The sequence below is a fragment of the Lithobates pipiens genome, unplaced genomic scaffold, assembly GCF_037356315.1.
Source record: "Lithobates pipiens isolate NorthernLeopardFrog02 unplaced genomic scaffold, aLitPip1_a1.2 Scaffold_11, whole genome shotgun sequence".
Taxonomy (NCBI): domain Eukaryota; kingdom Metazoa; phylum Chordata; class Amphibia; order Anura; family Ranidae; genus Lithobates; species Lithobates pipiens.
Window position 1 is genome coordinate 23,486,206 of NW_027507696.1, and position 288,358 is coordinate 23,774,563.

The window sequence follows — 288,358 nt, forward strand, 5'->3', positions numbered from 1 at the left end:
CATTTAAAACACACATTTAATGATGTAATAATGGTTACAGAGCTGTGTTAATTTCTGCCTTTTATCCATCTAGATCAGTGATTCTTAACCAGGGTTCTGGGGAACCCTAAGGTTCCTCCAAAGGTTGCTAGGGGTTCCTTCAGCATTGGGCAATTCCTGCCTCTCAGATAAGTTCCCACTGACACCATTGATCTTTTTAGCTATCTGTAAGGAGCTAATTCTTCCCAATGACCACAAGTGTAAGGACCATTCTTCCCACTGATCATCACACTAATGTATTATGAGTTGTAGACTTCTAATTTTTAGCAGGGGTTCTACGAGACCAGAGAACTATTTCAAGGGTTCCTCTGCGTTGAAAAGGTTGAGAAAGGCTGATCTAGATTGTATCTTTAAGCAATACATTTCTGGCAAAAGCCTGGAAGCAATATCATACTTCCTATTTAGGGATGAGCAAATCGCTCTCTACCACTGAATTGCATGGTTTCACACAGGGGTGATCCAATTTGAATCCTTTATACAGCTACAATTGCTTATCTCCATCCATGTTTTTCATTGTATATTTGAATAAAACAACAATACGAATAAAGTACAGGGTCTAGGTCAGAAGTTAATATGCTTGCCTAATTTACTCTTAACTCCTGCTACAATTATAAGCTATAAAAATGCCATTTAATACCTACCAGATCCACTCGTAGGATATTCAGAAGATCCACACTAGCTTGATTTACCCCGTTAGTTTACAGCAGTTGCTTTCGCACAATCTGGAAAGGGTCAATGGAGAGTTAAGGGCATATAGCCCCATCAATTTATTTATTTATTTTTACAGGAATGATTACTTGCCTTTTTCATATTAAATGACTGTGCATACCTTGTGTTTTCGGCATCGAGTGATTTTGTTTTATATATTTATTTTTCATAATAATTTCAGTGATGAACAGATGCTATTTTGCTCATTCATTTGATGAAGTCATCGACTTTCAAATTGGCTGAGTTTATTAATAGCGCTTGATTAGGTTTTCTTCTCAGAATGATTCAAGAAATATTTTCTTCATTAATGCAGACTTTACAGAAGCAGGATCAAGACACAGCATGGAAAGAGAGTGGCTCATTCCCATTTATTCTGATTGGTTTACAATGTTTAATCAAATGCTTGTTTTTTTATGTAATATGCATTAATTGCAACAATTTGTCTTATCAGAACACTGAAAAGGGTAATTAAACGATCAGCAGCTGCATCAAAGTCTTACGGTTAATTTTTTAATGTGCCAAAATACCAAAGGAGCCATATAGAATGTTGATTACTTTGTTAAGCAGATGTTGAGCTTATAAATTCTGAAGCGCATGTGAACAAATGCTTCTTACTGAAGCAATTCAATGAAGAAATGAATATGTAAAACAAGTATTTGAAGACTTCCTAACATTATGGTGATTACTGAACAGCATACCACGTGAAATAGTCTTACGTTCTGCTTTAAGTGCAACTGTGCTTACTTTAAACATTCTGTATTTCTACTTCTCTCAGTAGCCTATGAAACATTTTCAATAGGATTGGTTATCTTTTGTAGGGAAAAAACCTGCTTCCAGCAACATTGCCTAACCTTGTGTTTGCTTTCATCTTTGCTGTGAACAAGATGATTCTAGCCACCGTAAGAAAGTGCTGCTTATCACTTATAAGGCTGAATGAGCAACTTGTCTCCTGAGCGTGGATTTTTCAGAGTGCAGATGTACTCAGGACCAGCAAGCTGCAGGCTGTATTGCTAGAAATTGGACTTTCGCTCAGCAAAGGCTTGGTTTATTTCGTAAAGGTAGTACATTAGAGATTGCTGGGATAAGTAAACAAACAAGATACAATTTTAATTTAATTTAATTTTAAAGTGCAGTTATGCTTTCAGAATTTGAATGCCTTATATACCAACAAATTAATATAAATCAATGTTTCTTAACCTTTTTTAAGTCAAGGCACCCTTTAAAATCTTGTACAATCTAGAGCAGGGATCCTCAAACTACGGCCCTCCAGCTGTTGTGAAACTACACATCCCATGAGGCATTGTAAAACTCTGACATTCACAGACATGACTAGGCATGATGGGAATTGTAGTTCCTGAACAACTGGAGGGCCATAGTTTGAAGACCCATGATCTAGAGGCACCCCATTCTAAAATGTAGAAAACCAAACCAATAGGTTTACATAATGCAGCAATATCCACACATGTAGGACACCCAACATTAGAGGCGATTTATTCTTCCAAAGCAAATACAATAGAAGGTTGAAATGGTGCACAATGAAAACCTGTGACTTTGTGTAACCAAAAGGCAGGTTTCACCACCCTCTTACTTGTATACAATTTTTGAGCAATTTTTAGGCATTTTGCCAAGGCACCCCTGAAAAAACCTGAAGGCACCCTGGTTCAAAAAGGCTGATATAAATCATGCCAGCTAAGCATGATAAGATACAGTTCCAGCATTGGGTTGCCTCCAAGGATTCCTTTTGAAAAAAGAAATCAAGAACAAGAAGGCAGAATAGAATGGAAGCATCATGGTGTACTGATGAAAAAACATCATAAAACATCTTTGTGGAAAATATTTGTGTTTAATATCTGTCAATAGGAATAATATAGTGTGGGAACCTGGGGATGTTTTGCATTAAGGTCCTAAGAAATTTTCATTATTTTTGGTGTACTCATTTTAGAGATTTGTAATAATCTAGGCTCCTATTCTGTAACCAATGGTATACAGTAAATTCTCTATTACAATTCTTAGAGGATTCAGTTCTTATTTGGAGCAAAAACCAAGACTGCATTATCTTTCCTTTAGCCAGAAAAAACTTACTTTGCAAAATGGCCAATCTTTACCTTTTTTCAATAACAATAAGGAAGAAAGTAATGAATTATAGATGCAGTGGCAGCTGGTGCGTAATATTTTTTTTGGGGGGAAACCAACACTCCCCCTGCAGGAGATGGACAGGAAGGCGGTGATTCCCCCCTCCCCCGAATGGGAGACGGACTGGACAGTGGCGATCACCCCCCCTCCACGCGGGAGACGGACGCGGGAGTCCTAAGACTTCCTGGCCAATCTGATTGGGTGGGAGGAGAATAAGGAAGACAATAGCAAATATTAATTTGCTATTGTCACACAACATTACAAAGTGCCTTTTATGAAGCCAATTAGAGCCTCGGGCTCTAATCATGTGCTTCAAAAATAATAAAAAAGCCATTAAGCGTCTGGCGCCCTGCATGTAGATTAGGGGCCAGGCACATGGATTAGAGGGGCAGCGCCCCTGTGCCCCGTATAGACGGGCCGCCACTGTATAGACGGGTCGCCACTGTATACATGCACCATGTCAGCCCAGCAAATATGAGGAAACAGTGACAGGTCCTGAACCTACAGAGTGGGGGTAGATGTTCCCTTGCTTATTGCTTTCAATAGGATATTTTTAGAAGAAGCCTGATGAGGGAGCACACATGCTCCAAAGGTGCGCTATGCCCGCCCCACCTAGAAGTGACGTCAATAATTTCCCCCATTGTCTTTGAGTGTCTATGAGTTCTCCAGGAAGTGCTGGGAGCCACTAGTGCCCCCGAACCTATGGCCTCAGATACACCACTGGCTAACATCCTGGAAACAAAGTGGATGAGCCCCATATTCCTTAATGCTGGATATTGCTTTTAACATTGTGAGTGAGCTAGCAGCCATTGAAGGTGTCAGTTTTTTCTAAAGACTTATTCATCACAGATTAATGGACTGTATATTGGTGGTCATATCACCATCTGATTAGGATTTTTCAGTGTATACAACCCCAGTTGGAGTGTGCCAATAACTTTGGTCTTGTGTCTTTTGAATAGGAGATTTTTGTCTGTCTATGGCCAATGTATTAACAGTACAGCAACACATGAAAGACAAAAATTCATTAGGGCATCTTTAGGCCCCATATGTATGTACCTAGATAAACCCTCACATTTCTAAAAAGATAGATATATTTGCCATTTGATTTACTTTTTTTTGTTAACGTAAGGGCATCATATTATGCAAATAACCATCAACAGTAGGTAGTTGAAATTTACCAGAGGCTGTTTACAACACAATTTTTGATTGAAAGGGCCTGTATTTAAAATTAAAATTTCAAATACTATTAGGAAGGTCAGTCACTGTACTTTTTGTCTATATGAACTAGAGGTAGTAGAGGATACAACAGCAATGATAGAGGGCTATTATAGCAAAATATTAATGTATCCTTGGTTTATATAATTGTTCTGAGACCTGGTTATTGCCCTAGTGACTGGGATGTGTCCCAGTTGCAATAGCCAATTCCAGCAGGTTTGTTCAAGCCTCATAATCTTGCTTTCCAGAATTTTAGATATAGAAAGGCCGGTACCAGGCCACATATACATTCCAAACAGTGTACAAGGGGCCAACATATCTCCAAGCCAGTGGGATCTGCACCATAAACAGTCGGTTTGCTCCAAATAATGGGAGATGCTAGAGCTTTACTCCATCACAGTGCCATCCCTTGTGTAGGCCAACTACCTTTTCCACACATAGCCCATTAGCAGCCTTACTCACTTGTCACCCCAGCACATTACACAGACACAATGTCAAGTTGAGTTTTGATTCATTTTAATGGATTTATTTCAACATAACTTGACTGCAAACAATCTTGAAAGCATTTCCAACATGGTGGCTGAAGGAAAGCATCAATAGAATAAACAACTCATACTACTCACAGACACAGTGACACAAGTGCTCAGTTAGTCTATTAAAATATAGAACTTGTCCTGTCTGTCCCCAAAAGCATCTGCAACACTAGAGGTTAAGTTCTATTCAGTATGGGTACTCACTGCATAACAGTCTATGTCCTGTTCCACTATGGAGTCCTCCCACTTCTCCTGAAAGGGAAGTCACCAGGATGGAGTTGCCTAGCCCCATATAGGTTTTGTACTCCGCTGCCTTTATCACTGAAGAGCTCTCATTTGGAGAGTAGTTTTCAGTCTGAGGAGAGGATAGTGTTTGATGCACTAGCATATTTAGATGAGATTTAGAATTGATTAACAAATTAAAACCACATTTATCACTAATAAGCAGTCGCAGCAACAGTTTTCTTCTTTTTGGGATAATGATTTTACATAAATTAATAAAAGCTTTCCATTGTAAGCACCTCTGCTCCTTTTGCTAGACAGCTTGGTCTGTTTAATGATGTTGAAAAATAATAGACTTACTGGCCAGATCAACAGCTTAAAATAAAGGATAAAGGGCCTAAAAATAAGACACGAATGCATACACTACTTACAGGAATTGGAAGCTACAATAAAAAAAAGTTTGATTTTAAAAGGTACAAGCCTTCTCAAGATGACTGTCTGGATACCACTGCAGAGAACAAGTTATTCCTCCATAGGGTTCTCTCTAGTGCTCATAGCACAGTAGCAATCCTGTGCTCGCTCTGTCCTCTATATACTGAGCAATTTGCAGAACAAGGTCCTTTGGGACATCACTTGGCAGTTCACCATGGGAAGATGGACTGTGGTGAAAGGTGCCACCCATCACCCATAACCCTGTTACATGTCCAATGCCACTGGGTCCCTTTCATTTTCTTTATCCCATTCCATATATTAGTTGCTGCCAAAAGACAGTATCCAAGTAAATAACTGTGTCCAGCAATTAGGACTAATAATTGTAGCAAACACATTGAAAGCAATGTCTGGTAAATTTTATTTAATCAATAAAAATTTCCTAAGGTAATATAGGTGATCCTTATAATTTGTACACTGGAAGTTAGAGATCATGAAAGAGGACCCACAGTAATGATTGGAGGGGATAGTTGTCCCCCCTTCATAGATCACATTTCATTCATAGAAGGGGTAGTACCATCTTCTATGAATGGAGGAGTTGGGTGGAAAGGGTAAACATAGTCCCATACTCTTGATGAGTGCCTGCCACTGCTTCCTCAGTAATAGGGGGGATAGGGGTTCAGGGGAGATTAAGGAGGAGGTTTTCATCTAACAAAAGGACAATCCGATCATGTGTGGGCTAAAATGATTGTTTTTCATTAAAATCCAATGGACCTAGAAATAGAAGATTTTTAAAATCTGTCTGACGGACTCAATTCCTAACCGTTCGTCTATATGCTGGTCCGATGGACCAAATACGACGCAAGGGAAGCTATTGGCTACTGGCTATGGAACTTCCTTTTTTAGTCCCATCTTATGTCATCACGTTCAAAATGAACAGACTTTCGAACGGACTTAGTACGGCCATGTGTGGCCAAGTCCGTTTGTTTGGAAAGTATGTCGGAACACCACCGAAAATCCGTCGGGAAGACCGTCGGACCTAGTCTTCTGGAAAGTCCGGTCGTGTGTACGTGGCACAAGTTATGTCCCTTGTGCAGATTTTTTATTTTTTAAACTGCTGATTGAAGGGTCTGTTATATTGTTGTGGAAATTTTCCATTGGTGTCCACAAAAAAATAGTCATCACCAGCGTCTATGAATCAAAAGTGTTGATCTACTACCCTGGTCATGAGACAGTGATGTTGATCTGTTACTTTAGTAATTTAAAGGATAGCCACTGCGATAAAAAAAGTCTCTGTAGTGGTCATGCTGTCTTCATATCTGAAGACTGTCTTTGTCATGCTTCATTACTTATATCCTTGGGACCTTCTTTTGTTTAGAATAGCATTTAGATAAAAGGATTTAAATGATGTCTCTATATATTATTTTAGCCTATATTATAGTTGTAGTGCTACCCCCCTAGGTGCAGCTAGACTGCATGAGTCCTCTTGTTCTTTGTCTCGACCTCCTCAAGAACCTTATCCCCTCTGACACACCAGGATGAGGTTTGTCTAAAAGAAAAGGAGGATGATAGCAGAGGGAGCAGGGGAAGAAAGGGGGCATGCAGAGAGTAATTTTTACAGTAAGGGTAGTACTTTGAGATGTTCTTCTGCTGGCTATCGTTGGGGCCCTTTAAGAGTGTCATTGCACTTAATGACAGTCCCAGTTAACATGCATGGAGTTTGGCACATTATGGGTATGGTATAGTCATAGGTGTCAGGAAGATGTGGTCCAGATGCAGTAAATATTCAGTATAATGCAGTGTAGGGTTGGTATACTGTAGGTGCAGTATAGGTTTGGAATACGTGTGGTATAGAGTGCAGTATGGATTGGGTACAATTTGTGTCCTGCTCACAGTGGCTCAGTCCCTGCTAACAGTAACAGCAATGGGCAAATAGACCTATCACCACTCCCCAGGATGCTACAGTGACATCTCGCCGTAGAAGGGGGGGGGCCTCCGTATCTCCCGGAAAGCCTCTGGTGAACAGCGGTGGGAAACAGGGGGTGAACAGATGCTTCAGTCTCCCTGCTGCAGTGGTGCATGTGCTGTGATGTGGATGGGTGCCCTCACTCTGATTCTCAGGCTTGGATCTCTGCTGGTATGGTCTCTGGCAGGAAATATCCAGCCAGAGCTGCTCTCTCTTTAACTCCCCCAGTGCCAAGAGGAAGAGCTGTCCTGGGCTGTCCTACTGCACAGTGCATATTAGGTGTAACCATTGTATTGTTGCCATTATAAAACTGCCATTTAAAATGACCACTTCCAGGATTCTCAGTGCTCTGCAAAAAAGTCTATGCTTGCTTGCCTTAGATCTCCCCCTGCTGTCTGGAAGAGGATGGTGCAGCATAACATCAGTATCTCAATAGGGGAGAGAAGAATAAAAGGCAATGTCTCCATCTCCATATTGCTGTAGCCCAGCACCTGGCTACATAATCATAGCTCCCAACTGTCCCTGATTTTGGGGGACTGTCCCTGATTTAGAACAATGTCCATCTGTCCCTGTGTGAAGCCACAGCTGGTTACCCACAGTTAGAATGCTGGTGCCGCTGAGAGGAGGGGGAGAGGAGCAAGGCTTCCTGCACCCGCATCGCTGGACCATGGGACAGGGGAGTGTCTGATTATTAAAAGTCAGCAACTACATTTTTTGTAGCTGCTGACTTTAAAATTGGTGGAACTCTGCTTTAAAGAATGGTGGATGGACATGGACTGTCTGCTGTTGCTTCTGTCTGCCTGCACTGATCACTTTTAGCCAGTCTGCCCTGAGCCTGCCAGTCTGCCACCAGCCTTCTGCTGCTGCTGATTTCATCAGCACTTACTTGCGGAAGGAGGCAGGCAGTGTGCATGTGGAATCACTTCTCCAGCAGCACAGGGACTAAGAGAGCCAGAGCACAGGTGGGTGTATAAATCCGCCTGTGCCTGAAAAAGAAAAAAGAGCCCCTCGATCCACAGTCTCATGGGCCCTTTGGATGAACTGATGCCCGCAGTCCAGGGAATATGATTACCACCCAAGAGCCATGGGGAACAAAATCACACTTTGTATCAAAATGTACTACACACCCTACATGAAGCTGGAAGCTGCTGGCTGGCTGGGCCCCCCTGTCAAGTGATGGGGCCCAGGCCGCCTACAGGAGGCCTGGTGGTACCCCCTTATCTGCAGCCCTGAGTGCAGTATGTCTGTGCACCAATCCTTATGTGACCAATGTCAGCTCTCTCTTTTTGTTAACTTGGGCTTTATCTTCACAAAGACTATTGCCTTGCACAGTTGCACCTGCATAGCATATTTTATTTGTGTAAAGGTAATACTCAGACCACTTCTACAGTACAAGCACTCCCATATCAAAAAGTTTGTTCATCCTCTGTAAAAAAACTTTCAATATCTGGAATGTGTCTCTGTTTTTTCTTGGAGCTGCTGATCACACACTCTATGTATATACAGTATGTGTGGTGAGGAGAGGTTCATGGGACTTGTGCCCATCTGAAACACCATAAAAGCACATCTGGTTCAAATTATGAACACTAATTACAGGTAGCATATAGACATGGCAATGATTATAGCTTTATAGCTATAAGATTATAGCTATAGATTATAGCTCTCGCACACAGACACCAAAAACAGGGTGATCAGGCTTTCTTTTAACCCGAATGCAGCCCATTGCATTTAATAGGCCTGTACACACAGGCGCGTAAATATCAGTTAACTAGTACTTTAAATACATTTTAAAAATTGCAAAAATCTACATTACTGGTCAATATCTTACATGCATAGGAGCGAATGCGCACATGTATTTTCAGACATCATCATTTCTCCTACATCATTTGAATATTTGCCATTCTGGGAGCAAGAAGAACTTTTATGTGTGATACGTGCATATTTACACAATATATAGACCATGGATAGACAACCTCCAGCACTGGTGCCGCAAGCGGCACGCGAAGCCTCTTTTGCTAGCTCTCGACTCCCTCCCCATCAGCAGAGCAGCACAGGGAAGCGTCAGTGAGACACTAATGCATTCCAATTTCAGAATTTCCCACACCACACCTGCACTGAGGGGGAGGCATTGTGCCCCGCACATTGAATAAGATGGGAAACATTGTTTCGTTCTCTAACTTTGCTGTAGCTGCGATCATCAGCTTTTGTGATGGGGAAGAGATTCTGTGTAGTTCTGGTGGGGAGGGGCGTTACCTGTTTCCAGGAGGAGGACTTTCATTGACCACTGCTAAAACCAATCACAGTCCCGCTACCTTCGCCCACCATCTGGAGGAAGATGACTGGCTTGGTTGCCACTACCAATCTCAGAAAGAAGAGATTTTACTGTGTTTGAGAAAACCACAATTAGGTCACAGTTTGTGGAATTACAAGGACCTTTACAATACTTATTACTGAACCTCGGCACTCTGTGTCCATTTAAGCCACAGCCAGTATTCAGCGCAATGAAAATCAGACCTAACTTTTGCTGCGGTGCAGAAACTTTTTTGTCATCTGAGGGGGCCCAACTTATGATCCTGCACATAAGCCCACTGCTTTCAGAAAATGCCCCTGACCTGAGCTCATTATTGCGCATCCATTTCAGATGCTTGTTTGGGACATCACATACATACACGCACGTGTGCCAGGACAGGTAGATGTGTCTCATCTCTGCTTCCTTTCACCACTCTGCATATCACACATATCATAGATGAGAAGAGGGAACTGCGATGGAGCAGATGATTAGAAGGGGTTCAGAAGTGGCACAGAAGAGTAGGAGGGTACAGTGGTGGGCAGATGTGCAGTCAGGTACAGTGCTGGAAGATATGAGAGGGGAGTTCAGCAGTGGGACAGAAGAGCAGGGTGGTACAGTGATGGGGCAGATGAGCAGGGGGTGCAGTGGTGGGACAGAAAAGCAGAGGGGGGTAGAGCAGTGGGGCAGATGTGAAAGGAGGTGTATTGGTGGGCAGATGAGCAGGGGGTTACAGTTGTGGGGCAGAAGAGCAGGGGGAACAGAGGTGGGGCAGAAGAGCAGGGGGGTACAGAGGTGAGACAGATGTGCAGGAAGCACATTGGTGGGGCAGATGAGAAAGCAGGTTACATTGGCGGGGCAGATAAGCAGATGGGTTCAGTGTTAAAACAGATGAGAAGCTGATTCGGTAGAGAGACAGAAGAGCATGATGATAAAGCGGTGGAGCAGATGTGCATGGAGGTACATGGTGGGGCACATGAGAAAAGGGGTACATTGATGGGGCAGATGAGCAGGGGGGTTACAGTTGTGGGACAGAAGAGCAAGGGGGTGCAGTGGTGGTGCAGATGTGCAGGAGGTACAGTGGTGGGAGGGATGATAGGGGGAATTCAGCAGTGGGACAGAAAAGCAGGGGGATAAAGTGATGGGGCAGATGAGCAGGGGGTTACAGTGGTGGAACAGATGAGCAGAGAGGTTCAGTGCTGGGCCAGATGAGAAGGGAGTTCAGTGATGCATGGGGGTACCACGGTGGAGCAGATGAGAAAGGGGGAACATTGGTGGGACAGGTGAGTAGGGGGCTACAGTGATGGGACAGTAGAGCAGGGTGGGACAGTGGTGTGGCAGATGTACGGGGGTTACAGCAGTGGGACAGATGAGCAGGGGAGTACAGAGTTGGGGCAGATGAACAGGGTAGTACAGTGGTGGGGAAGATGAGCAGGGGGTTACAGTGGTGGAGCAGATGTGCAGGGAGTTACAGTGGTGGGGTAGATGAGCAGGGGGGATAGTGATATGAGGTGTCAAGGTGCATGAATTAGGGCTGATCTTAAGTGTGGAGTTGCAGGAATGGGGGCTGATGTGAGGCGTGAAGGTGCAGGATGTTAATTTCTCACTACTATAGTTTACAGCATTTACTTTATAAAAAATCCTTTTTATGATTGAGAGTGTGAAGTTTACATTTTTAGTTATAAAATCGGCACACTGTGCTCAAAAGGTTGCTTATCCCTGATATAGACTATACTTTTTACGTTTTTTGGAAAGGAACTTTCTGTCACGAAGATCTTGCGTTCATACATCAGTATCTTAATAGTTTCAGTTGTGGGTTTTCTAATCATTAACGTATCATAAACTAAGCAAGGTTATAAAGTATGAATTATTACATCGTTTATTTTACAACAGCAAAGGATGGCACATGATAAATGTGTTGCATTATTTGATAATAAATAAGTGGCAACCTTTCTGAGAATAAATAAAATTCAGTCAGTGTAGTAAAGTCATTTTACTTGGCACTAGCGACAAAAACGTATACTTTTGTTTTTATTTAAAAGAGTTATTCTGCCATCTAGTGGTTTTAACAGGTACAGTGCTTTTCTCATGGAAGCAGTGATGGGGCTTGTAGCAACTAATTTTTTCCATTCTGGGTTATGTGAATGCCTTTTTTTTAATTAAGTCACTTTTCTTGGTATAGAGATATGAATGTGCACATTATTGTTCTAACAATCACTGCTGGGAATAGGTTCTTTTTTTACTGGTCATACATGGATGGATGTCAGTCACGCTCAATACATCCATCCATCCATGTATAACCAGTAAAAAAGAGACTATTCTTTTCACTATTAAGTAAACAAAAGATACTATTACTCTGCTCCAATGGGCAGCAATTACCAGACGTCTAAAATGACTTCCACTCATCTTAAGAGGTTGAATACAGGATTTATTTAGATAAAGAGTACTGCACATAGTAAGAAATGTTCTTTTATTCTTCTGACAACATCAGGCTAAATCTGATTGAATATTATAGACTATTGCATTTTGTAGTTTGTGCTGCCTTAATGAAATAGTGCAACTGTTTTATTAGGGCTAGTAATATTATCTTTGTTTTTGTTTTTTTAATCAAGAATATCAGTGTTTTAGTTACCATTATCGCGACCATGAGATATATGGGGGCTGTTAAAAGCCAGAAGGTCCTATCTAAGTATGTATTCAATACCTCACAGTACTGAAGCTAAAAAGGATCAGTAAGACATCCAGGCAAATACAATTTTCAGACTTAGAATAGGGAAGGGTCTCTGTCAATTAATTTTCCTGACGCCAGCCTGGCAACATACATATGATATAGCTTATAGCCCCTATCTCCACCCACAGGACCAGTTTAAATTTATAAAATGAAGTAATGAGAGACACACCCCATTCTCTTTTTTGACCTCGAGATCTACATCTGCAAGACTGCACTGTTGCAATTATGCCTACCTGCCTACTGAATCAGTGTCCGCCTGGGTTCAGCCTCTCCCAGGTGCAGTCCCACATCTTCGGTTGCCAAATGCATCAACCAGTTGGGGAGCCCCTTCTGGTGGTCTTTTGAAACCGAAAGCATGTGATGCACCTGAGCTGGTGCTTAGATGCTGGTGTCTGTGCTGCATGTGTTTCTCTGCCTTTGGCCAGCTTTTCTTTTATGATATTCACTTCACTCTACCTTCCCATTATTTCTGAGGCCTAAGTCATGTATTTATTTCCATATTTAGGCTTCAGGGATTTTTTCCTTAATTTTTTTTTCTTCTCCTCCCGTGGCTTCCCTTGGGACTGTTGCATGCACTGATTCAGGATCTTGAGGGCAAGAGTCTGCACTGTAGATTGGCGGCAGCTGCCACGCATGCGCTGTGTGGGGAAGTCTGCTGCAGCAGCCATCGTGTTATTTACTACTTAGCCCTTGTACACACGGTCGGACATTCCGACAACAAAATCCGTCAGATTTCTTAAGACGGATTTTGTCCAAAACTGGTGTTGCATACACACGGTGAGACAAAGTTGTCGGAAAATCCGATCGTTCGTAACGTGATGACGTTATTTAGCTACGACGGGACTATGTTCCGGCTAATAGCCAATAGCTTTGGTCTAGGAATTTGATCTGAGCATGCGTGACACTTTGTCCGATCGGAAATTCTCTACAAACGATCGGACAAAGTCCGATCGGATCATGTTTTCGGAAAATTTTACAGCCCAGCTCTAAAACTTTGTTGGTCGGATATTCCAACGGAAACAGTTCGATGGAGCCCACACACGGTCGGATTATTCAACAACACGGTCCGAGCGGACATTTTCTGTCGGAATGTCCGACCATGTGTACAGGGGCTTATAGGAGTGGGGCAAGGAAACAACACTCGAACCTCCAACCTAATTTGAAGTAATGTATCAATTACTCCCAATAAATTTGTCTCATCAGACCACAGGGCATGGTTCCAGTAATTCATATCCTTAGTCTGATTGTCTTAAGCAAACTGTTTGGAGGTCTTCTTGTGCATCATCTTCCTTCTGGAACGACACCATGCAGAACAATTTGATGTGGTGTGTTGCGTATGGTCTAAACAGTGACAGGTGGACCCCCACCTCTGAAGCAATGCTGGCAGCACTCATATGGCTATTTCCCAAAGACAACCTCTGGATATGATGCTGAGTACGTGCACTCAACTTCTTTGGTTGATCATGGGGAGACCTGTTCTGAGTGGAACCTGTCCTGTTTAACCGCTGTGTGGTCTTGGCCACCGTGTGCTCAGTTTCAGGGCCTTGGCAATCTTCTTACAGCCTAGGCTATCTTCAAGTAGAGCAACAATTCTTTTTTTTTTCAGATTCTCAGAGAGTTCTTTGCTATGAGATGCCATGTTGAACTTCCAGTGACCAGTATGTGAGAGTGAGAGCGATAACACCAAATTTAACATACCTGCTCCCCATTCACACCTGGGACCTTGTAACACTAATGAGGCACATGACACTGGGAGGGAAAAATGCTAATTGGGCCCAATTTGGACATTTTCACTTAGGGGTGTACTCACTTTTGTTGCCAGCGGTTTAGACATTAATGGTTGTGTGTTGAGTTATTTTGAGGGGACAACAAATTTACACTTTTGTTATACAGTTATACAAGCTTTACACTCAGTACTTAACGTTTTAGAAAAGTGTAATTTCTTCAGTGTTGTCACATGAAAAGATATAATATAATATTTATAAAAATGTGAGGGGTGTACTCACTTTTATGAGATACTGTATATTGGACAGATCTTTATCATCCAAGAGGGTGTGACAATATCTTTTAACGATGTTAATGATTTGGCCTGATTGTCTACAATATGTCCCAATGATTTGCGTACCTCCTTCTTCCTCTTTGTTCCTCTGTTTGAGAACTAACTATGATTCCCTGGGAATACTGTTTACCTTATCGAAGGATCTCTTAAGATCTGCCCCCTTTAGCCCCTCTTTCTAAAACGCTCAAAAAGTCATGCACTTACTGCTCTAAAGGCTCCTTCTGAGGAGCAATTTCTCCTTGCCCTCATTAATTGTCCCGTGGGGATGCCTTTTCTTAGAGGGGTGGGGTGATGACTATCCCAGTGGAACAAACTGTTAGTAGTAGTGGGCTTTTGATATATTGTTGTTTCGATTGTACCATCCAATTCTCTTGTGATTGCAAGATCCAAGAAATTTATGCTGTATTTATGAATTTCACTGATAAATATCATCCCAATATTGTTGGTGTTAAGTCATTTCACAAAATCATGAAAATACTCCCTCGCGTTGCCATAAGATGAGGATATTGTCTATGAAACACGCCCATTGCAAGGTCTCTATATCAGTTCCAAACACCACAGTCTGCTCCCACCAGCCAAAAAAAAATGTTTACATTTTTGGGAGCATATGCTGTTCCCATTGCAGTCCCCTTTCTCTGTTTGTACACCTTTCCATCAAATAGGGCACACAGAGTGCAGGCACTTTAAAGTTAAATCTGTGTGTGCTTGGAACACCGTACCTCCAGTCTTTAAAAAGTACTCACATGCTTTGTTAGCAGATTGTGTTCAATATTGTTAAAGAGAGCTTCTACGTCTAGATTGGGCAGCCATACATCATCTGTCAGAACCACTCCCAATTAGTTGATCAATGGTGTCTTCGATATCTGGCTTTAGTGTAAAGTCTATATATTTTCAGCATTTTCTGTTCGATTTTGGTTGGTTGGTCTTTTTTTAAATTTATTTTTTCACTAATGTTTATTGATTATTTTCAAAATTTAACCTCCTCGCGCCCGCCCTATAGCCGAATGACGGCCGTAGAGCAGGCGCGTTCGTTCGGGCGGTCGTCCCTGGACGGCCTGATGTTTACTTCCGCAATGCGCGCCGCCGCGGGCGCGCATCGCGGAAGTTCTGTGTTCGCCGTGTCCCCCGGGGACAGGCAAACACAGATCGCTGTAAACGGCCAATCACAGCGGCCGTTTACAGCGTGATCGGCGTGTCCAATGGGAGATGATCTCATATGTAAACATATGAGATCATCTCGCAGCGCCGCTCTCCTTCCTCGCACAGACAGTGCGAGAGGGGAGAGATGAACGGCTGCAGCGGCAGCCGTTCTGATTGTGGAAAAAAAATAAATTAAAAAAATGAAATAAAAAGTGCCATCCGCCCCCAGCAGTGCCATCCGCCCCCAGCAGTGCCATCCGCCCCCAGCAGTGCCATCTGCCCCAGTGCCATCCACCCCAGTGCTACCTGCCCCCAGTGCCATCCACCCCAGTGCTACCTGCCCCCAGTGCCATCCACCCCAGTGCTACCTGCCCCTAGTGCCATCCACCCCAGTGCTACCTGCCCCTAGTGCCATCCACCCCAGTGCTACCTGCCCCCAGTGCCATCCACCCCAGTGCTACCTGCCCCCAGTGCCATCCACCCCAGTGCTACCTGCCCCCAGTGCCATCCACCCCAGTGCCACCTGCCGTCAGTGCCACCTGCCCCCAGTGCCACCTGCCCCCAGTGCCACCTGCCGTCAGTGCCACATAGTGCCATCTGTCATCAGTGCCACGTATCAGTGCCATTTGTCATCAGTGCCACCTGTCAGTGTCACGTGCCATCTGTTGTCAGTGTCACGTGTCATCAATGCCACTTATCAGTGCCATCTGTCATCAGTGTCACGCGTCATCGGTGCCATGTATTAGTGCCATCTGTCATCGGTGGCACATATTAGTGCCACGTATTAGTGCCATCTGTCATCGGTGCCACGTTTCAGTGCCACGTGTCATCAGTGCCACGTATTAGTGCCACGTGTCATCAGTGCCACGTATAAGTGCCACGCGTCATCAGTGCCACATATTAGTGCCATCTGTCATCAGTGCCACATATTAGTGCCATCTGTCATCAGTGCCACCTGTCATCATTGCCACGTATCAGTGCCATCTGTCATCAGTGTCACGTGTCATTGTCCTGGTGCTTCAAAAGTGTAATAAATAGTCAACAAGTTAGATGTGTAACTTATGTTCCTAGAACACATGATGGCGCTACCTGCATGTTGGGCCTCTCTATGTGGCCAGGCTGTGAAAAAGTCCCACACATGTGGTATTGTAATACTCAGGAGGAGTAGCAGAATTTTTTGGGGGGTGTCATTTGTGGTATACACATGCCACGTGAGAGAAATAACCTATTACAATGACAATTTTGTGGAGAAAAAAAAAAAATGAAAAATCTTAATTTTGCAAAGAATTGTGGGAAAAAAATGACAACATCAAAAAGCTCACTATACCTCTTACTAAATACCTTGGAATGTCTACTTTCCAAAAAGGGGTCATTTGGGGGGTATTTGTACTTTCCTGACTTGTTCGGGTCACAAGAAGCGAGATAGGCCACCAGTACATCAGATGTGATCAATTTTGTGCGATTCGCACCACAGCTTGTAGACTCTCTAACTTTCACAAAGACCAAATAATATCCACTAATTTGGGTTATTTTTACCAAAGACATGTAGCAGTATAAATTGTGACCAAAATTTATGAAGAAAAATTAATAATTTGCATAATTCTGTCACAGAAACAAAGAAATATGCGTTTTTTTTTCAAAATTTTCGGTCTTTTTTCATTTATAGCGCAAAAAATAAAAACCCCAGAGGTGATCAAATACCACCAAAAGAAAGCTCTATTTGTGGGAAAAAAAGGACAAAAAATTAATTTGGGTACAGTGTTGCATGACTGAGTAATTGTCATTCAAATTGTGAGAGCACCGAAAGCTGAAAATTGGTCTGGGCAGGAAGGTGTTTAAGTGCCCTGTAAGCAAGTGGTTAACAGATATAAAGGGGGTACATTGATATACACATTGTCCGGTATAAGTTTATACACTTTCATTGTTCATTTGCATAAGACTTCATAAACTGGGGAAGTCATAACATTGAGACAGTTAATTAACTTGTCAAATGCGTTTGGGCCAAATAGACCAATAGCTGTCAAATCATTACATTTCATAGAGTTGATAGCTATGAGATGTCCAAAAGTGTAGTTTTTATGCACCGCTGTGATGATGTCTGGCATATTTATGGCTTTGTTGGTTTTCCAGTTCCGCAATATCAGTAAGCGGGTCTCTAGGAGTATGTGGGTTATGACTGGTCTGAAGGTATTCTGAAATTTGTCTATGTTTAAGTGTACTAGTGCTAGGGCTGGGTCGGGTTCTATAATTATTCCCGTTAGAGAGGAGATTAGTTGGAAAACTTGTTTCCATAGGCTTGTTACATTTGGACAGTGCCAGAGCATGTGTGTTAGGTTCCCTATGTGGCCGCATTCTCTCCAGCATTTCGGTGATGTTCCTGGAAAGTAGGTGGCTAATCTATATGGGGTGTAGTGCCATCTGTTGGTCATTTTCATTAGTAGTTCCCAATGATTGACACAATGGGATGCTTTATGTGTTTCCATGAAGGCGTTTTGCCATTGTTCTTCTGAGAAGGTGGTACCCAGATCTGCCTCCCATTTTTGCATTGCTATAGTTTTTGGGAACTTTAGTTTGTCTTGGAATATGTTGTAAAAGCATGATATTCCTTTTGCGTCTTGTTTGGCTGTGGAGTCGAATTGCCACATTTTACTCGGAATAGATGTGTTAGGGAGATTTTTTGATTTGATAAAGTGTATAATTCTCTTTATCACTTTATCATTCGTAAGATGGTATTGTGCTATAATTTGTTCTGCTGATTTGTGTTGTGTTCCCTCATATAAGTCTGATATGTGTGTAATGCCTTGTTCTTTCAGATCTTTAACATTGAGCATCAGGATTTTGGCTTCCAGCAGGGTCAGGGGTAGTTCATATTTTATGTCTTGTGTGTCCTGGTGGTTTTGTTCAAATGCCCTGTACACACAGATGGAAAAGGTCCAATTGGATTATATTGTCGGAAAATCCGATCGCGTGGGGGCTCTATCAGAGACTTTTTCCATTGGAAATTCCGACTGAAAAAATTTGAGAGCGGGATCTCAAATTTTCCGACAACAAAATCCGATCTGACTTTTTCCGATCGTTTTTGGAGAGAATTCCAATCGGACAAAGTGCCTCGCATGCTCAGATCAAATTACGAGACTAAAGCTATTGACTAGTAGCCTCAACGTAGTCGAGCGTTCCGAACGATCGGATTTTCCGACAACTTTGTCCGACCGTGTGTATCCAACACCAGTTTAGGACAAAATCCGTCTTAAGAAATCTGACGGATTTTGTTGTCGGAATGTCCGACCGTGTGTACAAGGGCTAAGTAGTAAATAACACGATGGCTGCTGCAAAAAAATCAAGGCATTAGAGGAATCTCCATGCTTTTAGTGAGGTTTGCATAGGGGGTGATAGTGTTGTCGTATCACACTGTGTCCATCTGTCACCCATAAGTAGTAGTTTTAGGTCTTTTGTTGGTGATGTAAGTTTTTCAATTTCAACCCATAATGGTGTATTGTTCTCTTGGAACCAGTGTTTGGTCTGGTCTAAGCGTACTGCCCAGAAGTAGTCGTAAATGTCTGCTAGTCCCGCCTCTCCTGCTTTCCTGTGGGAGATTAAGTTGTTTCTGTCTTTTTTCCCGTTCTATATGTACCTCCAGTTGAGCTTTGTTATGCTCTTGAGGTAGTGGTGGGGGGATTCGAATTGGTAGGGTGCAGAACATATATAAAATTTGTGGTAATATCAACATTTTGTAAGCGTTTATCCTACCCATCCATGATATTTCTCTTTTTGATAAATCCTTGAGTTGAGTTTCCAGCCTGGCTATCATCAGTGACATGTTGGCTTTAGCGAGTGCGGATGTTCTGTTTGTAATTGTAATTCCCAAGTATGTGATGCCTCCTGGGCTCCACGTGTAGGGTAGATGTGCTTGCAGATTAGCTCTTGATTGGAGTGGGACCCCCAAGTCTAGTACTAAGGATTTAGTGGAATTTACTTTATAATAGGAGATATCTCCAAAGGTAGTGAGAATTTTGTGTGCTTCTTTTAGAGATGTAAGTGGATTAGTCAGAAATAATATTACATCATCTGCAAACAGGTTTATGGTGTGTGTGCTGAGGCCAAACTGGAAATCCGTGATCAAGGGGTAAATTCTAATAGCTTTGGCTAATGGTTCTATCATTAAATTAAAGATGGTTGGAGATAGGGGACAACCTTGTCTTGTCCCATTAGAGATGTTGAAGGGTGTGGATAGGAAACCTGTTGAGTAGGGTTGCCCGGTGGTCTTCACTGTTGTTTATGTGCGTTAGGCAATGTGTAAAATGTCACAATCATGGGTTCAGACTTGCAATTGATGATGTGGAGATATACCCAAATTCATCTTTCAACAGGATCTTTTTCTCTTTTCCTTCTTCCAAAACATGTTTTAATTTACCCAGATATTCTTGGGTCAGATCAATAGTTAAAGTCTCATAATTATCCTGATTACTGAGGATATCATAACACATTTCAGGGTAGAAGGTTCATCAAAACTATGTTGCCATCCTCATGTTCTGATTTAATTATATTTATTAAATTTTACCACATTAAAGTACAGAAAAGCAATGTATATTATATGTATACACATTAAAGTACAAAAAAGGGCCATATATCAGCGGCGGATCCAGGGGGGGTAACGGGGCAATTGCCCCCTCCGAGAATATGGCCAGCGGGTGCCAGCGCGGCCGGTTCCGCGGGTACCAGCGCAGCCGGTTCCGCGGGTACCAGCACGGCCGGTTCCGCGGCCGGTTCTGCAGTCGGTTCCACGGGTACCCGCGGCCGGTTCCGCGGGTGCCAGCACGGCCGGTTCCGCTGGTGACTGGCTGCGCTGAGTGGACAGGTGGGGGGGGGGCAGCTGGGCGGCTTAGGACGGCTGCTGGCCAATCAGGAAGCCAGCGGGCAGGGAAGCAGGGAGATGACATCATCTCTCACTGCCCTGCATCCCTCCAGTTCCGCCCTCACTGTGCGGTAAGCTGTGTGCAGCAGAGAGATTACATCATCTCTCTGCTGCCTATCTTCACTCTGGACTCAACAAAAGAACACCTTAGCAGAAAAGTGACACAGTAGGTGACAATCCGCAATGTGTGGCAGGCTACATGGCAATCGGCAATGTGTGGTAGGTGACGTGGCAAGTGACAATCCGCAATGTGTGGCAGGTGACGTGGCAAGTGACAATCCGCAATGTGTGGCAGGCGACGTGGCAAGTGACAATCCGCAATGTGTGGCATACTACGTGGCAAGTGGCAATCCACAATGTGTGGCAGGCTACGTGGCAAGTAACAATCCGCAATGTGTGGCAGGTGACATGGCAAGTGACAATCCGCAATGTATGGCAGGCGACGTGGCATGTGACAATCCGCAATGTGTGGCAGACTACGTGGCAAGTGACAATCCGCAATGTGTGGCAGGCGATGTGGCAAGTGACAATCCGCAATGTGTGGCAGGCTACGCGGCAAGTGACAATCCGCAATGTGTGGCAGGTGACGTGGCAAGTGGCAATCCGCAATGTGTGGCAGGCTATGTGGCAATCCGCATCTGGTGGTGGGTGACGTGGCAAGTGGCGATCCGCAATGTGTGGCAGGTGACGTGGCAAGTGACGATCCGCAATGTGTGGCAGGTGACGTGGCAAGTGACAATCAGCAATGTGTGGCAGGTGACGTGGCAAGTGACAATCCGCAATGTGTGGCAGGCGACGTGGCAAGTGACAATCCGCAATGTGTGGCAGATTACGTGGCAAGTGACAATCCGCAATGTGTGGCAGGTGACGTGGCAAGTGGCAATCCGCAATGTGTGGCAGGCGACGTGGCAAGTGACAATCCGCAATGTGTGGCAGGCGACGTGGCAATCCGCATCTGGTGGCAGGTGACATGGCAATTGACAATCCGCAATGTGTGGCAGGTGACGTGGCAAGTGACAATCCGCAATGTGTGGCAGGCGACGTGGCAAGTGACAATCCGCAATGTGTGGCAGGTGACGTGGCAAGTGACAATCCGCAATGTGTGGCAGGCAACGTGGCAAGTGACAATCCGCAATGTGTGGCAGGGGACGTGGCAAGTGACAATCAGCAATGTGTGGCAGGTGACGTGGCAAGTGACATTCCGCAATGTGCGGCAGGCTATGTGGCAAGTGACAATCCACAATGTGTGGCAGACTACGTGGCAAGTGGCAATCCACAATGTGTGGCAGGTGACGTGGCAAGTGACAATCCACGTTTGGTGGCAGGCGACATGGTGAAAGACACCCTCAGGGCTCCCACTGATTCTGAATTATGGTGAGTTGAACCATTTAATTTTATATTACAATGTAATAATAGAAATAATGCGCTTCAATCACCCTGACACCATAACAGCCATGGTGCCGTAATGATTGAAGTGCCAATACCAGCCATTTCCCATATAAATTGCCCCCAAAAAAACATATTTTATAGAAGTGCCCCTCCCGAGACTAGACTCTGGATCCGCCCCTGCCATATATAAACCATGTACAGAGCTAAATGTAGGTCTATGTATCATATGAGTTGAGCAGATGCATAGAAACCAGCTGGATGATAATATAATACCCATATATATATCTAAAAAGAAGCCACATGCTCCCATGAACACATTGTGGTGGGGACCTCATCCACAGTATGCAGTCACCTATCATAATACATCTTAAAAGAAAAGAAGGGGGTGAAAATTGTGTACGGGGGGGGGTGCAGGGGCTCTCCAACCCTCATGACCAGATCCTGTAGGTATTATCCCTCATGACCAGATCCCAGAGGTATTATTCCTCTTAAACCTTAGTGGCGATAAAGGGGGCAAAATTGGAAGAGTATTGGAAGTGATTCCAAACTGTCCAAGTAAAGCTATGAGCTTCAGATTTATCTTGCTCAGTAGGTAGCATATTTTCTTCTGATTTAATTGTGATGTGATTAAGGATAAGTGAATTTAAAAGACTTCTTTCTTTTATTGCTTAATGTGTTCTCCATTGGGAGTTCAGATCACATTCAACTAGTTTACCAAAACGAGTATCTGACTCTCCTGAGGGAAGAAGGGGTGTCTTTGGATCTCAATTTTAACAAGGTAAATGGACCCTCAATCTCTGCCTCCCACCTTCATTTTCCTTTTGAAAGGATTCTAGAAGTCTCAAAGCCCCTGGATGTTTCTGCTATTGTAAATGTTTGTGCTGGCTTGTTCTTATATTCCTTCTTAAGAGCACATGGCTGCCATTATGCCATGTGGTTTTTGTTGGTACACAGTTAAATTTTTCTGTTTATGGCACACTTAGATTTTTATTTTAATTCATGTACTACACTCTCCTGATGAAGTTCTTTTTTTCACTCAAAATGTTCTGGTCTTTTTTTTGTTTTGTTTTTTATGTGATGCACTTTGCTTTCTTTTCTAGGGGGCACACATGTTTTTCTTAGGATGGTGACCTATCACTCCAAATTATCCTCTCGCTAGTGGCTACAATATTTTAAGAGGACTTTATGCTTTGGAGAATGGGCAGGGGTTTGTGCCTTTGAAATCCAATTAATTTTTATGTTCGCATCTCCTCTGCAGTATTTGAATTTGCTTTAAGTGAACTGTTACATAGTGGCAGGATGGTTGGTATATAATCACCACCATATATATTATACAGTCTAGTTCATATAGAGCAGATGTTATATTGATATTATTGATATTATTATATAGCCAAGAGGTATTTTTGTGGTGTCTTTATTTATTTTTTGATATTGGGAGGGATACTTTTATTCACCCCAGTTTGATGACACCACTTTTTTACTTCCTAAAAAATATATTGAGTTTCCTTTATGTTGAGCCACAACTTTAGTGGGAGTAATTGATATATTACTCCAAATTAGGTTGAAGGTTCAAAGAGTGTTTTTTGATGCCCCCCTTCCTAAATAACACACACAATGGTCCTAACACATAACTAAAGTCCTTATAAACATTAGACCATGTATTCTCCTGTTGGCTTTGGTGCGTGAGTATGTGCATCTTCATTTTGTGCTAGTGTATTGGAAGATCTTGCTCATACCACTCAAGTATAGTGACTCACTCAGCTAAATGTGTTTGCGTCCCCATCTATTCACAAGGTACCTCTCTCGCTACCCACACCTTTTTGTGGAAGAAATGGAACTCTCACTCATCCATGGAACAGTTACCTAGTGGATGTGATTCCTCTACTGCCTGTGGTCATAAAGCTTTGGATGAGACTGTTGTTGGAGAGTCCCACCGGGTTAGCAAGCATGTCTGATTGGCTTGCAGGCTTTGATTTACTCTAGTCATGGAGCTTAGCCTAGACCCACCACTTCAGCTATCAGTGTTTCCACAACCCCTGTACTAAGATAGCCTGGAAATTGAGAGGGGATGATGGGAGGAATTTCCCAAATCCCCTGGCAGTGATAAAATCCTGGCGTTTCCAGGAAAGACGCCAGGAAAAGCTATTTACTCCAAAGTCTGGAACTGGTTCACAGTCTTCGCAGCTGAGCGGAACTTTGATCCTTACAACCAAGAAAGGGGTTGGCTTAGGAAAGGAAAATTACCATCAGTATTTGATACAATTTTCATTTTTTTTGCTATGTCCAGCTGGTGAGGTTTCCCCTCACTTCCTGACCTGCAGATGTAATAGGAAATGGGAGGAAATCTCTCCAAAGTAAATGGATTTCCCATCTTGGAGAACTGTCACACCTCTTGCTCTAATAATGACTTTTTTATGTCATTTTAATTTTCATTATGACATTTTAACCTTAATTTTCTGTCTTATTGACAGTGGTCACCAGGACATATCGGGGGATGAATCTCCCAATAAGGGACAAAGACAATAATAAAACCTGACAAAGGGCCTTACACAACTCCACTCTATCCAAAACAAAATTTAAACAAATTTGTCTTTATGGTCCATTCACACCGGAATATGGTACCTGAAATGCACCTTTCTGTGTGTGTGTTTCCCATGCTGAAATGTCATCAATGAGTTAGGACATACCCATTAAATTTCTTTAGGTATTTTATTCAAAGAGACCATATGATCACTGTTTACTTCTGGTGCTCAAAGAACCCTGCAGACTTGTCCTCTGGCCTCGTGGCAGACATTTTTGGGGAGCCTGTGTCTGATTAGACACAGAGCTCTTCTGAGATCTGGAAATCAATGTTAACCCTGGGAGACTATATATAGACCAGTAATGTGGGGTGTTAGATATATAACCTGTTGGCTAGGTAAAGTTGGAACTAGAATCCGGGAGTGGTTCCTGAGGAACAGAGCAGCGTAGGACCGGTGCCCTGAGAGGAAAGTACTCCTGAATATTTCTTGGGGTTTGGGCTGGATTAGTGCATCCTTGCACCCTGTATTACCAGTACAGCAGACTATCTGAAGTCCACTCCAAGCCTAAGGGAATCTGTTTAAGAAGCAATCTACAAGCACACTGCTTATGTAAATTCTACATATTTGTACTGCTTTCTAAGGAACTGTATTAGGGTATTATGACCTACACATGTTCTTTGGGATTATCTCCACATTTCTGTACTATTTAAAATTCATTATATAAACCAAAAAATTCCTAGAAGACGTTGTCTCGCCTGGTCCTTGTAAATTACTGGCACACAGTTAGTCCTGCCCATGGACAGGTTAAACCATTTGCCAATGAATACACCTTCATAGATTAACAATTAATGACAACAAAACAGCTGTTCTTGTATTCGCCTATTTCTACAATAGATGAAACAGCATAAATGATCTCAAGATTATGGTACCGATAGAAAACTTCAACTCACAGAAAGAGAGGGTGGAATAGGAATGTAAATTTATAGAAAAAAAAACAAAACTCTCTAGAGTGTGGTCTAATTAACAGCAGAAATTCTATGTGCCCCTATGCAATTGAGATGCTGACCTGGTACAATAAAGCCTGTTTTTCCTCAATTCTTAGGGTCAAAGATATATGGACATTTTAAAAAGATTCTCACCCTAACAAAGTGCACCTTGGCGTCTTATCTCCTAGTCAATTACCCTTAAACATTACTATGCACTGGCTGTCTGTTAGCATACAACAGTATCAGCCCCAAGCACTGTACACAAGCTACCAGCTCAGTATGTCTATTTGGCAGTAATGCACAATTTAATCTTAACGTGCAGCATCATGTGCCAAGCATCCTAGATATGTCCATGTGCCCAAGCTCAATTATTCCCCTCTTCCCAGGTCGCTTGGCATGCCTTGTCGGGGTATAGGCAACACTCCCTTTCAAGCAGTGGATGGTACTCAACAGTCAGCAGCTAATTCCACCTCTTCTTTTTCAGCTTCAAAAGCGCAGTGTCCTCTTCCTGTCTCTTCCTGCCAGCCCACCATGGGGGGGGGTAACACAATTCCATGCAGCACAGGGTTTTAGGGCTTGCTGGGTGGCTTAAAGGAGCCAAGCTGGTGCTACCACTCTAAAAGAAAGCTCAATAGGCTGTCAATTACAAATCCTAGCCTACTCTTTGGCATCTGCAGCCCACCCACCTCCCTGATATCACAGATATTCAGGTGCCCACCTACCTCATCTTGCTGGCTGCAGTAAACATTGGTTATTGAAGAAGCCTGCTTGCCTACCCACTTTCTCCTTTTGAACCACCAGCTGGAGCAGGTATGTATGTAAATCCCATCCATTTGTGATGATGCAGGGTTTGAAGCTAATCTGAGACCTGAAGAAACATGAATTAGGGTCGATCTGAGTTCTGAAAGTAAATTATTTGGGTTTGATCTGAGGTCTGGAGGTGCATGAATTTGGATAGACCAGAGGTCTAAGGATGCATGAATTCAGGCTGATTTGAGGTCTGAAAGTGTGTGAATTGGGGTAGACCTGAAGTCTAAAGGTGCATGAACTGGGGCTGATCTGAAGTCTGAAGGTGTATAACCTGGGGTTGAAGTGAGGTCTGAAGGTGCATTAATTGGGGTTAATCTAAGCTTTGAAGGTGCCGGGTTTGGGGTCAATCTAAGATCTGTAGTTGCACGATTTGGGGTTGATCTGAGGTTGTAAGTTGCAGTATTTGAGGCTGATCTGAGGTCTGAAGGTACATGAATTATTAATATATATCTATGGTGTGCTAATGTTCAGTGGCCCACCAGTTGTCTAATGAATGTACAATTGCCAATTAATGTGGACAAAATTGCTGACCCCTGGTTAAAGTGATTTTAATAAAGAATAGTGCTCTCGGGTATCCCCCGGCTGACGTCATACGTTGCCTACGAGCCACACTTTGTGTCTGTGTATCACAGAACACAGAGGAGCTTTCCCTAGCGCGCTGTGGAGGAGGATTATGTACACCTGTATCCTGTGACTGTGCCAGCTAAAGGGAACAGCGAACTGACTACCAAACGCATAATAGCAATCATGGATGTAAGTGAGACCTTTATTTATTTTATGAAATAAATGCACTTTTTACTGACTTGGCGCTCTTCTATATTCTTTATTGGTATCCTATCTTATGAGATGACTTCACTCTTAGCCCTTGTACACACGGTCGGACATTCCAATGGAAGGTGTCCAATCGGACCATGTTGTCGGATAATCCGACTGTGTGTGGGCTCCATCCGATCACGTGGATACTCCGAAGGACCAAGTTTTCCAACTTGTCTATAAAATTTCCCGACAACATGATTCGATCGGACTTTGTCCAATCATGTGTAGAGAATTCAGATCGGACAAAGTGCCACGCATGCTCAGATCAAATTCCTAAACCAAAGCTATTGGCTACTAGCCTGAACGTAGTCCCGTCCTAACGAAATAACGTCATCACATTAAGTACGATCGGATTTTCTGACAACTTTGTCCGACTGTGTGTATGCAACAGTTTCGGACAAAATCCGTCAGACAAAATCCGACGGATTCGGTTGTCGGAATGTCCGACCGTGTGTACAAGGGCTAAGAAGCAGCTGCCGCCGGTGATTGTGCACACACATCCCCTACCCACTAAGGACAGCAAGCATCTCTTTTTGGATCCCCAGCAAAGCCCAAGTACTGCTTTTAAATAATTTTTCTTTGATAAAAACTTTCTTGAATCACCTAATGAACTATACAGACCGAACTGAAAAATATACACCAGAAGCTTTTAAGCGCTAGCATTTTGTGTTGTTTCTTATCAAAGTGATTTTAAAGTCTTGTTTTTTTTTCTCTAACAATAACAAACATATTATACTCACCTGTACTATGAAGTGGTTTTGTACAGGGCAGCCCAGATCCTCCTCTTCCCAGATCCTCCTCTTCTTGGGTCCCTCTCTGGCTCTTCTGGCCCCTCCTTCCTGTTGAGTGCCCCCCGAGCAAGCAGCTTGCTAGGGGGCACCCGAGCTGAGTGGCAGCTCCCTGTGTTCCTTCAAACACAGAGCCCCAGTTTGGCCCCATCCCCTCTCTCTCGTGATTGTCTGTCTGACTGGCTTTGACTTTTGACAGCAGCAGGCGCCAATGACACTGCTGCTGTGTCTCAGCCAATCAGGAGGAGAGACGACCAAGGAACTTGTGGACATCGCTGGAGAGAGATGGGGCTCAGGTAAGTATTAGGGGATGCTGGAGGGAGGCTGCTGCACATAGAAGGTTTTTTATCTTAATGAATAGAATACATTAAAATAAAAAACCTTCTGACTTTACTACCCCTTTCAGGGATAAAAGACAGGAAAATGTACATGTATTGCAGAGATGAACTGATTAATTTCCGTGCCACTCTCCAGCTTCCCCACATGCAGTACAAACTCACCAGACCACATGTATAGACGTGCCAAATGATCATTCAATGTGCCCAATAAAAAGTGTCCAGATCAATCCCAGCATTATCACCAATCTCCAGCAATACTCAGGATCTCATTAATAGATGTTGTTGGACATTCAGATGCTCCAGTCACCAAATGATACTATACAAATGAAACAAGGCATCATAATGCAGTGAAGTTTATAAAATAAACAATAGAAACATGATACATAAAATGATACATTTTATTTTATAGAGGAAATTAAGTCCAATCATTCATCAGCAACAGTGGGCTCCTTCAGAAGATGCACTATAGCACCTTGATTGTGATTTACATGCGAGCTGTTTCTTGCATCTGGGTGGTGGCCATTTATACCATATTCATATTATATGTACTTTTAACTAGTTACAGGGATGTTTCAATATTTTTTTGCATTGCACATTATTGTTTATTTTGTGTGTTTTTTTATTAATGCTGCAATTATTATTTCAATTTTCACTAGAGGTGTGTTTTTCCTCTATACCTGATTTTCTTTCTTCTTTTGGACACTTTAGAGCAACTGTTGGAGGAGTTTGTGAATATAGTTTACAAATATTATTTACAAAATAATCTTGAGTGGGTGACTAGGGACAAAGAAAATGTAAATGTATTAAATACATTCTTCAGTTTTGTGTATACAAAGGAGCATAGGGGAGCTCAAGTCCATAATGGGGATGGTATTTACACAGCCCCAAATGATCCACACTGGCTCAAAAGTGACATGGTCCAGAAATATTTAGACAGAATAAAGGTCGATAAAGCACCTGGACCAGATGGAATCCATCCATGGATCCTATAAGAATTGAGCTCTGTCATTTAAAAGCCATTGTTTCTAATTTTTAGGGACTCATTAATGACGGGAATAGTACCACTGGATTGGAATAGGGCCAATGTGGTGCCTGTATTTAAAAGGGAGAAAAGTCTTTACCAAGTAACTATAGACCTGTTAGTAGTGATGGCCGAACGGTTCGCCCGGCGGTCGTTTCGCGGCGAATTTCCGACTTTCGCCGTCCGCGGGTTCGAACGCCTTTTTCCGTCGTTCGCCCCGGCGGACTTACGTGTTTAATGTATACAAGAACTTTAACCTTTCGTGACACGTTTATCATGTGTTACAGGACAACCAATTGAGACATGACAGCTCATGGACACTTGGACATTCCCCCTAACCTATAAATACACCCGATCCGGTGGCCATTTTACATTCTTTCTTCTGTCACTGTAGGGAAAGGATCCTGTGTGGAGTAGGGACAGAGAAAACGCTAGCTATTTGGTACACAAAAGTTCTTTTCAGGACTGGTATAGGTGTTAGGTCAGCAGCCTGAGTTTCTTTTGTCAGTTTAGATAAAGGGACAGAGCGCTGTATGCTGCTATTTTAGGGACAGCTCAGCCAGATTAGTCTTTCTTCATCATCATCATCATCATCATCATTAGCTGTTACTATCAGGTCCACAAAAGAGCTGTTCCAGCTAATCGTTCCAGCCTACTCTTTTTTGCCAATTTGTATAGGGACAGGCAGGAAGCAGTGTGTCAGGCAGTGAGGATAATTTTAAAGACTTGCTGTTACTATTAGTTCCACAAAGGTTCTTTTCAGGACTGGTATCAGTGGTACGGTAATAGGCTTGTACACGTATAATATTCTTTCTTCCAAATATAGAAAGAATATTATACTTGACTGCTGCCCTTCTGCTGCAGTCTGCTAATCATTCACAACTCACTTGTTCCACAAAGCTCTTTATCAGGACTGGTAACTTGGTCTGTCTAGGGTGCTACGGTACATAGGCTTGGGTGCGGTACAGTCTGCTGTTCTGTAAGGACCGCTATCGGTCCACAATACATAGGGTTGCCGTGCACTACTGCTGACCGCTGCCCTATACTGCAGCAGTCCTTCATTGGTATAGGGACTGACGTACAGTCTGCTAATCACTAACACACAACCTGCTTGGTCCACAAAAGTTCTTATAAGGACTGGTAACTTGGTATAGGGTGCTACGGTACATAGGCCTGAGTGCGTTACAGTCTGCTGTTCTGTAAGGACCGCTATCGGTCCACAATACATAGGGTTGCCGTGCACTACTGCTGACCGCTGCCCTATACTGCAGCAGTCCTTCAGCGGTATAGGGACTGACGCACAGTCTGCTAAACACTAACACACAACCTGCTTGGTCCACAAAAGTTTTTATAAGGACTGGTAACTTGGTATAGGGTGCTACGGTACATAGGCCTGAGTGCAGTACAGTCTGCTGTTCTGTAAGGACCGCTATCGGTCCACAATACATAGGGTTGCCGTGCACTACTGCTGACCGCTGCCCTATACTGCAGCAGTCCTTCATTGGTATAGGGACTGACGTACAGTCTGCTAATCACTAACACACAACCTGCTTGGTCCACAAAAGTTCTTATAAGGACTGGTAACTTGGTATAGGGTGCTACGGTACATAGGCCTGAGTGCGTTACAGTCTGCTGTTCTGTAAGGACCGCTATCGGTCCACAATACATAGGGTTGACGTGCACCACTGCTGACCGCTGCCCTATACTGCAGCAGTCCTTCAGCGGTATAGGGACTGACGTACAGTCTGCTAAACACTAATACACAACCTGCTTGGTCCACAAAAGTTCTTATAAGGACTGGTAACTTGGTATAGGGTGCTACGGTACATAGGCTTGAGTGCGGTACAGTCTGCTGTTCTGTAAGGACCGCTATCGGTCCACAATAGATAGGGTTGACGTGCACCACTGCTGACCGCTGCCCTATACTGCAGCAGTCCTTCAGCGGTATAGGGACTGACGCACAGTCTGCTAAACACTAACACACAACCTGCTTGGTCCACAAAAGTTTTTATAAGGACTGGTAACTTGGTATAGGGTGCTACGGTACATAGGCCTGAGTGCGTTACAGTCTGCTGTTCTGTAAGGACCGCTATCGGTCCACAATACATAGGGTTGCCGTGCACTACTGCTGACCGCTGCCCTATACTGCAGCAGTCCTTCATTGGTATAGGGACTGACGTACAGTCTGCTAATCACTAACACACAACCTGCTTGGTCCACAAAAGTTCTTATAAGGACTGGTAACTTGGTATAGGGTGCTACGGTACATAGGCCTGAGTGCGTTACAGTCTGCTGTTCTGTAAGGACCGCTATCGGTCCACAATACATAGGGTTGCCGTGCACTACTGCTGACCGCTGCCCTATACTGCAGCAGTCCTTCAGCGGTATAGGGACTGACGCACAGTCTGCTAAACACTAACACACAACCTGCTTGGTCCACAAAAGTTCTTATAAGGACTGGTAACTTGGTATAGGGTGCTACGGTACATAGGCCTGAGTGCAGTACAGTCTGCTGTTCTGTAAGGACCGCTATCGGTCCACAATACATAGGGTTGCCGTGCACTACTGCTGACCGCTGCCCTATACTGCAGCAGTCCTTCATTGGTATAGGGACTGACGTACAGTCTGCTAATCACTAACACACAACCTGCTTGTTCCACAAAAGTTCTTATAAGGACTGGTAACTTGGTATAGGGTGCTACGGTACATAGGCTTGAGTGCGGTACAGTCTGCTGTTCTGTAAGGACCGCTATCGGTCCACAATAGATAGGGTTGACGTGCACCACTGCTGACCGCTGCCCTATACTGCAGCAGTCCTTCAGCGGTATAGGGACTGACGTACAGTCTGCTAAACACTAATACACAACCTGCTTGGTCCACAAAAGTTCTTATAAGGACTGGTAACTTGGTATAGGGTGCTACGGTACATAGGCTTGAGTGCGGTACAGTCTGCTGTTCTGTAAGGACCGCTATCGGTCCACAATAGATAGGGTTGACGTGCACCACTGCTGACCGCTGCCCTATACTGCAGCAGTCCTTCAGCGGTATAGGGACTGACGTACAGTCTGCTAAACACTAATACACAACCTGCTTGGTCCACAAAAGTTCTTATAAGGACTGGTAACTTGGTATAGGGTGCTACGGTACATAGGCTTGAGTGCGGTACAGTCTGCTGTTCTGTAAGGACCGCTATAGGTCCACAATAGATAGGGTTGACGTGCACCACTGCTGACCGCTCACCTATACTGCAGCAGTCCTTCAGCGGTATAGGGACTAAGAGTTTTGTCACAGGGTCATTTAAAAAATGACATGCAGAGGAAGAGGCAGGCCCTTCCGCAGGGGTGGTAGGGGTAGGGCAGGAGCAACAGGCTTGAGCCAAAGTGGGAAGTTGCAGAAGGTGCGTTCAATTACTTTAAAGGATGCACCAGACTTGGTTGAGTGGCTCGCTCAGCCTTACTCTTCTGCACCCTCCTCATCCTCTCGATCTGCACCCTCTTCTTCACTCTCTGCTATGTGCACCCCCAAAGACACTACCACCAACAACACGACCACCACCACCACCACCACATACCTTCCGCTTGAGTCACTGGAATTATTTTCCGATCCATATCAAGAGGACATTTCTGATGCGCAGCCACTCTTGGTATTGGATCAGGAAGAGGAGGTAGCAACAAGCGCTACTCAGCAGTCTGACGCCAGTACCCAGATCAGCCCAAGGAGGAGGTTGGTCCCCGGTGTTGCTGCCTACTCTACTTATAGCGGTGGGGAAGGTGACGTTGATGATGACGTGTCTAGTGATGTCACGTGGGTGCCCACAAGAGAGGAAGAGGAGGGGAGTTCAGAGGGAGATATGGACCAGCAGATAGGGAGGAGAAGCAGCAATGACTTACATTGCACAGCAGGGACAAAGCAGACTGCAAATGTATCAGGAGCGAGTCATCGACCATGTACGGTCACATCTGGCGCTCCCAGGACACCGGCACATGGCTCCGCAGTGTGGGCTTTTTTTAACGTGTCCGCTGCTGACAATAGCGTTGCCATCTGCAATCTTTGCAGTCAACGCGTTAGTCGCGGTAAGCCCAATACTCACCTAGGGACGACCGCCTTAAGAAGGCACATGAGCAGCCATCACCGAGCCCAGTGGGAGCAACGGAACACACAAAGCCACACTGCAGGCTCTCACCGTCCAGCCTCGTCTTCTACTTCTCCTTCTCCTCTCTCCTCACAATTGTCCTCCACTCCACCTTCCATCACGCCAAGCTCACATTTTTCTGCAAAAAGGCAGGCTTCCGTGGGCCTAATGTTTGAGCGTAAAAAAATGATGACGCCGGATAACCCTCTTGCCCAACGGTTGGCGGCTGGCTTGTCAGAACTCATAGCCCGCCAACTACTGCCATATAAACTGGTGGACTCGGAGGCCTTTCGCAAATTTGTGGCCATTGGAACACCACAATGGAAGGTCCCAGGAAGGAAGTATTTCTCAGAGAAGGGCATCCCAGAGCTATATGGCCATGTTCAGCGGCAAGTGAATGTATCTCTGGCACACAGTGTCGGTGCCAAGATACATCTGACCACAGACACGTGGTCTAGCAAACACGGGCAGGGAAGGTATATCAGTTTTACTGCCCACTGGGTGAACCTTCTGACGGCCGTCAAGCATGTAACCCGTGGCACCCGTGTAGATTTGGTTTTACCGCCACGGATTGCATGCAGGCCTGACTCTTCTTCTCCTCCTCCTACTCCATCCTCCTCCCTCTCCTCCTCAGCTGCCTCCTCCTTTTCCGCTGCTAGCGTCTCTTCCACTGCACCGCCCAAGCTCCCCAGAACCTATTCCACATGCCAGGTGAGACGTTGCCATGCCGTGCTGCGTCTGTTGTGCCTGGAAGCAAAGAGCCACACTGGCCCGGCACTCCTTTCAGCTTTGCGTTCACAGGCAGATGAGTGGCTAACACCGCTCAATTTGACAGTTGGTAAAGTGGTGTGTGACAACGGTGCCAATCTGCTTAGCGCATTGAAACAGGGCAAAATCACGCACGTGCCGTGCATGGCACACGTCTTAAACTTGGTCGTGCAGCGATTCCTTGTCAAATACCCTGGGGTCCAGGACATCTTGCGGCAGGCAAGGAAAATCTCGGCCCATTTCAGAAGATCTTACACGGCCATGGCTCGCCTTGCTGACATTCAGCGGCGACACCATCTGCCGGTCAGACGTCTTATTTGCGATTGCCCGACGCGATGGAACTCAACCTTCTATATGCTTGATAGGCTGCTCCAGCAGAAACGTGCAGTTAACGTCTACCTGTATGAACTCTGCGAAAGAAACGGTTCTGGGGAGCTGGGTTTTTTTTCACCGCGCCAGTGGCTGCTCATGCGCGACACATGCAGACTTCTGCGGCCATTTGAGGAGATCACCAAACTGGTCAGTCGCAGCCATGGCGCCATCAGTGACATGGTACCTTATGCCTTCTTTCTGGAGCGTGCATTGCGTCGTGTCATTGATCAGGCTGTGGAGGAGCAGGAGCGGGAAGATGAGGAAGTCGCAATGCTGGATGAATTCCCAGGGGGGGCTACTCTATCTGAGACAAGTCAACAACAGGAGTCTGATGAGGAGTCAGAGGAGGATGGTGCCGGGGCGGATGAGCAGGAGCAAGAAGAGCATGCTTTAAACCTTTCTGGGATCCCTGTTGTGCGAGGATGGGGAGAGGAGAATGAAGAGGACGACATTATCCTGGATGATGAGCAGGAGCCAGGCCACCACACCGCTTCCACTTTAGTGCAAATGGGGGCCTTCATGCTCCAGTGTTTTAATAGGGACCCCCGTATAAAAAGCATGAGGGTCAAGGACCAGTACTGGGTGGCAACGTACTTAGACCCCCGGTACAAACACAAAATGGCGGAAATGTTACCGCCGTCGCAGAGGGCTGTCAGAATGCAGCACTTCCAGGCCTTGCTTCGAGAAATGCTGCATTCTGCTTTTGCGTGCGCTGGCAGAGGAGCAATTCCCACTCCCAGAGAAGGATTTGCGGGTACCAATCCAACAGCGCCTGCAAGAAGAGGCCGGTTTGAAGATGTGTTGGTGACTTCGGATATGAGGTCATTCTTTCAGCCGACCCATCGACAGGTGTCATCCGGATCCAGCATCAGGGAACGCCTAGACCGTCAGGTGTCCGACTACATTGGGTTAACGGCCGATGTGGACGCTCTGAGGAGTGATGAACCCCTAGACTACTGGGTGGGCAGGCTTGACCTCTGGCCAGAGCTTGCCCAATTTGCAATCGAACTGTTGGCTTGCCCCTCATCCAGTGTCCTGTCCGAAAGGACGTTCAGCGCAGCAGGGGGGATTGTGACCGATAAGCGTACTCGCCTAGCTCACCACAGTGTTAACTACCTCACATTTCTAAAAATGAATGAGGCATGGATCTCGGAGGAATTCAACACATGTGATCAGTAGACCATGTATATGTCTATAAACAATTTTTGGAATCAAGCACACAGACCTTCTTAATTCATTTGGCTCACTTCCCTGACCCAAAAAAGCACACCGTACTATATGCCCCTACCCTCCTCTTTGAAGAGGTTGAGCGGTGTCATATTTCTACTGGGGCTGCTTATTATGAGGGGTTCCCACCATCCCTGTGCTGTGCTGACTTCCTCCTGGGTGTTCTTATTATGAGGGGCTCCCACCATCCCTGTGCTGTGCTGACTTCCTCCTGGGGGTTCTTATTATGAGGGGATCACACCATCCCTGTGCTGTGCTGACTTCCTCCTGGGGCTGCTTACGGTGCTGCTGTCAGCGCTGTATGTCACGGAGCTGCTGTCAGCGCTGTATGTCACGGAGCTGCTGTCAGCGCTGTATGTCACGGAGCTGCTGTCAGCGCTGTATGTCACGGAGCTGCTGTCAGCGCTGTATGTCACGGAGCTGCTGTCAGCGCTGTATGTCACGGAGCTGCTGTCAGCGCTGTATGTCACGGAGCTGCTGTCAGCGCTGTATGTCACGGAGCTGCTGTCAGCGCTGTATGTCACGGAGCTGCTGTCAGCGCTGTATGTCACGGAGCTGCTGTCAGCGCTGTATGTCACGGTGCTGCTGTCAGCGCTGTATGTCACGGAGCTGCTGTCAGCGCTGTATGTCACGGAGCTGCTGTCAGTGCTGTATGTCACGGAGCTGCTGTCAGCGCTGTATGTCACGGAGCTGCTGTCAGCGCTGTATGTCACGGAGCTGCTGTCAGCGCTGTATGTCACGGTGCTGCTGTCAGCGCTGTATGTCACGGAGCTGCTGTCAGCGCTGTATGTCACGGAGCTGCTGTCAGCGCTGTATGTCACGGAGCTGCTGTCAGCGCTGTATGTCACGGAGCTGCTGTCAGCGCTGTATGTCACGGAGCTGCTGTCAGCGCTGTATGTCACGGAGCTGCTGTCAGCGCTGTATGTCACGGAGCTGCTGTCAGCGCTGTATGTCACGGAGCTGCTGTCAGCGCTGTATGTCACGGAGCTGCTGTCAGCGCTGTATGTCACGGAGCTGCTGTCAGCGCTGTATGTCACGGAGCTGCTGTCAGCGCTGTATGTCACGGAGCTGCTGTCAGCGCTGTATGTCACGGTGCTGCTGTCAGCGCTGTATGTCACGGAGCTGCTGTCAGCGCTGTATGTCACGGAGCTGCTGTCAGTGCTGTATGTCACGGAGCTGCTGTCAGCGCTGTATGTCACGGAGCTGCTGTCAGCGCTGTATGTCACGGAGCTGCTGTCAGCGCTGTATGTCACGGTGCTGCTGTCAGCGCTGTATGTCACGGAGCTGCTGTCAGCGCTGTATGTCACGGAGCTGCTGTCAGCGCTGTATGTCACGGAGCTGCTGTCAGCGCTGTATGTCACGGAGCTGCTGTCAGCGCTGTATGTCACGGAGCTGCTGTCAGCGCTGTATGTCACGGTGCTGATGTCAGTGCTCTGTATTACGGTGCTGCTGTCAGTGCTCTGTATCTCCTGCACCCTCTTGTTTGCCTACCCTGGTCCCTGACCTTCCCTCTCCTCCATTGCCTTCATTAGCTCCATAGTCCTGAATTGTCAGAACAATTTCCCAAATAAAAAAAAAATGCTTGTAGTTATCGATCCCAAATTCACCTCATACATGTATTATGCTATTGTCCAGGTGGTGGGACTACGTGCTACCCCCTAATAATTACCCCGTGGCCGCAAATTCGACCTAAAGGTTTGCGAAATTCGCCTCCCATTGAAGTCAATGGAGCCCGCGGCGAACGGTCGTTTTCGCGAACGTTTGTGTCCGTTCGCGTTTCGCGTTCGCGAAACGTCCCGTCGGAAGTTCGTCCATCACTACCTGTTAGTTTAACACTCTATAGTCGGGAAGATACGGGAGAGATTAATTAAAGACCACATAGATGAGTCCTTGCTGGAAAAAAATATTTAAGCAACAGACAGCATGGGTTCACAAAAGACAGAAGATGTCAAACAAACCTGATTTCTTTTTATGAGGAGGTAAGTAAAGCTTTGGACAGAGGGGTGGCTGTGGATGTGGTATACTTAGATTTTGCAAAAGTGTTTAACACAGTTCTCCACAACCAGCTAATGTGTAAGGTAAAGTCTACAGGCTTGGAGGCTAAAAGGACCAAATTCAGAGAGTAGTGGTTAATGAGTCGTACTCTGAATGGTCTAAGGTTATCAGTGGTATACCCCAAGGTTCAGTTTTGGGACCATTACTTTTCAATATTTTTAAAAATGATATAGGGTCTGAGATTAAAAGAAAACATTTCAGTCTTTGCATATGACACTAAGATATGCAGTGGAATAACGTCCTTATAGGATTTCTCCAATTTACAAGTCAACCTCAATTCACTGTCTAATTGGGTGACTGTGAAAAATGAGGTTTAATGTTGATAAATGTAAAGTTATGCACTTGAGGGCTAAGAAAATGCATGCATCATACATACTAGGGGGAGTACAACTGGGGGGATCTGTAGTGGAGAAGGATCTGGGGGTTTTAATAGATCATAAACTCAATAATAACATGCAATGCCAAGCTGAGGTTTCCAAAGCAAGCAAAGTCCTTTCTTGTATTAAGAGAGGTATGGACTCCAGAGAGAGCAATATCATTTTGCCCCTGTACAAATCATTAGTAAGACCTTATATGGAAAAAGTGCAGAGAATGGCAATCAAACTGATATGAGGCATGGAGGAACTCAGCTATGAGAAAAGATTAGAGGAACTGAATTTATTCTCTCTTGAGAAAAGGAGATTAAGGGGGATATGATCAACATGTACAAATATATAAGGGGTCCATATAGTGAACTTGATGTTGAGTTATTCACTTAAGGTGAACACAAAGGACAAGGGGACACTTTTTACACCTAGAGGAAAAGAGATTTCATCTCCAAATACGGAAATGTTTCTTCACAGTGAGAGCTGTGAATATGTGGAATAGACTCCCTCCAGAGGTGGTTCTGGCCAGCTCAGTAGATTGCTTTAAGAAAGGCCTGCATGTTTCCTAAATGTACACAAAATAACTGGGCACTGACATGTATAGGTAAAGTTGATCCAGGGAAAATCTGATTGCCTTTTGGAGGTCAGGAAGGAATTTTTTCCCCTGCTGTAGCAAATTGGATCATGCTTTGCTGGGGTTTTTCACCTTCCTCTTGATCAACTGTGGTTATAGGATTGGGTATATGGGATTGTTTGATATCATTTTTTATTTATTTATTTTTATGGTTGAACTAGATGGGCTTGTGTCTTTTTTCAACCTAACTATGTAATTATGTAACTATGTAGTTGTAACCTAGTAGTAAATTTGTTGCAATATCTGTCAAACTGATAAATCTCACCAACTGCTTAACTGCTTCCCGACCACCTCACGCCGATATACGTCGGCAGAAGGGCACGTGCAGGCAAAATCATGTACCTGTATGTTGCCCTTTAAGAGGTGGCCGGGGCTCTCGTGCCCGCCACTGGCGGAGTGCCCATGGGAAGCTCCGCAAGTCCAGTCGTGGGTCCCATGGACTCGATCACCACAGGGATACTCGCGATCGCCTCATGGAGAGGAAGAACGGGGAGATGCCGATGTAAACAGCATCTCCCCGTTCTGCCTAGCAACAAGTGACACTGATCTCTGCTCCCTGTGATTGGAGCAGAGATCAGCGATCTGTAAAACATAGCCACGCCCCCCACAGTTAGCAACATGCCCCTAGGACACACTTAACCCCTACACTGCCACCTAGTGGTTAACCCCTTCACTGCCAGTGTCATTTACAAAGGAATCAGTGCATTTGTATAGCACTGATTGTTGTATAAATGACAATGGTCCCAAAATGTGTCAAAAATGTCCGAAGTGTCTGCCATAATGTCACAGTCATGATAAAAATCGCTGATCCATTTAAAAAAAAATATATTAAAAAATGCCATAAAACTATCCCCTATTTTGTAAACGCTATAAACTTTTGTAAATTTGTAAACTTTTGTAAACTTTTGCACAAACCAATCAATCATCGCTTATTGCGTTTTTTTTTACCAAAAATATGTAGAAGAATATGTATCGGCCTAAACTGAGGAAACTTTTTTTTTTTATATATATATATATTTGGAAGATATTTCTTATAGCAAAAAGTAAGTGTTTTTTTCAAAATTTACGCTCTTTTTTTGTTTATAGCACAAAAAATAAAAACCGCAGGGGTAATCAAATACCACCAAAAGAAAGCTCTATTTGTGGGAAAAAAGGACGTAAATTTTGTTTGGTTACAACATCGAGCGACCGTGCAATTGTCAGTTAAAGCGACGCAGTGCCGAATCGCAAAAAGTGCTCTGGTCAGGAAGGGGGTAAATTAATCCGGGGCTAAAGTGGTTAAATAGACAGTACACAAGAAATTATTGTAATGGAACAACTCTATTCATGTGATAGGTAAAAAAAAGTATACTCTGTGTGAAAGACCCTTTTCTTCTACTTTGTTTGAGTGCTGGTATTATCGTTCAACTTTCATTTTATGGCCTTTGTTGACAATGGGCTTTCAGTTTACGACATCAATTTAGACTCTTCTGAGAACATCCAGATTGTACTGCAGGTGAATTTGACCTGCAGTTGGCCTCCTTTTGTCTGGCATTTTTTTTAATCATTACACTTGTTTGTCTTCTTATTTGCATATGCCAAGTTTTATTTGACCTTGCTTTGTATTCCCATTAGACATGTGCAGAGTAAAATATTTCGTTTCGGAATTTCGTTTTTGTCCGAAAACTTAATTTATTTAGTTACTCCCGAAATTCGTTTTTATTTATTTCGTTTTTCGTTCAAAAATTGCATTCGACCGAAAATCCACATGAATTACGGTCGAATCTGTCTTTGAAGGCTTATGGTGTCTGTCGAATGTATAAAGAAGATTCGATGGAGCTAGTATATAGCATACTTTAGAACCCCTATTAAAGTCTATGGGACTCCAACGTTCAAAATCTAAAGTGCTAATTTTAAAGACTAATTTGCAAGTTACTGTCCTAAAAAGTGTTTGGGGACCCGGGTCCTGCCCCAGGGGACATGTATCAATGCAAAAAAAAGTTTTAAAAACGGCCGTTTTTTTCGGGAGCAGTGATTTTAATAATGATTAAAGTGAAACAATAAAAGTGTAATATTCCTTTAAATTTCGTAGGGGGGGGGGGGGGGGGTGTCTATAGTATGCCTGTGAAGGGGCGCATGTTTTTGGTGCTTAGAACTGTCCCTGCACAAAGTGTCATTTATGCAGGAAAAAAAGTCCTTTAAAATCACTCGCAGCTATTATGAATTGTTGGCTCCCGTAATACAGAGAACACTCATTGAAAGTCATTGATAAAAAAATAAAATAAATAAAAAGCGCGGGGGTCCCCCAAATTCAATTACCAGGCCCTTCAGGTCTGGTATGGATATTAAGGGGAACCCTGCCTCAAATTTAAGAAAAAATTAGACGTGGGGTTCCCCCTAAATATCCATAACCAGACCCTTCAGGTCTGGTATGGATATTAAGGGGAACCCCGCGTCAAATTAAAAAAAAAATTGACGTGGGGGTCCCCCTAAAAATCCATACCAGACCCTTTATCCGAGCACGCAACCTGGCAGGCCGCAGGAAAAGAGGGGGGACAAGAGAGCGGCCCCCCTCCCTCCTGAACCGTACCAGGCCACATGCCCTCAACATTGGGAGGATGCTTTGGGGGTCTGTGACCCCTCAAAGCACCTTGTCCCCATGTTGATGAGGACAAGGGCCTCATCCCCACAACCGTGGCCAGTGGTTGTGGGGGTCTGCGGGCGGGGGGCTTATCAGAATCTGGAAGCCCCCTTTAACAAGGGGACCCCCAGATCCCGGCCCCCCCCTGTTTGAAATGGTAAGGGCTACCATTTCACAAAGAAAGTGTAAAAAATTGTTAAATAAGACGGAAACGGAAACCTGCCTGTGTTACATCAGAGGGTGCGGGGTCACCCATACGTCACAGGGAGCCCGGGGTTTCCCCTTGCGTCAGAGGGGGGCGGGGTCAGGTGACGGGTGGCCCCGCCCTCCGTATATAAGAAACGTCAGGCCGCCGGAATCCCTGCAGTGTCTCCTCCAAGGAGACAGAAGTAGGATGGATTCGCTGCGCTGATTCAGTTCAGCCATCACTGGAGAGATGACCGTCCGTCGCTGGATAACAAGAGTGGATTACCACCGCTGGAATCTTTTTTTAATTTTTTTTATTTTTAATAAAGGAATTTTTCAAAAGTGTGTTTGTCTTATTTAACTATTTTTTACACTTTCTTTGTGAAATGGTAGGGGTACTTTTGTACCCCCTTACCATTTTAAACAGGGGGGGTGGGATCTGGGGGTCCCCTTGTTAAAGGGGGCTTCCAGATTCTGATAAGCCCCCCCGCCCGCAGACCCCCACAACCACCGGCCACGGTTGTGGGGATGAGGCCCTTGTCCTCATCAACATGGGGACAAGGTGCTTTGAGGGGTCACAGACCCCCAAAGCATCCTCCCAATGTTGAGGGCATGTGGCCTGGTACGGTTCAGGAGGGAGGGGGCCGCTCTCTCGTCCCCCCTCTTTTCCTGCGGCCTGCCAGGTTGCGTGCTCGGATAAAGGGTCTGGTATGGATTTTTAGGGGGACCCCCACGTCAATTTTTTTTTTAATTTGACGCGGGGTTCCCCTTAATATCCATACCAGACCTGAAGGGTCTGGTTATGGATATTTAGGGGGAACCCCACGTCAAATTTTTTCTTAAATTTGAGGCAGGGTTCCCCTTAATATCCATACCAGACCTGAAGGGCCTGGTAATTGAATTTGGGGGACCCCCATGCTTTTTTTATTTATTTATTTTTTATCAATGACTTTCAATGAGTGTTCTCTGTATTACGGGAGCCGACAATTCATAATAGCTGCGAGTGATTTTAAAGGACTTTTTTTCCTGCATAAATGACACTTTGTGCAGGGACAGTTCTAAGCACCAGAAACATGAGCCCCTTCACAGGCATACTATAGACACCCCCCCCCCCCCTCCTACGAAATTTAAAGGAATATTACACTTTTATTGTTTCACTTTAATCATTATTAAAATCACTGCTATCGAAAAAAATGGCGTTTTTAAAACTTTTTTTCGCATTGATACATGTCCATTGGGGCAGGACCCAGGTCTCCAAACACTTTTTAGGACAGTAACTTGCAGAATCTTTTCTCTCTGTCAAATTTTTTTTCTCTGTCGAATATTTTCTCTATATAATCTTGGACTAATAGAGGTAAGGTTAGGCACATTCGACCACAGGTTCTATAGACAGATTGTTATTGTCAGAATCATGTCGAAACTCCTATTCTATATCGAACTGTTGTAACAATGAAAACGAAAATAAAGCATTTATTTATGTCGGATCTTTCGTTTTTCGGATTCTGTGCTTTCGTTATCGTTTGTCAAAACGAAAATGAAAATAGCTGAAATTCGTACGAAAATGCAATCGGACGAAAACGAATGCACATGTCTAATTCCCATAGATTTATGTGCAAAGGAGCAATTATGGGGTGAAACCCATCAATGAGGACATTCTCTATGCTGTCAGTGGCAAAATAAAGATGTTACAAAGAGATTATGTCATCAGTGTTTGCTTGCTATTGTATAGTTTGCTAATTTCATTTCTGTTTTTTGTTTATTTTTGTCCAATTTTTGTCCAGTTTTAAAGTGTATGCAAGATATGCAGATATTTGATATTTTACAGGCTTGGTGAGTAGTGAAAATTGCAAAAGACCAGATTCTGAAGCTAATGGGTTCATTTTCAAATCTTGTTCAATTAATATAGTATGAAGGAAAAGGTACTCCTTGGGATCTGTACATGTTGCTATTAAAAAGTCCTGGACTGTTGGCAGAAGATTGACCCCTTACTTACCCTATTTAAAAATGTTGAATCTCAGGTTTTCTATTAGATTCTATTAGATTATTAATGCGTTAGTTCACCTTTACAAAAAAACTTCCTATGCAGGTACAGGGCACCTGTAGATAAAAACGAACTGTTCAGGAGTGCACAGGCATGCACATAGTATTGCACCCTGTGACCCAGATTCAGCCAAAGCCTGCTGTCAGCTGATGTCACAGAGACAGTCCAGGCTCTGCAGGGATCCTGATAATAATGGTGGACCACTGAGCGCACCACTGAGACCCTGAGCCAGCCGCTCCTGCCCCCTCCATAGTCCAGCACTCCAATGAGCACTGGATGGGCAGATCACATAGTGGTGACTGCCAATCAGTGCTCTGTGCTGAGAGTGGACCAGAGAACAGTGCTATCAGAAGTCTTTGAACCTTCAGTTCTCAGTGTAGAGCCAGCGGGAACAGCTGCAGCATTGGATTGATGCTGCAGCCATCTATGTGGGTATAAATGTTTTTTTCTTGTATCTTGCACTTTTCTTTTAATTATGTGACAGAGTTGCTTTAAATTGAAATGATCAAAGTTTCAATTGTAGTTCTACAACATTGTATTACCCTTAATTGTTTAATTTAAACAATATTGACAAGAGTTAATAAACACTGTAATATGACTTTTAAGTGTAACTTTTTTATAATCAAGGCTGAACATTTTATGTATTGATATAAGTCTAAAGACTCCATAAAGATCGCACAATAAAAATACCTTAGGCTAAATTACACCTCACGGTATATATTGTGGTATTGGGTGAAATATAGTTACATATAAAGTTGCAATTGTTATTTCTTTACCTACTTTATATTTGTTACATGTTACTATTCATATAGCTTAACTTAAAAAATGAATAGTTACAAATCGTTGCTTATCTTTTTATATGTTGTTTTCCGTAAACTCCAAGACTTAAGAATCCAACTAAGCTCTTCCTTTCTAAAACAAATAAAATTGACCCAAAGGCTATTATAGCCTACTTTAGGGAGAGAATTAGGCAAATACAAGTCATGTCAGGATTATTTTAAATTATTTATATTGCAGATCTGGTGTCCATTTTGCATTATTGAAAAACGTCAATATTTTGTGTTATATCAAAAATAAAGGTTACAGTGCTTTATAAACATTAGAGTTTCCATATCATGTCTAACTCTTTGGCCTAACTTTCTCTGACATGCCACAGGTACCCCAGCCCTACATTTGTACTGATACCTCTCCAAGGCAAAAGCCCAAAAATTTTGAAGGCAATTTAGAAACAAGCTATAGGCTGAGAAAACAGATGCAGGTATAGCCCATCTGGGGAGTCCACTCATGAATCAAAAAAGGAGTCCAAAAGGAGCTCAAATGGCCTCCATCCATGATACATAATACTTAACAAGAGAAGGAGCCAGCAACTCCAAAATCCATATCAATATCTTTAAGTTAAAAAAAGCTAATGCATTTCAACAGTATAGCCTTGATCACAGGATAATTATATGCAGTGATCAGAGCTATAGTGCCGAAACATGTTAGTTTTTTAACTTACTCGCATGTAGCAATAAAGATTTTGATATGTATTTTGGAGTTGCCGGCTTCTTCACTTGTTAAGCAGGCTGAGAAAATGTATATGATGAGTGGTTAATGTGGCAAACTTGAATAATAGGTTTAATAGACATAATTCATTAAATGTTGAGTACAAACAAAGCACATTCAGTTTTCCAATATCTTTATTTTAAGTGACCTAATAAAAAACAAAAAGAAATCTTTACAAAATACCCTGTGTTATTTGCTGGAAGGCTTTGTAAACAAATCCCGGATAGCAAAGACATACCAAACAGCAAGGGATATATACAACATACAGAAAATATGCATAAATGAAATTGACATACTAAAATAAATCAAAAAGAAATGATCTGGTGTTGAAACTGCATCTATTTACTTAAAAAAAAAATGTCTTTGCAGAAGACATTTACTGGGCAATATCGTAGTAATAGTTGCGGAGTTTAAGTTCAACAGTGGAAAATTTTGGGCGTTCTTCAAATCTGAAAAAAATAAATAAAACTTTGTCAAGTGAAAGTATTACAGAGAGACTAATCAATTGTAATATGATTAGTCATACATTCATTGGTAAAGTAGAACTACTGTATAGGAAAACTTTTAAGGGAGTTAGGGAGGGTTATAATCCCTGCCAGATTATTTTTCAATATTTATGTCCTATTGCGGAGACAGGAAGCCAAACAGGAAATGAGAGCAAATCCCTGCAAATTAAGGGAATTCCTTGTGAACCCCCAGGTTCCCAGAAGTAGTGTTCCCATTTTCCCTCTAACTTTTCTGGGGACAACCCAAATTTGGGGGTTTTCTATTAATTTCCACTTTTAATGATAATGGTAAACAGGATGAACAGAGGGGTGAATCTCCCTAAAGGGGACACAGACCTGATAGGTGTTCTAATCTATCTCCACTCTATTCAAAACTAAAAAAAAAATGTTTTATTTATACTTTAAATAAATACAAAATATCTTTATAAATGTCAAATATTGAATGAAAATAGTATTACAAATAACACACATATATAAATACCCTTCTTCCACCAATAAAAAAACACGTTGTCTTTTTTATTGGTGGAAGAAGGATACTTATATATGTGTGTGATTTTTGATAGTATTTTTATTCAATATTTGACATTTATAAAGATTTTGTATTTACTTAATTTAACTTGTTGTTTTTCATACACCACGTGTGTCCTGTTAAAGCAGCTTCCCTGTGACTGGTATTCTAGTCGCCATTATGTCTTTTGTAATAATACATGCTGTATGCTGCAGGGACCGCACTAATTTAGTGAGTTGGCATATTTCTACAATTTAAACCATTTTACCTCTTTATTAGCAATAAAAACTGACAGCGGTTGTAAATCTTCTCCATTGTATTCATCCCACTGAATATTGCAGGAGATAAAATACTGCATGGTTTCATAAAATAAACACCACATATTTTGGAAAAAATACTGCATACGGTATTTTAGAAGCATTTTTTAGTGAATGCCTAAAATGTTTTTTGAAAAACACTATGAGGTATTTTACCTTGTTTCTTAAAGCAGTAGATACTGCTTTGTTAATAGAGCCCATTGTCTTTTTTATTTTTTATTTGTAATATATGCCTTAATGGGTTATTGCTGTTCAGGAGGTAGGTTTGTTGACCCCTATACATAATGGTATGCTATTCTTTAACACTATGGGTTTGATTTACTAAAATTGGAGAGTGCAACTGTGCATAGTAGCCAATCAGCTTCTAACTTTAACCTGTTCAATTAAGCTTTGACAAACAAATCTGGAAGCTGATTTCTATGCACAGCTGCACCAGATTGTGCACTCTCTTGCCTATATGTTGCAAATATGTTGTGATTCACATTGCAGATTACTGTCCCCCAATTATTCCTGAAGAAGCAGGCATTGACTTGAGAAACGTGTTTGGATATTTTGGATATCACAATACATAATTGAATCAAATAATGGAAAGAAGTACAGTGAATTATTTAATGTAGTTAAATATGAGTACTAAGGGCTGGGGTGTATTGATATATGCTACGTTTATATATGTATGTGGAACAGCAATTAACAAGTGTTTTATTTTTATTTTTTTAATGATAAATACAACCATGTGATATTACCTAATACAGTGATGTCTTGGTACCTTTAAAGTCTTGTAATTTTTATTTGTTAGGGCTTCTTTACATACAGTATATACAATTTAAGACGTGGTACCCTTAATAGTATTATTATTATTATTATTATTTAGTGTCCCCCTTTTTTCTTGTTTTGGATTGCTTAATATAAGGCTTATAATGTCATTGACAGTCAGATTTGACAGCTAGCAGTCACACATAATGTCAGTTCCTATCTGTCAATGCTTGAATGTAGATCACCATTCCCTCAGCACAGGACATCTTGCAGGAGAACATTAAAGACTGTGGGCAGGGAGCTAATAAATTAATTCAAATTGCACAGACTTTTGCTTGTCAACCCACATGTCTTTGTAAATAATGTACCTGAAATTCCAGTGACATCTTATTCTTTAGAATGAAAGATAAAAGCTCAATACTCACTTGTAAGTCCAGCATAATTTCATTATTTCATATAATTCAGGTGGACACCTGGGTGGACTATCCAAACGTTTTCCAGTTTCAATCATCTGAGTCACTTCTCCACCTTTCATTCCCTAACAAATTAAATTTTTACAAGGTTATACACGATAAATAGTATATTGTATTTATGACCTTTCAACTGAACCTGCATATAATGGAAATACTCAGCATCAGCAAACATATTCTAAAATGGCACTTAGGTCTAATTGGTTGCTTTAAAAAAACTTTTCCGTACTGAGGAATATTTACTAAAACTAGAGCACTCAGATTCTGGTGCAGCTGTGTATGGTAGCCAATCAGCTTCTAAATTCAGCTTGTTCAATCAAACTTTGACAATAAAACCTGGAAGCTGATTGGTTTCTATGCAAAGTTGCACCAGATTTTGTCCTTTCCAGTTCCCCCACTGCCCTCACCTGATGTAGGGCAGTGATCAATCCTTTATTAAAAGTGAGCATAAGACACTCCACATAAATTTCACTGTATCCTTTTTTATTACCACTAGCTAATATCTGCAACTCCTCAGAGTAGATATACTATATAGCAATGTTGGAAGACCATGTCTGCTTTTGAATAAATTATCATTTGATTAACAGTCTGTAAGGCCGGGTTCACATATGTGCGAACTGTATGCAGGTTTCCCCGCATCCAATTCACATGACATTTGAATGTGCTCGGCTCGCAAAGGATCTGGTTCACACAGGTTCAGGGGCGGTCGCGTTGTGCAGTCCAAAAGGGTCCTGTCTGTCTTTGGATATGGTTCAGGTGTGAATTCAGGCAAAAATTCAGACCTGATTCGCACCTGAATCGGTGAACAGGGACGCACTGGACCCCATGCTGGGAACCCCAGCCGCACATATGTGAAACCGGCCTAAATGACTATTTATCCTATGTCTACAGACACCTTAAAATGTGAAACATACAGGCCAGTTATACAGTGCCTTGAACAAATATTCCTACCCCTTGAAATTTTCTATATTTTGTCAGGTTACAACCAAAAATATAAATGTATTTTATTGGGATTTTATGTGACAGACCAACACAAAGTGACACATAATTGTGAAGTGGAAGGAAAATTAATTATAAATAGTTTTCCAAATTCTCTACAAATAAGTATCTGAAAAGTGTGACATTCATTTGTATTCAGCCACTTTACTCTGATACCCCTAACTAAAATCTAGTGGAACCAATTGCCTTCAGATGTCACCTAATTAGTAAAGAGTCCACCTGTATGTAGATTAATCTTAGTATAAATACAGCTGTTCTGTGAAACCCTCAGGGGTTTGTTAAAGAACCTTAGTGAACACACAGCATCATAAAGGCCAAGGAACACACCGGACAGGTAAGGGATAAAGTTGTAGAGATATTTAAGGGTTAGGTTATAAAAAAATATCCCAATCTTTGAACATCTCATTCTGTTCAACCCATCATTCGAAAATGGAAAGAGTATGGCACAACTGCAAACCTACCAAGACATGGCCGTCCACCTAAACTCGCAAGGAGAGCATTAATCAATGAAGCAGCCAAGAGGTCCACAGTAACTATAACTTGTGCACTCCACAAATCTGGCCTTTAACCACTTCAGCCCCGGACCAATAAACACCTTAAGGACCAGAGGTCTTTTTCCAATTTCGCACTGCGCTGCTTTAACTGGTAATTGCGCGGTCATGCAATATTGCACCCAAAGGAAATTTGCTTCCTTTTTTTCCCACAAATAGAGCTTTCTTTTGATGGTATTTGATTGCCTCTGCGATTTTTATTTTTTGCGATATAAATGGAAAAAGAGCGAAAATTTTGAAAAAAAAAGATATTTTCTTCTTTTTGTTATAAGAAAAATCGAATAAACTAAATTTTAGTCATACATTGAGGGCAAAATTTATTCAGCCACATGTCTTTAGTAAAAAAAATGTCAATAAGCGTATATTTTTTGGTTTGCGCAAAAGTTATAGCGTCTACAAACTAGAGTACATTTTCTGAAATTTACACAGCTTTTAATTTATGACTGCCTATCTCATTTCTTGAGGTGCTAAAATGGCAGGGCAGTACAAACCCCCCCCCCCAAATGACCCCATTTTGGAAAGTAGACACCCCAAGGAAATTGCTGATGGGTATGTTGAGCCCATTGAATATTTATTTTTTTTGTCCTAAGGGATTGAATAATGACAAAAAAAATAAAAATTTTACAAAAAGTTGTCACTAAATGATATATTGCTCACACATGCCATGGTTATATGTGGAATTGCACCCCAAAATATATTCCGCTACTTCTCCCGAGTATGGGCATACCACATGTGTGGGACTTTTTGGGAGTCTAGTCGCGCACGGCACCCCGAAAACCAATCACCACCTTCAGGATTTCTAAGGGTGCAAATTTTTGATTTCACTCCTCACTACCTATCACAATTTCGAAGGCCATAATATGCCAAAATAGCACAAAACCCCCCAAAATGACCCCATTTTGGAAAGTAGACACCCCAAGCTATTTACTGAGAGGCATGTTGAGTCCATGGAATATTTTATATTTTGACACAAGTTGCGGGAATATTACAAACTTTTTTTTTTTGCACAAAGTTGTCACTAAATGATATATTGCTCACACATGCTATGGGCATAAGTGAAATTACACCCCAAAATAAATTCTGCTGCTTCTCCCGAGTACGGGGATACCACATGTGGGGGACTTTTTGGGAGCCTAGCCACGTACGGGACCCCGAAAACCAAGCACTGCCTTCCGGATTTAAATATAAAATGCTACCAAAAAAACTGTTAGCGATCGCAGGGATCAGGCCTGACTCTGCGATCGCTGCAGTTATGTGTTTAGTGTTTTGTAAGTGACAGTGATCGATCGATACTGCACTTGGGTGGGCTGGGCAGAGGGGCAAAAAACAGGTGCTAGCAGGTATCTGGGCTGATCCCGCTAACAATGCGTTTTTTTGGAACCCTAAACTGCTGGGGACGCTAGTATAGATCTGATCAGATCAGATATTGATCTGTTCAGATTCTATACCACTACGGGAGGTTTATGCTTTGCGTGTGGGTGTTAGCGGTACTGGCACTAACCTAGCGCTGCCTGGGGCGACGCAGACCCTGACCCTAAAACCTAATTGATATCACCCGCCAGGTGATCAGGGGGTTAAACCTTTATTGGGTAATAAATGGTGGGTGCCCTGATGCTATAAAAAGCACACTAACCAGAGTCACCCGTAACACTTATATGATGATCAGTGGTGAAAGGGTTAACTAGGGCAATCAGGGGGTTCAAATTTTTATTAGGTAGTATATGGGGGTCCCTGGCGCTATATAAAAACCTGACGGGGAACCTAAATAACTAACTGGCTAACCAGCGTCACCAGTGACACTTATACTGTGATCGCTGGTGAAAGGGTTAACTAGGGGCAATCAGGGGGTTAAAACCATTATTGGGTAGTATATGGGGGTACCTAACGCTATAAAAACCTGGCGGTGAACCTAAAAAAATAACTAGCTACCTAACGACACTAGTGACACTAATGCAGCGATCAGAAAAACGATCGCTTAGTGACACTGGCAAAAGGGGGTGAAAGGGTTAACTAGGGGCAATCAGGGGGTTAAAACCATTATTGGGTAGTATATCGGGGTACCTAGCGCTATAAAAACCTGGCGGTGAACCTAAAAAAATAACTAGCTACCTAGCGGCACTAGTGACACTAATGCAGCGATCAGAAAAACGATCGCTTAGTGACACTGGCAAAAGGGGGTGAAAGGGTTAACTAGGGGCAATCAGGGGGTGAAAACCATTATTGGGTAGTATATCGGGGTACCTAGCGCTATAAAAACCTGGCGGTGAACCTAAAAAAAAAACTAGCTACCTAGTGACACTAGCGACACTAATGCAGCGATCAGAAAAATGATCGCTTAGTGACACTGGCAAAAGGGAGTGAAAGGGTTAACTAGGGGCAATCAGGGGGTTAAAACCATTATTGGGTAGTATATCGGGGTACCTAGCGCTATAAAAACCTGGCGGTGAACCTAAAAAAAAAACTAGCTACCTAGTGACATTAATGCAGCGATCAGAAAAATTATCGCTTAGTGACACTGGCAAAAGGGGGTGAAAGGGTTAACTAGGGGCAATCAGGGGGTTAAAACCATTATTGGGTAGTATATCGGGGTACCTAGCGCTATAAAAACCAGGCGGTGAACAGTAGCGACACTAATGCAGCGATCAGAAAAATGATCGCTTAGTGACACTGGCAAAAGGGGGTGAAAGGGTTAACTAGGGGCAATCAGGGGGTTAAAACCATTATTGGGTAGTATATCGGAGTACCTAGCGATATAAAAACCTGGCGGTGAACCTAAAAAAATAACTAGCTACCTAGCGACAGTAGCGACACTAATGCAGCGATCAGAAAAATTATCGCTTAGTGACACTGGCAAAAGGGGGTGAAAGGGTTAACTCTAGGGGCAATCAGGGGGTTAAATCATTATTGGGGGGTGATGTTGGAGACACTGGTTATCTGGGGGGGGTGGCCGGATGTGCAAGGTGCGGCGGGTGTGTGCGGAGATGTGAGTGAGTTGCTGACAAGCTCTCTCCCTGTGTCTGCGATGCTCAGTATATACTGGCTGGGAAGACGGAGCGGCTGATCGGATGAGCGGTGACCGGCGGGACACATGTAAAGTGACGAGATAGCGGAGACTCTGGAGCTCGCCGAGGGGAGCCGTGACACTACCGGAAGCTGCCGAGTCCCGCCGGGTCTAGTCGGAAGGACACGCCATATGAGTGACACGCACGGGTAGCGTTACGGCTGAGCACTGTCTTGGGGGATACGCTGGGGGAGGTGAAAGGAGCTGCGCAAGGCTTTGGTGCGGAGGAGATCTCAAAAGCCCTGAGGTATGTGTAGAGGGACTGGGGGAGCTGGACAGTGGCAGAGGAATCAGGATAATTAATAGCAACAAAAAAGGGATACCTGTCCCCTCCATCCCAGACCCAGCTGCTCACTGGTAAGAAGATCTGCGTATGTATGTATGAGAGCTGTGTAACAAGGGAGTCTCCAATTCGCATATTAGGTGGATTGATATCCTACCATCCCCAAGTACCCCAAGTTGGTTAATAATGGACAATCCGATATGAGAAATACAAAATACAGGATTGGTGTGAATGTTTGAACTGTTTTCTGTTTTCCATTGTTCTTCTTAAAATTGTATAAGTGCGGTATATCCTGTTTACATTGACACCGGCATTGAGCCACGATTTTTATGAAGGAAAGAGTACTGATTTTGGCCGGACTTATACCTAATCGGCTAACCCAGCGTACGGGACTTTCTTGCCTCCCCTCCTCCATTGGAGCCCCCCCCCCCCTTTTTTTTTTTTTTTTTTGCCCCGGCTCCCTCTGAGGTGTCAAGGAAATGTTTGTCTTACCTATCTGAGGCTCTCTGGACGATAATACTGTTTCTTTTTTTTTATTTTACCACTGCAACTGTGCTGCCTCACTGATTGAAGCCTCCATCTTAGCCTCTATTTTGGCAGTGATCTTGGTAGTGACCCTGAATAAAAGATGTCAAGGCGTCGAGGAGAGGAACATGTGCCAGTGGAGAGTGAGGGGACACAACACCCTCGCTCCTCAAAAGAAAAGAACTCACAGGTAGCCCAAGCAGCTGCAGCAAAACTAGAGCGGTACACTCGTACATCAGGCCAGTCTCCAATAAAGGGAGAGCAATCGATATCACTGGGTCAACCTGCACAAGTGAAGCCGCAACAAGGGGGCTCAGTGGATAGAAAAAGTCAGGGTCAACCCTCAGCATCAAACGTTACGGGCGCACCAGGCCCAAAGAGCGCAAGTAAACGTCAAGGGGTAACCCATGGAGATACGGAATCACTGTTGAGAGCAACCCCCCCCACTGAGGAGGACCCAACCTTAAGAGAGGTTCTTCAAGCTGTTAACGTATGCAAAACATCACTGGGAGAGCTATGTGGACAGTTTAAGAGCATGAAGGAGGAGCTGTCAATGTTCAGACAGGACATGCAAAAAGCAGCAGAAAGAACTACACAGCTAGAAATAAGGATAAGCCAAATGGAAGATGATTTGTACCCAGTGCAGCAAGAAGTTAATAGCACGAGGAAACAATTAGTTAATCAATCTACCAGAATGGATGAAATAGAAAATAGACTACGCAGAGAAAACATAAGGATGCTGGGACTGCCTGAGGGGTGTGAAGGGCCTGATCCGATAAGATTCCTAGAATCATGGTTTATAGAAAAGTTCGGTAGAGAAAAATTCTCAGCTTTCTTTGCAATAGAAAGGGCTCACCGAGTCCCTTTTAAGCCCACACTTACGGGGGGGCGTCCCAGACCAATTATCCTGAAATTTTTTAATTATAATGACAAAGTGGCACTGATGCGTGGGGCAAGGGATCTGGGTAATGTTATGCATAACGGTGTGAAGATCTCCTTTTTTCCAGATTACTCCCCAGAATTACAGAGGCGTAGGGCTGAATTTTTAGAGGTTAAACGTACCTTACGGTCCCATGGGGTCTCGTACGCTCTCTTATACCCAGCGCGGCTGCGTATAGCGGCGCTGGGGGGAATACAGTTGTTTGACTCCCCGGGGGATGTAGCCTTATGGCTGGAGGCCAATAAAGAGTCATTGTAGATATACAAGGGGGGGGTGGGAGGGGAGGGGTGAGGGGGGGAACGTTTTTTTTTTTTTTTTTTTTTGTTTTGTTTGTGTGTTTTGTTGTTTCACTTTTTGCTATTGAGTAATTCTTCTGGAGCACGGGGAGAGAGATGAGAGCGGTTTAAATGAAGTATGAAAGATTGATAGAAGGGGAGATAGGGTTAAAGGTTGTGATAATATTTGTCACTTGTTTATTACCACTTTTGGTTTTTGTAACTTCCTTGGCGGAGGTAGAAGGTTATAAGAGTGGGGAAGGGAAAGAGGGTAGGGAGGAGAGTGTGAAGGTCATGAGTAACCCCTTGGGGGATTGCCTAAACAGGTGGAGGGTTGGGGGGGTGGGATGGGAGGGGGTGGTTAGGAATGGGCGGGAGGGGAGAGAGGGAGGATTGGATCAAGTAATCTCTGAGTTAGGGGTATATAAGAAGATGAGGGTTGAACACTACAGCGTGGTTGCACAAATAATAGCTGATTTAGAAATCAACACTATAAAGATGATACACATGTGGGGAATTTGTAATTTAAGAGGTTGGGGTTGGAGCACGTACAGTGTATTTCCACTTCTTTGTTATTTTACTTTTTCTCGTATTTTGAATAATGCAGGACAAAATACTTAATGTGGCCTCCTGGAATATAAGAGGCCTGGGGAGCCCGATTAAACGTGCGACGGTTTTCTCGATGCTGGAGAGGCACGGGATCGGTCTGGCCTGCCTGCAGGAGACACATTTAACAAAATTAACTGTACCTCAACTTAAAAATAGAAGATTTCAAAATCAGTATCACTCCACTCATACATCATACTCGAGAGGAGTGAGTGTGATGGTGGGAACTGGGGTGAGGTTCTCCTGCAGACAGGTCAGTATTGATGAACTCGGCCGTTATGTTTTTTTATACTGTAGTTTGGAGGATAAACCCTATGTCTTAGCAGGTGTCTATATACCGCCCCCATTTAAGATGGAGGTGGTGTACAAATTTATGGACTTCCTGGTGAATAAGGAGGAGGTTCCAGTTATAATGCTGGGGGACTTTAATGAAGTGCTTGACAGAGGGATCGATAGATTCCCCATTAAACAACATCTGGGACAGCCAGGGTCAACAAAGTTGAGTGACTTCCTGAGGGAGGTGGGATTGTTAGATATGTGGAGAGTGAGGAATGTGAACATTAAGCAATATTCTTGTTTTTCAAGTTCGCACTCGACACTCTCCAGAATAGATATGGCCCTGGGCAATGAGGAAGCATTGCAAGATGTAAGGGACATAGAGTATCTGCCTAGAGGGATATCGGACCACTCATTACTGAAAGTAGCATTGAGTATAGGGAAGAAAAAAAGAATAACGGTAGGGGGCTGGAGAATTAGCCCATTCTGGCTGGAATTATTGACGGAAGTAGAAGAAATCCCAATAAGAATAAAAGAGTTTTTAGTATTTAATATAGATACGGCCTCAGCTAATATAACATGGGATACATTAAAAGCATATATCAGAGGTATCCTGATCCACCAGGTAGCTAAAATTAAACAGAAAAATAGGAGTTGGGAGGAAGGGATCAGGAAGGAAGTAATAGAGGCAGAGGAAAATTATGTTAGAGATCCCACTTATGAAAAGAAAGGGATATGGCTGAATAAACAGCAGGGGTACAGATCATTAATTACTAAAAGGGAAGAAAATAAACGGCTATTTCAGAAGCAACGTTACTTTGGAGAAGGAGAGAGTGTGGGTAGGATGTTGGCTCAGCTAGTAAGAACTAACTCCCCCCCATCTATAATCCCAGCGATTAAGTCCATGAATGGGAAAGTCCTCACAAATGGGAAGGAGATTGTAGAAACATTTAGAGCTTTCTATGAGGACCTATACAAAACTCGAGGTCAGAGAAATAAAGATGATTTGGATGCTTTCTTGGAGAAAGTGAAACTCCCAAACCTCACACAAGAGGAGAGAGAGGACTTGGAAGCCCCCTTAACCTTGAGTGAGATACAGCAGGCGGTGTTAGGCATGGCTAATCAAAAATCTCCAGGGCCAGATGGCCTGCCGGTGGAGTTATACAAAAAATATAGTGAAATCCTAATTCCAGAGCTACTCAGGATCTTAATGGGGGCAAAGTTAGAGGGGAGACTACCCGCATCCATGAGGGAGGCGACCATTATCGTTATACCTAAGGAAGGGAAAGATCCCCAAGAGGTAGCCTCGTACAGGCCGATATCACTTTTGTGCTCGGATGCAAAAATCTTGGCTAAGGCCTTGGCAAATAGGCTAAATAAGGTAATTAAGAGGCTTATACATATAGACCAGACAGGCTTCATTGAAGGGCGATCAACCAGTATGAATATAAGAAGGGCTTTTCTAAATATTCAGGCTCCCCAGGTGGGGATGGGATCAAGGGCCATCTTATCCTTGGATATGACAAAGGCTTTTGACAGCTTAGAATGGGGGTATCTGTGGCGTGTTCTGGAGGGATGTGGATTTGGTCCCACATTCATCGGATGGATTAAAATGTTGTATAGTTCCCCCACTGCGAGAGTAAGAATAAATAAAGAACAGTCTGAATGCATAGAAATGAGTAGAGGGACAAGGCAGGGGTGTCCACTCTCCCCAATGCTCTTTGCCGTAGCAATGGAGCCACTGGCGATTGCCATTAGATCAGAACCGGGGATACTAGGGTTTCAAATGGAGGAGGGTAGGGAAGAAAGGATCGCATTATATGCAGACGATGTCCTCCTATTTTTAGGGGATACTGGTCAATCTCTGGTAAGGGCAATTAAGTTAGTGGAAAATTTCGGAGGTTTTTCGGGCCTAATAATAAATTGGGGAAAGTCAGAACTGCTTCAACTAGACAACCCAGGCGTGGGAATTGCAATGGGGATACCGCGGCTGGAGGTGGTAGAGGTAATGAAATACCTCGGTATATACTTAACAGCAGATTTAGAGCAGTATGCTGATAAAAATTTGGTCCCGTTAGTGGGTAAATTTAAGCGAAGCTGTGATGCCTGGAGCCGACTCCCACTGTCAGTAGCGGGCAGATGTAGCTTGATAAAGATGATATGGCTGCCACAATTGCTATATGTCCTGCATAATGCTCCAGTGTGGATAGGCAGGAAGTGGTTTAAAAAACTTGAGACCCTCTTCCGAAAGTTAATCTGGAAGGGCGGACAGGCGAGGATTCGACTCCAGGCATTACAGCAGCCAACAGATAGGGGGGGCCTAGCGGTACCCAGTCCCAGGAATTATTACTTAGCAGCTCAGCTGCAACATTTGGTGGGATGTGATCAGGAGGGGGAGGTCAATCCAAACGGTAGACTAATGTTGATAAGAGCCCCACATAAAACCATGGTGGAGGTACTGGAGGCAAGCTCTTTTTACCGTAAGAACCCCATAACAAATATGGTAAGCAAGGTATGGAGAACGGTAAAAAAGATGCTGGGGGGTAATGGATGGACAGAATACACCCCATTATGGGACAATATGAATTTGCAAGAAGTACGGTCAATTGGGAAAATCAGTACCTGGGAAAAGAAGGGCATAACTAGGCTAAGTCAAATTTACGATGGCAGTACTGTAAAAGCATTTATAGACTTAAAAAGAGAATTCGACGTACCGCAAAAAACATTTTATCGTTATTTGCAGCTTCGGCATGCATTGACAGCGCAGTGTGGTGCACAGATACCGGAATGGGATAAGATATCTCTTCCCCAGGAGATAATGAAAATAGAGAAACCCCAGGGAGCTATTTCTGCCCTTTATGAATTAATATGTAAGACTACTGAAACAGAATCAGGCTTAGTTAAACAAAAGAAGAAGTGGGAGGAGGATATAGGTGAAATAACAGAGGAACAGTGGAAGAGAATACTGGAATTAGGACCTTGGGTATCGGTCTCCCCGCCACAGAAGGTATCACATTTAATGTTGTTATATAGGGCCTATTTCACTCCTAAGAGGCTGTTACTATTTGGAAGAAGGACGGATGCCGACTGCCCTAGATGCCGAGGCCATGGGGATCTTATACACATGATGTGGAGGTGCCCAAAGCTTTTTCGCTACTGGGAAGGAATAGTAAAAATCATAAATAAAACTTTTGGGACCAAGCTGGACCGAGACCCCAGGACTTGTATCTTGGGGTATAGGAAAATAGCGGGGGAACCAAAAAATACCACGTTGGCAGTTATACGGTGTTTATTTCAAGCGCGGAAATTGATCGCGCAGAAATGGCAGTCTGATAGAGCGCCTCTTCTGAGTGAATGGACTCAAGTTATTAATGATTTAATTTGGAAAGAGAAAACTGTATATATACGAAGGGGAAACCTCAGAAGGTTTGAGAAAATATGGAGGCCATGGTTGAATGAAATGGGGTACCCACCTGATTGATAAAAAAAATGGATAAATGGATAAAGAATAGGGTAATATAAAATCTATAGAGGGTAAAATTTAGGAGTTGGTGTTCAACCTTGAAGGAGGGAGGGATGGGCTGGGGGAGGGGGAGGGAAGGGGGGAGGGAGTGATAAAATGCTGGGTGAATGGAAACAGAAAACGCTAAAACACCTTAACAAAAGACACATTCTTGACACTGTTCTGTATATAATTTGTTTGTAATCTGTGTAGTTTATACTATTACTCTCCTCGCATGAAGTAAAAAAAATAAAAAGGATCTAATTATTGGGGGGTGATAGGGGGCTACCCTGGACTTAACACTAACTGCCCTGACACACCCTGTTTTTACTGTTACAACTGACACTGAATGCAGTGATCAGTAAAGAAATGATCAATGCAATCAGTGACACTGTGACTGGGGGGGGGGGGGTTTGTGTGCCTGTGTGTACCTACATGTCAGTGTAGTGTTGGTGCACACTTACTTTTAGTCTTCTCCTCGTAGTCCGGTCAAAAAGACCGCCCTGAGGAGAATGACATCACTTCCTCCTTCCTGTGTAAACAATACACAGTGGGAGGAAGCTTCTCATTGGCCAGGAGCGATCCAGAGGGGGTGGCCAGAAACCAACGGCTATCCCCTCATCACGGATCGCTCCTGCAGCGAACCGGACCGCCGTATCCAGTGGGAGGGGGTCCGATCGGACCCCCCACCCGCTGGAAGGCAGGCACGTACATGTACGTGCTTGTGCCTGCCTGTGCCATTGTGATGACGTACAATGGCAATACGGCGGTCCTTAAGTGGTTAAAGAAGAGTGGCAAGAAGAAAGCCATTGTTGAGAAAATCCAGAAGAAGTCCCTTTTGCATTTTGCGAGAAGCCATGTGGGCAAACATGTAGAAGAAGGTGCCCTGGTCAGAAGAGACCAAAATTTAACTTTTTGGCCTAAAAGCAAAATGCTATGTGTGGTGGAAAACGAACATTGCACATCACCCATATCACATTATCCCCACAGAGGAACATGGTGGTGGCAGCATCATGTTGTGGAGATGCTATTCTTCAGGAGGGATAGAGAAGCTGGTTAGGGTTGATGGGAACATGGATGAAGCCAAATACAGGGCAATCTTAGCAGAAAACTAGGGATGAGCTGAACACTCCCCCATTCGGTTCGCACCAGAACTTGCGAACAGGCAAAACATTTGTGCGAACACCGTTAAAGTCTATGGGACACAAACATGAAAAATCAAAAGTGCTAATTAAAAAGGCTTATATGCATGTTATTGCCATAAAAAGTGTTGGGGGACCGAGTCCTGCCCCAGGGGACATGTATCAATGAAAAAAAATAAAAAGAAGTTTTAAAAGTTTTTTGGGAGCAGTGATTTTAATAATGCTTGCAGAAGAAGATTACCTATTACCTCTGCCCCTGTCAGGATGCCATTGGTGTGTACGCACCATGTGACAGCTTTGTCCGCCCAAACAGGCTATTTAAACTCAGCCAGTTTCCAGGCTCAGTGCTGTCTGCTCTACAGCGTTCCCTGTGTAACCTGCAATTAGCTACCTGACTTCTGTTTCTGTTGTGACCCGGCTTGCTTCTTGACGTTCCTGTTTCCTGCCTGCATCCGACCCCGGCTTGTCCCCCACTCCGCACCTGCCTGCTCCTTCTGCTACTCCGCTGCCAGCCTGTTGATGACCCGGCCTGTAATCTGATTCTGCTTCTGCTTCAGCCCCTGTTCCTGACGTGCCCGTTGTGTATGACCCGGCCTGCCTGTACTTGCCTTCTCTTCAGCCTTGAGGGTGCCACCATCCCTTCTGCTGCATCTGCGCTCCTGCCTGTGGGGATCAGTTGTCTACTTGTTCCAGCTACCTGCCTACCACTGCTCTGGGATTTCTACAGACACCTCTACAGCCTGGCCGAGTGCTCCGATCCAGCTCCAGGTTCAGCGATCCCACCAGGCACTCGTGCGACTCTGCATCTCGGTGCTTCCTGTCAGCTCTATCAGGGGCTCCAAGTCAGAGTTGTAAGAGAGGCCGTCCTCTGCATATCAGGCTCCATCACCAGGTACGTGACAGTAGCACATGTTTCCTATGTTTCTAACAGTTCCACAGCAAAATGACATTTCTAAAGGAAAAAATGTAATTTAAAACTGCTTGTGGCTGTAATGTATTGTCAGTTCCTGGCAATATAGATAAAAATCATTGAAAAGAACGGCGTGGGTCCCCCCCCCTCCAGTCCATTACCAGGCCCTTTGGGTCTGGTATGAATATTAAGGGGAACCCCGGGCCGAAAAAATGTCATGGATGTCACCCCAAAATCCATACCAGGACCTTCAGGTCTGGTATGGATATTAATGGGGCCCCGGCACCAAAATTTAAAAAAAATGGTGTGGGGGTCCGCTAGGCCCCCAAACACTATATACTCTGAACAGCACTATATATACTAGACGGTCTGCCCTATATACTCTGCAGAAAAATTGGGCTTTAGGTGTTGATGGTGCCAGAACACTGTAACCCCTCACAGTTACTCTTGTTGGGCGCGGGAAGTGCCTGCTGGGAAATATTATATCAAAAATTGTAATTACATGCCCCTGTTAAACAGGGGCAGAAAAGTTGGGCCTTGGATGGTGACGATGCCACAACACTGTAACGCCTCACAGTTACTCTTGCTGAGCGCAGGAGCGGGCCCTGCTGTGAAATATTAAATCAAAAATTGTAATTACATTCCGATGTTAAACAGGAGCAGAAAAATTGGGCCGTGGGTGGTGGTGGTGGTGCCACAACACTGTAACCTCTCACAGATACTGTTGGGCACAGGAACAGGCCCTGCTGTGAAATATTATATCAAAAATTGTAATTGCATCCCCTGTTAAACAGTGTTAAACAGGGGCAGAAAAATTGGGCCTTTGGTTTTGGTGGTGTCAGAACACTGTAGGCCCTCACAGTTACTCTTGTTGGGTGCAGGAGTGGGCCCTGCTGTGAAATATTATATCAAAAATTGTAATTACGTGCCCCTGTTAAACAGGGGAAGAACAATTTGGGTTGGGATGGTGGTGGTGGTGGTGCTGCAACACTGTAATCCCTCACAGATACTCTTGTTGGGCGTAGGAACAGGCCCTGCTTAACTAATATTTCAAAAAATTGTAATTACATGCCCCTGTAAAACAGGGTCAGAAAAATTGGGCCTTGGGTGGTGGTCGTGGTGCCGCAAAAATGTAATCCCTCACAGGTACTCTTGCTGGGCGCAGGAACGGGCCTTGCCTAACTATTACTTCAAAAATTGTAATTACATGCCCCTGTTAAACAAGGGCAGAAAAACTGGACCTTGGGTGGTGATGGTAGTGGTGCCACAACACTGTAACCCCTCACATTTACTCTTGTTGGGCACAGGAACGGGCCCTGCTGTGAAATATTATATTAAAAATTGTAATTACATTACCCTGTTAAACAGGGGCAGAAAGATTGGGCTTTGCGTGGTGGTGGTGGTGCCCTAAACCAAAAATATTGTTGGAAGCTAGCATCATCAAGATTGAGGAGGAATAGGATAGTCAGCATAGGCAGTCATCAAGGGATCCCAGATCCATAGCAAAGCAAAATCCTATCCTTATGACAGGAAGCACCTCCATGGTTAACAGAGGACAGAATTAAAATTAGACTTGGGAAACTTAACATTAATAAATTACCGGGACCAGACGGCTTGCATCCGAGGTTACTTAGGGAACTCAGTCAAGTAATGCCAGACCATTGTTCCTAATTTTTACTGATTGTCTACTAACTGGAATGGTACCAGGTGATTGGAGAAGGGCCCAAAATACATGCCTGGGACCAGTTAGCCTAACTATCAATAGTATGCAGGCTCTTGGAAGGGATGATAAGGGACTATATACAAGATTTTAATAACAAAAACAGTATCATTAGCAGTAATCAGCATGGATTCATGAAGAATCGTTTTTGCCAAATCCATCTATTAACCTTCTATGAGGGGGTGAGTTGCCATCTAGATAAAGGAAGGCCCGTAGACATGGTGTATCTGGATTTTGCAAAAGCGTTTGACACAGTTCCCCATAAACGTTTACTGTACAAAATAAGGATCGTTGGCATGGACCATAGGGTATGTACATGGATTGAAAACTAGTTAAGAGGGCGAGTTCAGAGGGTGGGGATAAATGGGGAGTAAGCTATGAGTAAGCACTACTGCTAATGCGAAACATCAGCCTTTTTGTCTGCTGTGCTCGTTGTGTTTTTTTGATGTGATTTTTTTATATTTCAATAGTTTTTATTGTGGGTTTACAATACAAAACAAAAACAAACAAAGTTCTCATCTGTTCGGTACATTAGTACAACTATTTCAGTGCACAAATCAGTTGTCTGCTGGTCATTTCCTAAGATACTCTTTTGGTAACATTTCAAGTTCTACAATTCTATCCAGTGCCTATTACAGTTACCCTGCTGAGTTAGTAATGGACACCAGTGTGTTTCCAACTATAAATCATAATTCCAACATGGAATAAAACATCAATAGTCTACACATTTAACGCCTCCGCCCGCCGGTAAGATCCCATCCCCCTCACGTCAAGGGTGGCCCTGGGTTCCTTCATGGGCGATAACAGATCGCCATCTTCCATGCAGAACTTAACCTGCCAATAAGCAATAACCAACATTGTAACTGATCATGCTACAATTTAGCTCAATAAGAGATGAGTAGTGAGCAAACAAAAAGAGAGAGGAAAGTAGGAAGAGGGAGCAGAGAAGAGAGAGAAATGGGGAAGGGTGGGGGAGGGAAAGGGTTGGAGGGGCTGTGGCCTCGTTGTGTAAAGCCCATATCGCTGAAGTACAGTTACTCAATACGTGTCCTGGGGTCGTTAGTAAGGTAAGCAATCCATGGGTCCCATATTTTATGGAACAACACCATCTTGTCCTGCAACAATGCTGACAACCGCTCATTAATCATCAACCATGACATTTTATGTTTGAGCTGTGCAATCGTCAGGGCGGCGGATCTCCAGTTTCTTGCTATGGTGATTTTAGCAGATATAAATATATAGGTAAGGAGTTTCCTCTGGGAATTAGATGCCTCCACCACCCTGCCGCCCAAAAGGGCTTGTTTAGCTGATTTAGTGATTGTGTAGACAAAGTTATACACTCTAATCCAGAACCATCGAACTTTAGGGCATGTCCACCAAATATGATAGGTGGACCCCACCTGGCCACAACCCCTTAAACATTGGGACGTAGCCCCCGTACAAAGGTGGCCAATCTGGTCGGGACCATGTACCACCTCAACAGAACCTTATAGTTCGCCTCTATCACAGAGGTGTTAATCAGTGATCGATATGCCGTCTCAGAGATTGCATGCCAGTCGTCTAGTTCCAAAGTTTCCTGTAGTTCCTGTTCCCATTGGATCATATAGTTCAGTTTCCTCTTGGCACCCCTTAGTATTATATATATAGCAGATAAGTGGCCCCTAATTTTATCATGTTGTCTACATAACTGCTCCAAGGGAGTCAGGGTCACCAAGTCCCCCCTGCGAGCCACGGTCTGCACATAATGGTGCAGTTGGGCGTACCTATACTTCTCTGTAGGCGGCATATCTAATTTTTCTATTAAAGCACGTTCAGAAAGCATACCTCTATGGTCACACAGATCAGCAATGCGTAATAAACCTTTATTTGTCCACCAACCAAATTGTTGAGGAGAGAGGCCCGGGGCGAACTCCCTATTGTTTAATAATGGTGCTAGTGGATTGTGAGGCGATCTGAATTTATGTAGTCTCGACAGCCTGTCCCATATTGCCAACGCCAGGAAGAGGGTGGAACACAATATAAGTGGTCTGTCTTTCATTGGAAGCCACATGATCTGTGAAATCTGCTCTGGACGACAGGAATAAGATTCCATGGTTGGTGAGAGTGGTATCTGGAGAGGTGGGCCAGCTGAGCCGCATGAAATTATTTCTGTAGGTCAGGCAGGCCCAGATGTGATTTTTTAAATAAAGAAAGGCGTTTTTTTTCTCAAGAGTGTGGCAGTCCAGAGTCTACTTTCGTTTGTTGATAAATGAGGAGTACTTGAAATGGTCAGAGGTGGGTAGTGGGGTCCCCCAGGGTTCTGTGCTGGGACCAATCCAATTTATTTTGTTCATAAACGACATGGAGGATGGGGTAAACAGTTCAATCTCTGTATTTGCGGACGATACTAAGCTAAGCAGAGCAATAACTTCTCCGCAGGATGTGAAAACCTTACAAAAAGATCTGAACAAATTAATGGAGTGGGCAACTACATGGCAAATGAGGTTTAATGTAGAAAAATGTAAAATAATGCATTTGGGTCGTAAAAATATGAATGCAATCTATACATTGGGGAAGAACCTCTGGGGGAATCTAGGATGGTGATCTAGTAGATGATAGGCTCAGCAATGGCATGCAATGCCAAGGAAACAAAGAAAACAGAATATTGGCATGCTTTAATTTTTAGGGGATTTTTTTTTAGGGGATCAGAGATAAAACGATAATTCTCCCACTCTAAAAGACTGTGGTCTGGCTGCACCCGGAGTACGCTGTCCGGTTCTGAGCACCAGTCCTCAGGAAGGATGTACTGAAAATGGGGCAAGTACAAAGAAGGGAAACTAAGATAATAGAGGGTCTGGAGGATATTAGTTATGAGGAAAGGTTGTGAGCACTGAACTTATTCTCTCTGGAGAATAGAGGCACTTGAGAGGGGATATGATTTCAATTTATACATACTGTACTGATGATGACCCCACAATAGGGATAAAGCTTTTTAGCAGAAGGGAGTTTAACAAGACACGTGGCCACTCATTAAAGTTAGAAGAAAAGAGGTTTAACCTTAAACTACTTAGAGGATTCTTTACTGTAAGAGCAGCAAAGCTGTAGAATGCCCTTCCATAGGCGGTGGTCTCAGCGCGGAGCATTGATAGTTTAAAAAACTATTAGATAAGCACCTGAACAACCGCAAAACATACAGGGATATACAATGTAATACTGACATATAATCACACACATAGGTTGGACTTGATGGACTTTTTCTTTCAACCTCACCTACTATGTAACTATGGAAGTTGTGGCAAGACTTGAAAATTGCTGTTCACTGATGCTCTCCATCGAATCTGACAGAGTTTAAGCTATTTTGCAAAGAAGAACGAGCAAAAATGTCACTCTTAAGCCCCATACACACGGTCGGACTTTGTACAAACTTTCCCGTGGACTTTTGTACAAAAGGCGTGGTCCACAAGTTTGTATTGCATACACACGGTCGGACTTTTTGACAACAAACACGAACGTGGTGACGTCACAACGTACGGACGCCACTTCAAAAGAGGACGTTCAATGACTCCAGCGCCACCTTTGGTCAACTTCTGTATTGTAGTCTGATCGTTTGCAATGGTTCTGAGCATACGTGTTTGTACCTTGTACAAAAGTCCGATGCTTTTGCATACACACGGTCGGACTTTGCTCCATCGGACTTCTGTTGTCAAAAAGTTTGTCCGTTCGCAGAGCCAACAAAAGTCAGATGAAAACAGAAAAAGTTTGTCCGATGGAGCGTACACACAGTCGGATGTTGCTCCAAAACAGCTAATTTGCATGTTTGTTGTCAAAAAGTCCGACCGTGTGTACGGGCCTTTAGACTTGTGCACAACGGAAAATTTTGTTTAGTTTCGGTTCGTTGTCATTTCGTTCTGTTATATTTGTTATGTTACATTAATACGTTTTTGGATAATTCGTTATTATTATTCGTAGCGTGTCTAATTCATTTGTTCGTATTCATTGAAATTCGCTATTTATGTATGTATAGACATTCGTGATAATGATTCGTAGCTTGGAAAGTCGTTTGTTTATTGAATCTTTTAACACACACAATGACAACGTCTCTTCTCCTCATCTCAAATACAATACAAGACTAACCTTCTAACTCAGTTCTCAGGAATGCACTTTGCCAGTAATCCAACCTCCAGCACAAAATTAATTAGCTGATTGGACTATAAGATTTACTTTGAGCTGACCTTTTGTTTCATTAGATCTTTAAAGAATTATCGAATCATGCCGAATGCATTCAAATTAATTTGTTATATTTCTTTTGTATTCGTTGTAATTCGTTATTTTTTTATTCGGACATTCGGATGCATCCGAATGTCCGAAAGATGCAAAATTCGTCCGAATTTCGATTTGTTATGAAACGAATTGCACATGCCTAGTCACTCTCCAGATGTGCAAAGTTGGTAGAGACATACCCAAAAAGACTTGCAGCTGTAATAGCAGCGAAAGGTGGTTCTACAAAGTATTACCATTGAAACTCTACCAGACATTGAGACTCCACCAAAACACCAGGGGAACCATGTGAACATCGCCTCCAGTAAAGATGGGAGCAAGATTACACGAAAGGATAGGCAAATACTGGTGGTAGGTGATTCAATTTTTAGAGGGACAGAGAGGGCAATCTGTCACAAAGACAGTGAACTCCGAACAATATGTTGTTTACCGAGCGCTCAGGTTTGTTCAGATCTTTTTGTAAGGTTTTCACATCCTGTGGAGAAGTTATTGCCCTGCTTAGCTTAGTATTGTCCGCAAATACAGAGATTGAACTGTTTACCCCATCCTCCATGTCGTTTATGAACAAAATAAATTGGATTGGAGGTTGGAGGCCGGTAGTCTATTTTGGAGGCGTGCGTTGGATGGGCTGTGAGGGATGGTTGGATGTCGGTACTTTCATTTCGCAAGTGGCATTGGATCAGCTGTGAGAGGAGGTTAGAGGCAGGTCATTTCTTTTGGCAGGTGTGCATTGAACAAGCTAAAAGGAAGGTGATTTTAGATATGATTGAAAATATATGCAACTAAAACCTCTGTTCTTTAAGGATTTTTTTAAACTAGTTTAGACTCTCAATATATCTCATGCCATGTATGTCACAATTTGTAAACAATGTTAAAATAAAGTTAGGGACTGCACTGTACAGAGGGGCCTTGACGTGGCAGTGTGGCTTCACATATATTTGCAAATGTATTCAGCGTAACCAAATGCAAGCTGTTCAAACAATTTAGTTTTTTTTCATTTTGCTGGCTAGCTGGTAAGTTTTCTGAGGATTCTGTGCGTTGTATCGCTCTATGAACTACCATGCACCGAATCACACTTTTGTGCGTTTTTGCAATGTATGTTAACATGTTACCTTGATTAGTGTATCGCAGTGCCATTTATTATCAATGGTACCCCTTCACATTGACCCAATGCACTTCCAACATACATGTGTTACAGTGCACCAAAGTGCACATCAATGAAAGGCCATACAATTAGAAGAATTGGTACGTGTGTAAAAGCCAGATAGGCTGTAGCCTGAAAAGCAAAGCCTGTGCCCTACTAGCATGCTGTAGGAAAGGTTCATTGCTCCCTATGGGGAAGCAGCAGTCTCTCTGCAGAGGTCCAACTTGCTCCCTCAATGGTCAGAGCTAGAGCTCCCCAGTCAACAGGGAGCATGAGCTTTATTGATTGTACTGCTCTAGGTCAGACTCAGCAAGAGGGCATGTCAGATATCTGCAGAGGGATCGTTGCTTCTACACAGGGAGCAAGGGCCCCACTCTGCAGCTGCTGGCAAGTGGTGGCTGTTTTTCAAACTGCAGTACATTGAATATCTTTTTGTCATAATGCACCTGTAACAAACAGTATTTAACTGATGTAAATTAAAGGTTTGAAGGGCTTTAAAGGAGTTTCAGGAGAGTGAAAGGAAGGTGAGTATGTGCACCTGAAGAGGACGGCAGTAAAAAATGTATATATTACAGTTTACTAGTAATTAGATGTGATGGCTGCATTCGCTTTCTTTCTTTCATTGGATGTCTGCATTCGTTTTCTTTCTTTCCTTAGTTTTTATCTGATGACCCCACAAGTAAGATAATCCCCATCCTAGGGTGACAAAGCTTATTCACCATACCGTATGTATGGAAAAGGTTCATAGTCACGCTTAGTCAAAAAAGTGTGTTAGGACTATAGGACACCCGCTCCTTATCTTCATAAGATATGGAGCAGGTGTTCTGTAGTCCACAGAGGAGAACTCAGAGCTGATAATGCTGCTTGAGCTTTCAGTGCAGCAGAGGCATAGAGCGAATGAGCTTACAAGCTTACTGGACTTCTGGCAGTTTTTTTTTTAATTGGACCAAAAAGGAGAAGTTCATTATTAGGGTTTACATACTCTGTAACCAGTTTGGCTCCAGAGGATTTCTTTTATTTTTTGCATACATGTAAGAATCTTCATTTTTGGTAATAAAATTACTTAAACTTCCAGAACATTATATATTTTCTGAAAGCAGAGGCCCTGTAGAATAAAAAAGTTATAGTTGCATTTTTTCATGTCACATCATATTTGTACAACTGTTTATTAAACACATAGTTGCAGGAAAAAATATAATAAAGTAAATTTTGGAGCAAAAACACACAATATAATACATTTTTTTGTGTTAAAATATAAAAGATGAGGTTACATCAAGTAAATAGATAACAAACATTGCATGTCTTAAAATTGCGTGTGCCTTACGATATTGCCAAAAACTATGGTGCCCAAAAATTTCCATAGGTGGCACTTTAACCACTTAACGAACAGCCGCCATCATTATATGCCGGTACTTTGATGTGATACTGGGCTCCATAACATTGGATGACGGAAGTGACGTCAAACGTCACTTCCACCCAATGCTCTCAAAGGTAAAATGTTTTTTTTTTTTTTTTCAAAAGACATTTATTTATTTATTGCATTTAAAAGAGAAGTATGGGATTTTCCCCCCCCATAATCATACTTACCTAGGTGGATGCAGCCTTGGACCCGTGCTGCATCTGTCCCCTGCCGTCTCTGCACCAAGTAAGTACCAAGTAATGAAACACCACTAATGGCTCAGTTCTCTCAGCTCCCCAAGCAGAGAGCTGATGCCTGTCAATCTGCAGCTCTTCTGCTCTCCTCCTCTACGCTCACCGGATCGCTGAGCTGTAGAGGGGTGGGGAGCAGCCGCCTCAGCCTCTAAACAGCTTGCTGAGATGGTGAGATGGCCAGCAGTCTAAGCACCTGGTGGATTAATTGTTGTGATGATGCAGTGCCTGGACAGATTTCAGTAACGTCAGCAGAGAGTGGACTTCAGACCGCTGTCTACTGAAAATGGATCACAAACGAATTGCACTCCTGTGACCCATAGGAGAAGCCCAGTCAAACAAGCTCAGGCTGGACTTCTCCTTTAAGTCTAAATATGAGATCTGAGGTCTTTTTGACCCAAGATCTCACATTAAATAGGTCATGCTTTTTTTTTTTATTACAAGGGATGTTTACCTTCCTTGTAATAGGAATAAAAGTGGCCTAAATTTTTTTGGTAAAAGGACAGTGTAAAAATAACACATACGTAATTTGCACCCGTTAAGAAAACGGTGTTCCACATGTGTGAGTTATCTCCACGATTGTTAGAGCGAGAGAAATAATTCTAGCACTAGATCTAATCTGTAACCCAAAACTGGTAACCTGTAGACATTTTTAAACGTTGCCAATTTTTAAGTGTCAAAGTTTGTCGCCATTCCATGAGCAAGCGCAATTTTGAAGCATGATATGTTGGTTATCAATTTACTCAGCGTAACCCCTCCTGCCCAGACCAATTTTCAGCTTTCAGCGCTGATGCACTTTGAATGACAATTGCGCGGGCATACAACACTATACCCAAATGAAATTTTTATCTTTTTTTTTCCCACAAATAGAGCTTTCTTTTGGTGGTATTTAATTACAGCTGGGAGTTTTATTTTTTGCTAAACAAACAAAAAAAGATGCAAAAAAAAAAAAAAAATCATATTTAATAGTTTGTTATAAAATTTTGCAAACAGGTCATTTTTCTCCTTCATTGAAGTGCGCTGATGAGGTAGCACTGATAGGCTGCATTGGTGGGCACTGATAGGCTGCATTGGTGGGCACTGATAGGCTGCACTGGTGGGCACTGATAGGCATAGTTAAGGAGGCACTAATAGGCACAGATAAGGCGGCACCGATGGGCACAGATAAGGCGGCACTGATGGGCAAAGATGGGCACAGATAAGATGGCACAGATGGGTGGCACTAAGGGGCACTGATAGGTACCACTGATAGATGGGACTGATGGGCACTGATAGGTGGCTCTGATAGGTGGCACTGCTGGGCACTGATGGGCGGCACTGCTGGGCACTGATGGGCACTGGTAGATGACACTGATGGGCACGGATATGTGGCACTGGGGTGCAGCACCTTTGTTGAGGCAGATTGTGGGCACTGCTGGGTGGCACTGTGGGCACTGCTGGGTGGCACTGCTGGGTGGCACTGTGGGCACTGCTGGGTGGCACTGACGGGGGGCACTTATTTTTTAATGAGGTGGCACTGGCAGGGGGCAGGTGGGCACTGGCAGGGCTGGCCGTGATCGCGACTGATGTCCCGATCGCGGCCGCCGGTGATCGGCTCTTTTTTTTTCTCCTCGCGCTGTCAGCGTGAGGAGGAATAATAGCCGATTACCGGCTCCGCTGTATCACATGATCAGCTGTCATTGGCTGACAGCTGATCACGTGATAAGGGGTCGGGATCGACCCCTTGCTCGGATCAGTGATCAGGCGAGTCTCATAGACTCGCCGATCACAGAGTGCGCCGCGCGTGCCCCTCAGGGGGCGCGCGGGCCACTCGTGCATGAGACGACGTCAATAGACGTAGTCCCGGCAAAGGAGGTCCGCGCTGTAGCCGTCATTCGGCTATAGTACGGGTCTCAAGTGGTTAAAAAAGTGTATTTTTTCCAAAAAAATGTAGGTAAGTATATGATGGGACATAAAGTATTGCAATGACCACCATTTTATTCTCTAGGGTGTCTGACAACAAATATATAATTATTTGCGGTTCTAAGTAATTAAAAAAAAAAAATGTAACTTGTAAACAACAAATCTCAAAAAGAGGCTCGGTCCAGAAGTGGTTAAAAGGCTTTACAGCTCATCAGTTTAGCGTGAACTAGGCATTATTGTGCTAGAATTATTTATCTCACTCTTTATGTAGACATTAAGGGTCTAATAGACCCAAATGTCTCCCCTTCCCTTCACACCATCTAACCAAGCACAGATCGGCTTGGTTAGCTGTGTCCCCTGGCTGTACTGGCCAGGAAATGGTGCATCTGAAACCTGAAGTGACATCACTTCTGGTTTCATTGTTTGCATGTTGCATGGATTTGCCTTGGTTTCACAGAGATCTTGCTCCCCTAGCAGGCGGCTGTGTTCCCAGGCAGCAGTAAGAGGAGGGAGGCACCACCCTGCTGACTCTGTGACCAGCTTGTGATTAAAGGTTTGCAGTACATCCAAAGAGCTGAACTGGTTAACCTGCTGATTAATTCCATACGTTGGCAGCAGTGGAGGGTGGGGGGTGTCCTTTGTGCCCCCTGTACAGTTAAAAGGTAGGTCCACCTAAAAGTAATATTTTAGTTATAAGTGGAGTCTGTTGGGCTTAGTCTCACACTGGCTTTTTATGTCTTCCGTAGTGCCATCACCTTACAATTGTTTCTTGCTCTTTTCCTGCCCACAATGAGGTGTGCTCCCACTTCGCCTATTTTATGCACCATCCAATAAACTCAATCACGCATTCAGGAGAGTCAACCTTCCTGGTAATGGCTGGAGCAAATATGAAGATCTGGGATCTTACTTCCAGACATTTCATCACAATATACAGTATGAAGAACAGTTATGTACCGCTCCTCCATCTTTTACTGAAAGTTTTACTGAAAGTTTTGGGTGGAGTGACCCCCCAAAAATGACCATACATAATATCCTCCTATACCAGATCCAGATCCAGACAAAATCACTGCTCCAACCGGTCGCAGTTCAGCCATTTAGGAGCTTGCTCAGCCACCCTCACTGCTGTCATCCTCAATGAGCCAAAATCGAAGGCAGGACAACTCCATATGGATGGCGGGAGACACATCAGTCTAGAACTGACATCGGAGGCAGGACAGTTTCGGATGGAGGGCAGGGATGTGAGGGGGGTGATATGGGGCTGTAATTTGAAGGAAGAGGGGGCTGGAATAAAGGGGCAGAGAATAGGAATGTAAAAGGGCGGTAATAGCAATGGGGGGGATGTAAAGGAGGGTTGATGACACTGCTGTAAAGGACGGGCACTGTGATGTAAAGGGGTGATCTTGATGTAAAGGGGACAGAACTGTGATGTGAAGGGGGGGCTGGGATGTAGAGGGGGGTTTTGATGTACAGGGGAGAACTGAGAACTGTGTTCTGCGTTCATCTGAAAGGGTTGTCTTACATGCAGAAACGCAGTCCCTGGCCCTTTCGTTTTAAATTGCGTTGCACAAAGCTGGGCATTTGCCAATGCTTCAAGGTGCCATTAAGAATTAAGCATGCGATTCAGACCTTTGCTGGATGGAAATTTTGGTGACTGGACCCCCGTGAAGTTTAATTCAATACCCCGGTCCTATACTGTCATTACACTGCCGGTGCTCCTACCTTGTCCAGGAAATCAAAACCAGTTAGGTGGAAAGTTATAAAGTAGTAGTATGGCTTTGGGAGCCATCTACCTTTGGGATGCAGGAAGCCAGGCAACCTACTTTCACATCTGGTGATCCTGTCCAAGAGCCTTGCAAATTAAAATATTTCCAGTGCCATCATCCATATGCATAAAGAGAAAGGATAATGTAAATTAAACAGTGTGTAATTAGTATTACTTTGATATCTGTAGTGACCAACCCCCTTATAAACTAAGTGTACACTGTCTGATCTATGAAATCAAAAACAAGTCTCAATTTCAACAGTGCTCATGCATATTTCACCACTTCCAGTGAATCCTATACTCTGTTCACCACTGCACACACCCTCATGCCTATCAGATGCACTCTCACCACATTGGGAGAACCATAATGTGTTTAAACAGAGGTCTAATATAGCAGCTCTCTTTAAATAGGCAGCTTCAATATAGAATTTCTCTGTCCAAGTTCTCTATTATTTCCCAGTGCATTCTGGAATACAGGAGCCTCCCCCATCTCTCTTCCAATGCCCAACGAACACTTCATGATTGCTTCATTAATGCGTACACACGACTGGACTTTCCGGTAGACTAGGTCCGACAGTCTTCCTGACAGACTGTCGGCGGAGTTCCGACGGACTTTCTGAACAAACGGACTTGCCCATTTTTTCATTTTGAACATGATGACGTAAGACAGGACTAAAAAAGGAAGTTCAATAGCCAGTAGCCAATAGCTTCCCTTACGTCGTATTTGGTCCATCAGACCAGCATACAGATGAACAGTTTTCCCGATAGGAATTGAGTCTGTCGGACAGATTTGAAACATGTTCTATTTCTAGGTCCGTCGGATTTTTTAAACGAAAAACTATCGGATTAGCCCACACACGATCAGATTGTCCGACGGACTGATTCTGCTGTACCTAGTCTGCCGGAAAGTCTGGTCATGTGTACGCACCATAACACACCATAAATGCTCTAGGTGTTGTTAAGATGCAGTTACAGAGCATTACCAGTGAAATCTTTGGATGCGGTTGAAAAGCATCAATCCTTCCTGAAAGCATAGCTCCAAACTGTCCCTGTTTTCGAGGGACTGTCCCTGATTTGGAACAAAGTCCTTCTGTCCAACTTTCCTCCTCATTTGTCCCTCATTTTGGTCTGATCTATATATTTGTATATAAAATGCAATATTTATCGTTCAAAAAGTGTTTCCCAGTGCTAAATCTTTCATCCAATTTCTAAATTGCTGCATTTGTACATTTCAAAAGCCAATATAAAAGAATAGTAGTGGTAAAAAAAAAAAAATTGTTGTGGATTTAACTAATAATTCTTTTTTTTACATATTTCTCTTTTAGGGGGGCATGGCAAGGGGTGTGTTCTATGCCTACATACTTTCCCATCTCAAAAAGTTGGGCGGTATGTGAAAGCAACAGGCCTGTTTTTTTTGGGGGGTTTTTTACGCGATCCAGCACTTCTGGGAAGGGGGCGCATGCGTGCGGCACTGACGTTGAGGCACCTGTTGCTAGGGGGTCCTTCGTAGTCTGCCTTCTTCTTTGCCCGGGCTGGTGACATCACTTTCCCTCACGCCGCACAGTCACCTGGGACCTGTCATGTGTCCCAGGTGACTGTGCAGCGTATCACGGCGCCCTGCGCCGCTCGTGCATGCGCAGTGGGTGCCCGGCTGTGAAGCCACAACCGGGTGCCCACAGTACGAATGATGGGAACCGCGAGCGGAGCGGGAACGAGGGGGGGCTTCGTTCCCCCGCATCGCTGGACCCTGGGACAGGTAAGTGTCCAATTATTAAAAGTCAGCAGCTGCAGTATTTGTAGCTGCTGACTTTACATTTTTTTTATTTTTTTTAGGGGCACCCCACTTTAAGTTCTTTTTCTGCTGCCTATACCACTGAACAGGGTTCTGATGATAAAAAGTCTGCATTAAAAACAACACTTTCAAGAGTGTTGATCTCCTGGGTCCCCTACAGCTCTTGCTGGTTCATTCAGACGACCTCCACATCACTACTGTATCTTGTAATGGGGAGGTCAGAGGAAGAAACTGATTGGAGCTCTGGGGGACCCAGAGGACTGACACTCCCAGAAGTGTTGGTTAAAATGAAGACTTGGACAGAAGATTTCTGTATCAGAGCAGAGTTCAGCAGCACAGGCAACTGAATTGGTAAGTATTTACTAACATCCATATGGGTATGATTTAATTTAATTTCTTGACTATAGCGACAGGGTTGTTTTAACCACTTCAGCTCTGGAGGATTTGGCTGCTCAATGACTCACTTTTTACAATTTGGCACTGCGCTGCTTTAACTAGTAATTGTAGGGTCATGCAATGCTGTACCCAAACAAAATTTGCGTCCTTTTTTTCCCCACAAATAGAGCTTTCTTTTGATGGTACTTTGTTGCCTCTATGATTTTTATTTTTTGCAATATAAATGGAAAAATAACAACATTTTAAAAAAAAAATTATACTTTCTACGTTTTGTTATAAAAAAAATCCAATAAACTCAATTTTAGACATACTTTTAGGCCACAATGTATTCAGCCACGTGTCTTTGGTAAAAAAAAATGTCAATACATGTATATTTATTGGTTTGCGTAAAAGTTATAGCGTCTATAAACTAGGGTAAATTTTCTGGAATTTACGCAGCTTTTAGCTTATGACTGCCTATCTCATTTCTAGAGGTGTTAAAATAGCAGGGCAGTGCAAACTCCCCCCCAAATGACCCAATTTTGGAAAGTAGACACCCCAAGGAAATTGCTGAGAGGCATGTTGAGCCCATTGAACATTTTATTTTCTTGTCACAAGTGATTAAAAAATGACAAAAAAAAATACACAAAGTTGTCACCAAATGATATATTGATCACACGTGCCATGGTTATATGTCAAATTACACCTCAAAATACATTCTGCTGCTTCTCCTGAGTATACCACATGTGTAAGACTTTTTGGGAGCCTAGCTGCATACAGGAGCCGAAACCAAGCACCGCCTTCAGGATTTCTAATGCCCCATACACACAAACAGATTTCCCGACAACAAATGTCGGATCTGAGCTTGTTGGCTGAAAGTCCGACCGTGTGTATGCTCCATCGAACATTTGCTGTTGGACTTTCTGCCAACAAATGTTTGATAGCAGGTTCTCAAATTTTCTGTCAAAAACGTTGTTGTCAGAATTTCCGATCGTGTGTACACAAGTTCGACGCACAAAAGTTCACACATGCTCGAAATCAACCAGAAGGAGCCACATTGGCTATTGAACTTCCTTTTTGTCGGCTCGTCGTACGTCTTGTATTTCACCATGTTCCCACGTTTGTAATTGTTGGCCAACAGTTGTGTGACCGTGTGTATGCAAAACAAGTTGGAGCCAACATTCTTCGAACAAAAATTCACAGTTTTGTTGTTGGAAAGTCCGATCGTGTGTACGGTGCATTAGGGCGTACATTTTTGATTTCACTCCTCACTACCTATCAAAGTTTCAAAGGCCATAAAATGCCAAGATAGCACAAAACCCCCCACAAATGTCCCCATTTTGAAAAGAAGACACCCCAAGATATTTGCTGGGAGGCATGTTGAGTCCATGGAATATTTTATATTTTGCCTCAAATTGCGGGAAAAATTACAAACTTTTTTTTTTTGCACAAAGTTGTCACTAAATGATATATTGCTCAAACATGCCATGGGCATATGTGAAATTACACCCCAAAATACATTCTGCTGCTTCTCATGAATATGGGGATACCACATGTATGAGACTTTTTGGGAGCCTAGCCGTGTATAGGACCCCGAAAACCAATCGCCGCCTTCAGGCTTTCCAAGGGCATAAAATGGTGATTTCACTTCCTATTACAGTTTCGGAGGCCATGAAATCTCAAGATAGCACAAACCCCCCCAAATGACCCCATTTTGGAAAGGAGACACTTCAAGCTATTTGCTGAGAGGCATGTTGAGTCCATGGAATATTTTATATTTTACCACAAGTTTTGAGAAAATTAAATTTTTTATTTTTTTTACACAAAGTTGTCACTAAATTATGTTTTGTTCAAACATGGCATGGTTATATGTGGAATTACACCCCAAAATACATTCTGCTGCTTCTCCTGAGTATGAGGATGTGTGGGACTTTTTGGCAGTCTAACCGAGTACAGGACCCCGAAAACCAATCACCGCCTTCAGGCTTTCTAAAGGCGTACAATTGTGATTTTACTCCTCACTACCTATCACAGTTACAGAAGCCCTGTCCAGATAGCACAAATCACTCCCACATGACCCAATATTGGAAAGTAGACACCCAAGGTATTTGCTAGGAGGCATGGTGAGTATTTTGCCCCAAAAAGGGGGACTTTTTTTGCACTTTTATATAAACTGTAAACATTCCAGATTAGGGTCTCTCAAAATGTGATGGCCATCTCATATTTCGAGACCCTGTGTAAGTGTGCCTAGGACTGTGTAATGCTTTACCCAATGCTAATACTCCACTAGTGTGTGGTAGCATTCGAAACAGTCACCAATGCAAAGACCAGATTGATCAGGACAGGATGGACAATAAAATCGGGTGTCATGCCTATATCCGTGATTTCTACAGACATGACATCTTCTTTGGGGATTTCTTTGGGCAGGGGTACAAGGGAGGACATGCATAAAATGCCTCTCATACAGCTGGCTCACTGTATTTGGATTGGGAAGTTGGGCCACAGCACGTCTGGAAACAGAAGGGCTATGAAGATCTCTTCCTGGAAGTTAAGGAAGGATCCAGTTCGTCCTGAATCTTTGTATAGCACATAAGCATTCAGCAGAGCCAATTGGAATAAATATACAGACACTTTTTTTATACCAGCGTCTGGCCCTACAGGCAATTAGGTATGGCGCCAACAACTGATCGTTGAGGTCCACCCCTCCCATATTAAGGTTATATTCGTGGACACAGAGGGTTTCTCCACAACACCAGTTGCCGTAGGAATATTGACCGTCGTGTTTGCGTGAAGGGAAGACAGAACTAAAACATTCTTATTATCCCTCCACTTCACAGCAAGCAAATTATTATTAAGAAGGCTCTCTCCCCCAGCCTAGGATGGGAATCGACAAGCCGCTGGGGTAAGCGATTAGATCAAAGTGACTAAAAAGTGGCACGCTTGTGTAATAATTGACCACATACAAGTGGTACCCCTTTCTGAATAAAAGTGACACCAAGTCCCATGCAATCTTACCAGTGCTCCCTATGTAGTCTGGTCGGTTCTCCGCCTCTATGCAACTATCTCTTCCCTCATAAACCATAAAACTATATGTATAGCCTGTTTCCCTGTCATAGAGCTTATACATCTTGACCCCATATCTGGCATGCTTGTTAGGAAGATACTGTTTGAATGACAAGAGGCCAGAAAACGTATTTAGGGACTCATCAACACAGACAACTTGATCGGGAGTAAACAAGGCTACAAACTGCTGATTTTATTGGTTACGAGGGGCCGAATTTTGTAGAGCCGATCATATTCAGGGTTACCCTGAGGACGACAGAGTTCATTGTCATTGAAACACATGAACCGTAAGATCTGCTCGTATCGTGTCCTGATCATGGAGGCAGAGAACACGGCATATGGTGAATTGGGTCAGTGGATCAATATGACCGCAACTCACATTTTTTAGTTATGCCCATAAGGAGGGATAGGCCCAGGAAGGTCTTAAATTTGGAGACCGTAATAGTTTTCCAAACCCTGGCAAGGGTCAACTGGGGATTAACGGCAATGAATTGACCAGCATACAAATTGCTTTGGTCCACAATAGATCTATAGAGATCTTCCGTGAAAAACAGAAACACGTAGGCCTCTTCACTAGTGTACCTTTGATTGGACATTTTGGCCTCTAAATTTACTGGTACACTAGGGAGACTCAGAGGAAAAAAAAGCACCTGACTGTCAGCCACTGCTTCCAACGCTACCAACAAAACTGTTAGCGTTCGCAGGGATCCGGCCTGACTCTGCAAATGCTGCAGTTATGTGTTTAATGTTTTGTAAGTGACAGTGATCGATTGATACTGCACTTGGGTGGGCTGGGCTGGGCGGAGGGGCTAAACACAAGTGCTAGCAGGTATCTGGTCTGATCCCACTAACACTGCGTTCTTGGCAACCCTAAACTACTGGGGGCGCTAGTATAGATCTGATCAGATCAGATATTGATCCATTCAGACACTATACTACTAATCTGATGCTGCCTGGGGCAATGCAGACCTTAATTGATTCTAAAACCCGCCTGGTGATCAGGGGGTTAAACCTTTTATTAGGTAATATACAGAGGGTGCCCTGACGCTATAAAAAATAACTAACTGACCAGCGCCACCCGTGACACTAATACGGCGATCACTGGTGACAGGGGGTGATTAAGGGGTTAAATGTTTATTAGGGGGGTCCCTTGACCTATCTGGGGCTACTACTAAGTACCCTAACGCTGATTAGTATCACAAATGACACCAGCACAGTGATCATAGAAAAATATGAACACTGCACTGGGTGACACAGTGACAATGAGTGAAGGGGTTAACTGGGGGGGGGGGCGATTGGGGGGTGAAATATGTGCCTATGTTTACTGTGTCAGTGTAGTGTTGGTGCAACTCACATTTGGATGTCCTCTCTCCTCTCTCTCCGATTTTCATGGCCACCTAGGGGAAATCATTGGCCTGGGGACAGATCCCCCTTTAGGCGGATCCCCTCCTAGGATTTGTTTCAGAACCGATCAGTCCCCCTAGGTGGCCGGACAGCCGACGTAACATAACAACTAGCCTACCCGTGCTATTTTGTCGCAGTAAAACTGCGGCAGCTGGTCGGGAAGTGGTTAAGGAAACTATTTTGTTTTTGCTTGTTTTCAGCTGGACTTGCTGTGCTGAAATGTACAGATTTATGTGATTTGGAATATGTTAACTTTTTTTTATACCAAGTTACAATAAAATAAGCTTGATGACTTACTTTATATGGCTTTTGGCCATAGGAATATGCCTCCCACATAAGTACTCCAAAACTCCACACATCACTTTTGCTTGAAAATTTTAGGAAGTATATACATTCTGGTGCATACCACTTGATGGGCCATTTTCCACAACTTTTTGCCTGGAAAGACAAGACAGCTGACCTTTAATATGGGTACAATGGCTAAACCAATAGGTAACACAATGGTTCATTATTTAATCACATTATGCAAAGGGAGTTCTCAAAACCAATATGTTAAATTATTATAGATGCAGCTATTACTTAATATTGCAGGACACACTATACTTCATTTGAGTCTTAGCTAACATCTATCTTATTTTAGCCTGCTTTTGCATACATTTTTTAAGTGAAATTATGATTCCCTAATGTTTAGCATTCCAACAGCACCATACATAATTTCTTTGCATACGCAAAATTTACGTTTATTAAAAAAAAAACAAAAAAAAAAACATGCACCTTTTTTGTGGCTGATTCATCAATTAAAGGCATTATATAAGACATTATTATATATTTAATTACATTATGCAAAGTCAGTTCCCAAAACCAATATGTTAAGTTAGTATAGATGCAGCTATTACTTAATATTGTAGGACGCACTATATTCATTCGAGTCTTAGCTAACATCTATCTTATTTTAGCCTGCTTTTGCATACATTTTTTCAGTAAAATTATGATTCCCTAATGTTTAGCATGCCAACAGCACCATACATCATTTCTTTGCATACGCAAAATGTAAGTTTATAAATCTCTCTGGGATCCAGCGATGGGTAATCTCTTTTCCGGAGTCCAGCAATGGGTGATCTCTCCCGATGATGTCCAGCGCGCACATCCTGTCTCCACTGGAGGCACCGTGGGAATCCTGGCAGTCTGACAGATCTTAGCTGAGGAGGACGGGACCACCCGCCACCTGACCCCGCCCCCCACTGACGCAAGGGGAAACCCGGGCTTCCCCAGTGATACGCGGGTGACCCCGCCCCCTCTGATGTAACACAGTTTTCCCCTTGCGTCAGAGGGGGCGGGATCACCCGCACATCACTGGGGAAGCCCGGGTTTCCCCTTGCGTCAGGGGGGGGCAGGGTCAGGTGACGGATGGCCCCGTCCTCCTCAGCTAAGATCTGTCAGGCTGCCAGGATTCCTGCGGTGTTTCTGGTGGAGACAGGATGCACTGCGCTGGACGTCATCGGGAGAGATCACCCATCGCTGGACCCCGGAGAAGAGATCACCCATCACTGGATACCAAGAGTGGATTACCACCACTGGAATCTTTTTTAATTTTTTTAAATTTTTAATAAAGGACTTATCCCAACAGTGTCTGTGTCTTTTTTAACAATTTTTTACACTTTCTTTGTGAAATGGTAGGGGTACAATGTACCCGTTACCATTTCAAACAGGGGGGCTGGGATCTGGGGGACCACTTATTAAAGGGGGCTTCCAGATTCTGATAAGCCCCACGCCCGCAGACCCCCACAACCACCGGCCAGGGTTGTGGGGATGAGGCCCTTGTCCTTTGAGGGGTCATAGACTCCCAAAGCATCCTCCCAATGTTGAGGGCATGTGGCCTGGTATGGTTCAGGAGGGGAGGCCCGCTCTCTCATCCCTCCCTCTTTTCCTGTGACCTGCCAGGTTGCGTGCTCGGATAAAGGGTCTGGTATGGATTTTTGGGGGGAACTCCACACCATTTTTTTTTTATTTGGCGTGGAATTCCCCTTAAAATCCACACCAGACCTGAAGGGTCTAGTATGGATATTTGGGGGGGAATCCCACATCATTTTTTATTTAAATTTGACGTGGGGTTCCCCTTAATATCCATACCAGACCTGAAGGGCCTGGTAATTGAATTTGGGGGGAACCCCGTGCATTTCTTTTTGTTATCAATGACCCGACAAATCATTATAGCCGCGATCAGTTTTGAATGACAATTTTTCCTGTAGAAATGTCATTTTTACTGTAGTACTGTTCTAAACATGGGAAAAATGCACCACTTTACAGGCATACTATAGGAATATTTCATTTTTATTGTTTCACTATAAGCATTAAAAAAATCAATGCTCCCAAAAATACTTACGTTTTTTAAAAACATTTTTGCATTGATACATGTCCTCTGGGACAGGACCCGGGTCCCCAAACACTTTTTATGACAATAACTTACATATAAGCATTTAAAATAAGCATTTTTGATTTTTCATGTTAATGTCCCATAGACTTTAATGATGTTCCGGTCGAATATGCCGCAAAAAACACATATTGTTTGCTGTTCAGCGAACAGGCAAACACCCAATGTTCGAGTCGAACTTACGTCCCTACTTAAAAGAGAAGTATGAGATTTTTTTTGTATCCCATATTAATACTTACCTACTGTAGGTGGATTCAGCATTGGACCGATGCTGCATCTGTCCCCCGCCGCCTCTTCACTAAGAACCGAGCCACCGAACATACACCAATGGCTCGGTTCTTTCGGCTCCCCAAGCAGAGAGCTGCTGACTGTCAGTCAGCAGCTCTCCTGCTCTGCTCCTCCATGCTCTCATTGTAGCGATGAGCTGTGGAGGGGCGAGAGCGGCCATCTCAGCGGTGCGCTGGGAGGCTGCCACTGCCATCAGTCCAGGCACCTGGCGGATTCAGACTTTCTAAGTCGACATGACACGGTGCCTGGACTGACCCTGGTGACATCAGCAGAGCAGACTTCAGTCTGCTCTATGCTGAAAACGGGTCACAGGAGTGTAAAACTAATTGCACTCCTGTGACCACTCCTGTGACCCATAGGAGAAGCCCAGCTGAATGAACCCAGGCTGGACTTCTCCTTTAACAACCAGCTATTCTTCACAGAGAACTTGAATCAGTCGATAATGTTTTAACCAATCCAAATTCGAATCGTTCTGAAAATGTGGAATTTGTTTGACAATGAATAAACAAAACAATATTAAGTGAAACAAAACTAAACTAAATGAATCAATGAAACAAAATTAGTAACATAAGAAATCTATCTGAAACAAAACAAACTTTTCCATGCTGCATATGTCTAGAATCGATCAGCCATGATATTACAAACTGCAGCCATAACATGTGAGCCCATCATTACAAGGTAAGGCAAACAAACAGCACATGGAATATAACTACACTAATACCTAAGTAAAACAAAACATTTTAACTAGATATTATTAGACATGTGCATTCGTTTTCGTCCGAATGCATTTTTGTCTGAATTTCAGGTATTTTTGTTTTCATTTTGACAAACGATAACGAAAGCACAGAATCCGAAAAACAAAAGATCCAACATAAATAAATGCTTTATTTTCGTTTTTGTTGTTACAACAGTTCGATATAGGAGATTCAACATGACTCTGACAATAACAATCTGTGTCTACAGAACCTGTGGTCGAATGTGCCTAACCTTACCTCTATTAGTCCAAGATTATATAGAGAAAATATTCGACAGAGAGAAAATATTCGACATAGAGAGAAAAGATTCGACAGAGAGAAAAGATTCTGGAATTGGGTGGGGGAAGTAAAATAAAAATAATGATGATGATGAATGTTATTGGCTGATTGTAACCAAAGAGGAGGAGCAGTAAAATAGAACTAAGTACACATGTACAGCCAAACTTACTTTCACTTACGATTGCTAGCAGAGAGAGACACACACACTGAATCATTTCAGAAGACAGTCAGCCTTAGTTGGTTCGTTTGAATTGTCACTTGTCAGAGAACTCAAATTATTATTAAGCATAAGCACAGCAGCAGAACAATGGTGAAGCAAGCTACAGTTCAACTTAACTTTTTCCTAATAATCTGCTGCTATTGTGTTAGTGTGAGAACCTTATAGTGATACTAGTGTTGCTTCTAGTGTTGTTGTGATAGCCTCAGAGGCTGCCTGTGTTGTGGGGGGGGGGGGGGATTTATTATTATAGAATCTTGTTACCTGTCTGATCAGTAATCGCTATCACCAGTCCACCAGTTTCTGTTTGAACGAATATATAATATATATACAGAAACACTTGTAGATGGCCCAGGAACGTCCTCCAATGCCTCCATGTCGATCTCACAATGGGCTGCTGCCATATTCGTTATTACCAATCACTCACTATCTGACACCTGACACTGTGAGACTTAGACCATTCATTCAACATGAACGATGGAGATTCGACAAAGCAACGAAAAACACACACGTTTATAATAATATTCGACAGAGCATCAAAACTGTACGACGCTGCAATCGTACATTTCCGGAGTCAAATGCTCCGCCTATAGGCTATATAGAGTTAAGCAGCTCCGTCGAATCTTCTTTATACATTCGACAGGCACCATAAGCCTTCAAAGACAGATTCGACCGTAATTCATGTGGATTTTCGGACGAATGCAATTTTTGAACAAAAAACTAAATAAATAAAAAGGAACTTCGAGAGTAACTAAATAAATGTATTTTTTGGATGAAAACGAAATTCCGAAACAAAATATTTCACTCTGCACATGTCTAGATATTATGTCTTTAAAGTGTAAAATTGAGACAGCTCAGTTTAATTAGGCGAGCCAGGACAAGTCTGATCATTGGAGGAGATCAGGCTGAGTTCCCAGCATAGCTAGAGAATTGACTGTGGTGTGTTCTCCTGCCTAGTGTGGTCAGTTTTTAATAGAAAAGCAGATAGACTGGCAGGATCATCAGGGACAGGGATTTCACGCACAGGAAGCAATACAAAGAGAGCAGGATACTTTCTCATACAAGTACATATTACAGCAGGCACATGTCAGGAATATGAAATGTTGAGGTAACAAACACTTTAAAGAATGTGATACTCCTGTTCTGACAAGGACAATGGATCCTAATAGTGGAAGAGTTTATGCTGGATCATTGGTAATTTTACAATTTGTCATTAAAAACTCTCCTAAATATATGTGCAACTATAATAATAATACAATTTTGTTGTATTTGATGTATTTAAAACTACATAAAGCGAGGTTTGCAGCATGGACATTTGTCAAATGTCTGTTTGGTGAGCAAAACTGAAACCAAAAACGTTTTCATGTTTAAAACCTCTTTAAAATGTTATGGACATCTGTATGCTATACCACATGCTGGTATCTTGCAGTGCTAGTAAGACCAGATATGTAAAAACCACACAGCGGAAACCAGATCAAAGCCTAAGTGAAGAAGTGTAGTTTATTATAAACACAAGAAAATACCGGACATAAAACCTAAATACAGCAACCTATACACAACCCAGTGAGTATGCATGAAAAGTGAAAAAAAAAAAAGCTAACTGCTTAACTAACGATACAAATAGAGGCAATCAGGAGAATCTGGTAGAGCAGGGTCTGGTAGGAATATAGGGAACAAGGCAGGTCGGGATGGTGGGCCAGAAAAAGTAGCAAGCTCAAAAAGTAACCGATCCAAAATATACAAGGACTTTGAGGTTGATTTACTAAGGCTGGCCATACATTATACATTATACAGCTTGTGTGTCTGAATGAACTACAAGCCCTGACATCCTTAGCAGCTGTCGGCTTGTGGTTCTCAATTTATTATTGCATTTGTTTTAAAAAAAGTGAACTTATCCTTTAAGCAGCTTCCCAACATAAGCCAGCATCAAGTAGTAACTAATCACCGGGACCAGCTGGCTGCTAGGAGCCACCCGCTGGTTAACACTGGAAGTACACTATTTAAAGAGGAACTGCAGTATGCTCATATAATTTGTAATAAAAAAACCTTTGCCATTCTGAAGCTTCCCTCAAACCACTTTGCATATTATTTTATATATACTGTCATTCTGTACTTTCCAAATATGCTGCAGAAATATCCCTCCACTGAGTGGCTGAATTCATTGTAACTGTGGACAGCTGAAGCTGCTGCCTGTTCAGTTCTTGGATTTACACAGACACACAGAGGCACACCTCCAGCTCTGAAGCTCTCATTGGCCCTCTTATGACTCACCCCCTCCTTTCCTAACAAAATCTCAGGAGAGTGAGAGAGAGAGCTGTGCATGATGTCATCCTAGGCTTTTTACCAGACAAGAAACAGGAGGTGGGCTGTATAAGGTATTTACTGGCAAAAAAAAAATGTTTTACTATTCAAACTTAAAACAACAAGGGCAGAAGATTTACCGTATATACTCGAGTATAAGCCGAGATTTTCAGCCTCTTTTTTGAGGCTGAAAGTGCCCCCCTCGGCTTATACTCGAGTCATCGCTGTCTGCCCGCTCGATCAGCGTGTCGAGCAGACAGACAGCGGCCATTCTATCATTCAAAAGCCGCGCCTCCGGCTCCGCCTTCGCCTGTGATAGGCGGAACACTGAATTTCCCAGCAGCCTGTGTTCCGCCTATCACGGACATCGTATCATCCTCGTACTACGGACGAGGATGATACGATGTCCGTGATAGGCGGAACACAGGCTGCTGGGAAATTCAGTGTTCCGCCTATCACAGGCGAAGGCGGAGGCTTTTGAATTTTACAATGGCCGCCGAGGCGCCGACGAAGAGGGCACGGGACGGAGGCAAGGCAAGGCACGGCACGGGACGGGACGGGACGGGACGGAGGCAAGGCAAGGCACGACACGGGACGGAGGCAAGGCACGGCGGCACGGCGGCAAGGCACGGGACGGAGGCAAGGAGGCAAGGCACGGGACGGAGGCTCGGGACGGAGGCTCGGGACAAAGGCTCGGGACACAGGTAGGCTGGACACACACACACACACACACACACACACACACACACACACACACACACACGGATGGATGGATGGATGGAGACACACACACACAGGGATGGATGGATGGAGACACACACACACAGGGATGGATGGATGGATGGATGGAGACACACACACACAGGGATGGATGGATGGATGGACACACACAGGGATGGATGGACGGACACACAGGGATGGACGGACACACAGGGATGGACGGACACACAGGGATGGACGGACACACACACAGGGATGGACAGGCATGTCTCACCCTCGGCTTATACACGAGTCAATAAGTTTGCCAGTTTTTTTGGGGGTAAATTGGGGGCCTCGGCTTATATTCGGGTCGGCCTATACTCGAGTATATACGGTAATAGATGGAAAGATGGAAAAATTACTGATGGTCTGCTTTAAATCTGAGGGCTCAGTGCCACCAGCAAATATTCTGGTTACTGAAATCTGTTTTCTGACTATTATTCTTTTATGCACGAACAATATCGGAAGAACAATTTTCACATTCAAATTGGATTTTGGATTTTGCAGTTCAGTGAATCAGGACTATAAATGGTTTGGCTTTGTTAACAGTAGATTTGGCCCTAACATTTAATAATCCAGTTTACAAACCAAAAAAATAAACACATTAGAATGAACAGTAAAAAAATAATGCGTGACCAAATGCCATAAATACTGTCAACAGAGCAGTACAGCGTCACCATATGATTGGTGTGGTGGTGATCAGGGACACTGAGTGGTGACATTATGTATATAATATACAATATATATATATATATATATATATATATATATATATATATATATATATATATATATATATATATATACGTGTATATATATACGTGTATATATATACGTGTATATATATATATACGTGTATATATATACGTATATATATATATATATATATATATATATATATATATATATATATATATATATATATATATATATATATATATATATATATATATATATTATTTTTTACACATTTGTTTACTATTTTTTTTAAATACTGTCACCAGAACAGTATCATAGTGACATCATACCACTCAGTGATCAGGATTTTTTTTACACTACGATCACTGTATAAGCACTGTATAAGCAATCATTCTTACACTGTGAAACTGTGAATAGCATCCATCAATGTGCCATTGTGTACAATTGTGACAGCTGTGACTGGTTACAGTTATGACCTGGTACAGGTCCACTGGAATTGGCCCTGTACCATGTGATCGCTGTTACAAATTACAGAGATCATCACAATATTACAAAATAGCTATGAATAGCTATCATATGATGTCCACCTGGGATAGTAATAATATAGCCGGGTGGGAGGTAGTTAACATATCCTTTCCCCAAAAGAAAAATATGTAATCTAATATCAGTTTGTGTTCATTGGTTAATATGGAAATGATGATGTCCAAACATGGAGAACACTTACTTTGTAATAGTTTTCATCAGACTGAATTGCTTTGGAAAGCCCAAAATCACTAATTTTGGCATAATGCTGAGTCACCAACAGCACATTTCTGGCCGCCAAATCTCTGTGGACAAAATTTTTTTCTTCCAGATACTTCATTCCCATGGAAACTTGATGAACAAGTTCTGTTACGTTCTTCTCGGAGACATCCCTGAGGAATAGGATTAAAACCTCAATTATACATCAGTATATATCGGTCAGTCATGTTTTCTAATGAAGACATTTTGTACTACATCCGGCTATCTATTTATCATCTATAAATCTTTGATCAGGGCTTTTGCCATAAGAATAGGAGCAGGAACTCCACCCAAGCCCATCCCCATCCCCTGTTCTTGTGTTCTCAGTTTAAGATATACTTTTTTTTACCTTGTTCTAGTGGTTAATTGAAATATATGATACTGGCAACATACATGAATGTAAATGCCATACAGATTTTCAGATTGACACTACAAATAATGAATTAGAAATATAAAACACACTCTTAGAAAATATATTTGTATGCTATCTTTATGTTAAAAGGATGCTATTACAGAAAAAAACCTTCAGTACCTGTTTTTAAGTAGAAACTTATTTAATGGTCCTAGTTCTGCAAGTTCCATAACCAGCATCCAAGACTCCGCCTCACACACTCCGATCATTCTGACAATGTATGGGTTATCCAACTGTTGCATCACCCTTGCTTCAGTCAGCAGCTCCTCCTGGCTAGAAGGGTCGTTGTTTTCATTTTTAAGAATCTTCACAGCAACTTTCTTTTCAGATCTGTTAGAGTTAATTGGAATACTGTCAAGTTGGGATGCTAAGTTTCCACATTTATGTAGTTGTTTTTTATGTAGTTGTTATTCCAGCTGCTGCCCACCAAAAATTATGTTTCAATTCTTTTTATTCAATAAAAGAGGACATAATAACAAGACAATCAAAAACCCAGATAATATTTCTGAATCAACAAAAAAGAAAAAAAACAACCATAAGAAACTAGGACGGTTTCACATGTGCCACAATATATATATATATATAATTTCAAATCTATAATAAATATAAAATACAAGGTGTATTGCCTAGAAGCATATCTTTGCATCCACATATATCACGTTTCTTCACAAAAAAGGAGGCAAGGGACAAGCGAGAAATGGGGGAAACCCTCTTCAAAGCATAGGTACCTTTTCTGATTTTTCTCACAACTATAGTCTAGGGCAGGGGTAGGCAACCTGGGGCCCTCCAGCTTTTGCAGAACTACAAGGCTCATCATGCCTCTGGGAGTAATTGTAACCACCAGCCTTGCAATGCCTCATGGGAAATTTACTTCCACAACAGCTGGCAGGCCCCAGGTTGCCTGCAGCCGGATGATATGGCTGCATAGAAGCTGATCCATACAGTGTCTCTAAGTGTCGGGGAGGGACTGCTCTTTACCATCTCCACAGCTAGCCTGACACCTGGAGAGTGGCCCCGCAAACTGATTTCTTCGGTCTGGTGGTGGTCCAGAGATTCCAAGATGGTGCTGGCGCAACAGGCAGGGCAGACAGAGGCAGAGCAGAGGCTGCTGCAGGGACATGAGTAGCACAGATCACAGTTGCATACGCGCCTTGGGCAGAAGGAGAGCTGTGTTTATCCACCTCAAATAGCCCAGTGAAACAGAAAAGAAGACCGGACGCCGGCAAGATAAATGTCAGTGCCACACAATCTGACACAGATTCTATATCTGACCCTTCAGGCTTTAATGAACCACTTGACACATTTCTCACAGCAGGGCAACCTATTGTAGACACAATCCTTAACCACTACAATACAGGGCACTTTCACCCCCTTCCTTCCCAGCCCAATTTTCAGCTTTCATCGCTCTCGCACTTTCAATGACAATTGCGCGGTCATGCTACACTGTACCCAAATTAAATTTTTATCATTTTTTTTTTAACAAATAGTGCTTTATTTTGGTGGTATTTATTCACGACTCTGTTTTTTATTTTTTGCGATATAAGCGCAAAAAAAGCGGAAATTTGGAAAAAAATTATATTTTCTTTTTTCTATTTTAAAAGAAATCCAATAAAATCAAATTTTGTCATAAATTTAAGCCAAAATGTATTCTGCTACATGTTTTTGGTAAAAAAAATTCCGTTAAGTGTATAATAATTGGTTTGTGTAATCACGGACATATGTATGCAAATGATCATGTACATATGTGTGCAGGTGATCACATACATATGTGTGCAGATAATCATTGGAACATGTGATTTTAGTGGGATATATGTGGGGGACATGTGTTTTTTTATTTGGGGACATGTCTTTTTATTATTTGTGGACATGTGTGGTGACATGTGTATTGTGGTGACATGTGTGTTTACACTGCAGGTTTATACTAGACTGGTGATCAGTTAGTAAAAAGCTGTAAAAACAGCTCATACTCACTGATCACCAGCCGGCTGCAGCGATCTGCTCTCCTCTCCTCAGCGACGACTTCCATGTGAGGAGAGGAGAGCCGATTGCCTAGCAACTGGCTGTTTGTTTACATCACATGATGGCCGTGATTGGACAGGGCTGTAATGTTATCAGGAGGGCCAATCACAGAGCCCTCCTGCCGATCCGAGATGCGCCGTGTCCGGGTGACACGAGCACATCTGGATCACGCCGCTGCGCGGGCACGCACGCGCGCGATCCCCCTCCTTCTGAAGGACGTTCCTGAACGTCCTCTCAGAAGTAGAGAGCTCCCACCCGGCGGTATATGTACATTGGCCGGGTGGGAAGTGGTTAAAGACTTTGAGGGGAGCTCTGCAACAGGATATGGCTTCATCCATGAAAGAAACCAGGGTGAAAATAAAAGCCCTGGGGGGACATGGTGGATCATATTGAAAATAGAATGGGGGACTATGTTTGGGCACACAGTGAAGTGGTTGATGCTCATGAAGATTCTGCGGGAGACATCTGAAATATTGAAATTAAAATGGCGGACTTAGAAGACCACTCCCACCAAGACAATGTCAGATTCCGAAGAATAGCAGAGTCAGTCCCTGCCAAAAACCTTCGCCCGCTTATACAAAAAATTATAGCTGAACTACTCCCCTCTGTCAGCCCCCAAGAACTGGTTATTGACAGAGCTCAAAGGCTCCCTAAACAGTCATTCGTACCAGAATAAGTCCCCAGGGATGTCATAGCAAGGATTCATTACTACCACGTACAAGATCAACTCATGCAATTTGCCCGAAGAAAAAACTCCCTCCCTGAGCCATATGCAGGAATCACCCTGTATACCAACCTCTCTCAAGCGACAATCCAAGCTCTTAAAAATGCAATTGCTGTCACTAAAATACTCTGAAACAATATTTCATACAAATGGAAATTCCCCACCAAGTTATCCATCAAAAGGAACAACAAGTCACACCTCGTTTTAATCTGGACGAGGGCCTTGATCTTCTGAGGAGTTGGGATCTTCTACCGGAGGACGAGGAGGACATATCTGACAGTCCTTCCCAAAAATGTTGATCTACACCGTGGCGTACAAGTCCTAACAGATGACACCATTTCGCTCTTACGAGCTGTTACCCTGAAGGCAGCCTGGCTTACTCTACTTACTCTTCTGTCTTAAATCTGCAGCCTCAGAATCTTCCTTAAGGCAAAATGCAGCCCTCCTGGCTTCAACATAGGATCCTGTCTGGCTGGACACTATTTTTCTCCCTCATGTTGTGTACAGGACACACCTGTCCCCTCGAGTTGGATTCCAACTCGCCACTTTCTTTTGTTTGGGTTAACTTTCTGCTTACACTCATCCAAGCTAATGTGATTGAGGTCCTATCAGAATATCACTACACTCTTCTGTCTTACTATGGTAATTAAATTGATGTTGATAAAGGCCAAACACAGGGCTCTCCGGAAGGAGGCACCCAACCAATGCTGTTACATCTTGTGCGTGCAAGAGACACACTTTTCTGTCTTCAACCCCCCACGTTGCACACACACACAAATTTTCCTCATGTATTCCACTCAAACCACCAGAAGATGAAAAGTGGAGTATTGGTAGCAAACAATGATACAGTCTCATTTAACCTACTGGATTCATTAATTAATCCTAAAGGAAGATTCATAATTTTGGTCGCTGAGATTAACAATACAACTTACACCCTTCTGGCTTTATATTCTCCTAATGTCCACCCGCAACGCTTGTTGGGGAAAATGCTGAGTAAAGCATGCAACATCCAAAAAGGCTATCTGTTGTTGTGTGGGGATTTCAATGCACCTATGAATCCTGCAATGGACTCCACAGCCAAGAACAAAAGGAAGAAGACAGGCCTTAACTCTTTTTTCTTTCAGGAAGATCTACATGGCCCCTGGAGATGCCTGCATACTTCAGAGCAGGTCTACTTCTTCTTCTCTACTGCACACAAACACATATTCAAGGATTTACCTTTTCCTTACAGATAAGCAGTTTTTGCAAATGCCAACCTCAGCCAACATCCATCAGACCACTTGGCAATTTAGCTGGATACTGTGGATGGTCGAACTGGAACCCATACATCCTTATGGAGGAACAATACGTTTATTTTGTCTAATCTTGTATATGCTAAGGACCTAAAGACACTAATGGATCTAGTGGTGTCTTGAACTTATGGTGTACTCACAAATCTTTTATAAGAGGGGTATTGATCTAACCAGCTGCCAGGGAGAAAAGGAAGAAAGCATGTCCTCACTGCTAAAAGAAAGTGCACACTTAGAAGGTTTGCATAAACAGACCTCTCAGAATTCTACCTTAAACTTAGAAGTCTCAGAGAGGAGCTTAAATCTATTCTTATAGTGGACCAGGAGAAATGTTTTAAAAGATTACAGCTAACACCTTACTCTCAGAAAAACAAAACAGGGAAGAGACTGGCTGCACAACTTAAACAGACAAGCCAAAATGAGGATAGAAAAAATAACACACCATAGCACGCAAAAAGTAGCTATAAACCCACACCACATAGCACAAATTTTCTGTGACTATTACGCCTCTCCCTATAATTTAAAGGGCGACTCACTCATTCCACTCCCTAAACCAGAAGATATTTCATCCTTCCTGAACAGCATTAACCTCCAATCAATAGACCCATATGCCAGATTAATAAACCTATTGACAAGGGGTGCTTAAGGTTATTACTGCACTCACATCAAATAATTCTCCAGGCATAGATGGGCTTTCCTCAGAATATTATGAAAACCTTATCATCTATCTTAGATCCACACCTTGTGAATGTTTCTAATGAAGCTGCCTAGCTGGAACAATTTCCCAAGGAAATGCTTGAAGCTGTAATAATTGCTCTCCCTAAACCGGGTAAGGAACCCAATCAACCACAAAACTTTAGGCTGATTTCTCTATTGAACTCTGACTTAAAAAAATATTCTAAAATATTGGCTAATAGACTCCTTGATGTAACGCCTGTCTCATAGGACCAGAACAAGTTGGGTTTGTAAAAGACACACAGGCTCTAGGTGGGACAAGGAAGATGATTAATTGAATCCACTACGCAGAATAAAGTAAAATGCCTTCCCTGCTCCTTGCCTTGGATGCCTAGAAGACATTTGACAGGGTACACTGGGGGTAGCTCTCCCAAGTGCTACTTAAATTTGGATTCTTTGGGTTTACCTGCTTCACTATTATGTCCCTCTACAAAATCTGCTAAAGTATTCGTCTCGAGGACATTATCCAGGACCTTTGATTTGACCAATGGAACTAGACAGGGATGCCCCCTGTCCCCTATATCATCTTTTCCCTTGCAATAGAACCCCTTGCAGAAGCGATCAGAATCAGTACATGAATAAAGGTCCTATGCATTGGGCAATATGAGAACAAAATAGGGCTTTTTGCAGATGATAGTAGTTTATCTCTTTCTGTCCTGAGTCATCGCTTACCTGTGTGTAGGACCTAATAGATGAATTCGGACACATATCATACTACAACATTAACACTAGTAAATGCCATGTCCTCTCCATGGGAATCTCCTCTGAAGCAATCCTTCACCTAAAAAGAAAATTTCACTTCAACGGGGACTCTCCCTCTATCACTTATTTGGGAATTCAACTTAATTTTCCCACAAAAAATTATATGAAACTAACTATCCAATTCTCTTACGTAAAATAACCAAAGACCTGAACCGTATAGGTAGGAATCAATTATCCTGTTTAGGAAGAGCAGTGGCTTTTAAAATGCAAGCCCTCCTAAAAATTCTGTATGTTTTTAGAACACACCCAATGTATTTTCCACCTTCCTTCTTTGCTAAATGCAACTCCATACTCTTTTTTCAATTTTTCTTTGGCAAGGCCATAAGCCCAGAATAGCATTTACCTCCCTAACCAAACATAGACGAGAAGGTGGAATTGGTCTCCCAGATCTGAAAGCTTACTATAGAGCCTCCCTTCTTGACCAAATGCAAGATTGGGTTACAGTCTCACAGGATAAACTGTGGGTAACTATAGTGAGATCACTTCTAAAGCACCATGATCTGATAGCGCTTATGGTAGCATCTCCTATGTAACCTACTGTATGTAAATTAGCTCACCCAACTGTGGCTGCATCCCTAGAAGCCTGGCAGGAGCTTCTCTATCTACAGCACACAAATAATGACACCTGCTACATAGATATTCCCACAAGGAATATGAATGGCTCATCCTATTCTTTTCAGCAAAAGACTGGTTAGTAAGAGGTTTAATCTTCCTAGACAATATTAAAAGAAACTCATTGCCCCAAGATGTCTTTAGGATTAATCAAATTAACCACTCAGTGATTATAAAGACAAAATAGAAGTTCCTAAATCGATTTGGAATTACCTTAAAGGAAATATATCAAAAAATACACGTGGTATTTCCTTTTTCTACTCGCTGCTAACCATTAGTACAGACAAGACTAAAGAGCATGGTATGCTAAGTTGGGAAAGTGAACTAGCCAATACCTGTACTGTAGAACAATGGAGTAAGGCTATCCATATCAGTTACTGAGCCACTGCTTGCATTGACCATTGGGATGTTTTTCCAAAAATGTATCGTAAGTGGAACTTGACCCCTTATAGATTGTCAAAAAATTCTCTTGCTACCTCTAATCTAATCTATGCTGGAGGATATGTACGCAGATAAGGAGTCTATATCATATATTGTGTAAGTGTGTACACATTCAACCATTTTGGAAGAAGGTAGTTGATCTAATTGGGGAGGTTACAAGGAATAATACTGCTCTCAACCCAGAACCAACACTATTAAACATAAGATGATCCTGCTCCATACAGAATCACTGCTCCATATAGCTTACATTCTGTACGCAGCTATTACAAGTCATTGGAAATCCCCCTTTCCCCCAACTTATAAGACATAATAGCACGATTGAATGTGCAATGCCAATCTGAAAAGAGTTTAAATCCTCCTCCTTCCTAAAATTCTGGGGGCCTTGGTTGAAACACCCTAAGGCCTCTACAGGCCTTTTAATGTGATCATTTTTATTAATACAAATGGTGCATTAATATATCCATTCTTACTGTATTTTAAAGATGTTCTTCATTGTTTTGAAGGTTCATTGTTTGTTATTACTCTGGTTACTTTGCTATTAATAGCCCTTTGTTTGTTAGTATGGAAGCATTTGATTAATCACTCTGGTAGGGTTGTTGGTCCATACCCTGGCACAGTTTGCTCCCACTTGGAGTGCTGGGGTGGAGGTGGCCATCGACTTTCACTTAGGCCCCTTTCACACTGGGGCAGGTTTCAGGCGCTACAGTGCTAAAAATAGCGCCTGTGTAGCGCCTGAAAAAAACGGCCCCTTTCACTCCAGTGTGAAAGCCGGAGGGCTTTCACACTGGAGCGGTGCACTAAAAAAGTCCTGCTAGTGGTGAAAAAAGTCCTGTTAGCCGCATCTTTGTAGCGGTGAAGGAACGGTGTATTCACCTATCCTAAACCGCTCCTACCCATTGAAATCAATGGAGCAGCGGCACTTTGAGGGCGGTTTTAACCCTTTTTCGGCTGCTAGCGGGGGTTAAAACTGCCCCGCTAGTGGCTGCATACCGCTGCTAAAACGACGGTAAAGCGCCGCCAAAGAGAAATAAATAAATAAATAAACCCCCAAAAGCCCCCGAAAGGAGACAACAAAACCAAAAATAAAAAATGACTTATACTCATTTAGAGGTTAGAATGCGGGAGAGATACTTGTAGATACTGTATGTCCCTGTTTCTAACCTTCCCTTATCACTCCGTGCTCCCATATCCATCCCCCTACCCGCCCTACATCCATTCTATAGCGATGAGTATATAGTATATTCACTAATCCAAATTACTGTAATGCAACAAAAGAAAAAAAAAAGGAAAAGAAAAAATAATTGAAAAATTAGAAATGTTTTATTTTCCCTTTCCCTTATAACTTTTCTTCCTCCCCCTATCCTTTTGAAAATTGTTAAATCTCCCATTAATTGACCCCACACAAAAAAGAAAACACACACCCCAAAAAACAAAAGCAAAACAAAAAACCAAACCAAAAAATTAAATGAACTAGTTATAGTGATTTAGGGGGAAGAATCAGGGGGAGCCACTCTTTGCTATCCCCCCAATTCCATACATCCCCTTCTGTGCTTCCATATTCATGCCCCTATTCCCTCCCATCCACACATTGGCCCATTCTATCTCGGTGTGCATATTCACTGCTCCACATTAATGTGGGTTCAATAAAGGAAAGAAAACAAAGAAAAGGGGAAGGCGAAAAGGGGGGCCAAAAATGTATGGCCAGGCAGGGCTAATCCCGTCACCCATCTTATCTTCTTAACATAATACAAGGTTTCCTCCACCTCGCTCTCCCTCCCCACCAAAAGAGATATACTGTATATTTATTTTCCAGTACCCTATATTGCATTGGCTTTCCATGTATCAATCCAATTCTAGGCTATATCATTAAACTTGTTTAAGGGAACCTGTAAAAAGTGTTATAGCTATCCCTGTCATAGTTATAGCTCCTAACTGTCTGGATCACATTCTTGTTGGATTTTGAGCACTCAGCTTCCCTGGGAGGTAGCCCAGTCAAATCACTGGTGTCTGAGCAGGTAAGTCAGCAGAAGTCAATAACCAAGGAATTTTCATTTAGCAGCAGTGTTGTCAGCATGCTATGTGCACTCCTTCATTTGGCCGTTGCACTGCCTATCAAATCTGCAGGATGCATTTGCAGACCTGATAGGCAGCCCAACTAAGGGAACACGCATAACTGGCCAACAACAATGCTGCTAACTGAAAGGCAGAAGCTGGAGCCCCATACACACTATCAGATTGTCTGCTGAGTTTTTCCTTCAGATTTACCAAAACCATGTAGTAGAAGGGCCTGCCTGATTGCATACACATTGAAACTCCTAGGGTTTGACCTCATATTATATGGTTTTGGTAAATCTGAAGGAAAAACTCAGCAGACAATCTGATAGTGTGTACGGAGCTTTAGTGTTGTCAGCCTGAAACAGAAAGTGCTGCTATGTTTTCACACCACTCCTGGTAAAGCTGAATTTAACTCTGCTACATATATTTTTTTTAATTGGGCCCCCAGAGAATTATGGTATAATGTGCTAGTATGCACAGCATATTAGCATGTTATGGCCGACTTACCTGTCAAACAAAGCGTTTCAGTGCTGCAGTGTCAGTGGTTCCGCTGGTCCTGGGTGCTTCCATCTTCTCCTTCTTCTTTCCAAGTTCGCTCTGTTTAGCCACTTGAATGACCAGGCCACATTGATGTCACTCTCGCGGATGTGCACAGGAATTACTTTATCACGGCATAGAGTGGTGCCGTGATTGTACTCTGAGCTGCACATGCGTGGCCCAGTGTACATTACCATGGATGGGCAGTCAGAAGCATTTATGACAAAAGAAACCAGGGTCTCTTCTGTTAAAAAAAAAACCCTACCGGTCAGCGTTTTAAAAAAAATTAAGTTTAATTTCCACTTAAATACATTTTGGAGTTGGCTCTGAAAAACAGTGCGATTATAACCCAAAATGTTATAATGTTAAACATTGTAAAACTACTTCAGCCATAGGAAGCATAACCACTATCTGCCACCCTATTGTCTTCTGGCCCAGTGTTAACCATCAATGGGAATGCTTGAGTGACATGGTTGGCATCTTGTTCAAAGTGATTGTAAAGGTTTTTTTTTTTTTTTTTTTTAAATAACAAACATGTCATACTTACCTGCTTTGTGCAATGATTTTAAAGAGCAGCCCTGATCCTCTTCTTCTGGGGTTCCCCGCCAGTGCTTCTTACTCCACCCCCCACAGAGTTCCCCCATAGCAAGCGGCTTGCTATGGGTGCACTCATGCGTGCTTGCTCCAGAGCCACACTCTTTGTGTTCATAAGAGCAAGAAAATATCACCAGCACACCATGGATCTCCAGAATGGGTCCAAAGCCTTATTCAACTATCACATCATTACAGCAAATAGCAATATTTCTGAGCCTCGCAGGATCCCTTCATCAGGCATCTGACACAATGAAAGGCTTGGCCCTACCCCCCATTACCCCATCACTGGCTCTGATTCACAGCAGCAGGAGACAGGAGCTCCTGCGGCTGTATCTGAGCCAATGAAAAGCGAGAGAGCTTTGGTTCTCATGCATATTGCTGGATTGAGATAGGGCTCAGATTTGTACTGGGGGGGGGGGGGGCTGCAGGTGTAGAAAACCATCTGCCTTTACAACCACTTTAAGGCTATTCAAGAGAGAGATACAGTGCATACGATCTAAAGCTATGTGATTGAAAGCAGATATTTCATTGCAGGAGAAAAGTAGAAAATCCTTTCGATATAGAATGAACATCTATCATGCTCTAATGCACTTACTTTGATGTTTTAAAGATTCCTTTTTTCACAGTCCCAAAATTGCCAGAACCCAATTCAATATCAACTAATTCGAGTTGTTCTCGCTTTATTTTAAGAGTTTGAGTTCTTAGCTCATCAGGATCTTCATATATTCCTCGATACACATCTGTGTCCATTGGCATGGAATACAGGGAACTTTCTGAAACTGGCATAAAAGACAGAGCTGAAATAACTTGTTTACATTTATTGCATGGCTTTTCGTAATCATATTATTTCAATATTCTATGGGTTTCTCAGTTGCTGTTTTGAAAAATGTAAATGTTTAAATATAACAATCTTTTGTCATTTCACATTGAATTATTTTAATCATTTGCACCGAATGAAGTTCAAACACATCAACTTGAAAGGTTGAATATTATTTAGAACTACATGGCATGATGTAATACAACAGTGCAATGGACAACATGTAAGGCCGCGTACACACGGGCGGACTGTTCGCCCAACTTTGTCCGCTGAACAGTGTTTGGGCGGACAGTCCGCTCGTGTGTGGGCTTTCAGCGGACAGTTTCAGCGGACAGTTGGACGGACAAGGTTTTTCAGAAATTCCGAAAAACTGTCCGCTGAAACCTTGTTTGAGCGAACAGTCCGCCCGTGTGTAGGCTTGTTCGTCAAACAAAGTTGCGCGCATGCTCAGAAAGGATTTTCACGCCGAAAGCTATAATGCAGTGTATAGGACGTCGTATTTTTCGTCCCGTCGTACGTGCCGTTCACGTCATCGCGCACGGTTTCAGCAAACTGTTCGTTCGTCGTGTGTGGGCATGTCCGTCCATGCTAATTTTGAGCGGACTGTTTGCCGAAACTGTTGGACGGACAAAGTTGGGCGAACAGTCCGCGCGTGTGTACGCGGCCTAACATTAATACTTTATATAGGCAACAAACCCCAATGTGAAAATTATTTTTCAAATAGATATACATATAAATGATTTTGCACTCTGAAGTATATAATGTAGAACCCATTAATTATATACACTTACTGGCCACTTTATTAGGTAAACCTTGCTAGTACTGGGTTGGATCCCCTTTTGCCTTCAGAACTGCCTTAATTCTTCGTGGCATAGATTCAACAAGGTGTTGGAAATATTCCTCAGAGATTTTGGTCCGTATTGATATAATAGTATCATGCAGAAGCTGCAGATTTTTTGGCTGCACATTCATGATGCATATAGCCCATTCCACCACATGCCAAAGGTGCTCTATTGGATTGAGATCTGGTGACTTTTAAGGCCATTGGAATACAGAGAACTCATTGTCATGTTCAAGAAACCAGTGGTGAGATGATTTGAGCTTTATGACATGGTGCATTATCCTGCTGGAAGGAGCCATCAGAAGATGAGTACACTGTAGTCATAAAGGGATGGACATGGTCAGCAACAATACTCAAGTAGGCCGTGGCATTTAAACGCTGCTCAATTGGTACTATGGGGCCCAAAGTGTGCCAAGGAAATATCCCCACACCATTACACCACCAGCCTGAACTGTTGATACAAGCTGAGATGGATCCATGCTTTCATGTTGTTTACAGAAAATTCGGACCCTACCATCTGAATTTTGCAGCTGAAATCGAGACTCATCAGACCAGACAACTTTTTTTCCAAACTTCTCTTGTTCAATTTTGATGAGCCTGTGCAAATTGTAGCCTCAGATTCCTGTTTTTAGCTGACAGGAGTGGCACCCCGATGTGGTCTTCTGCTGCTGTAGCCCATCTACTTCAAGGTTCGATGTGTTATGCATTTAGAGATGGTATTCTGCATACCTTGGTTATAACGAGTGGTTATTTGAGATACTGTTGCCTTTCTATCATCTCAAACCAATCTGCCCATTCTTCTCTGACAAGGCATTTTAGTCCACACAACTGCCGCTCACTGGATATTTTTCTTTTTCGGACCATTCTCTGTAAACCCTAGAGATGGCTGTGCGTGAAAATACCAGTAGATCAGCAGATTTTAAATACTCAGACCAGTCTGTCTGGCACCAACAACCATGCTTCATTCAAAGTCACTTAAATCCCCTTTCTTTCCCATTCTGATGCTCGGTTTGAACTTCAGCTAGTTGTCTTCACCACGTCCAATTGCCTAAATGCATTAAGTTGCTGCCATGTGATTGGCTGATTAGTAATTTGTGCTACCAAGCAATTGAATGGGTGTACCTATTAAAGTGGACGGTGTGTGTATATGCATACAGTATATATTGTATAGATTACAGTAACATATTATGATAAGGCATTTATGGCCGAACTCAATCCAAAAAATGTTTTTGTCCTTGAATAGATCAGTCAGATTCGTATTGCTGTCTGTGATCTCTATAGAGGCATTTTAATTAAAGTCTATGGAACCTAAACACAACCTGTTATGGGGAAAAAAGTCCCTGACCCAAAAAACACACTGGTGGAAAACACACAATTGTTAACATGACCCATAGGAAACCATGTTAAATGGACTGTAGTGGGTTTTTGCACAACTGAAAATGTACTGAAATGGTATAGGTGTGAATCAAGCCTTAGTTTCCCTTCAGCATCTTTAGCGTGAATTTACTTTATTGGAGGAGTGCCCTAAGAGAATTCAGTCTATGAAGGAAATATACCAAGCTTAGGCTTTGGTTATAGCCCTTGGGGCTTACCATTAAGATGACCCATGTCTCTAATACTGTGAATTATATTGCCTTGTTGGATTGACTTTATAATCTGCATGCAGTGTTTATCCTTTTAACAACACACTACATCAGCTATACTGAAGCATGGATCCTGTCCTGTAATCATATCTATTATGTGGATGTTGTTGAAAAACTATTGGAGAAATAATTACATAATTTACTTCACCTTGTTTGTGTCCATTTGTGATAGAGGTGGCAGCTCTTTGCTGAATGTATATAATTGTAGTGGTCAAAGTGAAATATGATTAATGTAGTTTTGTTTATGTTTATATTATTTGGGGTTTTGTATTTTTTAAGTAATAATCGATCAAGAAAGGTCTATCTATCTATCTATCTATCTATCTATCTATCTATCTATCTATCTACTGTATATGGATGTATTTTCAATGGTTACTTTGGATTTTTTTTTTTTTTTGCTGTATATATTTTTCTATTTAATTTTATATTTTTGGAGAAGCATACAAATCTCTAATTATTCTAGTTGCTGATACTTGTGATATTTGAAGGCAGGGTGCGCTTTCTCCCTGATTATGATTTTATTGCTTTTTCTCCTCTGGGTTTGGTTCCCCAGAAACAGCATCTAATATCAGAAACAGTTTTGCTTAGTGAAGAACTGTAACTAATAATAAAAAGAAGCTGTTCTCCTGATTCTTATTCAATTGTCTTAAGCAAACACAATTGGCTGAGACTAACATTTAATGTTATGATGCGGACATATGACAGAAATGCCTTATGGTGTTTAGATCATGAATGGATATTTATGTGCTCTTAGATGGTTATGTTCACTTTGGACCTAAAACGAAACTTTGGAAACACTTACCAAAGGTAGCTTATTTAGAACATATCAGTGCAGCATAAATGCAATTGTCCCCACTACTAAACTACAAGTAATCTGTGAGATTATTTTCCTAGTTTTTGAAATCACTGAAAATGAGTATCCACTTTCTTACTAGCAAAAAAAAAAAAACCCATATGCATTGGGGGTTATTTACTAAAGGCAAATCCACTTTGCACTACAAGCGCAAAGTGCACTTGAAATTGCACTGAAAGTGCACTTGGAAGTGCAGTTGCTGTAGATCCCATGCAAGGAAGATAAAAAAAAAATAGCATTTTAGTTTGCACATGATTGGATAATAAAATCAGCAGAGCTTCCCCTCATTTCAGATACCCCTCAGATTTACAGCGACTACACTTCCAAGTGCACTTTCAGTGCAATTTCAAGTGCACTTTGCACTTGTATTTTGCACTTGTAGTGCAAAATGGATTTGCCTTTCGTAAAAAAAAAAAAACAGTATCTCACAAAAGTGAGTATACCCCTCACTTTACTACAATGCAAACTAGTGAGTGTACAGCTTGTATAACAGTGTAAATGTGCTATTCCCTCAAAATAACTCAACACACAGCCATTAATGTCTAAGCCACTGGCAACAAAAGTGAGTACACCCCTATGTGAAAATGTCCACATTGGGCCCAAAGAGTCAATATTTTATGTGGCCTCCATCATTTTCCAGCATTTTCCTTAACCCTCATGGGCATGGAGTTCACCAGAGCTTCACAGGTTGCCACTGGAGTCCTCTTCCACTGCTGAATGATGACATCACAGAGCTTGTGGATGTTAGAGACCTTGCGCTCCTCCACCTTCCCTTTGAGGGTGCCCCACAGATGCTCAATAGGGTTTAGGTCTGGAGACTTGCTTGGCCAGTCCATCACCTTTACTCTCAGCTTTTTAGCAAGGCAGTTGTCACCTTGGAGGTGTGTTTGGGGTTGTTATCATGTTGGAATACTGCCCTACAGCCCAGTCTCTGAAGGGAGGGGATCATGCTCTGCTTCAGTATGTCACAGTACATGTTGGCATTCAAAGTTCCCTCAATGAACTGTAGCTCCCCAGTGCTGGCAGCACTTATGCAGCCCCAGACCACGACAGTCCCACCACCATGCTTGACTGTAGGTAACACACACTTGTCTTTGTACTCCTCACCTGGTTGCCGCCACACACGCTTGACACCATCTGAACTAAATAAGTGTATCATGGTCTCAACAGACCACAGGTAATGTAGAAGAAATGAGGATAAAGGAGCGGCCGGTGATCAAAGAGGTAAATAATTTGTATTTTATTTGAAGTTTCAGCAATAAAAAGATGCCAACGCTTTTTGGGGGACTAGAGACTTCCCCTTCATCAGGGATGCTGGTAAAAATAGTTGTGGAATGATCCTGTTGGAGGGTGCCTTTGCCACATGGATCTGGACAATAAGAAGACCTCAGCACTGGCTGTGTGTTCAGAGGCAGAAAATTACACATTAAATGCAGAGTCGACTGGAAGTACGCACACCAAGGTAGCAGCCCAAGCCCATAAAAGGGCTCATCACCACCTTTTTCCAATCTGGGTACGGACTTTTGGAAACAAATTCTTTCCTTCTGCCCACACCCTACCAATGCACAACACGATCTATACCCATTCTTCTCAATCATCAGACCACAAGACATGGTTCCAGTAATCCATTTCCTTAGTTTGCTTGTCTTCAGAAAACTGTTTGTGGGCTTTCTTGTGCATCATCTTTAGAAGAGGCTTCCCTTTGGGATGACAGCCATGCAGACCAGTTTGATGATCCCTTCAACCTCTGCAGCAATGCTGGCAGCACTCATACATCTATTTCACAAAGACAACCTCTGGATATGATGCTGAGCACATGCACTCAACTTCTTTGGTCGACCATGGCGAGGCCTGTTCTGAGTGGAACCTGTCCTGATGAACGCGCTGTATAGTCTTGACCACCATGCTGTAGCTCAGTTTCAGGGTCTTGGCAATCTTCTTATAGCTTAGGCCATCTTTATGTAGAGCAACAATTCTTTTTTTTAGATCCTCAGAGAGTTCTTTGCCAAGAGGTGCCATGTTGAACTTCCAGTAACCAGTATGAGAGAGTGAGAGCGATAACACCAAATTTAAGACACCTGCTCCCCATTCACACCTGAGACCTTGTAACACTAACGAGTCACATGACACTGGTGAGGGAAAATGGCTAATTGGGCGTAATTTGGACATTTTCACTTAGGGGTGTACTCACTTTTGTTGCCAGCGGTTTAGACGTAAATGGCTGTTTGTTGAGTTATTTTGAGGGGACAGCAAATTTACACTGTTATACAAGCTGTACACTCACTACTTTACATTGTAGCAAAGTGTCATTTCTTCAGTGTTGTTACATGAAAAGATATAATAAAATATTTACAAAAATGTGAGGGGTGTACTCACTTTTGTGAGATGTTATATGCGTTAAGAAAACATATAATACTGATAGAATATGACTTTTGTTACAACTTTGACTTTGGCAGTACCATTAATGCTGCGTACACACGACCAGACTTTTCGTCAGAAAAGGTCAGACTGAATCATTTCATCGGATATTCCGATCTTGTGTGGGCTTCAGCTGACTTTTTTTTAAAAAAAGTCTGACGGACCTAGAAATAGAACATGCTTTAAATCTCAATTCCGATCGGAATCAATTCCTATCGTTCGCCTGTATGCTGGTCCGGCAGACCAAATAAGCGCAAGGGCAGCTATTGGCTACTGGCTATTGAACTTCCTTTTCTAGTCCCGTTGTACGTCATCGCGTTTGAAATGAACAGACTTTGGTATGATCATGTGTAGGCAAGTCCGTTCGGTCAGAACTCCATCGGAAACTCAGTCGGAAAGACCGTCAGAGTTTATATTGACGGAAAGCCCGGTTGTGTGAATGCAGCATTAAGCCCTGTACACACGGTCGGAGAATCTGTTGGAATGCGTCTTATCGGACCGTGTCGTCAGATAATCCAACTGTGTGTGGTATGCATCGGACTGATTCCGTCTGAATCTCCGTCCGACCCAATTTTCCAACATGTGGGAAATATTTCCCGACCAACTGGGGCGGTCGGACCTAATCCGATCATGTGTATAGCATTTTGATCGGACCAAGTGCCACGCATGCTCAGATCAAATTCCTACATCAAAGCTATTGGCTACTAGCCTGAATGTAGTCCCATCGTAACGAAATTACGTCATCACGTTCTGAAAGATCGGATTTTTCGCCAACTTGGCCCAACCGTGTGTATGCAACAGTTTCGGACACAATCCGTCGGACTAAATCCGACGGGCAAAATCCGACGGATTTGGTTGGCAGAATCTCCGACCGTGTGTACAGGGGCTTAGAGTTATGTGAAAATCATTCAATATACATGACAGTGCAAATGCTTTCACTACTAGTTGCATTAACTCTTGTGTCTTTTTATTCATCTCTGCTTCCGACTGTTCAACTACTATAGGCATGATTATTATTTTTTTTACATGTATAGTTTTTTTTTTGAAATAACACATTTGTCTAGCTTACCTCTTTCACCTGGTTTTGGTCTTGAAACATATGCATTTATTGAAGAAACGCTGCCATGACGACTAACTTCGGCCAAACTTTGCTGTAATGATTACAGAAAACAGAGAATTTTACTCAGTAACGACCTAGACTTGAGAACAGTAATAGGATAACTGCATATATCTTTAGACATTTTAGGCCAGTAAGAACCACTTTATGACTGTGATAACAGTTTAAAGCCATTAGGTACTCACACCCATTCACTAAAGAGTGCATGAAAAACTTATGCAAACCAATAGAATTTTAAGTATCTCAATGAGCCTTGTCAGATAAGTCACAGGCACTTCCATTTGAATATTGGGTTCCCTTAAGCTGAATAACGTTCTCCTCTAGATGTAAAAGCACTTTTGAGGTGTTTAGAAGTGTTCATGGTATTTTATTATGTATGATAAAATGCTAGGTCAAGAAACTGTGTGAATACATACCTCTGCCCAGCAGCCCTACCCTGTTACATTGTACCCACAATTAATTTATATACAAATGCTATGATAGCTCATTCGTAAGCAAATCCTGAGGCAGTTCAGAGCCTTCTCCCACTCCAAGGCAATTCAGCACGTTGCTCAATCTGTGCTTGTGTGTGGTGGGAAGCAGGATAGTGCCGCGTTAGAGGGAGAAGCTAACCGTGGTCTGGCACTAAAGCAGTGCTGAATAGAGGAAGCAATGAAAGAACTGATGAGAAAGAACTCCTGCACTACACTGTATTTTATGCTCCTGACTCCTAACCCTTACCTACGCTATCACAAACTAGAAAACATGTTTGGCTGCTTAACAATTGTAGTATAACAGGTCAGTGTAAAGTACTGAGCATGATGTGCTTTTATTTTTACAATAAAAAACAGCATGGACTGCAATATATTTAATTTTGTCACATTTATTGTATAATTAACAGTGGTCATGATTCAATTTATATGCATTGCAGAATGCTATCAATGCACATAAAAATATACCATAGTTATGGCCCCCCGCCAGCCCTGCTCTAACCCCATCCAGGTCGCAGCTTCTGCAGCTTCCCCCCCCCACGTCTCTTCCCGAGTCCTGCCGGACGTCTTTCCTCCCAGCCAATTAGGACTTGTGGCTAATAGGGTCTTAGGAGCCCATCCTTTTTGAAGCCAATTAGAGCCTCAGCTTTTAATGATGTGCTTCAAAAAAAAAAAAAACATTGGAATCCATGTGTCCTATGCTCTGCATGTAGATTGGGGGCCGGGCACAGTGCGGCCATTCATTAAGTGCGGCCATTCAGTGCGGCCATTCACAGTGCGGCCATTTATAAAGAGCACGCCCCTGTGCCCTTCATGAATGGCTGCACTGCCTCTGCATGAGAAGTAATTAAATAATAATAGAGGATAATAGAGGATAAAACACTGGGGTTGATTTACTAAAGGCAAATCAACTGTGTACTTCACAGTTGCACTCTGCACTTTGCAAGTCCAGTTGCTCCAAAACATAGTAAATGAGCAGAAGCTCTGCTGACTTCCATCCAAACATGTGCAAGCAAAAATGCATTTAAAAAAAAAATTATTTGCATGTGATTGGGTATTCTTTGCAAAGTGAAGCTTTAACTCATTTACTAAACTCTGGAGCAACTCTACTTGCAGAATGTAACTGCACCTTGCAAAGTGCACAGTCTATTTGCCTTTAGTAAATCAACCCCTTATGTACTAATTTCAGTATGTGGAACATTTATGTGCTTGCAGATTATTCTTTCTAAAGACAAATTGATGGAATTTTAGACTTAAATATGTCATTACGTAAATGCTTCCAACTATTCTTTCATAGAAGTATGGCACAAATAAATCTGGACTGGGCCACTGCCAATAAAGCTCACTGCTCTCATTTTTGTGCATGAAGGAAATGTCAATAAACATTCCATTTCTGTAGTTGGATAAGAATGCTGGAATTTTAATAGAACTAGTCAATACTCTTGATACTTTTCTTCATCTGGATAATATTGGAAAAATGACTAATATACTTGTCAGAAGCTTCTGTTACTTGGATAAATCATTATGCAGTCATCAATAAGAGCATTATCTCTGAATACTGTCTCCCTTCGCAGTTTAGTTGCAAAGCTTGCATAGCAATGGCTATGGTTATATTTACAGACGGGTCATTTATCTAGTACAATATGTACTACTTTTTACTTTAGCTACTAATGTTATCCAGCAAATGCAGCAAAGTATTACGTTGGCTGTGTATCTGAATGTCAAACTTTTTGATGGATACATATTTAGGATTCATATGATGCAAACTCTGATTACCTCTTTTAACCTCCCTGGTGGTACGATTATTTCAGATTTTAGGTGCTGAAAGCGGTATCATTATTTTGCATGAAAATTTGGCGTTTTATATTGTAGTCCTGTAATTCTTAGGAATAACTCACTTAAATCTGTCCAAATCAGAGTCTAGCAGACATCCCAGGTATGATAAAGTTTGAAAAATTAAATCATAAATTATAATATAATAAGTAACTATAAATAATTATACCAAATAATAATATAATAATAATAAAAATGATTCAATAATGTAATCAAGTCTAAAACACTGAAATTTGCTCAGTTGCAGAATTGTCACTGTCATTACTTTTCAGTATTTGATGACGGATCTCCCCACAAATCGCTATCCCTCAATTCTGCGAGTGATTCTAATTTATTATCGCTGTTTTCTAGATGGTCTAAAACCTCTTTTGATGTAAAAGGACAGTTTTGGTTGCTATGGACAATCTCCAGTTTCCAGGCATAAAGAACAGTTTTTATAATATAAAACTGCATGCAGGGCACTGGGCAGAACACTAGGGACAAAGGGGATGTGAAATAATTACATACAGCAATGTAATCTGTAAGATTACATTATACTGTATGTAATGTGTGTGTTTTACTTTTTGAATTTGGCGCCATTCTCCGTCCCCGTGCGTCGCAACGCTCGCAGGGAACGGATCCCGGCGATGTGATACATCGAGTGGAGGACGGCTCGCTCGGACTGCGGGGGGGGGGGGACATCGCTGGATCCAGGGGGCAAGGTAAGTAAACTCATCCTGGATCCAGCGATGCAGTCCCGAGTCTGGCTTGGGGTTACCGCTAATGGTGCTGAATTTTCACCCCGAGCCAGACTCAGGAATACTGCCAGGGGGGTTAAATCAGATATTTATCAACTCAGGGAACTGTATTTCTCCTGTACATGTATGATCACATCATCATTTTTAACCAAATTACAGTTTTCTGAATTTATGTTTTACTGACTAGTGGATATCTGATATGTAGAATGTTTTTACATGTAACAACTTAAAAATAAAGGACTCTTCAAACATAAAGAGAACCTTTTGGTTGTGGGAATTTGTATGAATCTGAATATTTAGTCTTAAAGTGACATTAAAGGTTAATTTTTTATAAATAACAAACATGTCATACTTACCTGCTTTGTGCAGTGGTATTGCACAGAGCAGCCTCGATCCTCCTGTTTTCGGGTCCCCTACCGGCGTTCCTTGCTTCTCCTCTACAGCCAGTGCCCCCAATAGCAACCTGCTTGCTCTGGGGGCACTGGTTTGTGCTCACTCCTGGCCCCTCTCTCTGCCCCCCATAAGACACACAGAGCCGCAGCTCACCCCCACCCTCCAGCTCTTTCCTCATTGACTCACTGACTGTGATTGACAGTAGCAAGAGCCAATGGCTCCCACTGCTGTCCCAGCAAATGAGGAGTAAGAGACCCGAGACAAGCTCAGCTCTTGTGCACATAACTGGATCAAGAGGAGGCTCAGATGAGTGTTGGAGGGGGGGGCTGGGGAGTCCTCTGCACACAAAAAGTTTTTTTTACCTGCATGCATAGAATGCATGAAATTAAAAAACCTTGGGCCTTTTAAACGACTTTGTATAAATGTGGAGCTTTCTTTCACAGAGTAGGAGTGTGTGTTGTTTTTTACTTGCATTCTCTGCCTGTCAGAGTAAAAAGTGTCAGCTATATTAACAATAAGACTGCAAATGTATGATTTATAGGACAACAAATTTAATAAACTCATCCTTGTGCCAAAAAAAAGTGTCAGCCCAGTGCTAGACTGTACGTTCCCATTGAGATTGATCTGTCTCCTGCTTGAGATGAGAGCTCACAGTAAAAAACTGTCAATTAAAAAAATAAACTTACTTTTTTTATTTTTAAAAAAACCCTGACAGCAGATTTTTTTGAATGTCTGCAATCAGCAATAGTTTTAGGCAGGAGAAAAGACTGTCTTGCAGTCAGTTTATCAGACACTTCTGCTCTGATGGGGGGAGCATACAAGTAACTTAAAAAATATCAAGTAAATCCTTAAGTTTTTAAGCTGAACCGAGGCTCTCTTTAAGTAAAGCAGTATCCTCAGATTCGACTACACTCAAATATCAAATACAAACCATGCATTTTCACATTTGCATTTAATACTTACTCTGGTTTGACTAATCCACAATTAGTCATGTTTTAGTAGAATTGCATTAATTATACTGAAAACAAAAACACACCTTTATTTTGCTGTATTATACTTTTCTAAGCCAAATGTTAGAGAGTCACAAATGCAAAGCTGGCAGGATTTAGAAGTTCATCACAAGATTAGGACAATTAAAGCAGCATTGCTGGCCCGTGAAATAAAAGCCTGAATTACATTGCATTCAGAGGTTTTGTTCTCCATGTGCTGCTCTAAATGGAACCTTTACTTTGGCTTTCTCGTATTCTACATGGTCTATAGTTTTCAATTAGTCTTTAGTAGAACTAGCTAATTTATCATCCCCCGTTGCTATATTACTTGCAGTATTGGCAATAACCCATTCAATACTGCACAGCACAGAGAATGGTATAATCGCAGCTTGAGGTGATGACATGGTCATGGTCAAGGTAATGAATATGAGGATAATTCTGGTGACTTCAGGACTGTTATAGTGAAAGCACTGCAGCTGGAAAAGTTACATGGAAAGCATTAACACCAGGAGATAATCAAATGCAAAGAACTTTAAAGCACTAATGTGGAGCTATTGTGCTTCTTAATACCATTTTCTAGAAATGGTCCATATTTTATATGTTAAATTGAATCTTTATGCCATTCACAAATTAGGAATGTGAAACCCGCAATGCTACTTTAATGTAAGCTGTACGCCCAAAGCAGCCAAAAGCCTGCCAATAATTAACAAAGCTTTGGAAGAGCGTGTTCTGTGCACCTTTTTGCTGCCAGCCTTGGGAAAGGAGTAGGATTTGAATCTTGCGATTATTCCACCTGCTGACCAATTCTAGAAACCACAATGTCATCACATGTCAGTAAATGGGCTATGAGAAACAAGTTTTCAGAACATGCAATGTTATCGCTATCTAAATGTGATGTACAGACAAGAGATAAAACAATCGATTTTTTAGGGTTAACATTGTAGACAGATACGGGTGGCTTTTTTTGCTGGAAGTATCTGCTAGATGTATGTTTCAGAATCTCTTTTTCTTTAACTGTACTATTATTTCCCTTACCTATATATGTTAACTACTTGCAGTAGTGTAGTTGTGTATATGTTTGTGAGAGGTGGGGATGTTGTGTCGTAGCTATACTAACCATATTGCTTTTAAATTCTGTCAACTGTTTATAAGTACACAGATCAGTATAGTTCTGTTAATAAGTAAGGGTGGCTGGATAAAAGCATACAATGCAAGAGATTACAGGCGTCACGTGGAGCAATGAGGTGAAATTGAACCCTCATTAAGCCCCATACCCCACTTTTAAGTACGCAACTGGGTTTATTTACTAAAGCTGGAAAGTGCAAAATCAGGCTCACTTCTGCATAGAAACCAATGAGCTTCCAGGTTTTATTAACGAAGCTTAATTGAACAAGTTGGGGTTAGAAGTTTATTGGTTTTTATGAAGAAGTGAGCCTGATTTTGCACTTTCCAGCTTTAGTAAACAAACCTCATTGTGTACTTAAAAGTGGGGTATGCATGTATCAGTTTTTCCTTCATTCCCGTACCAAAACCATATAGTACACAGTCAAACATTAGGAGTTTCAATTTGTATGCAATCAGGCAGGCCCTTGCACTACATGGTTTTGGTAAACCTGAAGGAAAAAATCAGCATAAAATCTGATAGTGTGTATGGGTCATAATGATTGATTTACAAAAAGAGTATAGCACTGATCTTGGTAAATATGAAAAAGCTGTGTTCACTTCAAATACCCAATCCTAAATTATGGTCAATTTGGAAAAGCAAGATTTTTGCTTGCAAATGAGTAGGCATTCTGTTTAAAAATTTGACACACTTTGGAACATGTGTGATCCATATCCAAAATGTGTTGAGTCAAGGAGCTGATTATGGTTTTGTGGTACATCGTTTAAGAAAGGCTGATCTTTTACTGCCGATGATTTTGGTGAAACAACTGATCATCTATAGCAGAGGTCTACAAACTGTGGCCCAGGGTGCTGGATGTGGCCCTTTGCTTGCTTTTATCCGGCCCTTGGGGTACTATTCCATCTGCTGACAACAAGAATGGGGCATAATTCATGTCACTGACAATAATAGGGTATTATTGCTCCCACTGACAGCATCAAAAGGGAACAATCCTCCCTCTGACACCAGTGGAGGGGTGCAATTCCTTCCATTGATGCCAATGATGGGGCATAATTCCTTCCATTGACACCAATGATGTGGCATAATTCCTTCCATTGATACCAACGATAGGCCACTTTTCCTCCCACTGATACCAACAATGGAGCACTACTCCTCCAACTGACACCAACGAAAGGGCATAACTCCTCCCACTGTTACCAACGGGGCAGAATTTCTCCCACTGACACCAATGATGGGGCAGAATTTCTTCTATTGATACCAACGATGGAGCACTATTCCTCCCACTGACACCAGTGATCAGGAACTAATCCTCCCCCTGACACCAAAGATAGGGCACTGTTCACTCCCACTGGTCTCCCGGACATTTTTTTCTCCCACTGGCACTAATCTGGCCCCCCTAAAGTCTGAAAGACAGTAAACTGGCCCTTTGTTTAGAAAGTTTAGAGACCCCGGATCTATAGACACCCTAAGTAAAGTAAACTTTTTCATGCATAATACATCACCACTCTCACAGTTATGTTCTAATGTAAAAAGGTCTATAATATAATTCAACCCCTTTACATACAAAGATGCTACTTCTTATCACATCTGCACATACTGATAAAAAAAAAAAAAACAGCAATAGAAAGGTCTCATTTTTATTGCCTGCCTTATGCCCTTTTTTGTTATTTTAGTAAACAGAAAGCAATCATTAATGCAGACCTGTAGGTCATTTTACGTCATTGTTATACATTTATAAATATTTAGAGCTTGTGTGCGCTCTGGAATATTTGGCCTCATATTAACCTTCATAGCGACCAGATGGTTTAGTGACTCAAGTCATTAAACTAACCATGCCTGACTTGCTCATCTTCAGTTTCGCACATTATGATATTTAATCAGGTATGGAAACAATGAGCATTGGTGGCTGGTGGCAGATACATATTAAAATGCATGAAGTGGTGCATGATAAATATGTGCTTTGGTGTGCCTTAACTTAAATGATCTGAATGCTCAGAAAAGAAAATTAAAGTTAATAACTGATTGGCTTCTAAAAGCATTAACATCAGCATTCTTTTTTAATAGATAAAAAGCTTTGTGATTTTGAACCAATAAGTGCTTAATTATATAATAACAAAGTTACACACATAGTATGAGCTAGTGTCTGCAACTATGCAACTATGCATGCATTATGATACCTGATATATATTTTTTTTTTTCTGTTGAGGCTACTACCCTATGGTAGTTGTTATATAGGCATATGATAGAAAAAAATACAGCTAGTAGATTTCTAACTTGCAATTACTAGGCAATGAGGCTGAGAATCTTCATACAATAAATTGTGTGAATATTCACTTTATTATTCAATCAGTCACGTAAAAAGCAAATTCCTGTTTACTTTTTTCATCTGCACATTAAAATGATCAGAAATTTTCTTTTCACATGATTGGATTTATAGTATAAATAATCTTAGATCCTTTATGAAATAAGCCAAAAAATGACAAAAGTGTGTTTGAAATACTGCTCTCCAATAAATGTCTGCTAATTTTCTGAATTTTCTGTATATATCAGTGAATAGCAGGTCGCATTTTGTTCTGCTAAATATTTGTAGTCTGACCAACTCAATCAGTGGTAAAGGGTATGTATCAGATAGATGGTAGTCCCATACACTAGATTTGAAATGATGTTGCTTTTTAAAAGCATGCTGACCATCATTACTGAATTTGGAATTTTCGATAAGTATCAGAATTTAATTTGATTTAATAAACCAGTTTAAATAGCAAAGTTTTGCAATAATCTATGACAACCAATCAGCAGTTTGGACAGAAAGCAGAATTTTGTTTTGGTTGTCATAGACTGTTACACAGTGTTCTTTTCGTTATGTTATTAAATAACCTCCATATCATGTGCTTGCTTGCACGAATACACCATTTCCCACCAACTATTCATGCATAAGCACAGTGACGTGAACTGCCAGTTTAAGTGAAAAATCCATTTTAGCATCGGAAGAAGAGATCTTTATTTTATTTTACCTTTATAAATTTATAGTGATTCACACATTATTAATGGTGGATAATAAATTCCTTATTTAAGAAACAATAAATGTGAATTTAAATAGAATGATGTAATTTTAGTGACTGATTTCCAAGTGTGTAAAGTTGACCTACTTATTCCGAAGCTTATGGAAGACAGAAAAAAGCCTGCAATGTGACTTCTTTTATATCTTTAGATAAAAACTGTCATATAGGCATTCAGAGCCAAGCACTTTATAATTAGTTATCTACCGGTAGTGTTTTTTTTTTTTTTTTCTTGTTCTATATACATACATTTAAGAGGATTTCTAAGGCACCTTACCCCTGTAGGAAGTCTAGGAAGTCCTTGACGTTCAGGATAGGGAAACACACCTTGGATAAAACAGATGTATAAAGTAGTTAATCCGCCTGTGCCTCAGTATTTTACACAGTGCAAAAAAAAATGTAATTGTTTACCGAATTGGAGCTGCAATTCATCAATAGTTGCAAGTTTACAAGATAGTTAGAGATTTATTAAATATAGCAAAATGTGGGTTGTAACTCACAGACAGCTGCTAATATAGTACAAGTTAGAGAATGGAAATTGTTTGCTACAACTAACACATTTGTGTACAATGTTGTTTAATGTGCTATATATGAGTATGAAACATCATTTTTCAAATGCCTCTTTTTACACCCATTTTACTGAATACTTAGAGCCAATGCCTTATGTGTGAAGCAGTCCGCAAAGCATTGCAATTATTATAAGGCTAATTTCTTTGCTTTGGAGGACATACAGTATGTGGGCAATAAATTACATTTCTGGTACATAATTATAATACAAAAAACAAATAACTGTTATTCACTGGGTTGGGTGATATATACAGGTTCTTATTGTATAGGCATCTTAAAAGTATTTTTTTAATGCAATCTTTGGATTTTATATCCTTGCTTCTGCTGTATTTTAAACCAGGCTATTCAGATATCTGCCATAGAACTCGCTGTTTTAAATTGGGTGCTTGCCAATAAGCCAAGATAGGCAACTGTGTTAATATGTCTTTCATACCGATGCTGGAGTGCTTTTGTGATCTTTTTTAGAACTTTTAGGCATGGATTATAGGTGACAACCAGTGGGACATTATTCTCATTTACATGGACAGTTTATACTATACAGTACTTGACCAGGGATGTTAACTGCTTTCTTTATCTGAGTATTACTTGTCATTAGCCTGTATTACTTATTACTTATTTTATTATGTCTCTTTTGAGGTGTAGTGACTAATAAAGGAAAAAATGCAGATCCTTACAACATTTCAACAGAATTGGTACCAACATCCCTGCTGGATGTTGGTACCAAGGGCTCAAGTTGCTCTGTGTGCATTAATCTTGATACCTAGGGGAATGGCCACAAGCACTCACTGTCAGCCTTTCCCCAAGGACCAGCGAAAATATATTTTTTTCCGATTTCCATGGCACTAATCCATTTCCTCAATTACAAAGAGGAATACATTTCCTGTACCTGTAAGGTAGACACCAAAAATAATTAGTTATCTACAGCCAGGCTTTTGGGTATAACTACATCTGTTCTGACATTAGGAACGGAACAGAACACAGAATGAATAATTGTGTTTCACTGGCTGTTGTCTATAACCTACACCTAGAAGTTCTATAAAAAAAAGAAGATGTCATAAATAGTCAAACTTGCTTTTACTTACCTGGACCACCACTCATACTGTTGAAGGCAGCAGAATGTGGACATGGGTTTGTTAGTGCTCTGATAAGTCCATCGGGTTTGTAGGAATAATGCTCGACCAACTGGGGGAAAAAAAATAGTTCTATAAAAAGTGTAGTAAATGTTTTTTTTGTTTGTTTTTTTCCTTGCACCTGATTGGGTATTCTTTTCAAAGTGAAGCTTTACCACATTACTTTACGAAGGAAAATAGTGCAACTGCACTTGCAAAGTGGACAGTCTATTGACCTATAGTAAATCATCCCCCCAGACTATGAAATTGTAGTGTCCTCCTAAACCAGTGGCCTGTGGAGAAGTGCCCTCTTACACTGTGGTCTATTGAAAAGCGACTCCCAACATTGCTGGTCAGTGTAAAAGTGACATCTTAGACTGAGAGTCAGTGGAAAATTGCCCTCTTACATCGAGGTTCAGTTTAGGTGTGAGTTCAATATCCACCATAGTTCATAGCTAATACAACCTCTATCAACTTTTGGAGGGATCCTAGTGTTCCAGAGAACCCTGGTTGAGAAAGGCTGTTTTATAACCACCAATGTATTCCTCCCTCCCCTTATGACTAGCTACAGAATGTAATCATCCTCACTGTTTTATTGTATATTTTGGAGCAATCTTTTCTACTCTTACATATTTAACTCTACCACTAATAATTGTTTTAAATAAACTACTTGAAAGTTGCAAGTTCATCTTCCTTCCTTTCTTCATAATTTACCTTATGACCTGACTCTTCCCAATCAGCCATACAAATTCAGGATCCAAGTTCCCCCCAAAACCTCTGGGTGTTTCTTCTCTGTAAGTGATTTGATTACAACTTTCTTTTTTTTTTTTTTTTTGCCACATCAGCGAATCTTTACCTGAGACTATAAATCAACTTAACGTTCATTGTTGTCTCTTAGAATTGAATCTTCACATCATTGTGGCTATTTTCTTGTTACTTACTTGTATAATTAAATGTAAAACATTTATCCAACTTTTATTTCATATTTCTTAAAACTGTTCTTATATCTTACTCCCAATGTTTCACTAAAATTATGTTAAAGTTATACTACCCCCCCCCCCCCTCCCCTTTCCCCTTGTCAGTAGTGTCCCTGCTCCTGATTTCCTGGTCTTTATGGTCTTAATTGTGCGGAGAAACTCCAATCTCGCTTAAATTGTTTCCAACCTCTCCATTTTTTTAGAAATATTACCCTATCCTCTTCTTCTCTCAGACACAGGCTTTCCATATTATATATTTCTTCTACCGCATCTACCCACTCCCATGTTGTTGGGCACTCTACCTCTCGCCATTTTTTAGGAATCAGTTTTTTCGCAGCGTTTAATAGATGCAGTATGATTGTGTCCTGGTATTGTTTAACCCCAGCCTCCGTGCCATGAAAGAGAACTACCCAGGGGTCTGGTTTCAATGCTGTTTGAGTTATTTCCTTAATCATTTGAAGGATCTTTTCCCAATAAAGTTTAATTTTGGCACACTCCCACCAAATGTGTGTCATGGTACCTATTTTTCCACAGCCCCGCCAGCACTCGGCGGTCCCGCCTAGCTGGAATTTAGATACCTTATCCGGGGTGTTATACCATCGGGAGATAAGTTTGTAGTTCATCTCAGCTGTTTTATTATCCCTTGCCGAGCAGTGTGTCATTTTCAATATTTTATTTATTGTTTCTTTACCTTTTTGTGATCCCAATTCCCTTTCCCATTTGTTTATATATGGCGGCGTATCTTTCCAGCTGGTCCGCATCAATAGCCCATATAGCTTTGATATTATACCCTTTGCATTGCCAGCCGTGCAAAGTTGTTCCACCCCTGTCAAATCCTTTTCAGATCTAATCGGCTGGGGTAGTTTTTCTATGAAACGGGTCAGCTGGAGATATCGCCACCTATCCCTTCTCATAAATCCCATGTGCACTAACTCTTCATGTGAAAGAAGTTTCCCTTTTTTTAATATATCTTTTATTTGTGTCCCCTCTAGTCTTATCCAGTTCCCTCCTATCACCCCTCTACCCGGTGGGAAATATTCGTTGTCTTTTAAAGTTATCAGTGGCGAATTATAGTGTCCATTTAATCTTTTATACTCCTTATCCCATATCTTCAGTGCAATCTGTGTTAACTTATTTGTGTCTATATCTAGTGCCCTGTATTTTGGGGGATTCCATATTATCTTATTTAATTGTGCTTTACTGTATGTGTATTCTAAATTAACCCATCTTTTTTCCTCTTTTTTTTTCCCTTTTACCCATTCCACAATTCTTGATAAGACTACCGCCTGATAGTAATACTGTAAGTCAGGGACCGCTAATCCTCCCCTCCCTTTTTCTTGTTTTAATACTCCATGGGAGATCCTAGGTTTTTTATTATTCCATATAAATTTGCTCATTATTGCTTTTAATTTTTTGAAATAGCTGGGTGGGATTTCAACTGGCAACATCTGGAATTTATATACGATTTTTGGAAGAATAAACATTTTATACACGTTTATTCGACCTATCCACGAGATCGGTCTATTACTTGCTCTTCTGAGTTCAGTTTTTATTTCATTCAATAAAGGGATATAATTTAGGCGGTATATCTTATCCAGAGTGTTTGCCAATTTTACTCCCAGGTATTTCAGATCTTTTGTCCATTTAAATTTACTTTGTTCTTGGATTAGTTGTACTTCCGTCGCACCTACATTTATATTGAGGATTTCAGATTTTATTTGGTTGATTTTGAAGTTTGATAATTTCCCGTACTCATCCAGGGCCTTTGTTATCTTGGGCAGAGAATCTACTGGGTTACTTATATAAAACAACACGTCGTCTGCATATGCTGCAAGTTTATGTTCCTCTTGCTCTGCCTTAATTCCGCTTATTTCCGGGTTGTTTCTGATTGTCGCGAGTAGGGGTTCCAACGAGAGCACAAAAAGAAGAGGAGACAGTGGGCATCCCTGTCTGGTCCCATTTTCCATCTCAAAGGAAGAGGAGGGCAACCCGTTGATGTTTACAGTCGCTGTCGGGTGATCATACATCATTTTAATCCATTTGGCCATCCTAGGGCCTATGCCCATTTTATCCATTGTCTGGAACATAAATCCCCAATCGACTCTATCAAAGGCCTTTTGGGCATCTGTTGATAATAGTAGCGCCGGGGGTTCCGTCTTCTTCCTTTGAGATAGAATCAATAAAGTTCTTACCCCATTGTCCTTTCCCTCTCTCCCGGGGATAAACCCAGTCTGATCTGGATGTACTAGTATATTCATTACTTTTTTCATTCTATTTGCTAACACCTTAGCAAATAGTTTAGTATCTTCATTTAGGAGTGATATTGGTCTGTAACTTGCGCACTTGGTCTCGTCTTTTCCTTCTTTCCGTATGATCGTTATTGAGGCAGACAGCGCCTCTTTACTCATGGCGTATTCTGTCCCAATCCCGTTCATATACTTACAGAGTTTCGGTACTAGGATATTCTTAAACCTCTTGTAGTAACTAATTGATTACAACTTTCATATTTACTTTATAGCTCAATAATTTCTTGATATCTGTATTGCCCAATATATTTTCCCATTTTTAAGGATAATAAAAAATGAAATAGACTATAATATAAGTAAAGAGATTTACCTGCCATAAAGTATCAAATTTCTTTCCTTCTGGTATCGACAATTTTCCAGTCTTGTCCCGGTCAATGCGATAATGTGAAATCTTTCTATCATTCAGCAAACACAGAGCATATGATCCATTATTGTCTCGTTCTCGTATTCTAAAATAGTAAAAACAAAATTAATGCTTAGTGGACTACATGTTCTATACAGTTACACCACTTAGTAATGCACGCTTCAGTAATGGTTGCATAAACACCATATCTAATGTCCCTTTTCTTATCTCCCTTTGTATTTTACATGCTGAGACCTGTGTAGGTAAATCTAGAATTGCAGTTTGTCCTTTAAGATATAATGGCACTTGTGGAGTGCTAAAAGACCTGAAAGGATAGGCATTATTCTCCCCGACAATTCAACAGCTTCAGGAAGGTTCAACTCCACATCACAGGGCAGATTCAAATGTCTCTGGTCACACGATCTTCCCTGTGTCATCCAGCGCTAGCTAAAAGGGAGATGAGAGATTGCTCGACAATGATTGGCAACGCCTGAGAGCTGTGATGTAACCCATAGGCTTATTATGGTCCATCTTTTGTCAGCAGTCCCCTCTCTCCCCTGCAGCCAACACATAGGCGTTAGAAGGGGGAGGGAGCATTTTTAAGTTTAGTTAGGTTTATTCTTGCATTCTACTTTAAATAAGGACTTAGAATGACTGTTAACAACCGTGTCAATTCAGTCATCTTGTTTTGGATTTTTGCTCTGTGTTGTTTAGTACTTATATTTCTGATTCCTACACTTTGTACATAACTCACTCCTGATCCCTGCATTCTGTACATACAAGCTTCAGACTCAGACACTCTGTATGTTACACACCCCTGACTCCTACACTGGGTACATAAAACAATCCTCACAGCTGCACTCAATACATTACATACTCCTGACACCTGCATTCTGTAAATTACACGCTCCTGACCCCTGCACTCTATACATAACACTTCCACTGAAGTTAGGTTGAGGAATTACTCTCCAGACATGAAAAAATGTGAATCAAAGTGAATGTCATGTTTCTTACTAAAGCTAAAAAGGAAGGGTGCACTTTTATTTTTACAATAATATTTATATAATTACATTTTCTTAGTTTTCTTGGAACCTTCCTTACTCTTTAATGGGGCCTTGCTAGGTTATCTCCTAAAAGTGAGATACACCCTGGGGATCTTTGATTGCTGTTTTCTACTCTGGTTCAGGTTTTCTGCTCCTGGTTTAGGTTTGCAACATATAATACACATATATGAAGAGAATTAAAATCCAATTTACAAGAAATTTTACTCACACAGTTAGGGATAAGGGGTTATTTATACCAGCAAGCATACTGATAAAACAAATATATTTCTTCCGTTTGTATATCTTCGGGCAAAAGAACCAAATATGTACATGGAATCCAAACAACCACATCTTTCATTAAAATCGGAGATAAATGATCAGTATGTAACCCTATAGCTGATTTTTACAGCTGAGTTTTAGGATCTTATAGTCTCTATGCTAATTAAAGAGAACAGTGATGTTTTTGATGATGCCGGAATGTAAAGTTCACATTCGTTTCCATCTCTTTATAAGTTACAACTAAAATTGATTATAGTAAAACTTTTTGCATTTATAGCATGACTTTTTGAATTTTTTTTTTTTTTTTTGTTTCAAAGTGGCACAACTGAATAAATCCATTCATAGATAGCTACATGGCAACATTTCTTTTTTTTAAATTAGACAACTTTCTACTATGGAGATCAGCCAATTGAATAGGTTAGAAATACTAACCTGATTTCTGCTGTTGTTCGGTCATAAGCCAGTGGCAGCCTCTTGATACCCACACTACCCTTCTTTCCTCTCAATTGAAATGCTCGGTAATTCAGATTTCTTGCAGAGATAAATTCAAACCTGACAAGATCCTAGGCAGAGCAACAGTTCTGGACCATTCTATACTTCTCATTCAATCCTATTTACTATAGAGACAACACTCTGTATGTTCAGAGATAGTATAGGACATACCTGCTGCAGTGATAAAAACGTGTACCTTGCTCAGACTATGAGGAATTTTTGATTTCTCGGGGCAAAATCACACTTCAGAAGTTGGGTTGTTTAACATCCTTTTAGATGCCATTGTAGTAAACTGTGTGGGGAGCAGATTAAGCTGACTATAAAATTCTTCTTATCTGAGAACTGTGCCTGTTACATCTGTGGGACCTTGCATTGGCCACTTAAGGGTTAAGAGTTTGCTCCTCACTTAGATACACACTTGGCATAATGCATGCTTGTTAAATCTAGGTCAAATTATATAAAAAATCGCTTGCGTATTACCAGACTAAGAATGGAGAAATTAACTACTATACAGTATATTAAAGCATATATCAGCAGTGGAGCCCAAACATTCCCCACTAGGCTAATATGTTGTAAGCAGAGGAGGCTGGTCATACTAGAAATTGAAAAATATGTACAAAATTAAATAACATATTTTGATAGAAAATTTATCAGAATAATGTCTTATTGCAAAGATTTGTCAGTTAAGCATTGATCACAAAATAGAATATATAATTACACAACATACAAACACAACACAGAGTGCTTTATTTATCTGCTATAATGTGATTCATTTAAAAAAAGGTAAAAAATTCAAAGCATTAGTTTAATTCCGGTATCCATCTCCACTAAATCTTTTTGTGAGAAAACAGCAATATATACTAAATTCTGCAACAGTAGTATATTACAAACTCTGGTGAAAGGAGAATGTGAAAGATGTATAAGGTGTCCATAAACCTCAGATGACAGTTGAATGTGTAGGCAGGATTCAAATAACCTCGAACACCTTGGATAATAGGTGCAACTAATTTTGCAGTTGGCTAAGAAATATAAAGTGAGAAATATAATTGAAGCTTGGTTAGGAATATCAAGTTCATTTACACCTGACCTCCTTCACAGTAAGGCTTCATGCACACGAGACACAGATGCAAACGCTGCTGGACACATGTTGAAACCGGCGTTTAGAAACACGCGTTTTGCCGCGATTTTTACCGCGATTTAGCGGCGTTTTACCGCGATTTACCGCGTTTGCGTCTAGAAGCGTTTAGTTAAGCTAACATCATAGACCCTCCCCAGCTCAAAAATTAACTATTTCAGCAATTTTGTGAGACCAGAGTGAGTAGCAGCAGCTGTGAGAGCTGCAGTGTACTTGTATTTAGCGTGTCACTTGCCACGGCACCTGCCACAAGTTGTGGATTGTCCACTTGCCACGTGACTTGCCACATCACCTGCCGCGTCACTTGCCATGTCATCTGCCACAAGTTGTGGATTGTCCAACTGCCACGTCACCTGCCACAAGTTGTGGATTGTCCACTTGCCACGTCACTTGCCACGTCACTTGCCACAAGTTGGGGATTGTCCACTTGCCACATCACCTGCCCCGTCACCTGTCACAAGTTGTGGATTGTCCACTTGCCACATCACTTGCCACCTGCCATGTCACTTGCCACAAGCTGTGGATTGTCCACTTGCCACGTCACCTGCCACGTCACTTGCCACGTCACCTGCCACACGTTTTGGATTGTCCACTTGCCACGTCACTTGCCACGTCAGCTGCCACGTCACTTGCCACAAGATGTGGATTGTCCACTTGTCACATCACCTGCCACATCACTTGCCACATCACCTGCCACAAGTTGTGGATTGTCCACTTGCCACGTCACTTGCCACATCACCTGCCACGTCACTTGCCACGAGATGTGGATTGTCCACTTGCCACTTCACTTGCCACGTCACCTGCCACAAGTTTTAGATTGTCCACTTGCCACGTCACTTGCCACGTCAGCTGCCACGTCACTTGCCTTAAGATGTGGATTGTCCACTTGTCACATCACCTGCCACATCACTTGCCACATCACCTGCCACGTCACCTGCCACAAGTTGTGGATTGTCAACTTGCCACGTCACTTGCCACATCACCTGCCACGTCACTTGCCATGAGATGTGGATTGTCCACTTGCCACGTCACTTGCCACGTCACCTGCCACGTCACTTGCCACGTCACCTGCCACAAGTTTTGGATTGTCCACTTGCCACCTCACTTGCCACGTCAGCTGCCACGTCACTTGCCACAAGATGTGGATTGTCCACTTGTCACATCACCTGCCACATCACTTGCCACATCACCTGCCACGTCACCTGCCACAAGTTGTGGATTGTCCACTTGCCACGTCACTTGCCACATCACCTGCCACATCACTTGCCACAAGATGTGGATTGTCCACTTGCCACGTCACTTGCCACGTCAGCTGCCACATCACTTGCCACAAGATGTGGATTGTCCACTTGTCACATCACCTGCCACATCACTTGCCACATCACCTGCCACAAGTTGTGGATTGTCCACTTGCCACGTCACTTGCCACATCACCTGCCACGTCACTTGCCACGAGATGTGGATTGTCCACTTGCCACGTCACTTGCCACGTCACCTGCCACGTCACTTGCCATGTCACCTGCCACAAGTTTTGGATTGTCCACTTGCCACGTCACTTGCCACGTCAGCTGCCACGTCACTTGCCACAAGATGTGGATTGTCCACTTGCCACGTCACGTGCCACGTCAGCTGCCACGTCACTTGCCACAAGATGTGGATTGTCCACTTGTCACATCACCTGCCACATCACTTGCCACATCACCTGCCACAAGTTGTGGATTGTCCACTTGCCACGTCACTTGCCACATCACCTGCCACGTCACTTGCCACGAGATGTGGATTGTCCACTTGCCACGTCACTTGCCACGTCACTTGCCACGTCACCTGCCACGTCACTTGCCACGTCACCTGCCACAAGTTTTGGATTGTCCACTTGCCACGTCACTTGCCACGTCAGCTGCCACGTCACTTGCCACAAGATGTGGATTGTCCACTTGTCACATCACCTGCCACATCACTTGCCACATCACCTGCCACGTCACCTGCCACAAGTTGTGGATTGTCCACTTGCCACGTCACTTGCCACATCACCTGCCACGTCACTTGCCACGAGATGTGGATTGTCCACTTGCCACGTCACTTGCCACGTCACCTGCCACGTCACTTGCCACGTCACCTGCCACAAGTTTTGGATTGTCCACTTGCCACGTCACTTGCCACGTCAGCTGCCACGTCACTTGCCACAAGATGTGGATTGTCCACTTGTCACATCACCTGCCACATCACTTGCCACATCACCTGCCACGTCACCTGCCACAAGTTGTGGATTGTCCACTTGCCACGTCACTTGCCACATCACCTGCCACGTCACTTGCCACAAGATGTGGATTGTCCACTTTCCACGTCACCTGCCATGCCACCTGCCACAAGTTGTGGATTGTCCACTTGCCACGTCACCAGCCACATCACCTGCCACAAGTTGTGGATTGTCCACTTGCCACACCACTTTCCACGTCACCTGCCACAAGATGTGGATTGTCCACTTGCCACGTCACCAGCCACATCACCTGCCACAAGTTGTGGATTGTCCACTTGCCACATCACTTTCCACGTCACCTGCCACGTCACCTGCCACAAGTTGTGGATTGTCCACTTGCCACGTCCCTTGCCACGTCCCCTGCCACGTCACCTGCCACAAGTGGATTGTCCACTTGCCACATCACTTGCCACATCACCTGCCACAAGTTGTGGATTGTCCACTTGCCACGTCACCTGACACAAGTTGTGGATTGTCCACTCACCACGTCACTTGCCACAAGATGTGGATTGTCCACTTGTCACATCACCTGCCACATCACTTGCCACATCACCTGCCACGTCACCTGCCACAAGTTGTGGATTGTCCACTTGCCACGTCACTTGCCACATCACCTGCCACGTCACTTGCCACAAGATGTGGATTGTCCACTTTCCACGTCACCTGCCATGCCACCTGCCACAAGTTGTGGATTGTCCACTTGCCACGTCACCAGCCACATCACCTGCCACAAGTTGTGGATTGTCCACTTGCCACACCACTTTCCACGTCACCTGCCACAAGATGTGGATTGTCCACTTGCCACGTCACCAGCCACATCACCTGCCACAAGTTGTGGATTGTCCACTTGCCACATCACTTTCCACGTCACCTGCCACGTCACCTGCCACAAGTTGTGGATTGTCCACTTGCCACGTCCCTTGCCACGTCCCCTGCCACGTCACCTGCCACAAGTGGATTGTCCACTTGCCACATCACTTGCCACATCACCTGCCACAAGTTGTGGATTGTCCACTTGCCACGTCACCTGACACAAGTTGTGGATTGTCCACTCACCACGTCACTTGCCACATCCCCTGCCACAAGTGGATTGTCCACTTGCCACATCACTTGCCACGTCACCTGCCACAAGTTATGGATTGTCCACTTGCCACGTCACATGCCAGTCACCTGCCACAAGTTGTTGATTTTCCACTTGCCACGTCACCTGCCAGGTCACTTGCCGCGTCACCTGCCAGGTCACTTGCCACGTCACCTGCCACAAGTTGTGGATTGTCCACTTTCCACGTCACTTGCCACTTCACCTGCCACATCACTTGCCACAAGTTGTGGATTGTCCACTTGCCACATCACTTGCCACCTGCCATGTCACTTGCCACAAGTTGTGGATTGTCCACTTGCCACGTCACTTGCCACCTGCCATGTCACTTGCCACAAGTTGTGGATTGTCCACTTGCAATTGCAATTGTTTAAAATATTTTTCTAATGGTTTTTCATCATTTGCAATCATTTTTGAGATTTTTAATGTAAAAAAAAAAGGTCACCTTTAAAAACGCATATAAACGCAAACGCGGCTAAACGCGGTAGCGGCGTTTTGCCGCGTTTTACCGCATTTTGACGCGTTTTGCGTCTGAAACGTGGAAATTTTTGCTTCTGAACGCATTTTTTTGCTTCTGGAAAAACGAGATTAAACGCAACTGCATAAAAACGGAAAAAAACGAGACTGTGTGCATGGACACATAGGATAACATTGAATGAGTTCAGGGGCAGTTGAAAAAACTGTCCAACTGCATCTGAACGCGCGTTTAACTGCGTCTCGTGTGCATGAGGCCTAAATATAAGTTTAAGTGCAGTTGAAGTTTCTCGAGTAAAGTAACAAATGCCCTACGTGATCAATGACCAAATCCTAACCCACAACAGCCCTTATGGTCCTATGGAAAATAATATACACCAATCTACCAAATGCCTTATGGCAGATAAATAAATATATTATTAATTTCATATAAAAGTACTGATCAATCACAAGGAGTCACTGGAACACGTTTTGGAGAATGAAACTTTCCCTTCATCAGTCTATCTGAGAGCTGCCCCTCTACGAATGTATAAGGAGCCTAAACAATTAATTGCTTAGGCTCTTTAAAGTGGTAGTAAAGCCGCTATGTTTATTTTTTACCTAAAGGTAAGCCTATAATATGGCTTACCTATAGGTACAGTAAAGATCTCCTAAACATGCACCATTTAGGAGATATTTACTTTAGCAGCAGCTGGTGCCATCACCAGTGCATGCACTCTGAAGGAACGTCATACATGTGCCGTTCCTTCAGAGCTCTGTGCTATAGTTGTGACTCCTGCATGCATGCACAGGAATGACGACATTGCAGCACAGCCATTCATATGACCAAAGCCCACGAACCCGAAAACAAGACCAAGAGAAAATGGAATGACCATGACCCGTGACAGCGCACCACTGGTGGGCTTTGTTTTAAGGTAAGTCTGTCATGAGTTGGTAGCATGCAGTGCATACTAGCAGATTATGACTAAAATCACCTGGAGGCCCATTTTATTTCTTTTTTGTTGCGGTTTACCACTGCTTTAACTCTGGGATGTATAAAGTCCTGTACACATGGGCCGAATACTGGCCAAAATCAGCCATAACAGTAGAAACTGGTTGACTTGAGGTGTGTGTGTACAGGTGCTTGTTTCCCAATTCCATGACCAGCTTCTGTCAAGCAAGCGTGTTGGAAAACCAGCAGCCGATCGATATTCAATCAGCACTGGCAGCCAATTAGCCAAAGCCACCCTGGCTTTTGCCATTCATGGCTTTCCGTTTTTTCTGCGCTGTGCAGGTCATAGTGCATTCTTGGCCAATCAGCAGCCAGCAATGAACTGCGATGTTGCAGTGAATTATGGGCCGTGACGCACCACTCGAATTTGGCGCGAACAGCCCATAACGTTCGCAATTCGGCAAACACCCAAACAGACGATGTTCGAGTCGAACATGGGTTCGACTCGAACATGAAGCTCATCCCTACTGGTGACCCCACAATAGGGATAAAACTTTTTTGTGGAAGGAGTTTAACTAGACATGTGGTCACTCATTAAAATTAGAACAAAGAGGTTTAGCCTTAAACCACATAGAGCGTTTTTTACTGTAAGAGCGACAAGGATGTGGAATTCCCTTCCACAGGCGGTGGTCTCAGCTTGGAGCATTGATAGTTTCAAAAAACTATTAAATAAGCACCTGAACGACCACAACATACAGGGATATACAATGTAATACTGACATACAATCACACACAAAGGTTGGACTTGATGGACTTGTGTCTTTTTTCAACCTCACCTACTATGTAACCATGTAACACATGTAAAACCTATAGGAAAGTTTACTCAAAATACAGCTAAAGCCCCCAACTTTGTACAAATTAACCTGTGACAAAACAGTTTAATTTTGCTAGAACCTTTTTTTGGGGCCTGCAGCATACACTCTCAGTGGACGCAGGCAAAGCTGCCCATCACTGAATTGAGATGCCGTACAGTAGTGTGCACTAAATCCCACATATTTATCACTCTTTTGTCAAAGCTGTAATTAGATATAGACAATGAGGAGCAGGGCAACAGTATGGTTATCTTTGATGTCCTCTCTGATGGCACGAAGCTGCTCTATGATCTCAAGCATAGATTTCATGTGGTCACACATTTGCTGACCTTCTTCTAGTCTCATCTTATATAATTTTCTTAGCAGAAATAGCTTGCTGTTTAGACTTGAATGCTAGTGTAGTTTTTGTAATGAAGTCCACATACCTTTGGCCATTTTCTCTGTTCTTATGTGGATAAGCTGGTCACCTTCCACTAGTAAGCTTATAGTCGCTTTTGCCTGTCTATCCTCCGTCTCTCCATTTGTGGGTCTGTCTGTATTCAGCACTTGTCAAAAGTCATCCTTGCTTACAATCATTTCTAGTTTAAACTTTCACAGCTGGTAATTGGAATTGTTCAGCTTTGCAATTGCAAACTTCACATCTGAACAACTTGCCATCTTTCAATAGCTTGTATACAGTACTCACTGACTCACCTGGATGCCTGCTGGATATGGTGGGCACATAACCTATTGTGCAGAGTATTGAAATCATGCACTGCAAGCTTGTTGTATACGGCAATACGCTTTGCTTTTATGGAGGAATGTCAGAACATGTCTTTTCATCATAGAACAGGAAGAGAACAACAAACGTGCACAGAGAGGAAAGCATACACTTCCTCTTATTACATTACAATAGAATACGCATTACAACACTGCAGTGCCACCTATTGGTATAGATAGGTAAAATGCATAAGAAGTTCGCAATATAAAAAGCTACTTACTGTTGCTTCTTTCACCATAAGAACTATCTGCCCTCCCGCCTGTTATGAGCACTTATTTGAGGTATGTCACTCTCTGATCAGGGGGTGGGGCTCTTGTTTCTGTTAAAATTTGTTTTTTGCTTGAGGTTTTAGAAGTAAGCAATAAGATATTTTTACTTTTCATTATGAATTGAATTTAAAGTATGGTTGTTATTCTGTTAAAAATCCAAAATGAAGTGCTGCAGCCTTGTTTTGCCATAAAGTTTTGGTGTGCATTTAGTTATTAGGTTGTTTTTGGGGAATAAGTTGGGTAAGGGAGGGGGAAAATGTGCGGCCTGCATTCCCATGACAAAAAAAAGAATTTTGTAAATATGGTCGTGGATGTGCACACAGACTTTGTCAACTGCAGCCTCTAGCAGGCCAACATGGCAGCTCAGGGCTCATGTACATGAAGCTAGTAGAATTCTGTGAAGTATTCCTGTGCAGGAACAGTACTGCATTCTTGTGTTGAGTAGCATAAGTGGGAAGGAAATTTACAACATTGTTTTTTTTTTTATGCTCAGTTCCACTTTAGGCCTATGAACATATTCACACTCTTTCTCATAGATAAACAGTGTCTTAATAAACACTGGTCAGTGCAGGAAGTGACATGCAAATATCCTTCATGCTTAAAAACCACAGACTGTTCAGAGAACAAACATACCATGGTATTGTATAGTCTGTTTGTTACACATGTGTAGCATCATGAAAAAGGGGTGACATGCATTTATTTGTTTCACTTAACCACTTCAACTCTGGAATGTTTAACCCCCACCTCTCTCCTGACCAGGCCATTTTTTGCCATACAGCACTGCATTATTTTAACTGACAATTGCGTGGTTGTGTAACACTGTACCCAAATACAATTGATGTACTTTTTCCCCCACAAATAATAGCTTTCTTTTGGTGGTATTTAATCACCTCTGTGGTATGCATAGTTTGCGCTAAAAACATAAAAACGACGACAATTTTGAAAACAAAAACAATATTTTTTACTTTCTGCTCTAAAACATATCCAATAAAAAATGTTTTTTAAATGTAATTTCTTCATCAATTTAGGCCAGCATGTATTCTGCTACATGCTTTCCGTAAAAAAAAATCCCAATAAGCGTATGTTGATTTTTTTGCACAAAAGTTATAGTGTCTACAAACTATGGGATATATTTATGTAATTTTATTTAGTTACCTTTTACTAGTAATGGTGGCGATCAACGATGTATAGCAGGACTGTGATATTGCAGGGGACAACTTGACACCTAATTGACACTGCTTACACTTTTTTGGGGACCTGTGTCACTAATACAGTGATCAGTGCTACAAATGTGCACTGTCACTGTACTAATGACACTGGCTGGGAAGGGGTTAACATCAAAGGAAATCAAAAGGTTAAATGTGTGCCTAGATGGTGATTCAGTGTAGTGGGGGGGGGGGGGGTGTTTTTACTAGTGCAAGGTATGGATCAGTTTTTCTGCTTTACAGGATGCCCTTTGTACTGTCATTCTGCCTGTGTAGTGAACAATCAGCGGGTGCTGGCAGACATTGGGTCAGCAGGACCCACTGATCAACTCCCGATGTGTAAAATCACAGTAGGAACGAGACGCCGGTGGAGCGCACTCGCGCCTGATACCCAGAAGTGCAGGAAGTGAAGGGATGCAGACCCTGCAACGTTCCTAATTAGAACCCTGAAAGTGCAGCAGCATGGCCACCCTGTTAGCAGTAAATGTGCTATAGGGCGGTCTGCAAGTTGTTAAGGGCAACCCCACTTTTGTGAAAAAAAAAGAATTGTAAATAAAAAAATAATATAGCGTATATAATTGCTACACAAGTCATATTGTAATTAAACATTTCCTTTCCCTTTCAATCTACAGCATTGTAATATTCTTTAAAAATTCAATGCAATATGGCAACCTGGTGGTGTTCTGGTGTATGGAACGACCCCAAAAAATTTAATTTCCTGCTTGTGTAATTGGCTTACTGATTTTTCCAGAAGTCTGCACTAAAGTACAAGTCAGATTAAGGACATCTTCTGCAACAAAATGTAATTTTTGGTAAGATACTCCCAAAGGGAAATAATGCCTAAAGAGATGCAGACCCTGCAATGTTCCTAATTAGAACCCTGAAAGTGCAGCAGCTAAGTGATAATTATACAAACACTTCCATTCACATTCACTTTGCACATGGACACCAGCGGCTATTTCTTCAGAATAACAAAAGGATGGAATCTGCAACAAGGTTTGTTAAATTTGAAATGTTCAGAGGAGAATGTTTTTTTGTTTTAACAAAAATGTCATTAATCTTTAAACACTCCTAATTTAACCACTTGCCCTCTGGAAGGTTTACCCCCCTTCATGACCAGGCCATTTTTTGCAATACGGCACTGTGTTATTTTAACTGACAATTGCGCTGTCATGCTGCACTGCACCCAAATAAAATTGACGTCCTTTTTTTAGCCACAAATAGAGCTTTCTTTTGGTGGTATTTCATCACCTCTGCAGTTTTTATTTTTTGCATTATAAACAAAAAAATGACCAACAATTTAGAAAAAAACACAACATTTTTACTTTCTTTAAAACATATCCAAAAAAAAAAAAAAAGTCTTCATCAATTTAGGCCAATGTGTATTCTGCTACATGTTTTTGGTAAAAAAAATCCCAATAAGAGTATATTGATTGGTTTGCGCAAAAGTTATAGCGTCTTCAAGCTATATTGGGATATTTTAATGTAATTTTCATTTATTTATTTTTTTACTAGTAATGGCAGCGATCAGCAACTCATAGTGGGACTGGGACATTGCGGCGGACAAATCAGACACTATGTGAAACTTTTGGGGACCAGTGACACCGATACAGTGATCAGTCCAAAAAGATATGCACTATCTCTGTACTAATGACACTGGCAGGGAAGGGGTTAACATCAGGGGCAATCAAAGGGTTAAATTTGTTCCTAGGGAGCATTTTCTAACTGTGTGGGTGGTGCTTTAACTGCAGGAAGACAGAGATCCGAGTTCCTGCTTAGCAGAAACATAGGATCTCTGTCTTCCCTACTAACAGAATGCCCTTGTTTACCGCCGTTCTGCCTCTGTCGGGAATGATTGGCGAGTCCCGGCAGGCATCGGGTCATACCGACAAACCCACAAATGTAAAATCTGTACGTGGTTCTGCAGAGCCGCCGCCTCACAGTAAATGTATGGGATGCAGTCGGCAAGAGGTTAAAACACTCAGATTGCATATACTGTAATAAATATGCTTTTTTTTTTTTTTATTGTTTTCATTAGCTAAGGGCTGGCAGCCCATACTATGCCACGTACACACGACTGGACTTTTTAGGTCCGACGGTCTTCCCGACAGACTTTCGGGCCACATACGACCGGATTTTTCATTCCCTGCAAAGGTAAAGCATAATGGACTACTATGCATCGCATAGTAGTCCATTATGTGTCACTTACCTGACACAGGAGCCAGCGAAGTCGCCGCTGTCCCCTGTAGTCCGGCGCATCCATCTTCCCAGTGGGTCTCGCTGCTCCGCCGCTGTCATTCGGCGAAGCCGCAATGACGTCACTCCCGCGCATGCGCACGGGAGCCGCCACTCGCGGCATATCGCCATTGACCGGCGGCGCGCTCAGTGCTGTCTATGGCGCATGCGCAGTAGACAGCGGTGCCTGTCTTTCGGCAAATATCTCCTAAACCGTGTAGGTTTAGGAGATATTTCTTGGACCTACAGGTAAGCCTTAATCTAGGCTTACCTGTATGTCAAAGTTGGCTGTAAGGGTTTACAACCACTTTAAGTCCATTCGAAAGTCCGTTCGTGTTGAATGTGATGACGTAAACGGGACTAAACAAGGAAGTTAAATAGCCTTTAGCTAATAGCTGCCCTTGCGTCCTATTTTGTCCATCGGACCAGCACACAGACCCCAATTCTCCCAAATTTTTCCCAATTTTTAGTCCATCGGATAGATTTGAAACATGTTCTATTTCTAGGCCCGTCTGATTTTCTTTATAAAAAGCAGTTGGGCTAGCCCACACATGATCAGATTGTCCGGCGGACTAATCCAGTCGGACCTAGTCTGCCGGAAAATCCGGTCGTGTATATGCGGCATTACACACACAGGATCTTCTGTGGTTTGACATATCCCACTGAACAATGCACTAATCGATATTGCTCTCAATCCCTGAGCAGAGCTCTTGAGTAGAGCAGTGTTGAGGGGTGCGTGATTGAGACTTTGGCTATCACAACTCTCCTATTGCTATGAGCAAAGAGTTTTTGATCCTCGCTACAGTGCATAGCAGATAAAAATTAAAAAGAGGCCTATTAATTACTATATGTGCAGCCTGACTGCATTACAGTAATACATTTAGAGAATATAATTAGGCTTTAATATTAAAGATGAATACATTCATTTGCCTGGTTTGAGATTTAATAACCCAGATTAGGCTGATTCGCTTTAGGCAGAAATTTGGAAGGTCTTGGCACCTCATTATAAACATTGTGATAATGCAAAGAAGGATCATTATATTGGTCTCAACTACCTGCATCATCTGCTGCTAAAGCCAATGCCATAGCAATGAAGTAAGGTTGAATTACTGAGAAAAACTGCTTTTCCAGATCACTAGAGGAGCACATTTGAGGTTTCTTAGGTATACATAGAGATAAGCTCAGTGCTGCAACCCTACTCAGAGCCTTCACTTCTGCTCACATTGCTTGTCCTCAATGCACCAGTAGCATATTGTACTGTTGTTTCCCAGCAGTATCTGTCACTTTTTTCGACACTTTATTTTATCACATTCGCTAATAGGCATTTTCAATCTCATAGCGGCTCAGAGAGTATGTAGTATTTGTGTAGCGGCGACACTTTTGACAAGGTGTCCACTATGTACAAATTTAGTTTTTTCTCAGAACAGTAAAGGGGTTCTGAGGGTTGATTGTGCCGGTTTAACTTTGGCCTCAGTTTGGCTGGGCTGTGTTAGGGTTCTGCCTGGTCATGTGTACAGTTAGGTGCACATGACAGTTAGTGGCGGCACCAGTGCGCATGCGCGGGAGTGACGTCATCGCGGCTCTGGCCAGTCACAGCGGCGGAGCCGCGATACCCGGAAGTCACTGATGGCGGCATCGGAGGAGGTGAAAGAGGGATGATGCGGGGGCTTCGATCTCAGGTAAGTAATTCATAATGAGCTAGTATGCTATGTTGTTTTCACCTGGTGATTTCCTGTTTTAGAGTGCTTACACTCTAAATAGAGGAGCAACAGAAACACCTTTGGACAGCAACATTTTTCATCTGGGGGGAGGGTGGTGTTAGATCCGCTAGCAGATTTAGGTACACTAACAAATTGAAGCCAAACTCCATCTAATACCTTTTACATTTACTGCGGGCGGGCATGCAGCACAGGCAGGCTAGGCATGCAGCACAGGCAGGCTCATGTACATGTACCTCATCCAGTCTGTTCTGGGTTAGGGGCATGCATCATGCCGCTCCCATGACTCCCGTTACCTGGGTGCTTTGACATTTTGATCACAATGTCAACAAAGCTGTGATGAATGATTTCATTCACCACAATTGTGATTCCTATAGTGATGCTGTAATTGGCCCACAGCTATCACATGGTACCTGGGCCAATCACAGCACCTTGTACCATGCGACAGCTGTGGGCCAATCATAGCACACAATAGCAAATCACAGCTGCTATAATTGTAATCCATTTATGACAGTTAAAAACATTGATGTTACAGTGCTCTTCACTATAACAGCAATCAAAGTGTAGAAATTAGAAAAAAAAATATCCCTGATCATCCCCATCCCCAGAGTAGTTCCGTATCACTATGGTGACACTAAACTACTCTGATGAAAGTATCTTAAAAAAAAATTGTAATTTTAAAAAGTAAAAAAAAGAAAAAAATGTTTTAGATATTGAATACATTTTCTATCACTGCCTCACCAGACATACAATAACATTGTACTGCGCTGGTGACAATATGTAAAAAATATTTTAAAAATTGATAATTTGGGATGTATTTGTACTGTCCTGGCATTTTAAGGGCCTCAAGAATTGAAATCAGTCAAGTACATCAGGATTGATTCAGTTTCAAGTATATATACAATCGTTTGTAGAACTACTTTAACACAAACCAATGAACCACTTGACAACTGGGCACTTAAACCCCGCCCGTGACCAGACCAATTTTCAGCTTTTGGTGCTCTCACACTTTGAATGACAATTACTCAGTTATGTAACACTGTACCCAAATACATTTTTTGTCTTTTTTTCATACACTTAGAGCTTTCTTTTGGTGGTATTTGATCACCTGTGGGTTTTTTATTTTTTGCACTATAAATGAAAAAAGACCGAAAATTTTGAAAAAAAACAAATTTTTCTCAGTTTCTGTGATAAAATTTGACAAATTATAAATTTTTCATCATAAATTTTGGCCACAATTTTTACTGCTATGTATCTTTGGTAAAAATAACCCAAATTAATGGATATTATTTGGTCTTTGTGAAAGTCTACAAGCTATGGTGCGAATCATACAAAATTGATCACATCTGATGTACTGGTGGCCTATCTCATTTCTTGTGACCTGAACAAGTCAGGAAAGTACAAATACCCCCCAAATGACCCCTTTTTGTAAAGTAGAAATTCAAAGGTATTTAGTAAGAGGCATGGTGAGGTTTTTTATCCTGTCATGTTTTTCCCACAATTCTTTGCAAAATGAAGATTTTTTTTTGTTTGTTTTTTTCCACAAAATTGTCATTGTAATAGGTTATTTCTCTCACATGGCATGTGTATACCACAAATGACACCCCAAAATGCATTCTGCTACTCCTCCTGAGTATTACAATACCACATGTGTGGGACTTTTTCACAGTCTAACCACATAGAGATTCCCAACATGCAGGGAGCGCCATCGGGTGTTCTAGGAGCATAAATTACACATCTAACTTCTTGACTACCTATTACACTTTTGAAGGCCCTGGAGCACCAGGACAATGACACGTGACACTGATGTGGCACTGATGACAGATGGCACTGATGGCATGTGACACTGATGTGGCACTGATGACATGTGGGACTGATGACAGATGGCACTAATATGTGGCACTGATGACATGTGGTACTGATGACAGATGGCACTAATACATGGCACTGATGACACGTGGCACTAATACATGGCACTGATGACAGATGGCACTAATACGTGGCACTGACGACACATGACACTGATAGGTGGCACTGATAACAGATGACATATGACACTGATACGTGGCACTGATGACATGTGATACTGATGACAGATGGCACTAATATGTGGAACTAATGACACGTGGCACTAATATGTGGCACTGATGACACGTGGCACTAAAAGGTGGCACTGATGACAGATAGCCCTTATACGTGGCACTGGGGACAGATGGCACTGACAAGTGGCACTGGGGAAAAATGGCAGGTTAGCTCTCCTTCACAAACCGCCGTCATTGAACGTCGGGCGCTTTAAGAGGAATGGGGGTGTGCGCGCACCTGTGGCGTGAAGACAGAGCCGAAGCGAGTGGCCGGCGGCTGCGATGTCCACCAGCCACCTGCGATCGCTTCACAGAGAGACAAAACAGGGATCTGTCAATGTAAACAGACAGCTCTCCATTCTGTCAGGGGAGTAGAGAGGGATCTGCTGTTCCTAGTGATCAGGAACAGCAGATCACTCTCCTCACAGTTAGAAACACCTCCCTAGGGAACAGTTAACCCCTTGATCGCCTCCTAGTGTTAACCCCTTCCCTGCCCTTATACAGTAATCAGTGGCTATTTTTAGCACTGATTGCTGTATAAATGTTAGTGGTCCCAAAAAAAATTCAAAAATATCTGATCTGTCTGCCGCAATGTCGCAGTCCCGCTAAAAATCACTGATCACTGCGATTACTAGTAAAAAAAAAATGCCATAAATATATTCCCTATATTGTAGATGCTATAACTTTTGCACAAACCAATCAATATACGCTTATTGCATTTTTTTTTTTTTTACCAAAAATATGTAGAAGAATACATATTGGCCTAAACTGATGAAGATATTTTTTTTCCACATTTTTTTTGGGGGGGGGGGGATATTTATTATAGCAAAGAGTAAAAAATATTGGTATTTTTTTTAAAAATTGTCGGGTTTTTTTTGTTTATTGCGCAAAAAATAATAAAAGCAGAGGTGATCAAATGCCACCAAACGAAAGCTCCATTTGTGGAAAAAAAAGGAAATATATTTTGTTTGAGTACAGCGTTGCATGACCGCGCAATTGTCAGTTAAAGCGATGCAGTGCCGTAACACAAAAAATGGCCTGGTCAGGAAGGGGGAAAATCCTTCCGGTCCTTAATTAGTTAACAGCCCTGAACACATTTTTCCCTTTAAAGTCAGCCTTAATGCACATCATGCATTTTATTTTTATTTTTTTTATTATTTTTAGTTGAATCACCAATACTGACTAATTTTCATCTTAAAAATAGTAAAATAGTCTATGCCACTAATATTTACCTATAGTAACTATGGCAACTCTCATTCTAATATGAAATGAACACATATTTGTCTGCTGAAAGTTCTTCTAGAAAATCTATGTAAAAAGTCCACAAAAACTAAGATATTACCATGCAGTGTCATTCTGAGTAATTACTAATGCATATTTGACTGCTGCTAGTAAAATAAAAAATTATAATAAATTATTTTTGTGTAGCTACTGGGCAAGAAATACTTTTTTTACTTTTCATTGTTTTAATAATACTTCTTCTAAATAACAATTGTATTCAGATGTATTAGACAGCGTAACAAAATATATTATTGTTTTATTTGTTCTAAATTAGAAGAGAATCTCCAACTAACAACAAAAATTATTGTAAATCAGACAAAATATAAAAAAAATTATATCTAACTGCTTTGTCGCTGAAAGGGAGGACAAGCAATCTATAACACGCTAATTCCTACCATAAAAAAAATATTTAGTGTTGTTGTCAAATACAGTTCAATTTAGGTTGGTGTGTACCTATGTTTCAAAACATATTTTTACAGAAATTAATGCATTTTGTCACTGAGGAAATTCCATTACAGCCACAATAATGAAAAACAAAGTTTTAAAGATGCCAACATCTGAATGAAGGTATCATATCCAATTATCCTATTTCAAATAATTCTGAGTGGAAAACCAGAACTGTTTCAACTATTGTGGACTCCAACCAGTGACTATTTCAGTGACACATTTTGGGGTCCATTTACTAAAACTTGAGAGTTCAAAATCTAGTGCAGCGGGGCATGGTAGCCAATCATCTTCTAACTTCAGCTTGTTAATTTAAGCTTTGACAAAAAACCTGGAGGCTGATTGATTTCTATGCACAGCTGCGCAAGTGCATAGTACACTCTTCAGTTTTAGTAAATCAAACCCAGCACCATTATCAAAGCAAGCTGAAATATTATTGTGGGTGTGCTATGTAAACAAGACATGCAGATCATGACAAACGCCTAGTTAGATGAACAAAAGGGAAAAAAAGGGCGTTAAAAATAGCAAGTTGCAAAACAAAGGTTAAAGAGTAGTTCCACCCAAAAGTGTAACTTCCGCTCATCTGATTCCCGGTGCCACAATTGGCACCTTTCAGGGGGGAGGGAGGTGCAGATACCTGTATAATGCAGGTATCTGCACCCACTTCCGAGAATAGACTCCCGCGTCATGCCCCTTCCCGCATCCCCCCTGCTGACTCCTGGGAAACACACAGGTCCCAGGAGATAGCGAGGACCATTTAGGACGAGCAGCGTGACTTACGCGTGTGCATTAGGGAACCGGGAAGTGAAGCCGTAACGCTTCTCTTCCTGATTCCCTCATCGAGAACGGCGGCGGCAGCAGCCGAGAGCTTAGCGATTGATCGGCTTTGGCTGCCGACATCGCTGGACTCCAGGAAAGGTAAGTGTCCATTTATTAAAAGTCAGCAGCTGCAGTATTTGTAGCTGCTGGCTTTTAATATTTTTTTTTTTTTTTTAGGTGCACTCCCGCTTTAAAAAAGAGATACAGAAGGATTTGGGTCGTTTCAAATAATTACATATTTCCTTCCTTTGTGGGCCCTAATATAATTTTGGCACAATGATTATGTCTATTTCATGGTAACGACCTATTGGCTCAACAGTAATGACTAAGTTGTATTGCAAGAAAGGATGGAGCTAGAATTAATAAATTTACCCCCAAAATGGCCAGGTTAAGTTTTGCTTTGGAGCCTTGTTCTTCCAAGCACCCCCCAAGCAGGAATATTCTCAATTCCCAATACAGTAAATTGATGGTTCTCCCTCTCCATACAACACCTATAACGTGAAACATTGCTATAGAGCAGCCCTTTTCAATCAGGGTGCCCAGGCACCCTGGGGCACCTTGAGGTATCTTCAGGGGTTCCTCTGCAAAATCCCTAGAAATTGACCAAAAATTGTATACAAGACAGCAAGTGGAACAAGCCTGCTTTTTAGTTACACAAAGCCACATATTTTTCTTGTGCACCATTACAACCTTCTAGCCGCTGGCGTCCTAACAACCAATGACATCATCAGTTAATAAGGAGGATGACAGTTGCCTGCACAGCATCCATGTTTGACCCTCCCCTGCCCCTCTCCATCAGCGCTGGGGTCACATTAGCTGAGTGAGGGAGAAGAGAAATATTGGAAAGCTATGTGTGTGTCTGGATGTTGCTGCATTATGTTACACTTAATATTAATATTAGAATATTTTTTTACATTTTAGAATGGGGTGGCTTGAGACTCTCCATAATTTTAAATAGTGCCTTAAGACTGTTCATAATTTTAGAGGATGCCTTGAGATTGTCCATCATTTCAGAGGGTGCCTTGACTGAAAAAAGGGTGAGAAATACTGCTACAGTATAGAGAAGTGTTTTTCAACTTTTTCAGTCAAGGCACCCTTTAAAAGTATGTGCAATCTCAAGGCAACCCAGTCTAAAATAAAATAAAAAAATGCAGCAACTTCAACACACAAAGGCCACCCAACATTAGAGAGGATTTACTCTTTCAAATAAAACAGACCTTTGCACACTAGTACTGACTAGTATTTCAGTGTTTCTCTTCTCCCTTCCTTTTTCTTCCTCACCCAGCTAATGTGACCCCAGTGCTGAAGGATGAGGGGGACCAAGATGATGTGCAAGAACCCGATGTCCTCCCTATCAACTAATGACATTATTGAATGTTAGGATGCTGGTGGTTGAAAAGTTGTAATGGTACACAACAAAAACCTGTGGCCTAAAAGGCAGGCTTTATCCACCACTTGCTTGTATACAGTTTTTGGGCAATTTTTAGGCATTTTGCCAAGACACCCCTTAATAAACTTGAAGGCACCCCAGGGTACCTGGGGACCCGGGTTAAAAAAGGTTGCTATAGAGTGTAGTAACCCTTATAATTTACTTCAAGAATATCTAGTTGGTAAAGATCACGAGCTTAGCCAGAAAGAAAAATGGCTATCCATTTTAGGCTTGTAAAAACAAAATGGTTTCCCTTTTAGTTTTATTTGCAACGTCTGCCATCTGGATGCTGCCTTGTCTCTTATCAAAATGCACTTCTAATGCAGCAAATTGCATTATCAACCCAAACATAACAAATTATTGACCATCAAGTGTGCAAAGATTACCTTTGATCATTTGATATACAGTCACTTATGAATAATACAGATTAATAGATCCAGGATTTACTAAGGCTAGGCCTCCACTGCTATGTTTCCCTCCCTGTTAAAAAACACAGCCACAAAACAATGTAAGAATATTCAAAGTGCACTTAATCCTGGATTCATGCCTCAGACGAATGCAGCTGACAGCAGACCTCCGGTACGTCCCTGTTCTCCGTTTCAGAGATGAATCAGGCCTGAACTTTTGCATGAATCCAGATCTGAAACGGAGCCAAAGACGTACAGGACCTCTGTGCAATTCGCTCTGCAGCCATTCCAGAGATGTGTGAACCAACTCCATTAAGAGCCGGCCACAATCTCCTGTCATGCAAATTGGATGCAAGAAAACCCACATCCAATTCGCACTCGTGTGAACCCAGCCTCACAGAGGTTTAGATCAATGTAGAATGAACATTATTTCTCTCAATTCTATCAAAGACAGTAGAGATACAACAATACAAACAATAAACTTCAGCAAATCTAATTTGTATGGCGGGTCAATAAAGCTAGACTGTAACATTCTGTATCTTTAAAGGCCCGTACACACGATCTGAAAATCGTATAAAAAATACCGCTTTCAAATCGATCATGCGATAATCTGATCGCTACTATACAGCTTTCATCCAAAATAATCCAAAGGGACAAATATGAAAATTTTGCTGGTACAATGCCAGATCGTTCGATTTTCATTTACTCAGTACAGTTTTCACCCGAAACCACAATACAAATACAATACAATACAATACAATACATTACGTCACTTCTGAATTTTTTTTTTTTTTCATACAAGAATTTTCGTACTTTAGTAACTTCCATTTTTCGATATGGAGTCTAGCATGCCAAAAGAATGGATGATCATTTGTCCGATAATCTCATTGTGTGTTCTAGACTTTAGGCTGGATTATGACTTGTGCAGTTGGTTGTGGAATGTTACTGGACCTTACTGCAATGCCTAGTTCTGCTTGGTGTCTTAATGCTGTACTTGATTAAAGTAAAGCACAGTCAGCCATTCATCTTAACAACATTATGAACAAGAGCAGTACACAGATGAATTATGGGTTACAACATATTAAAAAAATCAGCACAGCTATTTTAGGCTTAATCATAGGTGTATAATTTGTATTGGCTTTGGTACGGCTCTCTATTCCCTGTTCTACTATTTCTCAAAATGATCCTATCTAGCAAAGAAAAGTTACACTCTTTAGAATTAGGATGGGTGAAGCATTGCTAGTGCCATGAGGACTGTGTTTCCATGTGCTAAGGTCCGACCTAGCAGATACATCTTTGTTTCTATTCTTCTTGTGGTTTCTATTATTTATAGTCAATTATAAGCCTATAGACACTTACAGGAAATCTTTCACAGCAAGGGAAATATAACTGCATTGCAGAAGAAGCAACATTACAGGGCAGAGGAATTCATTACAGAACATTGGCAGAACAGGGAAGCAAGAATGACAGAACAGGAAGCCACTATAACACCTTGTCTTTTCACAAACTTTATTTGTAAAAAGTATTTATTCTCTTACAATCCAGTGTTACTGTCAGTATTGATTTTTCAACTAAGCCCTAAGTAGTAATAATTTCTTTCTTGAAGCCATGAACATTTTCTTAGGTTAAAATAACAAATCATTCTGTGCTGGCAAAACGCTGAACAGTAAATAGGCAAAGATCAAATTAATGTTTCATAGACTTTGAAATGTACTCTAGCAGTGTAGCTAAAGAATATGCAATGCATTATTCAGCATCTGCCTAACGCAGCATTTTTATAAATAAACTGACTGCTGAGCAATGTGTATTCTTAACTACTTGTCAAGGAAAAATAGCATTCCCCAAAATTACATAATGCTGGATAAGGCATTATCAAGAATATATTTGTTCATATATATATATATATATATATATATATATATATATATATATATATATATATATATATATATAAATACACTTTGCTTGTTAGTTACCACAGTTAGCTGGTCATAAACAAGTACTTCCTGTCCCTACTAGCTAGGTCAGAAACCCCGACTGGAGGACTGTAATGTTTATAAAGGGGAGTTTTCACACATTTCACACAGGGGCTGCTGCTATATTTCACCCAGACCATATGTAGAGACTATTAGGCAAGTATTCTTGTGTTCTAATAGTTTAACTGCAGCTTCCCATAGTTTCTTGAGTGTGTATCTGAATCCTTGTGTCAGACATATTTTTGTCCTATTGTTACTATCTCACATGCACTCCACACCAGATAATTAAATCTGTGATACAGTGTGTGTGTGTGTGTGTGTGTGTGTGTGTGTGTGTGTGTGTGTGTGTGTAGTGGTCATCTTGCTATATGTTAAAAGGTGAACCTCTTTATTGTAATAGAGTATTTTCCAGCTCCGGTTATTTTAGTTAACCCTGTCCCTTCTAGTCTGGCATTTTATAGCTAGTTTTAGCTCAGGGCTCAATAACCATCATATGCTAGAGCCACGTTAGGCATTTGATGGCCACTTCTGGTAGTCAGAGGTTCAGCTGCATGACAGCTTGGAGTAGATAGGCTGACTCTGAGTTCCAGTATCACACCACCGTTTCTACTGGTAAGAAGCTGTGATCCATGTTGGTTGGAAAACGGTTGAAAGATCTCCCCATCACTGCTGAATTGTCTTCAGGTCTCCAACACAAGGACGGATGCCACTTTGTGATCATCCTCAGGATCCCCTGCATGTGGACTTTGCTGCAACATTCATCTGGAAGTATCTTTATTAATACCTATATACACTATACGTTATGTGCACAATTCTATTAGCACTTTTGTTCGGCCCTTTGCTGATATTACCTGTTTGTACTGTACATTGGATGAATGTATAATTATTGTTCTTTTATTATATAAAAGTTATTCCCATACTGGTGTGCATCTATATACTTAAGGTTAATTGTACATGCTGGCTGCAGCAGTTGTTCTCTGACCAATTACTTAGATTAGGTTACTGGGTAATGTCCCAGGAAAGGAATCTACTCCATTCACAGAGGCTCTGTTCTGGGTGGAGGAACTTCTAACTTTATTACCAATCCGAGGGAAAAGAAAACGTCTGCAAATGCTACCAATTGTGTGACAAGTTCAAGTCTTCTCTATGATAAAGAAGATGTAATTCTTACAATATTAATAAACACACTAGTAGATAACACCTCCATTTGTTCTTGAGATGGACATGGAAACCCTTACAAACCACTTTGACCTTCAGGTAAGCCTAGATTAAGGCTTACCTGTAGGTCCAAGAAATATCTCCTAAACCTACACGGTTTAGGATATATATGCCAAAAGACAGGCACCGCTGTCTACGGCGCATTCGCGCCGCTGTTAACGGCGATATGCTGCGAGTAGCGGCTCCCGTGCGCATGACAGGTGACGCCATCGCGGCTCCGTCGAATGACAGGGGTTTACTTCCTCTTTAAAGAAAGATGAGAAATCCTTCAGCAATTGTTATGATTTATTAAAGCTTTTCAATATGAATGTAGAGCAGATCATTTACTTACAAAAAGGATCCATTTGTCTTTACTCCATTTAGCAGTAGCTGTTCAGATTCCTCGCGTGAGATAGTTCCGTGGAACCAAGGCATTCGTTCATGAGCAGTTGTGGCAATTAGCTTTTCTAGCTGAGGCTTTTGGCTAATAATGGCTAGTTCAAGTGCTTCACCCTATAAGTAAATACAAAGAAACAATAAAAGGTGTTCCTTTTACATACATATTTTTTCAAAACGTATTGCTCTTATATATTGTATACAATTATACAAACATAACTTATAAACTTCTGATATGAAGAAGAAGAGGTAACATTCTCATGTACAACAAAAAACAACAAAAAAGCAACAATTGATGTTTTATTTAATAATGTTATTTTGTATTTTTTACTTAAAATGTAACTAAAGGCAAAACTTTTTTTTGTTCTAGATAGGGTGGAGATGGAGTAGAACCCCTACCAGTTTTTATTACTGTCTGTACTCCCATTAGGGAGATTCACCCTCTCTGTTTGGTCTGTTTACCATTATCATCAAAAGTGAAAGTAAAAAAAGAAAATCCACATTTTGGCTTGGCACCAGAACAGTCATAAAGGGAAAATCTTTGAATGGGAACGCTATTTTTGATGACCCTGGTGATTCTCTCAATTTGGAGCAATTTCCTCTCAATTCCTGTTTTTATGAGACAGAAAGTGAGGGGAGACACAGATAGCAATAAATAGGACACAGCTAGCAAACAAAAAAACAAAAAACAACAACAGGGGTTATAACCCTCCCTTGCTCTATCCAAAATGAAAATAAAATTACTTTAACAACTTCCCGACCACGTTAGCTGAATGACTGTTACATCGTAGTCAGCCAGTTCTGGGAGGGTGTCATATGATGTCCTCCGTGATTGCATGCGATGTGCTCTGTGATTGCTTTGTCCTTGGGACACAGCTGATCACAAATCAGAGTAAAGGACCAAACGCAGTGGCCCTTTACCACTTGATCAGCTGTTTCCAATCAAAGCTGATCTACCGATGTAGATGCTGATGTAGATGTAAACACAAGACGGTTATCGACATTAGTTTCCTAATGCTGACAGCGTAAGGAGAGAAGAGGAGAGCCTGTAACCGGCTTGTGTGATAGGGACATCTACACTGATAATCAGGGCACTGATTATCAGGCTGAGTGATGCACTTGGGGCTAACAATATAAACACAAACTATTCACTAGGGGGAGAACCTCTGGGGAATCAAGGATAGAGAAAGATATAGGGGTCCTGATAGAAGACAGGCTGAGCAATAGTAGGCAATGCCAAGCTGCAGCAAGCAAAGCCAGCAGACGATTAGCTTGTATAAAAAAGGGAATTTACCCCAGAGATAAAACATTTATGAAACAGAACAAGAGTGCACACACCGCTTCAGGCAAAAATGGACACACCCGGTCCAAGGTGCTAATCCCGGCTCATCCCTGTAGGCAATATCAAGAAAAGAAGAAATGATCGATCGCACACTTGAATCCAAAAGATGCTGTAGAGATTTCTGTATTGTCACGAGCCAGACAAAATTGCAATGATGATCAGTTTAACCACTTAAGCCCTGGACCAATTTGCAGCCAAAGGACCAGGCCCTTTTTTCCGATTCGGCACTGCCTCGCTTTAACTGACAATTGTGCGGTCGTGCAACGTGGCTCCAAAAAAAATTGGCGTCCTTTTTCCCCACAAATAGAGCTTTCTTTTGGTGGTATTTGATCACCTCTGCGGTTTTTATTTTTTGCGCTATAAACAAAATTAGAGCGACAATTTGAAAAAAATGCTATATTTTTTACTTTTTGCTATAATAAATATCCCCAAAAAATACATAAAAAAACATGTTGTTCCTCAGTTTAGGCCGATACGTATTCTTCTACATATTTTTGGTAAAAAAAAACGCAATTTGAGATTATTGATTGGTTTGCGCAAAAGTTATAGCGTCTTCAAAATAGGGGCTAGTTTTATAGCATTTTTATATATATTTTATTTTTACTAGTAATGGCAGCGATCAGCGATTTTTATTGTGACTGCGACATTATGGCGGACACATCGGACATTTTTGACACATTTTTGGGACCATTGTCATTTATACAGCAATCAGTGCTATTTAGATGCACTGATTCCTGTGTAAATTACACTGGCAGTGAAGGAGCTAACCACTAGGGGGCAGGAGGGGTTACGTGTGTGTGTGTGTTTTTTTTAACTGTAGGGGGCGTGGCTTGGCGTCTAACTTCACTGATCGTCTTTCCCTATAACAGGGAACAGACGATCAGTGACAGGCTCAGTAGGAAGCACGGGGAGAGGTCTGGGTACACAGACCTCTCCTCGTTCTTCAGCTCTGTGACCCGATCGCAGGACACCAGCGGCCATCAGGTCCGCTGGTCCCACGGCCACGGTCACGGAGCTCAGGACCGGGTTGGGAGCGTGCCGCCGGCTAGCTCCCGACCCACAGCTGGGCACTTAAAGAGCAACGTACAGGTACGTGCTTGTGCCCAGCCGTGCCATTCTGCCGACGTATATGTGCAGAAGGCAGTCCTTAAGGGGTTAATCAATTTTGTCTGGCTCATGACAATAAACAATTTTGTCCGGCTCATGAACTGTTATAGCAAAGAAAATATGCATTATAGCTCAGTGAATTGAGTCTCCCCGTGTGATGTAGCTGTTTGATTACAGACAAGCAGAATCAGCTGAGAGAGCCGATCTGTTGGTGGAAAAAGGGGAAGAAGAACAGTGTGACACATGTGTCTATAAAAAAGAAAGGCATGGATGAAATGGATTAAAATAAGAGAATTAAGCCACAAAACAAGTGTTGCCTCATACTGCATCTAGTTTGTTCCTGTACATTAGATGTACACACATCTTGTTGTCAAGTGAAGAATAATCAGCCTAACCTCCTCTTCTTATGCAAGGTCAATGTGAATATGAAATTGAATGTAATGAAGGCCCCTTGTACCACTTTTAGGGAAAGGGAGCTTTGACTGTTGGAAGCATGGCATCACTGTTTGGGAACCTAAAAGGGAAGTTAAGTAGCTCCCTTAGTATTGGCTACAAAGACCTGAGGTGACTGGGTGGAGCCTGAACTCTAGGAAAAGACACCTGCAGCATTTCACTTCCTGGATTCCCTGTCCCCTACAGGGCAGGAACTGGTGTATCCTGTCAGCTCTCATCCCCTCCCGCTTTTCACTCTGCTCCTCTCACTGCTTGTGTGAGAGATCAGGCTTCCATACTGCAGGAGACACTGATCATTTGCATCCCTGCCTCAGCCTGCAATCCAACCAGCTCTCCTCATTAGTGACATGTGATTTCTGTGTTACAGCCTCCCCAAGTGACATGCCTCATGATTCTCTGACAGGGCTTCTGTGTCACTTGAGGCAGAAGGCTCCTTCTTATTAACCCTGTATATCCTGGCACAACCTCTGACACACAGGGTCAACTCCTGGACTCCAGACTCTCCTTCCAGCTCTTTCTACAAGCAATCGTCAATCCTCTAAGTGCAGGTTCACACAGGGGCGACACAACTTGCAGCGCAACTCACAGACACGACCTGCACATGACTTCAGCAGCGACTTGCAAAACGACTTCTGTATAGAAGTCAATGCAAGTCGCCTGAAGTCGCCCCAAAAATAGTACAGGAACCTTTTTCTAAGTCGGAGCGACTTGAGTCGCTCCTATTAGAACACTTTCATAGTACAGAACGAAGCGCGATTTGTCAGGCGGCTAAGTCACCTGACAAGTGGCTCCTGTGTGAACCGGCACTTACTCTCCTTCGTTAGCCAAGTATGATTATGTGGTGGTCTGAGATAAGTCAAGTGTAGCTGTTTTAGGGCCACTGATGCTTTTGTGCAGCAGTCCAATCAAATGTTATGTTCACATTAATGGCTATCACCCCAGCTCTGGCTCCCACCCCATCCCCAGGGTCTGGTTGTCACCTGGGTGGCCCTTTATAATTGATTTTCCCCATCGATTTGCACTTAGAACAGGGGATTAAATAATTACATTTTAAAATGCCACCATGAGTTCACTGATGTGCTGACGCAGGTGCTTTTTGATACACAGACAGCTGACATACAGAAAGATATGATGAAATGATGGCGGGACGGTGCTGCTCTCGTTCTGGGTTGACGCAGCTCTTTAATCATTTGATCGGCTGTGTCCAATCACAGTCAGTCACATGTAAACAAGTAAATGCTGGTAATCTCTGTTAGTTTGAGGCGAGGAGAGCAGATCAGAGGCATTTCCTCGCAGGTAGACAGTGAGAGATGTAATCAGGACACTGATAATCATTGCCCTGATTACATTAGAGCACCACCAGTGCCAGAAACCCATGCTAACCAGTGCCAGCAACCCATGCTAACCAGTGCCAGCAACCAGTGCCCACCAGTGCCAACAATCAGTGCCCACCACAACCAAAAATCATTGCCCATTAGTGATGTCAGTCAGTGCTGGCTTTCAGTGCTGCCTATCAGTGATGCCCATCAATGCCCAACAGTAAAGCCCATCAATGCCCTTCAGTGCCATCCATTAATGCCCATCAGTGCCCATTAGTGCCACCTCATCAGTGCAGCCTATTAGTGCCTATCAGTGGCGCCTCATCAGCGCAAATCAGCGAAGGAGAAAAATTACTTATTTACAAAATGTACTGACAGAAACTAAGAAAAACTTTTTTTTTTCAACATTTTCGGGTTTTTTTTTTAAGAAAAAAAAAATAATCCAACAGTGATTAAATACCACCAAAAGAAAGTTCTATTTGTGTGAAGAAATTGATAAAAATTGCACATGGTTACAGTGTTATATGACCACGCAATTGTCATTCAAAATGCGACAGTGCTGAAAGCTGAAAAATGGCTTGGGCAGGAAGGGGGTGAAAGTGCCCGGTAGATTAGTGGTTAAAAAAAAAAATCCAGAATTAGTCCCTTAACTATTCAGTTCTGTGGATCTAGGTTGGGAGGTCTAAAAAATATATGGAGGGCTGTGCTGTTTAATTTTGATACCCAGTTTTGCCTAAAATGGCTGCCTGGAAATAACTAGGTTTTGACTGCCGAAATATTAGTTTAAGGTATATGTATATTGACCTGCGTTGGTAGCTGTCAACATTATTCACTCTAGCGCTGACTTTGTGATGTTTTGTCACAGCTTTATTGGCGGTTTTGACCCTGCCAGCAATTGATGTTGCTTTATGGGCTATGCCCTCAAGTTAAATTCTGGGGTCAGTCTAATGCCTGTGTGGCACTGATGGTAAGGAAAGGCCTCTTATGCCCTGTACACACGGTCGGAAATTCTGACAGAAAAAGTCAGATCGGATTATGTTGTCGGAAAATCTGATCATGTGTGGGCTCTATCAGACTTTTTTCGTCAGAATTTCCGACGGAAAAATTTTGAGAGCAGGATCTAAAATTTTCCAACAACAAAATCCGATCTGACTTTTTCTCATCGTGTGTAGAGAATTACGACACACAAAGTGCCATGCATGCTCAGAAAAAATTTGGAGACGAAAGCTATTGGCTACTGGCCTCTACGTAGTCCCGTCGTATGTTTTGTACGTCACCTCGTTCTGAACGATCAGATTTTCCAACAACTTTGTTTGACCATGTGTATGCAAGACAAGTTTCGGCCAAAATCCATCTGAAAAAATCTGATGGATTTTGTGGTCGGAATGAACGATCATGGACAATAAAGAAAAGGTGGGTTTGAAGTGAAATTGACTCCATTGTGTGTGCACCTTAATCCTTCCTGCAATTGGGTGGTAATATTCCATACTTTTAGGATTTGTATCTGAATACTGCCCTGCTGAATAAGCTTTATGAGCATTTGTGTCAAATAGATTATTGGAGGAGATTTGCTAAAACTGGAGAGTGCAAAATCTGGTACAGTTCTGCCTAGAAACCAATCAGCTTCCAGATTTTATTGTCAAAGCTTAACTGAACAAGATGAAGTTAGGCCTCATGTACACTGCTGTTGCTAAATGGACGTTTAGGAGCAGTTGGGCATTTTTTTTCAACTGCTCCTTAACTCTCCTCTATGTTATCTTATCAGCACATGTACACAGGCTTTTTTTCTAATGCAAAAAAATGGGTTCAGAAGCTGAGTTTAGAGGCATTTCAAGCGCCAAACACTTCTAAACGTGGCTAAACGCAGCTAAACGTGGTAACTCACATTTAGCCCCATTTAGTTTACAGATGTTTTTCATTTTTGGATATTTTGAAAAAAAAAAAAGATTTTAAATGCACACGCAGCAAAACGCACTCAACGCGGCATGTAAACGCGCCAAAAACCTTTTAAACGTGGGTTACTATCTGTCAAATTAAATCATTCAGGAGAGGTTGTAAAAACGTCCCGTGCACATGAAGCCTTAGAGGCTGATTGGTTACTATGCACACAGCTGCACCAATGTGTGATTGTTAGTATGGCTCCCAAGAATATATAGAAAATTAGGGCTTGGGAATATTTGTAGATTCTGGGAATGCATTTATTAAGAAGAGCAATAGAGGGATCTTGGTTCATGGACCACCCCAGTGGTTTTGCGGATTCGATTAAAGATTTTGTTCTAGTAGCCACTTATTCTAGGGCACTGCCAAAGGGTATGAAATAGAGTGCCCAGGTGTCAAAAACCTCTGAAGAAGAAGGTGGAAGAGTGCGGGTAAAATTTGGCGAGGTGGGTAGGAACAAGGTATGACTTTAAGATTAGCTTCAATCGGGGAGATATTATGAATTCCCTTAAACCAGTGTTTCTCAAATCCAGTCCTCAGGCCCCCCCAACAGGTCATGTTTTCAGGATTTCCCTCAGATGAAACGGCTGTGGTAATTGCTAAGGCAGTGAAACTGATCAAATCACCTGTGAAAAATAATGGAAAACCTGAAAACATGACCTGTTGGGGGGGCTGAGGACTGGATTTGAGAAACACTGCCTTAAACCATATAGTAAAGCAGGAGTGTCATGCGTTCAAGTCCTATTCAATCTCAAGATCCTGTTCCCAGTTTAGCATGTAGGATGCTTTCTCTATCGGTTCAGCCAGGACTGAGTATATCAACGAGGTTCCCCCTCTCATGGCCATGACTTTTGAGCACCAGATCTCATATAGGGTGATAGTTAGAGGCTTTGGTTTATGAATCCAGATTGAATTTAAGAAATGGGAGATCTGGGAAAAGCAGAATTTTTACAGAAATTGTAAAGTCTGCTCCTATTTTTGAAATCATCGATTTTGATAAGAGCAAAGTTAAGTTGGTCTTGAAGTGTTTGTATTCAGGCCGTGTTCTGGTTAGCTCATGCAGTAGTAGCTAGGCTGTGCAGCTCTGCTTTAATTGAGGAGGTGATTTGCGTAGCATTATGTGCCAGTCCTGCAACTACCATTTCAGAGAATGTGTTCAGTTACTGAGCCATGTCAGGGAGGTGGCCTTGAGGCATAGGAGAAGAACGTTGTGAGCCCGTCTGGCTGAGGGGGATGTTAATCATGGGATTGTATTGAAGTCCCTCCATTGTTCTGCCCAGGAGTGATTCCGTGGAGGCTGGGGATACAGCATGGTTGTACTGAGTACTCACAGGTGTTGCCAGGAGGTTGCTTTTTGCCTGGTGTGTTGGAGGAAGATCCGCAATCGAACCCGTGTCTCCCATGTCCCCGCGTGGAGAAGCTGTGGCCGCCATCTTGGAAGGCTCCGGGGCAAGCTGGCAGCTCACCTACCTTTTGGTTTGATCTCCCGACATGAGGGCAGGTGCTCAAATGTGTCCAGTGAATGGGCAGGTCAATGACCAAGGTCCTGCTTTCATTTGCTGATGTGGGGGATTCTGTAAGGCCATAGTGGGTTGGAGCTCCTGGTCACAGCGTCTTCCTGGAAGTCCTGCGCATGCGCACTTTCCAATAAACCAATTTTCAGAAAACAATCAGTGAAAGATGCTTTTGGAGAAAAGCAGAACAATTTGCTATCTGACCAATGGGTGAAGGGAGAGAAGCAAATGGGTTCCGAGTAAGCTTACTTTAGTAATCCTGGGAAGACTCGTATCTTCTTTAGACCATTTTTTTAAATTTTTTTGCCAACTCAGTAAGTTTATTTATGTTGACGGATTCTAATCAGCTTGACTCTCAGAATCCCTCTTTCTTAACATCATTGTGGCAAACTATCTTTTTCTTTCCCCTTTTTTTTTTTTTTTATTCCAATGTTACTTATATCAATTTATTACTTATCTACAAAAAAAGAGAAAACCTTACAAAAAGAAAGAATAAAACTAGCATCTCCTTAATTACTTTTGCCTTTATATTTGAGATACCTTATCTTATTTACTAGGCTATTTTATTTATTTATTTTACCCCTCCCCCTACCCTCTTCTCTCCAATCTGTTGGCCTTCCCTGAATCCACTACCTTTTATTCTGTTAATGCTTGTGTATAATGTTTTGTCTTTTTAAATATTCTCCACTTTTCCCACATTACGCCGTATCTTTTCATTTTATTTTCCTCCATTTTACTTAGATATTCCATATTATTGATGTATTCTATTCTTTGTATCCATTCTCTAATTGGGGGTTTTTTAACCTGTAACCAGTTTTTGGGTATTATGGCTTTTGCCGCGTTAAGTAAGACAGGTACTAACGTATTTTTTATTCTTTTTTTGAATTGCTTACTAGTTTTTTCTTCTGCTCCTTGGAACAAACACTCCCCTGGGGCTAGAGGTATTCTTTCCCCGTTATTATTTCTATATATTCTATTATTTTACCCAAGTATTGTTTTATTTCTGGACATTCCCACCAAAAGTTGGAATATTGTTCCCGGTAATTTACATTCTCTCCAGCATAGCTTAGATTTGGAGGGATCTATTCTGTGTAATTTATCTGGTGTTAAGTGCCATCTCATTAGGCATTTATAATTAACCTCTATTGATCTTGTATCGGATACATAATCATACACAGAATTGATAATTTGGGTCTCGTCGACTTTAAAGCCCAGGTCTTTTTCCCATTTAACTATGGATGGTATATTACCTTGACCCTCTATTTCCGAGAGACGATCATATAGCTGTGAGACACAATGTTTAACTACTGTTTTCCCCGTACATAGTTTTTCTATTGGTGTTAACATATTTTCATTAGGCTTGTGCAATTCGTTACGTAACGAATCGAAATTCGGCCGAATTTTGCATCTTTCGGGCATTCGGATGCATCCGAATAAAAAAATAACAAATTAAAACGAATACGAAAGCAATATAATGAATGAATTCGAATGAATTCGACATGATTCGAAATTATTTCAACCGCATTCGAAATTATTTCAACATGATTCGAAATTATTTCAACTGCATTCGAAATGATTTCAACATGATTCGACATTATTTCAACCGCATTCGAAAATATTTTGTGACCCGACTTTAGGGCCATGTATCTCGGGGTCACTTGGTGCTAGACACTTCAAATTTGGATATATTGTAGTGCTAGTATTATTGTGTTTGCATACCAAATTTGGGGTTTCTAACTATAAGTTACCCCGAGATATGTGGCCCCAAAATCGGGTCGCAAAATGTTATTAGTTATTAGAGCAGAGAATGACATTTTGCGACCCGATTTTGTTGAAATCATTTAGAATCCAGTAGAAATATTTTCGAATCCAGTAGAAATATTTTCGAATCCAGTAGAAATATTTTCGAATCCAGTAGAAATATTTTTGAATGTGGCCGATTTTTCGAATTCGGTAGAAAACTAAACGAAATCCGAAAACGAATTTAAGGAAGTTAACGAATATAACTAAACGAAATTAATGAATTAACAAATTAAAACGAAAGTAAACTAAATGAATTTTTTCCTTTTGCACATGTCTAATTTTCATTTCTTATTGGTTTTGGGATAGAATTGATAAAATTTTGAATCTGTAGGTATTCCAAATCCCTTAAGGTTTGCCAACTATGCTTCTTAATTAAGTCTTGTTTTAACATTAATTTCACATCCCGCGTGATATCTTTTATTTGTAAATCCTTCATTTGTTTCCCTAATTGTGTGCCGTATCCTGGGGTAAAAAAAATCGAACCCTCTAGAGGGATTAGTGGTGAGTTATATACCCATTTATTTTTCCGCTGTATTGTATCCCATTTTTTCAGTGCCGTTAAAGTGATTTAGTGCGTCCTACTGCTAATTGATCTAAATTTTGGTGGAATCCAAATATTTTTTTGTAATTGTGAACCATTGAGTGTCTCCTCCATTTTTACCCATTTCTTTTTAGTGCTTAGATTTGTCCATTCGACCAGTCTCGCTCAAATAATTGCAAAATAATATCTATATGTGTCTGGTAGTGCCATTCCACCCCTGTTTTTTTTTCTGGTTAATAAATTATATTTTATCCTAGGTTTTTTATTTTGCCATATAAATTTTAAAAATAAAGTTCTTATTATTTTAAAGAAGCTATTTGGAATATTTATCAGAAGCATTTGAATTTTATATGTAATTTTTGGTAGTACCACCATCTTCAACACATTAACTCTTCCCATCCATGTTATTGTTCCTTTATTCATCCTCCCTAGTAGTGCTTTGATTTCATTTACGAGTGGGATGTAGTTAGCTTGATATAACCCCTTTAAAACCTCTTCTTTAGACCATTTAACATTATTTTGGCTTCAGCAAAATGGCAGCGTGTGGCTGATAAATCATGACATTGGTTATACAACATGACATTGTTCAGCTTAAAAGAGAAGAATGGGTCTCTGTTTTTTTTTAAGATTCACACTTACCTACCATTGGTCCGATGCTGCATCTGTCCCCTGGCGCCCCTACACTAAAAATTGAGCGATCGAACACTGCCAATTTCTTGGTTCTCAGGGCTCCATGAGCAGAGAGCTGTAGACTGTTGGCCACAGCTTTCTGTTTTGCCCACTCCTCACTCATTGAAGCGAGGAGGGGGCAGAGCAGGGAGCAGGACCGGCCAGTTCAGGCTCTTAGCGGCTTGCTGAGAGGCTGAGCCCGGTGTCGGTCCAGGGATCTGGCAGATCCAGACTCTGTGGTCATGATAACGTGGAGCTTGGACATACTTTTGTGACATCAGCAGAGAGCAGACTTCAGCCCGCTCTCTGCTGAAAACGGGTCACAGGAGTGCAAACCAAACTGCGCTCCTGTAATCCATGGGAGAAGTACAGCCAAATAAGCTTTGGCTGTACTTCTCCTTTAAAGTGTTACTAAACCCAGGATCCTGGATTCACTATATCTCAGAAATTCAGTTATTTTATTAAATATAAACTGCTAAATATATTTTCTCATCAGCAGTATATAGCAGTCTTGTGACTTATAGCAGTGCCTCAAAGCTTGTAGGAGGTATTTTCATTCTATTCTGACTGTCCTATGAGGCTGCATGGCCCATGACCCACTTTCTGTACAGTGCTGATTGGCCTTGTGCTGATCACATGAACTCTCCAAAGAAAATAAAACTCTCTAGCAATACAAACCAAACTGAGCATGTGCAGAGTACCCCCATGCTCTGTTTTATCAGGAGATGGATCGGGGATAGTGAAAGATGGGGAGGATCAGAAAAGACAGGATCAACCAGCCTTTTTAACACAATGCACAAGATTTACCCCTTAGGTTCCACAGTGAGTATAACAAGCATGCTTTACTGCATAATACTGTCTGATTTTACTGTTGTGGGTTTAGTAACACTTTAAGTGATACTGCATATCTGGCTTAGCTAGTATAGCACATTTCAGGTAACATGGCCATAGTGGTTCAGACTACTTGGAACCATGTAGCTTGTGTTATATGGAAGTATATAGGAGTGTGTGGCTTACACAGGAGTGTATGGCTTACACAGCTTGGTACTAAAAGTTGAGAGACTATCAGGACTTTTTACTCCATTGTGAGTTTTATCATGTCTTCCTGTCTTACTGATCCCCTGTCACCAGGACAGGAAGTGGAGTAAAATTTTCCCAATGGAGCAAGAGAGAGCAATCATAAATTGGTGGGGGATCTAGCCCTCTCCACTCTATCAGAAAAAAATAACACAAATAGATGACAAACGTTGCTATTTGAAATAGGCGCAGATGATGTTAGAATTAAAATGTCCAGATACCTACTAATAATAGCAAAAGGAAAATATAAACAACCATATTCCCTTGTTCTGATTGGTTAAAGCTATGACAGAAGATAAAATGTAATTGGTTGCTGTGGGTTACTGCTCAAGATTGTTTATTGCTCTTCATATTACATAATCCTCATACTGCATGATAAATGAAAGTATATCTTTACCTGTAAATTCCATGTTTGTCGCACATAGTCTCTGATGAGATTCTCTTTGAGGTCTTCAAAGGGTCCTATTTTGGGCTGAACACCAGGGGGACGACTGCAAGGTTTCTTCAACAAGCAGACAAGTCCACTATTTTCATGAACATGATAATTGATAAGCTCAACAGGAGAGTTATGAGAAATGCCACCAGAGATTGCATATGTTCCACTTAATTCTCTTTCAATTGTATAGTGGTAATACCTTCGTCCATGGGCCACCGAAAGAGCATAGCCTCCAAGATAGCTTCGGCTTTGACGCAATAAATATAAGCCATCACTCAGTCCACTTTGCTTTAGGTAATCTTCAGCTTCTTCACGTGTTATGTTCCCAAAGAAGTAGGGTAAATGATTTGTACCGTCAGCCATAGTACCGAGCAATATTCACGACCAGATAGCAACAAGTCTGTCCAGCAACCTGTACAATCAAAGAAGAACACATTTAAAACCAGGGTAGGGTGGAATATTACATTATATTAAAGCCTTATTTAAATTATATTATAGATTAAAATAGCCTTAAGTAAAAAAAAAAAAAAATACTATTTTTATTTACTGTTTGTTTTCTGATTCCTAAACTTCTATGATGTTTAAAATACTGATACTGTATATTCCTTTAAAGTTTTTTTCCTGCTGAAGCACAAGGCAGTGCAGTGCAGCAGCTACTGTCACTTAACACACCACTGACAGGAAGAACTGTGTTTCATGCTGACTAGCAAGACAGTAGGTGATTGAAAGATATAGAAGAACGAAGCAAACCAAGTGAAATGTAGTAAAAAAATTAGAAACTTTGTGCTCATGTGTATAATAAATGCACTTCATCAGCTGGCAGGAAGAACCTGAAGAACCAGGCAGAGCTGGCAATGATCAGCGCTCCTCTGCTCATCTCAGAGCCTCCAGTGGTGCTGAGAAGTTTTCAACAAGCTGTGGAGGAGTTTTTTGCTTGGTTATTATGATATCTTTGGGCATTATGAAGTAACAGATTGTGTGAGAAGATTGTCCTTTCTCCCTGTGAAAGATCTATTTTATAAAAAGTGCTTGGTGAGGGTCACATGAAATCTGGTAAGCCTTGTATGAGAGTGAGAGGTGTCACCTTGGCTATCCACGAAGCAGTGTTTCATCATGGCATGTGGGAATTTATTTTTTTCCCTATGGCTTTCTGAATGGCAACTGATGGACACGTTTATGGACTTTCCTTGTTCGGTTCTCACTAACACCAATGTACTTATCAGTTTTGATTTACAGTATATCATTACTATTTGCACTTTAATGCCACTGTATTTGTTACTTCCGAATTTATGATTAATTATGCTATGATTATTAATCTATTTATCGTTGCTTATTATGAAACTAGTATATTATTTATGATTTTTTTTATCCCCTCATAGGGACATATTTTAATTTTATTTTTACATATTTTTCTGTGAGCTCTACTGGTTGTATATACAAGTGAAATGTAGTGCCTCGGCCTAAGAAGATGGAGGCAAACATGCTCACTACTTGACTAGAAATTTCATGCTAAAAAACATGTGATTTGCAGCAGTGTCAATGTGATCCATGAAAACCTATTATGACCACAGATGATAAATGTGAAGTCTCCATCACTGATGCCTGCTATCAAATTATTAATTATGCTATATGTGTTAATTAGTGATGCAGATGGCTTCTTATCTGCCACAGCCAGTGGTGTATTTTAGTTTTTTGTTGCCCTAGCAAGACTAAAATCGGGCGTCCCCCCCATCTAATGTTGTCCCACCCCTTCCTGTTTAAGATCCACCCCTTCATCTGTATACCCCACCCCTTCTTATTTAGGCTTCACCTCTTCCTATTAGAGCTCCACCTCAGGAGTTGCTCAGAGACTGTGGACATAATACAAGAGATGGTTAGAGACTGCGGACAGGATACAAGACATGGTAAGAGACTGCGGACAAGATACAGGAGATGGTCACAGATTACGGACAGGATACAGGAGATGGTCAGAGACTGCTGACAGGATACATGAGATGGTTAGAGACGGCGGACAGGATACAGCAGATGGTCAGAGACTACGGACAGGATAAAGGAGATGGTCAGAGACTGTAGACATGATACAGGAGATGGTCAGAGACTGTGGACATCTCTAGGACAGCCATGCTCCACCATGGGGTTCCTTGAGGAATTAACAAGTTACCATTGATCATCATGTAAGGAGCATTCTTCTCACTGACACCCACTGTTTATGACTCTGCTCCGTGGCCATCAGCCAATAAGAGGTTAGCCACTCTCTGTGTATCTGGAAATCAGTGGAGGGTTAATACTGGTTGGTGAAATAGGTGAGGAGACATGCAAGGCCTCGCCTGTCACACAGGGGAAGAGAGAAGATCGCCAGGTAACCAGGAGGAGGTCCCAGCTCGGTAGGGTCCTGTTGGTGAAGATGATCCTTCCTCTGGAATAGGTGATGGCAGATCAGAGATTGCTACTTCCCCAGTTTGCTCCATATAATGATTTTCTATAGGAGTCCATTACATCACTGCAGGCCCCCCCCCCCCGAGCCCAGTCGATCGAGACTGCCCCACCCTACCCGAGCCCAACCAAGCATGCCGGAACCCAGCCAAGACCAACTGCCCCCCCTTGCACCCCCTGTATTGGAGCTACTCGTCTCTTGTCTCCGAGCCCAACCAAGCATGCCGGAACCCAGCCAAGACCAACTGCCCCCCCTTGCACCCCCTGTATTGGAGCTACTTGTCTCTTCTGCCTGGGGTGGTGCCACCCCCCCCCCCCCCCGAAAAATGGCACTCAAGGCAAACGCCTTGTTTGTCTCGTGGTAGAAACGTCCCTGGATTTGGCAGGTGGCTGATGATGTGTCACACATGATTCCATGGATGATTATCCTTGGAAACATACCATGCTCTCAGATTCTGAAGTTCAGTCTCCATTACTGATAGCTGCGATATCTGAAAAAAAGCTAAATCAGTAGCTACGCTGTATAATATTACTGAATTCTAAAATGTTTGCCCAAAAAAGGCAGGCAGAGGCAAAGGACTGGTCACCAATATTGCCTGTGATCTGTCTGCAGCTGATTTTTTCCCCATTACATCACCAAATATAACTCCAAGTTGCTTGAGACTAGCAGTTAGAGGCAGTAGTGCTGTAGAAAACACACTGCAGATATACAGCCATAAAGCTGTGGGTACAGGAGTGCCTTGGCACATTCACATACCAGGAAGTGCACTTACATTGTTAGGAGTAATTTAAAATAAATGGTAGAATGTTTTAGGGTAATGTTCATACTATTTGGTGCCGAAAACGCTCACACTGTAATTTCAGTGGGCCGCCCTACCTGAATAAACACGGAGAAAGAAGTCCAGGAACCTTTTTGAAAATTGCACCGCTGTGGCACCATGCAGTTCCACGCATGCAAAAATATGCCACCCCTGAGAGTCTGCTACACAGCAGGGCATTTCTCTTGCATTTAGGGAGTGCACTTTAGCCCACTGTTGGCTGAAAACTGGTCGCAGGAGAGCATTTCATTCTGCACTCATATGATACATAGGAAAAGTATAACCAAAAGAGTTTTGGCTATACTTCTCCTTTAATACCTTTCCAAACTATAAAAAAAATACTTTAAATATTTTCTTTTACAGGCACGTAATGCAACTTTATATTTTAGTGTACGGTATACATGCTCACTCATGATGAGAAGCGTATTGGGAAATCTTCATCTTTCTGTCTAGGTCTACAGGTTACCAAACCACAAGAAGCAATTCTGTAATACGTCCATTTCCTGTGGCCATGGTTTCTTGTACAGAACTGCTGTGAAGTATGTAGACCAGCACTCTACTGTTGTGTGGGCTGCTAAAAAGGACATTGGCAGCTACTTCCTGTCTACTGCATGTCAATGTTTAAACATTGCTTCTGGCAAGATACTGCTCTTATAAATGTTATTTTTTTTGTTTTTTTGTTTTGTTTTTTGTGGGTGTCTGTAATTTCTTTGTTAAAGGACAGTTTAGGGGAATTTCCAGTCAAAAAAAAAAAATCTAATATGATTCTGTTGCCTTATTTTTTGGAATAGCACTAAATTGATAATACTGCTCGCAGATAAAAAATCCCAGTAAATAATGTGAACAAATATATACAGAATCATAAATTCAGTTTAAAAATAAACAGTGTACAAAATTCTAAATGTGCAAATAAATGCAAAAGTGCAAGAAAAAAAACAAAACAGTAAATAAAGTCAATAATATGCACATAAATGTTAAGTTAATAAAAAGATCAGCACAAATAGTTCCTTGTTATAATGCAAAGTCCTTGTGCGGTTGATGATGATTAAAGTGCTCAGTGCTGGAAAAGTTCTTTTAAAAAGTGCTCAGGTGCTCAACAGTGCTCCTTCAGAGGCCTCTTACCACACAGTATTGATCCCAATTACAGAGATCAAAATTGCATAAACTCCATCTCCAGGCAAGAAGCTTTTGCTTATTTTGTACACTGTTTGCTTATTTTTGCACTGAATTTATAATTCCATATATTGCATAATAATTTGTTTACATTATTTAAAGGGCCAGCGTACTTGTTTTGTTTTTGCGATTTGGTACTGGCCCAGTGTCTGGGTTGCATGAGTTGTAGCAGTCCATCATATATACACTATATTACCAAAAGTATTGGGACGCTTGCCTTTACACGCACATGAACTTTAATGGCATCCCTGTCTTAGTCCATAGGGTTCAATATTAACCACTTCCGGACTGCCCACCGTCCCTATACATCGGTACTTTAAAGAGGAAGAGGAATATCGTTGTTATGGCAGCAGCTAGCTGCCATAATCCCAGTATCCTCTTCTTCAGCGGGTGGTCCGCCTTCAGATAAAAGTGGTCTCTGCGGTTGATTCGCCGCGAGATCACTTTTATAGGTGGCGGGAGAGGGGCCCCCCTCCTGCCATGCTACGGTGCCCTCCACCGCTTACGGGAGCCATCGGCAGCGGCGGAGGCAATCGGATGTTTTCCCTAGCCTGATATGGAGACGAGTGAAGGGAAGATGGCCCCCACCCATCCCCATATTATTGCAGGGCAGAAGCGATGTCACAACATCACTTCCGCCCATAGCTCTTAAAGGGACATTTTTTTTTTTGTATTTTTTTAAATGACAATTTTTTTTATTTATTTTTTATTGCATTTTAGAGTAAATATGAGATCTGAGGTCTTTTTGACCCCAGATCTCATAGTTAAGAGGTCCCGTCATGCTTTTTTTCTATTACAAGGGATGTTTGCATTCCTTGTAATAGGAATAAAAGTGGCACATTTTTTTTTTAAAACCGTAAGTAATACATAAAAGGTAAAAAAAATGTAAACGCACCCCGTCCCTTCGAGCTCACGTGCAGAAGTGAACGCATACGTGACTAGCGCCAGCATATGAAAACAATTTTCAAACCACACATGTGAGGTATCGCCACGATTAGTAGAGCGAGAGCAATAATTCTAGCCCTAGGCCTCCTCTGTAACTCAAAACATGCAACCTTAAGATTTTTTTAAACGTCACCTTTTAAGGGTAAACGTTTGTCACCATTCCACAAGCGGGTGCAATTTTTAAGCATGCCATGTTGGATATCAATTTAGTCAGCGTAACATTATCTTTCACAATATGAAAAAATTGGGCTAACTTTACTGTTTTATTTTTTAATTCAAAATTTTTTTTTTTTCCAAAAAAAGTACGCCTGTAAGACCACTGCCCAAATACGGTGTGACAGAAAGTATTGCAAAGACCGCCTTTTTATTCTCTATTGAGTTAGAAAAAAAATGTATAATGTTTGGAGTTCTATGTAATTTTATAGCAAAAAAAAAAATGTTTTCAATTGTAACAACAAATCTCAGAAAGAGGCCCGGTCCTTAATTGGTTAAGTTGGCCCATCATTTGCAGCTATAACAGCTTCAACTCTTCTGGGAAGGCTGTCCACAAAGTTTAAGAGTTTGTTTATGGGATTGTTTGACCGATCTTCCAGAAGCGCATTTGTGAGGCCAGACACTGATGTTGGATGAGAAGGCCTGGCTCGCAGTCTTTGCTCTTATTCATCCCAAAGATGTTTTATCAGGTTGAGGTCAGGCCAGTCAATTTCCTCCACCCCAAACTTGCTCATCCATGTCTTTATAGATCTTGCACTGGTCCAAATCATTTGGTTTAGGAGGGGTTATGGTGTGGGATTGTTTTTCAGGGGTTGGGCTTGACCCCTATTTCCAGGGAACTCTTAAGGCGTCAGCATACCAAGACATTTTGTACAATTTCATGCGCCTAACTTTATGGGAACAGTTTGTGGATGGTCTCTTTCCGTCCCAACATCACTGCACACCAGTGCACAAAGCAAGTTCCATAAAGACATGGATAAGTGAGTTTTGGGTGGAGGAACTTGATTGGCCTGCACCTCAGCCCCTTTGGGAAGAATTAGAGTGGAGACTGCAAGCCAGGCCTTCTCGTTCACATCAGTATCTGACCCCACAAATGCTCTTCTGGAAGAATGGTCAAACATTCCCATAGACACTCCTGAACCTTGTGGACAGTCAACCCAGAAGAGTTGAAGCTGTTATAGCTGCAAAGGGTGGGCCAACTCAATATCGAACCCTGTGGACTATATATATATATATATATATATATATATATATATATATATATATATATATATTACCAAGGTCAGCACAAGAACTACCTTTTCTTTTATAATGAAAACTGGTGTGTGCCTAATTAAGTAAACCATAACTGTGGACACTATTGTGTCTGTGGAGCAGGCCGAACAATGAATGTATTTTCATAGTATTTTCTATGCACGCACAATGCATGTAGACACAGGTATAGTAGTATATGTGAACAATTTACTAACAAGTGCTAAAAAAATCTGGAATTCTCACTTTCGCTAGTTATATTACATGTGCTCCAATGCAGGAACAAGGTCACATGAACAAAACTCAGGATAGCAAAAATCATGCATACACTGCAGATTAATGAAAGCTTCACAAACATAGACTTTTCGCAGAATAGTCTCCATTGCTCATTCAGGGTAACAAGTGGCTGCATTGCATAGACTATATCAGATTATAATAACAGGCAGTCAAGCTGAAAATCACTAATTCAGTAAAAAAACAAAACAAAAACAAAAAACAACTTGTGATTATCCTCAAAAACAATGTTCCTCACAGTGAAGTACTGGGCAGCTCTGCTAACACAGGCAAACAGCTGGAGAAAACCAAGGACAAAGATCTACCCCTGTGGAACAGCAATACTCTCATCGCAATCAGGGAGGTGCTCCCCACAGTAGTTTGGTCCTTTGGAGATGCTACATCCTATTAGGCTCTGTCCAAGCTGCCCACATGCTGGTTCTGACAGTAAAGAACCCTCTCACCTGCCTGCAGATCACTGGTCCGGCCACCTCTGCATCATTAGGTGTGTCCTTTCTGATCCACTAAGAGAAGGAAGTAGAGAAACTTCCCTAGGCATGATTAGGAATCCAGAAAGTTGTGGGGAGAAGAGTTAACCACTTCAATACAGGGCACTTTCACCCCCTTCCTTCCCAGCCCAATTTTCAGCTTTCATCGCTCTAGCGCTTTCAGTGACAATTGCGCGGTCATGCTACACTGTACCCAAATGAAATTGTTATCATTTTGTTCGCACAAATAGAGCTTTATTTTGGTGGTATTTATTCACGACTCCGTTTTTTTTTTTTTGCGATATAAGCGCAAAAAAAGCGGAAATTTGGGAAAAAAACAATATTTTCTTTTTTCTATTTGAAAAGAAATCCAATAAAATCAAATTTTGTCATAAATTTAAGCCAAAATGTATTCTGCTACATGTTTTTGGTAAAAAAAATTCCGTTAAGTGTATAATAATTGGTTTGTGTGATCACGGACATATGTACGCAAATGATCATGTACATATGTGTGCAGGTGATCACGTACATATGTGTGCAGATAATCATTGGGACATGTGATTTTAGTGGGACATATGTGGGGGACATGTTTTTATTATTAGGGACATGTGTTTTTATTATTTGGGGACATGTATGTTTTGGGGACATGTGTGTTTTGGGGACATATGTGGGGACTGTGTTTGTACTGTGTGGTGTGTTGTGTGTTTACACTACACTGATGATCAGTGAGTAAAAAGCTGTAAAAAGCAGCCCATACTCACTGATCATCAGCCGGCTGCAGCGTTCTGCTCTCCTCTCCTCAGCGGTGACTTCCGTGTGAGGAGAGGAGAGCCGATTGCCTAGCAACTGGCTGTTTGTTTACATCACATGACGGCCGTGATTGGACACGGCCGTCATGTGATCAGGAGGGCCAATCACAGAGCCCTCCTGCCGATCTGAGATGTGCCGTGTCCGGGTGACACGAGCACATCGGGATCGCGCCGCTGCGCGGGCGCGCGCGCGCGATCCCGCTACTCCTGAATGACGTTCCTGAACGTCCTATCAGGATTAGACGGCTCCCACCTGGCCGTATATATGCATTGGCCGGGTGGGAAGTGGTTAAAGGGGTCTGTGCTGATCCCTAGTGGCGCATTTGTACGGGTACAGCAGTTCGTTCATTTAAATGTGCTGCGGTACCTGCGGGCAACTCAGCGAAAAAGCCCCAGACTCTATTTTAAAAAAAGTAGTCACACAAAACCGCATGGTGGCCGCACAAAACCGCATGGTGCTGCGGCACCATGCAGTGTCACACACCTGAACATGTGAATTAATGGAACCCAGTCTGCTAAAGAGGAACATATTTTACCTGCAAGTTGGGAACATGTGTGAATTTGCACAGGTTCCCGACCCGCACAGGTGTGAACCTAGTCTTATACAAACGCAGACCCTTATATACAAGGCCTTAATATTTGGACATGGAAGACTTAGGTTTGTGAAAAAGATGTTGCAGTACTTTACAATACAATTTTACAATATTTCAACAAAGAGTAGTAGCAGATCTGCAAGGAATAAGCTGAATTAATTGCCAAACACTAACAGTATTTCTGAGGGCCCGTGTCATTAAGCTTTGGGCTTGTGTTTATGCCATCAGTTTGACCTCAATTTGCAATGGATTCATTGAAAAATGCATTTGACCTGTAGCTGAAGTACTTCTGACCTATATTTGACTAAAATCGCATGGCAATGCCAATACTCTTTTAAAGCGAACAAAAAAAAACATCTACACAGCCTGACCCTGAGACAATCACATTCATAAGGGCACATGTAAACCTTAAAAGAATTACATATAGTTTGATGAAATGCTGTGTGTCATAAACAAGTGGCCTTTTTTCATTTGAAAAGTGTGTGTGACAGTGCTGGAGAACAAACTTTGTTTCGTAGAAAATTATTGTTGTCAGAGAGGAAAATGAGGATGTTCTCACTGAAACTCTCAGCATGTGACATGAACACACGGTCAGCCTTTTTTCATGGGTAAAATATGTGTGTGAACTAAACAGGGGATGCATTAAGCCATAACTCCTGGTCACCTGATATGGAAAGCTGCACATAAATAATGGGTAAAATTGAAACCATAAACTTTTTTTTAACTAAAATTATAAACATGTTATACTTACTTGCTCTGTGGAAGGGTATTGCACAGAGTGGCCCCAAACCTCTACTTCTGGGTTCCCTTACCAGCGTTCTTCCTATGGTGACACGCATACAGGCTTTCTCCTGAGCCGTGCAGTGTGCATCTATAGGCATACACAGCAATGCTCAGCCCCGCCTCCTGCTTATTCCTCACTGGATCTGACTCATAGCAACAGGCTCCCATTGCTATCAATCTGCCCTAAGAGACCAGGGAGAAAGAGTAATGCTGTCGCAGACAGGCCCATCGCTGGATCAAATGTAGGGAGTAGAGGGGAGGAACAGCTACTGAAAGTTACTTTACCTTAATGCATAGAATGCAGTAAGGCTGAATAGTGTCCATGCTGAAGGGAAGGATCAGAGGCCCAACTAGCTGATCATCCTCTTCAGCTGAGCTAATATCTAGACAAGCCTTTCTCAACCTTTTAAACAATGAGGAACCCTTGAAATAATTAGCTTTAGGAAACCTTCTGAAGGTATTTCAGAGTGGCTGGCTCTCCATTTATTTTTTTGTTTGAGCTATGCTATATGGATGTACAGGAGGACATCTGAGCCTGGGCACCTGGGAAAGCTGACCTTTACTGAGTAGCATCTTCGCCTCATTGATTAGAACGGTGCCTTTTTGTGTTGTATCTTTAGGAAACTCTGATCGTAATTACTATGGGTACATTAGCGGGTGGTCAGGGGGAAGAACGTCCCCTTAAAAATAGATAAAATGATAATTGGTGTCAGCAGGGTCGGTACAAGTGGGGGGGAAAGGGGGGCAAGAGGGGCGGCTGCCCTGGGTGGATTGTGGGAGGGGGCATTAGGTTGGGACCATGGAGAAGAATCTATCCACCACCATGCTCCAAGCTGAGGATGCTTTCATACCTATTGACAGCCCCTTTCTATGGCAGTATCCATGCCCCCTTATAGGAAGGACTAACTTGCTCTCGTCCTGTGTTGGTTTCCTGTTAGTCTGTCCAATCAGCTGTTATAGTAGCTGTTATAGTAAGTGTGACAGCTTGGGTGGGCAGAGCAAGCAAGGCAACACAGTGCAGCCCCAGTAACTTCTTCCTGCTCAGCAGACACAGAGCTCTCCCCAGGGCAGACTAAACATGTTAGAGGATGGATGTCAGGCTGTGTGTTCTTCTACTGTTAGTCCTGGCTGCTCTACCTACCATCCACACTTTATCTTCTTTCTCAAACTGAGCCCCGACTGCTGTGCCTTCCTCACTGTGCAGTGCTGTGCTGTAAACCTGCTCTGCACTTTTACTGAAAGTCAAATTATTGAATAGGTTTGCATTATACTGGGACTTTTCAATCAGCTACATAGATGCAGGGGCGGACTGACAACTCATGGGGCCCCCGGGCAATAGGAGATTATGGGGCCCCCAGGCAATCCGAGATTATGAGGCCACACAGTATACACAAACACACACACACACACAGTATACAATCACACAGAATACACATACATGTACACAGTATACACAGACATGTTTCTATTGGCTGAGAAGGTACTGGAGAGGTGGGGCAGCTATGATCTATATTCTATACAAGTATATATTCTTAACTCAAAAAAGTACCTTCTAATTCTTTCAGCCTCCTTACAGATCTCCAAATTCATTTTTTTTGCTGCTGTAATCTGACTTCCTGGTAGAGGGTGGCCTTGTTCATTCTCCATGGTCGTTTCCCATGTAGTAATGTAGCCACCCTCTCTTGCTTGCTTTCTGAGATGGACTAAAGAATATGGATTATGGGATTTGCAATGTGCATAGGGCGCTGCTCATGACTGCAACTTATGTGCACTGCTCATTCCAAACAAAAGTAAGTGAGCATGAAAAGGAAAGGTTTTGGAGCTCAAGATGGATGAAAAGATACTGTTATAATCAAGATAAAATCATATATTATGCTATATATGTTATAAGATAATAATGTATTATTTATTTATTGTGAAATTACTGGTTTGAATTTATAACTTCAGTAATTTGTCTGTTAAGCCACCTGCTTGAGTACAGTTTTTGAAAAAATAGTAAATTACCTTAAAAACAATATATAATTATTTGTAAATTACCCCTTGCTACCGAGGCCAATGCTGACACTTCTCTCCTACATGTAATAATATTTTTTTTGCTAGAAAATTACTCAGAACCCCCAAACAAAAAAAAATTTAAAGATGACCCGATTTTTTTGTATAATGTGAAATATGTACTGTTTAACTTCCATCAGCTCATCCCCCCACAGCTATTACCTTTTGTATCAATTACCCCTTCCTTTTTAGATTGTAAACTCTAAGGAGCAGGGCCCTCTGATTCCTCTTGTACCAAATTGTAAAGTAACTGTAATGTCTGCCCTCATGTTGTAAAGCGCTGAGCAAACTGTTGGCGCTATATAAAACCTGTATAATAATAATAATAATAATAATAATAATGTTACAAGAGACAGAAAAGAACAGTAAGAAAAGGTTTTATGAAAAATAAAACAGGGCCATTAAGTAGTGGATGTGTATGGCTTCTTTTTTGGACAATAAGTATATTGTTTAGGCCTCATGCACATGGGATGTTTAAAAATGGCATAGCTGCTGCCAGGAAAAAGCAACATTAAAAACGTGCTGTTAGCAGCGTTTTTGAATAGCATTTATGGGTATTTTATCTTATTTTTTGGCATTAGGGTTTTTTTGGCATTTGTTTAGTAAAAACACTCCCTATAATGTAGAAACGTCTAAAAACGCCCAAACGTGGCTAAACGCTTGTTATAGTCCTGGACACATAGGCTAAGATGGAGGGGCGTTCAGAGACAGTTCATAAAAAACCCTAACAGCAGTTGTAAAAAAGTTCTGTGTGCATGAGCCTTTAGTGTAGTTTTAATTTGTTAGTCAAGTAAATCTAAATCTGCTAGTGCAGATTGGGTAAAACTACCTTCTTCACAGGCTGACAATGCTGCAGTCCAAAGGTGTCTCCATTGCTCCTCCATTAAGAGTAGAGGCACTCTAACACAGAAGTTATTACTGGCCAGATCACCAGGTCAAAACAAATGAAAAAGACACTAATGGGGCCACTACATTTGAGGATTGGTAATCTGTCATAAAATAAAGTGGTTCTAAAGTCAAAAGATTCTTGAACCTAATGCATTCTATCCATTAAGGTAAAAAACCTTCTGTGTGACGCTCCTGCCCTAGCCCACCCCTTATACTTACCCAAGCTCAATATGGATCCAACAATGCACGAGAGCAGCATTACTGCTCTCTCTCTACTCACTGGCTCAGGGGCAGCATTGGGAGCCATTGGCTTCTCAGCAGGGGGGAGGAGCCAAGAACACTGGCGGGAGACCTCCAAAAAGGAGGATCAGGGCTGTTCTGTGCAAAACCATCCCACAGAGTAGGTAAGTATGCCATGTTTGTTCATTTAAAAAAATACCTTTACTATAACATTTGTTTTTTGTTTTTGGGTTTAATACACTTTACTTTTATGAGAAAGCGTGAATATTCAATTAGAATTTAGAAGAACACACTGAAAAACTCTGCATGCATGCATTATACTTTTAAATCTCATGCATGCTAAATCAAAAAATTTAGATTGATATAGAACTTAACATAATATGCATTTTAAATTGAATTGTTAAAGAGGGATTTCACTGGAAAAAATTATTAAAAGCCAGCAGCTATAAATACTACAGCTGCTGACTTTTAATAAATGGACACTCACCTGTCCCAGGGTCCAGCGATGTCATCAGCCGAGGCTGATCGATCGCTCGGCTCTCTGCTGCTGCCGCTGCCATTCTGGTTGAGGGAATCAGGAAGTGAAGCTTTGCGGCTTCACTTCCTGGTTCCCTACTGTGTCACGCAACGCAATAGGAATGGTCTCTGGGACCCGTGTGTGTCCCAGCAGACAGCGCGCCGGGACAGGAAGAGGCATAGACTCTCGTGGGAGTCTATGCCCGGAAGTGGGTGCAAATACCTGTCTTAGACAGGTATCTGTACCCCCCTCCTCCCTGAAAGGTGCCAAACGTGACACCGGAGGGTGGGAGGGTTCCGATGAGCGGAAGTTCAACTTTAGGGTGGAACCCCGCTTTAATCCCAATTTATCACACTAATGCCACGTACACACGATCGGAATTCCGGCCAGAAAAAGACAGATGAGAGCTTTTCATCGGAAAATGCGACCGCGTGTATGCTCCATCAGAATTTAGCTGTCCAAATTTCCGCCAGCCAAAAATTGATAGCATGTTCTCAATTTTCCTGGCGGAAAAACTTTCTATCGGTAATTCCGATCGTGTGTATGCAATTCCGACACGCCAAAAATCATGCATGCTCAGATTCAACTACGAGACAGAAGCTATTGGCTACTGGCTATTGAACTTCCTTTTTCTAGTCACATCGTACATGTTGTACGTGACCGCGTTATAAACTATCGGAATTTGTTGTGACCGTGTGTAGGCAAGACAGCTTGAGACAAATTGCTTCCATCAGGAAAACCATCAGAGCTTTTTCTGATGAGAATTACGATCGTGCGTACGTGGCATAAGAAGTACTTTTAAATTTTACAATGGCTTATTGATTTTAGGAAGGTTTTTCAAGGCCTACTTTAAACAACATACTGTAGCTACTACATTCCTCATTGTAACAACATATTTAGGAATTAAAAAATGGTATTGTATAATGGTATTTTTTTACAACTGTGAGACAGTAAGGGTAATGTTAACCACTTAAGGACTGCCGCATGCCATTGTACGTCATCACAATGGCATGTACAGGCACAAGCACGTACATGTACGTGCTTGCCTTCCAGCGGGTGGGGGGTCCGATCGGACCCCCTCCCGCTGGATGCGGCGGTCCGTTTCCGTGCAGGAGCAATCCGGGATGAGGGGATGGCCGTTGGTTTCTGGCCATCCCCTCTCGATCTCTCCTGGAGAATGAGAAGCTTCCTCCCTCTGTGTATAGTAAACACAGGCAGGGAGGAAGTGATGTCATTCTCCTCGGGGCGGTCTTATTGACCGGACTACGAGGAGAAGTGAAAGTAAGTGTGCACCAACACTACACTAGCACATAGGGACACATAGGTACACAAACCCCCCCGATCACCCCCCCGATCGCCCCCCGTTCCCCCCCCCCCAGTCACAGTGTCACTGATTGCAGTGATCATTTATTTACTGATCACTGCATTCAGTCAGTTGTAACAGTAAAAACTGTCAGGGCAGTTAGCGTTAAGTCCAGGGTAGCCCCCTACCACCCCCCAATAAAGGTTTAACCCCCTGATTGCCCCTAGAGTTAACCCTTTCACCCCCTTTTGCCAGTGTCACTAAGCGATCATTTTTCTGATCGCTGCATTAGTGTCGCTAGTGTCGCTAGGTAGCTAGTTATTTTTTTAGGTTCACCGCCAGGTTTTTATAGCGCTGGGTACCCCAATATACTACCCAATAATGGTTTTAACCCCCTGATTGCCCCTAGTTAACCCTTTCACCCCCTTTTGCCAGCGTCACTAAGCGATAATTTTTCTGATCGCTGCATCAGTGTCGCTACTGCCGCTAGGTAGCTAGTTATTTTTTTAGGTTCACCGCCAGGTTTTATAGCGCTAGGTACCCCGATATACTACCCAATAATGGTTTTAACCCCCTGATTGCCCCTAGTTAACCCTTTCACCCCCTTTTGCCAGTGTCACTAAGCGATCATTTTTCTGATCGCTGCATTAGTGTCACTAGTGTCACTAGGTAGCTAGTTATTTTTTTAGGTTGACCGCCGGGTTTCTATAGCGCTAGGTACCCCCATATACTACCCCATAATGGTTTTAACCCCCTTATTGCCCCTAGTTAACCCTTTCACCAGCGATCACAGTATAAGGCCGTGTACACACGAGAGGATTGTCCGTCCAACTAAGTCCGTCAGACAATCCGACAGACAGTCCGTCCTACTTTTGAATGAACGGACTTGACCACACATGATGAACAGACAGTCCGCTGAAAGCTTGCACGATGACGTGTACAGCACGTATGACGGGACTAGAAATATGACGTCCAATACACTGCAATGCAACCTTCGGCCGTGTAAATCCTTTCTGAGCATGCGCCATACTTAGTCCGTCCAACTAGCCTACTCACGAGCGGACTGTCTGCTGAAACCAAAGTTGGACGGACTGTATTACGGAAATTCCGAAAGACTTAGTCCGCCAGACTGTCCACTGAAAAAGTCAGCTGAAGCCCACACACGAGCGGACTGTCCGCTGAAACACGTTTCAGCGGACTAAGTTGGACGGACAATCCTCTCGTGTGTACGCGGCCTAAGTGTCACTGGTGACGCTGGTTAGCCAGTTAGTTATTTAGGTTCCTCGTCAGGTTTTTATATAGCGCCAGGGACCCCCATATACTACCTAATAAAAATTTGAACCCCCTGATTGCCCCTAGTTAACCCTTTCACCAGTGATCACCGTATAAGTGTTACGGGTGACTCTGGTTAGTTTGCTTTTTATAGCATCAGGGCACCCACCATTTATTACCCAATAAAGGTTTAACCCCCTGATCACCCGGCGGGTGATATCAATTAGGTTTTAGGGTCAGGGTCTGCGTCACCCCATGCAGCGCTAGGTTAATGCCAGTACCGCTAACACCCACGCACAAAGCATAAACCTCCCATAGTGGTATAGAATCTGAACAGATCAATATCTGATCTGATCAGATCTATACTAACGTCCCCAGCAGTTTAGGGTTCCAAAAAAACGCATTGTTAGCAGGATCAGCCCAGATACCTGCTAGCACCTGCGTTTTGCCCCTCCGCCCAGCCCAGCCAAGTGCAGTATCGATCGATCACTGTCACTTACAAAACACTAAACACTAAACACATAACTGCAGCGTTTGCAGAGTCAGGCCTGATCCCTGCGATTGCTAACAGTTTTTTTTTGGTAGCGTTTTATATTTAAATCCTGAAGGCAGTGCTTGGTTTTCGGGGTCCCGTACGTGGCTAGGCTCCCAAAAAGTCCCCCACATGTGGTATCTCCGTACTCGGGAGAAGCAGCAGAATTTATTTTGTGGTGTAATTTGACTTATGCCCATAGCATGTGTGAGCAATATATCATTTAGTGACAACTTTGTGCAAAAAAAAAAAAATTGAATATTCCTGCAACTTGTGGCAAAATATAAAATATTTCATGGACTCAACATGCCTCTCAGTAAATAGCTTGGGGTGTCTACTTTCCAAAATGGGGTCATTTGGGGGGGGTTTGTGTTATTTTGGCATTTTATGGCCTTCGAAACTGTGATAGGTAGTGAGGAGTGAAATCAAAAATGTGCACCCTTAGAAACCCTGAAGGCAGTGATTGGTTTTCGGGGTGCCGTATGCAGCTAGACTCCCAAAAAGTCCCACATATGTGGTATCCTCGTACTCAGGAGAAGCAGCAGAATATATTTTGGGGTGCAATTCCACATATAACTATGGCATGTGTGAGCAATATATAATTTAGTGACAACTTTTTGTAAACTTTTTTCTTATTTTTTTTTGTGTCATTATTCAATCACTTGGGACAAAAGAAAACAAATATTCAATGGGCTCAACATGCCCCTCAGCAATTTCCTTGGGGTGTCTACTTTCCAAAATGGGGTCATTTGGAGGGGTTTTGTGTTATTTTGGCATTTTATGGCCTTCGAAACTGTGATAGGTAGTGAGGAGTTGAATCAAAAATTTGCACCCTTAGAAATCCTGAAGGCAGTGATTGGTTTTCGGGGTGCCGTACGTGGCTAGACTCCCAAAAAGTCCCACATATGTGGTATCCCCGTACTCAGGAGAAGCAGCAAAATATATTTTGGGGTGCAGTTCCACATATAACTATGGCATGTGTGAGCAATATATCATTTAGTGACAACTTTTTGTAAACTTTTTTATTTTATTTTTTTGTGTCATTATTCAATCGCTTGGGACAAAAAAAATATTCATTGGGCTCAACATGCCCCTCGGCAATTTCCCTGGGGTGTCTACTTTCCAAAATGGGGTCATTTGGGGGGGGGGGGGGTTTGTACTGCCCTGCCATTTTAGCACCTCAAGAAATGAGATAGGCAGTCGTAAATTAAAAGCTGTGTAAATTCCAGAAAATGTACTCTAGTTTGTAGACGCTATAACTTTTGTGCAAACCAATAAATATATGCTTATTGACATTTTTTTTTACTAAAGACATGTGGCTGAATACATTTTGCCCTAAATGTATGACTAAAATTGAGTTTATTAGATTTTTCTTATAACAAAAAGTAGAAAATATCTTTTTTTCTCAAAATTTTCGGTCTTTTTCCATTTATATCGCAAAAAATAAAAATCGCAGAGGCAATCAAATACCATCAAAAGAAAGCTCTATTTGTGGGAAGAAAAGGACGCAAATTTTGTTTGGGTACAACATTGGATGACTGCGCAATTACCAGTTAAAGCAGTGCAGTGCGAAATTGTAAAAAGACCTCTGGTCCTTAGGCTGAAAATTGGTCTGGGGCTGAAGTGGTTAAAGTGTTACTAAACTAAATCTAACTTTATCAGCTCTTTTGAAAACATACATTTACATTCTGGATGGTAAAAATGCATTGGCAGCTGCAAAATAAACATATTGTTGGTTATATATGAAAAAGAGATTAATCACTTTTCACCCACCCACAGTAGTTGTATTGTGAGTGGGCAGCAGCTCCAGGCTAGGCGACATAATGTTATGTCGTTGCCTTTCTTCTGATTTATCACATCATGAGTTTGGCAGCTGATTTCAGCCAATGTCTTTGGTTGAAATCAGCTGATCGGCTGTGGCCAATCACACACAGAGTTCTGTGTTTACAAAAATATAAACATGAACAATGATACGGCTGTTTCTTCTCCCTGCAAAGCAGGTAGAGTAAACAGGCAGATAGATAAAGAAAAAAATTAGGAACACATATTACATAATGCACGGTAATTACCTGTTGGAATGTACATGCGGGTTGCAGTACGTAGGCAGAATCACCCGTGAATTAAGATTAAGACCAAGGGAACACATTAATAACATCAGAAAGGGCTTTAATCATCATAGCTTCTCAGAACACTTCAGAAAGCACCATAATAGGGTTCCAACTCATTTGAATGTTTGTTCAATAGATAAAGCAGAGAATCATTGCCAAGGTACAAAGAACAAGCAGGCGGTCTCACAGAATGAAACTTTTTTTATTCATAGTTACAGTACTATGCTGCCCGCAGGTCTAAATGTTGAAATAGACATGAATTGTTTTATCCAAAACTTTTAATTACACCCTATAGGGCTGAGGACATGAACATGCTTGAAAAACAGAAATCATGCATGCACATGAACACAGTACAAATAGATATAATAAGAATTGATAGGGGTAAACATGACTCATATAGATCATAAGATCAACAACTAATGTTTTCATACATTTCAAGAATATAGGGGTTTCAAAAAATCTGAGAGTTAATGTATATAACATGCATTTATTGGGGGTTGGCAATAAGCACATTTTAAAAGGTATAAAAAAATAAAATGTTATTATATATACATGCCATTAGGATCATTCAACATAATTCCACAGGTTTCATTATGTTTTATTGTAAAAGTGGAAATTAATGTAAAATGTAAGAGTGATTAAATAGGGAGGTGGTATGGGTTAAATCATTTGTTGGATCATGACATTTTTTTATGGAAAAATTATTGTTAATGAGTAGTTGGGTGGGTAAGGTTAAGGTTACATAGGGGGTTATTTACGAAAGGCAAATCCACTTTGCACTGAAAGTGCACTTGAAAGTGCAGTCGCTCTAAATCTAAGGGGTAGAACTGAAATGAGGGGAAGCTCTGCTGATTTTATAATACAATCATGGGCAAGCTAAAATGCTGTTTTTTATTTTCCTTGCATGTCCTCCTCGGATCTACAGAGACTGCATTTCGTAGGAAAAATTTGTAAGGTGATTTTGGATGAATATAAGCAGAATCTCTGCTTTATTAAGGCAGAAATAAGTAAATACGCCCAAATTCCAGTTAATTCCTGATTGTTAACGAGTAGTGAGGTTGACAAGGTTAAATAACATGATCACAAGCAGAATTTTTCGCTGGACTCTAACAAGGGATGAGTAAAAGCAACAAATATGCCCTAATTACTACAATGTAGTCATGTACTGGGTGGGAATATGGGAGTAGTAGGAGGAGTCACTTTGGTAAAAGATCCACGCATCACCGATGTTCCCAACCTCTGATGTCACTCCGGGGGAGGAGCGAAAAGCATAAGGTGGGACTTTCCGGTGAAATCACGTCCAGTGTTCAGAGTGCACGCTGCAAAGTTGTGTTCCAAGGCAGTGTTACATGCTATTTTACAAAAAAAGTTTGTGTGTCACATTTGTTTTTAAAATAGGCTTTTTAATAAAAATGGAATTATGCTACGGATAGCTCCTGATTCTCCTTGCATGACACCGTAAATGAGAGATCTGTTATTCTGTTGGAACATACGGAAGAATTGAGGATTGCCCATCATAAGAATCTGAGGATTGTCCTTACACTCATAAGCGCTATACCTATTAGGAGTTGGTGAGTGAGGGCACATGAGGAGGGGAGCACAGCATTTGATTGCCTACAACTGCACATTATTGGTACAAGAATGATGGAGCACAGATTGCACTTTGGAGACATAATTTTCAATAACTGCACTTAGAAGCTGAACATGTTGTTTATACTATTTCTATATGAACTTTATGCATGAAATGTGACACTTGTTTTTACGAATTGATATATTATCACATTATTATGTTTGTAGTTGCACAAAGTGTTATTATTATTTTTTTTATATATAGGACACTATTTTGTTGTTAGACAGCAGTGAGCCTGATACACTACGCATATTATATATTGTTAGGCACACAGGTTAACCCTCTAAATGCCCCTAGATGTTAACCCCTTCCCAGACAGTGTTATTAGTACAGTGACAGTGTACATTAATAGCCCTGACCACTGTCTTAGTGTCACTTCTATTATCAGTGTCAGTTAGTTAGTAAGCGTACCTCCCAGCGAGCATCAGCTAGTGCCAGATTGCCCTTCACACTATCACAGTCCCACTATAAATTGCTGATCACAGCTATTACCGGAATAGCAATATAGCTGCTAAAATTCCAGTATATATACCATAGTTTTTTCAATATAACTTTTGAAAAAACAATAAATATACACTTATTGGATTTTTTTTTTTACCAAAGACATGCAGCAGAATACATTTTGGCCTAAATTTATTTATTTATTTATTTATTTTTTATTAGAGGTGTTTTATAACAGAATGTAGAAATTATCTTTTTTTTTTTCATTTATATTGCAAAAAAAAACAGTGGTGATCAAATACGATCAAAAGAAAGCCCTATGTTGCAAGACCAAGCAGTAGTGCAGTGCTGAATAGCAAAAAATGCTCTGGTCATAAAGGAGGTAAAACCTTCTGGAGCTCAAGTGGTTAAAGCATGTAATACTAGGTTCATATTGTCTCTGTATGAATAACTGATAAGGCCAAATATTGGGTCAGGTGTTGGACATCATATTGTAGAAAAAAACAATGGTGTTTTGGACATGGGTTTAAAGGTAGCTAAATTAATAAAAAGGGTAGAAGATCTTACCATGAAACTTAGGAAAAATAATCCAATTGAGGAAGTGGTTTGTTACAGTAAAAGAGATTAAGATGTACAATCCTTTACCATGTGAGGTAGTAATGGCAAAACATTATGGAATTTGAAGCAGGGGTGGATGGTTTTAATGTATTTATTAATATGCACAAGTAAAATTCTTAAGGACTAGTATAGCAATATTTTGAAAGACTGTACTTCACCCTAGTACTGTTGTGAATTGCAAGGGCTGCTATGAGTATACTGTATGAGTATACTGTATGTGAGTAAGTGTATGTCCTGTTTGGTGTTTTGAAGGTACTTCCTTGTCATAGTGGTCACATGATCGGAAGCCAGTCCCACTGGCTACCGATCTTTAGCCTGGACCAAGAGCTATCTCCAAAAGCTCAGACTTTTTTGTTGGGAGTGTGCAGTGAGTTCTCTCTCATTTATAAACATCAGCCACCCAGCAATGCATATAGGCAGCATGTAAGCTTTAAATCCCCCATTTTACTGCCTCACATATGTGTTGGGCAGTCGTAAAGGGGTTAAATACTCTCTCCCCACTAAATGTTTTTTTTTTTTTTTTTGTGTCATTGGTAAATGTCTCATGTTGCAATGCCCAGCTAACAAAAGCTTGCAAATTGGCCTTGGAAAAAAAAGGGCAGATTCAGCTCATATATTCATTAATGCGGTTCATCGCTATGCTACGGTTTAATAGACTTTGCCAGGTTTGCTCATCCCTAATTCTGGGCATGGAAGTAGATCAAGACACTAAAACTCACTTGTAATTTATCTTGCTATATATGTGGAATCCTGATGTGTTTTCTTACGTGGGGATCACCTTTACAGCCCCTCTTTCTAATGATAAAACCCTCAAATGAATCTTAAAAGGCTCAGAATGTTTTACATCTATTGGTCAGGCAATCTGGTATCCATTAAAATTTTATTTTGGCAAATATCCTACTTTATTTCAGGGCCTTACGCTTACCTCACTCTTTCTTACATCCCTCAACCACATGCCCAGATCATGGCCAAGGTACTGTAGATACGGCAGATGCTCACACAAAATTATTTTCAAACATTTGCAAACAGGTGCTATGGGATTTCCTGATATGAAACTAGTACAGTGCAAGATTAAATAGCAAACACTGATGATTAATAAAACAAAATAAGATACCAAAGGGAGATCTTCACTTACTTCTCTTTTCCTATATAAATAACAAATATATACAAATTTATACTCTGCTACTATACAAAGCAAGCCACATTAAAGGCACAGGAAACACTTTTACAAAGTGTGAATAAAATCTCATCACCTATAGCTAGACATTTACAGCGAGGTATACAAATTCTGACCAAGCGGAAATTACCATCATTCTATTGTTTTTATTTTTTTTTTAATTCTAAAGTTTTTCTACCTAAACAGAATTAATTTATTATTTTTTTATTTTTTTATTTTAAGTTTTTACAAATACAAAGAAAAGAGAGACAAACAATTGCAGCATATACAAAAATATACCTTGTATAACTATAAAGTAACCAAGAAAAAGTTACAGTATTAAATACCAAACAGACTACAAAGGGATTCAAAAAGCGATGATAATGTAATCTATATGACAACAATTAAAAACCAACTATCTTGATTCCAGAAAGTCAGAAGAGGCTTGTTATGAAAGTGAAGGTTATGTCTGTCACATTCCAGGTATCTGCAATAATAGGAGAGAGTAGGAGACAGTCTAAGTAACTGGGCCTCTTACCATTGGCAGAGGTAATTATTTCTTCAGAGGTTTCAGAAATGTTGTGTAATCACACATGCACAGTTGGTTAGCTTGTCTGCTGCCAGTACAGAGGAATGTATGCTTTTGCTGCACTAAATAAGTGCTTTATAAAAGATCATTCATACCACTAGGGTGACAAGGGAGACAGATGGAGCAGGTATGCCATTGAATCCTCTCCTAGTTGCATATCAGTAATTTTGTGCACCAGATCCCTCACCTTGACCATGAAAGGCCACAGAACTGAGCGGCATCAAAATATGTAAATGTATGTGCCTTCCTGAGAGTGACACTGCCAGCAAAAGGGAGATATTTGAGGGAAACTTTTATGAAGGGACAATGAAAGCAGTTTGTACTATGTTGACAAACCACGTCTAATCAGAGTCCCAGAGGTACAGAGCTTCAGTTAAGGGAGAGAGTGGATAGGAAAGCGTCCCCATGCTAAATAGGAAATACCTTAGCTGTAGGGCTTTCCAGAAGGTTAAAGAATGATAAACCATACCCTGAAGGTCCACTAAGGACTTGAATCCAGAAAGAGATAAGAAGGAGTCAAGGCGGGAATGGCCATTTCGTTCAAAAGTCTGAGAAGAGTCATGAATGACTGTACATTAGCTGAGAGAATAACTTCAGTTAGTTGGAGCTGGGCTGTGTAGCCCACCATAAGATGGGATTTGATAGTTGACGGGAGAGCTTCTCTAAGCCAGGGGATTCCACATTATGGGATGGGTAGAGATCCTTCCTCTAATTACACCCAACGTTTACTCCCGTCATGAGTGCACCAGTCTAAAACCTGTGTTAGGCAGAATGCTCTGTGATATTTCAGGGAGCCAAGAAATCCTAGACCACCATGTACCTTGAGGAGTGACAATAGTGAGTGTGAAAGTCTGTGAGATTTCTGGACCCAATAATTTTCATATTCAAGATTACTCACAACTTTCTGTACCATTCTTAGCCCTTGTACACACGGTCGGAGAATCCGTCGGAATGTGTCCTATCGGACCGTGTCGTCGGATAATCCGACTGTGTGTGGTATGCATCGGATTGATTCCGTCTGAATATCTGTCGGACCCAATTTTCCAACATGTTGGAAATATTTCCCGACCAACTGGTCCAGTCGGACATACTCCGATCATGTGTAGAGAATTTTGATCGGACCAAGTGCCACACATGCTCAGATCAAATTCCTACATCAAAGCTATTGGCTACTAGCCTGAATATAGTCCCATCGTAACGAAATTACGTCATCACGTTCTGAAAGATCGGATTTTTCGCCAACTTTGTCCGACCGTGTGTATGCAACAGTTTCGGACAAGATCCGACGGACAAAATCCGACGGGCAAAATCCGACGGATTTGGTTGTGGAAATCTCTGACCGTGTGTACAGGGGCTTAGACTGACACTATCCTACGTATCAGAGAAAAAGTGAAAAAATTTTGTTGCGCTAAAAAGCAAAATCAATCTATATAAAACAAAAATAGCTGCTAACACAAATATTGCTGGAAACAATATATAAAGATATATGGACAATGATATAGCGCTCTATTCAAAACAAACAAAATATATAAAAAAGTTCATAAACAAGAAAATAGTGAATGGCTTCAAAATACGATATCCTCAGATATGATGATCACATCCAAAGGCAGAAGAAGGAATAGTCATAATCCATTTCATACGCAGAGGAGGAGGGGAACCGTCACCAACACCCAAAAACACTGACTCTTACCATAGATGTACAGATAAAAACGCATGTAGTAAATCACCAAGGGGGAGGCAGTTTTCTATGCTGATTTCCCTTCGTCTACAGAAGCGAAATCATCTCAATGGGAATCGTCCAATGGGAAAAGAGGATTCTTATTTCTGTTTAGTAGGCACTTCACTTCCCAGGAACTGCTTAAATCTCCAGATCAACAGTCCTCCCAAAAACCATAGAAAACATAAAACAAAGTGGCCTCATTGCGCAGGTATACTGATAAACCAATAATCTTTTTATTCTCTAAAACCGTAGTTGAACTCACATTTAAGATGAGATATACAGGCATCAAATGACAATCGGCTACAGATGGAAAGAACGAATGAAGACCACTCCTGTGCTCCTTCTGATGTCACCAGGTCCCAAAAAACGCCCGACGTTTCGCCACCAACGTGCGTCCTCAGGGGCATGACCGTGACAGAAGAAGGAGAGCTATAAATACAGATAACTATCAAACAATTAGTGGCCTACCTTGATTCAGGTGTCAGTCTGTGGCTGCAATGTGCAACCCATTAGAAATCACCGCCGCCCCACCATGTTCCCAGCACATTCAATTGCATTCAAACAGGGGGAAGGTAAACAAGGTGACCACTTCCGGTGCGCCGTGCGTGTCAAAACACCGGACTTCCGGTCTAAAGATGCGCTCCAGCGGAAAGAAAAAACCCCAAATAAAAACGAAAAAAGAAATAAGAAAAATGTGTCCTGCACAAGAGAAAACTTAAACAGACCATATCGAACCACCCAACGAGTGCCCAAGGGCATCCAGCCCCTGAAGCAACCTCGTCAGGTCACTCTGTATACCCGGAAGTGAAGTACGTCACACGGCGCACCACTTCCGGTGTATAGATGCGTTCCACCTCACAGAGCCAATGCATGGATGGCAAACTTCCGGTCCTGCGCAGAGCACTCAGCAGCGAGGGAACAATTCTCTCAGTGTCTATGTGCTCAGCAGGAGTAAAACCGCCTGAAAACAAGCAGTCTACAACGAACATGCCCAATGCAACCGGCCACACAGAAGCAAAAGCACAAATATGAATGGAAACACCCACACCCCCCTTATCATGACCAAAAACAGGGCAGAAATGCAGCATCCAATGGCCACACAGAAATGGAGAACTGCTGACCAAAGCAGCGGTGTGAACCAAACAAAACAAAAAAAAAAAAAAAATTTTTATTTTGTTTATAAAATATGGAACAGCAAAAAAATTTTTATTTTTATTTTTTAAAAATAAATAATTCAATTAAATTAAAACAAAAGAGAAGAGATATAAACTAATATATTATGTCACTAAAAATATACCCATAATATATCCCTTTTGATGGGGATCATAAAAAGGATATAATATCTCCAAAAGGAGAAATCAATTAAAATTAACCCAGCAGAGTCAAAAAGTATGTCGCATAATACACCTATCCACCCAAGGATCTAGTATAGCTATATGGGAAAGGAACCATAAACATCGTACAGGAGCAAAGGAGTGGTATCCATGTACATAAGTCACAAAATTAAAACACATACACAAAAAAATTCAAACAACTTTAGCTGTTACTAATAAATGCATTTACATCCCATTCGACATTCATGCCGAATGGGGCATAGCACTGAACCTGATAGATCCATTTAGTTTCGAGACGTGAAATTTCACGAACCATATTGCTGCCTCTCCAGTGCCCCTGAAATCTGTCGATACCCATAAAGATGGTGCCCTGAGGGTTCTTATTATGCTTTAGGGCAAAATGTTTCGATAGACTATGTTTTGGGAATCCTTTCTTAATATTGGCTATGTGCTCTTCAAGCCTGACGTGTAGTTGCCGCTTGGTCCTCCCAATATACTGTTTCGAACATGGGCACTGTATTAAGTAAACTACATATTTGGAGGAGCAAGAAATAAATGGCTTTATCTGAAATGTTTCCAATGTCGAAGTTGACTGGAACGATTCAGTTCTCCTACCAGTAAGGGAATTCAGTTTACACGTGGGACATCTCCTACATGGAAAAAACCCACCCATATTCTGAAAAAAGGAGGATTTCCTCGGTGGACTAATAACGTTAGGGGCCAGCTGCAGTCGTAAAGGGGGCACTCCCCGATAAACGACTTTGGGGCGTTCCGGCAATAAAGAACCAAGAACCTTGTCACCTTTGAGTACATTCCAATATTTAGACACTATAGTTTTAATGTCATAATATTGATTGGAATAACTCGTGATAAACGAGAACCTAAAGGAAATGTCCTCAACTCTATCTCTCGTCCCTAGCAGCTCTTCCCTATCCTTATAGAGAGCTGCAAGAAAAGCTTTTTCTAAAATTTCTTCCTGATACCCCTTTTCAATAAAACGGGCCCTCAGAATGCCAGCCTCCTTAAAAAAATCCTCAACTTCGGTGCAATTCCGCCTTAATCGTAAAAACTGACTTTTGGGAATAGAATCCAACCAGACCTTATGGTGGCAACTATTAATGTTAATAAACCCATTGCGGTCAGTTTCTTTGAAAAAAGTTTTGGTGACAATCTTCTTATCTATCACCCTAATGTCCAAATCTAGAAAGTGAATTACCTTGCTGCTGGCTTCAAAAGTCAAAATTATGCCCCTATCGTTTTGATTCAGGCCATGAATGAAATCCCTAAGTGACTGCAAACTACCTTTCCATAGGAGGAGGATGTCATCAATATACCGTTTCCAGAGAACCAGCTCTGGCTTAGCCTCGCGATATATGACATCCTCCTCCCATTTGGCCATAAATAGATTAGCCATACTCGGGGCAAATTTTGCGCCCATGGCGACACCTCTCTTTTGGACATAATAGGACCCATCATACCAAAAGTAGTTTTTCTCCATGGCATATTTAAGGAGGCTCATGATAAAATCAATCTGTTGCGGATGCAAGGTATCGCGTTGCAAAAAATACTCAACAGCCTCCATTCCATGTTGGTGAGAGATAATCGTATAAAGGGAGGAAACATCCGCTGTTGCGAAAATAAAAGTATCATCCCAACAAATATCTCTCAGCAGATTAATGACCTGCTTAGAATCCCTAAGGTACGATGGTGTATTTATCACCAGGGGCTGCAAAAAATTATCAATGTATTTGCCCACCCTGGAAGTCACCGAGTCGATGCCACTGACAATCGGTCTTCCAGGGGGGCAAATAGGATCCTTATGGATCTTGGGTAGATAATAAATGATTGGTGTGCGTGGCACAATAGGAATCAAGAAGGCTTTCTCTTTTTTGGAAACAATACCATCGAGATGACCCCTATCAACAATTTCCACCAAATCCTTTCTATACTGTATTACAGGATTCCCTCTTAGCAAAGAGTAGGTGGCTTTATCGGACAAGAGACGTGTCATCTCGGTCCTATAGGCCTCTTTGTCTAGGATGACAATTCCCCCCCCTTTATCCGCGGGGCGGACTATGATGTCATCTCTATTTTTAAGTGTTTCCATACCCTTCCTAAACGTATATTCTTGTTTACTTTTTTTAACATTTAACTCCTGTAGGTCTTTCAAGACCAAATCTTTAAAAACTGCAACCGCTGGAGGAATAGGGCCTGGAGGGTTGAAAAGGGAGGCATTTGTTAAACGAGTGTGTCTAATCTCATTAGAAACCACACTCTTCTTAGTAAAGGGATTCCCAACCATATACCTCTGGATATTAATTCTTCTGATGAATTTTTGAACATCTATAAAAGTTTGAAATTTATTCAGTGGTTTGGGGGGGGCAAATTTAAGACCCTGATTCAAGACATGTTTCTCCTCGTTAGTCAAAACTGTTCCGCTCAAATTAAATAAGCCAAAATCCTTTAAATGCGCTTCCTTTTTTGTGCGGACCCGCCTCCCCCCTCTGGTACCCCTTTTGGGTTTAGGTTTCTCTTGTAATTCTGGGCCCCCTGAAAAAAACTATTTTCTCCTAGAGGCCTACCCCCTCCACCACCTGGTACACCAGTGGGAGGGTACCTTGGCTCCTGCCACCAGTCATTGGGCGTTCTAGGAGATCGGTTATTCCCCATAAAGTTATTGTTACTCCATTGACTGGGATACTCAGTGAGATAGCGGTCGTCCACATATGGACCTTCTCTCCACTCAAGTGGGGCAAAACGATTTTGTGTATTAAGTGGTGGAGGTTGGAACGATCTCTGATTACCACCCCGTTTCTTCCCGCCTCCTCTACCACTACCTTTGGCTGGTGGTCCATGCTGTTGAGGATGGCCCGTATATTGGCTGTTAGTAGGTAATTGGCTTAAACTAACATTAGATGAACCAACAGTAACATTCTGATGGTTTTGAACCTCCATAGAGGATTCAGCACCCCCCACTCCCACTGCATTAGCTCCTCCTATCTTTTTGGACTGCCATTTAAATACTTCTTTTTTTTGGTAGTCACCTAAATCTCTAAGATATTTTTTCTTCTTTTTGTTACGCTGTTCTATCCCCTCCTTTTCTAAATATTTTCTGAGAGATTCAGATTTCTCCAAATATTCTCCGGAATCTTTAAATGGTTTCAGATTCTCCCTAAGGACATTAACCTCGGCATCAACCCTCTGTAACTTCTCCAATTTCTTCCCCACCAAAAACTGGAGAAGCTTCAGGCCTGCGTCGTTAAAAAACTGAAACCACTCATTAGTATCTTCTACATCACTCAAAGGGGTCAGGTCCCACCTTAGACTCCGGGGAACCATATTATCCAAAAGGTATTGTTTAAAAAAAGCAATATCCCATTTGGTATGCAATTCAGTAGTAAGAAGATTTTTCAGTCTCATAAACACTCCCCCCAAATCGTCATTAGGAACATCTATGGCATTAAATACACCCTCAGTGTCCACTGCATAAGCAGCCCTAAAATCAAAAATATCCATCTAAACCACAATCAAAAGCAACACAATATAAAATCCAGATAACAGAGAAAAAGTGAAAAAATTTTGTTGCGCTAAAAAGCAAAATCAATCTATATAAAACAAAAATAGCTGCTAACACAAATATTGCTGGAAACAATATATAAAGATATATGGACAATGATATAGCGCTCTATTCAAAACAAACAAAATATATAAAAAAGTTCATAAACAAGAAAATAGTGAATGGCTTCAAAATACGATATCCTCAGATATGATGATCACATCCAAAGGCAGAAGAAGGAATAGTCATAATCCATTTCATACGCAGAGGAGGAGGGGAACCGTCACCAACACCCAAAAACACTGACTCTTACCATAGATGTACAGATAAAAACGCATGTAGTAAATCACCAAGGGGGAGGCAGTTTTCTATGCTGATTTCCCTTCGTCTACAGAAGCGCAATCATCTCAATGGGAATCGTCCAATGGGAAAAGAGGATTCTTATTTCTGTTTAGTAGGCACTTCACTTCCCAGGAACTGCTTAAATCTCCAGATCAACAGTCCTCCCAAAAACCATAGAAAACATAAAACAAAGTGGCCTCATTGCGCAGGTATACTGATAAACCAATAATCTTTTTATTCTCTAAAACCGTAGTTGAACTCACATTTAAGATGAGATATACAGGCATCAAATGACAATCGGCTACAGATGGAAAGAACGAATGAAGACCACTCCTGTGCTCCTTCTGATGTCACCAGGTCCCAAAAAACGCCCGACGTTTCGCCACCAACGTGCGTCCTCAGGGGCATGACCGTGACAGAAGAAGGAGAGCTATAAATACAGATAACTATCAAACAATTAGTGGCCTACCTTGATTCAGGTGTCAGTCTGTGGCTGCAATGTGCAACCCATTAGAAATCACCGCCGCCCCACCATGTTCCCAGCACATTCAATTGCATTCAAACAGGGGGAAGGTAAACAAGGTGACCACTTCCGGTGCGCCGTGCGTGTCAAAACACCGGACTTCCGGTCTAAAGATGCGCTCCAGCGGAAAGAAAAAACCCCAAATAAAAACGAAAAAAGAAATAAGAAAAATGTGTCCTGCACAAGAGAAAACTTAAACAGACCATATCGAACCACCCAACGAGTGCCCAAGGGCATCCAGCCCCTGAAGCAACCTCGTCAGGTCACTCTGTATACCCGGAAGTGAAGTACGTCACACGGCGCACCACTTCCGGTGTATAGATGCGTTCCACCTCACAGAGCCAATGCATGGATGGCAAACTTCCGGTCCTGCGCAGAGCACTCAGCAGCGAGGGAACAATTCTCTCAGTGTCTATGTGCTCAGCAGGAGTAAAACCGCCTGAAAACAAGCAGTCTACAACGAACATGCCCAATGCAACCGGCCACACAGAAGCAAAAGCACAAATATGAATGGAAACACCCACACCCCCCTTATCATGACCAAAAACAGGGCAGAAATGCAGCATCCAATGGCCACACAGAAATGGAGAACTGCTGACCAAAGCAGCGGTGTGAACCAAACAAAACAAAAAAAAAAAAAAATATTTTTATTTTGTTTATAAAATATGGAACAGCAAAAAAAAATTTATTTTTATTTTTTAAAAATAAATAATTCAATTAAATTAAAACAAAAGAGAAGAGATATAAACTAATATATTATGTCACTAAAAATATACCCATAATATATCCCTTTTGATGGGGATCATAAAAAGGATATAATATCTCCAAAAGGAGAAATCAATTAAAATTAACCCAGCAGAGTCAAAAAGTATGTCGCATAATACACCTATCCACCCAAGGATCTAGTATAGCTATATGGGAAAGGAACCATAAACATCGTACAGGAGCAAAGGAGTGGTATCCATGTACATAAGTCACAAAATTAAAACACATACACAAAAAAATTCAAACAACTTTAGCTGTTACTAATAAATGCATTTACATCCCATTCGACATTCATGCCGAATGGGGCATAGCACTGAACCTGATAGATCCATTTAGTTTCGAGACGTGAAATTTCACGAACCATATTGCTGCCTCTCCAGTGCCCCTGAAATCTGTCGATACCCATAAAGATGGTGCCCTGAGGGTTCTTATTATGCTTTAGGGCAAAATGTTTCGATAGACTATGTTTTGGGAATCCTTTCTTAATATTGGCTATGTGCTCTTCAAGCCTGACGTGTAGTTGCCGCTTGGTCCTCCCAATATACTGTTTCGAACATGGGCACTGTATTAAGTAAACTACATATTTGGAGGAGCAAGAAATAAATGGCTTTATCTGAAATGTTTCCAATGTCGAAGTTGACTGGAACGATTCAGTTCTCCTACCAGTAAGGGAATTCAGTTTACACGTGGGACATCTCCTACATGGAAAAAACCCACCCATATTCTGAAAAAAGGAGGATTTCCTCGGTGGACTAATAACGTTAGGGGCCAGCTGCAGTCGTAAAGGGGGCACTCCCCGATAAACGACTTTGGGGCGTTCCGGCAATAAAGAACCAAGAACCTTGTCACCTTTGAGTACATTCCAATATTTAGACACTATAGTTTTAATGTCATAATATTGATTGGAATAACTCGTGATAAACGAGAACCTAAAGGAAATGTCCTCAACTCTATCTCTCGTCCCTAGCAGCTCTTCCCTATCCTTATAGAGAGCTGCAAGAAAAGCTTTTTCTAAAATTTCTTCCTGATACCCCTTTTCAATAAAACGGGCCCTCAGAATGCCAGCCTCCTTAAAAAAATCCTCAACTTCGGTGCAATTCCGCCTTAATCGTAAAAACTGACTTTTGGGAATAGAATCCAACCAGACCTTATGGTGGCAACTATTAATGTTAATAAACCCATTGCGGTCAGTTTCTTTGAAAAAAGTTTTGGTGACAATCTTCTTATCTATCACCCTAATGTCCAAATCTAGAAAGTGAATTACCTTGCTGCTGGCTTCAAAAGTCAAAATTATGCCCCTATCGTTTTGATTCAGGCCATGAATGAAATCCCTAAGTGACTGCAAACTACCTTTCCATAGGAGGAGGATGTCATCAATATACCGTTTCCAGAGAACCAGCTCTGGCTTAGCCTCGCGATATATGACATCCTCCTCCCATTTGGCCATAAATAGATTAGCCATACTCGGGGCAATTTTGCGCCCATGGCGACACCTCTCTTTTGGACATAATAGGACCCATCATACCAAAAGTAGTTTTTCTCCATGGCATATTTAAGGAGGCTCATGATAAAATCAATCTGTTGCGGATGCAAGGTATCGCGTTGCAAAAAATACTCAACAGCCTCCATTCCATGTTGGTGAGAGATAATCGTATAAAGGGAGGAAACATCCGCTGTTGCGAAAATAAAAGTATCATCCCAACAAATATCTCTCAGCAGATTAATGACCTGCTTAGAATCCCTAAGGTACGATGGTGTATTTATCACCAGGGGCTGCAAAAAATTATCAATGTATTTGCCCACCCTGGAAGTCACCGAGTCGATGCCACTGACAATCGGTCTTCCAGGGGGGCAAATAGGATCCTTATGGATCTTGGGTAGATAATAAATGATTGGTGTGCGTGGCACAATAGGAATCAAGAAGGCTTTCTCTTTTTTGGAAACAATACCATCGAGATGACCCCTATCAACAATTTCCACCAAATCCTTTCTATACTGTATTACAGGATTCCCTCTTAGCAAAGAGTAGGTGGCTTTATCGGACAAGAGACGTGTCATCTCGGTCCTATAGGCCTCTTTGTCTAGGATGACAATTCCCCCCCCTTTATCCGCGGGGCGGACTATGATGTCATCTCTATTTTTAAGTGTTTCCATACCCTTCCTAAACGTATATTCTTGTTTACTTTTTTTAACATTTAACTCCTGTAGGTCTTTCAAGACCAAATCTTTAAAAACTGCAACCGCTGGAGGAATAGGGCCTGGAGGGTTGAAAAGGGAGGCATTTGTTAAACGAGTGTGTCTAATCTCATTAGAAACCACACTCTTCTTAGTAAAGGGATTCCCAACCATATACCTCTGGATATTAATTCTTCTGATGAATTTTTGAACATCTATAAAAGTTTGAAATTTATTCAGTGGTTTGGGGGGGGCAAATTTAAGACCATGATTCAAGACATGTTTCTCCTCGTTAGTCAAAACTGTTCCGCTCAAATTAAATAAGCCAAAATCCTTTAAATGCGCTTCCTTTTTTGTGCGGACCCGCCTCCCCCCTCTGGTACCCCTTTTGGGTTTAGGTTTCTCTTGTAATTCTGGGCCCCCTGAAAAAAACTATTTTCTCCTAGAGGCCTACCCCCTCCACCACCTGGTACACCAGTGGGAGGGTACCTTGGCTCCTGCCACCAGTCATTGGGCGTTCTAGGAGATCGGTTATTCCCCATAAAGTTATTGTTACTCCATTGACTGGGATACTCAGTGAGATAGCGGTCGTCCACATATGGACCTTCTCTCCACTCAAGTGGGGCAAAACGATTTTGTGTATTAAGTGGTGGAGGTTGGAACGATCTCTGATTACCACCCCGTTTCTTCCCGCCTCCTCTACCACTACCTTTGGCTGGTGGTCCATGCTGTTGAGGATGGCCCGTATATTGGCTGTTAGTAGGTAATTGGCTTAAACTAACATTAGATGAACCAACAGTAACATTCTGATGGTTTTGAACCTCCATAGAGGATTCAGCACCCCCCACTCCCACTGCATTAGCTCCTCCTATCTTTTTGGACTGCCATTTAAATACTTCTTTTTTTTGGTAGTCACCTAAATCTCTAAGATATTTTTTCTTCTTTTTGTTACGCTGTTCTATCCCCTCCTTTTCTAAATATTTTCTGAGAGATTCAGATTTCTCCAAATATTCTCCGGAATCTTTAAATGGTTTCAGATTCTCCCTAAGGACATTAACCTCGGCATCAACCCTCTGTAACTTCTCCAATTTCTTCCCCACCAAAAACTGGAGAAGCTTCAGGCCTGCGTCGTTAAAAAACTGAAACCACTCATTAGTATCTTCTACATCACTCAAAGGGGTCAGGTCCCACCTTAGACTCCGGGGAACCATATTATCCAAAAGGTATTGTTTAAAAAAAGCAATATCCCATTTGGTATGCAATTCAGTAGTAAGAAGATTTTTCAGTCTCATAAACACTCCCCCCAAATCGTCATTAGGAACATCTATGGCATTAAATACACCCTCAGTGTCCACTGCATAAGCAGCCCTAAAATCAAAAATATCCATCTAAACCACAATCAAAAGCAACACAATATAAAATCCAGATAACAGAGAAAAAGTGAAAAAATTTTGTTGCGCTAAAAAGCAAAATCAATCTATATAAAACAAAAATAGCTGCTAACACAAATATTGCTGGAAACAATATATAAAGATATATGGACAATGATATAGCGCTCTATTCAAAACAAACAAAATATATAAAAAAGTTCATAAACAAGAAAATAGTGAATGGCTTCAAAATACGATATCCTCAGATATGATGATCACATCCAAAGGCAGAAGAAGGAATAGTCATAATCCATTTCATACGCAGAGGAGGAGGGGAACCGTCACCAACACCCAAAAACACTGACTCTTACCATAGATGTACAGATAAAAACGCATGTAGTAAATCACCAAGGGGGAGGCAGTTTTCTATGCTGATTTCCCTTCGTCTACAGAAGCGCAATCATCTCAATGGGAATCGTCCAATGGGAAAAGAGGATTCTTATTTCTGTTTAGTAGGCACTTCACTTCCCAGGAACTGCTTAAATCTCCAGATCAACAGTCCTCCCAAAAACCATAGAAAACATAAAACAAAGTGGCCTCATTGCGCAGGTATACTGATAAACCAATAATCTTTTTATTCTCTAAAACCGTAGTTGAACTCACATTTAAGATGAGATATACAGGCATCAAATGACAATCGGCTACAGATGGAAAGAACGAATGAAGACCACTCCTGTGCTCCTTCTGATGTCACCAGGTCCCAAAAAACGCCCGACGTTTCGCCACCAACGTGCGTCCTCAGGGGCATGACCGTGACAGAAGAAGGAGAGCTATAAATACAGATAACTATCAAACAATTAGTGGCCTACCTTGATTCAGGTGTCAGTCTGTGGCTGCAATGTGCAACCCATTAGAAATCACCGCCGCCCCACCATGTTCCCAGCACATTCAATTGCATTCAAACAGGGGGAAGGTAAACAAGGTGACCACTTCCGGTGCGCCGTGCGTGTCAAAACACCGGACTTCCGGTCTAAAGATGCGCTCCAGCGGAAAGAAAAAACCCCAAATAAAAACGAAAAAAGAAATAAGAAAAATGTGTCCTGCACAAGAGAAAACTTAAACAGACCATATCGAACCACCCAACGAGTGCCCAAGGGCATCCAGCCCCTGAAGCAACCTCGTCAGGTCACTCTGTATACCCGGAAGTGAAGTACGTCACACGGCGCACCACTTCCGGTGTATAGATGCGTTCCACCTCACAGAGCCAATGCATGGATGGCAAACTTCCGGTCCTGCGCAGAGCACTCAGCAGCGAGGGAACAATTCTCTCAGTGTCTATGTGCTCAGCAGGAGTAAAACCGCCTGAAAACAAGCAGTCTACAACGAACATGCCCAATGCAACCGGCCACACAGAAGCAAAAGCACAAATATGAATGGAAACACCCACACCCCCCTTATCATGACCAAAAACAGGGCAGAAATGCAGCATCCAATGGCCACACAGAAATGGAGAACTGCTGACCAAAGCAGCGGTGTGAACCAAACAAAACAAAAAAAAAAAAAAATATTTTTATTTTGTTTATAAAATATGGAACAGCAAAAAAAAATTTATTTTTATTTTTTAAAAATAAATAATTCAATTAAATTAAAACAAAAGAGAAGAGATATAAACTAATATATTATGTCACTAAAAATATACCCATAATATATCCCTTTTGATGGGGATCATAAAAAGGATATAATATCTCCAAAAGGAGAAATCAATTAAAATTAACCCAGCAGAGTCAAAAAGTATGTCGCATAATACACCTATCCACCCAAGGATCTAGTATAGCTATATGGGAAAGGAACCATAAACATCGTACAGGAGCAAAGGAGTGGTATCCATGTACATAAGTCACAAAATTAAAACACATACACAAAAAAATTCAAACAACTTTAGCTGTTACTAATAAATGCATTTACATCCCATTCGACATTCATGCCGAATGGGGCATAGCACTGAACCTGATAGATCCATTTAGTTTCGAGACGTGAAATTTCACGAACCATATTGCTGCCTCTCCAGTGCCCCTGAAATCTGTCGATACCCATAAAGATGGTGCCCTGAGGGTTCTTATTATGCTTTAGGGCAAAATGTTTCGATAGACTATGTTTTGGGAATCCTTTCTTAATATTGGCTATGTGCTCTTCAAGCCTGACGTGTAGTTGCCGCTTGGTCCTCCCAATATACTGTTTCGAACATGGGCACTGTATTAAGTAAACTACATATTTGGAGGAGCAAGAAATAAATGGCTTTATCTGAAATGTTTCCAATGTCGAAGTTGACTGGAACGATTCAGTTCTCCTACCAGTAAGGGAATTCAGTTTACACGTGGGACATCTCCTACATGGAAAAAACCCACCCATATTCTGAAAAAAGGAGGATTTCCTCGGTGGACTAATAACGTTAGGGGCCAGCTGCAGTCGTAAAGGGGGCACTCCCCGATAAACGACTTTGGGGCGTTCCGGCAATAAAGAACCAAGAACCTTGTCACCTTTGAGTACATTCCAATATTTAGACACTATAGTTTTAATGTCATAATATTGATTGGAATAACTCGTGATAAACGAGAACCTAAAGGAAATGTCCTCAACTCTATCTCTCGTCCCTAGCAGCTCTTCCCTATCCTTATAGAGAGCTGCAAGAAAAGCTTTTTCTAAAATTTCTTCCTGATACCCCTTTTCAATAAAACGGGCCCTCAGAATGCCAGCCTCCTTAAAAAAATCCTCAACTTCGGTGCAATTCCGCCTTAATCGTAAAAACTGACTTTTGGGAATAGAATCCAACCAGACCTTATGGTGGCAACTATTAATGTTAATAAACCCATTGCGGTCAGTTTCTTTGAAAAAAGTTTTGGTGACAATCTTCTTATCTATCACCCTAATGTCCAAATCTAGAAAGTGAATTACCTTGCTGCTGGCTTCAAAAGTCAAAATTATGCCCCTATCGTTTTGATTCAGGCCATGAATGAAATCCCTAAGTGACTGCAAACTACCTTTCCATAGGAGGAGGATGTCATCAATATACCGTTTCCAGAGAACCAGCTCTGGCTTAGCCTCGCGATATATGACATCCTCCTCCCATTTGGCCATAAATAGATTAGCCATACTCGGGGCAATTTTGCGCCCATGGCGACACCTCTCTTTTGGACATAATAGGACCCATCATACCAAAAGTAGTTTTTCTCCATGGCATATTTAAGGAGGCTCATGATAAAATCAATCTGTTGCGGATGCAAGGTATCGCGTTGCAAAAAATACTCAACAGCCTCCATTCCATGTTGGTGAGAGATAATCGTATAAAGGGAGGAAACATCCGCTGTTGCGAAAATAAAAGTATCATCCCAACAAATATCTCTCAGCAGATTAATGACCTGCTTAGAATCCCTAAGGTACGATGGTGTATTTATCACCAGGGGCTGCAAAAAATTATCAATGTATTTGCCCACCCTGGAAGTCACCGAGTCGATGCCACTGACAATCGGTCTTCCAGGGGGGCAAATAGGATCCTTATGGATCTTGGGTAGATAATAAATGATTGGTGTGCGTGGCACAATAGGAATCAAGAAGGCTTTCTCTTTTTTGGAAACAATACCATCGAGATGACCCCTATCAACAATTTCCACCAAATCCTTTCTATACTGTATTACAGGATTCCCTCTTAGCAAAGAGTAGGTGGCTTTATCGGACAAGAGACGTGTCATCTCGGTCCTATAGGCCTCTTTGTCTAGGATGACAATTCCCCCCCCTTTATCCGCGGGGCGGACTATGATGTCATCTCTATTTTTAAGTGTTTCCATACCCTTCCTAAACGTATATTCTTGTTTACTTTTTTTAACATTTAACTCCTGTAGGTCTTTCAAGACCAAATCTTTAAAAACTGCAACCGCTGGAGGAATAGGGCCTGGAGGGTTGAAAAGGGAGGCATTTGTTAAACGAGTGTGTCTAATCTCATTAGAAACCACACTCTTCTTAGTAAAGGGATTCCCAACCATATACCTCTGGATATTAATTCTTCTGATGAATTTTTGAACATCTATAAAAGTTTGAAATTTATTCAGTGGTTTGGGGGGGGCAAATTTAAGACCATGATTCAAGACATGTTTCTCCTCGTTAGTCAAAACTGTTCCGCTCAAATTAAATAAGCCAAAATCCTTTAAATGCGCTTCCTTTTTTGTGCGGACCCGCCTCCCCCCTCTGGTACCCCTTTTGGGTTTAGGTTTCTCTTGTAATTCTGGGCCCCCTGAAAAAAACTATTTTCTCCTAGAGGCCTACCCCCTCCACCACCTGGTACACCAGTGGGAGGGTACCTTGGCTCCTGCCACCAGTCATTGGGCGTTCTAGGAGATCGGTTATTCCCCATAAAGTTATTGTTACTCCATTGACTGGGATACTCAGTGAGATAGCGGTCGTCCACATATGGACCTTCTCTCCACTCAAGTGGGGCAAAACGATTTTGTGTATTAAGTGGTGGAGGTTGGAACGATCTCTGATTACCACCCCGTTTCTTCCCGCCTCCTCTACCACTACCTTTGGCTGGTGGTCCATGCTGTTGAGGATGGCCCGTATATTGGCTGTTAGTAGGTAATTGGCTTAAACTAACATTAGATGAACCAACAGTAACATTCTGATGGTTTTGAACCTCCATAGAGGATTCAGCACCCCCCACTCCCACTGCATTAGCTCCTCCTATCTTTTTGGACTGCCATTTAAATACTTCTTTTTTTTGGTAGTCACCTAAATCTCTAAGATATTTTTTCTTCTTTTTGTTACGCTGTTCTATCCCCTCCTTTTCTAAATATTTTCTGAGAGATTCAGATTTCTCCAAATATTCTCCGGAATCTTTAAATGGTTTCAGATTCTCCCTAAGGACATTAACCTCGGCATCAACCCTCTGTAACTTCTCCAATTTCTTCCCCACCAAAAACTGGAGAAGCTTCAGGCCTGCGTCGTTAAAAAACTGAAACCACTCATTAGTATCTTCTACATCACTCAAAGGGGTCAGGTCCCACCTTAGACTCCGGGGAACCATATTATCCAAAAGGTATTGTTTAAAAAAAGCAATATCCCATTTGGTATGCAATTCAGTAGTAAGAAGATTTTTCAGTCTCATAAACACTCCCCCCAAATCGTCATTAGGAACATCTATGGCATTAAATACACCCTCAGTGTCCACTGCATAAGCAGCCCTAAAATCAAAAATATCCATCTAAACCACAATCAAAAGCAACACAATATAAAATCCAGATAACAGAGAAAAAGTGAAAAAATTTTGTTGCGCTAAAAAGCAAAATCAATCTATATAAAACAAAAATAGCTGCTAACACAAATATTGCTGGAAACAATATATAAAGATATATGGACAATGATATAGCGCTCTATTCAAAACAAACAAAATATATAAAAAAGTTCATAAACAAGAAAATAGTGAATGGCTTCAAAATACGATATCCTCAGATATGATGATCACATCCAAAGGCAGAAGAAGGAATAGTCATAATCCATTTCATACGCAGAGGAGGAGGGGAACCGTCACCAACACCCAAAAACACTGACTCTTACCATAGATGTACAGATAAAAACGCATGTAGTAAATCACCAAGGGGGAGGCAGTTTTCTATGCTGATTTCCCTTCGTCTACAGAAGCGCAATCATCTCAATGGGAATCGTCCAATGGGAAAAGAGGATTCTTATTTCTGTTTAGTAGGCACTTCACTTCCCAGGAACTGCTTAAATCTCCAGATCAACAGTCCTCCCAAAAACCATAGAAAACATAAAACAAAGTGGCCTCATTGCGCAGGTATACTGATAAACCAATAATCTTTTTATTCTCTAAAACCGTAGTTGAACTCACATTTAAGATGAGATATACAGGCATCAAATGACAATCGGCTACAGATGGAAAGAACGAATGAAGACCACTCCTGTGCTCCTTCTGATGTCACCAGGTCCCAAAAAACGCCCGACGTTTCGCCACCAACGTGCGTCCTCAGGGGCATGACCGTGACAGAAGAAGGAGAGCTATAAATACAGATAACTATCAAACAATTAGTGGCCTACCTTGATTCAGGTGTCAGTCTGTGGCTGCAATGTGCAACCCATTAGAAATCACCGCCGCCCCACCATGTTCCCAGCACATTCAATTGCATTCAAACAGGGGGAAGGTAAACAAGGTGACCACTTCCGGTGCGCCGTGCGTGTCAAAACACCGGACTTCCGGTCTAAAGATGCGCTCCAGCGGAAAGAAAAAACCCCAAATAAAAACGAAAAAAGAAATAAGAAAAATGTGTCCTGCACAAGAGAAAACTTAAACAGACCATATCGAACCACCCAACGAGTGCCCAAGGGCATCTAGCCCCTGAAGCAACCTCGTCAGGTCACTCTGTATACCCGGAAGTGAAGTACGTCACACGGCGCACCACTTCCGGTGTATAGATGCGTTCCACCTCACAGAGCCAATGCATGGATGGCAAACTTCCGGTCCTGCGCAGAGCACTCAGCAGCGAGGATTTTTTTAAGGAGGCTGGCATTCTGAGGGCCCGTTTTATTGAAAAGGGGTATCAGGAAGAAATTTTAGAAAAAGCTTTTCTTGCAGCTCTCTATAAGGATAGGGAAGAGCTGCTAGGGACGAGAGATAGAGTTGAGGACATTTCCTTTAGGTTCTCGTTTATCACGAGTTATTCCAATCAATATTATGACATTAAAACTATAGTGTCTAAATATTGGAATGTACTCAAAGGTGACAAGGTTCTTGGTTCTTTATTGCCGGAACGCCCCAAAGTCGTTTATCGGGGAGTGCCCCCTTTACGACTGCAGCTGGCCCCTAACGTTATTAGTCCACCGAGGAAATCCTCCTTTTTTCAGAATATGGGTGGGTTTTTTCCATGTAGGAGATGTCCCACGTGTAAACTGAATTCCCTTACTGGTAGGAGAACTGAATCGTTCCAGTCAACTTCGACATTGGAAACATTTCAGATAAAGCCATTTATTTCTTGCTCCTCCAAATATGTAGTTTACTTAATACAGTGCCCATGTTCGAAACAGTATATTGGGAGGACCAAGCGGCAACTACACGTCAGGCTTGAAGAGCACATAGCCAATATTAAGAAACGATTCCCAAAACATAGTCTATCGAAACATTTTGCCCTAAAGCATAATAAGAACCCTCAGGGCACCATCTTTATGGGTATCGACAGATTTCAGGGGCACTGGAGAGGCAGCAATATGGTTCGTGAAATTTCACGTCTCGAAACTAAATGGATCTATCAGGTTCAGTGCTATGCCCCATTCGGCATGAATGTCGAATGGGATGTAAATGCATTTATTAGTAACAGCTAAAGTTGTTTGAATTTTTTTGTGTATGTGTTTTAATTTTGTGACTTATGTACATGGATACCACTCCTTTGCTCCTGTACGATGTTTATGGTTCCTTTCCCATATAGCTATACTAGATCCTTGGGTGGATAGGTGTATTATGCGACATACTTTTTGACTCTGCTGGGTTAATTTTAATTGATTTCTCCTTTTGGAGATATTATATCCTTTTTATGATCCCCATCAAAAGGGATATATTATGGGTATATTTTTAGTGACATAATATATTAGTTTATATCTCTTCTCTTTTGTTTTAATTTAATTGAATTATTTATTTTTAAAAAATAAAAATAAAAATTTTTTTGCTGTTCCATATTTTATAAACAAAATAAAAATTTTTTTTTTTTTTTTTTTTTTGTTTTGCTTGGTTCACACCGCTGCTTTGGTCAGCAGTTCTCCATTTCTGTGTGGCCATTGGATGCTGCATTTCTGCCCTGTTTTTGGTCATGATAAGGGGGGTGTGGGTGTTTCCATTCATATTTGTGCTTTTGCTTCTGTGTGGCCGGTTGCATTGGGCATGTTCGTTGTAGACTGCTTGTTTTCAGGCGGTTTTACTCCTGCTGAGCACATAGACACTGAGAGAATTGTTCCCTCGCTGCTGAGTGCTCTGCGCAGGACCGGAAGTTTGCCATCCATGCATTGGCTCTGTGAGGTGGAACGCATCTATACACCGGAAGTGGTGCGCCGTGTGACGTACTTCACTTCCGGGTATACAGAGTGACCTGACGAGGTTGCTTCAGGGGCTGGATGCCCTTGGGCACTCGTTGGGTGGTTCGATATGGTCTGTTTAAGTTTTCTCTTGTGCAGGACACATTTTTCTTATTTCTTTTTTCGTTTTTATTTGGGGTTTTTTCTTTCCGCTGGAGCGCATCTTTAGACCGGAAGTCCGGTGTTTTGACACGCACGGCGCACCGGAAGTGGTCACCTTGTTTACCTTCCCCCTGTTTGAATGCAATTGAATGTGCTGGGAACATGGTGGGGCGGCGGTGATTTCTAATGGGTTGCACATTGCAGCCACAGACTGACACCTGAATCAAGGTAGGCCACTAATTGTTTGATAGTTATCTGTATTTATAGCTCTCCTTCTTCTGTCACGGTCATGCCCCTGAGGACGCACGTTGGTGGCGAAACGTCGGGCGTTTTTTGGGACCTGGTGACATCAGAAGGAGCACAGGAGTGGTCTTCATTCGTTCTTTCCATCTGTAGCCGATTGTCATTTGATGCCTGTATATCTCATCTTAAATGTGAGTTCAACTACGGTTTTAGAGAATAAAAAGATTATTGGTTTATCAGTATACCTGCGCAATGAGGCCACTTTGTTTTATGTTTTCTATGGTTTTTGGGAGGACTGTTGATCTGGAGATTTAAGCAGTTCCTGGGAAGTGAAGTGCCTACTAAACAGAAATAAGAATCCTCTTTTCCCATTGGACGATTCCCATTGAGATGATTGCGCTTCTGTAGACGAAGGGAAATCAGCATAGAAAACTGCCTCCCCCTTGGTGATTTACTACATGCGTTTTTATCTGTACATCTATGGTAAGAGTCAGTGTTTTTGGGTGTTGGTGACGGTTCCCCTCCTCCTCTGCGTATGAAATGGATTATGACTATTCCTTCTTCTGCCTTTGGATGTGATCATCATATCTGAGGATATCGTATTTTGAAGCCATTCACTATTTTCTTGTTTATGAACTTTTTTATATATTTTGTTTGTTTTGAATAGAGCGCTATATCATTGTCCATATATCCTACGTATATTAACCCTAAGACTAAAGGCATTAGTTGGCTTTTTTAACACACTACAGTCTAAAAAGACCTTTTCTTAAATGGTGACCTCTATTACGATGGGAAGATGACTAACAGAAAATGTTTCCTTCATCGCAATGGATCAATGCAATAAAATGCAACCTCAAAACCTCCTGATTCATTAAACACTGGGAGTTATCACAAAAAAAATGATTTGTACTCACTCCATCGAAATTAGAAAAATTCTCAGGTTCCGATTTTAACCAATGCTGAAGAGGTGGTGGCCTGGTGGGCAACCTCTTGCACACTTTCTGGACATGCAAGTATCTGAGAAGTTGCTAGAACTTGGTATTTAACTTTATATAGGACACTACTTTTTTTCTGATTCGCCCTCACCAGCCCTTTGTAGTATAAGACTTAAACACGTCTCCCACACTCAGAAGCTTTCCAAGAATGTTCTTTTACCTGCTAGACTACACAAAAAAGAGAATGTAGCTCCCTGTGTTCTGGAAGTAAAAAAGGAATGGTAATACACAATGTCTATATGGGAGAATGACTACACACTCTATGAGCCTTTTTGATGTAGGCTATGGTGTACAAAAGTCCACATTAAATAGTCTTTTTTTTCTGTTATTTTCCACTATAAATACTCTATTGATCCAAAAATATTTTTGAAGGTGATGTATCTTCTTTACCACTTTTTTTAACAAGAAAATCTTCTTTACCTCTTTACTTATATACCAATTACGAGTAACAATGACTTCTTGGTCAATTTCTATGGTGGTACTAAGCTTTTATTGCTTGTTTTATTGTTACATGGTTTCTAATAGATCTTACTGTGCTGTGTAAATTAAGCTCTACTCTTCAGCATCATTGTACCTGAACAACTTTGAAACTACAACAAAAGTGTAAAAAGTGTAAAATGTTATTAATTTAAAAAATATGCAACAAATCTCTGCAAATCATGAATGTTTCCCAGGTTTTCTAAAGACCCTGCAACTATGGAAAAATACCTGTTGATCCTGGTAGAGATACATTTAGCTCCTAATTTCCTATTGTAGACTGACAATACAGTGCAAATGGTGATATGGTGTGAGCTCTGTTCCCAGTTGACTTTTGTAAAACGATTGAATTCCCTTACCCCACCCCCCTATCTCCACAACATAGGGATGACATGCTTTTCGAGTCCAAGTTAAGAACTGGGATAGCTGATTAGACTGCTTGAAGTACCAAAGGCAAAATGAAAAAGGCAGCTCTGAATTTTTTAACAGTTTTATAGCCAGCCATAGAAGTGTATTGCTGTATGCGATTGTGCTCATGCATTTTTGCATAGGCGTCTACCCACACATGGGGATGACATATTTTCCTGAATGCAAAACTTCCAAGTTCAGGAAATACACCATACACTAGGCATCCCTAAATGGCAGCCCACAGGCCGGACCTGGACACTGTCCCATCCAGCCCACAGCAGTCCCGCCATTTAGGAGCCGTTTTTTTGCCTCAGCCGCAGTCACTAATGTCACAGCAGAGCAAAGAGGCAGGCTGGATCACCAGGAGACACAGCTGCTTAGGATGGAGGGTGGGTGCAGGAGGCTGCCAGAGTTAACTTTTGAAGTTAACCAGCCGGTGATTGGTTGCTAAAATGCAGGGAGGTCCTTGAAAAGTTAACTCTAGCAGCAGGGGCTATAATGTGAATGAGGAAGGGGGACAGAACTGCAGGGGCTGTAGTTTAAATGGGGGGGTGGTGGAGCTACAGGGGCTGTACTGTGAATGGGGGGGCAGAGCTGCAGGGGCTGTGATGTGAATGGGGGGGTGACAGAGCTGCAGGTGCTGTGATGTGAATGTGGGTGGGGGGGCAGAGCTGCAGGGACTATAATGTGAAGGCAAGGGTACATGGCTATCTGAGAAGTACTTACATTGCTATTGCCATGTATTTATCATACATCTGCCGTGCTTTTACCATGCATTTACACTGGCTTGTACGGAGGAGGAGTAAAAACAAAGCACAAACTAAAAAAGCCTAAAAAAAGAAAACAAATGCAGCCATCATATCTAAGGATTGGTAATCTGCAATATATCACATTTTTGTGTCAGGTGTATGAGTCAGGTGTCAGGTGTATGATTACCCAATTATACCAAGCAGAGGCTAAAGAATATCAATTTCCTATGTAGGTTAAAACACAGTCATTAACTGGAACAGAAACAACTGTATATCAGGCTTAAAACTGGGTGAAGAACAGCCAAACTCTGCTACTAAGGTAAGGTTGGGGAAAACAGTTTCATGGCACAGATCATACACTATGGCAGGACTGAGCTCAGCAACAAGACATAAGGTAACTATACCCAAGGCTGGGACAGGGGGTAAGTATTGTTCTAGGAGAGGGAATCTGGGGTAAGTTTGCTAAGTGGTGATTTAGGGGTATTTTTGTTGGGAAGGGGGATGGGGGAAGAAGATTTGTGTTAGGAGAGGGGATTGGGGGGGGGGGTGGGTTTGTGCTGGAAGCGGGGATTTGTGCTAATAGGTATGATTGGGGGGAATTTGTGCTAAGAAGGGATTTTTTGGGGGGGGGGGGATTGTGCTAGGAGGGGGTTTGGGGGGAATTTTGTGCTGGGAGTGGGAATTTGGAGTGGGGAGGAGAGCATGTGTACTGAGGGGTTATTTTTTTATGGGGGGGTTGTGCTGGGGGATTCAGAGGATGGAAGGGGGCCACGATTTGTACTGGGAGGAGGGGGAATTTAGGAATTTATGCACACAGATTTGTGCTCAGCTTTTTTCTTTTTTTGGGGGGAGGGTCTCTGCTGACACATAAAACTAATATATCTTGGTGGGGGGGGGGGGGGGGGGGGGGTTGCAGTTGGGAATGTTCGCCCTGGGCTCTAGATGTCCTTTTCCTGGCAATGACTATACTGCATTAGCAGGGTCTCTCCCAGGCAAATATTGTAAAGCAGACTGGGGTTTCAAGATGTGCTGTTCAAGCTCTTTTGAAAAAGTTCACATAAATAAGCAATAATGAGGACAGTAGATGGAGTAGTTGGCCAAGGAAACTTAATGCAGCAGATGAAAGACACATCATGGTTACCTCCCTTCAATGTTGGAAGATGTCCAGCAGTGCCATCCAGTAGTGGGACAAGGTTATCCAGCGCTCAGGGCGAACATGCCAAATTGTGTCCCCTTCACACTATGTTGAGCATGACCAATCCTCTTGCCCTGATAACTACACCTGATCATTATATGTACATATAGAGTGCAGAGGTCAAGAATGGGTAAATTACACAGTGCAAGTGCCAGGAAAGTCGCAAAATAATGTACAGAGTACAGAAGTCAGGAGCAGATAAATTACAGAGTGCGGGAGTAAGCTGCATGCAATATACAATATGCAGGAGTCAAGAGTGGGCAAACTGCAGAGTGCAGAGATGAGGAGCATATACAGCCTAGTGCACAGCAGTACCGCTATGAGGCATTTCACACCTATATATATACACACAGATACATCAAACACTCACATAGATACATAAAATCACCCATTTCTGTACCTGTCTAACCCAAATGTCTTCTCTGACTTTCTTTTTAATTATAAAGGTTTAAATCTCAACTCCAGGAAAATAAAAAAAGACCACCCTTGCAGTTGCCCCTATACTGCATGAATTAGCTGCTCATTTAGTCTAGGGACAGAGGATATGAGTGGTAATAAATTCCCCAAAACTAATATATTGCAGCTTACTATTCATTAGATGTGGTGTCCGCATTCGTTTTTTTTTTTTGTTTAGGCCTTTCCCTCTGTTTTTACCTGGTGATCCAGCCAGTAACCTCTTGTATTAGAGTACCCCCACTCTGGATGAAGGAGCACAGGGAGCACCTTTGGAAAGCAGCATTGTTAGTCTTGGGGGGGAGGGGTGTGTTAGATATACTACATATATAATGATAGTAACAATTATGCCTACTAAACGAGTGCGTCAAAGAGTACCTATATTTAGACTGTGAATGCTTTCTAACCTCTAAATACACATAAAAAGAATAAAGAGTCACTTAAGGGAAAGTGACAGAAAAAGTGAGGCTCTCTGAAAAGCCTCAACTTTTTTGTCTATAATTAACACTTTTATTCAAAAATTATTATTAAAAAATATACAGTACATTAATTACCAAATGTGCGCTTGTGGGCAGGATCAACAGGTCACTGTCAAAATCATATGGGGATAAAGTGCAACTGACTAGATCTTAATCACTGTCAGAACAAATACAGACGGGGGGGACATAACACATGTAAACATGTATACAAAAAACATATAACAAAGACACGTCGGGACGCCAATAAAATTGGTGTCATTCCGGATTGGCGTTAGTAGTATACTCCAAAGGATCCGAAATAGGGATCAAAAAGGACTGACACCAAGCTCTAATATTATTAATATCTAATATACAAGCTTTAATATTTATTTGTTTGGGGGGCGCGTAAGGGAAACTAACAGCAATTAAGATGGAGCGCCCACACACCACCCAATACGGTGGTGATCCTGCACACAAGCGCACATTAGGTAATTAATGTACCGTATATTTTTTAATAATAATTTTTGAATAAAGGTGTTAATTATAAACAAAAAAGTTGATGCTTTTCAGAGAGCCTCACTTTTTCTGTTACTTTCTCTTAAGTGTCTCTTTATTATTTTTATGTCAGATATACTAGCAGATTTAGATACACTAACACATTGAAGCCAAACTTCAGATAATACTTTATAATCAGTTACAGTAAACAGTTCTTTTTTCCTTTTGGGATAAAGATTTTACAAAAATATATAAAATCTGATTATTGTAAGCACCCCTGTTAGTGATAAATGATGTGTCTCATCCCACCAACTGATACATATGCAGAACAGCTTGATCTTTTGAAAAACAACATACTTTTTGGCCAGATCACCAGGTGAAAATAAGGGAAAGAAAGAATAAACAAGAAAATGAATGCAGCCATCACATCTAAGAATTTGTAAGCTGCATGATAATAATTGTTTGCTTTTTGGTTTAAAGTGTTACTAAACCCACAACAGTAAAAGCTGTCTGCACAGAATGCTTCTTATACTCACTGTTGAACTTAAGGGGTTAATCCTCTGCATTGTGTAAAAGGGCTGTTTTATCTTGTATGCACAGATCCTCACTCTCCTCCACTGTGTCTTTAGGGAAAGCCTGCTAACACAGGCAGGGTAGCCAACCTGCACATGCTCAGGCGGTGCGGCTCTCATTGAACAGGGAATGCGCGCAATTGTGCGTGCACATCCCTGTTCCTTAGGTGGCGGCGTGTCACGGAGACACCACTCGCCACCGAGGACATGAACAGCCATTGGGCATGACTGTTTACCACATAATTGACCGTGATGAAGTCACGGACGATCACAGGTGGTTCCACCCCACTGTGCGCGGCGCATGTGCACGAACGCGAGCATGCTGCGCGTGCACGTCGGTGGGGGTGTGTTCCCGGGAACACTGCTTGTCACCGACGCTGGTAAACAGCCATTGGCCTGTTTACCCACGTGATCGGCTGTGATCTTTTCACAGCCGATCACTAAATGTCAACAAACCACATTAACGAGATGTTATTGGGTTCTTCTCCTCACACACCGATCGTGTGTGAGAGGGAGATTGCGGTAACATCTCTTTACCGCTTACAGTGTACACCAACCACACTAATTGCCCCCCCTCCCAATAAAGATGACCTTTCATCAGCCATCATAGTACCTGCCACCACCCATCAAAGTACTTGTCACAGACCAGGGTTTGCTTTCCAAAATGGAGTCATTTTGTGCGTAATTCCACTGCCCTGGTGCTCCAGGACCTTCAAAAGTATGATAGGTAGGAATGAAATGAGATGTGTAATTGATGCTCCTAGTACACCTGAAGGCTGTGTAAAAGTCTCATATATGTGGTATCGCCATACTTGGGAAGAGTAGCAGAATGTATTTTGGGGTGTAATTTTTGCTATATATATGCTATGTGTTAGAAATATCTTATAAATGGACGCCTTTGTGTAAAAAAAAAAAAACGTGTTTTCATTTTTTTTCCACATTTTCCAAAAATTTCTGTGAAAAAATGAACCCTTCAAAAGACTCATTATGCCTCATAGATTATACATTTGGGTGTTTGCTTTCCAAAATGGGGTCATTTTGTGGGCAATTCCATTATCCTGGTGCTCCAGGGGCTTCAAAAGTGTAATAGGTGGTTGAGAAATGAGATATGTAATTTATGCTCGTAGAACGCCTGAAGGTGCTACTTCAATGTTGGTCCTCTGTATATGGCCAGGCTGCATAAAAGTCTCACACATGTGGTATCGCCATACTTGGGAAGAGTAGCAGAATGTATTTTGGGGTGTAATTTCTTGTATGCTAATGCTGTGTGTGATAAATAACCTGATAATATGAATATTTTGTAAAAAAAAAAAGAAATCCTAATTTTGCAAAGAATTGTAGGAAAAAATTACAACTTAAACAAACTCATCATGCTACTTACTTAATACCTTGGAATGTCTACTTTCTAAAAAGGGGTCATTTGGGAGGTATTTGTACTTGCCGGACTTGTTAGGCCCCTTTCACACTGGGGCGGTGCGGGCGTCGTTTTAGCGGCGGTCAGCGGGCGATAGCGGGGTGGTTTTAACCCCCGCTAGTGGCCGAAAAAGGGTTAAAACCGCCCGCAAAGCGCCGCTGCAGCGGCGCTTTGCCGGCGGTATTGCCGCGCTGTCCCATTGATTTCAATGGGTAGGAGCGGTTTAGGAGCGGTGAATACACCGCTCCTTCACCGCTCCAAAGATGCGGCTAGCAGGACTTTTTTCACTGTCCTGCCAGCGCACCGCTCCAGTGTGAAAGCCCTCCAGCTTTCACACTGGAGTGAAAGGGGCCGTTTTTTTCAGGCGCTACACAGACATGCGTACAGTGTTCCATGACTGAGTAATTGTCATTCAAACTGTGAGAGCGCGGAAAGCTGAAAATTAGTCTGGGCAGGAAAGGGGTGTAAGTGCATTGTATTGAGGTGGTTAAGGAATGTGTTAAGCCGCGTACACACGGGCGTATTGTATGGCCTACTTAGTCCGTCATACAATCCGACGGACAGTCCTTCATACTTTCGAATGAACGGACTTGACCACACACGGATGCACAAACAGTCCGTCAAAAGCTTGCGCGATGACGTGTACAGCACGTACGACGGGACTAGAAATAGGAAGTCCAATACACAGCAATGCACCCTTCCGCCGTGTAAATCCTTTCTGAGCATGCGCCATTCTTAGTCGAACTAGCCTACTGACGAGCGGATTGTCCGCTGAAACCAAAGTATGACGGACAGAATTTCGAAAAATCCGAAATACTTAGTACGCCAGACTGCACGCTGAAAAAGTCCGCTGAAGCCCACACACGAGCGGACTGTCCGCTGAAATGTGTTTCGACGGACTAAGTAGGCCATACAGTCCGCCCGTGTGTACGCGGCATAAGTTGGCACACATGCATAGTTTTTTTTTCTTTTATTAAGCCACTGGGCTAACAGATTCCTGCATCCACACAAGTGAGGTGGATGCAGAAATCCCCCCTGCAAGACATTGTATTTTGACAGTGAGGATTCTCTGCTTTCACAATACACTGATCAGTGCTGCAGCTGATTGGCTACAAGCCACTAATCAAACACAATTTTCCCAATGATCGACTTCTGTCTAACAGAGAGGGTTATACAGAGATGAACATTTGGCTGGTCTCTGCTAAGCTGAATTTCACTCTGTGTGTACCCAACTTTACCTTATTCTTGACTTCAGCTGGCTTCCTCCATCATTTTTTTATGTGTAGTTGCAGTGATGGTAGGAGGTACACATCCAATGAAATGTACCTGATACAAAGAGCACCAATTACACAATACACTAAAGCCCCATAAACACTATCAGATTTTCTGCTGATTTTGTCTTCAGATTTACCAAAACCATGTAGTGCAAGGGCCTGCCTGTTTGCATACAAATTGAAACTCCAAAGGTTTGACCTCATATTATACGGTTTTGGTAAATCTGAAGGAAAAAATCAGCAAAAAATCTGATAGTGTGTATGGGGCTTTAGCCTGCATTACAGCTACACCATGTAAACTCGTAACACAAGTGTAGTTATAATCTTATAACCACTGGGTCAAACTTCTAACCACTACATGTTCCTGCAGCACAGATGCATACAAAAAAAATAATAATAATAATATCAGCTAGAATAAAAACAAGAGAATCTACTCAAAAATGATAATTGTGGGGTGTGGGCATCAGTAGGTTGAACCCAATCTTTACTCCTTATATCTTTTAAAGTCTCCATTGGTGAGATTTTTTATAATGGAAAAGGCCATAATGAAGGTGTTTCCCCATTTGTTTTGCATTACAAAGAAAAAAGTCAGGCACGGGTGTTTGGCTTTGTGGGGGCCCTGTAGGTAGCCAGTATGTGATTAAGCTTTAGGGACCAAGCATAGCAGAAATATCAATTTAGGTTGGAGCTGGTTTTTAGAAAGGACACACTTATCATATATTTGAAAGGTAATATGCACAGCTGAAAAAATGAATGCTGTACAACTAACTATTCAGGGGATTGTAAAGCTGAAGGGAGCCCAGGCTCAAATTTTATCTAAATGAATGTTAGAACATTAAAATCTCTCTGGACTACATACTACTACTGTATAAAAGAACAGAGAGTACAGAACATGGTTACAGCATAATGATATATTAGTGCCAAACCATTATGATGTCACCAGCTTCGGGGCCTAATGGATAGATAGCATTGTATCAAATAAATAATACACCCATTGTCATGACTCACCTTTTAAGCAAATTTCATTCTGAACAGTTGTGCAAATGGGAATAGCAAAAGAATATTCTATTCATTGGTGAGCATTACCCATGAGGCATTGCAAGGCTGACAGTTACAAGCATGGCTCCCTCGGGTAGAGGCATGATGGGACCAGCTGCAGGGCCACCAGTTTGCGACCCCTGCTCTACACTGTTTCAGCAGTACAATAATGGAAGTGCTTTATACATTACTTTTAAGAATAAAGGCAAAATGATTTTCAAATGTTCTCTCTCCTCACTCAAAGTTAACCACCCAACACTTTCTTTTGAAGTAACATCAAAAAAAATTATCACTTAAAATAGTGATTTTTTTTTACAATCATGAAAAACTTTTTTGAAAACTATTGCTACAAAAATTTGGTTAGACATGTCCCCATTTCTGCTTATATATAATTATAATATATATGCAATTCTAATTGCAAAACAGTAGAGAAGTGTGACACAGAAGGAAGGGTGGTATTGAAGACCAAGTTCAGTTATTTAAGTGGGACATTCAGCGGATGCAATTTGCCAAATAAATGAAATCTAAAATTATTTTATATTATACATTTATCAAAAGTAGAATTGTATAGCAATAACATAATAAAGGCCTTGGTAAGTGTTTGTCTTTAAATAAAGCTTGTGAAAAACGTGCAGTGCACTTTGTATATGTCTGAGAAATTTTTAAAAGGTGAGAGGTGTTAATTTTTGTAAGTGCAATGAGGCAAGTCCTCTGAAAGGTTAAATAGTAGCCTGTAGACAATAAAAATGGCCGCAGTAATAAGAAAAGTATTCAAAATATATGATAAGTCTGTCCTTTCTAAAAACTAGCTCCAACCTAAACTGATATTTCTGCTATGCTTGGTCCCTAAAGCTTAATCACATACTGGCTACCTACAGGGCCACCACAAAGCCAAACACCAGTGTCCGACTTTTTTCTTTGTAATGTAAAACAAATGGGGAAACACCTTCATTATGGCCTTTTCCATTATTAAAAAATCTCACCAATGGAGACTTTAAAAGATATAAGGAGTAAAGATTGGGTTCAACCTACTGATGCCCACACCCCACAATTATCATTTTTTAGTAGATTCTCTTGTTTTTATTCTAGCTGATATTATTTGTTTAGATTGTTATTATTTTTTTCATAATGAACCCTCACTAAGTCATCTCAGCTTGTCTTGCAACCTAAAAATATGTTGCCACTTTCGATTAACCTTGGTTGACACAAACTATATAACTGTTTTCAAGTACATAGCTGTCTAAATACCAAATCCATTCAATTAGTTTAATTATATAAATACATCAGGTAAATAGTAAATTCACAAATCCATTATCAAAGTGTATTATTCCAATAACACAAATATAAAATAAATACATGTATGTGCATCACAAAATAGAAAACCTTTTGGATGTTTTCAATTTGTGATACAATGTTGTGAATTGCCACACGACGTCCTTTGGCCTAATATGCACACAAATACACACATATAACAACAAATGTCCTTACTTAGTGGTTACAGCTCACTGTTGGTTGGATCCTTATTCAGTCTTGAGGGGTGTGTTTTCTTCTGAAATCTAGGACAGGTTTAGAAACATTGTTGTATATAAATCCATGTCTAGAGGCTCTCAAAAAACAGCGGCTTTTTAGCATTCATAAAAAAAGAAATATTATAAGCGACCATATAACAGGCGCAGCAGTGCACAGTAGAAACCTTTCGACTGGAACTGACTGGCTGCTTCCTCATTTTCTCATCTCACATGCAGAGACTTCCTTAACGTCTCTTTGCCACATTACTTCCTTTTACATTCTCCGTGTACTTTGCTATCATATAAGGATTGCATTGCAGAGTAGGCATGTTACATGTATCACTGACATAGTGAAGCAATATATACTCTGCATCATTTGTTTTATGAGCCATACTGATACAAACATAATATAAACATGAACATAAATTGGAACTTTAGTCAGAAAATTAAGTCCTGCTAGATCACTTCAGGTGGGCCCCCTTTGCAGGTATAGCTATATAAAACATAAAAAATAAGTGTCTATACTGTTTAGCCACTTAAGGTCCGGGCCTATTTTTCAGCATTTACAAGTTAAAATCAGGGTTTTTTGCTAGAAAATGACTCAGAACCCCCAAATATTATATATTTGTTTTCAGACACCCTAGAGAATAAAATGGCGGTCGTTGCAATACTTTCTGTCACACTGTATTTGCACAGCTGTCTTACAAGCGCACTTTTTTGGAAAAAATACACTTTTTTGAATTAAAAAATAAGACAAAAGTAAAGTTAGCCCAATTTTTTTTTTTTAATTGTGAAATAAAATGTTACGCAGAGAAAATTGATACCCAACATGTCACGTTTCAATCGTGGAATGGCGACAAAGTTTTACCCTTAAAAATCTCCATAGGTGACGTTTAAAAATGTGTACAGGTTACCAGTTTTAAGTTACAGAGGAGGTCTAGGGCTAGAATTATTACTCTCACTCTAATGACGCAGTGATACCTCACATTTGTGGTTTGAACACCGTTTTCATATGCGGGCGCAACTTACATATGTGTTCGCTTCTACGTGGGAGCTCAGTGGGACAGGGCACTTAAATTTTTCTTATTTGTTTTACTTTTTATTTTTTATTTTTACACTATCCTTTTAAAAAAAAAAATGTGGGTCACTTTTATTCCCATTACAAGGAATGTAAACATCCCTTGTAATAGAAAAAAAGCATGACAGGACCACTTAAATATGAGATCCTGTCTCTTATTTTATTGCATTTTGGTGTAAATATGAGATCTGAGATATTTTTGACCCCCGATCTCATATTTAAGTGGTCCTGTCATGCTTTTATTCCCATTACAAGGAATGTAAACATCCCTTGTTATAGAAAAAAAGCATGACAGGACCACTTAAATATGAGATCGGGGGTCAAAAATATCTCAGATCTCATATTTACACCAAAATGCAATAAAATAAGAAAAAAGAAAAATGCCATTTGAAAAAAAAATAAAAATTCCCCTTTAAATGCATTGTGCAGAAGTGATGTTTGATGTTGCTTCCGCCCTCTCCAATGCTTTGCAGTCCAGTGGAGGCCATCTTACCCTCACTCGGCATCCAGGTTCAGAGGAGAGCAGACGCGATTGTCTCTGCGGCTACCGACTGCTCCGGTAAGTGGCTGAGTCAACCGGAGCATGGCAGGAGGGCCCTCTCCCACCCTGATAAAAGTGGAGAATCTGCCGCAGAGACCACTTTTATCTGAAAGCGGACTGCCATGGTGCTGCACATGTGATGAGTTATGACTCCAGCCATTTGATGGTTTGACAGTTTGGTTTGAGGACACAAGCAAATGTGACAGTTAGCAATCCCGGCATTCCAGGAATTAAACGTTTTTTTTTTTAAACCATTAAATCAATGGGTTTAGTTCAGCTTTATGATTTACTGCTGTTCAGGGCCTCTGGGCTTCAGCAAAATTTCAGCCTCCAAGAAGAAACAGGAGAAATGCTGGAGGCAATTTGCAGCACACACAAATTTTGGTAGCATATTTATTAATGTGGAATGTATGTTCCTTGCTAAAGAATATTATTTATCAAGTGGTTATGGGTAAAGTTCTGCTTTAAAGTGAATAAGAAAATCTCCATTATTGCACAACCACTGGGAAAAAAATATGTACTCATCACTCTTGGAAAATGTTCATTCAATTGTTTAATTGTGTAGAAAAAAAAATGAATCACAAACATGCATCAAAACTATTTTCATTTAACACTCCAACCTTCTGGCTTTAAGAAACACTTAAAAAAAAAAATGAGAGAAAACTGTAGTCAATTGCAACTGTTTTTGCAGATCAAGCAGAGAAAAAAAATATGGAATCACTCAATTCTGATGAAAATATTAGGGCATCACCATGTACTTTGCAGGTCTAAAACAATAATCTGCATGAGATAATTATCTGCTAATTAGTTTGCAGTTAAAAAAAGAGTGCTTGCACACCTTGCACACCTAATTGACTTGAATCATGGCTCCAACACGAGAGATGACAGCTGAAAGAAAGGAGAGGATTATAAAACTTTTTCAAGAAGGTAAATCATCATGGAATGTTGCAAAAGATGTTGGTTGTTCCCAGTCAGCTGTGTCTAAAATCTGGACCAAGTACAAATCAAATGGGAAGGTTGTTAAAAGGAAGCGTACTGGTAGACCAAAGAAGACATCAAAGTGTCAAGAGGGAAAACTTAAAACAATATGCTTTGAAAACAGAAAATGCACAACAAAAGAAATGAGGAACAAATGGTCAGAAACTGGAGTCAATGTCTGTGGGTGAACTGTAAGACATCCCCTTAAGGAAATGGGATTTACATATAGAAAAGCCAAACGAAAACCATCATTAACACCTAAACAGAAAAAAACAAGTTTACAGTGAGCTAAAGAAAAGCAGTCATGGACTGTGGATGACCGGATGAAAGTAATATTCAGTAATGAATCACAAATCTGCATTGGACAGGGTGATAATGCTGGAACTTTTGTTTGGTGCCGTTCCAATGAAATGCATGAAGACGACTGCCTGAAGAAAACATGCAAATTTCCACAATCATTGATGATATGGGATTGCATGTCAGGTAAAGGTACAGAAGAGATGACAGTCATTACATTTTCAAAAAAGCACAAGTTTATATTGAGATTTTTGAAGACTTTTCTTAATCCATCAATCGAAAGGATGTTTGGTGATGATGGCATCATTTTTCAGGATGATAATGCATCTTGCCATATGGCAAAAGCCATGAAAATTTTCCTTCAAGAAAGGCATATAATGTCAATGGCATGGCCTGTAAATAGTCCAGACCTCAATCCAATTGAAAATCTATGGTGGAAATGAAAGAAAATGACAAGGCTCCAACCTGCAAAGCTGATCTGGCAATTGCAAGTTGAAGCCAGATTGATGGAGAATACCATTTGTCAATAGTTAAATCCATGCTTCAGAGAGATCGAATCCATGCCGTAAGCTGTTATAAAAGTCAGAGGTGGTACAACAAAGTACTAGTGATGTACTTTAGTGGGGTTTTTTTCCATAACATTTTTTCAGAATTTAGTGATTCCATATATTTTTCCTCTGCTTGATCTGCAAAAACAGTTGCAATTGACTAGAGTTTTCTTCTTTTTTGTTTTTTTTCAAGTGTTTCTTAAAGCCAGAAGGTTGGAATGTCAAATGAAAATAGTTTTGAGGCATGTCTGTGAGTAGTTTCTACACAATTAAACAATTGAATGAACATTTTCCGAGCGTGGTAATTCCATACTTTTTGGCGGGGGTTGCAAAGTGCAACAGACCTTGATCATGTTCCTAAAATATCTGGAACTGGAGCTGAGCTGTGGAATAAAATTGCACCTTGACCATGGTAGTATGCAAGGCCTCTGCTGCGAAAGTGTGCAGTGCTCCTCTTCAGGCCTAGGCCAAACTGTCAAGAGACTGTTTTGGAAACCATTGAGGCAAGGTGGTGCTTTGGCCCACCATCTCTGCAAATCTGTTAAGCAAGAGGCCCCCTGTAGATCTGGGAACTGTCGGAACAACCAGGATGCCAGTGCCCTCCGATACACATATACAGTCTGGGGTGGCCACCACAGCGCAGCAATTAAGTTAGGTTGGACGAGTCCCTAACAAACCAGCTCATAGAAAATGCCCGAACCAATAAACACTGTGTCTGTCCAAGGAAGGCCAGACAGTAGTTTTTGTGCAGTAAAGACAAGCCATTTTATTTACAAAATTGTTGCCTGGCAAAAAGATATTAGTGTTTTTTTAAAGGGGTTGTAAAGATTTGTTTTTTATTTTCTAAATAGGTTCCTTTAAGCTAGTGCATTGTTGGTTCACTTCCCTTTTCCTTCGATTTCCCTTCTAAATGTTTTTTTTGTCTTTGTTTTCTTTGTCTGAATTTCTCACTTCCTGTTCCTCCTCAGTAAGCTATTCAGTAAGCTGTTCTGGCTGACTAAACACCACTCGGATGATGGTGTGAAGTTTACTGAGGAGAAACAGGAAGTGGGAAATTCAGACAAAGAAAAAAAACATTTAGAAGGGAAATTGAAGGAAAATCTAAGTGAACCAACAATGCACTAGCTTAAAGGAACCTATTTAGAAAATAAAAAACTAACCTTTACAACCCCTTTAAGTATGGTTGTTCTTTGAATTACAGAGGACTTGGGGAACAATCCAACCTGTTTTTTTTTGTAATATTTGATTGACATGCATGCTCAAATCATGTTTAATGCAATAATGAAGAGTGACCCCTGATGCTAGCCTTATCTCAGGGGAGAGGTGCCTTTGAAAATACAGGTAATTATCTATGAATTTAAGAATGAAACATTCTAAGGACAACATGTGCTAACCATTGATGCATGATTTCATTTAATTTACACTCTCTAAACAAGCATATTCTTTATTTTACTAGAAGCAATGTTCAACTGATGATACAGATATATACTATATCACTTTATAAACGGTAATTTGCCACTTTTTCATAAATACTAATTTGGAATGGCATTTCTCGCACTTTGGCCTTACTTTGAAGAGAAGGACAATGAATGAAGAGGTACCATCTGGTAAGGCTTTCTTTACCAGGTATGATATTCAAAGGATCTCATCCCAATGAGTAACTAGCCACTTTGAAATGTAAACCCAGGATGATAAACTTTGTGTACAAAATTATCCCTTGTTACTAGTTTGAATGAAATCATAGTCATTTATTAAACACTTACCAGTGGCTCTTGGTAGTTCCATTTACAGATTTATATGTTGGTATCTGTTTAATAAATTACACTGAACTCTCAGAAGGATTAAACATGAAAAGCAATAATTAGAGTTTAATTAGAGGATTACTTTTTCGTGTCTATGTTGCATAACTTGTTTTTCTGCTTCTGCAGCTTATATGGGGAAACAGGTATGAGACATTTGGAAATGATTATACTTACAGTATGTAATTTGCTCACTAGCCCATTTAAACAGCATTTCTGCATCTTCAGTAGAATAAAAATGCTACTTCAATTTGTGGTTAATGGCTATCATGTGACCATTACGCCACTATGCAGGACAACCATAATATATATTTTTAGAGTTTCTTGACTCAGGGTAGTTTCCTGTTAGTCCACTACAATATGACAGCTGTCACAGTTAATGTACCCATGTAGTTGTTTTTTTCCTTTTCAACTAATTATAAAATGATTAAACATGAGCTGCAAATAAATGTGGTTAACAGTCATCTTATCAGTGCAAACTCCCATGTAGCCCCATGTACTGTAAATGGGTCACTGTCTACTTGCTGGCTTGCAGGCCAGCCTAGTTGGGAAAAGGTATAGTCTTTGACTGTGGCCTTGGTAATACCAGCATTACAGACACCTTATTTAAAAGTGCTGTAGCTTACCATTGATGATGCAGCATCATAGATGTATTATTTAATCCAGTCAGTAGGTAGCTTTCCTTTTTCATGTGTTTTCTAATTTCTCTTTATTTCCAGCTCTAAAAATCATGTAAACAGAGTTCAACATTGTAAGCTTAAATTTGAATACATCATTTATATAAGTCAGAACAGTGACTCTTCTCCCCACATCTCTCTATCGCCAGTAATATAGCTAAATCTAAGACATGGGGGTTAATTTACTTCCCTTGCAAAGTGAATAGTCTATGTGCCTTTAGTAAATCAGCCCCAAAGGGTCTGAAAGAAAACAAGTGCTCTGGGAATCCTTTGTGATGTAATAAATGTTTTTTCTTGTCAAAACAAAAATTGCATACATATAAAAAGCAAGAAAGGTAAAAAAAAAAAGTGAAAGATCCATTTAAAAAGTTATAAATTGACAACTTTAAAAATGTAAATTTAAAATGACCATAATCATATTTTTGAGATAGAAGAGTTAGCAAATTTTTAAATGTGATGCTACCTGTCATTTTAAACCAAAATAATCCAGGATAAAGTGTGATCAGAATTCAGTTTTAAATTTTTACCCAGTGTTTCTAGTTAAAAAAAATCACACAGCGACACAGTTGCTTTAAAAGAAGAGAATAGTTTACATCAACTTTTTTAAAATGTTTTTTAAAATATTGGGCTTTGCCTTGTTTTACAAAAACACATTTCTAAAAAGTATGCCCTTGACACATGGCTCACCATACTTTATCAACTTTCTAAAGGGGGGGGGGGGGGCGCAGCATTATCTTTTACTGCATGTTGATTCAGTTCAGGTTCAATCTTTTGTAATCCTAAATTTCAACCTAAGCTACTGACCTCTGTAAATGGAAGGCTTTTTACAACACCAAAGTTAAAAATAGAAAGGTAAGCACTTGAAAAGGAGCCAGGACATTCACATGCTAACTGGAAAAAGGTAAAAAAACATTAATTTGCAGTATTTTATATTTACCAGAATAAAAAAGCACATTGGGGGAGATTTGCTGAAACTGGTGCCCACATACTAGTGCGGATGTGCATAGTAAACGATCAGTTTCCAGGTTTTATTGTCAAAGCTTAATTGAGCAAGCTGACGTTAGAAGCTGATTGGTCGCTATGCACAGCTGCAATGGTTTCTGGGTGCACCAGTTTTAGTAAATCTCCTCCATTATTTTTTTTATTTTAGTCCTGGATTTAATAAATGAAGAAAAAGAATAGAAATTCACTGTAATTTCCCTTTAACAGATTGCGTCACGTCTCTAAAAAAAATCCTATTAGCTTCCTTCTGCAATAGTAGAAGCTAAGTTCCCTGGTGGCTGAGAATAAAATCTTCTCTGTCTTTTTGGACTCCACATACAGCTGCTATCCAACATTTCTGGGTGTGACAGACTGGATGTGGTGATTCCACCTGCTGGCCACTGCTTCACTACAGAATACCGTGGCTAGCTGGAGGAACCAGGGTACCCAGTGGGCAACATGATAACAGATACAATCAGAAGCATTGAATAGCAGCAGCACCCAGAGACAGCAGAAGACAGTAAAAATTTTACTTGCTGCCTATCAAGGAGGTAAATATTTGGCTTATTCTTTTGCAGGTGCAGCTGGCTGTAATTTTTTGTGATATGACAGGGTCCCCTTGAAGTTGGAAATACATAGAGAGGCCTCTTACCAAGATAGACAAGCATTAAGGAATATGCCAACTTTTGTTGAGGTCGTGTGACTCCAACTTTTCTTTCTGATTCAATAGATGTTTGGATATTATACACACTCGTTGAAGAGCTTTCCAGGCTTGCTATGAAGGGGAGGAAATGATTGCTGTGGTCATTCTTCAATATAGTAAAAAATAAAATAAAACATTTAAAAAATAACCCAATACATATTGTTGAATATGAGAAATGACCATTGCACACATGTTTCATTCCTAAAATAGCTAGTAATGGAACAATGCTCATTTACTGTAGGAGCTATGTAGCAGGGTTTTGGTTTTGCTTGTGAAATAAAAGCACCAGGCAAACGCAGACATCTTCATTTTATGAACATATATATTAGTTGGAAAGGTGCTAGTTCAATGTAGGCGTATACACAGCTGCTAGTAATGCTTTTTATTTGATGAGTTACCATGTCTTGCGCATCATCTGAAATTTCAAAACAATGGGAGTGCCAGCAATGTCTTTCGTAATAAGAAAAAAGGTGAAGAGCCAGACTGATGAACACAAAATCATGTTTGTAAGTCTTTCTAATTGCAGCTATGCCAGTGTTTTGGTATGTGTATTGGAGAAGGATTGAAGGGGTGATTATGCTGATTTAACTCTTAAGCCGCGTACACACGGGCGGACTGTCTGGCCAACTAAGTCCGTCAGACAATCCGACAGACAGTCCGTCCTACTTTCGAATGAACGGACTTGACCACACACGATGAACAGACAGTCCGTTGAAAGCTTGCGCGATGACGTGTACAGCACGTACGACGGGACTAGAAATACGACGTCCAATACACTGCAATGCAACCTTCGGCCGTGTAAATCCTTTCTGAGCATGCGCCATACTTAGTCTGTCCAACTTGCCTACTCACGAGCGGACTGTCCGCTGAAACCAAAGTTGGACGGACAATATTACGGAAATTCCGAAAGACTTAGTCCGCCAGACAGTCCGCTGAAAAAGTCCGCTGAAGCCCACACACGAGCGCACTGTCCGCTGAAATGTGTTTCAGCGGACTAAGTTGGACAGACAGTCCGCCCGTGTGTACGCGGCCTTAGACGTAAATAATGCATTATTAATAATTAATAATAAAAAGAATCTTAAGCTTACCATACATTTTACAATCTGACTGTGAAGTTTGTGTATAATCTCTTTTTTAGATTTACTAAAACTATGTAATGAGTGAACCTACCTACATTTTCCATTAAATCTGTATCCAAATATGTAGGCATTTACTGTATACTATATATGTTATAGTTGCTGGTAGAGCTAAAAGAGGTTAAACAGTCAGATTGTAATGTGTGTGCCAATAAGTTCACCTTTTGGAACATGTTACATGTTCCACCTGTATTTAAGGTGCAACATACAACATGTTTCAGCAGCTGCAGCCTCTCCCCCTCTCCCCCATTCCCAGTGACAGCGAGCAGGTTTCTCTGTTTGAATATAATGTGGTCGTGCGGCGTTACGCCTGCCTGGCCGTGTCATTCATCCACAGAGTTCTGTGAATGGGAAACTACAAATACTGACAGCCTTTGCGGCTGTCGGCTTGTAGTTCTCAATGAACTAACATGACGCTGTTGAGTAATGTGGTAGATCATTGTCTCTTCCTGTCAGTCTGTATCTGTCTGCCTGTACAAGGTATGAGCAGACAGATACACTGACAAGTCTGCAGGAGTCCTGCATGGCACCAGGGATCTGGTGCTTTCCAGGCTCGGAGTAAAAAAAATAATAGATGCACATTTATTTTACCTGCAAAAAGGTGTGCATTTATGTATTTATTTATTTTATTTCAGATAATATATTTTTTCAATCAAAAGAAGTTTTATTGTGCCAGTTGTAATACATTACAGGTTACATTAAAACAATATATATATTTTTATATCAGTAGGTATGCAAACTACAAATACAGGGAATAAAACCACAGCATAACGTGATGTCATATCACTATATACCCATAATCTAAACCTTAGGGTTTTTTTGTAGGATTATACTTTCACAAAAGGCACTGAATGGTAAGTTAGTGCCAGTCACACAAACTATAAAAACAATAGCAACCATCCATGTAGAGTAGGCAGGGTCTAACCCACCAACCCAACACAGAAAAATAGAAGGTCAACGGGCAAAGAATGATTGTGGTCGCCCTCATCCTACCTGCTTTTAAAGAAACTTCCCCTCTATGGTCAGAGGGTGCATATGAAAGTTGAACTTACATAATTAAATGTTAACAACCGTAAAACTTGTCCTGTCTCCTGTCCTAGAGGTCAATGTTATCCTTTTCTACAGACATTCATGCCTTTTATGCTTGTAGCAACCGATGTGAGACCAGGTGCAGGGGTGCAAACCCCCGAGTTTGCAACCAGGCTTGCCATATGGAATAAAATTTACGATTCTATGCTGATATGTTAACTGGAACATGTGGCGAAAGCCAGAACCTGGCCACTATCTTTCGAGCTATACATAGTAGTCTGAGCACTTCTATATTGATGGGGGGGGGGGGGGTATATATTTCTTTGTCAACAGCTCCTAAGACACAGATTAAAGGATCCAATGGGACCCCAACCTGGTAAACTGTAGAGATGGCTTCAGTTATTTCACCCCAATTATGGTTCAATTTGGGACAGCGCCAGATTAAGTGAATTAGAGAACCTTCCTTCCCATTACATTTGGGGCACAAAGAGGAATATCTGCTTCCTCAGCGATACAATTGGATGGGTGCTCGGTAAGCCCGGTGTAATAAGAATAAATGAGATAACCTTTGTGACTGTGAGACCGATGTAATCGGCCAAGATTGCACACACATCTCCCAGATTTCATCATTTATCTCCCCTAAGTCCTGTGTCCATCCCCTCCTACATGATAAAGTTGCTAGATCTTGTATGATAAAGTTGTTGGGTCTTGTATGAATGATAGTAGGCTTGATATCAGGCCCTTTTTCTCTTGTCCATAAAAGATGTCCCTCAGCAAGGGATAAATCAAAAGTGAAAGTGTGGATATACAACCCTGGGCCTGGAGAGCATGTCTCAATTGGAGGTACTTATAAAATTGTTGTCTAGGTAGGTTAAATTCTGCCTGCTGGTCCATAAAGGATTTTAGTATATTTTGGGTATATAATTGGGAAATATTACAGATGCCAGCCAGTTTCCATGCATGGAAATTTTCCAGTTTATATACTTCTGCCAGATTAGGATCAAACCATAATGGAGTATCTTCAAGAAATTCGGAGAACCTCAAACTGTTTTTAACAGTAGCCCAGAGTTGTTTTAAGAGTATTATAGTGGGTGCTGATTGTGGCAGATTGGGTAGTCCAGCCTCTAAACACGCTAAAACAGAGGCATTTTGCATTCCAGTCTGCAACAGGCCATTGGTCGGGTCGGATTCACTCGGTAACCCAAAGCCACTCAGTGTTGTAGTTGAGAGCCATAAAAATAAATCTTAGAATTAGGCACTGCAGTGTGGAAAGATGCATCCTAGCTACTTGTTTTTTCCATATTAAAGATCTGAATAAGGTGTCAATGCAAGCAAACCATCTGCAAGGTATTCATTGAAGGGAATTGTTCATAATGTACAACAACTGGGGACACCAAACCATTTTGAAATGGTTGTATACTGTTTTTTTTTTACTTTTACCTATAGGTAAGCCTATAATAAGGCTTACCTGTAGGTAAAAAAATATCTCCTAAACCTTTATGGTTTAGGAGATATTCCCCTCACAATGTGCCACTGACTGCAGCGGCACATGCGCACAGGGGATTTTCGGCTGAAAGCCCGGCAGACACCGGACTTTGCCAGAAAGAAATCTCCCGCGCGCAAGCGCGGGAGTGATGATATCGTGACTCCGGCCACTCACATCGCCGGAGCCATAATACACAGAAGACACGCCGAGGGAACATGTCAGCTCCCTCAGTGTGGATCGCCTGAGATATCGGGGCCTTGTTCTAAGGTAAGAATTTCATAATGAGCTAGTATGCGGTGCATACTAGCTCATTATGCCTTTTCCCTTGCAGGTCAGAAAAAAAAAATTCAGCGGGTTTACTCCTGTTTTAATTAGGTTTATACTACCAATTATTGATAGTGGTAATTTACACCAAGTATTACACGTCATTTGGAGTCTTTTGAAAAGGGGGAGTAAGGGGGAGTAAATTCCCTACCAAGTAATTCAACGGGTTGGCAGACACCTGAACCAGATATTTGAATGAGGAGACTACCTTAAGGGATTCTGCAACCGGCAACAAAACCATTGGATCATCTAAAGGCAAAAGAACCGATTTGTTCTTGTTGATGGAGAATCCCAACAAAGAGCCAAAGTACTGAATCACTGACATTGCATTAGTGAGGGATGCGTCTGAGTCCCCCAGATAAAGAAGAGTGTCATCAGTGTAAAGAGAGATTTTTTCCACACCTGATTCCCTGTTAAAACCTGCAGTAGATGGGGGGGGACCATTGGGAAGCCGCCAGTGGTTTCAGGGCTAATGCAAATAACAGGGGTGACAATGGGCAACCCTGCCTCATATCCCTGAATAGGGGAAAGGGTCTGTTAGATCACCGTTTATGCGTAGCCTAGCTGTAGGGGCCGCACACAACAATTTCACCCAGTTAATACATTTATCTCCCAGTCCAAAGCACCTCAGCACCTCCCACAGGTAAGGCCATTCGACACTGTCGAAGGCGAGTCATGCAGAATGTTTAGCCACCAGCAACTGCTGCTGAGCATGCGATTCCCTCTGCATGGGGGCCCAGTCATCCTCCAATGTACTGATGCTCCCTTTAATGGCTGAGATTCGGTCTCTCAATTTTTGCATGTCTTGGTGGAGAAAGGACATTTCAGCTTTCACCCCCTTAACCTTGGATGCCAAGCCACGCCCCCATTTATTTAATTTTTTTTTTAAAGGTGAACTTATGTGTTCACACCCCATGCAGTCCAGTGCATTTATTTTTTCTGCATCAAAAACGCATTTAAAGTAGGTTATATGGTTCCAACGGCATATTTAATACCAGTGCGGTCAGTTTCAAGGTTCCAGAAAAAAAAAATGTTCCAGTTACAGAAAAAAAAGTAGAACATGCTGCATTATTCCTGCACTGAACTGCATTGGAATGTGGTAAAAAGAACCATAAACGCACCACAACTCATAAAAAACGCACCAAATTGCACCGGACCCCAGTACCGTAAAAAAAAGAAAAAAAAAACTGAAAAAAAGCATCTAGAATGCATCTGGAAACAAATAAAAATCACAACAAAAATGCACTTGAATGTATCAAAAATGCATTAAAAACGTGCATGCAGAAACGTATCCGGAACGGATCTGGATGATGTTTTAGTGATGTGAACCAGCTCTTAAAGCCAGAAGGCTGATCAAAAACAAAAAAATACATATTTTCCTATGTACATTTATTCAGAAATATGTCAAGGTATACCATTTACACTGCAGGGTTGATTTGCTAAAACCGGAGAGTGCAAAATCTGGTGCAGTTCTGCATAGCAACCGATCAGCTTCCAGGCTTTTTTTCAAAGCTTAATTGAAAACGATGAAGTTGGAAGCTGATGATGCAGAGCTGTACCAGGTTTTTCACTCTCCAGTTTTAGTAAATCAACCCTTGTGAGTCAACATATTTGTGATCCATTAATTTCTATGTTCATTTACAAAAAGACATTAGACTAAAAAACAAGTAAAGCAAATTACCTAAAAACAGTGTCATAAACATAAATACCATTATTTAGGAAAATAATTGCTCCAAGTCACTATAATCATTACATCCTACATTACTAACAATGTATTAATGAATAAAGAGCTCCATTCATTTATTTCTATTACATGTACCTAAAGTTTAGCTTTTCTTCTCAGGAAATTAGTTGCAAATAGTAAATTTTCAATTTAAAGTGATTATACATGAAGTGCCTGATAAAAGTTCTCCTGAGGAAGCCATCTTTGGCGAAACATGTAAAGATTATAATCACTTGCATCTGTTCCATGTATTGTATGCTTATTTTTGACAACAATATGTTGATTTTTAGATGTTTCTAAATAAACTTTTGATATATTTTTTATATATAACTTGCACTAAACAACCTGTTTAGTGAAAATAAATGCTTACATGTAATAAACAACACTGTAATGTGTACAGTCTTGAGGAAAGAAAGACATTAAGGTTGTGATACAAACATACATACATATGCAGACAAAAAAAGTAAAAAAATAAAAAGGATCCAACTCATTGAGTCCCCTCTTTTTTTTCTACAATTACTCTTTTATGTTTCTATGCAGCATTAAAAAGTAAAGGAGGTTCTTGTATTTTCTGCTTCAGCTATTATTTTTCCAGATCCAGTTAAGAACAAAATAAAATAAAGAACATTCTGATATACCGTATTTATCGGCATATAACACACACTTTTTCCCCTTAAAATCAGGGGAAAATCATGGGTACGTGTTATATGCCGATCCCCACCAATCCCCTGCTGATTGTGAGCGCCGCCAATATAAACACGTAGCCATGTGTACTCAGCTAGGCTCAGCTCCTCTCGGCTTCGCAGTCACGCCCAGTCCCGCCCTATGATGGATATAACACAGAGACTGGGCGTGACTGTAAGCGGAGCCGAGTGCACTCGGCTGTGTATATCGGCGGCGCTCGACTCCTCTTGGCTCCGCTCACAGTCCCACCATTGGACCTGTGTTATGTCCATCATAGGGCGGAACTGGGTGGGTCTGCGAGAGGAGCCGAGAGGTGCCGAGATACACAGGACCGGTTCTGTGTATCTTGTCGGCACCATATTTAAACATGAAGTGACCCTGTCAACGCATCAATGTCACTAGACAAGGCTAAAATGACACTAACAAGGCTGCAAATGACACTGACAAGGCTGCAAATGACACTGATAAGGCTGCAAATGACACTGATAAGGCTGCATTGATGGGCATTTAAATGTAAGTTTTTTCCTTAAAACATTTTTCCCTTAAAATCCCCTTCTAAACTTGGGGTGCGTGTTAAGCCCCGTACACACTATCAGATTGTCTGCTGAGTTTTTCCTTCAGATTTACCAAAACCATGTAGTAGAAGGGCCTGCCTGATTGCATACACATTGAAACTCCTAAGGTTTGACCTCATATTATATGGTTTTGGTAAATCTGAAGGAAAAACTCAGCAGACAATCTAATAGTGTGTACGGGGCTTTATACGTCGGCACGTGTTATATGTTGATAAATACAGTATTTGTTTCCTAGTTGATATCTTTTTTTATAGCTTAGTCTAATTTGTGTATTGTATTGTTTATGACATGCACACTGTGTAAAAGGAAATTTCATCTTTGTTTCAGTTAGATTTTGTATATATGGTGTCAGGTTGCAAACCCTTAAAGCAAGCAACAAAATAATATTAGGGAAAGTCAATAACACAACTTGAAATGGGCTTGTTCAAAAATATAGTACATGGGATAGAGTCAAATTTGCAGTACTATTAAGCGTCTTTCTTTAATTGGCCTGGCTTTAGGGTAGCGAATTCTGATAGGTTGCTTTAGGATACTGTACTTTTTCAGGTGACGCTTTGCTCCTTGCATTACATATGGCACAAGGCTGTGTTTTCAAGATGTCTGTATGGTAGATTAGATAGAATAGAAGGGAAGCGATAGTAAGGAAAGGAAACAAGGTGTCATACTGTTTTACGCTGTGGTTCACATGCATACCTAAACAGCAGATGTGCTCCCAGAGAGAGAATTCAGGGCATGGTTGACTGGCACAATGCTGGTAAACAGAGGAAATAAGTTGCTTCATGTTGAAACCAGAAACTTCAGGCACATCCTATTGCTTTGCTCGGAATTTTGTTGCTGCGTATAGTGACTTTACTGTATTTCCTGTTGCGCTGGTACAGTACCTTTCTTCTTTCAGTTCACAAGCAATGCTTCTCTGTCTCCCCATAACAGATATGCTCCTCTTCCCATCTGCAGTTTGCTTTCCTGACACGTTTCATGCCTCTCTATTACACCGAATGTTCATTCAGCATAGAAGCCAGAGTATATTTCTAGACACTCCCACATTTTTGTTTTATGAGCAAGGAACTAATAAATGGTAATCAGATAATGGCACGATTCCAGGAAAGGCATCGGTATAGTTCAAGGGAAGTTAAAGGTTCGCCCTGAACATATTAATCTTAAAGTGGCAATTCATCTAAAAATGATCCTTTAATTATAGGCTGAGCCTACTTGGAAGAGTCAGCCACTCACTGGTTATATGTCTGTGAAACGAACAGCAAGATCTCCCTGTCATAATTCCTGATCATGTTCCTGTCCATTTTTGAGTTTTCTGCATTCCCACTATCTTTATAGTGCAAATAACCTTTAAGGTAGAGTGCCATTAAATGACAGTTGCTAGCAGTGGTGGTCGTCCAAAAGGGGTGCAGGGGCCACCCCCCTAATCTACATGCAGGCTGCCGGATGCATGGATTTCAATGGGGTTTTTTTTTTGAAGCACGTGATTAGAGCCTGAGGTTCTAATTGACTTTAAAAAAAGGGCGTGATAATAGCAAATTATTATTTGCCATTGTCTTACTAATTCTCCACTGGCCAATCGGGGTCTCAGGACCCACTTCCTGTTTGGCCAGGAGGAGAAGCAATGGCCCCGGAGTGAGGAGTAGCTCGAGCAAGGAGCAGTAGCCGTAACCTGGATCCTTGTCATCTGCCAGGTAAGGTAAACTCTGATCACCACCTTCCCTTCCGTCTCCCGCAGGGGGGAGGGATGATGGGCATCTTCCCGGCTGTCAACCCGGCAAGAGGGGGGGTGGCGTTGGTTTACCGCCCCCCACAATATAGCCACTGGTTGCTAGATTCAAGGAATTTAACCACCTCAATTCCATACACTTTCATTCCCTTACAATCCAGACCAACTTTAAAGCGGATGTTGCACATAAAAAAAAAAACCTACAAGCCAATGACATGATGTGCTAGTATTCACCTTGGAGCAGTGCTGTAATGTCACCGCTGAGAGGGCTGACATGTCCCCCCTATCTTTCTTCCGGGTTCGCACGCTCCGGCCATGTGTTTGGCTGGAGCTGCGATGGCGTCACTCCCACACGTGCACGAGATCAGGGACACTGACCGGCATGACAAAAAAATGAATACAATTTTTTTTAAAACACTTTAAATAGAGCAATATAATGTTACCATTGTACAGGGCCGTCTTTAAGGCAGGGCAAAAAGGGCAGCTGCCCTGGGCCCTGTCATTGTTGTGGGGCCCAAAGCACCTGCCTCATACTTGCCAACTATCCCAGTTTACATTCCCTTGTCCCTTGAGGTTTTAGTCCTGTGCTGTGTCCTGATATCTCAGTGTAAAGTGCTGCTACTAACGCTGCCCAGCTCTGACCTATTGTTGTGTACAGACAACTCACCTGTAGACCCTGTGTTTACATGTAAATAACCAGCATTCATATGTAAATAGCAGTGACATGCATATGTAAATAGCTGAGGCCAACGTCATTGATATGTAAATAAGGCAGCATTCATATGTATATCATGCCCCCTGCAGTGAGGAGATGATGTGCTGTAACCTACAGCAACCAGCGAGCAGTGTTACTGTACAGTAATCTCTAGCAGCCAATCAACAAGCAGAAATCATGTACTGTAACCTTTAGCAACTAATCAGTGAACCTTAAGGAGTGCTATAACCTCTAGCAACCAGTCAGTAAGCAGTAATGATATGCTGTAACCTCTGGCAACCAATCGCAATCGCTGCCTGATCTGATACAGTAAACTGATTTTAAGTCTACAGAAATGGAAAACTGCGCCAACCCTATACTAAAATAAATAACAAAAAATAGTGACAAAATATATAAGTAATTATCATTAAATGATTATAACGATAAAAAAAACACCTTAAGTGCATAAAAAACACAGCAATACATAAAGTAAAAATATCATAAACAAAAGTCCAATCATGGAAAGTTCATAAGTGAGTCCGGATAAACGTTTGTGACACCACAGTGATTCAACACGATCCAAAAAGCGCATAAAGTGCCCGTCACCGTATATTCAATGCGCTTACCAGAAAGTAAACAAATTAGGGCGTTTGTATATATTCGATGGGTCCCATCAAAAGATATCCTCCTTTTTAGTGGGTCAGCTCTCCATCTCCTAATAGTACCTTCCAGATACTAATATACTTCGTGGTCCCAATAAGGAGCTCTCACTCCGTGCACTTATTTGTTCACAAACAGCTCCTCCCAGTAGGCGGCGGTGGGGGACCTGTGGAGCCGCGCAGTTTTTTTTTCGGAGGTGCTCCACAGCGCTGTCAAGCGTTTGAAGACAATATTTTTGTAATGGAGACTCCAAGAAAATGTCGCCTGGAGCGAGGACAGAAATTCGCGTCCCCTAGTGCTCAGAATTTCTGTCCTCGCTCCAGGCGACATTTTCTTGGAGTCTCCATTACAAAAATATTGTCTTCAAACGCTTGACAGCGCTGTGGAGCACCTCCGAAAAAAAAACTGCGCGGCTCCACAGGTCCCCCACCGCCGCCTACTGGGAGGAGCTGTTTGTGAACAAATAAGTGCACGGAGTGAGAGCTCCTTATTGGGACCACGAAGTATATTAGTATCTGGAAGGTACTATTAGGAGATGGAGAGCTGACCCACTAAAAAGGAGGATATCTTTTGATGGGACCCATCGAATATATACAAACGCCCTAATTTGTTTACTTTCTGGTAAGCGCATTGAATATACGGTGACGGGCACTTTATGCGCTTTTTGGATCGTGTTGAATCACTGTGGTGTCACAAACGTTTATCCGGACTCACTTATGAACTTTCCATGATTGGACTTTTGTTTATGATATTTTTACTTTATGTATTGCTGTGTTTTTTATGCACTTAAGGTGTTTTTTTTATCGTTATAATCATTTAATGATAATTACTTATATATTTTGTCACTATTTTTTGTTATTTATTTTAGTATAGGGTTGGCGCAGTTTTCCATTTCTGTATATCTGTTTGGTGTTATATCACATCTATTGCTGCTGCCTGTTTCACATATAGTTTATTTGTTTTCACGTTTTTTCCTAGCGTGGCATAATTTTTTCCATTTTGATTTTAAGTCTAGTTGCTATTTATTGTATGTCTCAGAGAAGGTGGAGAGCGAAATTGCATGGGGGGAGGGGGGCCCTAAGAAAATTTTTGCCCAGGGCCCAATCAATATTAAAGACGGCCCTGCCCTTGTAACATTGAACTACTCTGGGGAAGTGATCAGAATTTTTTTTTTTTTATTTAGACATTATGCTTGCTTATAGCAATTCATTTCTTTGCTATAAGCAAGCGTTTTACTGAATGAAATCAATTCATTCAGTTTGTTATGTTGTGATTAGCTGTTATTGGCCACAGCTGGTCACATGGCACAGCTGGCCTAGTCTGTGCAAATTGATCTCTGTGACCAATCACATCTAGGAACACAATTGTACACAATGGATTGCTTGAAAGAAGCTATTCATTGTTTACAACTGTAATGTGACCTTCTGTGATTGGTTACATTGATTAGTCATCATCAGTTGTGTCTGGTAGACACAGCCAGTGACAGATTGCACCACAGTGTGGCCCCGTGACCACTACGCCCCGTAGTGGTGATCAACCACTACAAAGATGGACGAAAATCCTTCAGAAGGAGGAAGCTCGACAATGAAGTCTATTGCGATCCTATCCCATGGTCTTTCAGGAATGGGCAGCGGTCTTAACAATCCCCAAGCCTTGTACTGCTCTTGCTTTTGAGGCAGGTCGAGCAGGTATTAACGTATTTCCTGCAATCCTTTGCTAGGTTGGGCCACCAAAAATGTCTCTGAACTAAGTCCCTAGTCCTGTATCCCCCAAAATGACCTGCCAAAGGATAGTCATGGCAGACCTGTAAGATGGTAGTGCGATACAAAGTTAGGCGATACAAAGATTTTATTTCACTGCCGGTAAAGTCCATCTTTTTCTTGAAGGTTCATGCCCAGAGGCAGGGAAGCTCTCAGGGATGCCTGATGGATCTGTGATATTAAATCAGATTGAGTTAACAGAAAATTTCCAGGTCGCAGGATAGTATCTGGTTGGGATAAAACTTCAGTTTCCGTGAACATGCGAGATAAAGGGTTTACCATTCTTGTATTCTGGCCAGTAAGTGATATTGGAAATTAAAGCATGAAAAAAAAAGAGCCCATCTTGCATCTGGGTCTGAGGCGTTTAGCAGTTATTTATTGCCAAAAGTTCTCAGTCTCCCACACCGTAATTTTTTTCTGTTAGACCTAGTTTCTTTGAAAAGAAAGCCACGGGTGCATTAAAGACTTGGTCCTTGGCGCTGGGACAGGATGGCCCCATACAGCATTTTCTGAAGCATTCACCTCTAGGACATATGATAGAACAGGATCAGGGTGTTTCAGTATTGGAGCAGAGGTAAATAATCATTTTAGCTTGTCAAATGCAACTTGAGCTGCTTCAGTCCATTAGAAACGGCTTTGTTTCTTTGTGAGTTGTTTAATGGGTGTTATGATACCGGAGACATTTTTAATACATTTTCAGTAAAAATTGGAAAACACAATAAAACATTGTACCCCTTTCTTGTATGTCAGGGGTGGCCAAGACATTATAGCTGAGACCTTCTGAGGATCCATTGCCATGCCCCCAGTTGATATTACCAGGCCCAGAAAGTGAATGGTCTGATATTCAAATTCACATTTCTCGGCCCTTGCATAAAGTCCATTCTGTCTCAGTCTGAGGAGAACCTGCTTCACATGGCCACAATGTAATTCCAGGGAAACTGAGAATATCAGAATGTCGTCCAATCATGAACAAGTCTAGGAAGTCTCTGACAATGTTATTAACGATATGTTGAAAAGTGGCTGGTGTTTTGCAAAGTCCAAATGGCATAATGAGATACTCGAAGTGACCAAAACATGTCTGGAAGGCTGTGTTCCACTCATCCCCTGATCAAGTTGTAGGCACCTCATAGATCTAATTTTGTAAATATTTTTGCAGAACGTAGTCTCTAGAACAACTCTGGAATCAGAGGGAGAGGATAGCAATTCTTGGCAGTAATTTCATTCAAATCCCTGTAATCCATGCATGGGCGGAGGGAGTGGTCTTTTTTCTCAACAAAAAATGTTCCTGCACCAGCTGGAGAAGAGGAGTGCCGGATGAATCAATTGCTGAGATTCTCGTTGACGTATTGCTTAAGGACCAGGAGTTCAGGCTCTGAAAGCGGGAAAATCTTTCCAAATGGAATTTCTGCCCCTGGTAACAGTTCAATTGGGCAGTCATCGGCCAGGTGAGAGGGAAGAGTATCTGCTTTTTAGTTGTCAAATACATCCAGGAAGTCATGGTATATGGATGGGACAAGTTCTTGGGATTCGGGTACGGGTTTTAAGCAACCAATGACTGGAGCCACATGTGTGAGACATTGAGACAATTCTGGAGACAATAGGAAGACTGGAAGGTCACCTTGCCGGTAATCCAATTAATTTGGGGGTTGTGGTCTTACAACCATGGCATCCCCAGGATGATTGGAAATAATAGTGAGGAAATTACATCCAAGCACAACAGTTCTTGGTGGTCTGGCAAGATGTCAGCAGACAGAGGTTGAGTCTCATGAGTGATTGAGTGATAGATCCAGATTTGATATTTGACCCATCAGCAAGCTGTATGGAAAGTCTCTGTTGCTTGGGTTGCAGTGGAATATTGGGTTGCTGGGTGAAGGCATGGTCAATGAAGCAGCTGCAAGCACCAGACTCAATTATAGCCTGAACCCGGAGTGCCCCTTCTGGAAGCTGCAGTGAGACGGTAACAGCAATGTGAGCAGATCTTGTTATAGTTAATGCACAAGGATAGTGAAGAGGAGAGTCAAACTTACGGGTCTTGTTAGGGCACATGCTTGCATAGTGGCAGCTCCTCCACAGTACAGACAAGGGTTATTCTGGCAGCGATGTTGCTTTTCCTCTGGTGACAATGGTGAGCAAAGCAGGCCTATCTGCATTGGCTTTCCGGTACCGCAGTAGTGGCAGAAGGTAGTGGAAGAGCAGGGATAGGTGGGCTGTGGATACTTTAGGCAACATCCACATGGGACAGAACTGGCTTGTTCTCTCAGATCTTCACTCCCGTAGACGACAGTCGATCTGGATGGATAGTTGAATAAGGTTTTCCAAAGAGCTGGGAATCCTAACTCGAGCCAGCTCATCTTTATATGCTTCTGAAAGTCCTAGGCGAAACTGGTAGCAGAGAGTGGCATCATTCCATTGTGTATCGGAACACTTAAAGTCTTTTATATAGTCCTCTACTGGCCTCCGACCCTGCTGGAGGGCATGAAGGCTGGCCTCAGCCATTGTAGTACACTTAGGGTCATCATATAGTTTGGCCATTTCATTCAGGAAAGAGTCCATAGTGTTCAGAAGGTTTGGGGTTCTCCCTGAAGCAGCGAAATCATGAACCCCACTTTAGTGCTTTCCAATGAGAAGGTGTGAGGTTGCAGCAAGAAGTATAAGGCCTCATACACACGGACATTTTAAAAAACGGGCTGTAAAGCTAGTACAGACGCCAGAAAAAAAGCAGCGTTAAAAACACGATTTTTTTCCATGTTAAGCCTCGCTAGCTTTCAGCCGCGTTTCTCTGTCTCTATTCAAAAATCAATAGTTCCCTATGGGAGTCCATTGATTTGAATAGAAGTTGCACCAGAAGTCAGATCAAGATGATCCGACTTGCGGTGCGACTTGTATGCTGGGGATATTGAGGGTGGAACCCCGTGAAAATGTAAAAAAAAAATTGTGTGAGTTTCCCTTCAAGACGATACCAGACCATTCGGTCTGGTATGGATCTTAAGGGGAACCCCCACATCAAAACAAATGGCGTCCCCCCAAGATCCATACCAGATCCTTATCCGAGCATGCAGCCTGGTAGGTCCGGAAAGGGGGGGGTGAGCAAGCGCTCCCCCCTCCAGGACCATACCAAGCCACATGCCTTCAACATGGGGGGGTTGGTGCCAATGGTTGGTGCCATTGATTTTGAATAGAGACAGAAATGGCAGACGAGACTTAACACAGTGTTAAGCCTCATTAATTCGCCTTTAACACCTTTTGCCGACATCTTTTACAGCTCTAGCACTGGAGCCTCAGAACGCGCTGGTCCATGTTTTGTTTTTTGGAGCTTAAAAACTACCATGCCTGTTACAGCTCAAAAACGCCATGGTGGGTATGAGCCCATTGAATAAAATGGAATGGCGTTCTTGTGTATGAGGCCTAACTGGCAGGCATTTCTGAAGGCACGGAACTTGCTGCGATCCCCTGAGAACCTCTCAGGAGTAGGAGCTCTGGGTTCCGGGGGTGGAACCACTACTGTTGGTGCTAATGCAGTGGGTCCTGGAACAGAGGGCATGGGTGCTGTGGCTGTCTGATGCACAGAAGTGGTTGGAGATAAAGACTCCACTTTTCGCTCATCTTGTAGGCCCTGGACCGCCTGGGTGAGGGCCGTAATCTACTGGCACAGTGCTTCCAAAGGTGAGGCCCCCCTTTCGGCTCCATGTGGCCAGATTGTAGTGTCACTTACCTAACAGTGGAGCCCGAGATGATGAGGGTGGCCTCTTGCATGGTTCCTGTCCAAGCACCCCTGGTGGTGGAGACAGGGACTGCTGGGGCAACGGAAGGGTGCAGATGCCCAAGCAGTAGGCTGGAGCTTGGAGACACAGGAACTCCTGTCGGGAAGACGTGGAAGCAGGTCACCAGACTTGTTCAGCGGGAGCCAGGTAGGTAATTACAGATTCAGGAACAACTGCAGAGTCAGGAACAGGCAGAGGTTGGCATTGGCAACAGGCTGGCAGCGGGGTACACAATCAAAAGGCAGAGCCATCGTCATAAGTCAAAGCCGAGGTCAGTATTATAAGCAGAGGCAGATAAACAGGCAGGGAGGATCCAAGAGAGTAGTCAGAGGAAGCCGGCTTTTCAGGAACAATGTCAGCAGGTAGAAGCAGTAGTCAGGAACACAGGAACAAGGTGAAGACAATCCAGCACTGACACTAAGCAGACTCTCTGTTTAAATAGGGAGCCGTGCGCCAGGATTCGTGGATGCGTGCGCGTGCTAACCCGCACTCGCGTTTAAGGATGTACCATTGCACATGCCTGCTCCGAACCTTATTCGTCTCTGTCTATGGTTCTGCGCATGCACATTGGCATTGGAGGAACGGGAAATGGCTGCTGCTGCATGGAAACGAGCACTTGCTGTGTGAGTTCTCTGACAGTAATTCTTTTGTAAATGTAAATTTTTGCACAAGTTTGGAAAATGTAGGAATGAAAATGAAAATGTATTTTTTTTGCACAAAGTTATCAATTAATAAGATATTTCATATATACAAATAATAAGATATATAACAAACAGCATATACATTACACTTAGAAATACACTAGAAAATACATTCTTCTACTCCTCTCGAGTATTGCGATACCACATGCTGTAGCAGGGGGACCTCGTGCTACTCGGAAGGATGGTGGTTTTTAGATTCTGAGAAAAGTGAGCACACTGATTATTCAGGTTTATGTTGGCTTCATAATAGAGCCAGAGTTAGAGCTCAGTGTCCGACCCTCCTGAGGGGAGCCGTGTGAGATGCTGCTGTGCATCAAGGTCAGGTTGGGAGATAGGAAGGCTTAAGCATGTGAGGAAATCCATGTGGGATGGGGGCATTCAGGAGGCTGTTCAGAGAGTTCAGGAGGGACAAATGCAGCTAGGGAGCTCCAAGAAAAGACACAAAGCTAAAGTTCAGTGTCTGCGCATACCACTGGGATGTTTGATGGTCAGAAAGACCAAAAGGTGTTTGAAGGCCAGGAAGACCCTGCAAATGTACTCAGAGCAGTAAGCAAGAGGCTGAATGTTATGTCTTTTCAGTGATGGTGAGAACCCCCTGCATGGGAAGAGCTATCTGTATGAACTTCGACTTGCTTTTAAATAAAAGTGGGTTTCCATGCCCATAGTTGCCAACATTGTAAAAAAAAAAAATGCGGGACACTTTTTTGGTAGTAGGCGGAGTTGTGTTATAATTAGGAGGGGGGACATGCGCTTATAGGTGTGGCATAGGAAAAGGATAAAATGCGGGCGCGGCAAAATGTGGGTGTGGTTTACGTAAAATAGTGGGCGTGGCTTACATGGGGCGTGGCTTAAGGGGTGTGGTTAGTCTCTGAGATGAATGCGGGATGGAAAGGGAAAAGGGGGGGGGGTGGAGGGATGGAGGGACAGCAGCCCCCCGATCCTACACCACAATAGCAATGTGTTTTCCAGAGTTTGACAATCAGCAGACAAAGATACTCCAAATACCTGGTGTTAGCGCTTCAATCATCCCGGCGCCATGATTGTTATGGTTTCAGGATGATTGAAGCACATTATTTCTATTATTACATTGTAATATGAAATTAAATCATTCAACTCACCATAATGCCGAATCAGTGGGAGCCATGAGCACGTCACTAGCTGCGTTGCCTGCCACCAGATGCCATCAGGTGCCCCATCAGAGCAGCCTTCCTCACATCTGGTGTCCATCAGAGCAGCGTTCCTCACATCTGGTGTCCATCAGAACAGCCTTCCTCACATCTGGTGTCCATCAGCGGAGCCCCTCCTAACATCTGGTGCCCCTCTAACATCCAGACTCTGACTGCGCCCCTCTGATATCCAGACTCTGACTGCGCCCCTCTGATATCCAGACTCTGACTGCACCCCTCTGACATCCAGACTCTGATTGCACCCCCTGACATCCAGACTCACTGGCGCCCCCTCTGACATCCAGACTCACTGGCGCCCCCTCTGACATGCCATCCACAGACTGGCCCCCTCTGACATCCCATCCACAGACTGGCCCCCTCTGACATCCCATCCACAGACTGGCCCCCTCTGACATCCCATCCACAGACTGGCCCCCTCTGACATTCCATCTACAGACTGGCCCCCTCTGACATGACATCCCATCCACAGACTGGCCCCCTCTGACATGACATCCCATCTACAGACTGGCCCCCTCTGACATGACATCCCATCCACAGACTGGCCCCCTCTGACATCCCATCCACAGAATGGCCTCTTCTGACACCCCATCCACAGACTGGCCCCCTCTGACATCCCATCCACAGACTTGCCCCCTCTGACACGACATCCCATCCACAGACTGGCCCCCTCTGACATGACATCCCATCCACAGACTGGCCCCCTCTGACATCCCATGCACAGACTGGCCCCCTCTGACATCCCATCTACAGACTGGCCCCCTCTAACATCCCATCCATAGACTGGCCCCCGACATCCCGTCGTTCATGTTGCCACGCGGAGACTAACTTTGAACTGTGGCGCCCCCCACTGCACTTTACACACACACACTGGCAGTGGGGGTGGGCGGCGCCACAGCAGGGGCGTACCTAGAGCATTTGGCACCCGGGGCGGATCCTATATCTGGCACCCCCCCCCACCATAAAATGTAAAAACACCCACCGTGTCCCCTGCATCCTTCAATATCTTTTTGTCACTACTGTGTACCCCCCCTCTCCACAACTGCACCTCTGGACCCCTTTAAATTACACAGCCCCCTGCACCTCTGGACCCCTTTACATTACACAGCAGCCTGCACCTCTGGACCCCTTTACATTACACAGCTCTTGTACTACTGGACCCCTTTACATAACATAGCACCCTGAACCTCCTGACCCCTTTACATTACACAGCGCCCTGCACCTCTGGACCCCTTTACATATCACAGGACCTTGCGCCTAAGGACCTCTTTACATTACACAGCAGCCTGCACCTCTGGACCCCTTTACATTACACAGCTCTTGTACCTCTGGACCCCTTTACATAACATAGCACCCTGAACCTCCTGACCCCTTTACATTACACAGCCCTTGTACCCATGGATCCCTTTACATTACACAGCACCCTGAACCTCTGGACCCCTTTACATTACACAGCCCTTGTACCTCTGGACCCCTTTACATTACACAGCACCCTGCACCTCTGCACCCCTTTACATTACACAGCCCCTCACAGCTCTGAACCCTCTGCATGTTACACAGATCCCCTACAATGCAGACCCCCCTCCCTACCATACAGACCCCCATCTACAGTGTAGACCCCCCTACAGTACAGAATCCTCCCCTACAGTGCAGACCCTCCTACAGTACAGACCCCTCCACCCTATAGCGCAGACCCCCCCCTACAGTGCAGACCCTCCTACAGTACAGACCCACCCCCCTACAGCGCAGACCCCCCTACAGTACAGACTCCCCTACAGTACAGAATCCTCACCTACAGTACAGACCCCCCTACAGTGCAGAATCTTCCCCTACAGTACAGACCCCCCCTACAGTGCAGGACCCCTTCTACAGTGCAGGACCCCCCTACAGTGCAGGAACCCTTCTACAGTGCAGGGCCCCCTACAGTGCAGGACCCCCTACAGTGCAGGACCCCTTCTACAGTGCAGGACCCCTTCTACAGTGCAGACCCCCCTACAGTGCAGGACCCCTTCTACAGTGCAGGACCCCTTCTACAGTGCAGGACCCCCTACAGTGCAGGACCCCTTGTACAGTGCAGGACCCCTTCTACAGTGCAGGACCCCCTACAGTGCAGGACCCCTTCTACAGTGCAGGACCCCCCTACAGTGCAGACCCCCTACAGTGCAGGACCCCTTCTACAGTGCAGGACCCCCCTACAGTGCAGGACCCCCCCTACAGTGCAGGACCCCTTCTACAGTGCAGGACTCCTACAGTGCAGGACCCCTATAGTGCAGGACCCCTTCTACAGTGCAGGACCCCTTCTACAGTGCAGGACCCCCCTACAGTGCAGGACCACTTCTAGAGTGCAGGACCCCCCCTACAGTGCAAACCCCCCCTACAGTGCAGACCCCCTACAGTGCAGGACCCCCTACAGTGCAGGACCCCCCCCTACAGTGCAGGACCCCCCCCTACAATGCAGGACCCACCACAGTAAAGAACCCCCCTACAGTGCAGGACCCCCCCTACAGTGCAGGACCCCCCTACAGTGCAGGACCCCCCCTGCAGACCCCCTACAGTGCAGGACCCCCCTACAGTGCAGGACCCCCCTACAGTGCAGGACCCCCCCTACAGTGCAGACCCCCTACAGTGCAGGACCCCCCTACAGTGCACGACCCACCACAGTAAAGAACCCCTAGTGTACCTGGAGCCCAAGGCAGCGGCATTGCAGGGGGGTGCGAGCAGCACCCGAGTGGAGTGTCACCTGTCGGCTCAGTGATCCGGGGCCCGGCGCAATAATCCCCTTCTCTCTGTAGTCACGTGACTCACATCGCGCCGTTCAGATCAGTCTCGGGCAGCGGCTGTCACTCACAGCCGAGCAGAGTGAAGCCGCCTCCCCCCCTTGTCTACACAGTGCTGTGCATGGAGGAGGGGGAGGCGGCTTCACTCTGCTCGGCTGTGAGGGACAGCCGCTGGCCGAGACCGATCAGAACGGCAGCGCGACGCGACCACAGAGAGAAGGGGAGCCGGGTCCCGGATCACTGAGCAGATGTCACTCCACTCGGGTGCTGCTCGCACCCCCCCCCCCCGCAATGCCGCCCACTGCCAGTGCCTTGGGCTCCTCACGGCGCTGTCTGACACTTCAGTTGCGGAGAGAGGGGAGGGGGGGCGCTGGCCTCACACCCCCCCCAGTGTGTGGCACCCGGGGCGGCACGCCCCCCCACTTAGTACGCCCCTGCGCCACAGGTCCTCTATTGAAGACCAGCTTCTGGTCTTCTTAAAAATCTTGTCTCCGCCGGCCGCGGGCCTCTAGTGGCCGGCGCCGAAAAACGGTAAATTTGAATTTCCCGGGACAAACCGAATTTCACGGGACAAAATTAATTTGGGACAAATGTCCTAATCCCGGAAATGTCCTGGGAAATTCGGGACCATTGGCAACTATGAATGCCCTTAAAACACAGTTATGCTGCGTACACATGATCAGACTATCCGGCGGACTTAGTTTGGCAGGCAAACCGCCGTAAAGTCCGCCAGACTGTCCGACGAGCGGACCTGCGCACGCACGGGACTTTTCCGGCAGACTATGTCCGCCGAACTATCCGTCGTACTTTTGAAATGAACGGACTTGCCCACACACACACGGAGGAAAGTCCTTTCATTTTGAGAGTGGCTCCAGGTAGCCGGGACCAGCGACTGAATCATCGCTGGCCCCGTCACCTGGTATGGACTTAAAGGGGAAGCCCTACACTAAAAAAAACGGTGTGGGGTCCCCCCCCAGGTCCATATCAGACCCTTATCCGAGCACGCAACCCGGCTGGTCAGGAAAGTGGGGGGGGGGAGCGAGCGCCCCCCCCCCTTCTGGGCCGTACCAGGCCGTGTGCCCTCAACATGGGGGGGTGCTTTGGGGAAGGGGGGGCCCCCCAAAGCACTTTGTCCTCATGTTGATGAGGACAAGGGCCTCTTCCCGACAACCCTGGCCTTTGTTGGTGGGGTCTGTGGGTGGGGGGCTTATCGGAATCTGTGACTCTGTGGCTCCCGGATCCTGGCCCCCCACCCTATGTGAATGAGTATGGGGTACAATGTTCCCCTACCCATTCACCTGTGAAAAAAATGTAAAAAAAAACAACACACAAGGGTTAAAAATAGTTTATTGCACAGCTCCGGGGGTCTTCTTCCGTCTTCGTGGTTCTTCACACCGGGTACGGCTCAGGAGGGGGGGTGCTCTCTCGTCCCCATCCCCTTTCCTGACCGCCGGGTTGCGTGCTCGGATAAGGGTCTAATATGGACCTAGGGGGGACCCCCACACCGTTTTTTCGGCATAGGGCTTCCCTTTTAAGTCCATACCAGGTGACGGGGCCAGTGACGCTTTATTCACTGGCCCCGGCTACCTGGAGCCACGCTCAAAATGAACAGGCTTTCCTCCATGAGGGAAAAGTCTGTTCATTTCAAAAGTACGGAGGACTAGCACACACACGGCCGTATTCTCCGCCGGACTGCGAGTCCAGCAGAAATATTTTGGTGCAAAACTACTTTCTTAGTCCGCTGGACTTTTGGGTAAAAAAAGTCTGCCCGAGCCCACACACGGGGGGATTGTCCGGCGGACCCGAGTTTTTTCCACCGGATTGTTTGATCGTGTCTGTACACGGCTTTAGAGAACGGCGCAACCCATTGTAAACGCACCTACCAATTTAATGACCCCAATCTTACAATGCGTGAGACTTTCACAGTCTAGGCATACAGAGTTGCCCAAAATCCAAGGAGCATCTTTAGGCTTTCTAGAGGCATAAATTACACATCTAATTTCCTTACAACCTATCACATGTTGGAGACTTTGGAGCACCAGGACAGTAGAAACACGAAATATTGAACACATTTGGAGAGTAAACATCCTAAGGCCATTTTTAGGAGGCATGGTGAGTCTTTGATGCGGGAAGGTGTACAGGTATGTCCTCCTGCATGCTCCACCTGCCCGTTTATGTACTATGCTGGATGGGAAGCAGTTAAAAGCTATAGTTAAAGTTTATGTGTACTAAACATTTTTTTTTTGTGTAAAATAGTGTAGAGCAGAGTTTTTCAGCTGGGGCACCAAGAAAAGCTGGGGTGCCTCAAATAGTCCCCAGGGGTGCTGCAGCAAAATTACATAAAGCCATGTATAGTCCCATAATAAAGGGGTTCCTCTGTTAACTTCTGAGTACAGAGAGGAGGGAGAAAGCATGTCCCCTACCTCCTCCCAGTTCTCTCCTCCTCTGTGATGTTATCTGTATTCTTGCCCACAAAACTAAAAGCTCTGGAAGCCACTAGCCTGTGTTCTTCCAACCAATAACATCATCAATTGCTATGTATGTATCGGGCACCACACACAGCTTTCAGTTTTTCTGGCAAGAGTATGGATAACAGCATACAGGAGGAGCGAACTGGGAGGTGGTACAGGATGTGCTCTCTCCCTCCTCTCTGTACACAGACTTTAACAGACGAGCCCTTTCATGATCGGACTGTAAAGGGCTTGATTACCTCCACCCAATCTCCTCTCCAGGCTGCTCATGTCCCGACAGCACAAATTGTGGGTGGGGCAGTATTCAAACCCTGCACAGTCTTATCTGAGAGTCCTGTGGTATCTGCTGCATACAAACAGGAGAAAAATGAGCTGAGGGGTGGGGGAGAGCACAACTCGCACCTCTTTCAGGCTCTCTCCTCCTCTCTGCTAATGTCGCTTTCACTTTTGTGCTAGGATAGGGAACTTAAGAGGGTAGGTTTTTGCTAGGGGGGGGGGGGGATTGATGCTAGGAGGGGGATGTTGGAAGGGGAGGGGGGTGTGCTAGCAGGGAGGATTGGGGGCAGGGATTTACAACTTACAGACCACATAACACTGCTTGACAAACTACAGTTTAGGGTTTCACCAAGTACAGTATGGCAACACATGAAATCATGTGTTTTCCTGCACTGCAGAAAAATGCACTACCTTTTGCAGATCCACCAATTGCATGTACGTTTGCGCCCACTAAAACGCATAGTACCACAGTACTATGTATTTTGGTGGAAAACAATTTAAAAATCATGCCAGCACGTTTTTTTCACAAACATACAGCAGTCTATTAAAAAAAAAACGCAAAACCTGGGAACACGCAAAAAATTGCTTGCGCTCAGATGTACCTCCTTGTATGAATGAGCCCACAGACTGATGTGTTCCACGATTGTGTGCAATTCTAATAGGTGCCTTGAATGAAAATAGGTTGACAAATACTGGAGTAGAGGGTTTTTTGAAACTCCTGCCAGGTTATTTATTGTTGTCTGTGTACAAATGGGGAAATTTCACTTCCTGTTCCAGAGATGCAAAAGTTATGCCGCATACACACGACCGGACTGTCTGACAGAAAAGGTCAGACGGTCTTCCCGATAGAGTTCTGACGGCGTTCCGACGGACTCCTGACCAATCGGACCTCCCCACACATGAACGAACCAAAGTCCGTTCGTTTTGAATGTGATGACATACGACGGGACTAGAAAAATGAAGTTCAATAGTCCGTCGGACTAGCATACAGGCTAACGGTTTTCCCGAAAGAAATTGAATCCGTTGGACAGATTTGAAACATGTTCATTTCTAGGTCTGTCTGAATTTTGGAAGAAAAAAGTCCAATGAAGCCCACACATGATCGTAATATCCGACGGAATGATTCCGTCTGACCCTTTCTGCCGGAATGTCCGGTCGTGTGTAGGCGCCATAAGGGAAGATTTACCTTCTCTTTCTGGGGACAACTCTAAGCCCTTGTACACACGGTCGGACATTCCGACAACAAAATCCGTCAGATTTTGTCCAACGGATTTTGTCCGAAACTGGTGTTGCATACACACGGTCGGACAAAGTTGTCGGAAAATCCGATCGTTCGGAACTTGATGATGTAATTTCATTACGACAGGACTACGTTCAGGCTAGTAGCCAATAGCTTTGGTCTCGTAATTTGATCTGAGCATGCGTGGCACTTTGTCCGATCTGAATTCTCTACAAACGATCGGACAAAGTCCGATTGGATCATGTTGTCGGAAAATTTTATAGCCCAGCTCTAAAACTTTGTCGGTCGGATATTCCGATGGAAACAGTCCAATGGAGCCCACACACGGTCGGATTATCTGACAACACGGTCCGATCGGACATTTTCCATCGGAATGTCCGACGGTGTGTACAAGGGCTAACAGAACGGGCAAGGAGGGCATTAATCAGAGAGGCAGCACAGAAACCTATGGTAACCCTGGAGGAACTGCAGAGTTCCACAACAGAGACTGGAGTATTTGTACATAAGATGACAATAAGCCATATGCTCCACAGAGTTGAGCTTTATGGCAGAGTGGCCAGAAGAAAGCCATTATTTTCAGCAAAAAACAAAATGGCACGTTTTGAGTTTTCAGAAAGTCATGTGGGAGACTCCCAAAATGTATGGAGGAAGGTGCTCTGGTCTGATAAGACTAAAATCGAACTTTTTGGCCATCAAAAAAAAGCTATGTCTGTCGCAAATCCAACACATCACATCACTCAAAGAACACCATCCCCACAGTGAAACACGGTGGTGGCAGCATCATGCTGTGGGGAGGTGTTTCAGCAGGCAGGACTGGGAAACTGGTCAGAGTTGAGGGAAAGATGGATGGTGCTAAATACAGGGATATTCTTGAGCAAAACCTATACCACGCTGTGTGTGATTTGAGGCTAGGACAGAGGTTCAACTTTCAGCAGGACAACGATGCCAAGCACACTGCTAAAGCAACATTTGAGGGGTTTAAGGGGAAACGTGCTGGAATGGCCTAGTCAAAGCCCAGACCTCAATCCAATAGAAAATCTGTGGTCAGACTTAAAGATTGCTCTTCACAAGTGTAAGCCATCCAACTTGAAGGAGCTGGAGCAGTTTTGCAAGGAGGAATGGGCAAAAATCCCAGTGGTAAAATGTGACAAGCTCATAGAGACTTATCCAAAGCGAGCTGTGATAGCCGCAAGAGGCTCGACAAAGTATTGACTTTAGGGGGGTAAATAGTTATGCACATTGACTGTGCACTGGTCCTATTTGTTGTTTGCGTCACAATAAAAAAAAAATCTCTTCAAAGTTGTGGGCATATTCTGTAAATTAAATGATACAAATCCTCAAATAAGCCATGTTAATTCCAGGTTGTGAGGCAACAAAGCACCAAAAATGCCAAGGGGGTGAATACTTTTGCAAGGCACTGTATATTGTAATTCATGTACGGTAATGCACAACAAGCCCAACAGGAAGGCAACCCGACCAGGAGCACTCACAGATGTAACAGAATGGAGTAAGTAGCAGAAGGTCACAGGTGACAACAGCGTCTGTCTTGAGGAGGGGAATGGCCAGTCTGTATACAAGTGGGGAGGCTTTCAGGTAGGATGGAGCATTACCTGCACTCTCCCTACTCCTCTGGAATGGGTGACCAGTCCCTACTCTAGCCACAGGCGAAATGTGTGCCAAGCCTGGGAGCCAGGGTCTTAAATATACTCTGTCTGACCCAAGATGACCATTAGAGTCACACAGAACGCCAGCATCAAATTGGAGAGCTGTCCTTGTGACCCAAGAAACCATAGAGGAACTAGGTTCCTCTTCACGTTCTCTCTCATTGCAATGACACTGCAGTTGAGTGCCACCTGCAGTGGAGAAAATAGATTGCACCTGTCAACATGTATACTTATGTTGCACCATGAATGGTAAGCATGGCCTACATACATCATTTTAAAAATTAATCAAACTAAATTTGGATGCTGATGCTCTATTGTTTTTTGATAACCTATGCAAAGCATGCTCTGATTGGATGAGACAAAAGCGTGGCATCACTGTCTGCCTCTCCGTCTCATCCAATCAGAGAATGCTTTACATTCTTTCAGAAGATGTTAACCATTCTCTGAATGTTTCCCCTGCTGGGCGGCTGACCTCCTGTATTCAAAAGGCATTCACAAGGCATCAGGCCGGCCACTCAGGATGGGGCCCTGAAGCAAGTGGAGACCATGTATAATATAGCCAGCCTAGAATTATTCTTTAATATAATAACAACTTCATTGTGATCTTTTTTGATTTTGTACAACTGATCATGATTCATACATAGTAAAAACCATGTATTGGAGTTCATCATTTCACACTGTGGCCTGGCCCTGGTGGGAATCAGAGTGTAGGTCCACATCTGAGAAGAAAATCTTTTTAAGAGACCTCTAAATCTGATAGGTCTGTTTGCGAAGGCTCCTATATTATGAGAGGTATCTGGGACATTTTTGCCCATGTAAGTCCCAGAATATTGGACAGTCTTATCCCAACAGGTCATTTTGCAACCCTGTCACTATCCTAACCTTTAGTGAGGTTGTTCCCACTGAGTTGGACAGAGCCACGAGTCAGTGGTTCACATTGACGTGTACACAGATGACACTCATTTTACAGGTATCAGTTTTCCCCACACCTTGTCCTCTCAAAAGGATTGACTCCCAGAGTGAATGTGTGCAACAACCTTCTGTCCATTAACTGCAGCACACATTCGTGTGGATTTACAATTTTACCAGTATGAGCCGCATAGGCATACATGGACTGTTGTCATCCCAAGTCATATTCTATAGAGTTGTCCTACTTTGGACACTGGTGTTGGTGACATGTCCAGCAAAGAAGCTTGCGGTGTTCTATATCATCCTGACAGTTCTCGGGTGGTTTAGATGTTCAGGTATTTTTGATAGGAGTATTACATCTCTGAGTACACATACCATCATCCTCCACTGACACCTTGGTGCTGGCGTGCACCTAATGATGGGCCCTCTAAGAAGCCCTCTGCACCGTTGTATCATTCAGCACATCCGCCCAATCAGCTCTAGGTAACCAATCTCTAGAGACAATCTGCTCAAACAGCTTCGTATAGACACCAACACTGACCACCATGGTCATTTATTGTAGGGAGAATGGCTTTTCATAGGTCAGTTGGTGTACGGAAACCATATTGGTGCCCTGTAGCTTGCTTTCTTCAGCAAAAAAGGAAAGATAAACAGGCTTGACATGTTGGATATCTATTTACTCGGTGCAACCCCATCTATTAAAATTTAGCAAAAAATGGGTAATATGTTGCATTCTTGTGCATCAAAATTTACTTTTGGTGTATTGTATTAAAAATATAAAATTCTTGATAAACCATTGCACACTGGAGAGACCACTTTTTCTTTTTCATAATTAAGTATACTGTTGCATTCCTAAGCAATCCCATATTTAGATGGGTCCCTTTTTGGCATCTATCTGTATACTCATCTAAGAAGTACTCAGACAAAGGTAACAAATAAGTCACTGCTTCAAGCAGGCCTTTCACATACATGTCACACATATGAGGAGTTGCACACCTTAACAACAGAATTCACATTTCTGGAAACCTTCAACATGCAAGTTGGTTACTGGAGGTACCCCTTGTACTATCGAGACCACAGTGAATATGGCCATATTCTTGTCTTGAACATTGTTTTTGCTATGCATGAAAATTCTGCTTTGCGAATGAGAAGACTTTTTTATTATGAACATCCTGAAATGCTTGCCTATTTTTATACAGCATTTGACAGCAGCAGTCTAGTTCAGTAAGTGACAGTTTGGAGGCAGAATGGTTCATCTCCTGTAATGCTTCAAGAATTTCCATGTGTGGTTAAATTGTTTGCCTGTGTCTATTAAAACTTGAGATTTTCTTTCATTCAGATCCATTCTGTCTAAGAGCCCAATCTGCTGAAGAACATCCATCTGTTCAGACCATAATTTTCAAATGCGAATTCTAAATTTAAACATTGAGAAGAGATACAGGACCAGATACATATTGCCAGTTGATTTCCTGCCTTGTTTTCCCTTTTTATTTTATTTTCTTTTTACTTTTGATTAAAATAAGATATTTCTTTCTAAGTTATCTTTTTCTTTATTTTTAAATGCATACATGCAGGGAAGATAAAAGACAGATAGATGTATGTCATAATGCATATAATAACAAAATGATCAGGTATATATAAATTCATACAATGTAAGTAAGGGTTTCCTTATAATTTAGGGCCAATTCTAAAACAAATATATATGTGTTAAAATGATTGCATATATAACAAAGCAGTTTTGTCATAATGCATATAATAACAAAATTATCAGGTATGTATCAATTCATACAATGTAAGTAAGGGTTTCCTGATAATTTAAGGCAGATTCTAAAACAAATATATATATAAGTCTTAAAATTATTGCATATATAACCAAGCAGTTTAAGAAGTTAAGGACTACATAACCAAATAGAAGTATGCATACCTTGTTTTGGTTGCTACATGTGTATTATTCACAACTATAATACAATAATAAAAAAAATGTATTGCTGTGTTATTGAACAACTACAGTATATGGTAATATTGTCAATCCAGTTGGCACCTCTTTTCTTTAGGACTTTTGGACTTTAGGACTTCAGTTTTGATAAAGTCCAATTATCCCCATTGATCTTTCATTGTGTTGTTTGGTTAATCCTCAGGGTTGCCGGAAATGTAGGAGAACCCATTATTTGCCAGCAGCTCCTCAGGGGTGAATGCTACAGGTATGAATGGGCCAGTAGAACACACGACCAAAGGCAGCTTGTTCCTGTATATGTATTGTGCCACTAATATTTCCCTGTCTTTAGCAAAAATACAAGCCATATAAGCTTATTTACACATTGATCAAAATGTTCTAAGACAGGTTAGGATCAATAAAACAGGAAAAAAATTTGTAAAACAGAAACTATCCCAAAAGAAAAGTCATGGAAATGTATTCCATCCATCCTTTTTTGCCATAGCCTTTAGTCTCCTGAAGGAGGTATTGTAGGCATTCTTGCGTGAGTCTTTTTCTCATCCCATTTGGGAAATCAAGGATTGCGTACATAATGTGCCTAAGGCTGAGTGACTTCTGAGGCACTGCAGGCATAATAAATGTTTTCTGAAATCTGAATGTTAGATAGATAGATAGATAGATAGATAGATAGATAGATAGATAGATAGATAGATAGATAGATAGATTTATATTTTTTTCATTCATTTCATTTCACTTTTAGTGAGTAGGAGGATTTCCCCGTCAACATGGTATATGTGAATGGTGGAATCAGGTCATTATTTTTCCTTACAATAATCCTTGAACCCGCTGGTTGAATGAAAAAAATAATGACTAAAGTAGCCTGCCTTACACTTCATACAGTCAAATCACTAGGCTGAGTTAGTTGGAGTAGCTTTTGTTTAATCTCACCATCACTTTTTCACCATAACACTCAGTTTAGGTAGGTGTGGAATTATTAAAAAACATAGGTATTTGCCTATGAAACTATTTATCTTTTTGTTAATAGGAATTTTATCTCATAAATCATTATATTATTCACCATTAGTTAGCGTTGCTATTTTTCTCTGCTCTTCTTAATAGATGCTCCAATGAACCTTACATTTATAACCTGCTAGCATTAAGCACTATCCTTAGACGTTATATCCCATGCAAGAAGCTTTGTGACTTACATGTACAATACTAAAATAAATAAATAAAAAAAAAATGTTAATTTATTGTGACAAAATGATTTTTGATAGAAATTAAAATTCAACTTGTGCTAAGGAAAATGCTCAGTGTGTTATGGTTATAATAAATGTGTTCACATTTCACAAGCACCAAAGGTGAGGTTGCTCTAGCGTGCATAAGATAACAAATATGCGTGCTAGGTAAAAAGAAATTACTCACCATGCTCTGATAGCAGTGGAAGGATTTACAGCTCAGTGAAGCAAATGTCCTGCGACATACCACATTTTATACACTAGATGGCATACACGAGCAAAAAGAAGTCTGTTGTATGTAGCTGCACAGGCTAGTAAGTTATACTGTATGCTTTACAGTGGACAATAACTATGTTTTTTGGAGATGTACTGGGGCTGAATATCTAATATACGCACTTATGCTGTTGCTTCAAAGTGAACCAACTCGTATTCTAACAGTATTTACTATGCACACAGAAACTCGTACATCACTTCAGTTTTCCATGGAGAAAAATTCACTAACAAATATTGTTATATAAGTGCATGCTCCAACATCTGAACCTATGCCTGGTAAACGACGGCACAGCATTTTTAAAAAATTTTTTTTTAGTTTTTTACTTACTTTAATGGTTTATTCATCAATATATTGCCTTTATGCAAGCTCCCATTTCTTTATGCTTTTTTTATTTTTATTTTTTTAAGTGGCACACCCTTTTTATATGTTCATTGTCCAGAAAAAAAAACAAAGACTACAATATATGCATTGTATATACAGTAAGTGTGTAAGTGCAGATCACAAACGTTGGAACGACTTGTGCATTTTCTTTTAATAAATGTATGTCCAATGCATGGATTTGTGAGATACGCATGTTTTTCATAATGGGGTTCATTTACTAATAGTAAAGCCAGTTCAGTTAACAAGGTGAATGTTCCAAAGTGCATGTGCAGTTTACTAAATAAGGGACAGTTTACCAATCATATACGAGGTAAAGTTAAAAGACAGGATTTTTGTATTGGATGCTTGAGGTGACCACATGCCCACCTTACTTACTAAGCTAAATGAACATTAACTTTGCAAAGTGAAGAATCTATATTTATAAAGTAAATCAACCATTACTTAAAGCAATAATAAAATACAAATAACATAATATATTACAGCTTACCAATTATTAGATGTGGAGGCAGCATTCGTTTTTTTTTTTTAGCCTTTTTTCCCTCTGATTTCATCTGGTGAGCTGGCTAGTAACACACCTCCTGTATTAGAATGCCCCCACTCTAGATGAAGGAGCAGAGGGCTAACTTTGGACAGCAGCATTGTTAATATGGGGAGAGGGTAGTGGTAGATGGACTAGAAACCAAATCCCAGCTAACACTGCAATTACACAAGCAGTTACCGCAAACAGTTTTCTTCTTTTGGGATAAAGGTTTTATGCAAATAAATACAAGTTTGTCTCAACTCTCTTAATTAAGGTGGTTTTAAACGCTAAAGGTTTTTTTTATGCATTCAATGAGTGAAGGTTAAAAAAAGTTCTGTGTGCAGCTTTGCTCCAGCCCCTCCTTATACTTACCTGAGCCCCATCTCGATCCAGCAATGTACATAAGAACAACTGCTCTCCTAGCTCTTTCTCTCCTCATTGAGCAGAGAGGCAATCACAGCCAGTGAGGAGGGAGTGAGGGTGAGTCACGCTCTGTGTATCAATGGACACAAAGCGAGGAGGATTTGGGCAAAACCATTGCACAGAGTGGGTAAGTATAACATGTTTGTTATTTAAAAATATATATATCCTTAATTATCTCTTTATCTGATACATTTGCAGGGCAGCTTGTTCTTTTGAAAAAACTACAGACTTATTGACCAGATCACCATGTGAAAATAAAAGAAGAAAGCCATAAAAAGAAAGCTAATACAAATTCACATTTAAGAATTTATAAGATAATAAATGACTGCTTTGAGTTTAAAGGAGAAGTACAGCTAAAGCTACTTTGTCTATACTTCTCCGGGGGATCACAGGAGTGAAGTTCGTTCTGCACTCCTGTGACCCATTTTCAGCTGATAGCAGGCTAAAGCCCGCTGTCAGCTGATGTCACAGAACCAGTCCAGGCTTTGAAAAGATCCTGACCATATGGTCGGTATCCTCCCAGATGCCTGGACCAGCAGTTGTCTCAGCCTCTCAGCTAGCCACTGAGAGCCCGAGCTAGCCATTGAGAACCTGAGCCAGCCGCTCCTGCCCCCTCCACAGCCCAGCGCTCCAGTGAGCACTCAACGACAGAGCAGAGAGTCAGTGACTGGCAATCACAGGATTTTTTCTCGAGGCAGGCTGAGAACCAAGTGTTCAGCAGTGTTTAACCACTTAAGGACCGGAAGGATTTGCCCCCTTAATGGCCAGGCCATTTTTTGTGATATGGCACTGCGTCGCTTTAACTGACAATTGCGCATAGAGCACATAGAGCTTTCTTTTAGTAGTATTTGATCGCCTCTGCGGTTTTTATTTTTTTGCGCTATAAACAAAAAAAGAGGAACAATTTTGAAAAAAATATATATATTTTTTTTACTTTGTGCTATAATAAATACCCCCCCCCCCCCAAAAAAATGTCTTTATCAGTTCAGGCCAATATGTATTCTCCTGAGTGAGTGAGTGAGTGAGTGACTTGTATAGCGCTACCTATGCGAACTGAATCGCCTCATTGCGCTTTCTTGCCACCAGAGTCCATCTGCAGTTTTGTGTGGTCTTTTACCCTGTAAGGTCCTGACATGCTTACAAACACATACAACATTGACATACACATATTAAGGCCAATTTTTTTTTTCTACATATTTTTGGTAAAAAAAATCACAATAAGCGTATATTGATTGGTTTTCACAAAAGTTATAGCGTCTACAAAATAGGAGATAGATCTATGGCATTTTTATTTTCATGTTTTTATTTTTTATTAGTAATGGCGGCGATCTGAGATTTTTAGCAGGACTGCGACATTGCAGCAGACAGATCGGACACTTTTGACACATTTTTGGGATCACTGACATTTATACAGGGATCAGTGCTGTAAAAAATGCACTTATTACTGTGTAAATGTCACTGGCATGGAAGGGGTTAACCCTAGGGGGCGATCAAGGGGTTAAATGTGTTCCCTAGGAGGTGTTTCTAAATGTGGGGGGGTGGGACTGACTGGAGGAGGAGAGAGATCGCTGTTCCTAATCACTAGAAACAGACAATCTGTCTCTCCTCCCCTGTCAGACTGGGGATCTGTCTGTTTACATTGACATTGACAGATCCCTGTTCTGGCTTTCTGTGGAGCGATCACGGGTGGCCGGTGGACATCGCGGCCGCCGGCCACGTGCATCGATCTTAAAGTGCCCGACGTACACCTACGGCAAATCACCCAGGAGAGCCAACTTGCCACAGTATAATGATGGCGGCTGGTCCTTAAGCGGTTAATTGCTAATTTCTCAGTCTTAGAGCCAGCAGGGGACAGGTGCAGCATCAGACGATGGTGCATCCATCTAGGTGAGCATAAATTTTTCTTTTAGAAGCCCAAACTTTTCTTCTAATACCACTTTATTATGTAACCTAGAAATCATATGAATGCAAATAATGAATAAAGACCCTAACACACAGGGAATTGATTTACTCTGTCAGATACATCACTGAATGTAATTGGGTGTCAACACCAGTTAACTTGATATAATAGGCATTTTACAAAGTCAGATAACAAGCCAGATGTTGTATTCAGTTTGGACAATAAAGTCTGCATTCACTATAAAGCTTAATGCAGGTTGTTATTATAACTGATATCTATGTACCATGTGTCGTTGAGTGTTAAAGTATGTTTGTTCTAATGCATTAATGGGCAAACAGCAAAAGGAATTATTTTTTCTGCTCATATTATAGATATGTTTTGGTGACTGCGCTTTCCTTCAATGTGCATTACTTCCATCATTTGGGTCTAGTTACATAGTTACATAGTCCATTGCATTGTATATCCCTGTATGTTGCTTTTGTTCAGGTGCTTATCTAATCATTTTTTGAAATGATCGAAGGGAATTCCACATCCTTGCCACTCTTAAGCCTCATACACACGGTCGGACATTGTACAAACTTTCCCGTGGATTTCTGTACAAAGGGCGTTGGCCCTGAACTTGTATTGCATACACACGATCTGACTTTTTCAGCCAACTTTCACCAAATCACGTGATTTTTCTGCTCTTTACCGTCACCTTTGGTCAACTTCTGTATTGTTGTCTGAGCATGCGTGTTTGTAAAGTCTGATGGTTTTCTGTATACACGATCAGACTTTGCTCCATCAGCCTCATGTTGTCGAAAAGTTTGTCCGTTCGCACAGCCAACAAAAGTCTGATGAAAGCCGAAATAGTTTGTCCGATGGACTGTACACACGGTCAGATGTTGCCTTAAAACAGCTAATTTGCACGTTTGTTGTTAAAAAGTCAGATCGTGTGTATGGGCCTTTACAGTAAAGAACCCTCTACGTAGTTTTAGGTTAAACCACTTTTCTTCTAATTTTAATGAGTGGCCACGTGTCCTATTAAACTCTCTCCTGCGAAAACTTTTTATCTGTCTTGTGGGGTGACCAGTACGGTATTTGTAAATTTATATCATAGCCCCTCTCAAGCATCTCTTCTCCAGAGAGAATAAGTTCAGTGCCCGCAACCTTTCCTCATAACTAATATCCTCCAGACCCTTTATTAGCTTTGTTGTCCTTCTTTTTACTCGCTCCATTTCCAGTACATCCTTCCTGAAGACTGGTGCCCAGAAGTGGATGGGATACTCTAGGTGCGGCCGAACCAGAGTCTTGTAGAGTGTGAGAGTAGTATTTCAGTATCTTTTCTAGAATTCCCAGTCTTTAGCAATAGGATATACAAGTATAATAATTTTTGTCATATGAACCATGTCTAAGTTATAGTAATGTAAAAATGAAGTTGGTGGCCATAAAGTCTGTTTTTTAATCTAATTTATCGGTTTTCATCTTCAGTTCCCAATTTTGATATTTTCAGGGCTCATTTACATCATTCGCTATCCAACATAAAGGCAAGGTAGTTTGCTTTGTACCCAGTGGTGTCTGTTCACACCCCTGTGTTGTGCTTGGGTACGCTGAAAAATTACCGAATGCAAAACTTAAAGCATCATTTTATTTGGAATTTTCATTACTCTATCCAATGAAAAAACATTTGTGTATTGTAGTTACTTTTTTTGAATGGTACCCAAATGCACATCACTGCACGTGCCTTTTAACAGACCACAAAGCGCAGATGTGATAACACAATGCATAGCCCGAATCAGCGCTTAGATTTTCAGTTTATTTGGCGTATTTATCATTGTTTGGCAAACACACACAAAACTGTTATGTTAGAGTCCATCAGTGTACATTGCACATTTCTCTATGCATTTATACTGCTGTGGACAGTTCCTAAACATGAAATTATAGAACAGTAGTTTAACCAAAAGTCTGCAAATTAAACACTTGCGGACCGCCCACTGTAGATATAGTACCTAGTAAATGATCTGACACTTCCGGGTCTGGGGCACGCACGCGCTGGCGGCGGCCTGCTCCCCCTGTGATTACACACAGCTGGATAACATCGGTGCCCGATGTCCGCTGGCACCCACTAATTACACAGGCAGAAAGACAAACTGCCTATGTAAACAAGGCAGATTGTCATTCTGTCAGAAGGGAAGGCATTAATCCTGTGTTTCTGCTAAGCAGGAACATGGATCTTTGCCTTCTCCTAGTCAAAGCACCTCCCCCACAGTAAGTAAGCATAACCTCTGCACACAGTTGACCCTTTGATCACCCCTGATGTTAACCCCTTCCCAACCAGTGCCATTTGTACAGTGACAGTGCATATTTTTTTAGCACTGATCATTGTATTAGTGTCACTGGTCCCCAAAAAGTATCAAAAGTGTCAGTTCGATGTCCGATTTGTCCGTTGCAATATTGCAGTCCTGCTATAAGTCACTGTTTGCCATTACTAGTAAAATAAATAAAATGCAAAAAATATCCCATACTTTGTATACACTATAACTTTTTTGCAAATATATGCTTATTGGGATTATTTTTACCAAAAATATGTAGCAGAATATATATTAATGAAGAAATTAGATTTTTTTTACATTTGCTTTATGCTTTATAGCAGAAAGTAAAAAATATATATTTTTTTTTCAAAATTGTCGACCTTTTTTTGTTTATAGCGCAAAAAATACAAACTGCAGAGGTTATTAAATACCACCAAAAGAAAGCTCTATTTGTGGGAAATAAAGGACAACATTTTTATTTGGGTACAGTGTTGCACAACTGCACAAATGTCAGTTAAAGTAAAGCAGTGCTGTATCGCAAAAAATGGCCTGCTCAGGACTGGGGGTAAAACCTTCCAGAGTGGTTAATAAAATTAATGTATACAGTATATGTTTAATGCCTTTATAATAATGGGGCATAGAATCACTTAGAAAACATTTCTACAACAAGCAAGTAAAATTACTAAAAGATAATTTACAATAATTTGTATCAATTCAGTATTAATCTGCATTAGGCCGGGTTCACACTAGTACGACATACGCTCTGACTTTGGGAGCACATGTCGCATGACATGAATAAATCAATGGTTCCCTATGAGAGCCGTCTTAAAGAGGAACTGCAGACAGCTCACATAATTTGTAATAAAAACATATTTTACATTCTGGAGCTTCCCTCCAATCACTTTCCATATTATTTTATATATACTGTAATTCTGTACTTGCCAAATATGCTGCCTAAATCTCCCTCCACTGAGTCTAGCCTAAAATGCAACCACTTTAACTGTGGAAAGTAGAAGCTTCTGCCTGTTCACTTCCTTGATTTACACAGCTCCAGCTCTGCAGCCCTGCAGCTCTCATTGGCCCTCTTATGACTCATCAACCCTCCCTTCCTGGCAAACTCTCACGAGAGTGAGAGAGAGAGAGCTATGCATGATGTCATAAGTTTAGGCTAATGATCAGTCAAGAAAGAGGAAGTGGGCTTTATATTTACTGGCAGAAAAAAACATTTTTACTATCCAAAGTTAAAACAACAAGGGCAGAGGATTTAATAGATGGAAAGTTGAAAAAATTACTACTTTGAAAAGGGTTCTTGGTCCTACTTTGGCCCATTAAATATCATTGATGTTGGATCAAAGTCAGATCATCATCTTAACTGATCCAACTTTGGCATGCGACTTGTACTGTGAGGATCTTAAAGGAGAACCCTATGCCAAAATTCAAAAAAACTGCGTAGGGTTCCCTCCCAATTCCATACCAGGTCCTTTGGGTCTGGTATGGATCTTAAGATGAAACCCCTCCAAAATAAAAAAAAAACTGTATGGGGTTCCCCTCCAAGACCATACCAGACCAACTGGTATGGATTTTTAGGAGAACACCCACGCCAAAAAAAAAAAATGCGTGTGGTACCACTCAAAATCCATACCAGACCCATACCAGGCCACTTGCCCTTAACATGGGGGGTGGGTGCTTTGGGGTGGGGGGGCTCAACCCCCTCACCCCAAAGCACCTTGTCCCCATGTTGATGGGGACAAGGGCCTCTTCCTGGCAACCCTGGGCTGTGGTTATCAGGCTCTGCGCCAGGGGGCTTATCAAAATCTGGAAGACCCCTTTAACAAGGGGCCCTCAGATCCTGGCCCCCCAAACTATGTGAAGGAGTTTGAGGTACATTGTACCCCTACCCTTTCACCCCAAAAAAGTGTCAAAAAGAAAAAAAAACACACAGGTTTTTGACAAAGTCCTTTATTAAAACAGCTCCAGCGTCTCTTCTCCCTATGATTTCTTCTCCCTCTTGTTCTTCCTCCGGTTCTTCTCGCTGTGCTGATGTCTTCTTCCTTTGTCAGTTCTTCCACCGTTCCTCACTTATATAGCCATGGGCAGTGACGTCACAAGGGGGCAGGGTCTCCGGATGATGTAACAGAATTGCCATGCCCCATGGCTATATAAGTGAAGGCACATGCAATAGCTAACATTTACAGCGGGAGCCAGCGAAAAAGAACCGGAGGAAGAACTGGCAGAGGAAGAAGACAGCTGAGAGAAGAAGGACCTGAGGAATGGTGGACGAACCAGCAGAGGAAGAAGACATCAGTGCAGAGAGAAGAACCGGAGGAAGAACCAGAGGAAGAAGACATCAATGCAGAGAGGAGAAATCTGCTTTAATAAAGGACTTTGTCAAAAACTGTGTGCTGGTTTTATTTCTTTTTTGACACCTTTTGGGGTGAATGAGTAGGGGTACAATGTACCTTATACTTATTCACATAGGGTGTGGGGGGGGGGCAGGATCACCCTTGCTTCTGGGAAGAGGCACTTGTCCCCATCATTTGGGTCCCCTGCCCCAAAGCGCCCCCCCCCCATGTTGAGGGCATGTGGCCTAGTATGGTCCAGGCAGGACCTGCCAGGCTGCATGCTCACATAAGGGTCTGGTATGGATTTTGAGGGGGGCCGTCTTTTTATTTTGGCGTGGGGGTTCTCCCTAAAATCTATACCAAACCGAAGGGTCTGGTATCGTCTTGGGGGGAACCCCACGCAGTTTTTGTTTGTAATTTTGGCACGTGGTTTCTTCCCAAGATTCAAACCAGACTCAAAGTCAGTATCAAAGTCGGATCCCGCTCTTGAAAGTCGTAGGGAAAATCGGATCAACAGTCGTACGACTGTCGTATGTGAACCCGGCCTTATTGTTTAAGGTCAGCCCACACTATATAGAGTCCCTACATGACATTCTTATAGAGTCACCTGGCATATAAAATAACATTCCAAAGTCTCCTTCAAGCATGACTAATTGAGCCATGCCATAGTCATATAAAATAAGAAAGTAGGGCCATCGTATTGATGCTTTGGAATATCAGGTTTGCTAAAACAAGCTCGTTATTACACTGTAATGAAGCATTTACCATAAGGGACAAAATTATGTCAGTAATGCCGCGTACACACGGTCGGACTTTCCGGCAGAAAAAGTCAGACAGAATCATTTCATCGGATATCCTGATCGTGTGTGGGCTTCATCTGACTTTTTTTTTCCAAAAATTCTGACGGACCTAGAAATAAAACATGTTTTAAATCTTTCCAACTGAATCAATTCCTATCGGGAAAACCATTCGTCTGTATGCTATTCTGACAGACCAAAAACAACGCAAGGGCAGCTATTGGCTATTGGCTATTGAACTTCCTTTTTATAGTCCCGTTATACATCATCGCGTTCTAAATGAACAGACTTTGGTGTGATAGTGTGTAGGTAAGTCCATTTCAGTGGAACTTCGTCGGAACTCTGTCGGAAAGACCGTCAGAGTTTATTCTGACGGAAAAAAACTGTCGCTTATACACGGCATAACAGGCATATGACAGCAATTACAACTTTTAAGCATTTGTGAAGTTGACAAAGTTTTTCATCCTACTAGAACATTTCTGCTGTTGGAAAGCCTTAGATGACTCAGATAATACATGTAAATGGCAATCATCTCAGCAGCTATAAAAAGACTCCCAGTTTGCAAGAGCATAATCGGGAAAAATTAGATAACATCTACAATCTGTCTGCTTGGAAAAGGATGAGAAAAAATTAATCCCAGGTAGACTGAAATGGAACTCTGCATGTATACAGCGATTTGTAGTTGTTTGGAAAACAAACAAATATCAGATTTTTTAACTGATTCAGATAAAAGGTCATACTGTGTATGCCTAGCTTCAGGGGCTGCTTACTCAATAAGGCAATGCAAAGAGCAATGAAAGTGTACAGAGTGCAGCAACCCATATCAAGCAGTCATTGTCAAATTAGTGAAAGCTGAAAGCTGAATGATTGCTATGGGTCACTGCACTTTGCACTTAGCTGTTCGTCAAATAAGCCTTTTAGACCCTAAATTTAATAAAATCCAGAAAAACTGGTAATGTATTCTTAAAGGAAATGTAGTTTTGTATACACAGCATACTTTCTTTACTTAAAGGATAGCTCCACTTTTCCTGGGGAAAAAAATAGCAAATAAAAAAAATATATACAGAATATATAGCGTATATAATTGCAACTCAAGTCATATTGTAATTGAATGTTAGTAAAAGTTACCTTTCCTTTTCAATCTGCAGTGCTGTAATTTTCTGTAAAATGCAATGCAATATGGCTACCAGGAGGTGTTCTGATGGTGTACAGATCGTCCAGTGAAAACTGTAATTTGCTGCTTGTGTGATTGGCTCAATGACTTTCCCACTAAGTTTGCACTAACATACAAGTCAGATTGTTGGCATCCCCTGCAACAAAAATGTAATTTTTGGTGAGGTACTCCCAAAAGGAAATCACGTCTACATGGATGTAGACCCTGCCACTTTCCTCATTAAGGCCCTGCAGGTGCCGCAGCTTATTTATAATTATCCGCTTGACCTCCAGAAGATTTACACCCCTTCATTACCTGGCCATTTTTTGCGATATGGCATTGCGTTACGTTAACTGCACGCTGTACCTAAACAAAATGTATGTCTTTTTTTCCCCACAAATACAGATTTCTTTTGGTGGTATTCGATCACCTCTGAGGTTTTTTTTTTTTGCGCTATAAACAAAAAAGACTGACAATTTTGGAAAAAACTATATTTTTTACTTTCTACTATAAAACATATCCAATAAAAAATTGGTAAAAATCTAATTTCTTCATAAATTTAGGCTAATATGTTTTCTGTTGCATATTTTTGGTAAAAAAAAATCCCAAAAAGCGTATATTGATTTATTTGCGCAAAAAAATGTATAGTGTCTACAAACTACGGGATAGTTTTATTAATTAATTAAATGAGCCTGAAGTGAGATTCCAGGTTTTATTACCAAGGCTTAATTGAACAAGCTGGAGTTAGAAGCTCATTGGTTTCTATGCAGAAGTGAGCCTGATTTTGCACTTTCCAGCTTTAGTAAATACACCCCATTGTGTACTTAAAAGCGGGGTATGCCTGTATTCTACTTCTTATTTGGCAAGTAAAGTGTCCCAACTGTAGCCCCTGCTTAAATATTTAGATGTCCAGCCAACTGGGGGATTTTCCTTTACTTTTTATCTACCCTTTTAACATGTTTTTCAGCTTCTGTTTTTCTCCTGCTAAAATGCCTCAACAGCTCATGCTACAATTTACACACATAAGTGAATAGGTAAAAGCAGCAACTCGTTCCCCCTCACCCATCTCTTCTCCCCAGCTTTATCTACTATTTTAATGAAAGAGAAGAGTTTGATGGTAGACAGCTTCTGTTTTAAAGGTAGATCTGCATTTTAAATTACATACTTGTATTTGTAAACATATGAATATATGTAATCAAAAAGTGATATATTATTGATAATAGATACAGTAACGCTGTTGTTAAAAACAATACCCATGACAATTGTAGACTTTATCAGCATATGCAAGATGTTTGTTGTTTTTTTGAATGAACCCATCAAATCCTCACACAGCATTTCAATGAGATTCAAATCAAGACTTTACTAGGCCAGTTGATAATCCTCTATTTTTTCTTTTTGAGTTATTGCTTGGTAAATTTACTAATCATGTTGAAGGAACCATTTCCAGTTCAGCAGTTAACTTTCCTGTAAGCTGAACAGGTCCTGAACCAACAAAGTGACTCCAACCCATAACATTTCCACCACCATGCTTTACAGTTGGTTTGGCTTTGATTTTCTCCCATCACCATCAAGGGGATTCTCTTGACAGGATTTGTGATGATGAAATGTGTAGGGGTAGAGCTAGTGGGGCTGGCTACTTGCTGATCTAAGCTGTTCATAGGAGATGGGCTCTTGCGGAGTTGCTGGCTATATACAGTGCAACTGGAAGGCGGTCATCTCACACTATCGGCTGAGTGATATTCAGTGAGAAGCTCTGGATTTACCTTTCTTATGTAAGGCTGGCCATAGACGACATCCCTTGATTCCCCCATCAACACAGAGTGTTGACAGGGAATCCCTCCTGTCAGTCCATTGTGTTCTCTTGGTGGGGGGAGGCGTTGGAACGTTGGGAGAAGACAGTTACAGCTTGCAATAATCCCATGTAAAATCCAGCAGGCTGGCTGTACCCAAGTTGAACAATCAATCAACTTGGATACATTCAGCCTGCCCATACAGGGCAGTTTGAATCTCTTGGCTGGCTTAAGTGTATTTATTTTTATTAAGTATAATATATTACACTATTGGGATTATTTTGTTTAACCACTTAAGCCCTGGACCATTTTGCAGCTAAAGGACCAGGCCCCTTTTTGCGATTCGGCGTCACTTTAACTGACAATTGCACGGTCGTGCGACGGGCTCCCAAACAAAAATTGGCGCCCTTTTTTCCCACAAATAGAGCTTTATTTTGGTGGTATTTGATCACCTCTATAAGGCCTACATTAGGGGGATCCTGATCTCAATTGAACCTGCTAAGAAAAAAGCAAATGCACAGAACAGGGAAGGGTTATATAAAGAAATCCATGAGCTTGAGCAGAGATATAAAAACGGTGGGGAAAAAAGGGTAGAACAGGAATTAATTATTAAGAAAGAGTGTTTAAAAGAAGTCATAGAACAAGAAAATAGAGCTATTTATTATTGGTTTAAGAAAGAGAGGTGCCAGTGGGGGGGATATGACGAGCAAATATCTCGCTAAAATGCTAAAAAAGAAAAAAAATGCCAATTTTATTGAGAGTATACAAACAGGGAAAGGGGGTAAGGTTTTCTCTACCCCAGAGATCGCTCAGGCCTTCCAAGAATACTATGGGAACCTATATTCAATAAACCAAACGGAACCCCCAGACATTGCTAAAACAGATCAGAGAACATTACAGTCTTCCTAGAGGGATGTGGCCTAAGGAAAATACACCCAGATAAAGCTGGCCCCCTGGAGGACCCGATAACAGAACCATAAATATTGAAAATGTTAAAAGATTCTCCATCTGGGAAAAGCCCAGGCCCAAATGGGTTCACGATTGCCTATTACAAAAATGTTTGTGATATCTTGGTGCCTAAAATGGTATCCTATATGAATGGGATAGGAGGAGACTGGGAGATACGACGGGAAGCGCTCGAGGCGGAGATTACTATTATCCCCAAGGAAGGAAAAGATCCCTCTCTGTGTTCTTGTTACCAGCCGATTTCTTTCTTAAATGCTGATGTAAAACTATATGCAAAGACTCTAGCCAACTGAATGAAGACGATAATGAACGATTTGGTGCATACAGACCAAGTGGGATTCATCCCTGGCAGGTAGAGTAGGGATAATGGCATTAGAACCCTTTTGGTTATTCATAAACTGAAAGAGAGTGGATCCCTAGGGCTGCTACTGTCTATAGACGCCTAGAAAGCGTTTGACAGAGTAGACTGGGGATTCATGCAAAACTCTCTGGAGGTATTTGGAGTTGGCCCTAAGATGTTAGGCTAGATAATTTCCCTATATAAACATCCCACAGCGAGGGTTAAAATAAATGGGTCTCTATCGGGGCCCTTTGAGATGTTCAATGGGACACGGCAGGGTTGTCCCTTATCCCCTTTATTATTTATTTTATCAATGGAACCACTGTTGATGGGGATAAGATCGAATCCCGATATTAAGGGATTGCAGATCAATAATGAAGTTCATAAAATAGCCGCAAATGCCGACGATGTTTTGTTCTATGTTACTAGTCCCAGGACAACCCTTCCGAGCCTATTGAACATCTTAAAAATGTATGGTGAAGTCTCAAATTTCAAGATGAACCCCTCAAAATCAGAAATTTTGAATATAAATGCCCCACAGGAGGTTCAAATGCTTAAACAGAATTTTCCTTTCACCTGGAGGGATGAGGAAATCAAGTATCTCGGAGTTAAAATAACACCTACACATGATATGTTATATCAACAAAATTTTATTCCGTTAATGAACGATTTTAAAACAGAATTAAACACTATGGCCCCTAGACAGAGATCTTGGATTAACAGGATAAATTGCTTAAAGATGATAATACTCCCTAAAATATTATATAAAATACAAATGTTACCAATTCCGATCCCCGAATCATATTTTAATAAACTATATCTGCTATTTCGCAGGTTTATTTGGTGGCATAAAAAACCACAAATAAGCTTGGGAATACTCTCCAGAGATAAGACTCAAGGGGGCCTGGGGGTTCCGGATGTTAAAACCTATTACTATGCAATTTTAATGGCACGCGTGGTGGAATGGGTAAAGTATAATAAAGAAAAAAGCTGGGTTAAGCTAGAAAAGGGGATAAGTAATGTCTCATTAGGTAAAGTGATATAGATTCCATCACATTTAAGAGATTTAGATGTTCACACACACACAATCACACGGACTGCAATGGTAATATGGGATAGGGTTCATAAAAAACAAAAATGGGATCACAATTCCCCTTATGTGACACTAATTATTTTGCACCGGGGAAAGATAGGACATTTGGAGGGTGGATTAGAAATAAGGAGGCACAAGTAAAAGATATTATTAATAAAGGCAAAATTTGCACTTTTCAGGAACTAAAGACGAAAAAAGAGGTGTTAAATTGGTGGAGGTACGCCCAGCTGAAACATTTTGTGGAATCCCTCCCATATCCGATTAGATCAGCAGACAGCTTGCACCCATTAGAGCAGTTGTGTGTGGCGACTGAAGGAAGGAGAGGGATTGCGAAAATGTATAACATATTGAGTGGTTTAAAAATATTGGAATCCCCCGCATACATTAAAAAATGGGATGAAGAGATTGGGACTAGAAGTACGAAGGCTGAGACTAATAAGATATTAACCTCCCTGGCGGTAATTCTGAGTCTGGCTCGGGTTGGGATTTTACTAACAGGAGCGGTAACCCGAGCCAGACTCGGGATCGCATCGCTGGATGCAGGGAGGACACAGGGAGAGTTACTTACCTTGTCCCCTGGATCCAGTGATGTCCTCCATGCTGTGTGATTGAGCTGTCCTCCGCTCGATTCACACAGTGTCGAATGCCGCCGAGCTCCGTTCCCTGCGACGTTACGGTGCACGGGAGCGGAGATCGGCGCCAAATTCAAAAAAGTAAAAAGACACAAAACACACACAGCACTGTAATCTTACAGATTACAGTACTGTATTAAAAAATACACACCCCCTTTGTCCCTAGTGGTCTGTGCAGTGCCCTGCATGCACTTTTATATTATAAATACTGTTTTTTATGGCTGGAATTTGGAGATTGTCCATAGCAACCAGAAAGTGTCCCTTTTTCAGTGTTTTAGGATTTGATTACATTATTGAATAATTTTATTATTATTTATTATATTATAAACTTTATCATACCCCGGATGTCTGCTAGACTCTGGTTTGAACAGATTTAAGAGAGTTATTCCTAAGAATTACAGGACTACAATATAAAACGCCAAATTTCCATGCAAAATAATTGTACCGCTTTCAGCACCTAAAACCAGACTGAATCATACCGCCAGGGAGGTTAAAGATGCCACATGCAATCTCACCGGATTGTAGTTTATTGGAAATTAACTACAAGTGTATGGCCCGGTGGTATATAACCCCAGATAGAATACATCAATTTCAAAAAGGGCTCTCCAACTTATGCTGGAGGGAATGCTCAGAAACAGGCTCTATGATCCACATTTGGTGGTAATGCCCTAAAATGAAAGTTTTCTGGAAGACCGTTTTGTTAATAATCAAAGAAATCACGGATCTAAATATCCCAGAAGACCCTAGGGTATGCCTGCTTCATGGGACCACTTTTCCTATTAAACAATACAGGCTATCACTGACACCATGTTTACTTATCGCTGCAAAGAGTTTAATCCCCTGCCAGTGGAAAAACCCACAGACTCCCTCTTTGAAAAGTTAGTTTAGTAAAATCAACAAAATGTATAATCTGGAGTATTTAAAGCATAGTGGAGAACCAGGAGAAACGGGATTTGTAAAGAGATGGAAAGTCTGGGAAAAATACCAACAAACATCAAGATGTCGAAAGGATGGCAGAAGTATTGTAGAACGATTACGGGTGGAATGGGTAGGTTATTCGATATAGAGGAAAGACCTAGGGTGGGGGCTGGGTGGGGAGTTGGTGGAAGGGTGGGATAATATTTTGTAAAGATATGTATATTGTGAGCAGATTAATTCTGAGCCCAATGGGCATAACTTACTTTAAAAAAGAAATAACATAAAAAAAAACAACCCACATATATTTGAGAGATAAATGCTACAATGATGTTGAAACGAGTTAGGACTACGATGAACGGCAGAGTTGATTTGAGTTTCCCGAACGTGTTCACTGATGTGGCAAAAAAATAAAAAATAAACAAAAATAGAGTGACACTTTTGAAAAAAATTCTATATTTTTTACTTTTTGCTATAAAAAATATCCCCCAAAAATATATATAAAAATTTTTTTTCATCAGTTTCAGCCGATACATATTATTCTACATATTTTTGGTAAAATAAATCCGCAATAAGCATTTATTGATTGGTTTGCGCAAAAGTTATAGCGTCTACAAAATAGGGGATAGTTTTTATTAATAATTTTTACTAGTAATGGTGGCGATCAGCGATTTTTATTGTGACTGCGACATTATGGCGGACACGTCGGACAATTTTGACACATTTTTGGGACCATTGGCATTAATACAGCGATCAGTGCGATTAAAAATGCATTGATTATTGTAAAAATGTCACTGACATTGAAGGGGTTAACACTAGGGGGCAGTGAAGGGGTTAAGTGTGACCTAATATGTGTTTCTTACTGTAGGGGGGCATGTCTTGGCGTGTGACATCACTGATTGTCGTTCCCTATGACAGGGAACAGACGATCAGTGACAGGCAACTAGCACGCACGGGGAGAGGTTTGTTTACACTTACCTCTCCCCGTTCTTCAGCTCTGTGAACCAATCGCGGGACACCTTCGGCGATCGGGTCTGCGGGTCCCACGGGCATGGAGCTCAGAACCGGGTCGCGAGCGCCATTCTGCCGACGTACATCAGCGTGAGGCGGTCGTTAAGTGGTTAATATAACATCTGGTGGATATACTGAGGGAAAAGAGAAAAGATTCATTGTCTAATGGAGTAAAGTCTGCAGAAGTAAAAAAAAAAACAAAAAACACTGAAATCAAGAGAGGCATTTCATAGTGATGAGCACTGGATTAAGGATTGGACCACTGGAATCACTTTGGATCTTTTGTGTTGATTTTTTTACTTTTTTTTACTTTGTTTACTTTTTTTACTTTTACTTTCTTACTTTATTGCTCATAGACTCATGGATTACATAACCTGCCACATTTTGGTTGCACTGGGGGTTATTTACTAAATCAAAATCCACTTTGCACTACAAGTGCACTGCAAGTGCACTTGGAAGTAAAGTCGCTGTAGAATAGACAGGGACATGCAAGGAAAATAAAAAACAGCGTTTTAGCTTGCACATGATTGGATGATAAAATCAGCAGAGCTTCCACTCATTTCAGATCTACCCCTTAGATTTAGAGTGCATGCTTTTCCAAGTGCACTTTCAGTGCAAAGTGGATTTGCCTTTCGTAAATAAATCTCACTGTGTCACATGGTGTATTGCACTGAACTTTTTCTTTTACACCATATTTAATTTGTGGTATTTTATTTATTTATGTTTATACAGCAGCAATGTGCGATTGGGGTTTATGATTTAAAATTTTATTTTTTCTATTTTAACTTTCAATTTTTGTATTTTTACATTTCTGCTATTATATACAGCATGGCATAGGTTTAAGAATTATAAATTAGGTTTATATATATTTGGCCAAACACTGTACGAATTTCGGCCAATTTCTGAGGAAACAACACAAAAAAGCTTCCCCCATTGCAAAATTGAAGGAGCCGGTGGAAAATTGTTGCTTTAGGCAGGTTTACCTGCATACTCCATAAGGAGATTCTAATCGATGGTACCTGAACTGGAACCCCTGATACAGGCATACCCCACTTTTAAGTACACAATAGGATGTATTTACTAAAGCTGGAAAGTGCAAAACCAGGCTCATTTCTACATAGAAACCAATAAGTTTCTATGCAGAAGTGAGCCTGATTTTGCACTTTTCAGCTTTAGTAAATAAACCCCATTGTTTACTTAAAAGCGGGGTATGCCTGTACTATTCTCATGCAACTGAAGTAGTGGTATATACAGTATCTCACAAAAGTGAGCACACCCTTCACATTTTAGTAAATATTGTATTATATCTTTTCATCTGAAAACACTGAAGAAATTACACTTTGCTACAATGTAAAGTAGTGAGTGTACAGCTTGTATAACAGTGTACATTTGCTGTCCACTCAAAAAAAAGTCAACACGTAACCATTAATGTCTAAACCGCTGGCAACAAGTGAGTGAGTACACCCCTAAGTGAAAATGTCCAAATTGGGCCCAAAGTGTCAACATTGGTGTGGCCACCAATATTTTTCAGCACTGCCTTAGCCCTCTTGGGCATGGAGTTCACTAGAGCTTTACATGTTACCACTGGAGTCCTCTTCCACTCCTCCATGACGACATCATGGAGCTGGTTGATGTTAGAGACCGTGTGCTCCTCCACCTTCCATTTGAGGATGTCCCACAGATGCTCAATAGGGTTTAGGTCTGGAGACATGCTTGACCAGTCCATCACCTTTACCCTCAGGTTCTTTAACAAAGCAGTGGTAATCTTGAAGGTGTGTTTGGGGTCATTATCATGTTGGAATACTGCCCTACGGCCCAGTCTCCAAAGGGAGGGGATCATGCTCTGCTTCAGTATGTCACAGTACATGTTGGCATTCATGGTTCCCTCAATAAACTTTAGCTTCCCAGTACCGACAGCACTTATTCAGCCCCAGACCCTGACATTCCCACACCATGCTTGACTGTAGGCAAGACACACTTGTCTTTGTATTCCTCTCCTGGTTGCCACCACACACGCTTAACACCATCTGAACCAAATAATTTTATCTTGGTCTCATCAAACCACAGGACATGCATGTCCTTAGGCTGCTTGTCTTCAGCAAACTGTGGCTTTCTTGAGAAGCATCTTTAGAAGAAGTTTCCTTCTGGGATGACAGCCATGCAGACCAATTTGATGCATGTATGTATGTATGTATGCATGTATGTGGCATATGGTCTGAGCCCTGACAGGTGGACCCCCCACCCCTTCAACCTCTGCAGCAACGCTGACAGTGCTCATACGTCTCTTTACCAAAGACAACCTCTGGCTATGACACTGTGCACGTGCACTCAACTTCTTTGGTTGACCATGGCGAGGCCTGTTCTAAGTGGAACCTGTCCTGTTAAACGACCGTATGGTCTTGGCCACCATGCTGCAGCTCAGTTTAAGGGTCTTGGCAATCTTCTTATAGCCTAGGCCATCTTTATGTAGAGCAACAATTCCTTTTTTCAGATCCGCAGGGAGTTCTTTGCCATGAGGTGCCATGTTGAACTTACAGTTACCATGAGAGAGAGTGAGAGTGATAACACAAAATTTAACGCACCTGCTCCCCATTAAGGATGAGCCGAACATCCCCCAGTTCGGTTCGCACCAGAACCTGCGAACAGACCTAAAATTTGCGTGAACTTTAGAACCCTATTAAAGTCTATGGGACGCGAACATTCAAAATCAAAAGTGCTAATTTTAAAGGCTAAGATGCTAGTTATTGTCCTAAAAAGTGTTTGGGGGCCTGGGTCCTGCCCCAGGGGACATGTATCAATGCAAAAAAACTTTTTAAAATGGCAGTTTTTATCAGGAGCAGTAATTTTAATAATGCTTAAAGTGAAACAATAAAAGTATAATATTCCTTTAAATTTAGTACCTGGGGGTGTGTATATTATGCCTGTAAAGGAGCGCATGTTTCCTGTGCTTAGAACTGTCCACAAAGTGTCATTTCGGCAGGAAAAAAAGTCATTTAAAAGCACTAGCGGCTATAATGAATTGTCGGCTCTCCGTAATACAGAGAACAGTCATTGAAAGTCATTGATAAAAAAAAGGGTGGAGTTCTCCCCAAATTCAATTACCAGGCCCTTCAGGTCTGGTATGGATATTAAGGGGAACTGCACGTCAAATAAAAAAAAAAACACATGGGGTTCCTCCCAAATATCCATGTCAGAACCTTCAGGTCTGGTATGGGTTTTAAGGGGAACTCCATGCCAAATAAAAAAAATGGTGTGGAGTTCCCCCCAAAAATCCATACCAGACCCTTTATCCAAGCATGCAACTTGGCAGGCAGCAGGAAAAGAGGGGGGATGAGAGAGCGCCCCCCCTCCTGAAACGTACCAAGCCACATGCCCTCAGCATTGGGAGGATGCTTTGGGGGTCTGCAACCCCTCAAAGCACCATCCCCATGTTGATGGGGACAAGGGCCTCATACCCTCAACCCTGGCCGGTGGTTGTGGGGTTCTGTAGGAGGGGGGCTTATCAGAATCTGGCAGCCCCCTTTAACAAGGGGACCCCCAGATCCCGGCCCCCCCTGTTTGAAATGGTAACGGGTACATTATACACCTACCATTTCACAAAGAAAGTGTAAAAAAATTGTTAAAAAACATACAGACACCGTTGGGATTAATCCTTTATTAAAAATGTTAAAATTTTTAAAAAGATTCCAGCGGTGGTAATCCACTCTTGGTATCCTGCGATGGCTGATCATCTCTCCGGGGTCCAGCGATAGGTGATCTCTCCCGATGGTCCAGAGCAGTGTATCCTGTCTCCACCGGAGACATTGCGGGAATCCCAGCAGCCTGACAGGTCTTAGCTAAGGAGGACGGGGCCACCTATCACCTGACCCCACCCCTTTCTGATGCAAGGGGAAACCCGGGCTTCCCCAGTGACGTGCGGGTGACCCCACCTCCCTCTGATGTAACGGAAACCTGCACTCAATGTTGGCCATGCTCCAGCAGCTGCACACGCAGCAGAGGGCCATCAATGAGTACCTGTGCGATTACGGCACCAGGACAGGGTCAGGGGAGCTTGTTTTTTTCCCCCTATGCCAGTGGGCCAAGATCAGGGATGCATGCACTGTCCTGTCCCCATTTGAGCAGGCCACGAGGATGGTAAGCAGTGACAGTGCATGCATCAGTGACACTGTCCCTCTTGTCCACCTGTTGGAGCACACGCTGCCTGGAATAATGGACAGGGCACTTGAGACAGAACAGAGGCAGGAAGAGGAGGACTTACTTACTTCTCAAGGCCCCCTTTATCCAGACAGTGTTCCTGCTGGCCCACCGATCACAAAGGAAGAGGAGGAGGGGGAGTAGGAGGAGGATTGTGTCAGAATGGAGGTGGAGCCTGGCACTCAGTATCAGCAGCAGTCTTTTAGGGATCATTTACAGTCCCAAGAAACCTGTGGACCTGTACGTGGCTGGGAGGAGGTGGCTGTGGATCATGTCGTCCTTAGTGAGCATGGAGGTGGAGCCTGGCACTCAGCATCAGCAGCAGTTTTTTAGGAATAATTTACAGTCCCAAGAAACCTGTGGACCTGTACGTGGCTGGGAGGATGTGGTTGTGGATCATGTCGTCATTAGTGTCCCAGAGGACTGCGGACCGAATGCCTCAGCTAACCTACGCTGCATGGCCTACCAGATCCTGCAAAGCCTGCGGAAGGATCCTTGTATTCGTCGGATCAAGGAGAGGGATCATTACTGGCTGGCAACCCTCCTCGATCCATGTTACAAGGGTAAGGTTGCGGACCTTATCTTGCCCGTCGCAGAGGGAGCAGAGGATGAAACATCTTCAGCAGACCTTGCAGAATGGTCTGTGCAACGCGTTCCCAGAGATTGGGAGGTTACAAACTCCTGGTCCTGGACAACGTGTTGCTGAGGCTTCGGTCAGTCACAGAAGGAGTGGTGGAGAAGGTGTCTGTCTGACCCATGCAATCAGACAATTTTTTAGTCTGCAGCCCCAACATATGATTGGTTCCAGCAACCATCGCCAGCGTCTGATTTACATGGTGTAAGAATACCTAGGTGCAAGATCAGACTTGGACACCTTTCCCACCAAAAATACTCTGGGTTACTGGGTCTTGAGGATGGATCACTGGCCAGAGCTTGCACAGTATGCAATTGAGCTACTGGCCTGTCCTGCATTCAGCGTTCTTTCGGAACGCACATTCAGTGCCACTGGAGGCTTTGTAACCGGTCACACGGTGCGCCTGTCCACCGACTCGATTGATTGACTGACCTTCATAAAAATGAATCAGTCTTGGATCACCACCAGCTACCAAGCACCTGATGCTGATGTAACCGGATAATTTTTTTTGAAATGTCAGATTCCTTCAAGACTGCCTATGCTAATGCTGAGTGACTATCCTGTTATGCTGAGTGACTATCCTCTTCCCCCTCAATGATCATGCTGATAGTTTGGAAGAACATTTTTGGTTCTGGGCGCTGCCACCAGTGGGTAAGGCCCAATTTTTCAGCCCCTGTTTAACAGGGGTGTGTAATTAAAAAAATGTATGCAATATTTTGCTAAAGGGTTCGTTGCTGTGCTCAGCTACAATATTTGTGAGTGGTTGCAGTGTTGTGGCACCAGCACCAGTGCCTAAGGCCCAATTTTTCAGCCTCTGTTTAACAGGGGCGTGTAATTACAATTTTTGATGCAATACTTTGCAGCAGAGCTCATTCCTGCACTCCAACTAGAGTATCTGTGAGGGGTTGCAGTGTTGTGGCACCAGCACCAGTGCCTAAGGCCCAATTTTTCAGCTTATGTTTAACAGGGGAGTGTAATTACAATTTTTGATCCAATACTTTGCAGCAGGGCTCATTCCTGCTCTCCAACTAGAGTTTCTGTGAGGTGTTGCAGTGTTGTGGCACCAGTGCCTAAGGCCCAATTTTTGTGCCCCTGTTCAACAGGTGCATGTAATTACAATTCTTGATATAATATTTCAAAGCAGGGCCCATTCCAGCACCCACCAAGTGTTGCTGTGAGGACTTACAGTGTTATAGCACCAGCACCAACACCACCAAAGGCCCAATTTTTCTACCACTGTTCAACACTGGCATGTAATTACAATTCTTGATATAATAGTTCACAGCAGGGCATTCCAGTGCCCACCAAGAGTCACTTTGAGGGCTTACAGTGTTGTGGCAACACCAACACCTTAGGCCCAAATTTCTGCAAAGCATATAGGGCAGGCCCCTACTTTCAAACATCCAACTTACAAACGTCTCCTACTTGCAAATGGAAGGAGACAACAGGAAGTGAGATGAATGAAATCTACCCCTAGGAAGTGAAATTCTCTCCTGTAAGAGTTGATATGGGAAAAAAACATGTCTCCTCTCCACTGATGCGTTATCCTAATCCGTGTTTTACTAAAAAACCCAAATTTTTAAAAAACATTGGGACAGAAAGTTAGGTGAAATCTTCTGAAGAGGTACGCAGACAGCAAAAAAAATGTTATGTTTTCCAAAAAGCTTAAAAATAGATTTTTTGACTGGAGCTACACTTTAAAAATGTACCAGTTCAAAATTACAACCAGATTCTACTTAACAACAAACCTACACAGTCCCTGTCTTGTTTGCACCGCCTGTATACTGCTGTTCTGAGTATATAGGGCCTGGAGGCCCCACGCCTTTCCTATTTTTAATTTGGGTATGGGGTTTCCCTTAATATCCATACAAGACCCAAAGGGGCTGGTAATGGGCAGGGGGGGGGGGGGTGTACCCATGCCATTTTTCTCAATGATTTTCATCCATATTGCCAGGACCAGATATTACATTAAAACCGCAAGCAGTTTTAAATTACTTTTTTTTCTGTTAGAAATGTCATTTTGTGCAGGGACTGTTCTAAACGCGGGAAACATGGGGCACTTCACAGGCATACTATAGACACCCCCCAGGCATGATATTTCAATGAATATTTCACTTTTTTTTTTTCATTTTAAGCGTCATTAAAATCAGTGCTCCCGAAAAAAATGACATTTTTAAAACTTTGTTTTGCATTGATACATGTCCCCTGGAGCAGGAGCCGGGTCCCCAAACCCTTTTTAGGACAATAACTTGTATATTAGCCTTTAAAATTAGCACTTTTGATTTTGAACGTTCAAGTCCCATTGACTTTAACGAGGTTCTAAAGTTTGCGCAAATTTTCATTCCGTTTGCAGGTTCTGGTGCAAACCGAACCGAGGGGTGTTCAGCTCATCCCTACTCACATCTACATCAGTGTAAGTCAGCCATGAATAACAGGCTTTAAGGTCTATTCAGTAAGCATTATTGGTAATTATTTTTTAAAATTACCATTATTTTCCACAATCATAGCCAGTGAGAGTTGAAAATAGCAATCACATGAATGAAAATTATGATAGTTTTATTGCTTACTAAATTAAGTAATTTTAATAAAATTGTAAAAAAAAAAGTCCACTGACATCATTGAGTAGCTTTTTAAAGGAAGGGGCAATCAGCTACTATTGAAATCTGTATCCATTTGCATCTATTATTATTTTCCAGCAACATAATAATTATTATAATTATTATAACCTTTTAAAATAGACACCTATCAAGCTGTAACATACCTTTATAATGAGTAGACTTTTGTTTTCTAGTTGATCACCAATGTTCATTTAGATCCCAGGGACCATGGACCATGGAGTGAGAGCATTTACAGGTTATCCTTGTAGTCATCATGAGCTTGATTTTAAGAAGTCATATAAGTGTATAAAAGAAACCTGTAAACAACAATGGTCAAAATGACAGACTTTTTACCCATGCACCAGACCTTTTAAGACTCAGTGACATACCACATGTGATCCTAAACAGTCCAAATATTACCAAAAGAAAAAGCAGTTTCATGCAAGTCGTCGCATCTTTTTTGCTGTTTGGCGGACAGCATTTTCATATCAAAAGGCATATTTTCCTAAGTATTCCTGCAGTCTTTTAGCCAGCTTCCCTCACGTGTTCATTGATATGCAATAGCTATTATCAGGAGCAGTATAATTTAAGAGGCTTACAATAAACTGTGCTTTTTCAGCCACGACACATTTTTATTCTTTTTTATCACAATTTGGCACACGTTCTGCTTGCTGTGCATTCATTAACGGAGTCAAATATAATTACACAATTTATCTTTTTTTGGCTAGCTCTAGGAAACATGCTGACAGTATTGATTTGCTTCCTTTTGCTGTAAAGTACCATCTTTTCCTTATGTGTTTATTCTCTTCACATTATTAAAAGAACTATTTTAAAACATGTAATTATTAAGGCATTAAAGTGGAAGGAAAGCCTAACACTTAAATTCTTCCTGCAATCACTAATGTAAGCTAAGTTCAGCCTTACAGCATGTCTCAAAATGAAAAAAAACACCAGTTTTAATAACTGCTAACAAGTGCCTGTCACATGACTTCAATCCCTCTCCCTTCTGAGTCTAATGCCCCGTACACACGATCAGAAAATCGTGCGAAAAATGTCGCATTCAAATCGATCGTACGAAAATCGTATCGTTAGTACAGAGCTTTCAAGAGCCGATCATGGCAGTTAATCCGATATTATTCTATCGGACATGAACAAAAAAAATTTCTGTACAATGCCAGATCTCGCAATTCATGTTATTCGAAAATGCAATACAAATGCATTACAACACATGACATTACTTCTGAATTTTTATTCTGTCGCATGAGAATGTTCATGACATTAGTTAACTCATCAGATTTGACCTGTGAATATCATTCAAAATAAAAACGGACGATCATTCGTCCGATAATCTTATCGTGTGTACTGGGCATAAGAGCAGCAAGAGGGTGTGGTTACTGAAGGCATTGCTTCCAGAAGTTCCTGTGTAGCCAGTGGGTGTATACAGGATGGGCGGAGCTGATCCTAGGTTCCCTGCTCAGTGCTCTCTCATCAATTAGGATACTTGTGCATCTTCGTTCATGAGAACATTAAGAAATAAAAATAGAACCATTCACACAGGACATGGGAGGACTGGGAGGTCCAGTGCACATACAGTGTATAGTATAGCTGTGCAGGAATTTGAATTAAGACTACCACAGGAGAAGAGCTGAATGCAGGGAGAACTATCCCTGTACCTGGAAGTTCTGTGGGGGCTCAGCTCACCTCACAGTCTACAATGAACACTATATCTTAACTCCACATGATTCCAACTTGTAGTGTGAGTGTAACACACAACAAGCAGAAAACTCCACATGATTCCAACTTGTAGTGTGAGTGTAACACACAACAAGCAGAAAACTCCACATGATTCCAACTTGTAGTGTGAGTGTAATGCATAACAAGCAGAAAACTTCACTCGATTCCACCTTGTAGTGTGAGTGTAATGCACAGTAAGCAGAAAACACCACATGATTCTACCTTGTAGTGTGAGTAACTCAACGTGTGCAGTAAAATCCCCTGGATTCCACTTTGTAGTTTGTGTATGTGCTGTGTGTGTGTGTGTGTGTGTGTGTGGGGGGGGGGGGGGGGTACAGGTGCAGTGCTTTACATAAAAGGATAAAAAACGACTATGCCTTTTAATCCTAAATAAATGGGTGGGGGGATAATAAAAAGTCACTATATTGGTGGTTGCAGATCCACATAAAAAGGTCTTTAGCCACTGATGTACAAACAATAAAAATCAACCCAGAAAAGCACAAGTGTGGAAATTTATTTAGCAGTAAAGGATTAATAAACTGCACTCACTCTGTGTAAGGGAAGATAAGGCTTGTCACCTTTCCCAGAGAAGGATCCACTGGGACCATGGAAGGCTGCAGAGTTCAGCAGGTAAGCAGCTTGAAAAGCAGAGCTTAGCAGGGAAGCAGGGGGTGAGAGGTGAGCCGTTGTGCTAGCTTTGTAGTGGCTCACCTCTGACCACCAACTTCCCTGCTAAGCTGCACATGCTGCCAATGGCTGGGAGGGATAGAGTGGTGCTGGGCGGGTCTGGGAAGGACAGGGGCGGGTTTACTTGAACCTTTACTGGATTTCTCACACAGAAGACAATTCACAGTTCCCGGAAGTGCCTGAGAGCTGTCAAATTCAGCTGAGCAGGCAATTCGTTGTAGGTAAGAAACAGAAGACTGCTGATTGTCCATCTCTGATAAGTCTTTCTAAGCTAGACAATCGGCAAGTGTGGAAATTAATAATATTACAATTAAAGATGTTTAACATCATGGGCAATGTTAAATTTTGACTGAAATTCCATGTTAATATTAAAGCGGTAGTAAACCACTGAGTTTTTTTTTTGTTTTTGCAACCTGCAATGTAAAGCTGTAATGTGATAGTATGCATTGCATACTAGCACATTATGTGAAACTTACCTTGAAATTAAGCCTTCCATCAGTGCACTGTCACCGCTGACAAGTGAATGGTGGATGCCGAAATGATGTCACTCCATTGACGGTGCAGCACCCGGGTGGCCTTTTCTTCAGAGCGCATGCACCAGTGACGTCACCAGTTGCATGTACAGTAAATATCTCCTAAATGGTTCAGGTTTAGAAGATATTTACAGGACCTATAGGTAAGCCTTATTAAAGGCTTGCCCATAGGTAAAAATTATGCATGGGAGTTTACTTCCACTTTAATGCTCCTCAGTTTTAATGAAAACAAATAAAAAATAGAAAGATTGTAGTATTCCTAAATCTATGGAGTAGCAATAATCAGTGGTGATGTTGTTGGATTGGAATTGGAGTCTTTTACAACAGTGTTGGAGAGGAGAATGTTCACGACAAGTAGAGGCGCAAAAGATCAGAAAATAATATACTCCAGAGGGCTGTCTGTATAAAGTTATATTGGACGATAATATGAATGAGAAGTTCTCAAGTCCCGTGAAAGTGTCTTTCGGTCTTTGAGTGGGACTTTGGAATGCAGGGCTGCCACCACAGGGAGCTGAAACCAGGCTCCCAGACTGTTGCAGAAAAAGCGAAGAAGAAGGGGGTGCCTCTGGGTGTAGATTTTTAAAAGGCAATTTATTCACAGGTAAAACAAACAGATGATGCACTCACATTTTCCAAGGCATAAAAAGGCATGTAGAATACAAGGGGGGGCGGTTTTTTCATCTGATTCGTCCGTCACATAGGATCCGGTCCGCGGGTGTCATGTTGTCCTCTCCTGGCGTTACCACGAGTTTGTTGTTAAAAAATGCCGGCTTGGTGGACGCAGAGGATGTGTGAAAAGATTTGGCCTGATGAAAGAGCGCGTTCGTCTCTCCACCTCGACCCGAACGCTCAGGAAACGCGTCGCCCGCCGTGACGTCACAACCCCGCGACCCGCGTGTCACCGCTAACCAAGCCTCGCTTTGGAAACACATCCTCTGCGTCCACCAAGCCGGCATTTTTTAACAACAAACTCGTGGTAACGCCAGGAGAGGACAACATGACACCCGCGGACCGGATCCTATGTGAGATGAAAAAACCGCCCCCCTTGTATTCTACATGCCTTTTTATGCCTTGGAAAATGTGAGTGCATCATCTGTTTGTTTTACCTGTGAATAAATTGCCTTTTAAAAATCTACACCCAGAGGCGCCCCCTTCTTCTTCTCTTTTTCTGCGAGAGGAGAATGTTGTTCAAGTTACGTTCAATCTTGGACAACTCCTCCCACCCACTCCACAATACACTGGTCAGTCTGTGGAGTACCAACAGTGACAGATTGTTACACCCACAATGCAACACAGAGCGACACAGGAAATTATTTTTGCCTGTGGTGATAAAGATATATAATTATTTTCTGTGAGGGCTGGAGGTAAAGATTTAATTCTGGTTTATGATCAGGATTTTGTGTTGTTTTTATAGTATGTTGGTATTGTGTTGGTTATGATTTGGGGTGGTGTATTATTTGCATTTGGTAGTTTGCCTGTTATTTTATTCTGTGTAATTTGTTCTATGTTGTATTTTACTTGTATGGATGTTTTATTTGTTTTAATTTTGTTGTTTGGTATAAATGGCTGTTATTGGTAATTTTGTTGTGTTTTTGCATCTTTTTCAGTTTTTTGTTGTGATCTTGTGTTGTCTTTGTTAAGTGTGTCTGTGTGGTAACAATTTTCCAATTTCCCTTTGGGATTAATAAAGTATTCTGTAATCATTACCTTTAAATCAGCATGAGTATACATGATTACTGCTTTAATGATTATGGATGTTATACTGACAGCTGGGCAAAGACTGTCAACTCATTGGATATATCAGTACCCTTGTCCCAGGAGCCAATCACAGCAAGCAGCACGGGTAAAGGACAAATACGTATGACGGCCTAGTTACTCTGTGCTCTTATAGATTTTAGAAAAACAGATCAAAGCTACTGTGACAGCTACTGATAGGGTCACTGTTCTAGTCTTGTAGACTAGCAGAGTCAAGAGATCAGCCTTCCTTGGTCTGGATGGCTAGATCAGTACCATGCGGCTTGGCAACACTGCTTCTGTTATGGCAGTCTAATGGGGGCCTTTAAAGACATGCCTGCATTTGCATTTGGCTACTTCTCCGCCATCTTCTTTAAATTATCTGTAAAATCGCCCAATTATGGTGCAATGTCTCTCTCATGCTAGGAAACAATAAGCATGATGAATACCTTTAAATCAGCATGAACATAAATGATCTTGTATCTCTACCTAACCCCAATGTTAGGGAGAGCACAATCATTATCTTTTCATAATTGTTCTCACCTGGTGTCAAGTGGTTTATTAAGATGCGCGTCAAAAACAGCATTTATCATCTATAGGTGTAATAAATCAAGAAAGTTATAAAATAAAACACTTAAAGTGGTTCTAAAGGCTGGATGTTTTTTTTTAACACCTCAGTCATTTGAGCCCAGTCCAGCAATGTGCAAAAGAGCAGAAGCTCTCCTGGGTCTCTGCCTCCTCATTGGCTGAGACACAGCAGCAGGAGCTGCTGCCAATCACAGCCAGTGAGGTGGTAGTGGGGGGCAGGGCCGAGCCAAGCTCTGTGTATTCTAAGGCCTCTTTCACAGGGGTGGATAGAATTCAGCTTTTAGCTGTGGATAGATCACGTTATCTACTGCAGCTAAACTCACAAAATGCTTTCCTATGCCCCCATTCACACACTGCATTTAGCAACAGTTTTGTTGCATGGGGTTTGGTGCGGTTAGAAAAAAAAAATTTGACTGTATCCAGGACCGATTTATTGCAGCTATCTACAGATATCTGCACATAACTGCAGGTAATTGCAGTGTACTATTTTACTTGCAGATAGCAGAGGAAAGAAAAACAGCAGGAAGCACATCAGAAATGGCAAGAATGTTCCAACGTAGCTAAACACAGCCGCATTTAAACTCACGTAAATGCAGCTAATCGCAATGTACAACTGCAAGTGAACGCTGTGCCAGGATTCTCTGAATTTCAAAGTAACAAAACATTCTTTTAACAGTGGCAGAACAACCGCCCGTGTGAAGGGGGCCTTATAGACATACAGAGGTGGCTCAGGAATGAGCACACAGGAGTGCCCCCAGAGCAAGCAGCTTGCTATTGGGGCACTCAGCAGGGAGGAGGGGCCAGGAGTACCAGCGGGGAGACCCAAGAAGAGAAGGATTGGAGCTGCTCTGTGCCTTGTCCTGGCCCTCTCCATTGGTCCCAGTGCCCTTGCCACTGGTTCTGGGGCCTTTCCTACTGATTCTGGGGCCCATTACTATGGTCCCAACGCAGGACCCTTTCACATGTTCTGCAGTGGGCCCTCTTCTTGCATATTTGCCAACCTTTCCAAAAAATTTCAGGGACACCTTTTTTTTTGTGTTGAGCCAGCCATTGTACGTGGAGAATGTATCATAATTAGGAGTGGAGCATTTAAAATGGGCATGGTTCCACAAGAGTCACCTAATGTCATACCTGTTTCTACAAACCCAGAATGCCTCCAAACCCAGAGGCAGGCCTCCATACACCCCCCGTACATCTCTGTACCTCCCAAATAACCCCTGTACCCCAGCACACTTCCATAGCCCCTAGCACACTTCTGTACTCCTTGCACATCGCTGCACCCCTCACACACCTCTGCACATTCTAGCATCCTCTTTATCTCCCAGCATGCCTCCATATGCCCAGCAAGCCTTGTACCCCCCAATACACCTCTGCAGTCCCCAGCAAACCTCTCCACCCCGTCCTGGTCCCACTCACTTCTGCACCTCCCAGCATCCTCTGTATTCCCTAGAACATCTCCATATCCCCTAACAAAATAACTCCCAGTATGTCTCTGCACATCCCCAGCACACCTTAACCCCCTGCCTGCACATCTTTGTACTCCGTCGCAACATCTCCACACCCCTACGCCTCCACACACATTTCTGAACCTCCAGCATACCTTTGTACAATGCGGAAAGCCTTTTAAAGCACCAGCATGCTTCTGTACCCCACAGCACATCTATGTACTCCACCACACATCTTTGTACCACCCACAGCCCTAACACCCTCCCCCCAGCACATCCCTGTCCCCCCTCCCAACAGTATCCTCTGTATTCCTCCTCCCCCCAGCACATGTCAGCAATCTATTTAAAGAGCAGCTTCAGTCATCCCATGGCCACTCACCTCTTCTGCACATAGAGATCAGCAGCTCTGTAATGCTTGGGACCTCCCTCTGTTCCTCCAGCCAGCAGTTCACTTTCACCCCACTCCACTGTATAGTGGGCACCACAGAGCTGCTGATGTCCCCCCCCCCATCCCCTGTCGAACTGCAAAGTGAACTTCTAGCCGGAAGGTGCAGGGGGAGATGCCGGGTCTTGGGGCCTCCCCAGGATGGCGGAACACCAGGGCCCGGTCCCAATTGTGACCTTTGTGACGCTCGTAGTTCCACCACTGCTTTAGAAATAGGTCCAGATAGCACTTTAAGTGTATCAATAACAGAAACTTACTTTATTTTTCATATTTGAAGGAGTGGTGATGGGGTTTGAACCCATGCCAGGTTTTTACTGTAGGATCTGTCCACTCTGGAGAGATTCATTCTCATTTCTTTGTCCTGGTAACCATTGTCACTGGGACTAAAAATTTGAGAAAATTCAAACATTTGAGTTGTCACCAGAACAGAAATACAAAGGAAATCTTCTCATGGAGAGTTTTGATGGCAACTGTCTATGAGGGAATTTACCGTACACTGGAAAACTGGAGTGATTTCCTTTCACTTTCTGCTTGGTCTACAAGACAGGGGAAGAGAAAGTTCCCCGAAAGGACACAGATGGCATAAAACTTAAAGTTTATACACCAGTCTTTCCTCCTGAAGGCACATTTCTGATTTCTTTATTATATACATCGTGCAGGTAATAATTTGTCTACTAACTACGGTCTACAGGACTCCACAAGAGCAGGACAGTGTACAGAATGACTGCATGGGAATTATACAGTGAGTTTCCTTTTCACAGTTACTGTATGTCATTTAAACTAAAGTAAGTATTGCAACCACAATACTCCATCATATTTTAAATGACTTGTTGTTTAATTGACAATAAATATGTCATTAAAGGTTTTTTATCTTAATGCATTCTATGCATTAATATAAAAAGCTTTCTGTGTGAAGTAGCCCCCTCAGCCCCTTAATACTTACCTGAGTCCTCTCTTGATCCAGCAATGTCCACGAGTGTCTCGGTTGGCTGGGACTCTCCCTCCTGTTTGGCTGGAACACAGCAGCAGCGCCATTGGCTCCCGCTGCTGTCAGTCAAAGTCAGTTAGTTAATGAGGAGAGGGGGTGGGGCTTAACCATGGCTCCATGTCTGAATGGCTACATGGAGCTGCAGTTTGGCTTGGGTGCCACCATAGCAAGCTGCTTGCTATGGGGACACTCATCAGAAAGGAGGAGTCAGGATCACTGAAGAGGGACCCGAGAAGAGGAGGATCTTCTCTTCTTTAACACTTTAAAAAAAAACACATTATATCTATTATTATTATTTATGTATTTGTTTATTTTAAGAACAAGCAATGCTTTTAGTGTTATTATATTTATTATTTTTATGCAATCCATAGATCTAAAATGTCACAAAGCTAAACAAAGTTTTCTACTTTTCTAATGCCCCGTACACACGAGCGGACTTTTCGACATCCAAACTCCGACGGACTGAGTCCGGCGGACTATCCGATCGTGTGTGGGCTGCAACGGACTTTAGCGAAGCTAAAGTCTGACGGACTTTAGAAATGAAGCATGCTTTAAATTTTCCCGACGGAACTCCGCCGGACCCGGTCCCCTTTGAAAAATCCGCTCGTGTGTGTGCTACTCCGACGGACTAAAACCGACGCTAGGGCAGCTATTGGCTACTGTCTAGGAACTTCCTACGTCGAATCCAGTCGTACGTCATCACGTTCGACTCCGTCGGAGTTTGGTGTGATGGTGTGTGGTCAAGTCCGTTCGGTCGAAAAGTCCGCCAGAACTCCGTCGGAACTCCGGCGGAACTCCGGCGGAACTCCTTTGGAGGTCTGTCAGACTTAATCCCTCTCGTGTGTACGGGGCATTAGTGTTTAAAAAAATGTGTTTCTTTACAAAGGGACTCAGTTAGGGTTGATTAAGGAAAACTATGGCTAATAGGGGGGTTAAAGGGGTATAACTTGTATTTAAATTAAAAAGTAAAACTTTATTTTACTTGTCAGGTTTCCTTAAAGCGGAGTTCCACCCAAAAATGGAACTTCCGCCATCCGGATTCCTCCCCCTCCAGTGTCACACATTTGACACCTTTCAGGGCGGAGCAGATACCTGTCTAATACAAGTATTTGCTTCCACTTCTGGCGAAAGATCGCCGGAGTATCTATGACATGTCCGGCCCCTCCTTCGTCCCCCCTGCTGTCTTCTGGTAGACACACAGGTCCCAGAAGACAGCAGGGACCACTCAGAAAGAGCAACACAACTCGTGCATATGCAGTAGGGAACCAGGCTGTGAATCTGCAAGGCTTCACTTCCTGATTTCCTTACTAGCAATGCTGGCACCTCCACCAGAAGCCAAGGGGATGGGTCGGCTTTGGGCGAGGACATTGCAGGCACCCTGCACAGGTAAATGTCCTTCTATTAAAAGTCAGCAGTTGCAGTATTTGTTTGTTTTTTTTTGACAGAACTCCACTTTGACTGACATCATATGCAGATCAAAGCTCATTTAATCTGCAGATGAATGAAACAGAGTAAATACAACTGTATTACTTTTTTTTTTTAATCTCTCTGGCTTAATTCTTTAGGGCTAGTTTACACTTACTTTAAAACTTCCTTTGGACACGCTGTCTTAAAACTCTCTGAACGCTAGTCGAAGCTCCTGTCACTAATGGTTAGCTTACAGTCTGTTTTTGCTTGGTGCTTCGATGAGGCTTTGATGAGGCTATGGTGGGGCATTGTGGGGCTTTGGTGAAGCTTCGATGGGGCTTCGGTGAGACTTTGTAGGGCTTCAGTAGGGCTTTAATGAGGCTTCAGTGGGGCTTCAGTGGGGCTTCAAGCGAGCTTTGCCATACACTTCCATGGAAGCTTTCAAGATGCTTTGAAGCATCACTGAAGCCAAATGAGGCATAATTTTTTAAGTGAAGCCGAAGCAAAGCAAAGGAAAAGCAGCCGTAAACAGGACTGTAAGCTAACCATTTTATTTAGTGCCAGGAGCTTTGACTAACGTTCAGAGAGCTTTAACAAAGCCTGTCCGAAGCCTTGTTGAAGCCGAAGCAAGTGTAAATGAGCCCAGTGTTATGAACAGTGTATCAGAACATTTTTTTTTACATGAGCTGCTGTAATAGCTACCTACTGTATTTACGCAGCAACTCCCAGCTGTCATTTTGATAGCCGGGAAGCCAGAAGTTTCCAGCAATGGGGAGGGCAGAAGGACAGACGAACTGACCCATCCCATGTAATTTGATGATTTTTTTGGGGTGTTTGTAACACACTAAAAGGCCACATTTGTTCAAATAGAGTATGCTTATTCCCACTTTCTGTGTGGTCACCAGTACAGGAAGTGAGTGTAAATCTGCCCACAGATGGATAAAAATTCAGCTGGTTCAGCAGCAGGAATGAGCGTTATGTTCGAGCCCAACTCATGTTTGACTAGAACATTGGCTGTTCGCCAGTTCGCCGAACAGCGAACAATTTTGGGAAAATTCGAAAGCCATGGAACACCCTTTAAAAGTCTATGGAAAAAATCAAAAGTGCTCATTTTAACCACTTCCCGACCAGCGCACGACGATGTACGTCGTCAGAATGGCACGGGCAGGCATATTGGCGTACAGGTACGTCCAATATTCAATGCCGCCCTGCCGGCGGCGCGCTCCCGCGCTGGTCGGGACCCCTGTGAGTCTGGTCGCGGGACCCGCGGACTCGATCGCCGCGGGCATCCCCGCGATCGTCTCACAGAGTGGCCGAATGGAGGAAATGCTGTGTAAACAACATTTCTCCATTTCTGCATTCTGCCTAGCAACTAGTGACGCTGATCTCTGCTCCATGTGATTGGAGCAGAGATCAGTGTTCACTAAATGAAAGCCCAACCCCCCCACAGTTAGTAACACACCCCTAGGAACACTTAACCCCTACACTGCCACCCACTGGTTAACCCTTTCACTGCCAGTGTCATTTACACAGGAATCACTGCATTTATATAGCAGTGATTACTGTATAAATAACAATGGTCCCAAAAATGTGTCAAAAATGTCCGATGGGTCCCCCACAATGTCGCAGTCACAATAACAATCGCTGATCGACGCCATTACTAGTAAAAAAAAATTAATAAAAAATTATTAATAAAAATGCTATAAAACTATCCCTATTTTGTAAACGCTATAACTTTTGTGCAAACCAATCAATAATCGCTTATTGCGATTTTTTTTACCAAAAATATGTAGAAGAATACGTATCGGCCTAAACTGAGGGAAAAACATTTTTTTTATATATTTTTGGGGGATATTTATTATAACAAAAAGTAAAAAATAATGCTTTTTTTTTTAAATTGTCGCTCTATTTTTGTTTATAGCGCAAAAAATAAAAACCGCAGGGGTGATCAAATAACACCAAAAGAAAGCTCTATTTGTGGGAAAAAAAGGACGTCAATTTTGTTTGGGAGCCACGTCGCACGACCGCGCAATTGTCAGTTAAAGCGACGCAGTGCCGAATCGCAAAAAGCGGTCTGGTCTTTGACCAGCAAAATGGTCCGGTCTGCAAGTGGTTAAAGGCTTATATGCATGGTATTGTCATAAAAAAAGTTTGGGGACCCGGGAGCAGTGATTTTAATAATGCTTAAAGTGAAACAAAAAAAGTGTAATATTCCTTTAAATTTCATACCTGGGCGGTGTCTATAGTATACCTGTAAAGGGGCACATGTTTCCCGTGTTTAGAACAGTCTGACAGCAAAATGACATTTCTAAAGGAAAAAAGTCATTTAAAACTACTCGCGGCTACAATGAATTGTCGGTCTGCAATACACATAAAAGTTCATCGATAAAAACGGCATGGGGATTTCTCCACAGGGGAACCCCGAACCAAAATGTAAAAAAAATGCGTGGGGTTCCCCCTAAATTCCATACCAGCCCTTCAGGTCTGGTATGGATATTAAGGGGAACACCGTGCAATTGTTTTTAGAAAAATGGCGTGGGGGTCCCCCTTAAAATCCATACCAGACCTGAAGGGTCTGGTATGGATTTTAAGGGAACCCCGCACCAAAATGTTTTAAAAAAATGGCTGGGGTCCCCCCAAAAATCTATACTAGACCCCTATCCGAGCACGCAACCTGGCAGGCTGCAGTAAAAGAGGGGGGATGAGAGAGCACCCCCCCTCCTGAACCGTACCAGGACACATGCCCTCAGCATTGGGAGGGTGCTTTGAGGTAGCCCCTCAAAGCACCTTGTCCCTATGTTGATGGGGAGAAGGGCCTCATGCCCACAACCCTTGCCCGGTGGTTGTTGGGGTCTGCGGGCAGGGGGCTTATTGGAATCTGGAAGCCCCTTTAACAAGGGGACCCCCAGATCCCGCCCCCGTATGAATTGGTAATGGGGTACAAATGTACCCCTTAACATTTCACAAAAAAAATGACAAAAAGGTTAAAAAACACAAGAGACGGTTTTTGACAAGTACTTTATTAATTTCTTCTTCTTTCTGCTTCTTCTTTCATCTTCTTTCTTCTGGTCTTCCTTCGGTGTTCTTGTTCCTACAACTTCTTCTTCTCCATCTTCTTCTTCCTCCACTCTTCTCGTCCTGCATCTTGCTCCGGGTTCTTCTCTGCTCCGTCCGTACAATCCAACTCAGTGGGAGTCTTCATCAGTGTGACGCTTAAATTTTTCTGACACTTCCTTAATAACGGAGGGCAGGGCCACTCATTTACATAAACGGGTGACCCGCCCCCCTCTGACATCATGGGAAAAGCCATAAAGAAGTCAATGTTACGTCAGTGAAGGGCCTCTGACATCACAGGGAAAGCCATAGGGAAGTCCCCGTGTGTCAGTGGAGGGCGAGGTCACTGGATGGCCCCGCCCTCCATCCACCAGCTTTGTGGTGTCGTCATGGAGGAGTGGAAGAGGACTCCAGTGGCAACCTGTGAAGCTCTAGTAAACTCCATGCCCAAGAGGGTTAAGGCAGTACTGGAAAATAATGATGGCCACAAAAAATATTAACACTTTGGGCCCAATTTGGACATTTTCACTTATGGGTGTACTCACTTTTGTTGCCAGTGGTTTAGACATTATTGACTGTATGTTGAGTTATTTTGAAGGGACAGCAAATTTTACGCTGTTATACAAGCTGTACACTCACTACTACTACTACATTGTAGCAAAGCGTCATTTCTACAGTGTTATCACATGAAAATATATAATAAAATATTTACAAAAAAGTGAGGGATGTACTCACTTGTGTGAGATACTGTAGGAATAATGATAACATACTAGGATTAAATAATACTTCAAAAATTGAACTACAGATTTAAGTGAAATAAATATTTTTATTGGTTAAAAAAATATGTAATATTGAAAAATTACATGTTCACGCCTATGCAATATTTTGGTATGTTTCTTGAACCTAAAGTAAAAATTATTTTCTAATAAGTAATAAGCCCAAATAAAATAAACCCCTGCATCATAGTGAATTGATCCAAATCTCTTGCAAAATGATGACCTGTTTTATACTGCTCACACATGTTATTCCTTGTACTTGTTCATTAGTGTTCTTTTTTTTTAAATGCAATCATTAAAAATTAAAAAATGACCTACTGTTCCAGTAATTTCTAGTGTCATCCTTGTCCATTGGATACTAGAAACATGAATGATTCAATTCATATTTCCCCACAGTAAATGTCTGTTATGACTTTGTTGACTATGTCCAAGATCATTAACAATAAAGCCCTCGTAAATGAACAGACATGAATTAGCTCACAAAGCTCCACAATCAAAACTGCTTTTAATAATCAGAGGAATGATGATATATATTTATACATAAGTTACTGACAAGCGTAATTGATGACCTTTCATGACAAATGTGAAATATTTAGCCCACTGTATAGCAGAGGAGCAATGCATGTGATAGCTGCACTAATTGAAAAGGCTTGAGCAGCTTGCTGCCAGCAGCCTTTTAACTTGCAATAATAAACACATAAACAGAGGGCACTTTTCTTCAGAGCTTTAAGAGAGAGAGAAAAAAAAACCCAACATAAACCATCTGTTGTACAATGAAATGTCTATGAAGTGTATTGATGCCAACACAAGCTATATATAAATGGCTCTAAAGGATATGTGAGTAAACCCTCTACTATCCCCTTAGGAAATGAAATGAACCACTTAATGCTTTGGACATACACAAAGCATTTTTTTCTATTGTGCAATTCTATGGTTATTATAGACTTTTTTGTGTGCTTGTGTGTGTATCAGAATTGGCAGTACGTATGCAGCACATTTCACCAATACGATATAAATCAATAAAATTTTCAAAATAACTATTCAAATTTTCGTATGTGGATGTCATCATTACAAATTTGCTAATTGTATTTCCCTATCAGGGATAACAAAACATTGTAATAACCTATCAAGAATAACAAAACTTCAGCTATTTAGGATATTGCTGTTTACCTACTTTGTGTTTGTCGGGGCTGGACTTGAGACTAGGTCAAATAGATTGCAGCCTAGGGAGCCAGGAAAGTTAGGGGCAGCACTTGGTCATTAACTAACCTTTGGTGCTACAATTCAGGCATCAGTGCCATTTAGGTATCGTGTGCCCAGTACCAGCATTGCATAGGGCTGCATGTATCAGCAAAGAGAACAAAGCAATTGGGAGGGGTTAACAGAGAGGAGGCAAGACCTTTAGCGGCATCAGTTGGCTCAAGGAAGTACAGCTGGACAGAAGCATGGATTTGTGGGCTTTGTTGTCCTTCTGCTGTCCTTCTGCTGTATAGGAAGAAGAAGCTAGAGCACAAAGCCTCAGTCTTCTAAGCAAAGAGATCATAGAAGTGAAGTTAGCAAGGTATTTAATAAGAAATAGATGTTAAAGAGTAAATCCACTTTGGTCTAGAAAAAAACAAAACATTCCACTCTGGGTGATCTATGTACATGCAAGGATTTTAACAAATTGTGTTCTAAAATCCTACCTTTTGTTATTCTGAAGGAATAGCTGTTTGTTTGTCTGGTTCATGTGCTCAATGAATCTGTATGGGAGTGGTTTTCGAATTTTTAGTCGGCTGCTGTACTTGCAGGGCTCTAATGAGGGAATTGGCAGGGTCTGCATCCCTTTAGACATGATTTCCCTTTGGGAGTATCTCACCAAAAATGATATTTTTGTTGCACGGATGCCAAAAATCTGACTTGTATGCAGACTTCTAGGAAAATCAGTAAGCATGAAATTACATTTATTTTCAGTCGGCTTTCTGTACCCCATCTGTGTACAGAAAACCTCTAGTCAGCCATATTGCA

General features: G+C 42.0%; 1 protein-coding gene across 4 annotated transcripts; it reads right to left on the reverse strand.

Moving 5' to 3' along the window:
* Nucleotides 1-45,105: 45,105 nt before the first annotated feature.
* On the reverse strand, nucleotides 45,106-226,683 carry SYK (spleen associated tyrosine kinase). Of its 4 annotated transcripts, XM_077469867.1 has the most exons (17): nucleotides 226,410-226,683; nucleotides 218,709-218,831; nucleotides 217,025-217,119; nucleotides 211,138-211,205; nucleotides 156,923-157,373; nucleotides 144,719-144,879; nucleotides 119,931-120,069; nucleotides 116,311-116,410; nucleotides 114,939-114,988; nucleotides 111,220-111,288; nucleotides 106,013-106,094; nucleotides 98,967-99,150; nucleotides 88,724-88,933; nucleotides 88,136-88,325; nucleotides 79,980-80,120; nucleotides 47,499-47,611; nucleotides 45,106-45,438 (listed from the first exon to the last, which is right to left on the reverse strand). In XM_077469867.1, the coding sequence occupies exons 5-17, from the start codon at nucleotides 157,322-157,324 to the stop codon at nucleotides 45,366-45,368; spliced, it is 1,914 nt and encodes a 637-aa protein (XP_077325993.1). In that variant the 5' UTR covers nucleotides 157,325-157,373; nucleotides 211,138-211,205; nucleotides 217,025-217,119; nucleotides 218,709-218,831; nucleotides 226,410-226,683; the 3' UTR covers nucleotides 45,106-45,365. The 4 variants fall into 4 exon arrangements, with proteins under 4 accessions (XP_077325993.1, XP_077325984.1, XP_077326003.1 ...); XM_077469858.1 differs by lacking the exons at nucleotides 217,025-217,119; nucleotides 218,709-218,831; nucleotides 226,410-226,683 and having other exon boundaries at nucleotides 211,138-211,376; XM_077469877.1 differs by lacking the exons at nucleotides 211,138-211,205; nucleotides 217,025-217,119; nucleotides 218,709-218,831; nucleotides 226,410-226,683 and adding an exon at nucleotides 175,395-175,413.
* Nucleotides 226,684-288,358: the final 61,675 nt, after the last annotated feature.

Bases quoted from the DNA above. Each gene is read 5' to 3' on its own strand.
- SYK (XM_077469867.1), bottom strand. From the start codon at position 157,324: ATGGCTGACGGTACAAATCATTTACCCTACTTCTTTGGGAACATAACA. The intron at 106,095-111,219 runs GTGCACAGAACA...TAATCATTACAG, and splicing joins CCAAGGCTGGCAGCAAAAAG to CAAAGTTTGGCCGAAGTTAG. The intron at 47,612-79,979 runs GTAAGTCATCAA...TTAATTTGTTAG, and splicing joins ATGGCCAAAAGCCATATAAA to GGAATGAAAGGTGGAGAAGT.